This window comes from Plectrocnemia conspersa, unplaced genomic scaffold, assembly GCF_051122295.1.
Source record: "Plectrocnemia conspersa isolate PC_06_02 unplaced genomic scaffold, ASM5112229v1 ptg000004l, whole genome shotgun sequence".
NCBI classification, from domain to species: Eukaryota; Metazoa; Arthropoda; class Insecta; order Trichoptera; family Polycentropodidae; genus Plectrocnemia; species Plectrocnemia conspersa.
This window is the reverse complement of record NW_028277168.1, coordinates 13,415,391-13,674,157: the sequence shown is the minus strand read 5'-3', so window position 1 is coordinate 13,674,157 and position 258,767 is coordinate 13,415,391. Positions and strand designations below refer to the sequence as shown.

At 31.0% G+C, this 258,767-nt stretch overlaps 3 protein-coding genes and 1 long non-coding RNA gene across 5 annotated transcripts; 2 read left to right on the top strand and 2 right to left on the bottom strand.

The window, feature by feature from the left end:
- Nucleotides 1-22,604: 22,604 nt before the first annotated feature.
- On the top strand, nucleotides 22,605-24,773 carry crim (QVR superfamily protein crim). Its single transcript, XM_088184852.1, has 4 exons — nucleotides 22,605-22,767; nucleotides 22,996-23,136; nucleotides 23,814-23,967; nucleotides 24,031-24,773. The coding sequence occupies exons 1-4, from the start codon at nucleotides 22,716-22,718 to the stop codon at nucleotides 24,161-24,163; spliced, it is 480 nt and encodes a 159-aa protein (XP_088040978.1). The 5' UTR covers nucleotides 22,605-22,715; the 3' UTR covers nucleotides 24,164-24,773.
- A 1,790-nt stretch (nucleotides 24,774-26,563) lies between these two features.
- LOC148235982 (protein O-mannosyl-transferase Tmtc3-like) lies at nucleotides 26,564-241,664 on the bottom strand. The gene is made up of 11 exons (XM_088184850.1): nucleotides 241,081-241,664; nucleotides 183,181-183,317; nucleotides 169,778-169,859; nucleotides 50,266-50,365; nucleotides 30,944-31,059; nucleotides 30,703-30,866; nucleotides 29,777-30,032; nucleotides 28,955-29,707; nucleotides 28,698-28,884; nucleotides 27,650-27,930; nucleotides 26,564-27,582 (listed from the first exon to the last, which is right to left on the bottom strand). The coding sequence occupies exons 1-11, from the start codon at nucleotides 241,264-241,266 to the stop codon at nucleotides 27,127-27,129; spliced, it is 2,718 nt and encodes a 905-aa protein (XP_088040976.1). The 5' UTR covers nucleotides 241,267-241,664; the 3' UTR covers nucleotides 26,564-27,126.
- Nucleotides 155,165-158,016, bottom strand: LOC148235984 (uncharacterized). Of its 2 annotated transcripts, none has more exons than XR_015809402.1 (3): nucleotides 156,668-158,016; nucleotides 156,522-156,586; nucleotides 155,165-156,422 (listed from the first exon to the last, which is right to left on the bottom strand). It is a non-coding gene; the product is annotated as an uncharacterized LOC148235984 (long non-coding RNA). The 2 variants fall into 2 exon arrangements; XR_015809401.1 differs by having other exon boundaries at nucleotides 155,167-156,586; nucleotides 156,668-156,711; nucleotides 156,780-158,016.
- LOC148235983 (uncharacterized) lies at nucleotides 184,130-188,092 on the top strand. Its single transcript, XM_088184851.1, has 2 exons — nucleotides 184,130-184,858; nucleotides 184,931-188,092. The coding sequence occupies exons 1-2, from the start codon at nucleotides 184,251-184,253 to the stop codon at nucleotides 185,496-185,498; spliced, it is 1,176 nt and encodes a 391-aa protein (XP_088040977.1). The 5' UTR covers nucleotides 184,130-184,250; the 3' UTR covers nucleotides 185,499-188,092.
- Nucleotides 241,665-258,767: the final 17,103 nt, after the last annotated feature.

Here is a 258,767-nt window from a genome sequence, read left to right as displayed (position 1 = left end):
TTTTTTAAATAAGTTTATCAATAAGACTCTCCACTTCTCTCTTTATCTTTAACGTTATTTTTTCACTATTTATTAGCAGCAGCAGTTTTTTGTTATATATACAAAAATATCGATGAACAAACAGCGTTATTAGTTGTAACGGCATTTGTAAACAGGCATAAGGTTACTGCAAATAAAATTTGATAAACTCGGCTCCATTACGTAGGCTTTAGCAGAATGGTAGTGTTGCCAAGAGAGTCAATAAATTGCTTGTTTATTTTATAAATATATATTGCGTATTACAAAAATATAAAAATATCATAAGTACACCTTATTGTTATAATTTGTGATACTAATACATAAGTGGGAGTAAAAGTTAAGTAGTAATTGGAAACGGATTCATAACCTATAAGAAAAAAACTACTAGCTAAGTATTTTTTGTTTGGCATTACTATCTCTCATTGAGGCGTACATCAGAATATTATTTAAATTGTTTCAATAGGTATAGTATTTCTCTGAAAACAATATTTAACAATAAAAAAGGACGGAATAGCGTAGTCCGTAACGTCTCAGATTAGTAACTCTAAGGTTGCGGGCTCAAGCCCCTATATATGTATATATTTGTTGTAACGCATTGAGCTTACGCCTGTCAGGTAAAAACGGAAGATCATCAAAACCAGTATCCATCTCTCAATACACAAAACGTTATGTTCCTATTTAACTCAATTTATTTATTTAAATTAAATTAAAACCATCGTGACCTAACAGATTACTCCAATGCGTCATAATGATAAAAAACAATACATTGTTTTATTACATAACACAAAAACATATTTACAAAACGGTACACATAAAATAATAAATAATAAGAAAGAGAAAGAAAACTTCAAAATTCAATAGTACGAACCGGACCAAATTTTTGTATCTGATATTGAATAGGTCAACGTGCAATGTCAGCGTATTAAGGAGCCAGATAGTGACAGTCATATGCGAGTTGGCTAGTGGGGAAGTCCTGCCTTTAATGGACATCAGAAGAGGATGCGATCGTGATTCTCGAGTACGTTCCGAAACGTAAAACTGGAATTCCTTAAAAGTAGTTTAAATGTCAACAGAACTCTTTAATATATTAAAGAAATGCTTAGCGATAACATATGTATAACTTTCTGCGAGATCTCAGCGAATCATATCCTACCGCTCCTAAAAAAATGGCGCTGGGATACAGAAACGGATGATCTACAAATATCCTCTTATCAAGGTCTTTCAAGAATATTTTGTAAGCTTTTTAACTAAGAGGGAGTATTCGGTTATTCAGGGATTCCAAATTATAAAATGATGTATCGTCAAAGTAAAGTGCGTTTCTCATAATAAAGCCGATGATATTGGAAGATATATTTCACACGTGTAGAGAGAAAGAAGTTTAAAAAAATTATTGCAATTGCCTTTGAAGAATTTTTAAATTAATTTTACAAAATAAATAAATAATGTATTGCACGGATCTTTAACAATAAGCATGCAAGAAAAATATTTTATTATAAAAAATAATAACATATTATTAATGGTATTATTTTTTTAAACAATAATGGTATATTTATAATGTTTGCAAAGCAAAGGTTAAAAAAATATTTTTTAGCTTCCCTTATATTAAGCGACTAAATGACATATATTTTCTCTCTGCATCTCGTCGCTATTATATGCACACTTTGGTTAGTTGTTATTATATTCTTTGTTCTGTGGTTACCATACAGTTGTATTTGCCACTGCTTTCAGCGTTGATCTACTATTTTTTAGGTCCTTAATAAGTCAATTTATTTAGGTCCTTAATAAGTCAATTTATTATTAATTAAAATACAATCGATCACCACTATGTAGTTATTTCGATTTAATTTAAAATTTATAATGAAGAATTCACATAAGGCCTTGTAGCTGCGTCACAATGCCTTCAAAAAAGTATTAGTTACCAACCAGGAAAATTTATATATGTTATTCAGTATTTATTTATTAAGTACCATTTTTTCTATGTCGAGATAGGTATTAAATGTCAACAGTATTGACATATTGTAAATTACAAATCAGTAAAAAAAAATACTTATATGTAGCTACTTTTTTTTCAACACAAAAATTTTTTCAATTTCTTCAACTATAAATTTATTAATATACAGCTCTTTTCATAGTACATAAAGTTAAGCAAAAAGTTATTAAAAAAAAATAACACACAAAATACCATTTAATTAAATAATCGTGAGATAATCTAGGGTATTGTTAATGTTACAGAAATAAAATAATAATAGTGATATATTGATAGCCTTTTTTATTGCAATACTATTCTGTATAAAGGTAAACATTAAAAACTTTGAAATTAATCGAATAGATTAAAAAAGCCTATATGAATTAATTGTTGCGTTACAAATAAATGCAAATTTTAGTAAATTGTCCAATATTTTTTTAAGAACTATTGTAAAATAAATAATTAAATTATGTAAAAATCTTCATTGTTTTTCGGAAAAATTTTCTTGGTGAAAGAATCCTTCAAGCGATCGTAAATTATGAACCACGCCCCTTCTTTTAGATTTTTTTATTGATAGGTAACTCATTGTTTCACTTTCACGCATGTGCTTTATTTATTATTTTTTGTACCTATTATTATAAAACAATAATTGTATAAACAAACAACCGCAATACTACATTATATTGAGCTATCAAATGCTATTTTTTATTTACTAAAAATTCCTGCACGTTAATTTGTAAATTAGCAATGCCATAAAAACAATGGTGTACAATACGTTACAATATCGCCATAAATAAAATTATATAACAAATATTATTTAGAATGATAATTTTTTTTTCACTTTTGAGTCTAAATTAATAGTACCATTACAGTTAAACTAGCTTAATATTAATTTAACAGATGTTAAATGTATATAATTTTAAGCTCAAAATTAAATCAATTGAACATACAGGATATAGTTGGAGAAAATAAATAAGACATATTGAAGCACTGATGCAATAAGTGAAGTAGCAAATAATTCGAAAGCAGTTGAAGGTCGTGCTCTTGCTTGGCGTATATTATAATATTTAAAGTCATTATAAGTTTTTCCGTTGTAACAATGTTTATACAGATTTAAATATAGTTATTAAATAATATGTTATTTTATGGGTTAAAAAAATATTATTTTTTTGTATAGAAATCGGATAATCTCTTCACATAAAATAATATGTCATGAGGTCAGCAGTTAGCATTGAAATTTGAAAAAAATATAATATGTTCTAAACATAGCTTTGCATACAAATTAGACTATTTGACCAAAACTGGAACCAGATCTTAAGAAAAAATTGCGTATGTTACCATAAAACCACGCAAAAGTTTACATAAAAATGTGATACGAGATTATATAAAATAGCATTGTATAATATTTAAATTTGTTTTATCAGATACATTGAATTTAAAACATCGTGATAATGATCTAATATTTATTAGTTTTTTAGTTTTTTTTTCTACTAGGTTAAGTATATAAATATGTTTCGTATTCATTTGCGTAAAATATAATATGTATAGTATATTAGAAGGATTATTAAATATAGAATTGAATTAATAATATATCAATCAATAATAGTAATAAGTAATTGACTGATGGTAAGATATGATTTTATGACCTCAACACCATAACCACTTTTCCTTAACCTCTAGGTCACTAGGGTAGAAAATAAAGGTTAAATATAAATTTACTGCTAGCTGTATAGACTACACGCTTTCTGACATTTATTGACAGCTTTCCCGTTATACAGAGTTAATTAATAATAAATAGAAATACGTGCATTTGCTATTGTGCTAATATATGTATTAATTAATTTGCAAAAAAATTTTACAATCTCATTTGATCTTATGAATGTGGTAATCAAAGCACAGATAATCACTGGTTTTGAACAGATAGGATGTTAGATTTAAAAAAAAATGCCTATCCGGGAGATTCTGTTCGCAATTTTTATTATTTTTTAGTACGTGACATTCAAGGTTTTGTGAAATTTGTTTTTTGGAACAATTGTCAGAAAAAATAATGATATCGGGTATAAATGCATCTGAATTGTTATAATATTTAGCTACTTATTCTTACTTTTATCATATATAATTTTTTTATGTAAATTTGCACGGTATGTGTTAGAATATGTGAAAAAGATCTGTTAGACATTAGGGATTAAAATAAATAACCATTGAACTATTTTTAACAAAAAATTGAATAAACAAAATATGCATTAGTATCGCATAGTGATATCTTTGGTCGTACTTTCAAAAGATTTATATATATCAATGCAAATTTCAGATTAGCACATGCGCCAGATTGTGCAGTTTTTTTCGAAAGAAACTCTTGCCAAACGTCACAGTGTACGGCCAATCTGGCGATCGTAGACATTCGGTAATTATCGGTGATGAATGTGGATAGATCCGATCGATGGATCCGAACGAGAGCAGATCTATCACAACACACAAATACATACATACAATGACACAATGAACGAAAAACCTCTCGCCGAATAATTAACCGGTTGTGAATCGCACTCTCCGGAAAACAGTTTTGCGTAATTAATCTCGATCTGGACTTACGATAGTATACTAGTACAGGGCCGTAATAGTTCACTATTGCATAGTAACTTAAAATTGAACCTTATGATGCTTGTAAAGATATATGTAGTTCAATATTTGTAGGAGAGCATGACATTTTTAGTCAATCAGTCACTACAGTCATTACATTCAGTGAAAAGTTTAATATAGGCTTTTAATTAATTTCCCCTTTAAAAATGAATGTTTAATTATAACAATAATTTATAATTGACAAAGAACTATAAACAATACTTAGTTTATATTATTTTTATAGTATAAATAGTGTTATGTAATGGATGTTGTTACTTTACGTTACTGCTGTTAAGGTTTTGAGTCTTCGACGAAATTCGGCGACTGTTCTTAGCTTCCAGGTTTAAAGTGGAAGGTTTCAATGCGGATCTTGTATAGAATGTTATATGATCATGCTCTTAGAACACATAATTACCCTCTATTTAAAACATTATTTTTTAATCTTCCGTTGTAACCTAACAGGTATACGCCCAATGCGTTAAAACGGAGTAAATCCGTACCAACTAGTAAGTAAATTAGAAATAATGAATATCTTAAAGTAGGTATTAAAACCACCAGACTTTTCAGTCTGAGAATCGGTGATATTTATATAATTAAATATAAATTATTTGTGTCCATTATTTATTTATTTATTTATTTATTTATTAAAATTATAACCATCGTGACCTGACAGGCTAACCCAATGCGTCACGATGGTCAAAAGTACAAATACATCATAATACATACAAATATAAACAAGACAAAACAACAGACACAAATCACTTCAACAGGTGTGCATTGTCCCATACGAACTGAACCAAAACTCCATATGTGCAAGAGAAAATGTCCATATTTCTATGGACAGAATTGAGCAGATGAATAGCCTTGGCCAGAGAAGATTTGGCAAGTGCTCCAGTTCTAGACTTTACAGGCAAGAATAGTGGACGCGACCGAGAACTATAACCACCTTCAGGAGCCCACATTTGAAGCTGCTCGAGCACTGAAGGATTGTCTACGATGCTCTTGAGCAATTTCCAGAAGTAAGTAATTACATAAACATTTCTGCGAGTCGACAAAGAAACGTATCCCAGGGCTCCCAAAATAAAAGCACTGGGAAACAAGAACGTATAATACCCGTATTCCTTCAAGTATAAATATCGAAGAAATTTACGTTGTACTTTTTCCAGCTTCAATTCATTACATTGATTCATTACGCCTGGGATCCAAATGATGGAGCTAGTTTCTAGTATGCTGCGGACTAGAGTATCATAAAGAGTGCGCAATACTAAAGTATTCCTGAAGTAACGCGCATTTCTCAAGATAAAACCGAGCATTTTTAAGGATTTGCTATGAGTCTCTGCAATGTGCTGGCTAAATTTCCAACGTTCTTCGAAAGTCACTCTAAATCCTTAGTTGAAGAAAACCTTTCCAGAAAATATCCGCCTAGATGGTATGAATATTTTGCCGGCGTTAACGACCTTGAAAATTAAATTGTGTGACATTTCTTTACACTGAAAGGCAATTGGTTATAGCAAGCCCATTTCCATATAGAGTTGAGATCCTCCTGTAGGTCGAGGGAATCAGAAATCGAATGCATTTTCTTGTAAATTTTCAAGTCATTTGCATATAATAAAAAAATCTGAATGCTCTATTGCTGTTTCTATGTCATTAATGAACAATAAAAACAACAATGGACCCAAATTGGATCCTTGAGGTACTCCAGTAGGGGTACTCCAGTATCGTTCTGAAAAAGAGTTATTATACTTGACGAATTGATATCTATTGGTCAAGTAATTTGAGAATAGATTTATGAGATCTTCAGAAAACCCGAAATTAAATAACTTTTTTACAAGTAAAGCATGGTTAACTTTATCAAGTGCTTTTTCAAAATCTGTGTATATGACGTCCACTTGTACACCAGAGTCCAATGATTTTGAAACATAGTTAGACAAAACTATTAGATTAGTGACAGTGGATCGAAATTTACGGAAACCATGTTGTTGGTCGAGGTATAATTTATAATTAATAAATGACTCTTTGCAGATGGGGCCGTTTTTAATATTAGCCCATTTTTGTAAATAAAAATTAGAGTCTGTTGCAATTGCTCGAACCCGCGGCCTCTGGATTACCAGTGAAGTCCATAAGGACTACGTTATTCCAACCTTATGATAATTAGAATGCGTTGAAATAAAAGTGACGTCATTCCTTTCTTTTACCGTCTACAAATAATAACGGAGTCCATTTATAATATAGGTATAAGTATATAGTTTAATTTATTAATATAAACCTTATCCAAATATAGAATTGATTTAGAACTTTTCTTTCGTTTTGAATATTTTCCAAAAGTTGAATATATTTATTTTTATGCTTTATGTGTAGAAAAATGTTATATTAAAAATATTAATTAAAAATTAATTTATTTAAATTAAATTAAAAATTAAAAATTATGTTAAAAATGTTAAAAATGTTAAAAATATTAAAATATGGTAAAAATGTTTTAAATGTTAAATATATTTATTTATGCTTTATGTGTGGAAAAAATGTCACCATCTTTATTAACTATTAAGAACTAAGTAGCACTAAGTATAATAAACTTTCTTAGTAGATATTGTTCTTAGTACATATTATATAATGTAGGTTTGATTTCGAAGATATCGGGAAACTTCTACACACACTTATATACCCAAATTTTTCAATAACAATAATTACATGAGAAAATGTCTAGTAATTCTCATCCCAAGAACGGCCCTGCGTTCACACGTACACGCATGCGCAATGAGTCGCCTCGAGTGGAAGACGACACGAGATAAATCTGAGATTACGATCTGGGAGGTGTGAGCGTCTAGCTCGTAAATCGTCTTAATGCTATGTGATTTTCGAGTGATGAATAAAAGGGAGCGTACACAATACGTACGTTTCCTTGGTTCGATAAATTGTAAAATTCCGCGTAACGACTTATATAAAGCCTCATAAATAGCTTGGCACTTTCGTTACCGAAGGCCCTTTCAACGCCTACGCCGAGTTTGTTAAGCCGATTTTTTATTATACTTTTTTCTTGTGCAAAAAAATCAAGAAAAAGCATTTAATTAGCGACAATAAGCAATAATGTTCCGACTTTTTAAGGCTTGTAGTATTCATGACCTGTAATTGTGTTCTATTGTTGTTGAGCTCCCACTCAGTGTGAAAAAAGTCACTACATCTGAATTAACTCAAGTTTTATTTAATTATTTTTTAAGCTTAAATATAAAACGCATTCAGTTCAATTAATATAAAACACGTATAAAGCAACTAGGTAAAACATTAGCTCGGGTTCCGTGTCACATCTGGAAATATCCATAATTTTGTGATATTTGCAGCACTAGTAAAAGCAAACAGTTATATTTTTGAAATATTTATTTATCATTCATTAATCATTCATAATCACTAATTCGGTTTTAGGAATCAACACTCCGCAGTGGAACAAATTCACAGAGTCGCGAAATCCATCAACACGGACATGGAAGAGAAAAAATACCGTGGTGCTGTGTTTTTGGATATTTCGCAAGCATTTGACAAAGTGTGGCATCCAGTCTACTTTTTAAAATCAAGCGACAACTAATAATAATACTTAAATCTTAATTCAAGTTGCAATAAGGAAGTGTTTTGGGACCAGTACAGTATTTGCTATACACAACGAACTTACCAACTGCGAAGGATATAAAAATAGCAACTTCTGAATATTTTTTTTGGTTATAGTAATCAACAGAAAGATTTTTTTAACATGTCATTTGTTTCATGTGTTACAAAATACGCGAATTTTTATTTAAAAAAATAAAAATTATTAAAAAAAAATTTAGCACGGATAATCCACATCGTGTGCTGTTTGATGTTTTTTTAATTGTCTTATTGAACATTTTAGAGTTTCACTGATTGATATTGATAGCTTTTTTCAATCAATATAGCAAATTTGAATGATTGGCATAATGATAACATGATGTTTACAAATAATTAATTACATTAAGCCTTATGTAATTTTAAAAATGATGGAGTATTTTTTTAATAAACATTCTTCATTTTACGTAATGTTTATTTTAATATTTTATTTCACAGCAAGTATGCAAATAATCCTTGGTTAAGGTAAAACAAGGCGACATTGGCTTCAAGTCTCGTTTTATCACTATTTTTAAAAATACAGGAAAATTTATTTTTATTTCACTTGAGATGTATAAACCACGTACAACGATAAGGCAAACATACAATCGAATCTTAACGAACAAGCTCTGTTGTTCTGATACGTAAACATGGAAGACCCTGATGGCCACAAGTGCAAATTAAAGTAAAAATTATCTTATTTAAACCATAAAATAAATTTATTCATAAACTTGCGATAACAATAAAACTCAAAGAGCCGACACTAATCGCATGAGATACGGATCTGGTGACCTAATACGTGTTGTTACGTTTTACTTTTATCAAAATCATAACACAATTACCTTGTCAATGAAAGGATACGTGTCTTGATTATCCCAATTTTATTTACAAGGTCCATGCGTTGCTGTGAGGTTGAGGTTTTTAGAACGCAAAAACTGTCAATTTTGACAATATTGACCCGGTCAACTCTTGTTTGACAATAAAACGATTTCTATTTGACGTTCGGTTGAAGTGTTTAAGTCAAATAAACGCCAATAAAATTGCGGTCAAATATCAAAGGTAATGCGTATAATAAAATTATTTTAAGTCATATAATATTATTACGATTAATAAGGTGAATATATTTTTTTACATTAAATAATATGCAGAATTATCATCGTTATTATTAAATTATATTTTACAAAAGTCATAATAAATAATGAACTGTGTATTGAGAATATCTCAAGAAAATCGCCTTATCACTGTTAAAGGTAAAGATTGCTAAAGATTGATTGGAAAGGTTTAGCCTTAGTTTGGTAAGATACATTTAGATTATTCAATATGAATTTCGTGATTGTATCATATCTGATCGTAAAATATGTCATGAAAGTTTTCAAAATGAATTGTATTTGTATTATAAAATAAAATAATTATAAAACATAATTATTCAGTAGATATATAATTTTTTTTTAAGCTAAAATAATTATTTATAAAATAGTAAAATTTTTACCTAAGGAGGGCGTTGTCATAAAAAATTGTATTGAAAGTCGATTTAGATTTCGAAAACTAAACAATAAAGTAAAAAATATAATAAAAATCTATTTAGAACAATATTAATGTTTATTATAGGTTTGTATTTATGCACTGATTTAATAAATTTCCTAAAATTGTATTAAAGAAAAATTCAGATGTAAATATTGATATATTAGGTTATCCATAAATAAATCACATTTTAATATATATTATATAATTTCATTCCTTCTTCCACCTTTCGTTTTTTTTAATACCATTTCATAAATTGTTGTAGGCTTTGATGAAAAATATACCGACAGCCCCCTTTTCGCTTGCATTTTGATTTTTTTCTATCCAAGAAGTTTTCATTGCAGTGTTTTAAAAATATTTTAGTGGTCGTAATTGGCATTTTTTTTCAATAAATTCATACAAGAAGTAATTTCGTATAATTTGTTTACTGATATAATAAAATACGTACTTAGATGTCAACGACCAAAGTAAGACCGACTGTTAAAACTTATGGTATTTATATAAAAGGTATATAGTATTTAGTCAACTTTGTAACGTATAAATATATTATTTAGATACATGTAGCTGTTATAATATGTAGTTTAATAAGTGTTACAATTTATATATAAAATTTATGAAATATTATTATTGGAATATTAATACTTCTTACTTGAAATGAGAGCGTTTGTTTAAGTCCGCGTCAAAAGAAGAGTAGTCGTTACTTCTTCTTTTTTATTCATATCTGATTTTGTTTTTTGTTACAGTGTCTGGATTATTTAACACGACTTTCCAGCTTCCGCACTCTGATGTGATGAAACACATTTCACACAAAAATCAAGAGAAAACATACATATAATAAGTAGTTTTAAACGTACTATGAAATTTCGAAGCACTCAGCATTGTTGACATTGAGCCGGCTCATCAACCGACATGCAATTAATATCGCTTCAAAAGAATCAATAGGATTTCCTAGTGCTTAACATATGTACCATCGAAAACAGATCAAGGTTTTCTTTTTTATTTCGAAGCATCACGCTTTGATTATATTTCATGTCTTGCTTTTTTACAGCGATTTTTAAATATGAAACGAAGGTTGAAAAAAATAGCAAAGTGAGATTATCTGTGCAATTTCTTTACATTTTTCGAAAAACATTTATAACTACAATAATTATCAACAAGATCTTGCAATAAAATAGGTTCGAATAAAATTTATTACACGCAATTATAGACACGTCGTACAATATAATTAGAATGGCGTTTAACCTCTGCCATATTTAGTATTATTTGAAGTTTTTTAACCATATTGTATATGTGGGATATCTTCTTGCTTTTTGTTACAATAAAGCTAATAAGTATTATGATCATTGAGCGTTCAAAAAGTGTTGAGTCATAATGATAGTATTAAGTTTATGAATAAATGAAAGTAATTTTTCACCATTTCGACAACAAAGAGTTTTTCCCACGAATGTCATACATATTTTAACTAAATCTTCCTGCGGATTTTTGAGATTGTCTTAAATTTTAAATTAACTAATTAAACTTTCATCTAGAAAAATAGTATATATGTACATAAACAAAGTAAATAATTTTTGGCCTGTTTAATATAAATCGGCAATTGTATTATTAATTTGGTGGGCAAATATACATTTTTTAATGATTTAAAAAATTATATTGTTTCTGTGAGATTGTGAATAATAATACAATATATAAAAAGATTTTGTATTATAGAACTCGTTAGGCGATATATAGAATGTAATTATGATTAGTGTAATGTTTATTATATTTTTTTCTAAATAATCGCAGAAACAGAAATAAAAGTGTTATCAACCTTTATATTATTAATAATTGCAACAGATTTTCTGTTAAATTGTATATTTTTTTAAGAAGGCAGATAAAGGGTCAACTATATAATCAAAAATCTATGAATGATATAGCATGTACAATTGTACAGTCATATATTGAATTGCTAGTAACTTGATTTAGGAGTGTTCCACAATACAAGCAATTGTATACAATTGAATAAGTTTTATGTGGTATTAATTACGATGCGAATGGTCAGTGAACGAGGCGCCACCGGTCGCAGTTTACCCTTCAAAGTCCGCCAAGGAATATGTTATCCTACGCCGCCGTCACGTCAGAGTTACCAGAGCGCCGCTTAATTATAGTCACATAGTGAATATCAATGCGGTAAAATGTTTTGTTTTATATGGATTTTTATACATTAAATTTTACTTTAAAATATGGTTAGTTAAATATAATATTATTTTTGAGTATTTTGGCCAAGCAAAAAATATTATATAATAAAATTTCATGATGTAATAAAATTATTTTTTGCTGCAATTTTAAATTGGAAATTCACAGTTTTTTATAACTCATATTTAAAAAATATTATCATTGCCTTTTATTGATATTTCTACTATAATATGTAATTTATATAAACGTTTTATATAGATACTGAATTTAATAGCACTATTAAAAGATGTTTCACAGAAGATATATAATTATTATAACATAAAGTTGGTGAAGATTTTTATACATGTTATCCGCTTATAACTAACGCAACCATTTACAATGAATTAACAGAATATATTAAGTACGTACCTGAGATGCATCATAATCATAATACGTAAAATAAAACCTCACACCAATGTGAATGTTCATTCAAAAGCATTCTTGTCTTTAAACCCAAGAGCTTGAGCTCTATAAATGCATTTCACTATTTACCTGTCATTACAAAGTGCATTCAATACACTTGACAGGTAACTTCGGTCAGCAGTCACTGATGCAACTATTTTCTAAAACAGAATACGAGCGGTCATCTTTCAAGATATTCTATTATTATACTTACAATGGAATGTGTAACTAAATATAATATATTTCACAAGACATTCTTTGATTAGAACAATACACATTTGTGACACTGTAGCATTTTTTTTATCAATGAATATTGTTGTGTTATTTACACGCATTTGAACACAAATATGAAAGTTAGAGTTATAGTTATTGTAGTTGGTCGATTAACCAAACATTTTATATCATGTAAATGCTATAAAATAAGTTGTGAAAGTATAAAATATAATAAATCTGGATTTTTGCAACAAAAATATTAATTGGTTTTGTGTAATTTTGAAAGCACTGTGAAAAAAATAACGTAACTGCGATATATATTATAAAGCAGTGTAAGCTAATTATTCACAGCTCATCTTTTTGAATTAACTAATCATGTAATACTGTAACCGAGTTGACCTCTCAGTTTATTATCATCTGACACATATTTCCTCGTACATTTGTAGTAAAACGTGTTTAATCGAACTTAATATTATGTAAATTATTCTACGATAGAAAGCAAAATATTTTATGTATTATCTGACAAAGAAACTGACAAAGTTTTGTTAGCAGCTTAATTGTCAATGCAGAATGGCTAAAGCTATGCGTGTGATAGCACTACTTCATTTTAAAAATAATAGTCAATTTATAAACATGATTTTCAATATACGTTTGATTACCAATCAAATCATTATATTTTTAGTGCAATAAATATATTATTTTCGTCCTGTCATGAATTCGTAGATTATTTTTATATTTTTATACAGGTCACGGTTGTGTTGATGACCCTCAACATTTCATAAATAAATAAATAATTCAATATAAAGCATACATTCGGATTTATGATTCTATCGTTTTATTGCACTTGATAAATTAATAACAACGTGAGTGAGGCTAGAAAAAAAATTGTTATTGAATAAAAAATCAGCAAGATATTTATTTGCGTTTGATTCCTACCATCGAAAGATTAAATAAAGAATACGTGTTACGTCAAAATTGAGTGATGATTATAAAAAATAATTTCGTAGGAAATATGCATTTAAAATTGAATTTAGATGTACGCGAATACATGTAATTTATCAATTCGTTCAATGAAAAATAGTATTTTAATGATATTTATTTTTGCAATTCACATTTACAGTATTGATAAATTATTAGCATTTATAATTAATTTTTATTTTTGTAATTTATATTTATCGTATAAATTTACATTTATAATGTATTATATATGTGTTTCTGCATACACATAATTGAAAGGGCAATTACTTTTAAGTAAGTTATTTAAATGAAAGGTGTACCTTAAATACACCTACTTATTGCAGTCTAACGGTATGCTAAATAATTTTAGTAATATTTAAAAGCAATAATATAGATATATAAGTTTAAATTATATTGAAGTGAAACTTAGGCACTTATAATAAAATGTAAAATATATCGCTAGTAAGACCTACATGTATATATTATATTATACTTATTTATTTCTTCTAATACACTACACACTTTATTCATTTTATTTCTATGTATGTGTAGGTATATAAAGTTTTTTGTTATCTGCTATTAAATGTTTATGGCCATTTTTAATATTTTTTTCTTCTAATTGTATAATTTTATAAGGAAAACGAACACCCATAATTTATATTTATATTTTCAACGCGTTAGCTATAAATAGCCAGCTATTTATTTATTAAATGCAAATGTTTCTCCTTTGAACTATAAGAATGTAATAAATATTATTTTTATTCAACTATCGATTTTTCTTTATACAAATTCTTAAATTTTGCATTTCTGACTGTCGGAATAACTCGCTAACGGATATGCATCTTAACGTAACACGTTTTAGACATTACTTTTGTACTGAAATATTATAAATATAACATTTTATACCTTTATATTTGCAAAATTATTTTAATTGTAGCATTAAATATTGTTTACTGGCTTCTAAACATACAATACCTCTCAAGACACAATAGCAGTTAGAGCATATACATTTATTTCAATTATCAATATAATGGGTGAAAAATAAACTGTTAGTCAGAAAAAAATACAAAATTCTTTAATTATATAATCTAAATGGATTATAGCAAAAAATCCTTTAAAGTTTGCAGTCCCATTATGCTACTAAAGATCAACCAAACTTTCAAAATAAAATGAACGGCACATATGTAAAATGTAAGCTAGTGATTCTGAAATCTCAGGAAGCAAGATAAAAAAAAGAAGTCCCGGGAATTCCCGGTAATTGAGATTTTGATGTGCTTACTGATTATTTTTAATAAATATTTATTTGTAAAAAGCATATATATCGGATATAATTTTTTAAAAAACAATTAATTAAAAGGTTTGCTTATATTTAATTTATTTTTCATTTTTAAAAACCACACAAAATGCAATTTTACTATTCAAGTATAAAAATAAGAATCTATATTTTATATTTCTTGGAAAAATAAGTTGTAAGATTTAACAAAAAAATTCGGGGGGAATCGGATGATATATGTATAATTTTAGTAATGAATATTATTAATAAAATACTAGCTTGCTTTCCGTTGACGTTGGCTAGATTATGAGAGAAGATTTACATAAAATATCTAGATTTGATAAATAGTTTTTGGGTTTTGTCAGTAGATATATTAATATACATATCCATATTTCTTACGAAGAATCATTTCTTAACCTTCGAATTATAAATATTAGATTAGCTTTCTCGCTTTTATATTATTACTTCAGTCAACAGCTAACATTATCACAAATTATTTGACATTTAAGTATTAACCATTAAATTTTCAGTATATTAAGATAAGTATGTTCAAGTCGGACAATTATAAATCTTATATATATATGTTGAAGTATGCAGATCTTCTCTCACAAAAAATTAACTTTGTTTTATGAATTGATATGTACGTTAAATATGATTCCTAAAAATATACGTTAATGTTAAATTTTAAGTTGTGTTATGTTAATTTCTTCTTTAGATATATTGCACAGATCTTTGTTAAGATTCAAGAAGAAAAATCATACCTTTCTCACCAAACTAAAACTCGATTCTGTGATCGGAAAGAATTAATTTCATCACATCCGCGACGAATATGGTTACAAATAACCAAGAAACACATAATGAGGTGTCAGTCAGATAGAAATGCCACAATTGTCCGATTTTCGTACATTCTTCGCCAACAGAATCGAAATTGCTCAACGCACGATTTTACTCCAAATCAATTAATATAACTAACATGACTAATAGATTTTTTGCATCAGGTGTATGTTTGGAAACAAACCGAATTAAATAATGATGTAACATTAAAATAATTAATACAATGTATAGTGACGTGGCAGACAATAAAAGGAGGTTTATCTATCGTTTTACTTTCGAACTACTTAAAGGGTCAATTAAATTAATCTCGCTCTTCCGTATCTAGTACACTGTATGGTTTTGTTTCAGTACAATAATGGCCCATTTAAGACAGAGCGATGTAAGATCTTTTACTCCTAGTTTCTTTCAATGAGTGGCTGTATTATCGTAATACTAAAAGTTTGATCCAAAGATATAATCTTAGTACCGAGTTAGATTTCTAACAATGTTAAGCCATTAATATAAATTTCGAGGAGATCCTCTTGATCTTCTGATCGTGGTCCATTTTTAACGAAAAATCAGCCACTTTTTATTAATAAGTAATATACAGAATCAATATGTAAAAAGAATATTTACTGCATATTTTTACAAATAAATATATTATTAAATTACATAATAAATATTATTTAAACATTTAAAGTTCTGTCTGTTTTTTTAAAAAATATAAAAACAATATCTCGAAACTATGTTAATGTTGGATATTATAATTTTGCCATGGGTTCTTTATTTGGTTAACAGCGTGTCTAGAATTTTCAGACTTCTTTAAATCTGAGTACTGTCATGTCTAAACAATAAAAAAACCCTATTAACTGGTATTATGCTCCAGTAAATTAATTTGGACACAAGCAAAATTGAATACAATATCATTTCGCAAGGCGAATTTTTAACGTCTTTATAATCGATGTCCATCGGTAAAGTTCGTGTTCACCTGAACTGTTATGTAAGTTCGAATCAAGATAATGGATCAAGATTAATCGATCGACTTTGGTGATGTTGCGGAGCATTTGTGCGTAAATCCATAACAGTCAGTCCTTCGCATGCCTAAAATATCGTGATATACATTTGTTAGTTATAAATAATGCGAGCAAAAAACAGTGCACGAAACGCAATATTGGCATTGAACTGGCTCTTCGTTAATTGCTTTCGCCAGATTCGACATCTCAATCAATATTACGAGTTGCGCAATAAGTCAAATCCAAACTTGCTAACATTTCCTATGTCTGGTGAGTAACTATGTCAAAAGAATAGCGAGAGTTTGAAGAATGTCTGGTTCATAGAGTTAAGCAAATATGTATTTATTTGTGCGTTTTCCTTGCACTCGTTCATTCCGCAGACAACTTCGTCATTGTATTAATGTAGTAGCGGCATACAAGTAAAAGTATTTTTCGCTCGCAAAATGAACAATTGACCTTTCATTTTTTGGGAAGTACTGCACTTTGCAATTGAGAGAGAAGCGCGAAATGTTGCTTTTAATAAGTGCAAAAAAAAAGTCGTGACTTTCTGACGCATCGGCTACTTATCGAATGTTTTTATTATTAAAGTAATGTATTTGTCGAGTGATAATTAAATGCAAATATATAAATAATTAGACGCACAAATAATTTAAAACAATTCCTCACTCTTAATCATCCGGGAAATATTCCGAATTATCAATATATTTAGATTTCAAATTAAGACATTGTTTTATAGTATTTTAAGCGAGAATTCTTTTTCCTACATAAAGTTACAAACATACTTAGAGATTAAAATCGCGATTACAGAATTTAAATATAAGCGACAGTTCTTGCCAAAATTAGAAAGATGTGAAGGCAAGTCAATGTTACTCTTCCGATTGGTAATTTTAGGTAGATTTTGATATAAATACTACATGTTATAAAAGCTAGCAAGTCACAACTTTCAATGTACTTTCTTTGACTATCACCAGAAGACCACTTTCAGCTAACAAGTTCATTTATATAAACTACATATAATATGAGATATAACTGTTTTTAGGTACACAATAACTTCCGTAGTTAATTACATCCATGAAAAGATTGCCCTCAGAAATATCTCGGTTAAGTTGATAAATCAATCTTCTCTACTGTTTTTTTTTTTAATTTAATTTAATATACATATAGCGTTAACAGGCGTTAGTCCAATGCGGTACAATAAAGTACACACAATTAAGTAGGTTAGACACCAGACTATAGTAAAAGTTTGTAAATCATAAATATACATTTTAATTAATTTTACACTATCAATAGATGCACTATGCATGACATCGCTTCATTTTATTTTTATTATTCATCCAAGAGATAAGAAAAATTTAGGAAAACCCAATTTGTGATCCTCGATTGGTATTATATAATTATATTAACTACTAATTCTCAAAGCCCTGACACGATAAAGATAGAAAAAGACTAGGGTTATTTTTAAATAGCGACTAATAAAAAAAACATTTTTTCACATAATTTTGATTCTTTCTTTTTAAAGTGTAGTACTGTATGTTTTATTTCGTTGTTCTAAGAAGAGAGTGCAGCAAATGGCTAAATGATCACTTCATGATTGTGATTGGTCAGCAAGCTTTGCAGCCCTGGATACTTAAGCTGGACTCCAATGAAAAGAAGGCAGTCACCTGGCAGACTCCGGCAGACACATGAAGGCTCACATTCTGAGAGGGACTTCACCATACGAGCACCGCAACAGAGAAGGATTAACCTACGGTATACTGTCGCTGCCACGTCACCTACAAGATCTCTGAGGATCTTCCACCGACATCAACCCTCCGCCAGCTTCTCCGCCACTGCTTGGAGAAAACATCTCGTCCATGATAGTCTGTCGCAATATGTAATATAATCTAATACAATTCTCACCGGTTTCTACCTGTGTATATTACTGGCCGCGAAGTCACGCCCTTTAGGGCTTCCAAACATAAAGAAAATATTTATAGAATTTCATGCTGCTTGGGCAATTAAAATACGGCATTGTATTCAGATAAATTAAGAACTTTCGAAAAAATTCTTCGAACTTCTCATTGTGTGGTCAAATGTTTTATTTAAATAAAGTGATATTCTTTATATAAATTTGACTAATTGACTATAGTTATTTTTAGGTTAGTAAAAATAATATTTATAAATAAAAAAACAGTCGTTTATAAATATCGTCGTTTTCTTAAACAAAATTATCAGCTTTTAACAGAAAATCGTAGAATTTAATACTAATTGTCTGAGTACAGGGTAAAGTATAAAGATCTTCCATACTTTGAGAGGGAATTGTGTAGACTCTAGTGGGGGGGGGGGAGGTAGAGAGGTGTGTAAGTTTAATTCTGTAGGTTAGTGAGGTGAACATTACGGATTTGTTGTTCAAGCGTATTATGAGAGCAAAAACTTGTATAAAGTAGCATTTAAAGCAATTCAGCAATTGTCAGGTCGTTTCATGGTACTGATATCAAGTTTGAGTTTGAAGAAGAGTTGAAAACTACATCCTTCTAGGTTAGGTTCTCGCTGTAGCTGTTCTTCTAATCCAGGAGATATTAACATTTTTATACATACCGCTAACTTGTGAATATTTCTCTTATAGGAAATTTTACTCAAGTGTGTGAAATTATTTTTAGAAGAGGTTAGAATAAGTTTGTAAAAAAATAGTTACTTAAATTTTTTTTTTAAATTTAAACATATAGTCAAACATGCGAAATGGTTACATAACAATGTTTCGACTGAAGGAAAAAGAAAATTTGTAATACTAGACGAAAACGCATATGTCCCACCATGGAAGGTTGAATCGCCCACTGTTCTGATAAGCGGAATTCATGTTAATTTATCTTTTGGGGATATTTTAAGGAAAATGTTTTCAAACATCGTCCTAGATCTCTTGAGGATTTGAATCAAAGAATCATACAGAAACTCGATTTCATTCTGTCAGAGATCATCAGGGCAGTAATGGAGAAATTCTTTGAACATCTTAGCAACGACGGCCGCAATTTTTCTCTAATATCATTTTAAAAACATATAAAAAAACTTTTCAGAAATAAATATTTTTCAAGTTAGATTCGTTCATTCTTTACAACGTGGGAGATCCCAATGCCCCATTCTGTAAACCGATCATTTTTTTTAAATTGCATAATATTATTTGCGTAACCAACAATCAACAATGTACAACGTAATGTAATTAATAAAATACAATTCAGACCGTTTAAATACATAAAAAGCTCTTAACTTTAAGAATAAAAACTAGCGAAGAAGAAGTTGGTAAATATATAAATTTTATTTAAACTTATCCAACATTTTTTTTAATTACAGGTGATTCATTCAAACCGATTCTTTCAAATAAACGAAAAATAGCTAGTACAGCTATAAATGAATAAATTATGGACAATATAAAGATCATTAAACAATACATACAAAGATGATGACTACGGAAAGTGGAAACCGTAATTCTTATAAGCAAGCATTGTGTATAAATAAAAACTATTTATCTTACAAATAAAGATGCAAAATTAGTATTTTCCTCATCGTGGAAAACGTTTATAAATAAGATTGTGTTTAAGTGACGAAATTTTAGATGTGTTAATTTTGTGTATTTTAATTTCTTTATATAATATAAAAAAATAAGTTTTATAAAGAAAAACTAAAATGTTTGTATTAATGTATGTGTTACGGCATTGGATTTTAAAAACATCGTGATTAAAAGTCCTATTAGGTAGCATATCAGATAATTATAATTTTCAATACGTCTCTCATGTTTATTGAGTTAAGCGACAACTGATCTAAATTATTGCCAACGATGATCTAAATTGATATTGGATATATTTGTGACAGTATCCCATAAGCATATATATCATAAACCTAGTTTGTATAAATGCTTTTTCCTTAACAAAACTTGTCTTGACAATTTCAAAAATTTGGAAATCTGGTAATCAATGTGTAAAACAAAACGACTAAATTACTCGAAACATAAAAATACGTATTTATTATGGCATATCTGTCAAATTAATATATAACGAACACAAATCTTTATATTCAGCATCAGCTCGAAGTTTCGTGCAGAATTTGTATGATAAAGGATTTTATGTGGACTACAAATGGCTAATTTGATATAAACAAAGAACTCAAATATGCAACTACAATATATGTAAGTGCAAAAACATATTTCACCTCTCACACTTAGACGGTGTGCTCCAGCATGAAACAATAATTGTATCTCGTCGCACATTTACATGAATACGTTTTACGCGGAGACCATTAATTTAATCGCCGTTTGTAACCGTTTCGCAAATGGTAACAATCGGCATGTATCGGAGGACGTGATCTATTTTCTTTTTTACAACATCACCATCTGAGTCGTGATCGATGAGATAGAATAACACCGTTCGGATATTATGTATATGTAATAATAATAACGGATCGGTATCGATATCGATCTGTATTTCGATCACACTACTACCATGTTTACTTGGCCGTTTAAAGATATTTCACTTTCTTACCATTCAAGGCTCTAACGCTGTTCACGTCCTTATTCGCTGTAATAATGATAGATGGAATGAGAATCCTCGGCACAATTATTGCTGTTTTGGTGAACCGAATGCTTAATATGCGATTTTGCGAAGATTACGGCAAAATTTATTTAGATGTCACTAGAATGACTCAGAATTTAAATTTAGAAATAATACATGATTGGAATAATCATAATATGAGTCACAGTCAAAGTTTTCGGACATTGGCATTTCTATAAATTCGCTATTATATGATCTCCAGCTGTATCTCTATCCCCAGGGCTTGCCCAAAAAGCAGCGACACAATAATTGGAAGCGCAGCAAGGCTGTGAAGCCGATTTATTTATTGATATTTTTATGTTCAATGAATCATAGAATAATTCGATTAAAAATAATAAATATTTTTTGTCGTTAAATATAGACAAGTTTTAACAAAAAGTATACATTTACTATTCAATATTGATAATGTCCTTTTTAAAGTAGTCTATGTTAGATATAATACACTTATTCCAGTATTTCTTCGTATGCACTATTAGGTGTAATCTTAATTTCATTGACGTTCTTTTTGCTCGCGTGTGACCTTGACCTCTCATTTCCACTCATTTTTATATTCTAAACATGTAACTATATTGCAATAAAATACTACTAAATAAAATCTGTATCTAATTGCTACCCACTATCTTCCGTCTCCAAAATACATTTGAAAAATAACCCGACATAAAAAGTTTACCAATCACTCCCAACAATCAACATATAATGAAATTTTAAACGCCGATTATTTCCAAAACATGGACTATCAGGAAAAAAATACAGGATCAAATATATGTATTTTAAAAACCCATAATTTTTTTGTATGTTTTTTTATTTATTGCAACAAAGATAAACATAAACGTTAAGGAATGATTCATTTAATGACACATTAAGGTTGTTATGGCCCTTGTTTTTTTTTTTATAAAAAGGGACCAGCAAAATTGACGATGGAGTTTTGATAAAGCACGAGACAAGCTCTGTCTAAGTATACGAATTTGACAAGGATACACAAAATATTTTACGCTAAAACCGATCTCAGAATTCGCATATTTTTGATTTCATCGTGTTTTTAGAACAATGAAATAGCAATAATTGCAATTTTACTTTTTGTGATAAAAATAATATTAACGTCTGTTTTTATTAGATTTTTACGTTGAGCAAAGGGTCTTAATCAAGCAAATGAACCCCATTCATACTATGTAGAAAAAGTTTGTGCTTTTAAGCGTTTTTTGTAAATTAATTTTAATTTACATAAGTTTTGTAAGTGTTTTAATTTGAGAACAATTTATTTAAAAAAATCATGATTAAAAATAATAAAATTGTGAAAATTTAAAATCAAAATTTTTTTTCTTATATTCATAATTTTAATAAATTAAATTTTAAAACAGCAAATATCATATTAGGCAATAAAAAATATTATTTTTATGGCATTTACAAACGTCACATTTTTTTACAGTGGCAACACTGAACGGCGCGTCATTCAGTGGGCGAGGCGTTTCTTGTTTACGTTTGTTAAAGATACTGATATTGCTTTTCAACAATAAGATATAAAAATGTTGCGAAATATCATAACTGCTACTTTTATTTTAACTCTTGTAACAGAAGGTTTGTAAAATTTTACCATTGGATTTATATTTTTACATTAATCAGTCAACATAACCTAGCTTCTAAACTATTATTATTATTTTGTCATTTTTACAAAATAATACATTAATAACAAAACAATATGCTAAAAGTTATATACGAAATCATCGATTAATATATGTGTAAACATTAAAAATATTTGTTTGCAAATTGGGCGTGGTACTAATGATTATACTATTTGTACTTTAGGTTATAGCTTGATGTGCTATAAATGTGCTCCTTCAATGCCTGGTTGTAATGATCCGTTCAATTGGAGAGGAATGGGATACTTAGGATCTTATTGTCCCGAAGAAAATGATAAATGCGTTAAATTGATTGAGCGTAAAGGAGGTATGTTATATTATCTTTATTAATTACACTTTTCTAGAAATTGACTAAAATTTTATTTTGGTTGATGTATTAAGCATTACAAGTTTGTCTAGTACAGAAAATTTACAATTGTCATAACCTTCTATTGAGTTAAATATTTACAACTATACTAACTCGAAATCTGACAAGCTAATAGTTTTATAAGTTTTCACAAAGACCACCATGAAGCCTTTTTGACAGAGCTATTTAACTGACAGATAAATTCTACATAGTTTGAAAGTTCATCTCGCACTTGCAGGAAGCGCTTCTAATATAGGCTGTGCTACATTTATTTATATATTTGACAAACGTATCAAATTTATAAAACAATACAAGATATAAAAAAAAACAATAAAATGTGTCTTATCTTATGCTAGAATGTTTTATCTAAACATACAAGCTATTTTATAAATCTTGAAAGAGGTGGCATAGAACAACCACACTATCTGTAGTGAGATTTATTAAAAGTATAATCTTTTTTACTGTTTTTTGAGGGCAAATTTGTATTGAAACAATGGGGATAAAATGTGTCAAAAATCGACTTTGCACAGTACTGAATATTTAGATTATTCTGAATTTGTAACATAGTCAAAAAGTTTCGGTCGCTTTCTACTTATTCCTTAAAATTCAATTTAATATAATTTTTTTTATTTTTTCAGCCGATATTGTAGTTACAAGAGATTGTCTCAGTAACTTAGAAGTGGTTAGAACTGACGTGCCTGCCGATCGCTATGAAGGATGTAAGCATTCTTCTACTGATATTCGTCTTGCTCAATATGTAAACAACTCGATTAAGGAATATGACGTCAAGAGGTATTCATTTGGCATTGATTATTAACTATATACAAATAATTACCAATATATTTTAATTTTTAGGAATTACTATGACGAAACGACATGGTGCATCTGCTATCTTGATCATCGTTGTAATAGCTCAAGTGCTATAAGTGGAAGTATCATCACAATTGTGTTTGCTGTAGTAATAATGATCTTTTATAGATTATTTTGAGATATATTATACTATTGAGACATGAATCATTCCAATTTTGTTGAATTTGATTGATATGATATTAATATTGTTTTATGTAGTATTCCGTCCAATGTTTCTATTGATATTGTGCCTTTCAAGTATTGCCTTATGGATTAGAAATCTCATATTGATTATAGACAAGTATAAATTAAAAATATCTTTTTATATGCACTTAGTAATTCATCTTTATATTATTCATCACTTAAGATTATTGATTATTTCTTACTTTTAACATATTGTTTGCAGAATACATAAAATTAAATATTTTCAATTTTCAATTTTTGTTTTTTGTTAACTGGTGATGGAAGTCGGGTAACGTATTTTTATGGGTTATTTTATGATGGATTTCATATGGATATTTGAGTTTGAAAATGTAGTATATGGTGAGTTTGAAATTTAAAATTTTATTAAGTTATGTTAGATACTTCAGGAGCTATGACAATTTTTGTGTGCGCGAATAGTTCCACGCTAAATATGGCACACAATTATACCCGCAAACAATGTGTTAATATGTAAAAGAATCTTATATGATGTGTATGATTTATAATCCGTCCCTTGAAGTATACATATAAAATATACTTTACTTCTGTAATTCTTTTCTATGACTGATTGAACCTTCCATGGCTTCCAAAGCATCAAATTAGATATACTTGACATATCGATGGCTTAAAGTGTAAATTTGTTAACTCCACTTTTGGGTGAGAATTACTTTCTAAAAAATTTCCAATTGAACATTACAGATTTGAGATATTGTTTTATTTTCCTATTTTTAAGTTGTCTATTTAGTTTTTTGTTTCTCCTGTAAAGTTGTCAAATATAGAGTTACTAATTTTACACTTTAAACCATCGATATGTTAATATTCTAGTGAATATTGTTTTTATTTAATAAGTTCTTTTTTATTCAATTTATGACATAATTTCGATTTTCATAACATATATCTATAATATACGATGTGACGACATTAATCATTCCAATTTAGTTAAATTTGATTGATATGATATTAATATTATTATATGTAGTATTCCGTCTGATATTGCCTTATGAATAAGAAATCTCAGATTATAGATAAGTACAAATTAAAAATATATTTTTATACGCACTTAACAATTAATCTACATATGTATATATTTCGTCACTTAACATTATTGATTATTTCTTAAATAAAATAAAACATTAAAATATATTATGGATGAGTTTTACATTTTTAATTGGCTCAGCTTTGTATATAAACCTTTGTTTTAAATTTTTATTATATTATCCATAGAGTAAAGAAGTATATAGAGGCGGCGATGCATATTAAAAAAATCGTAGTGTATTCTGGATAGCCGACGAACGAAAATGACCTTGTGATGTTTAATAAACGAATAGGACTGTCACCTTTGTAATTATTTAATTTATATTTTCTTTTTATCACCATTTTATCATTTTATTATTCAATTCTGCACCACCAAGTAAAACATTTTCGAGTCATATTTTTCGCAATTCTTTTTCTAAAAAATATGTATAATATTAATAACCTTAATATGTGACAAAAATATTTACTAATGAAATATTATTTTTATCATTTATATTTGATTTGATATTCAATATAAATGTAAAGTATGGAATGTGCAGCCCTAGTTGACACGCCACGATTGTCATTTTTAATAACTAATTCTTAAAATAATACAAATAATTGCAGAATGTAACCTGTGAAATGATAAATTGTACTTCCTCTGCTGTTTTGTATTGTTTTTACGTGAAGATACAGAACAGGAATGCACTGAGACGACCACTCGCGACCAGATTTATGAGGTGACTGACCAGGAGACTGGAGTATTAGATTTTTCCTTGAACGATTTTTTAGTATGGATCGCCGCTTCTATATATTTCTTTACTCTATGATATTATCTAATAAAAAAAGTAAAAAACTTATATACTTCCATATATTTCTTTACTCAATGATATTATCTAATAAAAAAAGTCAATAACTTAAATACTCACCAAGCTTATTTGTTTCTATGTATATCATATATCGCAGATCTTACCTTTATTATGTGAAATAATCTTATATGATGTGTACGATCTATACTCCGTCCCTTGGAGTAGCTGTATAAAATATGTTTTACTTCTGTAATACCTTTCTACTTTCAGTATGTATGACTGATTGATCTTTCCATGGCTTCCAAAGCATTAATTTAGATATACTTGACATATGTTTATATTCTAGTGAATATTGTTCTTATTTTTAAATAATAAATTGTATGTTAATTTTCATTTTTTATTCAATTTATAACTTATAACTTCGATTTTCATAACGTATATTTATAAACAGATTCAAAAAAATATTAGACGGTATATGTATGTATGGGGTCGTGAGAGAGTAATGAAAATAGACATTGCAATACACAATATTTATTTAATAAAAAAATAATCGCTTCCACGAGAAGGGTTTCAATAATGGAATGATATCTATAAATTTCGCACCTCAAAGGTCAAACAAAAATCAGACATTATAAAATTTAAATCTATCTTTATAAAAATCACTTTTCATATATCTCTTATGTCTGTATTAAATTTTATCATGGCTATACTTATTCAATAACAGCACATTGATTGTTCACCATAACCTGATCGTTTACCAAAATAGTTTTTTTGTCTCTGTGTATATAGTCACTAACTGCTTATATATTTATTGTTTTAAATTTTCATCATCATTCCCAGATTGATTTTCAATAAGGGTTTCAATAGGTTTTTCTTTTTTTCTTTTAATTCATATTATTATCAGCCTATACATTATTCATAAGACTGACCTTAAGTAATCTGAAATACATAACATTAACTGAGATCAAACTATGGGTCGCCGTCCCGGCATCCCCTATTTGCGAGGGTTCAATATAATAAGCAGTTATAATAAAGGATTGCTGATGCGTATTGTATTATCCCTCGCGTCATCCAAATGCTATGACATTCCAGACGACGGGTCGTCTCCATCTGATCGCAATACTTCGCGTTGGTCTCTCAAGAAGCCGTTGAATCTCACGACTTCGTCTTCTAACGGTATGGCGGTTGGAAACGGCATCGGATTCGGAGTTATCTCTTCCATGATTTTAACGTCGGGCTCGATTCCAAAATCATCAGACATGACCAATTTGTTGTTGAAAGTCAGATCTTCTTCTTTTAGAAAAGCGTCAATTTGATAGTTATGCTCTGCTCTCGTTGATGCTGGATCTTTAGAGAGACGCTGCAGAACGATTCCGAGATGTCTTCTGATATAAGCCTCACGCGGGGCTAAGTGAGAAGCTCTTCGAAGACATCTAGCTGCTGCAAACAAGCGTCCACGCTCTACCAACACCACACAAAGATTGTGTAGTCCTTGAACGTTGTCCGGTTCAAGTTGTAATATGCGCCGATAGCACTAAAATTATAAAATATTTATAATATCAATCAAGCATATGTGTGAGATGTATTAAGATAATACGAACGTTTTCGGCAGCGTCAAGATCTTTGATTGAATTTATATAAATGTCTCCGAGTAGAATTAGTCCTTTGACATGATCGGGATGCCTTCGAACGAGATGGTTAAGGAAAGGAGCTGCTTCTAAAGGCCGACGCTGATCTGCTAATAGTAAGGCTAAGTTGAAGAGTGCAGATCTGAAGTCACTTTTTAAGTGAACAGCAGAGCGGAACCATCTCTCGGCTCCAACTGCATCTCCTTCGTCCATGCTGAGCATTCCCAAGTTGAAATGGACGCGTTCATTTGAACCTGAAAAAAATAAGATTGACATTACATCATAAGTTCATATGTATCGAGGGTGATAAATCAAATGCTGAGTTTTTTGAAGCAACAAAATATGTATAAATAGTTGTTTTAGTAACGAGTGTAGCAATATATATATATATGCAGATTAAAGAATGGTATTGTCATTTTTGCTAAAAACATCGAACGATGTCATCAAAAAGCATGTGAAGAAATATTATTTTAAAATGTTTCTATACCTTCTAGACAAAACAATATAGAACTCCTTTGTTATCTATACAAAGCAGGGAGGTTCAAAAACTAATTTGCAATTTAGTCTCATGCAAAAAAATATTGAAAAATACAAAATAATACAGCAACGTTCAGGAAGTCCATCATCAACACTGTCACCATTACGTTTGATAGGTAGACATTTAATAGAATCTATACCACCCAAATCAAATAAATATCAGACAGTGTAAAGTATATTGCTCACAGAAGAATGGAAACGGTAAAAGAATTCAAAAGGAGACAAGATACTATTGTTCGGATTGTGATGTAGGGTTGTGTATTGAATGTTTCAAAATATACCATACAAAAAAAAATATTGAATAAATTCTATATAAACATTGTATTAATATTACTTGGTGACTATTTTCTAATAAAATCTGTCAATTTTTGGACAGCCTATCTCATCAAAATCTAACTATTAAGTAGTTAATGGGAGTATTTGAACACAATTAAGTTTACGTTTCTGGAATGTTCATTGATTAATGTATAAACTTGATCCTTACCGTCTTTTTCTAAAAGCTTGAGGAGTCTTTCTCTGGCGACTTTCCTCAGCTCAACTCTTCCCAATTCTTGAAGTAATATCGCTGAATTCAATAATGCTTGTTCGTGTTCTGGATCGAATTCCAAAGCTTTATCAAGGTATGCAAGAGCTTGTGATGCTTTCCCTTGTTCCAAAAATACGACACCCAGCTAAAAATAAAAATTATATATAGAAAAATATATTTGATAACGAAAGTACATATACCATAAAAAAACTTACGTTGTAATAAATATCTGGATTATTGCTGTCGTATAGCAATGCTCTTTCATATACTTCTTGTGCTTCTTTAGTACGATTTAATTTGATTAATATATCACCTCTGTTAATGTATGCTTGCGTATAGTCAGCTCTCATGCTAATAGCCTGTCTATACAGCAAATCTGCTTCTTCTAATCTCGTCATGTTGCGAGAAATCAAGTTAGCTAGATTTAAAAATACGTTCAAGTGATTCGGAGCTATCCTTGCTTGGTAGGATTCACCAGGCTTAGCTTTCGGCAATAAGCTCTTCGCCCTTAAATACGCCTCTTCGGCTTCCTTGAACATTTGAAGATGGTTGTACGTCCTACCTACGTTAATATGTGCTCCCACGTCATCCTGCTGCACGCTCACAGCTTTATGAAAATATTGCAGAGCTTCTCCATACTTCCCTTCGGCTTCCAAAGCGTGTCCAACATTGTTAAACAATTTCGCGTTGCGTTGGTTCACTTTCAAGCCGGACATGAAGATGGTGTACTCAGATTCCCAGTCCCAATTTCTAAAATATGTCTTTGCGCCGTGGCACACGAGCAAGAAGCTGACGCACGCCCATATCATCTTCTTATTCTTTTTCTCACTTAACAAGTGACATCCATACGCTACTAACATACAAAATCCCATCGACGGCATATAAAGTACTCTTTCAGCTACGACAAATCCAACGGGAAAAAATAGATTCGACGCTGGTAAAAATGGGAATATTAATAAAGCAAGGCCCTGAAAGAAAATAGATCTTAATATCGAATTATGGAATATTATAATTGTAGAATAATGGTATTTATTTACCATGAGAATAACAGTAGCATGGTGTCTGGATGAAGTTCGAAAGGCACACGTTAGAAGTACAAGTATAATAGAATGGGCGAAGATGGTAGATAAATTTCTAACATCTAACCAGCGCTCAACTAAAGGCACTGTGCCCATCGTCCAATCGCAGCATAGCTCGCTAGGTAGAGCGAGCAGCCAGAGATTGACGGATACCAAGTAGTTGTAAGTAAGTTGTCTCGTAGGTGTTGGTGCTACTGAGGCAGGATTATCAAATCTGGAAAAATAAAACCGGAATATTATTATCTTATACATCTTTATGGAAATGGTTTTGCAGACTTTAAAACAGGTAGTAATCCGGAGATGCGGTGTCTGTAGAATATGGTGGATGGGAAATAATACTAATTTAATTGTGTTCCAGTTCAAATTATTTTTATTCTTAAATTGCGAAAGAAAGAAGGTATACATAATAATTTTTTGCTGCAGGTTGTTTTCGCTTATTTTATATGACACCTATTTTCCCCATTTAAATATTATAACTAAGTGTCAATGATTAGTGGAATGAGAATAAATTTGAGTAGCTCTCTTAATTTTTAACTATTAAAATTGGGTTATGTTTAAATATTGTCCATAAAAGACTTTAATTAAATTTAAGTGGTCTTCTGAAACTAGGTTGAAGGCTGTAGTCTCCAGAACCGAACTCTGAAACTATCATTTGCATTGACTTACACAGGAGTTTACCCCCCGTAAATTTGATTCCTGGTTGAACTACCGTAACAAAACATGCCAAATATGTTTTTTGGTCACGTTCATTTTAATCTTGACTGATATTTAAGTCTAAAAATAAAGATCTACGCTCAAAGCGAATCTTTTAGAAACTTCTGAAAGCAGTCGGCATATTGAAATGTCTGAAAGCAGTAGGGGTACAACTTAAAACTAAATAATACCTTGTAAACACAGGTAGCTGTGCACCCATGATGTGTAATCGTGCCAAGAGTAGGCACAGTGTTCCCGCACCAAGTGCGGCGAGTCTCCTTCCTGCTTCTCCAGCAGATCCTGCTTTTCCACCAGCAAGGCCACGCACAGCTCCGCCCATTTCTGATAAGCGGAACTGAAACATTTGCATACAAACAATTATTATTTGAGTATGGTGTTACATTGATGATTTAAAAATATTATTCAACAAACCTTCTGGGCAATGAAGAGTTCATAAACAGCACAGACTCCTGTGACAGTGATCCCTTGTTCTTTGCAAAGCATCGCTGCGGCGACACAGATCATCGTTAAGCCTAAGTGTTTCCAACCTAAAAGTAATAAATAATTATTAATATATATTGAAGTATGCATATTTCTACAAAAATATATAAGTAAGGTTCTATTTTTTCATCAGGAAATGTGTAATTTGCTAATTATTTTAAAACATAAGTTAGAATAGATATCTTTACAACTTCATTAATGCAAACCATACAAATAACAACATCCTCATTAGTTGCCAATGTTTATGTGGTTATGGTTTGATTAAAATAACCAAGTTTATGTATGCATTTACTGCATTTTTATAGCATGGATTAAGTTTCTAGATCTGTTGATTTAAATAATTATTCTAAATGTTTATCTTCTTGTTTCTGTGTCACTAAAAATAATCAAAATCGTTCCAATGATAAGTCTTAGGTCCATTATTAAAATTACAATAATATAGTATACATTCAGCCGTTTCAAACATAATTTCTAAGTACCTATAAATTATTAATATTTTTTTTAATCAGCTATACAGTCGTAGTTATGAAATTCCCTAAATCCAAGTAGATTACAACAGCAAAAACTCAAAGTTGGTAGCTCTATTATGCTGCTGAGAAATTGTTATCCAACAAAACTGTGCAATTGAACGCAATTGGTTGTGAAGGAATTAAAAATATATGTGATCGAGACAATGATACGGATATACACATTTTAAGTTGTAGTTCCCAGAAGTCTTTGAGTCATAGCGCTTTGTCTTCTCGCTTCAAGCGGCTTTAATTCTCGATTCACTTTGCTTTCTCTATGACAATAACTTTTTCAATATAACAATGTAAATCGGAATTGGTAAAATGTTGGCAGTCTTGTATAATAGCTAGTATTGTCTTATTGATAGGCTGATATTATATTTAATTGCTGCAACCACTGCAGCGTTGGTGATTAATGTTTGGACAATCTGATCTTTAATCAAATGTCACATTTACACAGTCCAAAAATTTCTAAAAAATCGTTAAAAGTGATCTCACAAAAAAACATTACCAAGGATTAGAATGTAATAAATTTTTCAAGCCATTCGAGTATTGTAAAATATGTTTACACACCTTCGCTTAAATCGACCCTATTCGTCTGCCGAAGGGAGCATGAATCCTTCGGGGAGTTTTGGGGAACCGCCCGGTGCCAAACTCCGAAACGGAGTTATTTTTAAATGTTGCGGTATTTGAGTTTATTGCTTGCCACACGCTTTACTGCCTCCACACGTAAGACTAGTAGCGTTGGACTTGTATAATACCTCCAGCTCTAGCGCCATTAAGACTTTCGGCTAGACTTACGACACTTACCTGGGCGATTACTCACCCACCTGGGCTTGTTAAAAATAGGGGCGCTCCAAAGAGAAATTATTACGGGTGTTGTTGCATTGTTTACTTTGTGTTCATTTGGTTTAGACAATTAAACCAGAAAGATTAGTGGCATTAGTCATTATTTATCCAAGACAATGTAGATGTTTGTTAGGGATTCTTGTGCGACGATGGAAACACAGCTTAGTAATTGGTCAATTTTAGCGACAATGATGAGCTTTACAGTAAATGCGTGATCGCGATCGATAGTTGGCAAGTGGTTAAAATTCACATTTAAAAGGCAAATATAAACGTGATTGTTTATCTTGTTTGGGTTTCGTAGATCAATAAATATAAATTACAGTGTTATTGTCTGTTTCCGTGTGAATTTGCGTGTTGCGGAAAGTAATTTGATATGTTTATTCGTTTCGGCATGCCTCAGTGTTTTCCAACTGTTTTTGCGCCGTGGCACACTTATTATATTAATGTTAATCTATTAACTATTTTCCTTAAATTCTTCACGAATGCGACTGCAATTAGCATTATATAACATGTATAAATAACTACAGATAATAATTCGTACAACAAGATTTTTGCCACTAAGTTTAAAATTACATAAACCAATTTATATTAAAATAACAGCTGCTTCATTTTATTAATTTGTAATTAAGTGCCCTTTTTATGGTTAAGGTCTATTTTTTACATAATAAATTCAATAATACGCGAGATATGGACTTGTCGCACATACGTGCTAAAAGCGCAATAAAGAAAATAAAATGATCTTTTCTACTCGCTGGTAAGTGTACTTGTACGCGATAATTAGAGATTTTCAGGGATCAGCATCCCCAAATGCATCAAAAACGGCCGTTCGGCCGCTCTTGTATAAACTTATCGGCCACACGATTCTTGTAAGAAAGACGATGGAAATAAATAAATGTTGGAGTTATAACAAAGAAACCATCTCCATATTTATCAAGCGTATATAAGCGTAGACATAGCACACATCATTGAGTTCCATTTGGAATTCGCTTCTAGAATTCGTTGAATAGGAACCATAGCCAAGTACATACTACCTGGGTCATTACTTACAATTTAGAGGTCACGATGACGACCATTCGAACAACAATTGGAAAAGTCTCCCACCGTGTTTTCTCTTGAGGAGTAAACACATATTTGAGGTGTGTTTAAGAATCGATGTAGTTGGTTCGTAAGCATCAATACAAACTCGACACATAAGTGAAAATTCTTCGACTTCCAAGAGCCGTATTCGTGATACGACACTTTTTTGATACTATAATAAACTGCATCTATTAAATAAACGGTTATCATTTTTTCTAGCGTCGATTTGACTGAAAAGTCATTCAGTAGGGCTCAAAACCAGAAATTCCTACATTACTCACGATTTGGAGCATAGAAGAATTCATCCGAATTCGCACCAAATTAAGCCACACCAAACATCGACCAATTAAGTAGTCGCTTCCCTCTTTACGTCTAGTTACGACGTCCGAAGCCACGAGTTAAACTAAACTCGGATACGATTGGATTCTACAAACGCAGACAAAGCTACGAGAACATGATTAATCACACAAATTGTATATGACTTAACAATTGATAATTAATAATAATTTATAGTAAAATTACTTTTCCTTATATAAAAATAAACGCTGACTGTTAGGCTAGGGCAAATAATAGGAAAAATAATATAATCAGAGCAAAATCTCAAGCAAAAAATTATAGAATAAAACTTATATTTTTTTAAAAATATTAGTTTGCTTTTAAAACTTTAAATAAAATGTTATTTGGATTAAGAAAAAGTCAATGTTCATTAGGAATCTGCTTGACTTATCATGGCACACTTCTACATAACATAATACAGTTATTGTTTTCGATCATCGTGACGCATTGGGGTAACCTGTTAGGTTACGTTGGTCTTAATTTAATGATCTGATCGGAGAACTAAAATAAAAATTCGCGGATTACCATCGAAGTTAATTGTGCTTTATACGATGCTACAAATTGATATAATATGAGAGCACAACTCAAGATACAATTAAATTTCAAAGATAATTATTATTATTAACTTCAATTTCCAAAAAACAATTCATCAACAAATAAAATTTGTAAATAATCAACGATACAAAATAAAATCATTAAAAATATTATTTCTGCATAACATAATAGAACATTTTATAGGAAATTTGCATTTAATTAATTATACATTCCATTACTTTTAAATCAAGGTAAATTAATGGCATTTGCGTAAGTGCTAATTTATAATTAATGAAATATAAATTAGGTTATTGCTGTTGTAAACATATACAAATGTTTGTTGAACCAATTTATTATTCAATTTATTTGCATGTTTAATAAATTAAACATACAACAGGTTAATGCTGAAATAAAATATTGTACATGTATGGAGAGGAAAGTAATTTAAGTATTCATTAAACGCGTCAACCTTGGTTATCTCCAAAATTTCAACAAAATTAATTTTCTCGCTGTTGGAGAAAAAAACTCTTATCAAAGCCTTCAAACTTTGTCAATTTGTAAGACGAAAGTGGATTATAACACAAAAAAGGTGGCGAACACCAAATTGAATAAGGGAGAGAATCGAATTTTTTAATTTTATAAAGAGAAATCTAAGGCGGTTTTTTGTGTACCAGGCAATATATAAGGCCGAAACTTATTAATGTGTTTCTCTTTTCAATGTACATAAATTTGAGTGCGGGGATAATGAAAAGTTTAAAAAGTTGTTAATTTACGCAATGGATATTATGCATCGTTATATTATACATAATTCATTATATGGCTATTGTTGAAAAATAATTTTATTAGTAATGGTTTTTTTAAATTAGGTCGATATAACTCAGACTTTGAAATAAATTTTGCAGAAAATAAGTGAGGGGTTTTTTTATGGACGTTCTTTCGCATGACATTGAAAATGAACAATTTCAAAGTTATGTTAGCAAAAATACTATCGTTGTTGAACAATGAGCCGGTTTTCCAAAAGCGACCATGACAGAAAACCTTTCATCGTCGACGATCGGCAGCAAAATGGCGCTTGAAAAACGACACAAAACCCAAACTATACATACAGTAATGCCCAGATGCACAGAATACACTTGCCTGCAAGTTCTACATCAAACTCCAAGTTCGGTTGAATGGAAAATGCGGGCTGGGTTCACCCAGAGTTCAACACAATGCACAGCAGCCGGACAGAATGATGTGCAATTTGTTTCATGCAACGAACTTGTAGATATATTCTATACTAAGGCGCTATACAAAAAGCATAAAAAGCAAAAGTAATATAACCCTAGATTACTGTTTTAAAATAAGTCCAAAAACCTATAAAACATGTATGTACATATGTACATCTATACATACATACATACATATACAATACTAGCGTCCCAAACCGATCGTCCAGGATTATTATTTAAGCAAATAAACATGTACTTATTCCGTAAAGACTTTTCTTGTTATTTTTACATAAATATATAATAAATCTGTTCTTCAAAAATAATACAAAAAATATAAGCAAGCAATGTCAAAGCGTCAACGAAAAATATGTCGTTGTGCTTTAGACTAACAAATGTATAACAATACCTTTATTTCCATTTACAAAACAATATTGAATTATGTATGTGCTATGTTTCCTACTCGATGAGTGGCGGCTAATTTATGCGTAGACAGTAAAGAGAAACGCCAGGGAAAGGGTGAGATGGCGAGCGGGTGATTATTTTTCTTTTCAGGTACTTATAGTACGACTGAGCAGAATTTAAGCGGATGACTTTTACTATAATCAGTTTGTTAAGGCGGATGGTGCATATTATAGTCAATATATACTGTATATTGACTATAATATGCCTCGATTCCTAAGATGCAATTAATACATATTCTGAAGTGGGGTAGCAATTGAGTACGGTACCACTTGGAACCACTTTGAGCGAGAGATGAGAACTTTGTAAAAAAAACATATAAATCGTTGGCTTAGCACATTAGCTTCCCAGATGCTAGGAATAGAAACAGTTTTGAGCCACTTCGAGCAGTGCAGAAAGAACAGCGCATTCCATTTCATTCTTGGCCTGGCACTGAGGTTTCTTTACGCCTTCAGCTTGTTAGGCAGCTATTGCATGCATAATAGCAGGTCAGCACTACAGTGGGAAGGCAGTGAACAAGCTCTCGTCCTTAGCCGCCCACCTCTATCGAAGACTTCGCCTAATCTAAGAAATTATGATGGAAGTGATCCATGCACAGGGCGAAACCCTCAATAGAGGGTTAGTCAGGAGTCTGTGCCACTTAGCCTTTCTTAAGACGACAACAGAACTTATCTTGCCAACAATCCCTCATAAACGGCGCGTTACCGAAGGTCTGCGCCCCCATACAAAAATAAACGAAAATATTTATTTTCACCATTGAGAGCAAATTCAATGGGTAAACCTGTTGGGTCAAAATTATGACCCAGCAGATTAACCCAAAGCGTCACGATGGTAAAAATAAACAATACATTATATTATTACAATACAATTTACATAAAAATAAATAAAAATAACGCATAGTAAGAAGGGGAAAACATATTAAAATTAAGCAGTTTCAAAGACGAATGTTTCATTTCGTTTTGTAAATTGAAGTTGAACTATGTAGTAATCCGGTTCAATTAAAATATAACAAAAATAAGAGTGTTGTATATAACACATCTCTAAAGGGAGAGAAATTATTGCCGAACCAAGTTCCTTGACTCTAAACAATATAAACGCGCTCGGAATAATGGGCCAGCGTAATAAATTGCTCTCGAAAACGACTATACTGGCAGAAATCCCCATAAGTACACGTCGATACTTTGCTACCTACTTTAAACAGCGGGCGGTGGAAGTTTAGCAATTTGACTGTGTTTTCAACTGAAAAAAAATCGCAAAATTATCTCGAAACTCTAAAAAAAGCGGGCAGGAAAAAAAGAAAAAGCTGATTTACGTATTCGGGGCACGTTGATGGTTCTTTAAGTAACTTCCGAGTAGGGAAGCGTGCGTCCTATCAAAAACCGGCAATTCATAACATATGCCATGTGCAGCAGAAATCTACCCTCATATTTGGGACATTGAGACGCACCCTCTCTCCCTTTCTGTTGCATGATACATAGCTCGCGCTTTGAAGATTTTTTAGCGAATTTATACGCGTCGAAACGGATTATAAATCAATTTTATATATATTTTTATGTGTTGGCTGTCAGATCATTATCTAAGATTATTGCACACTCTTAGAAAATAATATTTCCTGTGAATTGCTAGGGGGATATTGAATTTTTCGATTGGCTATAAAGATATACTGTTGAATGAAAATAGAGCAACTATTCCCCCGCAAGCATAAATATATTTGCTATTTTAAAGTAAAAATGCAAGATTAGAGTCAATTATATATTCTACATCACTTCTTCTTATCTTGTTAACAATTTGTAAAATGCATTGATTCGAAAAAATCGGTTAAAAAATATTTTTAGTCTTATGTTATCATGGTTTAAAATCACACCGCGCCTGTTGATCACCTTTAAACTTTCCACCAATTGTTTTCAATAAAAGTAATAGCTTAGTTACTTACTAAGTTTCCTCTTATGATTTATTAATGAGTTTCATCGTTCATGTGATGTTTTTCCACATGATGTTTAATATTCATATATTCCAAAATGCAGATAAAAAAAGGTAGAAAAGTTACGTATTAAACAAGTTTCGATACTAAATGGTTGTCATAATTACAATATATAAACTTGAGAATAAAGGATCGTCTTTTAATCTGATTCTGCATCCACAACTCCTGGAGGTCCATAACAATATAATAAGAATGTTTCTCTCAAGCTAAGCACAGTTTTGCGTTAAATCTTAATCCCGGGCGAAGCCAAGTACGGACCGCTACTTTTATTATAAAAATGCTTGTGTATGTTGCCGTTTCTTAATAACTTTAAGAAGATTAATTTATTTTAATGTTCTAGTGAATAATATATATGTATATGAATAAACATACATTTTGTAAGCTTCTAATTAAATTAGGCATTTTTAACGTATTTAATTAAATATAACGAAAATGACAGATGGAGAAATTTAGAGAATTTTTAAGTTATTATTTTTTTTACAATGCTAAGTAATAAGATAAATTATAATATATAACATGTACGTTTTGATCTCAATTTATACACAAATATTTATTAAAATTATTAGGAATACAATACAGTGCTAAATTAATGTATTTTTTTATTATTTATTTATACAAGTATACGCATTTATATATAATCCACAAACTGTTCTACAGATACTAATATTTTTGCATTGTATTAAACATATTATACATATTAGTTTGACAGTCCTACTATGATTCCAAAAGTTGCAATTTCTCTTTCAGTAAAATAATATAATATATATTATTGGATCCAGTAACAAATTTTATACAAAAACAATTTTCATACGTGTTTTAGAAAAACTATTTTTTCCAAAATGTAATTTGAATAATTATCTTAAAACGAGCAATACTTTCGTAGATTAAATCATATTAGATTCAAGCAGCACATTAATTTGATTCAATTGTCAAGATAAAGGACGAAGTAGTAAGTAGTTGATTTTTTTAAATTATTAGATTCCTTGATTTCGTGTTAATTATCATATCACAAACTAAGTATAGGGAACTTTAAAGCTCGCAGCTGAAAGTCGCCGAGCATTAGCGGATTGTCAACACCGCCCCTTAGCACCTTTCAAAGTGCTTCATTGAGTAGAATGTATCCCATAAGGGTATATAACGGATACGACCCGTACTCTTTGAATTCTAATAAATTATTGAAGCCGAGCATTCTCGACGCCTAATCACAAACTTTGGCGATGTTAACAGAAATTCTTCATTCCTGCTCCAGCGTCACTTTCAAGTCATCGATGAAAGTATTTCTACTTAAAAGACCTCCGCCAAACCTGTAAAAATTTTCCGCCGGACAAAGGGATCTGGTAAATGTGACAACGTGACACTTAGCAATGCTGAAAGGTAGTCGATTGTCGATCAACCACCTTCACAGCGACTCCAGGTCTTTCTGTAAAAAGAGTAAATCCAATGTGCGAATATTCTGAAACACTTTCAGATCATCAGCATATAATAAATATTTAGAGTTATCAATTGCCAAAAAATTGTAAAAAAGTAGCTCATGACAAACTTTGTCCAATGTTTTTTAAAAGTCAGTATAGACTACATCGATGGATGTTGTCACCACCTTCGTAAAACACAAAAAGTCAGTGTTGTTGGTCTATTAGATTTGTTTTCAAGAATTTAAAAGTGGGATTGTGTTTATTTCCAGACGATTTACTTTTGGTTTTAATCTGTAATTCACTTCGCTTTCACTATAGCAATAAAAAGGTCACAAAAATGAACGGTTCTCTAATGATAAAGGATACAATTTAAATGTAATATATATAAAAGTTTATATTTAGCTTTAAACTCCTGGATAATTTATAATGAAATTGATGAAAGTACAAACGCAAGCAGACAATAAATGCTTTCATTTCGTTTTGAATTTTAAAAAAGTTTGTCCGTCGTACGTTCAAAGAGACCTTTGTGCCATTACACGTAGCTGAGGTTGGTTCCGGGAAAACAGTTCTAGCGGTTCCAGAAAGCGGATATAATGGAATAATGGTCGGGATATTAACGTGAAGCGGTGCACAATGGACTAATTTTCCAGTGAAGTGTTCTGCGTAGTTGTGCACGCGCCATAATTTAATCATTCACTAATCTATGTATATGGGATACAAATGGCGAAAGCAAATCAAAATAGAAGATTTACAATGCGACGCTTCAAATATGCAATCTTCTGCTCGTACAAATTTTATAAGAATTATGTACAAACAGATTTGTGGCAATGAATTAGTACACTGGAATCGTATTTAGATGTTTCAATTCATAAATATAATAATCAGATCGCAGATGTCGATTTCATAGAGGAGCAAACTGTATATAATCTCTCTTGAAACATGAATCGGACACAATTGTAATGGTTGCCAGAATAGAGATTTATAGCATATATTATACATAGCACAACACGGTCAATCTAGTTTAGCGAAAGCTCATTGTCCTTTATGCACAGTAAATATACTGCGTAATAATTGTTTACATTATATATTTCAGAGCTTTCGCGTAGCTAATACAACAGCATAACCTCGTTTCAATTCGCATTTGCGATTCAAAACGCAGATTATAGCGCGATTATATGCCCTTCTATATTTGCGACCTTTGTGGCTTCAGCCGATTATTATTTGTCTTTTGATCGTTCAAAGGAACAGGAAGCGCACACATATATACGTACATAGCTAGCTCAAATTGGCTTTTGCAGCGAGCTTTTATTTCTCTCTCACGCGCGGTTTTCCGGTTAGACAGGGGTCCTAATTAAATTACGTACGAGCATTTCACCTTTCGACTGCGAGTTTACCCAATCCCGGGACGAATTTGGTTCACGGGATAATGTTTCTTTGGACGTATGGCTATTCGAGACAAACACGCAAGGTGAAAGGTAGAAACCGTTTGCCATAGGGTGACAAAGAAATGAAGCCCGGTTAAAAGAACGCAAACTAAACTCTGTTTTTACTAGGAGTTTCTAACCTGATTGCCCGTCATTCGAAAGCTGCAGGAAATGTCAAGAGAATTGAGCTGTAATTTATTGAAATACTGTCTGAAGTAAAAAATGGAAATATCATGATAATTTAAATCGAAAAAGTTTTTGCACACGAAGGTTGAGTGTTGCTAGGAACTGATTTTATAGCAACGCATCAAATTTACAAAAACGGTTTTAACCAATGAACACTATTGCTAAATATAATATAATTATAAGAAATAGCTTCATTTTACATGTGGAATCTTAAAGTGTGTTTCAAATATTTTAATAGATAATGTTGAATATTTTAATAAATTACAATGTCCAGAATACTTATACTGTAAATGCTTTCATGTGTCCCATATTAATATGATCTTTCCGCAGATGTATTCCTTAACAGAAAGTCTTCTACCACTGGTAATAGGTTTTCCAAACAATACTTTACTATCACCAATTCAGTCCAATCATTATTTTACTGTAAACACATATCAAAAATAAAAACCTAAGGAAGGAAAAGATTTTTATAAAATACTGATGGAAATGAAAGTTAGAGTAATATATTCGTATCCTAGTCTGCTATTATCTATTCCGAAAAAATTAAACACAAATTGGCATTATATACATTCTTCGAAATTCGTTAAGCCATCACCGGTCGCATTATATCCCATTAAACACAAAGCGTTTTCAGCAGCTCGCATGCGATACAAAAATTTCAACCATAATCATACGGCACATTACACAAAAATACCACAAGGTCGTATCGCGCACATCGCATACACAAACACAAATCAACCTTTCGCCGTTTGTTTACTCAGGTAAACAAACTACATCGATCAAGGGTAGCAGTTAGCTCCGCACACACACATGTCTTATCGAGCCTCGGTTTGCGGCTCATTTCTCACGATCCATCCTCGTTCGCCGGGGATGTTATCAATTTTGTACACCCGATATATACCCACGTGTGTGGGTGGGTATTTGTTGTATCGGAAAGTTGTATCGTTTTATTGCCGCGACATGCAAAGCGTAATTGTGATTTATCACCCAGTCCGCCCCTTAACACGGCTCGGGATAAATCCGCGCGCATACGTCATTGTCAATGCGTGATGAAGCGATCGTTGTCGACGACGACGACGTATGCGTGTACTACACGAGCCGCCACTGTCTGTATAATAAATATGTATTACGATGGCAAACGTCGGCGATAAAAATATCAGATTTGCGGAACAGGATTCGATCTGATTTGGCGATTGATAGGGGATTTGTATTTTAACATGTGTTACAGAAAGTTACATTGTTACAGCAGTGTTCTGCTCTGAGGATAATGTTCTAAAGCAGGGGTCGGCATACTATTTTTGTAAATATTTTCAACTAGAACATTTTAAGCGGGTTAAAAAAAATAATATAAAAGCAGGGAAAATTTCGACTTTAGTTGTCGACATTTATGATCTGTCTATATATTTATGCATATTTCATGTTTTAAACAATAAGAAGCTTTTAATCAATCTTCCTTACATTCAAGTACTTCTAAAAATACTTCATACGCTGACTCTTTCCTGTGCTGTCTACGAATACTAGTAAACACCAATAATACGACTGTGTACAAAAACCTTAATGTCTCATTCATTTCATCACTTTTATTATACTTTACTTATTAATTTACCGCTTCTGGATGCCTCCTAAATTTTTATACCAGGGGGTAGAGCATTACTCGACAATTTATTCCAATAAAATATATCATAAGTGGTTTGCTATAAAAGTTATATGGCAACGCTCTCAGAATAAAATAGTTTCCCCTTATTTATAACATTATGTTAATTAAGAGGTGTTAAAATTATGGTGACGTCATTTTAGTCTCAAGATTAAAAATAATTATGTAGCTCTTATTGCTACCCAAAAGTATTTTACCCCATATTTATAACATTAGTAAAGCTTTAATTTAGAAAAAAAATTGCAAATATTTTTGAGCCATTTAACCATAATAAAAAATGTCGAAAATAACACATAACACATGGAAGTCTAAATTTTAAAAATCAAAAAAGGCTATCTTGCATTGTGAAAACACGCGATGAAAGCCATTAGAAGCAAGCAAGAAGTTCAAGGAACAGGCCAAAGTATTGACATAAGATACTTTTATTTAGTATGTGATAATGTGGCATTTAGAAGAAAAAAGCAATTAGGGAAAAAGTATTATAAAAATTCAATTACCATCGATTTACACTGCTACTTCTTCGAAAAAAAATCCGTAGCGTAATTATTTTGTTGTTGTTTTTGAGAAAAATGGATTTTTAGCCACAAAGATTTTAAATGTATTTTTTAATAAATTGTTTTTAGTTAAAGATTTAATCGATTGATCTCAACTTGGTAGCAAAAAAAGAGACTTGAAAGAGGGCAGATTCTGTTCAGAAACCATTTTTTTTTTTTAAAAATATAGCTAGATTAATTTAGGAAATAATCTCAAAAATTAGCTGCAAATGCACAAAATTGTATTACTAATAGCTAATGGGTCATGTTTATTAAAATACTAGTGTTCATTAAATAATACATAAATAAGATATATTAAAATTTAATAATAAAATGCAAGAAAAGAAAAACACCACCCTACGTATATTAGTGAAAAGACTAATTTTAAAAACACAACAATATTATCATCGCATTACATTTTTTTTTATAATTTTGTAGCAGATTTTTTTATAGTTATGATTGTATTATTATTTTTTAAGTAGTATAAAAAATAAAACATGAAAAATGTGTGCAGTTCAGGTTAGAACTTCGATATTATCTGGTCATCCTGTAATTTGATATTCGATCTATTTTCATATAGTATATGATATGTTTGTACGTATTAAATTTAATGTAACTATCGCGCAGCGATGTGAATTTGTCGACTCTCTATAATATATTCACGATCTACATACATTCATGTTTTCAAAAGAATATAAGCCACCTAAAGCCAAATGCTATTTTAACAAGGCAAGAAAAACGATTTTTAATATCGTCTAAGCATCAAAAGTATATTATACGTCAATAAAGCTAAAATGTACTTTAGATTCTTAACAAATCATGTGAAAACGTTAACGCTTTACTAATACGTGTATTTTATATTTTAATATTATACATACGCATACATACATATTTTTATTATGTATTTATAGCTTTAAATTTGAATATATTTGAAATATTATATATACTATACACGATATTAGAAGATAATAGCAATATTAACTAATGTTAGTTAGCAAAATATAATTTTAACCAAAACTGATCAAGTTTATCGACCAAAAAATGTTTAACTTAAATTGTTGTAAATTAATTAGGTAAAAATATTTTTTATGTATAAGGGTACATGTTGTAATATTATAAATATATGTGTATATTATATACATATTTTTCATGCTTAATTTTATTAGATAAATTTATCATTTATTCGGAAATAAAAAACATCAATAAATGAGACCTCACAATAGTGAGGTCTATTAATTGTAGGATTTATTAATAGTTTATAAAATAAATTTAACTGATTGATTGATATTTTTCAGTCAGGTGTCACACTACTTAGTATAATAGTTGTTAATTTGTGTATATCCAGTTGTAACGCATTGTGGTAATGACTGTCAAGTAGTAACCGAAGATTTAAAATAAATAAATTTCATGATATTTTATTTACTTCTCTAACAATGTTGTTTGTTTATTTGGCACTACATCGATGATTTCTGAGATATTATTGTAATACAAACATCGGGATTGATCCAGGGGCTTCCCATTTAATTTTTAACAATGAGTTTGCAAATTTTAGGAAGACATAATAATGTTACAACACACCTTTGTGTCTGTATATTCTTGTGCAATATATGTATTTTCAAACATAATATATATATTAATTATTAAATTATGTATATGTATTAAAAGGATAACTACTAATAAAATATTTTAATAAAATATAAAATCTAAAGTTTGGCCAAAAATATAATAAGATTTGCGTATTTTATTATATTTATATTTTAAGCAAATTTACAACATATTTTTTCAATCATTTATTCTTAAAAATCTTCATTGTTGTTTTAAAGTAAAACAAGTAGGTGTATGTGCACTGTGCAAGTATTTTATATTCCATTGATATCTATCGTAGTTCAGTATGCATTAAAAGGTGTTTAAATTCTTCTCCAGTATTTAAATTAAGTTAAGGAAAATTATGATTTTACTACTATATTATATAAGGTCGATGAATAACACAATGAATTCAGAGAGCAAAATAAGAAGTGTGTCTTTAAGTATGTCACTTATATCTTTGTGTTCTTTCTTTTCTTTCGTTTCTATGGCCCTCAATTTTTTTAATTTTTTCCTGAGGCTCTGAAAAGATTTCTTGTGGCCCTCTGGGGCCTTGTGACTTACTTTGAAAGTCCCCGTTTTAATACTATGGCAAATGAAAAAAAATTATACATCGGATCAATACACTGTCCGGATTAATATACGCAAAAATAACTAGATTATAGATAAGCTTGCGGATAAGTGTCCTTTTTGGCGCAGGCCAAAATCACGCACAAGAAACTCATTTTGTTAACAATCTTCGCAAGCACATACAAACACTTACTATATATTTGTTATACGTAGCCATCGTATTAAACCGGATAATTTAATGGCCGGTTTGGGTCCGCGCTCGCGCGGTTCGTGGCAACATTTTCCGAGACAAAGGATGTCTGGAGACAACGCAGACAATAATGGCGCCCCGAAAAGCCTCCACATAACTTTGGGGCGTTTGTCTGCGTTATGTCTCCATTTGTCATAATTGCCGTGATGTATTATTCGCAGCGCGGGTGGACTATTTTTAGCGCGCCGGACTGCGATCAAACACGTACATTGTCGTACATAGTATGTCCCCAAAGTAAGATTTAGGACCCGCCAAGACTACATCCAAACCATGGCGGGAGAGACCCATATAAACGTAACTTTGAACATATATTTGAATGTTTAACCCGTTAACGGCCGCAAACGGTTAATTTATTGCGGTATTCCGTGCGAAGATTTTGTGAAAATAATAAACTAGAGCCAATAAAAAAGTTACTTTATCACAGCGCGGTTTACGATACGACCTGTTGCACGCAGCTATTTCTATGTTTTCATAAAAAAAATATTTAATATTTTAGAGTGCTTGCAAATTAATCTACACCTTTATCCTATCAAGGGATTTTTTGAAAGCTGAATTACAATTTCATAAATACAAGCAATGAAAGTAGTTACAGGAATGGCATTCAATTTTACGATACAATAATACCGGTATTGATTCAGTGAAAATACTGGTATTTGGGATTTAATATATTACGGGAATATTTTATTGTTATCAAACTGTTTATCTTTCAAAATCATTCATCGGAAATTTCGTGCAATTGTAACATTATTAGCTTTTATATATTATTTTAAAAACTGAAGATACGAACAGAGAAAAAAATATATTAAAGCATTGTAGACAGTGTATTATTTGGATTAAGGAACGATACTACTTTCAGGTTTTGCGGCCAGATAGACGCTGGAAAAGCTGATAACAGTATATTTTATAAACATATATAAATTACTACATACATAGAGAAATGAAGATGCCATTATTAGGCGGTGGAGTTGAAATAGAATGTTTGACTCCCTGGCGTCTCTCACCCTCTGTGGCAAAGTGTCACATATTTTCTAATGCTGTTTCGAGACAGCTCTGGCGGATCGCAGATATGGATGTTTGCGAATCATGTGCATCACTATTGTTCACCTCCTCAAAATGTGTTTTCGTTTTAAGAACAAAATTCCAGATGGCTACTTCGACGATCGGTTACTAAACAGTTCGAAGAACATTAGTAGTGAGTAGAATGTATTGTTTAGCGTGGCTTCACTTTCGAGACGGGTTGATCTCTTTTCGTTTGTTCGAATGATCGTTAGGGTGATCTCTAAACAATAGTAAATTGTGCATGTGGTTGAAACCACCACACTACAAACATATTAAACTATAAAAATGATATCAAAGCACTTTTTAGTGGCATAAATATGGATTTAAATATTACTATACAGATTCAAAAAACGTGTTAAAAGGTATAATATTTTAATAAAACTCGTTGTTCTAATTTATAAGTGGTTTAAAAATGTCTAGAAAAAAATGCAGAAGTGCAACCCGTTTTTTACTTCAACAACGAAAACATAAACAAATATAATTTTGTTTTTCACATAAATCAAGTGTCAATTTTTTAAGGAATTCAGAATGACACAAACAAAATAAAAGTAGTTAAAGATGCACTAAGAAGATAGTATCGCAAAACATTCATCTGGGGGCGCAGACCCTCAGCAACGCACCATTAAAGATTGTTGTTGATGAGGTGTATCTGGTTCCGTTATCAAAAAGACGAGGTAGAGCAGAGTCTTGGCTGATACTAAGGTGTCACTAAGGGTCTCAATGAAGAATGTAAAGAAGTAAGAGCTCCGTTAATGTAATATGAAAGTGACGCAGTTGGAAGCGCCCTCTGCGAGGATGCTGTAAATAGAGTAGTCGCTGGTCAAGGACGAGCTTGACGAATGGCGGCATATTGCTATGCAGACCTGCAATGGGAGCCTGTTATTGGGCTCCGACTAGCTAAAGGGCGAAGGCTCAGTCTGGTTGAATCGAGTCGCTTCCAAAGTTGATGGCTCACAAAACTTTAAAGAGACTTACGAGACTTACGAGACAAAAGAGTTAAAATCGCGCGATAAAACAAAGAAATTGTTTTGGAAGGGGTCTAATCTGTCTTAAGCTGCCGTTTTCAAAATGATTTAAAAAATAATATCCGTTTGGCAAATGGTTGCCATAAAAGTTTAAAAATGTTATTTGTACGATCATATTTTATATGAAATATATATTAATTACTTTTTGTGTATTTATATTATATATATGTACGTATATATGCATAGAACTAAAATGACATTTTATTAAAAATATTTAAAAAAAAAAATGTACGGAAAAAGAAGAAAATGTCGAAAAGTCGTGTCATTTGTTGAAAAATTAGAGAAAAATATTGTTTTGGTAGTCGATTTTCGATATATCAAATTAATTAAGTTTACTGAAGGCGAATACTATTGTAGAATACTAGACTGTTAAAAACTAATGCGTTAGGTGCTAAAATAAGAGCAAGTGCAATAATTCTAAGGTGTTGGAATAAAAAAAAAATAGTCTCACCAAAGCATTCTATGTTAAAGATGAATAAAAGGATGTTCTAAGTCTAGGGAAATCCAAAATTTAATATTTTTTTGTATTAATATTATTAGTTATTTTTGAAACGATCAAATGGAAATAATTATTATCGTCACCTTCTCATCTAAACATACATAATAAAATAGCACACACTCTGCGCATATAAATTTCCGTCGCATGCTTTCGAAGCGAATTTCCTAAAAGATTTATTATATTTTTTCTTTTGTTGCTCTCGTTCGTCCACAGGTCCTTACAAACACACATACACACAGAAACGTATATTCCATTATCGCAGTGTGTACGAGCATTAAGCGAAAATGGATCCGAAAACAGGCGCGTAATCTCCCCGAGAGCTTTTTCAACCTTTTATTGTAATCGATTCGTACACGCTCGCGTTTTCGCGTATAAATAAATACCTTTGAATATATTTCAATCATTGCCAGAGTAAAGAGGAAATCTTTTCTCTTTCTCTCGGCCAGAAAGCCGACCCGGGGCTTATCTCGATAAGGCTCTCTGTCTAATTTTCTTCCCTCGTGTGCCAAATTACGGTCCGAAATGCCTTAATTTGTTAGTATTCGCCCATACAAACACTTCCAATATTGGCGCTCGCTCTGTTTGCCCACTTTATTACGTCTCCCCTGGCTCGGTTTGGCGCCTTCTCGTATTATTATTTTTAATATAATATCCCGCATGTGGCTTTACGAGTTGATTTTCAGGGTGCAATCAACTTTTAAGTGCGCCCAATAACAGATTTATAATTCATTTTTGCCTTCATTGTGCAACTTTATGACGTTCTGGTCAAGTTTTTGTCCTAATAACGTAGATTTATCGTTGGAATTAAGTATAAATTAGTTAATTTACAATTTAGCTAAAAAAATCTATTGTCTATAAAATAAAATATTGAAGCTAGGATTACTATTTTTAATCAAGTAATTTTTTAGAAACAAATTTTAATTCATACAATGTACCATAGAGGCGTAATTCACAAATTCAATAAGTCTGTTAATACTATACGAATTTATACATTGAATTCAACTCCGATGAATAACATAGAGGTTTAACGCAGTATATTTGTATGTAATATGAATACAAAAATGTTTTATATCAAGTATGATAACGCGTAAAAATGAAACGACGACGAGAAAAGCGCCACATTGTTATTCTTCCCGGCTGATCAATCCCACAGGAGGGAGCGGGGAACGGCTTGAATGGCGCACGAAGAACGTCGAGAGTGAGAGAGCGAAGGGTCCTCTTGAGAGAATGAGCAAATCGAGGAGTTAACTAGGAGTGGACGTGACCCACTGAAATCATAGGTAGTGTTACCCTCGGCACTCTGGGTGGAGATTTTCATCGGCTGGGGGTGTTTTATGCGCAAAGCATGTCGGTCCGAGGGGAATTGTTTCTTTCTTTTCCAATTCTCAGTTTTATTTTGTATTAGATCATATATAACATAAGTAAAGGACTAGAAGATTATATGTACATACTAAGTTATTAGTTTTATTGTTCATTGATGATATCAAGAAAGACATTTTATTAATATTAAAAAATACATTCAATGGAGTTCAAATATGTAATTCTGTAACATAAGCAAAGTATAAAACATCACTTAGTTTTAATCAAATGAGTTTCATCGCACTTTTTTTGCAAAAAAAATAGGTGATTATATTCAAGCTCATTACAGATTACATCAGCATATAGAATATATGTTTATATATATGCAGTAAAGCTTTCAGGATGCTAAGATTTGTTCTTAGCTATTTTAAAAAATTTAAGACGCAAAGAGCCTTGTATTTTTTTTTAATATGCATATTTTATAAAATAGTAAGGGTATGAAACATTAAAGATAAACAAAATACTGCACATTCTTATTTCCTACAAAATTATCTCGAATCTGTAGTCACATCTGCGTGCAAATATGAGAAAGCACTTCGAAAACTGCGAGTCATTTTAGGTAGTATTTTATTATTATTCTAATATAATATAGTAGGCCAAATTCGTTTATTGTTATAAAAATCGTAATTTTGTGTTTTTTTTTTATTATATATTAATTATTTATTCAATTAATTATTTTTACCTCTTTTTTTTGTAAATTATTAGTAAACTATTAATTTTAAGGTTAATTGTAAGTTTAACTCACTTGTAACTCTTCTCTTTTTAGCTGCTTTTGAATAAGATATTAAAGCTGCTAAGAAGAAAACTGAAGAAAGCATCTCGGCGCGTCCAACTACTCCAGTCACCTGAGAAAAAAAATACATTTGCATTATTTATTTAGTCGAAAAACATATTTGGGTATCACGTAGGCAATAATAATTACTTTAAGTTTTATAAAAATTACTTGTTTAAAACTGTATCTAGATTTTGTAGCTATATAAATATTAAAAAACATATTGAACTGTGATATAACCAATGATAGCATCGTGCATAGGGTCTCTAAATATTCACTATTTGCAACTGTTCGAAAAGCAAATAGTAAATAATAAATTATTTGAATATCCTCGTACATTTATAATGAACTGAAAAATATAGGGTAAATAATAAACACAGGCTCATACACATACAATTCTATGTAATAATAAAACATCAAAACCGTATATTTTAAAAGGTTAAATTTTAATAATTTATTCTGCCGAAAAGATTACAATTCGAAATACTCAAAAAATATTACCATAATAAATTACAAAAGACAGACTTATAATTAAATATTTTCGTACTGTTTTAAAGGAAAAATAAATTCAATACCAAGTAATACCAATATTGAGAAAGTTATCATCCGCAAAATATTAACTGAAAAATGTGAATTTTTTTTTAATTTCGGTAATTAAAGGGTATTTTTTTCTTCCTTATTTCGTTTACTAAATAATATTTGTTATGGCCATGGCTGTTATAAATAATATAAAATAAAAAAATAAATTTGACAAAAAGGCACAACTTGGCTGTAGTTGGGGAATTAATACTGTAATAAAAATATTTAAAAAATATTTTAAAATAAATAAAAATATTTAATATAAATAAAATTAATAAAAATATTTAAGAAATATTCCAATGTATTTATGATAAGATACATTACGAAGTTGGACTAATATTTAAATAACATATAGAACATATTATTTTAATATTCGGATTAAAGCCCTTGATCGCCATTGTTGAGAAATCAACTAAAAGTATTTTTTACTTTATAAGCTATGCTTAAACGACAATTTTCTAATTACATTCTATTTAAAAGGCAAAAAAACACAAAAAACGAATAAACATGTTAATATTATAAGTGGATGCAGAATTAGTGTTAATTATAGATTTAACGCAGATGTAGTAAAAAATCAGAATCTTGAAAGTGTATCAGTTATTATACATACATTTTACCAACATTCAAAGCATAGCAAATAACAAAACATCAGTAACATAAATACAAACTAGCGAGATTTAAAATAAAATATTTGTAAGGTTCAACTATCGTGTAGAATGTATAACCTACATTCATTATTGTTATACTGTATAATGCTTTGACGTGAGCAGCGTTCATTGCGCTACTATCTTATTGTTCCGCTCCCGACCAAAGAGCGAGGACGCGCACTCGTTATAGCACGGGATAAAAGCAAAACTATTGTGTAGTATTTTGGAGGGCACGTGTGTCACATGAACGAAATTCTATTAGCACAGTAAGATAATAGAGGTATCTTTCCATCCAACCCCTGCATAGTTAATTTAGAAGTCATTCTAACAACTACTTCAAACAAATGAAAATAAGTACCAGTTTGTCTTAGAAGTAAAGTTTAAAAAATGGAAATGAGGTCAGAAAAAGAGTGCCACGTAATTGTCACGGATCATCGTGTCGTTAATCACCCGTGAGCACCCGGAAAAAAACTACGCTTTTTTTAGAAAAGGGTGCGCGTAGACAATGCGTTTTACATTGCGCAAATGGATTATTGTTATTTATGCTCTTTGTTAAAGATCACTGAAAGTTGCCACCTGGCAGTTTCACTTAAAGCGTAAACATTTTTCATGGTTGTCGCCAGAGCGGTTTCCCACCAGCAATATAAAATATGTGATACTTGGTCACATAGAGACACAGGTAGGTACAGAAGAAGAGAGAAGCAGACTAAGTAGAACGCTCCCGAGACTCAATCCCAAGGAGTCCCAGTACAAGGCACATCAGCGGATAGTCCAGCATCATCACAAGATCACATCACGACAAATTAAAAAGCCAAAACTTCAGCGAAGACTCTTCGACTTATAAGACCAGATATTTATACTCAACCACTCGATAAAAGCAGCTACATTTTCATATATATATATATATGTAGTAAATATTATATTTTTATAATAACATACTGTAACCAGCTTTTCAGGCGTCTATTTTTGTCTTTAACGTCACACCCCTTCGGCATCAAAACTTGAAAGGTCATTCAAATCTCCGAGGACAGATGGAAAAGTAGGGTCCACTGCCGGGCATCTGACGGCTAGAAGCCTTCCAATGAGCCATTACAGATATTAGGTCTACCGCTGTAGATCCGACCTTAACCAATTGAACCCATATAAGATCTCAGCACAGCAGAGGGCTTACTTATGGAGTTCCACTCTTGGTCGATCAGGACCAACTTCAGAAAACTGCAACTCTAGAGACTGAAACACCTAGCTGTGCTACGTAAGCCAGGCCTCCAGAAGACTTGCGCCATAGAGAATCGACGCCACTAGAAGTGCCACCACATTTTTATATTGACATATATGTATTATATCAAGAAACGTATTATTATATTACATTTGTAGCTCAAATTATGTACATTAAAAATACAATAAACCTCAAAAGTAGTAATTGTTAAACATATGATTACATACAATTTTAGAAGCTATTTTTGATATTTATTTTCTGGGTATCAACCAAAATAAAATGTGTTTAGATGTTATATTTTTTTTATATATAATAATTTCGAAAATATATTGAAAGAAGCGGCATTTCAAAGTTTTATAGTACCGTTCATATTAAAATAAACATCTAGTTAAATCTTTCTAATAAAAGGTTAAAGGAAATACACATAGAATTTTATATCTGGATTATATAAATATATTTCTGTATTAAAAAAAACATTGGACCTACACCTATGCATGTATAATGCTATGAAAAAAAAGAATGAGAAAATATGGGGCTTTGTTGTAAGAAGTCATGGAAACAAATTTAAAAATAAGCGTTTTGGAATTAATCGTTCTGTAACACAGAATCTTAGACAATATGCAAATAAATACAATCTTGTTTAAGAATATGCAATTTAAAAAAATAACTTAAAATATGTTACGTATTTGAAACATCAACAATAAACATTTTTTTATAAATAGGATTGGTAATAAGTAAAATCGTTTTTATTCATTATCCAAAATGTTAGATACAGAATCAGTAAAAACACATTTATAACATGAAAATATGTTAAGCACGGTCTCTTTATCGATATATCGTATATATTTTTATATATTAATTAATCACAATATAGACGTACACGTATCTAGCGAATGAAATAGTTTGCGTGAATATATTGCGGTCGTGGCCAGCGAAAATGAAGAGTGGGTGTAGTAGAAAAGATATATATATGTACACATACACATGTACATATAAAGCCGCGAGCAATTTTCTTTGTTAAAGCGAAAACGTAGGGTTCTTTTTTCTGCTTCTTTTGTGAACGTGTATTATTACCGTTCGGGGGCAAAGGTGATTTCACGCCGTGTAATAACTGGAAAAGACTAATAATGGAGCCATCGGCACGAGAGAAAGAGGAAAGAAGACGACACCTACGTTTTCTACGACCGTCACGACGTATTTCCTTGGTAATTACTTCTGCCCGTGACCGAGACCAAGTTGACCAGATCTGGGGTGTTTGCTCTCTGTGTCTTTGCTCCACGGGGAGCCATGCGGTGAAAAGTGACGCTGACCTAGGTGCTTTGGCAAATATTTGCTCGTGGTTGAATCTCTAGAATCTAGATCTTACAAGCAAGGACGTGGTCGGATTAGCAACGTCCTCGAAATGTATTGGCTAATCGCAACTGGAATATATGACTTTCAATACCAGAGAATATTTTAAATATCAGTATTTTATGCTATTGTAAATATACTGACCCATAATGACTAATGTAAAATGTAATAAGTAAAATAAATAAATTTCTAAAATATCTAAATGTGTCTCTGGCAGATCTACCAAAAAAACCGCAGATAACTCATACTTTAAATGTTTTCAATTTATTATTTTGTATTTGTATGCGTCTTTAAGAGCTATTGAATAACCATTTAGAATTTAACTATTTGTAGTATCTTTTAATTTTTGTCGATTAGATAGATAAAGATTTACGTTTTGGTGAGAGAAATAAAATTATATGTGTTGCGACCTCTCCCCTTTGGAGATGGCCGTCTTTTCTTTTCGAAGGACCACCGTCTCTCGACGGAATTAAACGCCTCTAACCATAGAAATGCTTTATTATCAGAGTTTACATCCTCAGAATCCTTGCTGACGCACGACCACACGCCGTGACAGCTGAGGCGTCTTCAGGTTATTTTTACACAAAAAACCACGCACGGCCATAACACACTTTTATTCGGCCATGCATAAATATATGTAAAATTGTCGGAACATTCTCCCCCCTTGAAGGAACGTACATACTTTGAACAAGGGAGAAGTATTGTTCTTTCAAAACACTAGTTGAACAAACTTATTGAAAAACAGTTGGCTGAACGCAATTATATTAACTCACTCTGCCACATAGGCGCAGAAATTATAACACATGAGTATTCCCAACTGAAAAACAATATCAAAGTATACACAACAAAAATTATAATACACAAGTATACAGAACAGATAACACGTACAAACATCGTAACATATGAACATTGCAAAAACTTATGTTTGGAACATTTTTTCCTCCCTACACTTCAAGTAGCTTTGTATCTTATTTTGAAACGATACTTGCTTACTCACTATCTTCTAATTTCATCGCCTGAGCGATGTTTACGCACATTTGTTTTATTACACTGTGTCCTGTTGCTGCTCCACTGGTAAAAGTGCTAGCCTGCTGACTGCACGTTTGGTGATGCCGCTAGGCGTTTTTACCGAGACAACGCGTACAACTCCATCTTCTCCTGGCTGCAACCCGATCACCCGTCCAAGTTGCCATTGAAGAGGAGGCAGATTGTCCTCCCTCAACAACACCATGTCGCCAATGTCAGGATTGGAGGAACCCGATCTGAAGCTGCGCTGCTGCATCAATGTCACATACTCCTTGGACCACCTGGCCCAGAAGTGCTGCACCAGCTGCTGTAAACGTCTGTACTGAGACAGCCGTGACTCCGGCACGTCGTGCACGTTTTCCTGGGGACAAGCAGTTAGTGGCTCGCCGATAAGGAAATGACCAGGAGTCAATGGAATGAGGTCATTTGGATCATTGGAACTTGGAGTGAGCGGACGCGAATTTAATACTGACTCGATCTGCGCAACGACGGTACTGAAGGCCTCATATGTTAAGGACGCGTTTCCCACTACCCTTACCAGATGTCGCTTGGCTGATTTGACAGCCGCTTCCCACAGACCGCCAAAATGCGGTGACCGTGGTGGTATGAATCTCCATTTAATCCCTTGTTCAGCTAACGAAGCCGGAACTTCCTTGAAGTCGGCAGATCTCATAAGCCTTCCTAGCTGACGAGAGGCTCCTACAAAGTTCGTGGCATTATCGGAGTGCAACTCGGCAGGTTTGCCCCTCCTCGCGATAAATCGTCTCAAGGTGTTCATGAACTCATTTGTAGTGAGTCCCGTGATAACCTCCAGGTGCACTGCCTTTGTCGCAAAACACACAAAGACACACACATAGCCCTTCGCCATTGATCGGTTCCGATATGCTTTGGTGGACACATCGCAGAATCCGACCAATTTGATGGTAGACTGACACTGCGCAAACCTATGGCGTGGGGCAACTATTGCCTTTAGGCCATTTAAACCCCCGTACAACAATTGCCAGGAGCTGAATAAAGAGCTGGGGATTTTATAATCCCAGCCAAGCTTCTCCTTCCACAACTGCTGCATGTATATTTTTAATATTACAACAACGAGACCGACGAGACCCAGTGGATCAAAAATTTGTGCGATCGACTTGAGGATCTCCCTTTTGGTCACTGGGAGTGTCTCCGGGAACGCTGCCATAAAAAAGAACCTATCTGTTCTCGTTTCCCAGCCCATTCCCAGTGTCGTTGACTCATTCGTCTCAATGATATGGTGAGAGATCTGTCCCTTTGCGTCCTCCTTGAGATCGCTTATCACCCTCGGCTCGTTTGACAGCCATTTTCTCAGGGTTAAACAACCCTTTCTCAATATGACGTCAATTTGAGACCGTAATGCCTTAAGGGCCACAATGGAATCTGCTCCGGTGAGCAGGTCATCAACATAAAAATCATTTTTTATGACTGCAGAGGCTGCAGGAAAATCAGACTCTGCCTCGGCTGCAAGTTGATGCAGGCAACGCACCGACAAAAATGAAGCTGGAGCTGTCCCGTACGTTACTGTGTTCAGCTGGAACGATTTTACGTCGTCCCGTGGGTCAGATCGCCACAAGATTTTTTGAAATCTCCTATGGGAGGCGTGAACCTGAACCTGCCGGTACATTTTCTCTATGTCAGCCGTAATGACATACGTGAACCGACGAAAACGAATCAACACGACAAAAATATCCCGCTGTAGTTTTGGACCAACCATCAGTAGATCATTGAGCGAGGCACCGTTGCTGGACTTGAACGATGCATCGAAAACCACTCGGAGCTTGGTTGTGAGGCTACTTTCCTTTATCACAGCATGGTGTGGAATGTAGTAACCCTCGTCCCTTATGGACGGATCGGTGGGAAGCTCAGACATGTGACCAAGAGAGATATACTCTTTAATAAAGTCAGTATACTCATCCCGAATCTTTATAGACTTCGCCAGCTTTCTCTCTAAAGCAAAGAACCGCTTAAGCGCTGGCTCGTATGATACATCCAAAGTGCGGTCATCAGTTTTGAATGGAAGGCGTACAACAAATCTACCTTCCGTTGTACGACTTGTTGAAGCCTTGAATTCTTCCTCGCACTTGTCGCTGTGACTAGCTCTTAGGTCATTACTGACCTCTTCGAGCTCCCAGAACTTTTTTAACTGCCTGTCCATCTGCACCAAGCTAAGATTGCAGGCAGGATCTTTAGCGGCCGGTGCTAAGATGCTACCCGACACTATCCACCCAAATGTGGAATTTGCCAGAATTACTACTGACCCATTCTCAAGTTTGATTCTTTTGCGCCCATTGCGCATTGATTCAAAGAACCAACTTGCGTTAAGGATGACATCCACCTCTCCCGGCAAGTCAAATTCATTGTCTGCCAGTTGGATATATCTAGGGATGGCCCTACGTACATTGCTGATGGCCATGCTTGGAATTTTTGCAGTCAATTTCGGCATGACCATAGCGTCAATTACCGACCACTGCTTTTCTTTCCTCGAGGCTATTTTTAGCTTTACAGAGCCTTGACTAGCAGCCACAGACTCCGCTACACCCACTATGTTGGCGCTAGATTTGCGGATGTTCAAACCCAGCCTGTCAACCAGTGCACATGATACAAGGTTCGTCTCAGCGCCAGTGTCAAGAAGGGCACGGCAGACTTGCGTGGAATCATTTCGACCCCGGATGGATAATTTTACCGTCGAAAGTAAAGCTATTTGCGATACTACCTTACCGGTTTGACCTGGCCGGCAGGCCATTACAGCGGACATTGTCGCTTTTGGAGCTTCTGCTCGATCCCTATCTTCATGGAGAAAAAAGTGATGCCTTTTTGCACACACTGAGCAGCAACTGCCCCTGCAATTACCAGCACTATGACCTTTCCGCAGGCAATTAAAACATAGTGCGTTTCGTTTCACGATGACCCACCTTTTATGGACATGCAATTGTTTGAAACTGGGGCACTCACCCAGCTTGTGAGTCCCCTTGCACTGAGGACATACCTCGCGCAACGGCTGATGGCTCACTTGGTGAACAACTTTAGGCTCCTTAATAGGAACCTGAGTCGGGATAATTGTGTTTTCCAACACTTGATGTTTCGTTTTTAGGAATGTTAACAACGCCTCGAACGTTGTCAATTTGATTGTTAGTGCTGTCGCTTCCCATTCGCGGGCCAGCACCACTGCCAATTTTGACACGATGATCTGCACTAGGACAAAATCCCAATGCTGCACTGGCAGCCCAAGACCTTCCAGTGCTCTTACGTGCAACGTAGCCGCATCGATCAGCTTCCTTAACCCCACATGGGAGCTGGCGCTAACCGTCGAAATACTGAGCAGTGCTCTCCAGTGCTCAGTGGCCAAAATTTTCGGGTTGTCGAACCGTGATCGCAACAACTCCCATGCGAGGTCAAATGACTGACCTGCGGACTCTATACCGCGAAGGACCTCAGCGGCTTCTCCCTTGACCGAAGTCAACAAATAGTGGACCTTCTCTTCATCTGATATGTTTGCCTTTCGGCAAACAATATTTAGAAAAAGGCTAGAGAAATGCGGCCAATCTTTGTAGTTACCTTCAAATGAAGGCAACCGAAGGGCAGGTAATGAGACATTAGTAGGCGGCGCGACTGTTGGGAGGGGGGGTTGCCCCCGTGCATATCGCACTATTAACTCTTTCGCGGCGTAAATGGTTTTGTAATAATCCCTTTCGAACGCCGAGGTAGCTTCATCATCCACCTTACCTATGGTGTATTCGATGTCCTCCTGGACCTGCCTAAAGGTCCTTAAGACATCCACAACGTCATCAAGATGTACTTGAAGACCCGACGCGTCTCCTCTCGACACGCAGCCCTCAACAGCGTCGGCAAATCGCTTAAGCTGCGACTGCAGCCTAGAACGCTTCAGTATGTCGCGTTTTGACATATTGACTCGAAGGAAAAGTTTGAGGTTAGGAAATAACAAGTGGGGAACGGCTAACCACTAACCTAAATGTCCTCTCCTCCGTCTGCGCAGCTTCTCGACCCGGCGGCTTCCCTGTGATGCCCCGCAGTTGCTCAGCTGCTGCCCCGAATGCTTCCTCAGCGAAGCTCTGGTGGTCCATCCGGCTCGTAGGACCAAATGTTGCGACCTCTCCCCTTTGGAGATGGCCGTCTTTTCTTTTCGAAGGACCACCGTCTCTCGACGGAATTAAACGCCTCTAACCATAGAAATGCTTTATTATCAGAGTTTACATCCTCAGAATCCTTGCTGACGCACGACCACACGCCGTGACAGCTGAGGCGTCTTCAGGTTATTTTTACACAAAAAACCACGCACGGCCATAACACACTTTTATTCGGCCATGCATAAATATATGTAAAATTGTCGGAACAATATGTTTATATATACTGTATTTAATTATATACACGAAATAAAATAAAACATTTTCATAAGGTGTAGACTACTGCCTGAAAACAGAATAACATTGAGTCCTATGTATTTAGTAAGGAATTACTAACCAAGGTTCTTCTTGAGTAAATATTTGCACGGGTCTCCCTATCTTACAAATCAGGTTAGATTAACAACACTAGAGAACTAGAATTTAATCGTATTCATTGAAATGTTATAATACGGTACTATACCTATCCGGATATACAATTTTCGATGGAATACGAAACTATCGAATCAAATATTCAGGTCAGCGAAGAAGGCATTTGCGCGTGCGGACTGCAATCCCAGATAAAATTTTCAATTCCGGGATTAAGGGATAAAAAATATATGTATGTAAAAAGCTGTACAAAAGAAATAGATCTTGTGATACAAGGTATTTATAAGGTTTGCTTCGCTATTGAATAAATAAAATAAAAACAAATACGCCTTCAACATTCGATTAATACCGAATAGTATTACACGCGACCGTAATTAATACCCAAATTAAATTATGAAAGCAGTAAAGGGTCGAAATCCTGTTTTAATTTGCGCATTAAATCGAGCAAAGGGTAGCACGAAAAAATACAAATAGTGGCTTAGGTTTTCCACCCCCAAACGCGGGAGGTGAAATTTTCACCTGCGGGGAAATTAAAAAAATGTTACAACAATTAAATAAAGCTCCTTCGAGAGAACGAGATGGTTCAGCCGTTTTCGTTATGGAGGATTTTAATTGCTGAGGGGAATGGTCACCAAAACCACCACGGGGGTTGGGCAGAGGACATACAGCGGTTTTGTGGAGATCTCCACATTCGTGGCTCGAGTTCCTGGGGATTTTCCGCAAGGGTATATTCAGTTGCGCGATAATCCTGCGACCAGAGAGCTGTCGCGCGAACACTTTACCAATGGGAAAAACCAACGTTTTCTACGCTCATGCATACATATCGTACGAAATTAAATTAAAGAGAAAACCTGGAAAACCTTCAACGACACATACCTTGGTTTAAAATATTATTAAAAACAAAACCAGGGCATTGATTTAAGAATTAAGAATAAATAAAATAAAAGTATGGTTTTATGTCTCTTTGTCCTTAGTCAGACTCATGTTCGTGTTGATGTATTTTGGAAATGTGTTTTTATAGCAAATAAATGGCAACGGGATTGTCAAAGAACGTGCTTATGTTTTAATATCTATTGTATATCTACGACGTTACATCTTTGTATGTATATGATATGAGACGTACCGTCGTCGTTGACAAAAAGTATTATTATTAGATTTAGTAGAACTTAGGTTTTTGATAAGTCTATCTTATAAAATTCTCGTTCGTGCTTTTGTAATTGAAAGCTTTGTATATATTTGCTTATAATTGTGCAACTTGGCGTCGGTTAGGCTGCTTAAGAATGTTTGCGTGCTAATGTTTTCAGTTCTTGCCGGACTATTTGAATCGTACGAGGGTTGTGTTATATATGATTAATGTATACATAAGGGTCGGATTATACTTGATTAATATAATAAACCCTGAAATTATTTGACGTCTTCTTAAGGGAAGCTCACTAAGTGTTGAAGTGTAGGGGAATTAGCAGTGAAAGATATGGTTATCGTATAACTCAGAAGATAATATATTATATGTCGATTATTATATTTATTTGTATTTAAATTTTACTATAATTCAAATAATTTGTAATATTGAACCAGAAATTTGAAGTATTTTTGGGAAAAAGAGTTGGAGAGCTTTAATCTGTATTGATTGCTTTGGTCGGCACGTGTAAGAAGTAAAATATCTCAATAAATATACTGTAAACCAATATTGCGGGAGTTTGTTGTAAAATATAGTAAAATGCTAAAATAATACAAGCAATTATTTATAATTAATATATAGGCATTATTGTTATTATAGGTATTATTGTTTCTCGAAGATTTAATTTTTCAGAGAAAAATATATATAATATATGTATAGTTTGCAATTATATTAATACAGTATATTATTGTAGATTTCTTTATATTATTAATAAACATAAAACTAGATAGTCGTTAAAAATATTGAACTGCAATATAAGCGCGAATAATCGAAAGACCATAACTGATCAAACTACTCCGATTGATTACAGAGAGTTGAGTAAAAAAAGAATTTTAAGCTCTTAATTTTATACTTAAATCATAGATAAAATTGTCAATAACAGGTGTTGCTACATTACATTTTTAATATTTTAAACAAGATAAAGTTGGAAAAATCACTTTGGATTAATGAAAAAATGAGATTTAAGTAAAATTTTATGGCGTAACTCCGTGAAAAGCCCTCATACATTTTTACAATCTGCCAATTTCTACACAATGCAGTATCTTTTTATATTATTTCAATTTTTAAATTACCGATTAGTGTAGTTGAAAAATTGTTAAAAAAATTGTCATAAAAATACTTGAAAGCTTCCAAGAAAGCATACATATTTTTAGACATAAGGCAAGGACACATCCTTTTTTATGCAGCGATATAAATAAATGCAGCGGTTATAAAACAATAAATGCAGCGTTTTTTTTTATAAATGTTAATTTTGTTTTAATTCACATGATCGTTTTTTATTTTATTTTTGATCGTTCTATATTTATATTCTGAACGTATGCTATTTTTATTCTAACAATTTTATATATTTTGACCCTGACCCATAATTGACTTAAGTCCTGATAATTTAATTTGTTACCATGTTAAACTATCGTTAGCAATATATTATTTAATATGATTTTTTAATTCTATAAGTTGTTCAAATGTCTTTAATTTAATTAACATTGCAAAAAATACATTCATCAGTGGTTTTAAAACCAAAAACAAATTTTATTTATAAAAGATCAAATAGATAAATGTATATACATAAAATAAAGATTGAAACACACAAAGTACCATATCTGAATTTAATTATAACATATACAAAAATAACATATCCATATAAATTATAAAACAACATGACAATTTGAAAATATCTTGTTTATATCAGACAGTTTAAATGTTTTTGCCATATACTTCTCATATGTATTTAAAAAAAATGTACCATTATTCAACGACTAATTTACTAATCTCACTTGAGTCAAAGATGTAAGATTCCACTAATTGTATTATTACGCTCAATTGAGGTCAATAAGATAACTGCTCTCTTATGTTTTTGAAGTAATCGTTAAAAACACATTGGATGCTTCGTGGTTCATATATTTCTTCTACAATTGGGTTGCTTGATATGGCATTTTATTGATGTTTGAACTGCGAAAAAGAAAGAGAGCGAAAATAAAAAGTTTGAGCAGGAAGTTTCTCAACAATCGAAACCCAGATCTAAAACTCACCGATGTGACCTCAAGAGCATAATTTATTATGCAAAAACACGGGTCTTGTCTTGGGAAGATTTCGAGTTCGAAAACTTGGCACCGGTCAATAGTCCAGGCGCGGGTTTGCGTGTTGGCCTGATCTGGCTTTTGCAAGCCAAGTTCGGCAAACTTCGGCCAGGCTTTTCAGTGATTCGCTTCTTAGACCCGATGACGTAATTTATTTCGGGGTGGGAAGTACAGGGGTTGCCTTTGTGCGACCCCCATCGTATATACACATTGTGTGCTTAATACATACGAATCATTTATACACGTCGCTATCCGAAGGGATCTCGGTAAACATCCGTGAAATAAATAACTGGTCACGCGACGGCCGCGATAAATTAATATTAAAAAAGTAATATACACGTTTAGGTGAGATTAAATAATAAAAATAATATATGCATAAATATTTAATAGCTCAGATATGTATAGGGGGAGGCACGAATATTATTTTGAATTAAGATTGACCAACATAACTGCAAATACCGAGTTCAACTGCGAGAATTTTCTGAAAGGCATTATTTGATAATATGTTAAAGAACAAACTTTGCATATGCGAATTGTGAAAAGTAGATTAAAGATGCATCATATTGTACAATACTACAAAGGCTTCAAAGTTATCTTGATGTTTGTTAAAAAATTAAAACTATGCATCTTTGACCACCAAAATTAGCATACGTGACTGCTCCTGATTTATATTAGTGTGGATATCGTAAGCAAGCGGCGTTGAATTAATTATCAAAAATGATTGGCACGTTAAATTAATATATGATTTAAAATCTGTCAAGAGTGAGGCCGAATCACGAACCTCAATTTTTGCGTACGCTATGAATTATTTATTAAATTATTTAAGTTGAATTATTCATTAGAATATACCATGAATTATTTAGTGATATTTTTTGTCATAAATCTCATTTAAACTTCGTTAAACCTATATATTAAATATAGATGTACAAAGTGGAATACATAGATTTTATAACGTGTGATGTGATGAATACATTACTAATATCATAAATTGTATATGAATTATTCAGGTGTTTTAAATTAAAATGCAAACAAGGAATATAATAACTAGTATAGTGCATTGAACTAGCATACATTTCATTAACTCGACTCAATTTAGTGAAAGCTAGCTTTTAATTATATTATGCAAGAGAATACAAAAAAATATATTATTGGAATATGCATTGTCATATTATCATATAACCTGACGCTTTAAACGTATGATATGATTTGTTATAAATACGGATCTTTCTTTTGTACAGATTATGTTACTTTTTAATGTAATTTTGTCATATTTGTGTTCTAATCACGAATATTCCCTATTAATTGATTTATACTAATTTAATAATTGTAGCTTAAATGTCTCTTAATAAAAATAATATTATCCACTTAATGTTGTAAATAAATATTATTTACGTGAAACTGAAAATAAGTATTATTTTTTTGTTTACAAAGAGATGAATCATAGCAGAAAAAAATTCAAGGAATTAGATTTTCTGGTTTCTAGCTTGTTGTTGTTAAAATTATATTTTTTTTTAAATCTAGTTGCAATTAACCAGCGTTCAATGCTCCTAAAATCACTAATATATTATTAACTAATATAGTCAGTTTAATATTAATATATTAAAGGATAATGAACTTTAATTTTTCACTTATATCAGGGTATTTATATATTATATACAATATTTTTTTTTTATTTCTCCAGAAATTTGGACTTATAAATAAATAGATATAACATACATTATTTATTTTTTATTATTACAGTATACATCTTTGTATATATAAAATCTTTCATTGACAACAATTTAGGTCAATATTTATGTATGTCAATTCTATTATAGATAATTTTATTGTATAAACGTACTATTATATATAATACATGTTACTGGTTTATACCCATTTACGTGTTTCGAATTTTGTTATTATTGTAGCTACAGTAAAATATAAAATAACACGTCAGTGCCTCTTATTTAAACTAAAAAAGTGGAAAAAAAAATATAAAAACCGCAATGAGTTTAGTGCTAATTTATGTTCATTTAGTTGAAGATATGTACCAACTAAGTAAGTTAATCAGACCTAATGAAAACCTACACATAAGTATTAATTTTAAATTATTATATGTATAATAATTTATATTCAAAAGATGTCACTTTGCAACTAACACTGTATTTATTTCTAACAATAGCGCACTTTTTTATAAAATAAATTCGAGTCTGCTGCTGTGGCTCGAACCCGCGGCCTCTAGATTACTAGTCAAAACCGTTACCCCATATGGTTCTAAATCATTATTTATATATTAAGGTTTTATTTTTTGTGTTAATTGCAAGCTTTCTATTAAATATCGGTATAAGTTTCGCGATGGCAGTGAGCCTTTTAAAGTAATTATTATTGTTGATGATTAAAATATAAACAAACGCTGATAATGACATTTATTAAATCATGCTAGTACATAATTATTACATAATTAATTTATTAAAAATTCTAATAGGATATATTATCATAAATATGAGTAAAATATTTAATGCATGATTATTTTCTAAGTTATTTGTATCATATAATTTTCTTCGTATTTTGAAAAAAACTGACAACATGTCATCGTATGATTTATATAGCAATTATAAGAAAACTTTGGCTCTTTGGCATTTAGCCGGCGAATGAATCCTTGAAAAAAACTTAGTAATAGAATCATTCTTAATGCTTCAAAACTAATCGTGATTCCTAGAGTCGGTCATAAAAACTTATATTGATTAAATCCCTGTCTTAATTTTTACTACTTGTTCTAAATGCAGAAGCAAATTAAGAAGATTTACTAGTTTACAATTTAAAAATATTCGTATAAATTTAATTCTTATTAAAAAAATTTATAATTTTGAAATTTTTTCGGGAAATAATACTGAAAATAAATTGCATTATTGTTTTTTTAACTTCTGCAATCTATAGCCCATTCGATATCATAATGTGTTGTGTAAATTAATTTAATTACAATTACAGATATGCATATACGATAGTATGTTATGTTATGTAATACAACCTTTATTTTTATCATTCAATACGTTTTTCACCCTAAGTAGAGTACCATCGATATAACACATTTCGTACGTGTCTATATCCATTTTTTCATCCGTGGGATACACGTTAACAATAACACCCGCAGATCACATAACAGAAATAGTCGGAAAGCTTTGTCCGATTCTTCCGGTTCAAAACAGTGTACAGTCGGAAAGTCGACACCGAGCACAGGGCCGGCGGAAGGGTGGAACGGGCGAATGATAGAGCGAGACGAAGCGACGTCCCTGGGCGAAAGAGCGACAGGTATGCCGCCCTAAAAGCTTTTCATTGTTTCATAACGGCGAAACAATGAACCATATTTCGAAACGACGACGACGCCGCCCCTAACCAACCTCCCCCACCACTTTAACAATATCGAGTTACTGCGTCCGTGAAAGCCTCAAAAGTAAAATCGACGGTTTGCACCAATTCCGAGAAATTGGTGTGTAGTGTTTCTTTCTCTGCCTATCTATTGTATCTATCCCAGCTCTTGATGAAAGGATAATACAATATACATTTCTTGATTTGAATTTACGATAAACTATTTATATAACAATTGCGATTTTTCGGATTAGTACATAAAATATTATTCATATTTGAAAAAAGGTTTATGTTTTTTTCAGATAATTGATTCGCCACATTTCTTGGCGGTCGATATGTACAAACGTTCCATTGACCTTTTAAGTTGTTGTCGTCTTTCAAAGAAAACTATTACCATATATTTGGAAATGCACAATACTTCAAAACTAAGTCTTTTAATACTTCAGGCACAATAAAAGCAGTGGAAATAAAAATAATAATATAGTACACAACTCGATGATATGAAAGATATAATCGAACAGCAGAGACACGAAAGCCTCGACGAACACGAACGATTGAAATCAGACGTGTAAGTATATATTCAATTATAGTGTACAACTTGAATAAGTAACTTTCTTTTGAATTCTGAAAACACATTTATTATAATATATGTTTGTTCTATTATAAATAACTCAAGTTATTTTTATGGTAAAATCAATTCTTTAGCGTCCAATGAAAACCTTCAGTCTTTTGGCACAAAGATAAAGAAGAGCTCTAACCGGTTTCTTTTTTATCTGCGGCCATTCCCGACACCAGTTCAGGTTTTTACAGGCGTTTAAAGGGACAATGCCCTTATGAGGGCTTTTCGAACGACTTAGAGAGACGTCTGTGAGCTGTAGCGTTCATCATAAAAAGTTTCGCCTGAGGTGACACGCCCGTGTGACATAAAGATGTACCGGCTGTTCGAGATATGAAATGCGTCATGAAGCACCATAAAATGTAGCGGTTTGCTCGGGCGGAATAAAAAAATCTAGGAACTTATTTAAATTATATTACGCTATATATCTACATACGTATAATATATACAAAGTGTGTCGAGCGTGTATATTGTAAAAAGAAAAAGAAAAGTGTTTGTAAAAAAGAAAAATGCGACTCATTAGGGACATAATTAAAACAGGAAAAGGACCGAGAGGGAAAACGCCATAATTGAAAAATTAGGTAGCGCGCTTTACTCGTCTCCCAAAAGACGCTGTGAATTAAATTAAATTTTATATATATATACGTATATATACATATGATATAATAATACGGCATTGTATCTGTTTGTATATTATGGTAAAAATAAATAAAATGTTAACGTTGCTACGAAATTAATACTGGACAGAAAATCTATAGGTGTATATAGAAAAGCATGTCTGAAACGAATTAAAAAAGCTTTTTTACGATTATTGCAAAATTTTTCGAGTTTTTATTTTCAGAAAAGCTGTTGAAAAACTAGGTTTTTTTAGAACGAATAAGAGCAATAATCTTATTCGGTAATTTAAAAGCAATTTTACAATACGGAAATGCAGGCTTTTCTTTATCAAAGATTAAAGCAATTGCATGTTAAGTAATGAAATATTATTCACATATATTGTTAGTAACTGTTTTTTAATTATCTTTTCTTTCTACATAAAATGCATTTATATATTATTACAAGAACGGAGGATGCAAAATATGTTCATAATTTCAATTTAAATGACTTGCTAATCGAAAAATATTTTTTTCTGGCACACCTAACAAAAAAATAGTCAATAAGCTGCATATAACTTTTTGAGTATAAGTATTCTTGATTATTATTATTACTGTCTACTTAATAGAAATATAAACATTTTTTTATGTGTTTTTTTTTTGGAAAAAAACTATTGGAGTTTTGTGAATACTATGCGAGTTTTTATCAGAAGGTCAAATAATTCGTAAAATATTAAAAAACAAGGTTAGCGTTCGAAAAAGCATACTTTAACTTATTAAATTTTAATAAAAAAAGTAGGCAATTTAATGTACAATTTGTATTAATTTAGAAGGCATTTTACGACCATTGAGAGCAAACGAAAAAATAAACCGAGCCATACCATTAATAATTAGAAATATTGTTCAGATTGCCTAAAAGCTACTACTAAAAAACTACTCTTAGTGTGGAAAAGATGCGCGCTAAGTAATACATTCTACTCTGCTCATAGTCCTATTGTTTTTCTACCCTTTAATTATCGGTCGCCGGAGGGACCGAATTGACCGTTTCTATTTTAAAGCGTAAAAACATTTAGTGAGTGTGTTTAAGATGTGATGCAATTGTGTAGCAAACATCTTAATCAGAACTGTTTCGAATCAGCAATATAAAATATGTGACACAGAGGGTTCTCTTTAGGTAGAGATTTAGTGACGACACGGAATCACAGCACGATACACACCAGTAGATCGTCCAGCATCATCACAAAAAGACATCTTAAAAATTTCAGCTGCTTTACCAAAATCACAGCCGAAAATAATACAACTCATCACTCCAGCGAAAACTTTCCAACTTAAAATACTTGCTATTTGAACTCTGGTGCCTGATAGCGGCATCTACATTTCTATATATGTGGTAATTTATATAAGTTTATAAAATAAACTGTTACCAGGCTTCAAAACCCAAAAAAATATTAATATAAAAACAAATAGATATATGTATGAACAAAGTAAAATATTTAAGACAATAATTAGTGATTTTTAGGAAAATTGAAAAGCAAATTTACAGGACTATTACGATACACATTTTCTAAAATTTACGTATTAAAGTTATTAGTATTTTATACTTTTATAGAAATTTTCAGTATTTGAGTTTAAATATTCTAGTTGTGTTGGTAGATTCGTTTTAAATAAAATATTTATAGCTTTATAAATTATTTTCCGCGTATTCTATAAACAAATCCGGTGTATTATGTAAAATGATATTACTACATCTAATTGGTTTCTTAAGAAAACCCGCTTGCTTCTGAATATGTCACCAAACGATTATATTTATGTAGTAACAACAGCTTTTATTGTTTATTTACAGGTGAAAGATAATATAGATGTAAAATATGAAAATTAGAGACTAAGTGAGACTCAATATTAACGATAATATATTCAATTTAATTGTTGAAAGATATTTCTTTAAAACAATATTATTTCCTACGACTTTTATTGCAAGTGTAGTAAAATATATGTAAATCGTTATCGCAAGAATAACTATGTTAACTTTGTTAGATACTGTATTTCGTGATTATGAATAGTATTAGTGGCAAGAGATAGTTGTTAATATATTTTAAAATATATATTATTAAAGTTAGTGTGATATTTCTGTTCATTATATAATTTTCCCATTCCCATCATTTTACGAATAACTATGAGTTCTTCGAGAATAACAATAACTCTTTTTCCACAATTCCCAAGATACAAAACCTCGCTTATTTTAACGCTGGCCTGAGATACTTGCATCGGATATAATATTTTCTCGTCACGTGCCTCAGGTCCGATCGGCCGATTTCTTATCATCATCAAAAATTCACAATGATCCGCGCGCACAGAAAGAGAATATAAACTTTAACGGCCGCATCCGCGTTTAGCAGTTTTCCGGCGGCCACACGGCTGTTATTTATTAATCGATTTGTCGGAAGGCTCGGCCGAGATAAGCCTGGCGCCGCTTTTCCACGTGTGGCACAACTTTCTGGCCCGTACAAATTTATCGCCTGGCCAACTTTGGCCGCCCGTGGCGCTCTTGAGCGATTTATCCAAGCGATTGATCGACGATAATTCACGCGCCGCTCTGAGATTAATTAATTTAATCGCACGGTATGTAATTCAGATTACTTATTATCATTATTAGTATTTATAACTAAGATAACATCGTAGAAAGCTTTTCAACTGGCAAAAGGGACTCTTTTTAGATGCCGTGCCTGCAATTATTTGCAGATATATTCAATGATGAGTTTTTTTATTGCAATGAAAACAGATCTTCTTTTTTTAACTAGGCCTTGGTTTTTATATGTCCATTTGTAGATTTCCTGAACTAAAACTGGTTTGTCTTCTCTCTCTCTCTCAAGAGCCACTGAAACTTTGCACGCGTTTGTACCGAAAAACTGAGCGAACACGAGACTTTGAAATAAAGAAACATGGTGATAATAGTGAAACAATATTACGCATAATTACACGTCAGGAAATATTATTATAAGAATATTAGAAGCGTTTTTATCGCTGCAATAGAATTCTCTCTATCGACACAATATAAAAATTGCTATGAATGTGTAGACAATAGTGGGGTTAATTTGCGGAAGGCGAACTAGAAATCTCGTCGCTGTTTTTTCGTCCGTATCAATTGTCCGTTCCGGCGCCGTGGTGGTTCCGCGACGCTTTTCATTGCGCACAATGGCACAACCATCAGTTATATACCTATTTTTTTTTATTTCGTGCAGATTGAACGGTTCACCCCGTACTTGCGAACCGTAAATTTTTGTGTTTTCAACTTTGGGTACATGGTTCGCAATTGCGATTTGCTGCACCGGTGCATATTTGAGCCGCTCTTCAGAGGGAGAGGCTCGCTACAATGCGATCGTGGGATTTGGACGGATTTTCATTATGCACCACCGTTAATGAAAAAAATGATGATAAAAAATCTATAGAAACTCTTGTGGTGTTCAGAACCGAAGCGTGCGCGTGTTTGTTATATTTATGTGCATAAATGTGGGTTTTTGCTTTCGAGATCAACGCTCGCGAGAAACAATTTAAAAAAAGCAAAAAGAGCAATCCATGTCAAACACATCGATTGTTATTGAAAAAATATATATTATATTTAAAAATTATTAAATAAATATTGTTTACTTCACATTTTGCAAAAGTTTTGATCTATTTAACATTAAATATAACACATTGGGCAAACTATTATATTAGTTGTCGTTGTTTTTAAACTTTTTCTATATAAGTAAGGCCTTTTTATTCATACGATATTGTAAAGAAACATTGTGAAAAATATATGTTTAGATTCAGATTTAGATTTAGAGATAGTTAATTTTTCAATGATATTTACTGTCACTATATGGTGTCTTTAAAGAGTTAAATCGATTCTGTTTATTTATCTCCACAATATGATTTGGATTCACTGTGAAGATGGTTCGGGAAAACGCTTACCGTTCGGTAATAATAAATGTCAAATAATGTTTTCTAAAAAGATAGATTCTGTGACATTTCCATACGATCTCATGAGTATTTTTCTCAGAAGGAAAACATTTACTTTCTTGGAATTTTAATACATATTTTAATTTTCAATTTCAAGCTACCGATTTTTCTCAAAATCAATATGATTCAAACATATTGAGGGTCACAAATTTTTTAAAAATGTAGTTTTTTTTATAACACATTAGTTAATTAAAATATGGATCAGAAATGTAGAATCATAAAATCATAAAATATTTTTTATTAGAACGGATACAAACGCAACACGCTCGTGCAGTGTGATAGCACTATTTTGACACATCTGTGCAAATTTATAAAGCTTTATATTTGGAAAATATGCATTTAATATAATTATATTTGTTGACAAGTATTTACATGAATAAATATTATATATATCATATATATATATAGGACACTAATTTCTTTTTTAAATTATTTAGTGCATTGCAACGAGGTATATATGATCAAATACAACTAAATAAGTAGTGAGACACGAGTCGAAAATGAAAGCTTAAAATCAATAGATGTTACAATGCAATTTTAAGCTCAATTTTATTTTAATTATATATCACGATATTTATCCGTGAGATAAGGAAAATCTAGAAAAACGTAATCTGTGATGATGGTTCGAAGTTAAAATTATATAATAATCAGACTCAGTGAGTCGAACCCAGGTATTTCAGGTATGAAATAGGTCGTGACAATGAAAAAGGGTTATGAGTATCTTAAAATGTAAAAGGCTATACAAAACAGGGGTCAATTTCGAGACTTAAGAACGTTGATAATTATGAGACTTAAGAACACTGTTATATAGGGAGATATTCGCTTCAATGCGATTGTGAGATTTGATCAAATTTTATTATGAATTAAACATATAAATAAATCAAATAACTTTTCGTGTTTATAGGCAAAATTATAATAGTGCATGTAGTGTTTGTTTTATTGTATTGATACAGATAAATGTGGGAGTTTTTGTTTTCGAGATTAACGTTCGTTGGGAATCAATGCTAATGAAATTCGAAAGCAATTATTTTTACTTTCATTGTTTATATTTATATATATTCATTTTATTAAAATTTATCATGAATTTTTATGGTATTGGCTTTATTACGTTTGGCCTGATTTTGTTCCCTTTTGTTTAAAAATTCACAATGGATATATATTTTATATATTCAATATTTTGGATGCTTTGCTCGTGACTGCAATGTATTAATTAACCAACGGAAAATCCTTCTTTTATCAAAGCTTAGGTACTAATTTAATGTCAGGGAAAAGACAAGGTAAGTTGTAAATTAAAACTGCTTGAAGCGTTAAGATGATTATCGCTAGGAGTCTTAGATAGATGCGATTCTAGAAATAAACGCCCTCTCTTAGAAATATCAAGGTCGTTAATAATTTCTTAACTAATTTTTTAAAAATCTTGACAGGCGTAAGCCTAATGGGTTACAACAGGATAAATATGTACCAACTAGATAACTCAATCAGATATAATGAATATATACAAGTAAGCATTAACCACTAGACTGAAAGTCTGGGAATCAATGACATCTATTATATATAATTATAAATTATTATGTGAATTATAAATTATAATTAATAGATGTTGACTAAATCTTTAAAGCAGAAAATATAATAATTAAATAATATGGCTATAACATTTTTTTCGTACATTAGTTTGGCAATTAGGTAAAATATACATGCCACATTTGAATCGAGAAATTAGATAATTTGTTCAATTAAGTTTTTGTACTTAATATATATTTACCAAAATCTGTCCATACCTTACTACATGCTTCTGCAGTTTTTGATTCAAGTTTGAACGAATTGTTTGAAACAAAAATGCTTAAATAACACTTGATTCAATCGAGATTTTAAAAGGGTGAATAATCACAAATCAAGATGCATTATAATAAAATTATTCAAAGTATTTGAAAAAAATAAGTAAAACATTTATCATTTATTAAAATATATCAATCGGTATATAATCCAACATTATACCTAAAATAACTTTTTAAAAAACACACATCTAAAGTTGAATCAACCATTCTAGTTCTTTATTCTATTGGGAAACTTTCGGGTATTATACAGTTTTTTCGTTTTGTTTCGATGTTGGTTTAATCGACAACAGGACATCAAATAAACACTGTAAGCTTTGTTTGTTATTTTGCCCGTCGATTCAAATATTTTGATTTTTTTCTTCAATAATCCGTAAGATGTTGCTTTTTACATGACTAAAAGAAATTTATTTTTCTAATTGTTTAACTAATGATCAATATTATTAATTAGTGAGCTCTGTGTGTTCTAATGATTTTATAGACTCGAAAGGTTCTATAGAATGCATAGTCATTAAATGGTCTAAAAATAATCTCATAATCCATCTTAAGCATTTCTGTCTTAGAAGAAAAAGTAAAAATATCATTTTTATTTCCATTGGTAAAAGATTCTGGATTTTGCAAATATTTAATTATTGACATTGACGTCTTGTCTCACTGTTGGTTTATTTACTGGCTCTGAATAAATGTTTTCTTAATGTTTCATTAATAACTTTAATTAAATTTGATTGAGACTTATTTTTTTATTTAAAAATTACAATAAATACATATCATCGTGAAGCAGGTATTAATTATTAAAAGTATTAAAAATAATATGATACATTTGTTGAACAAAATTTGCAAATGAGCGCGTACTTACATACGTACAAAATGAACCAAAAACAGGATAAGCATTAAAAGGAACAAAGTTCAATAGGATTAAGATTTGTTAAAATGGATGCCAATAGTCGCGCAACCGGAACGGGTCAATCAACTTCGATTAATTTTATGGCGTGACTTTGAGGAAAGCCCCTATATATTTTTTGTAATCTGTTCATTTAAATAAAAAATAAGGCCGATAATCGTTAGAAAAATTACGTTATTTAAATAAATATTTTTGAGCATCTGGCACGGACCCACCCTTTTTTATGTGCAAAAAAATGCAGCGTTTATATTTTAAAGTATTAGTAAAAAAAAATTTCTCAACTGATTTGTCACTATTTTTAAAAAAAATGGTCGATTGATAATTCACAAGAGGAAATACTAATTCCATCGAACTCAATTTCGAAAGATTCAATTTTACATTCACTTTATGTCACCCCTTAGTTATAATATACTAAAGATATCATTCAACGGCTACATTTAAATTATCACGGTTTCCAGTATTAAGTTGAAAAACCATTGATAAGAAATCAGCTTGTATAACATCCGTATTTTGAAGGTTCTCAACATAATTTATGTAAACGCTCTCGATTGCCTGTTTTAAGTCAACGAATAAATGATGCAGTTTAATGCCATATTCGCATGCCACGCTGGCAATTTAAAATCACCTTGTAACAAAGGGATTTTGTAGTTGTGTAAAATAAAAGGAATTTTCGACCCCCACCCGTGACGTATTGCCATTTCCCGAAAACACTGATCATAAATAAAAATGTTGTGCCACGGCCCAAAATTTATCAGATCCGACCACGTACTTTCGGTTGACCAATCTTCGACGCCGTAATTTCTACGTGCTTAAAATATTTCTTGAATTCTTTTTAACGACGGCATAACACGCACGCAGCAGTACTACAATTTTCCACGTTATACACCCCGCCCCCGCCTACTTGTAAATTTACACGTTTTCCTACGTACCGCGTAATTAACGGCGTTTATGGTCGTTATCGCGCCCCCCGATATACATTTAATTTCGTTTCCGAACCATTCTCCGTTTCAGGCTTGATCCCTTTCCGAGAAGGCATTCCGGCCCCCCCGGAGCGTATCAAATAATTTGCAAATAATGTCCATTAACTTGGCTTGCCTTCTGGTTTGTAGCGAAAGTAGTAAAACTTGAAAACTTCACTGAAACATCAGCTTAAGTGCTGAAAGTTGGATGTATAATGAGCAATGAAACCAGACGAGTACATTATACTAACTATAAATGTAGATTATACCTTGATGTAGCGCTTCAGCATTCTCGGAATGAGAAAACGCATCCCTTCGCGTTATTTTAAATGTTAGCTCGTCGTCTTACTTTGTTGAAATTTTGCCTCGGCATGTTAATGCAGAAGTGGTTGAAACTCTGCAGAAATCTTTTATATTATACTACAGGGAGGCTAAATTGTTCAAACAATTTATGCATTTTTCGTTTTATTATATTATATTTTTTAAAACATAATTTTGAGATTAACATAACTATTATAGTTATGATGTGAAGGTACGAGTCAAAAACATGCGTGTCTGATTCAGACGCATGCTTCTATAATACATCAAAGGTTCCCAAAGTCAGTGCTATTGCCCCTTTGTCTGAGGGTATGTCGTTGAGGGGTAAGAATGGTCTCTGTCAAATATATTCGTCGTGCTTAGTAATCGCACGTATTTAATAAGATTACAGCGGTTACCAAAATCAGAAGACATTAGATTATTTGGATAGCTTTGAATAGAGGTATGTTGGCTGACAAGAGGTCTATATTTAATTTAATTTATTATCTACGACTCAGTTGTAGTGTTTTGAAGCAAATATTAATCTTAAGAGAAAACTTAATCAAGTTTTATGTGACATATTATATATATATATTAAACATATTGGTGTAGACAATTTAAGTAAATTAATTTACAGGTGTAATAAGATCAGCAAGAATAAGTTGTACAAACGATTGTTTGTCATTATTTAGAAGCATTATTGGTTTTAACAATCTTTAAAATTAAAATTAATGATCAAAATCGTAGTATCAAAACGTATTTATTTAGGAAGAAAAGTTGTGATTAAAGAGTTCTGGTTGCATAAACAGATATCCACATTTTATCCTAAACTATTAATACACTATTTAGCTGAGCGTGTATTTAACCCGATCACAAGTCTAACTACAAAAAATATAAAGACTGCAAATAATTAGACAAGGAAAGTAATTTTATTTTATTAAATGTTATTTATATATGCTTTTTCTATTATTTTTTTTAATAAATCCATCTACTTCGATTAATTACAAAGCGTCGAGTTAGTAAGGAATTTTGAGCTCCCGTATTTATATCTGAATCTTAGTAAAAATTGTCAAAAACAACGAAATTTAAGTTCGCCGACAGGCAAATTTTATGGCATATATTTGAGAAAAATCTATATACAGTTTTTTAATCTACCAATTATTCTTATCTGATTATTAATGTAGTTATTAGATTAACAAAGCAAATATTAAAAGTAAGTAAAAAAATAAGTTTTAGGAAAAATAACATTTTCGGTTTTTGCTATTTTCTATACTACTGAAGGCTCTCATATTACTGTTTCAAATCTGTACGTTGCATTGTTATGGTTGGTATTTATTTACGAATGCGAGTCTTAAGATTGCACTCTTATCAAGAAAGAAAAGATCTAAGGGAAATAAAATAAACTAATATTTTCGGCAAATAAAATTTGTCATTTTTCTCGAGAAATAAATCTTGAGAAGAAACACTAGTCTCGAACGTACGTGTACTGAATTACTCACGCAGTGAATAACTACAGTTTCATATATCGAACAGTGAAATTATAAAATAATTGGATAAGTTCGTGAAATTATATATAAACTATTAAAATACAATTTCACTGAAAAATGCACATTCTGTGTAACATATGCATACACTTTAACACATTATTATTTTATAAAAAGTATAGAAAATGTGTAATTATACTAATAAAGGTGAATAAATTATAGTTTCGTACAGCTAAAAGAGATGTGAACTATCCCACATATTATTTTCCAGCTCTTTGTAGTTATCGCCGAAAGCATTAATTTGAGAAGTTGGATGTTTTGTGCAAGAGGAGCGTTTTCGAGCGCTGGCGTCTTGACGGCAATGATTAAAAATAAGATATGCAATCGCGACTCTCAAGGACATTCTACAGCCCGTAGTATGAAATTCTCCGAGCATCGATGGATTGTAGAAACCACCCCTCAGTAACTTCAAACCTTTCTTCATTAAATACACGATCGATAATACAATGCATTGTATTCCAACGTTCGCAGCAAAAATACACTAAAATACAAAGTAGTATTATATATGCAATGCGATTGCAGTAATTATGTATGTGATTTTATGATTACAGAATAATTTATGACACTATTAGAAAATTTATATCATAAAATGTATTATGCATAAAAACTGCTGTATTTCATGATCGAATCTAGCAGCTATAGAAAGTGCGGTAGAACTTTTATTTTTAGAGTGCAATTTAATAATGTTTGTTGCATTATTTAGTATTAGGAATCAATTATTTGTTGTAGTTGGTAATCAAATTTAAATTCTACATGTATTTGCAATGCATTCAGAAAAAATTAGTTCGGTTTCGGTCAATTTTTATTGGGAATATCGAAGTGACTACATTCATTTTTATGGCTAAAATTTGATTTAAAATAAATAAAAAGCAAACTCGTTCATTACAAACATTCGCGTTATTCGAAATTTGGTCACGGCAAAGCTTTGTTGTGCTTTCCTTTGATTTTATTTTTTAAATTGAAAATTTTCACATTGATTTTATTTCGTACTCGGCGCCGAGCGTCTGAAAACAATGGGGATGTGCGACACAGTCCCGTTGACCCAAAAGCAAACTTTTCGAGGGAAACTTTTTTTTCTCCCCCTCCATTTTTTCCATTCCGTTATATTATCGCGAGCAGAAATGGCGTTACAATATAACCGACTGGGGTGGATCCGGGGACGGGCAGGTTGTATTTTAAGATTTTTTCGCATCAAAAATGACGCCAGCCCACCCCCACACTCCAAAGGGGGCGGATCGACCACCCGCCCCGACAACCAGAGAATTATGTAGCGCCGAGTTTTGAAGATTTTTGGATTCGCGAATTACAAAACTTTGCAAATTTTCTCATCTTTCATTTTAATTGTGTTTTATAAGCTATTTTCTTTGTGTCTATCTGCAGTCGAATCAACTAATTTCGCGTGTTTTTCGTCGCGCCGATTTGGAGCTCCGTTTTAACGACCGTCTATTACGTTCGGTCCAAAGTTATTATTGTTTTAATTGTTTAATTGCTTGCGAACCGGCTTTTGTTTGTTGTATGAATAAAATAAACTTTGATATTATGATATATTAAAAACAAAAAAAACGAGAACAATAGCTACGAAGGAAGACTATTTAAATAACAAGAGAAGCCACCATTAAACATTTGATGGATAAGTATGAAGTAAAACTATAAATAGCAGTTCTGTGCTAGTCTTCGGAGCCCCTGATTTATTCTTATATTACGTATGTTTTATGTTCAGTACATTAGCGAATGAGTGATAACGATGGGCGGATATTTGATAAAATTATTTTTTAATGGAGCTTGAACCCTAAAAGCAACAAAAACGAGATTATACGACTTTAGGGTTCAAAGCGTATAATTGACGAATATGAAATAGCAGTTAGCCCTTAAGCCTTAAACAAAGAGGTTAAAAACCAGTGATTGAGGATTTTTGGATACCATTGTTGTAACTATTATTTAATTAGTTTTTCAAGTGAAAAGGAAAGCATTTAAATACAAGGTGTTTTTAACTGCAAATTAAACAAGTAAGTTAGTCTAAATATATATAGATATATAAGGTTATTATTAATCGATGATTATAATTAGGTTTCAGAAATAAGAATCAATTTTATTGTCGATTAAAAAATGTTGAATTGCCGATTTTTTTATTGCAATTTTTATAACAGGCATTTACTGTAATTAAAATTACTTGAAACTCTATTTGTTACTGCTTTTAAATTATTGACGAAGACTTTAAAATTTGACTGTTTTAGCTACACCAAAACAGTCAGAACAACAAAAAAAAGTTTATCATAAAAAAGCGTACATTTTAAAAACGAATCGAAGAAAAATAGTGAAAAATATCGGCAAAACTGATTCGTAATTTAAAAAATTATACCCAAAAAAGTAATAGTGTAAAAACAACAAAGTAGATTTTTTTATTGATTTGTAAGTTTATTTATTGAATCGAGTGTTTCGCAATACATGCAATCTTTGTTTGATCAATTTTGATTTAATAAACGAGCGATGTCTTGCAATAAGAGCAGTACGTATTGGGTCAACTGAGCCGATGAGTCGATAATTTACCACTCAAAACCTTATTAGTTATTATTAAAGCTTCTGCTTATCCTCCAGACTTTAAGAAAAACTTACTTAAAGAGTTCAGCTAAGATTTCGAACATTAAATCACTATTTTAGTGATGTTTTTAGGTAACTGAAGGAACTAATATTACACTCAAAGACTAAGAAAAATTATTTATATATCGTAAGTTGCCTCAAGATTATCGATAAAGCATAAGGTTATGTTACAAAGAGAACACTCAAGTTTGCATAGATAAAACTGTGACCTAATTACATTAACGGGTTCACTCTTGCACAGGATCCGGCAATTTACATTGAAATTTAGTCCTTGCGACTGGAAGTGAATAAGGACGATATTCAACATTTTGTGGAGGAACATGGTCAGGAGCTGACCACTGAATAACTATAGATATGCATCGCGAGACAAAGCACGAGGCTACAAAGGATAAGAAAGAGACTGAAAGACCCCTTACTTCAAATGATATTATGCATCTTTGTAAAATGACAGAGTAGAAAATGTTGTGAGAAAGCATTAGCAGTACGAGCCTTTAATCTATTTAATGATAATTCATATGAATATTTTTAGGTTTTAGAATGAATCAACGTTACAAAATTAATTTATTACTTAACGAAAAATTTGCTTTACTATACGAGTGTTCTGAAATACGAGCACGTTTTTGGAACAAATCATTAAACATTATTAATAAAAAAAAAAGAAAATACGGTTTCTAGGTAATACGGTGGATATTCGAAACACTCGAAAGATAGATTTTGGATTATTATAACCCTTGAACAAACTTTTAATATTACATAAAAGTCATGACTAAAAAAAAATGAAGAACTGCTATTTTGATGCACGTTGAAAGTGCGCTTTCATTTCAAGCTACTGATGTGCCGTGGTGTGGCATGTCTGATTTGTAAAGCCACTCATAAAGCTATGCCTGTAATACAGCTTCTAATTAGCAGAAAAAACAAAGCATGTTGTGGTTTTTTTATCGCATTTTTAATTATTAATATATTATTTTCAAAACACAAACTAGCGATTGTTTCGTTTATAACACTTTTTAAATCAAAAGTTTAAATTATGCGGAACGAATCATTAAAATATTTACAGGACGACTGATATTCTTAAAATCTTTATTCAGACTTTTTCTCTTTGAAATGGGTTATGCTACACATTGTTTTTGAGATCAAAACTTCACAAACAAAATTTGGGGTTGAAACTTTTTAGAAGTCTATTCATACAAACCCGCTGAGAATTTTATTTTGATAACATGCCTCCCGTGACCCGAAAAAGTGGAGTCAGCAACATATGTACAATGTCCAATAGATATATTTTAAAAATTATAAACTGTTATAATCTAGCTTTCAATTTGAAGATTTTTTATATTGTAATTTTTATTATAAATAAAAAACTCAAAGAGAATACTAATTAATTTTATTAATATAATTGTTTTCTCTTTGTTTATTAGATATATTCAACGTTATTATAATTTTATTAATTGAAAATAAACCACTTGCATTATTACTTTGTTTATCTTACATTTTATTTGTTAAATATCATCGCTACAAATAATCTAATTGTGGTAATATGGACTAGGAGAGGTAAATTTGTTATTGATATATAGTATTTTTACCACCGACCTTAGAGTAATAAATGAGATAAAATTCAAATATATGTTTTTGATAAGCTCTGAAATTTGAAGCTCCATAAAAAAAAGATTAAACGAGACAGTAAAACTTTTGTATATTTAATTTTCAACATAATTATCTAATCAGCCAATCGTTATTCATCTTTCGTAATATTTATTTCTAGTTTTTGTGTATAATATAATTAATCCATGAGTAATATAAATACTTGATAATGTAGACGGCATTTGTGATATGAATACTACACGAGTTTAGTAGAAGGAGTACTATGACATGTTATTATCTCTAGGAACCGAGCTTCATAACAAATGCATTTCCTTCACGTCTGTCTGTCTTGTAGGCAAAGCAACTGAACTTTAGTACTTTCGATACCGTATTACATATATACTACACGTGAGTTAATAGAGCACAGGGATTTATCGGAGCTTTGGCGCAGATCCTCACTTTTGTCGTGCCTGAGAAGGTTTCTGGTCCCGCGGAGGGAAATGAAACATTCAAACTAAAATTTCGGTCAATTCAACGTTTCATACTTCAACAGGCGTGAAATATTGATGGCGTTTTCTTGGAAGGAGAGGAGAAAAATACGCTGTTCGTCGCGTTTATAGTATCAAATATTTATTGGACGGTGAAGTTTTAGGCGTTCGCTGTCGGCGGCAAACCACGCCAACCTGACGTCGAACCATTGTATTCTGAAATATTAAACATACCCTATCAGACACGTTTTTTCTGTCTTGTTCATTCTGCCTGCTCGTTCCCCGATTGTAACTTTTGTTCAAAGTTTAATTGTTATATATTTCATTGACTTTTAAAGAACGTCTAGAGGTTTCAAATTTATAATATTTATGTATTTTAAATTTTTAATCACTGGAAATACTTGACATTAATAAAATATAAATGTAGATGAAAAATTGATTTTTTGTTATGATTATTTGCATGATTAATTTATGAACTTTATTGCCTTTTCGATCAAGCTCGTTATCATATGCATCTGTTCAATGGCCGAACACAAACTAGTGGTCAGGAATTAACCATTTATCCCCAATTATGTGCATTAGTCTTTTGAGGAGCAATTTTAAAAAAACTGATAGCAGTGAAATTGGACTGTTGTAAGTATGTTAAAACTTCAGTGGGTTTGCTTGGTTTCGGAAGCATGATCACTTCTGCAATCTTCCGTAGCAAAAGTACATAATTCATCCAGGAGCTTTCTTTGGATTGATTTCATATTTTAAAACAATTATACTACAGACCGTATTTTATAATAATAAAAACTCGGATTAAGAAAGTAGTATGACATTTTAAGAATTATTTATGTAACTATTTAAAAAAATAGCTTAATCAGAAACTAAGAACAAGAATTGATTTCTCCATGACTCAGATTTAGACTATATAAGCATAAATAGCTAACAAAAATAAGCTATATATTTTTGCTATTAAGCATAAAATATATTTAATTTTATATTGATGGAAGATATTTGATATGAATATATGTAGTATATTATTCTCACGCGTAATTTAAACAATCTATTTATAATAAAATAATTTAAGATTAAATTAATTATTTTCAAGTTAACTTATGTGCAATGAATAATATACATTTTTAATGGATCATAAATATTTTTTATTCTCCATTTTTATATGAGTGATGTAATAAAAGAGAAATGCTATAACTTTATACATAATATTTTATATGTAGATTTTAAGGAAAATATTAACTAAAAATAAGCAAAAACAAATTACTGTTGAGTGTCTATTTTAACAAGACAGAGGTTGGGCACTTTTGGACTTTTGCGCAACGTCAGCGCTCTCAGCAAATAATTCATTTGACATTAAAGAAACAGACACGTAGCCCCGCACGTGGAATTATAACGAAAATGGAGAACTTAACCATGGAGTGAGAGGCAGGTAAGATAAATACGCAGTCAGATAATCTTTCCAGATATGCGGGGATTATGAAAGTTTTGAAAATACGTCGCCGAGAGCCAAGATTTGCGCGGACAAGTTAGTCCAGAGGCGGCTCGTTGGCGCTTCTCCCGGACGCTCGGGGCTTCACACTTTTTACATCCTTTTTCAAATTATCGAATTTTTTATTTTACTTTTAAAAAATAAAATAAAAACGAAGCGTCTCCTGTATCCCCGAGGAATTTAAAATATTTATTTCGACGATATCTCGCAGCCACTTTACTTTTGGACGAGAAAGGAACGAGGAGGTGAAAAAATGGTATTTTAACGTGTCCCGGCGAATTCGAAAAGGAAAACGACGAAAGAAAACAGAGTGATAACTCTTCAATTATGGAAAATCGGACAGGCTCTAGTGGTGTGAGCGATGATAAAAATTGAATTAACGTTTGAATAATAAATTAGCCAAGGAGCGGGAGTGCTTTGAAGTATGGTTTAAAATTGTTAAAGCTAGGCGTTTAACGAGTATTCTAGCGAATGTTAAATCATTTTAAATTAAAATAGTGGTTTGAGAGGAGACTTTATATAACCCTAAGCAATGCAAAAGGTACAGAAAATTATAAAGCTAGCTATATTTTTTTTTTTATAATAAGAATTTAAATGTATTATTTTCTTCTTTATAATTTATTGTAGGTTTTCATTTTTTATCTTAAATTAAAAATATTATACTTAAAGAAATTTAATCTGTGTTGATGAAAAAAGGTTAAAATCAGTATTTAGTTGCATATATACATAGTCATAAACGCAACTTACAGATACGTTAATTTTTATGGGCTAGTTCAAAACTAAATAAATAGTTTAAACATAAATTTTTATAATAGGCGAGAAAATCGTTTTCCTATTCGCACAAAAATACGTCATACCTTGTGCATAAAAGTAATTATAATTGACCATAAACCTTAAAAAAGTATAATAAAAATACGTGACAAATAACTTGCGATTTGATCATTTAGTTACTCCGCGTTTACTCGTAAAACTTCGACGAAATAAGGAATGTACTCACCTGAAACAGAAAAAACATTTATTAATTATATATGAAGCACATATTTTCATAAAAGCATTAGTAAATTATTATACGTAAAGCCATCGATGGTAATGATGTGCAATTATTTATAAAGACTCGACTAGTATTATTCGTAGAATGGTGGAATTATAATAACGGGAATCGATTTGTTTCCAGTTATATTGCTTATTCTTTGATAATTACCAAAAATATTTTTTTACTGAATAATTTTCATGTGTAAGTGTTTCAGATAATCCGCTTAAAAATTGATCGATTTATATATTTATGTAACATTTATTGACTGTCCTTCATCATTATCGTCCCGACAACCCAAGATGGGTTTTCGCCTCTTCCCTCGAGATTGTTCCATCTCTAGGTTCCTATAGTTATTGGCTCCAGCTGCACTGACATATTTTGTCACATCGTCAAACCACTGAAGCTTTTGTCTGCCGGTGATCTTTGTGTATATGTTGCAAAGTATTTCCACATTTTTTTAGTACCTCTGAAGAAGAGTTGTCTGTACCTTGTGATTTATATATGGTATTATGATCATTTTTAAGACGCATTAATGTTTTGTTTAATTCCTCCGAAAATAAGTTTTTTCCACTACACTTGAGATATTTGTTCGGAGTAGTTATTTTATTGATGGACTGACCTAAGTGATTTATTTATTGTAACGATAAATTAAATGGAAATTTTAATTTAAGTAGCGAATGTTATTAACGATACATTCACGCATTATAAAATTGTCTAAATTTTAATATTCACACAAATTCTTTAGCAGCATTATATGACCAACCATATTAAAAGTTAATTTAAGATGCAGTAGTTTACATAGATGTAAGGAATTTAATTTTTCAACCAGCTAAATTGTAAATACTTCTTCGCTTATTCGTACAATTTAGTAATATGAACGTGCTGCAACTAGCATGATCAATTAAATAAAATTAAAATCATGTTCGGCGTAAGTATAGCTCGTTTTTAAATTTCTTTACTGAATGCAGATACAAAGATAATTATTTAAATTAAAAGTAATATATAATTTAAAACGTTGCATTGACCTAAAAAATGCAATATGTCGTTCTATACTAACTTACGTATCACTAACGGAACAGAAAACTTTGTTGTAATTAGCTGCTTGGTGTTATTAAAATTTTAATATTAAAATATGCTATGGCTGGAACTAAATTTGCCATGAAATCCATGTAATTTAGATATAAAAAAACTTGGTAAAACTTTCTCAAACAAAATAAAATTTCATTATAAGGTGTCTCTACAATAAAGTTTTAACTCGATATTAAATCACTTTTAGTTTGTTAATCGATTTTATATTAGTTTTTTGTCTATATCCCCAATGATCGTATTATACGTATGAATAAAAAGGTACATACACCAACTTTATATAGACTTATACCTACTAGTCGGCCAATCGCTCTCGTCCAAACTTTGAAAACACCAATAACTAATTCCGGCCCACGTATGCCGTGCTGACTAATCTGGTCGTTCCACTACTGACAACTTGTCTACTTATCCAAGTTTTACGCTCTGCATCACGGCTCGCGGTAACGTCTCCGAAACAACCATGAACCCTCGTTTTATTGCCAATCCCCATTGTCCGATAGGTCGTTAAAGATCGCTAATTTGTTTGTTGACTTCCTTCCGGGTGAATTCCTTTCCGGAAGTTCCTTGAAAAATTACAACCATTAGTCGAGGAAAAACTCCTTGCCTCCCCAGACCCAATTACCCAGCCACAATCGAACGCTTATTCAAATTTCAACCCTTTTAGTTCAACTGAAAAGTCTGCCCGATTTCATCGTAACTGACATGTACGGTATATATTTTTCATGTTGTTTTAATTAAATAAAAGCCGAGGCAGACATGCGTCAGGATAAAACCGCTAGTGGTTGTGGCATGGAAGCTTTTTGAAGCCTCTTTCTCGTTTTACCCCTTTTTCACCCCGTTAAAGCTTTAACTAGAGAGTGCATGCAATGCACCGCGCTTTTAACAAAGGCTTTTCATCAACACAATACTAAGGGGTTGTTCCGCGATGGAAGGAAAATCATTACAGCGTTATTGACGTACCATTTTTTGAGAATACGTCAATCTCACTATGCTATCATATTTACTCAGTGGCGATAGAAATATTTAAAATAATTAAGAAGTTGAGATAAAAATACAATAGCTTGTTATCCATATATTATAACGCTGGCTTACATAATATACTATAGAACAGGAATTCGCCTTTCAGGGATAGTATGGATAGATAACGGCAATTTTTATTGTATTGAACTATTATTAAACTTAAATTTTTACAAAAATGTTTGATAGTTTTAATTAATTATAGTGAGTATGGATTTTTAAACAAGAACCTCGAAATGTAAGCCACTAAAAGTTAAGATTGTAATCATGAGTAACGTGAGTCGTGAGATCTTTCTCGTGGGAGATGTCACAGTAAAAAAGTATTTAAATATCTCGCTATTCATTATATTCGAAATCGTTGCGCAAATGAAAATATAGATTCTCATACTAATGTTAATTTATATTTCGCTAACTTTATAACGTTTCAATAACTTTAAAATCCATCTGTTGTGCGACTGACTATATCATTCCGTTCACAGAACTAAAATCGCTAGTACAACTTTAGTTCGCGCATCGGAGATCTGATGTTGTTTTGTGGTTTGTTCATGACAAGGCTATCTTTAAGAGACAAGTTTAGTTATGACGTATAAGTATATGTAATATAAATACGTTGGAAATCATATTCCCGGTAGTGCTTATAAGTCGGCATATAAGCATGAGCTTCGTATATTACATAATAGTAGTTAAGACGAGACAAGAAATTAGTTAAAATTTTTAATAGTCAAGGTTCAAAATTAACTTGACTACATTGTTTGAGTTCAAACTAGTTCAATTATTTTTGATAGTTCCTTGCTGGCGTTGTTTTTATCAATTACTCATTATTGTTTAATAATTAGTATAGCTACATTACACAAGATATGGTCTTTGCCCGAAAACATAAAAAGGAAAATACCATTGGGTTTACAGATGATTATGCTACAATATTTAAAAAAATAATTTGACACTTTAATTAGTACTGTGTGACGTAATCAAGGTTTCAGCAATGGAAATCTTACTTAAATGCAACAAAACCTATAATTTCGACTTGAAATTAAATTAATATTAAATAAAAACATTGTTACAAATCCGATTGGCAGCAAAATATTTGAGGGATGAATTTTACGATTTAATTTATGTAATAATAAATTAAATACCAGATAATGTTTTAATTTTCATTATATTCGATACAATAATTATTAAACAAAAATAACATTGTATGATGAATTTGGTTTCCATTTTCCTAAAAAAATAAATTTGCTAGATAACCACTTTTGCTTTTGAACGACTCATATTTATATAACTTGCAATTGGAAAATCGTTTCATTAATTCGATGTTTAAATTAGAGATCCCGATAAGAGAAAAAGGGGTTAAGGGTTAAGACATATTACCAACATAAATACATAAGTTCAATGTAAGATAAGACAGCTTGGGCGTCTTATGGTTGATATCGATTTGATATTAAAATTTAAAATCAGTTGAAAATTATTAGGTTAAATTTTGTATATAAAAACTTATATTAACTATTATTATTATCTACTGCTCTAACATAACGAGCGCTAGCCAAAAAGTTGTGTCGTAAAATAATACTTTTGATAAACAGTTAGTCTTGAAAACAAAGGTATTTTGAGACTCCTCTGACCGTTTTTTCTTAATAGAATAATTAAAAAAAAATATAATATTATATAATTTTTTTTATATTAAAATATAGTTGAGAAAAAGTATAAAACATATTTAAGATAAAAAAATACCGCAAATTGGTTAAATTGGGGTTTAACGACTTGAAAGAATTTATATCAACACATCTAAATATTTAAAATCATATTTGAGAATAGCTAATTCATGTGCCTTTAAGTAAATATATTTGAGCTTTTCTGTATATTCACATCTCGAATGAAGAGAAGATGTACACATATTTTAACGTTAAATCATTTGATTTTTTCTGAGCTATTAATTTCAGCATTACATTTATTTATATATATATATATATATAATTTTTTTGGCCAAACCGAACAAATCTGCGTTTCACCGGCTGGCGGTTAATTAATGTCGTAAATCATGTCACTTTTACGGCAGTCGTCTATACGAGATATTTTATTTATTATATACAATATACAAACGTACATATATTTTATTTAGCGATTCTCCTTGCGAAAAAAGTTGCCGTGGAGAGAAACATATGAAATTCATGCGTCGAATTCCCAGAAGAGCGACGTTCGAGTCCAATTTTGTCCATACAGAAGCATCCGAGAACAAAAAAAATGCAAGGCGACCGAGCACGTCGGCGCCACAGAGGAATACTTTGACGGAGCCTGGGCATCATCGCGACAGGTTTTTGGAGAAATATTTGAAATGGTAAAACGAAGACTGCCCGCCAGTGCAAAAAAGTTATAAAATATACAGAGACCGATTCTCGAAGCCATCCGACTGGCTACAGCGACTTGGACCTCTCGAAAAATGCTCGAAACTTTTACGTGTGTGCACGCACTTGAGGTTTTGCTGAATATTGACAAATACACTTTAAATGGAATATAAATTGGTTTTTGATAAGACAGCGTAGGTTAAAATTGTGGTTGAATATTATTATATCAATGGAGTTAAGTGAAATTAGTTAACTACAATTTTGAGGGTAAATTATTTAATAATATCATTTTGCCTCTCTCAAAGTCTCGCCAGTATAATAATATATCTTATGTTATGAAAACTTTACACCTTTATGAAATTCGGCTATTCAATTAAATTGTCATTATGGCAACACTCACAATAAAACCATTCTTATTAAATTCTCACATCAAGTGTAAAAGGGAACAGAAAGCCAGTACTTTTATATGATTATACGTAAGACTTGTATTTTTAGTTGCTCAAGTTGCAATACCAGTGAACGTGAAATTCAATATTAGGAAAAAGGCAAAGGTGGAAAATTAAAATGAACCAGAATAAAATAGTCAATTATATTTACGAAACGTAAAATGTAAATCTAGCGTTTAATACATAAGCTTACATACCTGGACTTTGAAACACAATTTGAAAGTTTAAAGGGTTTTCTGCCATTGAGGACCTTGGACCAATATTAATTAAAAAGAGCACGCTCACAAAAAAATCTTGATGTACAAGCAATTATTCACTCATGTGGAGCAATGCTAGTAATACTGTTTTCTTATAAATTGTGTCTAAAATAAAGCTATAAAAATATTATATAATGCAAGTTTTTATATTAATTTTAATAGGCTTCAAATACCAACAATCAAAGAACATTGTCATTTTCATTAAAAAACATTGTCATTACTTTCAAAATATTTCGCGTAATCACACTATTCTAAAAATCTCATGTAATAGAGACTATGATTTAAACAAACTTAAATTTAAATATAACCGCAAAATGGCAAAGCACATATTGTATTAGAGGTTAAAAAACACATATCAAAGATTCCATATCCTCAGCCAAATGTACGATATTAACACACATCTTCTGTTTCTTTCTTCAACTTAAATTTTCAAAAGCTTTTTAATTTTTTACTTTAAGTTGAAACTACAAACGTTTTATTTAATATTTTATTTAAAAGTATTGTATATAATGGTATGTTTGTAAAGTATAATAATGTATTTAAATACATATTTTTATAATGAAATGAGGCAATACTGGACCAATATTTATAATAATATTAAGATTATAATATATTAGATATGTTTGTGTGAACGGATAAAAATATTATTATCAGTCTTGTTGAGTATCCGTAATAAAAACTGTCTCACTACGCACTTTTCCGCTTCTATGTCGGCATACATTTTTCCCCAGCGATTTTTTCATGCCGTTCTTCATAACTGCGAATAAAAAAGATAAAACACTCCGTCATCCGTTCGCCGTTATATCGTTATAAGTGGATGGATACCCGAGCAGTAATAGCCGAGTTCATCACGAATCCGTTTTTCTTGCGTGAGTCATTGGATTTGACATTTTTTTCGGCTGGCATTGAGTTATACACGGTGGCATGGATGATTTAGTTGGGAGAAGGAAAATTACACTAAATATTTCATTGCCTACCGTTGCCATATAATATGCGATATTTTTAAATACTTTTCGCAAGGTATCAGTTTTTCCCCTTCGAAACGGTCATCGTAAATTTTTAACAGGTGACCCAGTTCCCATACGCAAGCACCATTACGTGTGTTTTATCCTATTTTGTGGAGCTAGGGTTTTATGGAAAAATTTAACGCAACACCTATCCGAGTTATTGCGTTTTATTTTATGAAAAATATTCGTTTCATAACATATATATTAAAAATAACTTTTTATATTTAAATTTATACATATGTAAATATAAAATAATGCATGAATTTTTTGATCATATTTATTTTATAAAATCATATTTTGTTTTTACCGTTTCACCAATCACAACCACCCACTTTTATTATTTTAATTATTAATATTCGCGTATAATTTATTTATTCCTACGTCTCTATGTTTAATATTTCGCTTTGTGGTATCGCTGGAACGTGGGCGTTTCACCGTACACAAAATATATGTATGTATACATGTAATATAATATCTAAAAATATTTTTAAGCATTAAATCTTCATTATATTCGTTATACGTTAATTAAATCCATTAATATTTTATTACTAGAAGTAAAACATTATTTTGTTTATATATAATACCTATACATATTATATTAATGGATTAAATTTAAATTATATAATATACGTAATGGTATTATGAATAATATTTTCATATTCAATAATGAAGTGTTTTCGTCAAAATATCAACTTAAAAAAAATACACTATATTTGAGGATCAATTTAAAAATCATTATCCTCAAATACACAATATTTACAAATAATGATTTTTTAATAAATTAATTTAATAAAAATATTTATTTTTAAACTGAGATAAGGAATCGGCAGATTGCAAAAATGTATGGGAGCTTTCCTTAAACTAAAATCTCTTTATTTTAATAATCAAAAGAGGTTTTTTTATCTTAATCTTGTTCGAAATATGAAAAATGTAAAGTAGCAACAGCTGTAATTGATATTTTTTTTACGATTCGTATATAAATACGGGAGCGCGAAATTATTTTCTAACTCGACGGCTCTGTAAGCAACCAAAGTATGATAGCTCTGTGGGACGAAGAGTATTTAATTATTGGTAAAATGGTATTTAAAAATTAGCAACCAATTAGGATCACTGTATATATATACCTCAAAATAGAAGAGGTAACACTATTGACAGCCTACGAAAAAAACTGAAAATTAAAGAGGAAATAATGAAGCAAATAGACAAGATATTAATGTTGTTAATTAAATATTTTCTAAATTCAGAATCATTCACCAATCGAAAGGAGAATGACATTTTTAGTTTTTCTTATGAAGCAGAAATATGTAAAATGGGTAAAGAAATTTATACCAGGTTATTTATTACATATATGGATTCTACAGACTTTCGAGTAGATAAAATCGTACATTTATCATTAGTCAACACAAAATGATTAAGACTCATACATGATCGAATATTTTTTAATAAAAAAAGAACAATGATGGCCGATTCCATTTTGGATGGTATGTGCTTTTTAAAAATCTATTTTAAGAATAATGTGTGTAATGTCAATACTAATATGTTTTAATAAATGATACATGTTTTATCATTTTTTAAGTTCTATTATAATTTAATTACTATGAATAATAATAGACACAGTAAAGATATTTTAAATATATAAATATATCTACAACAATATACTGTATATATTGTAATCACATATTATAGATACATACATTGTATATATTTTTTATTTATTAAAATATTTCGAGAAAATCGAGAAGTGAAAATAAGAATTCTCATTTCTCAAGAAATGAAAAACATTAAAAAAACAGAATTCATAGTTAATATTTAACTGTATATTTTATATGAAAAGATAAAATTGTAAGAATTACTAGATTTTAAATATAAGTTAGGTTCATATTGTTTTTTTTTTGTATATATTTCAAGTTGTGGCATTTAATATTTATTTTATTTTAAAATACGTTGTTAGGGAAAAGTTTTCCAATTATTAAATAAATATAAAATCATCATAATAACAATTTTAATAATCTCAATAGCATTATGTTTTTTTGTTATTTAAAAATATATATGTAAGACTTTTGTTTCAGAACAATCGACGTGAGAAATAAAATTCAATAGCGATTCTCTCTGTCTTTAATGAAGAGAGCGTAGCAGCTGCCTTTGTAATATTGAATTACGCGAGAAATACATCGACGAGTGAAAAATGAGATTCGGTCATTAAATAAAGAAAGTTTTGCTATATATAAAGTCATATTTTATAACGGGTCATAAAATAAATAAATTTTAATGTATTATATATTACCATAAATAAATTGCGCGAGCTTTACGTCCACAATAAACGATTCATGATTCATTCGCACATATCGTTACAGTTCAAACTTTACGATTTGATTTGAACAGTTACGACCGGACAGTCGTTAAGTTTAACCGCGCGCAAACACAAACAGAACTCGAACACATCCACAAATCTACTATCAAACATATACATAAGTGCATTACATGTATCTATAGATAGAGCTTTGCGAAAAAGTTGCAATGTGTCTGAAATAGGTCAATCGCATAATAAAACGTTGCAAGCGCATTAAAGGCGATAAATAACGAAGCCGATCGCATTAAAGAAACGATTCTCATTCCGGTAAGTAATGACCCGACTCCTGAACGGGTTAAAATCGGTTTATAAGCGGCTGTAAAAGTATATATCCAATAAAATTAACGATCGGACGTAACGAAAGCTTGGTGAAATAATTTCGCTTTATATCCGACTTGAGTTAAAAGACACATTGTATAATAATATCAACAGAAAAAGGGGCGATTTTGATTTATGCTGCTAAGTTCTTCAAAAATTTTAATATCACATCTAAGTCATAATTAATCTATCATATCAGTATTCTGGTCAGTACAATATATGTCACTACTGTAGCGGATTTAAAAATTGTAGCACATACTATAAAAACATATTTAATAAATTCAATATAATCCAGAGAACGCTAAGAACATTTTAAAAGTTCTTCATAAAAATTGTCACTCAAGGTTTTTGTAGCCATAAATATGAAAAATTGTATGAAAAATAATTTAGAGTGTAGTGCAGGAAGTGCCTGTGACAATATTTAATCTTACAGGCGCTTCTATATTATATGTATGTAAGAAAAAACATAGGTTTTATAGCTAGTCTTTTTATATAATAATATAAGGTTAAATTATATGTATGGATTGCGAAGAATTTGATTTAGGAGTGTTATGCAATACGAGCAGAATTTTAAAGTAAATTTCGATTTATTAAACAATAAATGTCTCGAGTTGTATGTATTTAGTAAATTTCTCCCGAATTGAGCCAATGATTATTCTTGAAGTATAAATTTTGGAAAAGAATTTGCAAGAATTAAGTCGGTGTGTTGTAATACGTATTGAATCAAAAAAGCGTTTGCCATTGTATACTACAACTAAATTAAAATATTATTTTTACGTAAGAAACGTTAAGCTGTTTTTTTTAATATAAAACCATCCAAAGTTGGCCATTACTTTGTTTCGATATTTATTGTTAAAAGTAAAAACATACACTATTTATTATATAAAATTAAGATATAAGTTTTATTTGACTTGTTTTTTAAGACTTTATAGACCAGTACGTATATAATTTAAGTCTGCTAAAAATGTGCTTAAAAAATTGCTGTATATCGACGCAATAAAGGGATTATTACCGTGAAACTTTATATAATACAAGCGTAGTAAAAAAGTTTAAGCAAGTAGCAGAAAAAGTCCAGACATTTACAATTGAAGTCGTTCAACGGAATTAATCAGAAAATTAAATGCAGAAATGTAAGCGAGTACTACGAAGTGCGCTTTACGTAACACTTCAGAGCTTCGAAATTCAAATTTGCAAAATTATAATTTAGCACTGGTTAAAGGCGGATGCACGCTATTGCTGAAACCACGCCAAATTGCGCCCGGCGAACTGTTTATGTATGATAAATAATTGCACAACTCGATATCTCATTAATCTGGCGTTTAAAAATATCAAATTACACGTTTATAATTAAAATATAATGTATTTTGGAGATGTATTATATTATGTGGCGTCTTAGAAAATTGGGATAAACTCAATGTAAAAACTCTATTTAAAAATAATATTCCTCAAACTTTGTATAGAAGAAACTTTAAAATGTCGATTCTGGAATATATATATTGAGAGCTATAAAATAAAAAAATAATCTTACATTGCTGGATGGATATTAAAAATTTAAACTTATGGGGTTTCAACCAACTTCGCAATTTGTTATAATTAAACTTAAATTTAATCAAAAGAAAACAATTTCCCGAAAGTTAGGTCACACACCGTATATTTTTATTACAACGGAAGAAAAATATCGTGGTTTACCAAAAGAGTTAATAATTAAAAATATTTCTGTACCGAGACGTTAATCACTTATAAGTACAGACACATGCTAGACAATAAATTCTACACTGAGTATAAAACCAGTGTTCTTCTACCATTTAGTTACTAAGCACAGTTTTTGTTATAGGGCGTGAACCCACTTTGTGGGTGTGTCTAAGAAGCGATGAAATCGGTCCGCAAACATCCTCATCTGTGATTCGCCGGAATCACAGAGGGAGCGACACAGCAAAGACACTTAAAAATATTATTAATTAAAGTCTATAATTTAAAATATAATCTAAAATTACCGAGAAAAAGGTATAAGAAAACTCAGAAGTCACCAAGAATTGACGGATTGTCTTTATCACTCCTCAGCAGATTTAATATATACGGGCTACGTCAAGAATACAATTGATTTTACCGCAACACAAAAAGCGCATATATACTAATATGGATTTATTTATGTTAAAATTTATTTAATTTATTAAAAATGTTGTGCCATTATGTATACTATTATACAACATAGAAACGGTGTCGCGGTTGTATTAGTTTGCGTCACAACCTCTAAATAGGAGCATTTAGAACAAGCTCTGGCCTTGAATAGATAACAAAGGACCGGCGTAAAATTTAAGCCTAGCGTAAGAATATTTGATGATATCATCTGTTGTTATACGACACGTGATAGGGGCCAGAATCGAGTCTAGAGGGCGTCAATAAAAGATGTCCGCGTTTTGTAACCCCCACCAAAAAATAAATAGACAGGGGTGTATTTTTGACTGCGGAAAAGCCGCCGACAGGAGCGATTTCCCGGGAGCAGAGCCGTAAACAAATTTGCATAAATCAGTCGGCAAAAATCACGAAAATTGGCACTTGATGCGAGTTTATCGCGAATGAACCGGGCCGGAAAACAGATCAAAAGATGAATCAATCCGAGAACTCTTCAATTAAACCGAGATCTATCATATATGAGAGTTTATTTGCATCTTCAATTGTACTTGAGATTAAAAAGAGTTTTTCGAGGACAAAGAATCCCTTAGAGACGTAAAAGAATGGATTTAGAGCACACAATGTAAAGAACAAGATAGAAAAAAAACTTTGACTCATTATTTAAAATAAAAAATAGTACCTAGTTAGATTCGCGGTACGTTATTAAAAGAGATTCAAAATTCTTTGCTTACGTCTCTTGTTATTCATATGAACCTCTTTGTTGTTGAAACTCTTTTTATACTAACCTATGTATGTATAAGGAAAAGCACTGCTTCGTGTATACACATAACTCGAAAAATATGAATTCATTACAAGTAATCTAAGTGACGCATTTTTTTGCCTCTTCATATATAATAAGTACATAAAAAATAAGATGTGAGAAAAACTTATCCTTTGAAATATGTTATGTAAGAAAGGAAACGATTTTTCCGAGGCGGAATCTCATTTTATCATCCGCTGGACCATTTTTCGGGGCGGTAACGATGTTTTATAAACATTTTTATAACACACATATGAAATCCTTAATAACGCTCCTTTCCCTTTTTGATAGTTACATTATTTTAGACTTATTACAATATTATATTTTTAACCTAAGGACGAAATAAAATTTAATGATAATGATAATAATTCAAAATCTTCCTTCTATATAATAACCCGTAATGTACTCGACTCGTTTTTTGCGTTCTTTTTATTTTACGTGAAAATCCTCGGGTTTCTTTTCATCTTATTGTAGCAAAGATTTCAAAAGGAAGCCAATGAAGACGGCGAAGTTACCGCGCTGTATTATATCCGACCATACAAATCTGCGAGTCATTCAATGTAAGAATTACAACATGTAAAGTATCTTATAAACAGAAAAAATCATTTCTTATTTCATATAAATAAGTAATATTCAACCGTACAGTCAAATAAAAAGGTACATATTTATTATTAGCACAAGCAGTATAAGAATAAGAAAAATAATACCTAATCTATATATTGATGGCGTGTGAATTGCATGAACCAGCACGATAGATAAGTAGTATAAGAAGCTGACTATTGACGTAAAAGACCTGGGTTCGAATACAATATAGACTGTTTTTTCTGTGATCAAATTTAGTGATTTTTATATACATATATATAATTCCGATCGATCCTTAATAAATTTTCCTAATTTTACGGATGAATGTCGTGATAGGTCATACATATTAGATATTAAAAATTATCTAATAATAAGCTACTTCAGCTCATACAAAATATTTTATGTGTATTAAAAAATATATTATAATGTTTCTTAGCTACAAAAATATTTGCTAAATGTACGTCTTCAATTTACACTTAGATTTAGCTAAAAAAAATCTAGGGTTTTAGATTCCAGCTGCTTAAGAAAGTGTTTTCCACATGCACAACATGCAATGAAACTCGAGAAATTCGTATTTAAATATATATATATATATATATATTCATATATAATAATACCAACCTAAGAAATGGATGTTTAAATTTCTTTATCTTATGGAAGCATTACTGTTAACATTAATCCGTAAATAGTTTAAAATAAAACATTAAAAATAACAAATAGGCAAATGTTTACTTAGCAATAAGCAAAAACGAACGTTCATAATGTGTCGCGCTCGGAAAATCGCAGAAAACTTTCCACACATAATTTATTCGAACGTGTGCCATAACAAAAGGGGAAAATTTGAAATATTTATAAGGTCGGCTTTTGTTGAGGTACAATTTATAAACGCCGAAAGGTATAAGGATTAATGGGCGCACTTGTGTATACGAGGACAAAAGTGTAATGCAAATGGCATACGAAGAGAGAGAGATAGAGAGAGAGAGTGGGAGCAAAATGAAAAAGGTTGAGGAGAGACGGGAATTCAACATACATAAATACGATAAGGGTTATACATTTTTTACGTTTCATATCTAAAATTCACTTATATATAAAAATTAAATATCGGTATAAAAAGAGCATGAGTTATGAATGCGAATTTAAACTTAAATTACATCCAACTTTTCACTGATTAAATTTTTTGGTGTTAAGTATAAATACAAATTGATATTTAAGTTATAAGTGAATTAACACTTAAAAATGTAAGACTCAATAAGCGCCATTTGTAAATATTATTTTATTAAGTGAAAGCGTTACAGGGGATATCGTCTTAATACAAGTTCTTTGCAACGATTTTCTCGTGAATGATGAGTTGCGATTTTCGCGTTTCTGCTTAATCATTGCACGACTATTTTGTTTCCTTTTCATAAGCCACAGAAAAATCTACAAATAAAATTTTTATCAATAATAAATCTAAAATTGATAGATATAACCTGTTGACGTCATTGAAATTTTATTAAATTCATTATAAACAAATTTTGCAATCCTTCTAACTGAGAAAAATTCGCATTATTTAATCGTTAATCTCACAATACGACACGTTTTTTAAAAAATATATGTATTTTTTTTTAAAGGTGTGCTTTTGATAATATAAATGTAACTGTAGACGTGGTGTGTGTCTAAAAAGGTGCCCGAAATTAGTAGTCAATATATATTTAATGATCAACTTAAACTAACAATAAAGTTAAAATATAAAATAGCAGTTGCGTAAATAATATTAAAAAAAACAGTGATAGATTGACCATAGATAAACTATCTGGCTTGACCTGAAAAGCCTGAAACCGTAAATAGGCAAATTTTAAAGAAAATTCCTAAGCTTAAATCGAATTACTATTTTATAGCTCCCAAGTCGCATTTAAAAATATATTTTTTGGCTACTAAATTTAATATATTTTAAAAGTAAATTCTTATGCCTAAGTTAAGTTATTATTTTTAGTTGAATTTATATGAAATTTGAGTCATGCTATGCGTCTGCCTCACGACAAAATGAAGATAATTAACGAATATTTGTTAAAAAAAATGGGCATAATTTCGTCAGTTGACGTTTATAGAGCGAAAGCCTTCAGATTCTCCTAGCGCTCGTTTGAAATATTTTAATTACTGCCCTCCCCGAAAATTCAAAGAGCGCCAGGGGCGTATTTGGCCAAGTCGCCCGCGGCTAATTAATCGTTAAATCATTCGCCCGAGCCCCGGGGACCGACCGGCATGTTGATGCGAAAAACAAAAGCATCGTCGATGAAAAAGTGCGAAATTTTCCAGGCTCTCTCCGGATTTTTTTGCCCTCGCGCACGCTCCGGGACCAGGGCCTCCTCGCATGCGGCGGCGGCGGCTAGATGTGTTTTTTGGGACCCTAATAAAGCTTTATTGTAATCAAATCGCACGCGGGAGACTAACAAATCACGGCGCAAAAACGATTTTTTACCTCGAGAGAACTTTCGCCGTTGTCGTGACGCCCTTTTTGAACGGTTTACGTTTTTTTTCGTTAGCCGAAACACGCATATAACAAAAGCGTTCGTGAAGCGTGAACGAAACGGATTATTCATTAATATTCATGTTGTGTAATCAAAGCGAACATTCGAGCTGAGGGCTAAAATTTATATTCAATCAAATTATTTATGTTTTAGTAACATCTATTTTATTATCAACGCAAATACAAAATCTAATGTGGAATAAACGTTCTTTGATCGTCGATTATGTCTATCTGATATAACATTTTTGGCGTATACAAAACACGAGTCTAATATCATATAAATTTATTAAAAAAAGCTACTTGAGTTAAGCGGTATTATTATAAGCAGCAATATAAAATAGATTAAAACACGACGGCATTAGGTCAAAATTAAGTTATCCCATTTTTAAGTAAAAACTATTGAATTGTGGCAATTTACTCTCATATACAAATATGTTATGGAAATTTCGCATTTATAAAAAAACAAGTAGTATAAAAAAATTAGAATAAAATTTTCTCATAAGGTAAAATTCAACAAAATATCTTGGCATCTTGTTTATTGGCATACATACATTTATGGTAAGGCATAAAAAATGCAAAATGCAAAGCATACCAATAATAAAATAACCCTTATTTTATATAACACGTTTAAAGATTTAGTATATTAAAATATGGATCAATAAAATAATTTTCAAGTAATAATACATCCTTCTAATTTTAAGGAAGCAAACAAATAAAGTTCCAAAGGTATTTGTATATAAAGGAAAGAGGAGAATTTTCCGTCTGAATAACTAAGTAAGTTTGTCGTAGGAACATTTTAATATAATTTACTAATTTAATTATATCGTTTTATATGAAATAAGTAAAGGAACACTGATAATTTAATTTTTTTTAAGTAAGATAAAAGCTTTTGTTTCACTTCTTAAGAATCTTTAGAATGTTCAACCATATAAAAGCACGTGCTAATTGTGTCTGTGTTTCTAACTAAGATTGTTCGCATTAAACCGGTTTGCGGTGTTGATTACTTAACGGGAAATACACTAGTAAATAAATAAATAATACTTAGACTCTAGAGTACGTAGTGTCCTTATTTAATTTGCGAAGTTTACTTATATACGTATTACATAAGAATGTACTCACCTGAAACAATAAAAAAACATTTATTAGTTATGTTGTATATTTATATTAAATGATGTGTAATATATATATATATATATATATATATATATATATATATATATATATATATATATATATATATATATATATATATATATATATATATATATATATATATATATATATATATATATATATATATATATATATATATATATATATATATATATATATATTATATATATATATATATATATATATATTATATATATATATTATATATATATATATATATATATATATATATATATATATATATATATATATATATTATATATAAGATTTTAACATTTGATATCACACTCAGTTGTTGTCAGTATGCGGTGACCCTTATATCAACTATTTATTTGGTCCCTTGCGCGTCGCTCATGTTTTCGTAGTTGCCGGCGATTCACAGCCGTCATTTAAATATGTAGAACATAAAGCTTATTTTTATGTTCATGAGAGATTTTAGGTATACTAGACATTATGGATTTTGGCACGACTAGACAATCTGATTTCTCGATGTTTTTCATTTTTATAAAAATAAGAATTCTCATTCTCAGATATATTAATTATATATAATACATTGCAATATGTAATAGTACTCATATTAATACAGTACAATATTGTAGATATCTTTTAATACTGATGAACAGATAACTGGATGATCGTTGAAGAAAACAAACTTCAATAGATGATTTTTATGATGGATACGAATAATCGAATTGATCTATTTTGATTGATTACAGAGCATTGAGCTATAAAGAAATTGCGGGCTCCCGCATTTGTACCATAATCATCGAAACAATTGTCAAAAACAAGATAAAGATAAAAAATATTATAGAAAAAACGATATTAAGGTTTGTCACCAGGCAAATTTATGGTGTATCTCAGTGGAAAGTCCTCATACATTTTTGCAATTTTCCGGTTTACACGCAGAGCGGTTTTTTATTATCTGCTTATTAATGTAGCTCTTAGATTACTAAAGAAAAGATAATGCCAATTAGTGTAGTTGAGAAAATCGTGAAAAATTTTTTACCATTCCAATACGTTCGAATATATTAAAAGCTTCCAACATGCATATTTTTAAGCATATGGCAAAGAACCACCTTTTCTTATGGAGCAGTATTAAAAAATGCTTCGGTACTAAGACATTTAAAATAATTTGTAATGTAATTTTTATCAGAAAAAGGCTTTACAAATTTTCGATTTACCTTTTTTTTGGAAAATTCTCGTGATATAGTTGTCGAGAAGAAATACTAGGCATGACCATCCTCGGTTAAGTCCGAGCCTTTAAAATGGTCAATACGTTATAGAAGTGTACTCTTGTTTTTTACTTTCGTCAGACAGCGTAAGGTAATTCAATTTTGGGCGGAACTTGAATAACAGCTTCAGGCACGTTATAAATGTTTAAGACAGCGTATGAAGAAGCTGCTTTATCATCAGTTAAAGTTTTCAGGTGCCACAAGACCAAGGGAAGGGTTGTGAATAAACAGCGCTTCAGTCAATATTCCACGTCAACAACCGATGAAAATTTGGATTGGGATTAACTTAAAAATATCAGAATAATTTATTTGCAGATGAAGTTATGATACTAAAAACAAAATAAAAAAATGATTGTTCAGAAGGATAATTATCTGTAAATTACAGAAAATATTTTTGCGTAACTAAGGTTTCATAGAATTAAAACGCACTTGAAAGTACACCATATTAGCACTGTTCAAAACGCATAGTCAGCTGCGACGAGGGCTCAGTTTTTTTTAAGTAAAGTTTTCCTTTATGTTTGTTACAAACAAAGGCAGCTTCGATGGAATCGCGGTATTCAGTCTCAAGGGACTTACGTTTAATTATGTTTTTTTTTAAATCCTTCTCATTAATTTATGTATACTATTTAATTTTAAATAAAGATTTTAAACTTAAATATTAAAAAAATAGCATAAATTATTGCTTGGATATATTCGAACGTGATAAAATTTGCTTCGTCGTCAAAACAAAATCTAAAGCAGGTTGCTACTCGCACGCCTAACGTGATATACATTAAATTCTGGAATTCATTATTAAGCATATTTTTCCCGAGGCTACCGTCTAAAATACGTAGCGTCGAGTAAGCAAGAAGAAAAAAAAGCAACCGCGAAAACAAAGCCTTAAAATGCGAGTTCAAAGCACTAAGTATGGGGTAAGTGAGTGAGCGGAAGGATCGCGTCAGCGTTATTATATGACTCGACGAGTGTTTAACGAGAAGTCGGAGAAGTATAAAGAAGAAGAAGTAAAAAGGAAAGCAAACGAAGGCTGTTAGGCACGTATGAGGTGAGATTACGCGAATATTAATGGTAGAGGGGGTATGTAATATCGTACAACTAACGAGTCGGCATTCGCTTGAAATTCATTCAAAAGATTTTCCACTCATCAATCGTACGAAAGGGTCGATTTAAAGGTCGACTCGGATGATCTACGACCTGGGCGGAGAATCTGCCCCCGCCCACCCGAACCACCTGAGGGCGCAGGGAAAATCAATCGGATACGAAGGTGATTCATCGCTTCGGCAACGTGTCAAGTGGAATGTTTACACCGATCGGTTGAGTTATGGGGCGCGTGCTGGAATTGTGTTATTATATCTTATAATATTGATATATTACTAAAAGTAGTACGTTTGATTTCTTATACAAGGACAAATGAGCACCATAACACGACAAAAAAACTAGAACAAAAAGTTGCATATATAAAATAATCTATGTATACATAAATAAAGTACGTTTTGCATAATAAACATTTTATTAAAATAGTAGTTTTTTATTTTTTTTCTGGGCATGCTTAATCGCCTATCTGCATAGATTTGTTAAACTAAGCAAATGATCACTGGCAGACCGGTATATTTTTGGGATTAGAGATTAAGCCGTTATAAAAACATTTATTTTTTCAAGTGTTATTTTATTAAAATAAGGTTTTTGAAATATTTAAATTATTAATAACCAGTTTCCGGTAAAAGATGGAAAATGGGTGGCTGCTATCGATATACGCTTGTATGTTAAATAAGGATTTTTACATGAAATACGGACCTGACAACAGACAGGCTTATAAAATACGTACTGCATGTATAAAATATGGAGGTATCGTATTAAAAAAAATGATTTATTTATTTATAAAAAAATAAGAACAACCAGAATAGAACAGAATCAATTTTATTGTATTTACACAACATATACAAAATATGCCACACCTCCACTCCAAAGTGGAAATCTAGCGTTATATTTTGGATTGGCGGTGGCAAAGTTGAATTAATTTATTGTTTTTGAGTAACCAGTTTCACAAATATAGATTAAGTTAAGTGCAATTTCATAGTTAGCTTATCAAAATTTGATGGTCATAATGGCTATGTCTACGTGAAACATAATAAAAATAAGCTATAGTTGTTAACTAAGATTTTTATTAAATTTCTGTACCAAATAACGTTTTAAATCAGTACAAAATAATGATACGGTTTCAGCCATATATTTTAGCCAAAATCGGTCATAAACGGAAACTTTATTCAGTAATAACCAAATGTTCACTCGGTGTCTAGAACTTATGCGTTATATTAGCTCATCTTCTTCAGAAAGGTTTGTTCACACACATAACGCGCGTACTGAGCAAGTAAACGAAATTTAAATAAAAATTCCCAGTAGCAGTATTTGCTCGGTTGTGTGTGCCTAGTCACGGTTGACTTTTTTTCCAAGGGTGGTAAGGCGATAAAGGGAATTATCGCGGACCAGGGTTTTCGCTCGCGTGTTAGGGGCGCGCAATGCGAACGCTATAAAAACGTCTTTCGTAATTTGGCGAAATTTGTTTAAGAAATTCCCGGAATCCGTTTTATGCCAGCGGCTCGTGTGGCATATACGTGTAAAATTCGTGCTGCCTAAACGAGGTTTTTACGGAATTTTTCGTACTAGTAGTAATAAAACGCGGAAAAATTTGATGCGCTCAATGAATACATACGTCGGAGTTAAAATGTAATATTCCGTATCGTTCTCGAGAATTGCGAAAAATTTATGTCATATGAAATGCGCAGGAGACTTGTGTTCAATCAAATCAAACTTTTCAGGTACCAGATAGACAAGGGAATATGAAGTATGTGACCCAACTTTCCAGAAGGATCGTCAGTGGTACAATTTATATGATTCAAATTATTGATCATGTGGATTCCAGAGTATTATAGAAATAAATCAACAATAAAAATATATATACGTATATACATGTAGCAGCATATAAAATGTAATAGAATATAATATTTTAAACTAATAAAATTAAAATTTTGCGTCAATATGATATTTTCGAACAAATTATGCTTTTCTGTAACTTTACTTAATATTTCAAGAGCAGAGGATACATTTAATTGCCGGTAAGCCTAATAAGAAAATAAGCTGTGTGACACTCTTCATATAATTAAAAATTCTAAATCTTTGATGGATAAGCTATATAAAAATGTATTTTCTGAAAGTAGATAAAAAACGTAATATTTTTGAAAATACTGTGATTTCTCACTGATCTAAATTTCAAAATAATCCTAAAATAATAGTGACCTTTTTTAAATAGCAAATGAGCTTCATACTTTTATAGGTATATAAAAATAATTGAACGACATACGGACGCGGGAAAAGCTATTTGTAGTTAACATTAACATTAAATTATTGTTTCGCTGGTCCTTCGAAGACCTGATTAGTCAGTCTTCCCGCGAGGGTCGAGGTCGTATGCTAATACGAAAAACGCCGTTTTTTTAATCAATATATGTCAAACAAGCGATTATTAATTCTTTTAAAATATTTATTAACAGAACTTTACCGTATATTTTTTTATCAGCAAAAATATGTACACAAATGCAAATAAATACACGATGAAAGCTTAAAACTGCTATTTTTGTACAAAGATATTATATATATTTTTTTTCGGTTTGTTACTTTTTAACCATATTTATTTAGTAATCATATTTTGGAGTTAAAATATTTTATTATATTTAGACGTTAAACAGTATTTAAATTATTCTTTTATCGTTATTTAAAATTATGTACTGGTTTTAAAGGTCTCTAATATATAATATACACCAATTAGCGAGAATTTTATTAATATATTTAATGTTAAGGAGAATCAATGTCGGATTAATATATAAATATATAAATTTGTAAGTATGACATTTTCTTAATAAAAGCATAACCCAGGAAATATTGCGTAAATCAAGGCATAATACAAAATTTGTAATAAATTTTTCGAATCAATTTTATGAGTACTTTTTAACGTTTCTTTAATTTATAAGGCAAACGAGATAATTTTTCAGCGAGTCTGAAATAAAACACACACTGTATGGACAGTGAGAGAGGTTGCAGGTGTAGGTCAAATACAAGAAGTGGGAGTAAGCTATTAACCCATGCGTTTTTACACCGCTATACGCATCGAACCAAATATGTTTGATTTAAAGTATTTGTTTTTTCTTAACCACGTATTAGTGATACCGCGTAAATCGAGGATTCGTGCACGATACTTAGTAGTCATAACGCTACACAGTTTGGTTAAAAACAGGCAATTAAAGTCAGAGGTCAAAACTTAATCTCGTGATTAGTCATTACTTTATAGAGTTTAGCTGTGATATTATTCTATATTTTTAATTTATAGCTACTCCGGAAAAATAAGTTAAGATACGACGGTTTTATTTTAACCATAATAATACTTATTTATTATTAATAAATTGATATACCTATACTTCGCATAAAAAGTATTTATGAATAGCATATTTTTATTATTAATTTTAATGGCTAATATTTAATAATCAATACTGTTTCAAAGTATGTGTTATATGTCTTATATTGATTTTAGTCGACGCTGTAGATATAAAATCGTATTACCGTAATATAATAACGTTTTTTTTGTATATTCTTTATGTGGGGTTAAATATATTATAAAAAAATATGTTACAAGTTGCAAACAAAATGGTTAATTGAATATAATACCATAATATAAATGTTTATAATAAATCACTTGGTACTTAACCATAAAAGCTTTTATTAAACTTTATTATTATAATATCCAAGGATACGCCGAGCGCGATACACCTTTATGGTTATTCTGATTATATTATTTTATTATTTGATCGTAAAAACCTTAATGGGTTTAATGCATTACTTTTTGCGTCACGAAGTTGAAATGGCATCAATAGAATATTAGCGAATTGTACACTCGAGGTTAGGTTTATTAATAAAATTATTATTACGACTGTTATGAATGTTTTCCTAATTCTCCGAGCCTTTCAGGAAAATTATAAAAGTTGTACAAAACATTGTTTGAAATGTTAGGTATTTAAGTTTCGAATGCGCAGCATAGTAGTGGAATGGAAACGATATTGAAATTTTTATTACCCATAAATTTAAAGATTCGCGTCGTAGTATAATAAAAAAAGTTTGAAAAGTGCAGATATGGCAAAAGGAACGCAGAACTAGTTGGTTGCGCGATTCAGTTATATAATCCGGCAGTATGATTTATCAAATTTAGAGTATAAGTTTGACGTTCGGGCGGGTATTATAAAATGTTCGTTAAACTTTGCGTCAGTAATGCTATTAATAAGATGGATCACCGATGTTATTAATGTTTCAATATTCGGGAGATAAGGGTTTACGACTGCGTTACGGTTGACTTGTGAAGTTTTGGTCTGAATCGAAACTGTTATTTATTTATAAGTAATGCTTTCAGAGCCAAAAATAGACGGTCAGGATTTCGGGAATTTTCGTACGCGTGTTCGAATCGCTTTCTTTTTTCAACCCACGCTGAAAGCTTCGCAGCCTTGCGGAAAATTAGTCGCATTCTCTGAAAACTGTATCAGGCTTATATTCCATTCTTAATGTGAAAAATATGTTCACGCGTGCTGTACACGCGTGGCATCTGAATTAGAGCAAACGCAGCGCGAAAAATTTCACCCTCGCGTTTAATTTGACGTTACACGTAGTAAAAAATGGTTGGTAATTCCTTTTTTTAATTTTTAGATTACTCATATGTCTAATTTCGTTGTTTATGAAGGCTTTCATATAAATAAAAATACAAACTAGCAAACGTAAAAAATATTGTTTCAGAAATCTGCGTCGTTATTACGCAGCGCTGGTGATAAAGTAAAACCATAACCCATCATTTTATAGCTTTACTTACACTGTTAACGTTAATATATTAAATAATAATAACAAAGCAATGAAATATTTTCTAAAAATATAAATTATTTGCTCTAAATAAGAATCTAAATAGAAAAAGTCATCCGAATCAAAATTTTGTTAAGCTCAGGTCTAATTCTATAAAAAATGAAAATCCAGGTGGAATTTGGACAAGACTTTAAAAGTTCAGACATGTTCGGATAAATCCAGACGTCTAGTTGATATATCGAACTGCGATTGAAAAGAGCCGAGATCAAAAAATTTAGTAGTAGAATAGTAAAATATTTTTTAGAGACATTTCTATAACCGGAACTGGCAGATAATTTTTTTAACCAAATGTAGTTTGAAACATTTGAAATTAATTATACAATGAAACCTTGGATTGCGAGTAACTTGGGTAACAAGCGTTTCACAATATGATACTTTTTTAATTAATTTTGTCTTAATAAACGAGCGATGTTTTGCAATACGAGCAGTGCGTATTGCGTCACTTTCTTCCCAACTGAGCTGATGTGAAAACAGTGAAAATATTCACTCCTTTGGGGGTTTCCTCAAGGGTTTAACATGGGGTCTCTGCTCTTGGTTTGCTGGGATTATTATCATTTACTGCAGCCACTGCAACGATATTGTTGGACCTTTGATCAAATATTTTAATATATTTAAACATGTTTATGTTGTCACGGTTTAACAACAATACAATTGCGAGACGCATAAGTAACGCGAAATACATTTTTGTCTACTTTGACATAATTATAAAGCAATTAACCAAGTTTACCTGGTTAAATAAATTGTTTGTTTAATGCGCTGCTTTATTGTTGTAGGATTATTATATAATCCAATGCTTTAACTTCAGAAGATAACGACTAACTTGAAAAAAAATGTAATTGAAACTGAAGTAGCAATATTCTTCATTATTGGTTTCACTGCTTTCGCATTTAATAATCGTTTTATTTAAATACAAATTTTTATATTGCTTTTATAATATCCTCTACATATGTTTACATACACGTGAGCAACTTAATATCACATATCGGCTTGTTTACGATGAAACATAATGAAATCCGTGTATTGATATTACACACAACGTCCATACGGAAAATACACCTATTTTTATTGCAAAATATAACACAATATAGCTGCTGCTGTCCCGGCGTTATTATTAAGGAAATAAGAAGTACGACTGAATATATGCTAGCGTATATCAAAGGGCGTGAATTTTTTTCGCCTGCGCCACCTTCACCTTTTTCGCGTAATGCGATTCTCGCGGAGCATTATGGAGCCAAATCTGGCGAGATAACTCACCCGAGCAACAAAACAGGACTTAATAACGCGAGGGAAAAATGCGTGCGAAGCGCGACGTGTAACCCGGTTTCTTATACTAAGGTTGTAAAACAGAGCTGGGCCCTTAACCCCCTTTAGACCTGTGTTTCCCAACCCGAAGGCCTTTAGCTCGTTTCCGGGCCGAAGTATCGCAAAGTTGCTACTTTTACTGTAATCAATACTCTGAAAGAATCAGTAGTACCGTGCGATGATATCGGTATAATCTACAGTCGAACCCATGTACAAAAAGAGAGCTATACGCTTCATACTCAAAAAGTTACACCATGTGAGATTGCCTGTATTATACGACGACTGTTTGTAAAGTGTTTGGATTTGGATATACCATAGGCATTGCTGCATTGCGTCGCATACGTAAATATATACTAGAAAATAAATCAGTTTTCCAGTGATATTCAATAAAAAAAGTTCATTATTGTTTTTAACACATATTTTTAAGACTTAAATTAGTCTATGCTTGAAGAAATTATATATGTAAAAATAAATATATGTATATACAATGAAATTTATCATGTGATTTTTAAGTGCATAATATAGAAATACTAATGTGAGATACATGTTAGAATAATTTAATAAAATGATAGTATGTTCAATTAAATGTTATTACAAGTAAGATCCTAAGTTGATACTTAGTTAATAAAGAAATTATTTATTTAAATAAAACGATATACAAAATAGAAAGAAAAAATATTAAATTAATAAGACGAATAAAGTAAAAGAGTGACTGACTATACCCAGATGCGTTTTATTTTTATTTTACTTATGTATTTTATGTACAAACTAGCTTAATTTTCATTATTCATCCGTAAAATTAGAAAAATCTAAGAAAACTAAATCTGTAATGATCGACAGAAATTATAATTATATAATAATCACTAATTCTGATTTCTGATATAATATAAACACGAAGATTCATATGGGATTCAAACCCAGGATTTTCGTGTATAAGTTGCCACTAGTGTATCGTGCTGGTTAAATTAGTATTTTTAAGTTTAAGGAATCGCCGAAAAGTCAAGGAAACCAAAACATTAAATACGGAGAAAGTATAACGATTAATCGTATACTTAAAATGAATCGTAATTTTATCGTAGGTATATTTAAAAATAAAAATTAAAAATATTATGTTATATATGTATATCACAAAAAGCGTAAGCTGAAGATTTCCGTGGAAATACATTTACTATTTAAATTTATGAAAATTTTTTGTAGTTTGTTATATACTACTTGGCATATTTTTTTAACTGTTAACATAATTAAAAAAGTTACGGTAAAATATATGTTAATAAATTAAGATTATTTTTATTAAAATTTTTAGATAAACACTGTAGTTTTACAATTAAAATACAAAACGTATGTTTAATTAAAAATGTACTATTGTATTGCATAAAAACCATCTATTCATAATTTAGTTTTCTATAACTAGAGCTCATAAAAAAGCGCCGGGATTAAATTTAATATCAAGAAAATTACTAAAAGGAATGAGAATTATCACAATAATGTTTAATGTCATATCAAGGCTGGAATAGTAGCAGTAAGCAGATGCAATAATGATACCAAAACCAGGAAAACGACTCGAAGAAAGAATGTCGTATAGACCGATAAGCCTTTATTCTATGTTATTCGATAAAACATTTGCTGTTGAACATATTAAAAAAATGTTACTTCAATGAATAAACCAGATAATTGAAGAAAATATAATTATTCCAGATCACCAATTTGGATTTAGAAATTGCCACGGGACTATAGAGCAAGTCTATAGGATTATGAAAAAAATCAGAAAAAGCAAAAGGTACTGCACCGCTGCGCTCATAGATGTTAGTCAGATTTTTGACAAATTCTGGCATTATGGACTGCTCTTTAAGATAAAAATAAGCCTGCTGAACATAATTTGTAAAATATTAGAATTCTAGAGCTGAAATATTAGAGCTGAAATATATCAAATCCGGAGTTCCACAGATAGATCTCCCAAAGAAAGGTTCAGCAACAATAGCAACGTTTGCGGACGATACAGCTGTGATCGCTTCTCATTATGACCCATTGAAAGTACAAAATAAAATAGATTAAAAGTTGGAGAATGGAAGGAAACACGACAAAATCAACGCATGTAACGTTTACATTGAATAAAAAGACTTGCTCAAATGTTTCGATAATGTTTATGTAAATATTACAAAAAAAAAGAAATAAAATGCCTAAGAGTATATCTGGACAGAAGGCTCACATGGCGGAAACATATCTTTACTCTAAGGAAACAACTTGAAATTCAACTTCGAATGCACTGGATGAAGATGACACTGGAAAATACGTTACTAATGTAGAAGTCAATAATAACTTTTGGGTAGTGCCTTTACTTCAACCATCGCCATCATCCAGAGATTCCAAAACAAGGTTCTACGAATGATAGTCGACGCTCCCTGGTATGTTCCTAAAGGCGTAATACATAACGACCTTAATATATAATTCATAAAAGATTAAATAACGAACAAATAAACGACATACAGAGACAGACTAAAAAAATGGCAACCGAACTACTTGACTGTAGATGTGACGACAACAGACGACTTAAACGATTAAGACCATTTGACATACCTGACAGACATGACAAATAATAAACATAATAATAAAGTAAATAAGTAAACAAATAAATAAGTATTATATAAAATAAATTAGATTTTTAATAATAAATATAGAGAGGCATCCAAAGCAATGTTTTCTTTACATGCCAATATCATAATAAAAAAAATTGTTTACGCATAGACAGATTGTGAATAAATAATAAGAAAAAATCTGCAGCCAGGACATAATCTAATTTTACTGGTTTCCCACACTAAGGACTATATTTGATATCGTAATTTCTCGTTTAAAATTTTTTAAAGCATCTTTGACATTTGCGGATATCTAATGAATCACCCACCACTTCAAAAATGTTTTTAGTGGCCGCAATTGCAATTCCTTTTAAGAAATTCATATAAATAGAATGTAATTTTGTATCAATTTTGTCATAATATATTTTAGGGCTCAATCTTTTATTTGCATATCGGAATTTGGAGTCCAAATATCCACTAATACAGGTAACTTAATACTTAAGTATCAAAATCCAAAGCAAAACTGACTGTTAAAACTAAGATTTTGTAATTGTTATATTTAGTAATTAATGCTGAACTTGTTTTTTCAGATTTTGGGTATCTTTTTTTCATATTTAAATTAATTTACACAATTATTAAAAAAAATTGATTGGTATGCTTGAATATTTGTTTGAGAGAAAACAATGTTCAAATAAATTAAGCATGTTAAAAGGAAGGGTTTACCAATTTTTAATGGTATATACATTATTTTTCAATAGTAAAAAATAGAACGGTTTCTTTAGTATCGTTTGATTTTATTTGAATATATATTACCCCTATTGGTGTTTCCAGGACAGGTTTATTTTTTTAAAGTAATTTGAATAAGCCTTCTTTATTTTTCTGTTTCGCATCCGCCTCTATCGTAAATGGTCGATCTCTAACATAAAAATTCATGGATAGTTCTAAGGTTTAGGTATGCATTCGATTTGTTCAGTCTATATTCATAAGTTGGTTTTATTACTTTTTTTGGGAACTTTTTATGGCATTTTGTGTTAAAGTATTACTCTATTTATAAATGGTATAATATTTTCAAGATTTTCTGGTTCAATATAAATAAAGTTTTAAATCAATAATAGTAGGATACAACTATAACCTTTTTCAGGAACACATCAATGATGTTTAACCTTTTAATTTGCTAAAGTTGAAAAGTCAAAACGTTTACTGAATCCAATTTAGCGACAATCGTTCGCAGATATCCAATCCGAACTAAACGTATTGATATGAAGTTGGTAATCAAATTGTCAACAAGGAACTCGGTTGAACCAAAGTTCCGGTTAACTTTGCGGAAAGTTGTACGTAATAGGGCGAGGTGATTTTTCGACAAGCGATTTCGATAATTTCGGCACGTACGTTTACCTTTTATCACGCGTTTACGGTAACAAGGTAAATAAAACATTTCAGTCTAAATAAATAGACATGCATATATTTTATTTTAGTGTTGATCAAATTTTGCTTTAATAATGCCGACTCTCCAATTAACAGTAATTGAACAATTTTAAAGCGAAACGAAGTATCGACGAACATTATCCAATACAATATAGTGTACGCAAAATAATAAAACAACACCACCACAAAGTTCCACGTTATGTTTGAATAGAATTTTGTGAAACAATATTGACGAGAGGGTGCCGATAAGTTTTGTTTAATGAGTGCTACAGTTCCATTAACAATTACAGCATGTTCATTCATGTATTTCGAGCATTTGGAAATTACATATATTCAGTATAATAATTTATTATTTCTTAGGCAAAAAGTATCACTATTAATAGGAATGTTACAATACTATTTAAAAATACAAAAAAATACTGAAACATATACACTCACGAAAAAAATATTTTTATACTAAATAAATTTATTAAAAAAAGATACATATATTTCTATATAACAATGGTAAGTAGTACTTTCTAGGACTAGCGAGTTTATGAGTTGTAAAATTAGCAGCTACGAAAACAAAGAGACCAGTTTAATTTTGGTCGAACGCATTTCTAATTTTATAAAGTCATTACATGATTGTTTGCACAAAATTTCTCATAATAGCATCGAATGCAAACAAAAACGTGGGAGTCGTAACGAGCTTTTTAATATTCCAATTAGCAAGCGCCATTTCCGATAATACACATATATACAACCATACACGTAGTACGATTTGAATATTTAACAAATTAATTACGTTAAATAAGCAACAGTTCCAATTATTATTTATTGACTTTCTAAAACTTCGTGTCGGGAATAGAGCGACCCACATTATAATTGACATGTTATCAAGATTAAATAGCTTCAAGTTATAAGTACCACATACGTTCCAATATGACGTTTAATAAGCGAAGAACGGGCAGATATCTAAATTTATTAAAAAAATAAAGAAGTTTTGTAGTGTTTATAAATAAGTAATAAATTACAAATTGAAGGAAACACGACTTAGGGTTATATAATAATTACATCGTGACAAAGCCGAAGCAACAGTTATTGATTCGGCGCTCGTGACTGACAAAATAATGTCTATAGATATAGAATATGCCATAAAATAAGGTATATTTTATAATATTCTCTTTGGTTATGATATTAGTACAGTATCCATAAAATATGGATAATGTATGACGGCAAAGCTTGAATATATGTATGTATTAATACTTGAACATATTCATGTAATTGTATGCAAAAGCCACTAATGTTAAATCCCATTTTGTTCAATGATTTATTAAAATTAAAATATATAAAATTGATAACTAATTAATATCATTATATAGCTATGTAAATATTTTGTATAGTTATAGGCTTGTTAAGAAATTTTATTCTACTTGTATTATGTCTTAATGTTTATATAACTAGATTTAATTAAACCTAAATAGCATCGATTCAATATTTTGTTGATAATTATTTGAAAAAACTTACTAAATTATAAATTAGTATTCATTTTCCGACATTATTTATATTTCCTTATTACATTAATTATTTGAGAAAAATATCAACAGTTTGTATTTTATAAAATTTACCTACATATATAAATATATTATCCTTTTTTCAGTTTGGTCAAAAAACAGCATGTGTCTTCATCATTAGCAGGGATCCCTAAACGCTCGTACTTAAACGGACATTTATTTTCGTGACGTTTCGTGACACGTGTTGGAAACTTACCCCCAGTGTAGGGACACAGGAAAAAATCGCCCGCCCACCCCCCATCTAAATAAGCCACCAGGCAGTCAGATAAGCTTAGCAAATATTTTTTTCCATTCGACAGAGCTGACCCCGGTTTGGCCTGCGTGACTTCAATCGCGCCCCATAATTTCGCTTCCATACCTATTCTTATATGAATATATACGTATGTGGTACTATGTGTATTTGTACATAATTTTAATTAAATGCCGCGCCCCGGGCTCGGCCACGCCAGGGCCGTTTTCCGCCAAAATCAAACACACAACATAAATATACTATATATTTATGCGATGCTTATTTTTGTATACAAGCGAAAACACGCCTCAATGTTCACAATAAATATAACATTTAATATTATATTCTACGAGTGTGTGTTTGTAATATATCTTTATATCCCGTATACGTCATATAATATTTGGGTATCATAATATTTAATATCAATCGTTTTGATCTTTTAACGTAGGCGATGTTAGCTTGAAATATTGGCATTTGAAATTATATCGAGGTTGTAAATATAAATAAAATAATTATAATTTAAGAAGTAAGTGTGATCAAGAATAGAATTAAAATTATATTAGTTCATACAAATAAGAACTTAGAAATTAATTAATATCATAAACTATTATGTCATGCATATGTATGTAAGTAAATAAATAAAAAAATAAACAACCATCATATTTTGAGAATTATTTTATAAGAGGGATAAATGTGCACACAACTATACTGTCTCCAAAATGCCGACTGCTTTAGCAACTTCAAATTAAAGATCCTTGACTATTTAATTGTTGCAATTACACTCGTAGCGTATGGATATTTTTGCAGTATTTTACAACATTGAAATGTATTTTATACCAACAATAATAAATTTGATAAATGTATGCTATAGCATATAAAACAGTATTTGCAATATCACAAGCCTCTAAATAAGATTTTTTTAGTCACCATTTGGATTTTTCAGTTACCTTTTCAATGTCAGTATAATCATATTTTTATTCAATAAAATTTGATCAGTAGGACTATAAAGATAATATATGCACTAGAGTCCATAAAAAATATTTATCAAGAAGGAAGCTTAAAATGTTTAGTACAATTAAATATACGTAGCTATTGTATCTAGTTACATATATTAATGGTTTGCTTTCAAAAATAAATAAACTTGAGAGTAAAATTTGTATACTCTTTCTAAAGAATCGCATTCCGATCTATATATATATAATATGTGGACTCATTGTGCAACACCAAGAGACTCTCGAACTAATCACATGTAGGTATATGTGCAAAGTTTTAAGAAAGCTGATGATTTTATTATATATAAATTTGAATGTTATTCGCTTCAGATTTCTACTATACAAAAATATATTATATATTAAAAAAAATCACTTGGTAGCTATTTTATTATGAAGATCTAAAAGTTAATACTTTGGATTATTGTTGCTGATTGATGAAATTCGCTGAGACTAATACCAATATTTATAATAAATCAATCGCTCGAGTTACAAGCGAATTCTGGCAAGTCATTATGAGGAAACATCTCATAAAGATCCCCAATTTTGACAAGGGTTAGCGGTCTATTGCGGCGAGCCTTTAATGAATAGACGCGTCTGTCTGTATTATATATATATATATATATATATAAATATATATATAGGTATGTTTACCCTCGACAAGGAAAATCCGTTTGTATAGATAAGAAGTACGATTGACGTTTCTGTTTCGAGGAAGATTCCACTTCTGGCGAGGGTGGATTAAATTTCTTTCAAAGCGATCCGAATATGTCTATCACTAAGACGAGATAATAATCGCGTCATCGATTTTTCTTCATTTTTTTCGATGGGAGGTTTAGACTTTTACCATTCCCCAAACCCGAGGGTTTTTTTTATAAAGTCGTCAATAAACATTATACGCGATTTAAACGTTTTCAATATATTTATTCGTTTCGCTTGATTCGCTGCGAAATAAATAAGATTCAGATAGGCAATGGCAGTAAATTGAATTCGAAAATAAAAAAACCCTTTTCACAATCCATTTTCGCCGATCCACTTTCCTCGCCGGTTGTCGAAGACGTCCATAATAGGGTTATAAATTGCAGTATTATACAAATTGTCCAGTGAATTATTCGCACGTTATACGTATTGATGCGGTGGTTCTTCAGGGGTTTGAAGAACAGCACACATATTTTATTAAAAAAATATATTAGCTACGTTTGGTTTCACCGATACAGCTAAATAAAACAAATTAAAACTGTGATTCATTACTAACGACAAAACGCAAAACATAAGAGCGACTATAGTTCGCCGAAATTCATGGACACAAATAGCAAAAACAGTACTGGTTGATAGGGATAGGTCTTTGAGTACAACGCATTCTTTCTCAATATATGCGAGCCTAGTAACCTGTCCATATATACCTATAGATAGGATACAGTACATATATAAAAGTTAAATAATACAGACTGGGTGTTAAATACATGAATTCTGACAGGTTCGTTTTTACGTTTTAGCTAAGTAAATAGAACGCCCGTTTGCGATTTTATTTTTTGATTTTTACCATTCGGCACTGTGAATGGTTTTATATCAAATAAATGACGGTGAAAAATGTGCAATATACAGGTTGTTCTCAAAGGGGCCGCACGCGCCTGATAAACGAGCACAGCAGTGACAAAAGTGAGCGGAATGATTGATGAGCCCTAATTCTTTGGGGCGCTGAGGAGGGAAAACCTTTAAATAAATCCTCATGACGGCTCTGGAAGGTCAGGACCGCTGATTCAAATCGCGCCGCAAAGAGTAAATTGACAATTAGCGGCAATTTAAAGGTTGATTTGTGGTTAAAAGTTGGATATTATTGTTGAAGCATTTTATATTTTCAATACTTCTATTTTTTATAAAAAAAGTAGTACGCTGTACTTGAAAAAATCAAGCTTTTGATATTAAGATAAAAAAAATCTTAAATTTGTTCTTATAATATCAGTTCATAATAAGAATTTTTCACTGACAATCGTCGCCGCATTATAGTTTCGATTTTTAGATAGGAAAAAGTGTTAAATTATTGTACAATGTATTTAATCATGCTTCAATCGTTTTGACAAGTGGGAAATGTTTTAAAGCCATGCTAAATTTATAAATATAGTCTATCTTTTTAAATCAATATGAAAAATTAATTATTGCAATCTATTTAAAAATTTTATAGCCATTACGCTGTAATTTAATCCCCATTTTCCCTCAAGTGCATATTCCGTTTCCAACATAGATAGTGATGCCGGGAGCTTATTAACTTTAATCGATTGTGACGGTTTAGGTCAAGAACGAAGGTGGATCAATTCGTTAGCGAATAGCTAACTATGCGAAACTTACAGAATGTTGAAGCTACGGGTCGCTAATGGGCTGGTAATCAATTTACCACCGGTCAACATCTTTAAAAAATTATATGCTAAAAATGTATAAATTGTAAATATTTTTATCTGATGTATAAGCAATGCTCTCGTGATTTCAAGCTTAAAACGTTTACTATATTGCGAATGAAAAAAGTCCATTTAAAATTCAAACAATTTTCATTTAAAATATAATTGAAAGACTATACAAAAAAAGCAATTACGATTCGCTGAAGAACGCTCGGTATTTTTATTAAACACATACGTTGCACACATACATACATTTATGGTTTATCCCATTTTTCCTCTCATAATCGTTCGCTTCATTTGCAATTTTCTCAAAATAACATGGGGGGTTTTTAGGGGCTGTCTGTGTGCCAATTGTCTTGCCGACGAAATAAGGAAGCAAGGTTAATTAATTAGCGTCAGATCTTTCCACCCGGAAGGAGATGGGGAGGAGTTGGTTGAAAGCTCTCGAACAATCCTCACAGCACTTTGGAATATTTTCACTCGAACTAACTTTCACGTGACTTATATTTATAACATGAAAAGAAAAAAAAATCCCGTTAAAGGCGAACATTTTCATGCATCACTTGCACGGATCACTGCAGTAAAGCGAGCCAGACCGAGAGCCGTAATTATCTAATTTTACAAGCCATTTCATCCCCCTCTGCCAAAGGGGGAAGGAAAAATGAAAAGTGCCACTCGCACGGAAAAACATCGACCTCGCAAAGGTCAAAAGTCACAGACGCTGGGTGCTTTTTTCCGCCTAGAGTTAGGTGATCAGACGTCCTGAATTACTTGGGAGGGTCCGGGCTAAATATTAATATATATCTAATTACTAATATATCAAAAGATTTTAACATTAATATATTATTTAGTTCTACATATGCAAATCGCCGCATTCGTTATAAAGTTAAAAACATATTTACAGATAAAAATTTTGATACCACAAATTATATTATTGTAAAGATTTGCGATTTTTTTTACTATTAGTTGTATGTATAGTATTACTTCGTAATACACGGAGGGTTTGTGTCGAAAAAATGAGGCGGATAAAAAAACAAGATTATTGGCGAGGGGATGACGTCATTATCTGTCGCAAAGTATTGATCCCACATTTTTTTTCTCTGGGAAAATAAATGTTCAATTATTGGTGTAATAATAATGCGCACTACTTAATATTTTTACGCTTTTTTCCTTATTTCATAAGCCGCGAATTAAAACCAACGACAACTAGAGATCACAATATTAACTGTTTCAAATTATTAGTTAGTAGTTTATATTAATTATTTTGACAATAAGTTTTATTTTTTACTAATACTTCAATGATATGTTATCATGGTTAATACATAGGGTGAAGTAAAGAGGAGCTGTAAAAAGCTGAAAAAAAAATATTTTTTCTGAGCAGCTATAAAAAACTTGAAAAAATCTTACTGCACGGTTTGAAGCGGCTCATTTTTTTTCACACAAAACAAATTTCACTGTATATAATACATCCGACTAACACGTGAAAAATTGGTGACTAATAAGAAACTCCAATTTTTTTCAATATCATGTCTGGGGATATGGAATTGGCGATTATTAAATTAATACATATTAGGATGTTCTAGGTTTTTTTTTACATATTGTACTCTTTAATAGATTATTTTAAAGAGAAACCGAGAGAAATAAAATCCTATCCTTTTCTGCGATTTTTGTTTAAGAATCCGATTTAAAACTTTTAAAAGTACAACTTAAAATTTGCTCATCTATACGTGAAATAATAAAAAAACTTTTAGTGGATTACTGATGTAATTAATGTTATGAATATTAATCAGCACAATGTACTTGTGGTATAAATCGGTGATTAATATCTAAAAGACTTGGAACTATTATCATATATAAGGTATATCTAGATTTTCCTAATTTTATAAATACATTTAGTTAAAAGCGATATATATTGATTGTAATAAGATGGAATTAAAGCTTATAATAATAAAATAAATGTCATTGATTTACAGACTGGTGTCTCACTAGTTAATTATATTTATCCATGTTGTAATGGAAGATTAACAATAAATATTTTTATGATTATTGTATAATTTTTTTTTATAATTAATAATTTATCTATTATTAAACGCGTATTTAACATAGCACGTTCCTTATTAAAACTTTGAAAATCTGGTCATTTTAGCGTAGAGGAAGTTCAGCGCGAATTTTCTCGCAAAGACAGGGAGGTAGTATGAAGCACACAATCGCTAATTATCGCTTGATTACAAATTGAAAGGGATTATAATTGAAAAGACGATGATTTATAATTTTCACTGCGGGGCGTCGAGAATAAAATAAAATTCTGAGAAATTCTCGTCAAGAATTTTAATCGTTGTAATAATGAGGAACGCAATGGGGTGATATATATGTATATACATATATACACGCGTAACGCGAAATTTTAAAAGGATACTTCGGAACGCGAAAGGGTACGAACAACAGATATCCGCTGCCTAATACGCCATGAGTATTTCCCTACACAGAGGTTTTTACGATCGAGAGATTATAAAAACGTATGAAAACATTTTTTCAGCACTCTTGTTCAAACACGTGTTCTGTCGGCGCCGAGGGAAAAATGATACAAAAATTTTCCCGCTAGCATTGCAGATGCCTTGGGGGAAAACAGCAGCTTTCAGTTTTATACATATACATACTTATATATACGCCAATTAAAATTAAAATTTATTTAAACGCATTAAGCCGAAGCGAACGCCGCCGTGCACTATGGGGGTCCAAGTAAGGAATTAAAATCGCCTTATGTGCTAATTTCAACAAGGGTCGGACTTATTAAATTTCGCCCCTTCTAATTACGCGGGGGTCCCTAAAAGCAGATGCCTCCGAGAGCGTGACTTAAAGCCTGCAGTGAATAGTGTTACACCTAACGTAAGATGCCAGCATATATCAAGTTTAGTCGTAAATAACAATTTTATAGGTCGTTCCTGAACTATTATATTAGATGAAATTTCTAATATAATAAATAAGATAAACGAGCAGAGGCACAAGGCCAACCTTATACAGATAAATATTAAAAAAGCACTTCGTAATTCATGCAAGAGAACAATCAAGGAGGGTGTTATATTACTACGTATTAATGATGTACTTTTGGGGGTTTCACAGAGTCGTTAGTCCTAAGGATTAGGGTATAAACTAAAATATGCATAAATAGGACTCGTCAGAAAGATATTTAATTATTTTGCTCATTTAACAAACCAATCTTAATTTTGTAACAATTTAATTAATCGGGTTAGGATCCAATTATTTATTATAAAAATTTAATTAGTTAACAAAAATATGTTTGGGACAGTCTTGATTTTAGTTAATAAGCCCCTGTTCTATCGAAACATGGTCAAGCGTCCAGATTAATCGGCATATCAATATCTCGAGCATAATTGGTACATTTCGGCCCGTGTCTTGAGATAATTGATATACACGACCGACACGCCGCCTTGGATCGTACGTGTACGTGGACAAAGGACGTCTACGGGATAATGCTGTGCTCTGGAACTTTTGGTTAACTATGACCGTGCGCTTGGTTCGAAAAGTAATCAGATTGAGGCTCACGTCACAACAGAAATTCGGTCGGGTGTAATTAATTAACGTTTCGAGGGAAAAATTACGCCCGCACCGCTCGATTTACGTATACGGAGACAAACACGCGCGTTTCTAGGCTAATGAAATTTTCGTGGAGTACATACGTACGTACTTTTTAATAATAATGGTGAAACAACGCTCTCGGAATGCGGCGGTGATTACGTAACTAACTGTACGTTGATTCAATTTCGGAAATTTCGCTCGGCCAGGGTTGTTAGCGCCCTCAAAGAAATGTTTTAATAATGCGTTTTTAATGCCTTCGACCGCAAAAAGCATTGTTGCCGTGAAAAAATAATAACCGTGAGTGTTAAATAATTAATATGAGTGTGTAACGTATATTTGAAATTTATGGTATAAAGGTTGCCCTGAAATTACCAAATCTCATAATTTGTTAATGGTGTAAAAACAAAATTATATTTTAAATCAAGCTCTTTATTTTGATTTGTGACTAATGTAAAAGAAATACTAATAATAATATACTATAGCTAGACAGGCTATTTTATATATATAGTGGGATTTAAAGGGTATTGCGACTATGCTATGCTGCTAGCTATGCACTGTGTATTTCATTTCTCGAGAAATAAGAATTCGCATTTTCACTTCTCGATTTCATCAAAAAAATTAGATAAATAAAAAAGTACACGTAATATAACGTATGTGGTTATAATAATACAGTATACTATTGTAAATATATTTATATATGTATGTAAAATATCTTCACTGTTTTAATTTTCTAAATATTTTTTAGCCAATATTTAAGCATGTGAATTATATTACTCAAAGTAATTGAAATAAAAAAAAAACTTAAAGAACGGTAAAATACATTATCCCACATTATTTTTAAAAACGCAAATACTCTCTAAAATTAATCGGCTATCCTTTTTCTGTAGCTCACTGACAAAAATACACCAAGACTAGGTGGTCTTGGTGTATTTTTGATTTTGTGATAGGAATATACTTTGTCATCCGCAAATTGACCATTAGTCCTATCCTCTTAGTCGCCTTCTGGAGGTTATTAAATGCCTCCAGTGGGGATTGTTTTAAGCGTCCAATTACATCAATGTAATCGGAGTAGTGCAGACCTACTCCCTTCTGTACAGATTTTTTCTAATTCAATATTATATAGTAAACATGCGAATGAGTCGCCTTATCTGAGACCTTGGTCGGTATGGAAGCTATCAGAGAGCTCATTCTGTTTGCTCTACTTATATAAAAAGCTTTCAAGAAAGTATGCATATTTTTAAACATCTGGCACGGACCCACTATTTATTATGCAGCGGTATAAAAAAATGCAACGGTTGTAAAATATTAAAAAATATTCGTACAAATTTAAATTTCAACAAAAAAGGCTTTATTAAGATTCTCGTGAAGTGGCAATTCTTGATTTGGCATTTTTATCAAGAAATTCTCAAGAAGAAATTACCTCTCAATTTATTATCAGACTGAGATAATAAATCGACAATAAAAAGCCTACGTTGGCTAATAAAAAATCATTGTAGTCACTATGACAATATCAGACTACATCTTTATATGGTGATTACAAAAATTGTTGCAATTTAGCTGGAATGTTTTAGTGTACGAGCATTTACTACATAGTTCGAACTTAGCAAATTCAGAATTTGCAAATAGCAGAAATCTCTCAGTGATGTAAATTAACCAGATTTGAACTTCTTCCAATACCATTTGGATCGATTTTTTGTTAAGAAGTCTGATAAATTCGTTATAAAAAATCCTTTAGCTACCAAAAAGATAGCTTTAAAAACAATTGTACATAAATACATGACTAAGCTTAAATTTTAAAGACACGAGAGGATTTTGTGAATATGTTTAAATTACAATACCATATATATGTACGTAAAAGTTTTAGCTTAAGATTAACGCAAATAAATTAGTCATTATTTCGAGCGTGTAATTCGTGTTACATATAGTAAAATACATTTATAGATTGGAAGGCAGTACAACAGAAAACGTATAAACTAGCTCGATATTTTATTTATGCAAAATTTTATCCAGAAAAAAGAGGTTAACCATGTTCCATCAGGGTTAGGGATTGCAATAATACCGGTAATACAGAGGGAAAAACAGTCAATACCGGTATTGACATTGTTATTATTATTTTAATTAATTGACAAATATTTGAATTACAAATTATTTTAATTAAAATACTTTTATAAATTACAAAAAAATATTTCGAAAATACGAGCGCAAAATATTTCTTCTTTTGGAACAATAAATCTAGGACAACATCGTCTTTGACAAAATATCGTCTTTGATCGACCGCTTCTGGATGCCTCCTATTTTTTATACCAGGGGCCAGAGCACCATTCGGCAATTTATTCAAATAAAATATATTACCTATTATTTTTTGTCAGTTACGCATATCCGAAAGAATAAGAAAGGAGTGCGTAAAAAATTGTAAATCTGTTTGTTCAAACTGTGACATATTTTTTTCAAAAACAGATTTATATGATTGTGATATTAATGTGATTTATTTATATTATATTACTTTAGTTATTTCACATTTTATGTTTATTTTAAAATATTGCATTAATTTTATTTTCGAAAGATTGACCTCTCGTATACTTATATGAATATATATATGAATATTTATATTCAAGTTAAAAGTAATAATAATAAAATTTGAGTTATCAATGTTTATACATATATTATGGAATAAAAAATACGTAAATGCTGCATAACCTTTTTAGTTCCAAATAATTTGGCGTAACATATGCGAATTTTATTTTAAAGCATTGATTTGCATTCTTTTAATCAATTATGTTATATACAGTTTTATAAAAATTTGAAACAATTTTTGTGTATTCTCTCTCAATGGTGCAATGTAATAAAAAGCTATAACATTTAGTTGACACAACAATAAAAAATAAGATTATATACTATCTCATATTGATTTAATTGAAAAATTTAAAAATAAACCAAGATTGATGTGAAAAAACACATTGACTTATTTTAGTTACATCATCTAGTACAATATATTTTTAGTTAGTATCAAAAAAATAACATCGCATTATTTTCCAATGAAAAAGGTTTTTTAATAAAAATATTCATTTCACGCAAATGTTACATATTTTTATTTAACACCTATGTATGGTAAATAATATTCCGTGGACTATTTGGGTAAAAATATGCCTGAATGGAGATAAAAATGTACAAATAGTAGAAAGAATTTCGTTTATGCAATACCTGCTTTTGTTTCCCCTATCATAAAAAAAGGAGTCGGCAAGCTTTTTATCATTTCCCTGTTACATAACAGAATTACTGGGAACTGTTAGGTACTATTATACTTGCTTGAGATAAAGCAAATGTTTCCTTTTATGTTGACATTTCACATATATCGTACAAAAATATTGACTTCAAAAAAATATATTTTCGTTACTACCGGTAGTACTGACGGGAAGTTTTTTGCTTAATACCGGCATTACCGGTATTGTAATCCATAATCAAGATCATATAATGTAACTATGCAAAATATGTAATAGATTAAACAAAATTTTGCAAAATTTTTTTTGAATCTGACGCATTAAAGATTTAGTATTAAATATATTAGACATTCAACATTTTGGTCCACTAAAAATAGTTATTAATTCAAGTGTCAAACATAAAGGACGTTCAATGGGAATTAAAGCGGTATAATTTGTTAAGTGGGGAAAGATGCTATTAATACATTATTAGAACACTCAAAGTCCAAAGTAATTGATCTAATCAGCTCAGTTTACGGCAAAGGGAAAAGGAAACGGAGAATGTGGGAGGAAGGACAGGTGCGTGCTTTGCGCGTCATACCAATTCCTTTAATCACCCTTTGCGCGCCCTTTTGCGGCAGGAATATTTATGAAAGGGCTCCCAGATATAATTAAGCTCGGAACAAGTTTCCAGCGTCGATGAAATTGTACTTATCTCAAAAAGAAAATTTCGAATTAAATTTTCGAGAGATATATTTGTATTAAATCACGGAGTTGAACGTTATGTGGGAAACAAATAAATATTCTGTTAATTTGTCAACAAGCTATAAAGATTTTTTTTTATATACTTATATATTTATCACAACTTACGTATTACGAAGAAAATGTAGAAAATACTCACCTGAAACAATAAGAAAAAACATTGTTTAATTACATATATTTATAATTAAAAAGTTTAATATTATAGATATACATATAATATTTTTATAGGCACGCTATTGTTTATTAATTCAAAAGGCGCAGGCTTCACTCCCACATAGGTCCTGTTTCTTTATAATTCTAATTAGTAAAAAAATATTATATTTAAAATTTCAATGAAAATGACTGTAATTAATTACCTAATACAATAACAAAGCATGTAAGTGCTATAAAGTACGTCGTTTACTATCTGGTGACAAGTAGCGGCACACTTAAGAAGTAGACACAATTGCTTAAATAAGTAAAAGCCTGTTTTATGTATATCAAATTTACATGGAAAATCCTTGAAAATTTTATGATAAAGCATAACTGAAATATGTGCCCTAATGTTTAATAAAGGATGATCCAACTTCAGCTTCCTTACTTTTTTTTTAAAAATACACAAATTTAAGGATATCTTCGGAATTTTTTTTATTAATCAAATATTTGATGCAATTAATTATCAAATATAATATCAATTGAATGGCCGCCTATGGACATTGAAATGTAGATAAGAGGATAGAGGTAACTAGATTAAAATTAACTATAATATGTTAAATATACCGTATCAATTGCAGTTTTCTACACATTTGATTTACTTTGATTAATTTGTAGTAAAAAATCATTAAACGTTTTTATTTCATCATCGCTCAGTGAAAAACAGAGGAAACGCAAGATATTTTAATATTTTAAGTATGAAAATTAATGCGGTTTTTGAGAAAAGTAAAATGTTTTTGGTTATAAATTATTTATTTACAGACGTGCTAGCAAATTATATACGCATTTTAGTAATAGCGTAATATTTATAAGAAAAACTGATTCTGCTGCTGATAATAGGATTACACTCTTCCGGTTACTATTAAATCAGGAAATGATTGGGTATGTAACTGAAGGTTAATCGGAAGAAAAGAAGTGACGAAAAAATATCTTGCTGCGTGTACGAACCTAAATATCCTTTCCTATATGTATAGAGCGTTGAGCGATACGTGGAGGAAAACAAAGAGATTGACTCGATCAAATAAATAAAATACTGTTCAGCAGGGACCTAGCAGGCGAAGATTACATCTCGGACCGGAGGCGACTTCGCGGGGATTCAGTGTAAAATATATAGAGGTCTGTGCGTTCGATCCGAATCGGTCCTAGGGTCCGCGTCATGAATAATTCATTCGGCGCTATGGGAGAGCGCAATTTTTGAAAGCGAGTCGATAATAACGTTGATTAGGGCCGAGTCTTAGATTTGATTACGGCCAATCGGAATAATTGCCCTGGAGCTTTAATTCCGTTCGTGGCGGCTTTCACGGCCGTTTAAGCTCACGGCATAGAGCAGGGAACATAATAACGGCCAGGTCGTTACTAATTAACGTTAGCAAAAAATAGCAGTAATTAGTATAATAGTACAGGTCGTTTCACCGCAGAGACGACGATAGCTTTATGAGGCTAGTTTTCTTACAATTTTCCGTTTCGCGGAAAACCTCTTGAGGCGTAATTAGCTTTACTCTGTCCAGAAGGCCCAGTCAATACGCAGCGTTGGCAGCACGGGCAAAAACATTTCATTTGACCGAAGATTACCGTATCTAGCTTTTCATGTTCTATGTTCAAGATATTTGGGTCTTTTATTTTTTTTAAGAATAATACTAATAAAATAAATAGATACAAAACTCACTTTTCTGGATTTTGCTTCAAATAATTTATTGATTTTAATAATTGACGAGCGATCTGATTTAGTCAAATAGTGATTTCAGTTTGATTGCATCAGAAAAACTCTCATCAAAGTATTATTTAACTCCAGCTAAATTGAGATTATGAACTGCGCAATAAATAAATAGATCGAAATTAATAATTTTCAAAATACGAATTCTTACTCCAACATTTAGAAATTATTATCAAATATAAATTTGACACTTTCATTTCAGGGAAATTCCTTCGTCATGAGCCATGAGTCAAACTCAACGACAAAGGCCAAATTTAACGAAAATATATAATGAACGCAGAATTCGTATAAAATACACAGTATTTCAAGCATTTTACATGAAATAACAAAATATAATAAATATTTTAATTTCCAGAAATTTAATCATTATCACCGCAATTAAATATAAATTATACAAGAAATAATAACTTTATGCTAAGAATATAGTTATTCTTTAAGACAAAATTGTGGCGAAATTCAGGAACGTGTTGCGAAAATTAAACAGACAAAACTGTGCTAGCGGTCCGAGTAAATAAATTTTTTGTGTACGGGTGGAATATAATTCTGAGATATTTAATTTAATGCGAATTTCGAGATATTTTTTATATATAAAGAAACGTTTGTGCGAGTTTGTTTTACTCGTACACCATTATAAATATTAATTGTATAAGAGTACCATTAAATTAATTAAAATTATAATATAACTAGCATATAAATTATTAAAATCTGAAGAGTAATTATATACGTAAATATAATAAAGAAAATCAACAAAATACAGTAACACAAGGCAACATAGAGATATTATAAGACATAATATAAAGATAAAATTAGATATCTAACATTAAAATATATTTTATATCACTGTTAAATTGTGACCATTGCGCTTTATGTATTTATTTATACAGTGAGAGATAATTGGCTAATGATAATTTAACATATATTTAAACTGTTTATTACGGCAAAAATCTTTCAAATCTAATATTTAATTTTTATAATTTTTTAATTTAATTATCAACAAGTTTTCAAAAAATAAAGTTGATTAAAATGTTTCGATTTTAACCAGGAGTGTCTAACCAGCAACACTTGCTAATGTAGCCCCCGTAACAATATTGTTAGAAAATAAATAAACAAAAATATACTCCAAGGAATGTGCTTTATATAAAAAATAAAGATCTAAAAATAAATACGTTTCAACAACTACTATTTCTAAAAATGACTTCTCTTTTATAAATAAAGGAAAGTTATAAGGTAGCGAATTTAATTTATAAACAAAGAAAATCCGTTTACTGATGATAAATTCAATAAAGTATGTTTTGAAAGCGTAGCAGAAATAATTTGTCCTAAAACATACATATATTAAATTCTTGATGCGGCCCTTGACAATTTTTTGTTGGGCGAAGCAGTCCATAGAATCCAAAAGGTTACATATCCCTAACTTTTTGAGTCATTTTAAAATTATTTTTAAATAGTAAATTTTACTATATATGTATTTAATTACACTAATATGCATTTATATTGATTACTATCAGTCTGCCTTTTATGATAATTTACTAATCAGATACAAGATTTTAATATATAAGAAACTAGAAAGTACTGTACATGAAAATATTTTCAGATTCATGAAGCATAATAGACAAATAATGGAAAATCTTGCAACTTAAAAATAATGAACTTCCAATATTTTTTCGGTAATTTTTGACCTTGTAACTATGACCGCAGGCTGTGCAAGGTCAGCGTCGTTGAGCTGAGGGTCGTATTGATACGCCGAAGCTAACAGGTGCGTCCTGCCCAGGGATTGATGTTATTTCCGATATGGCTAACGTAGGACAGTACCTCTCATTGATATAGACATGCTATGTCAACATATTATATGTAATGCGTCATTCATAAATGATTTTCAACATTATTCAGGTATTATTAAAATAATTTAAAACCATACACTGAAATATTACATTTCCCTGATATGGAGTTAAAAGATTTGTTAATTAGTACAAGAATAAACATTTGTTAGAAGTCAGGGAATTATAATCCGTTTCAATTTTTTTGCAACGGTACATGTGAATCGTATTATGCATATAAATTGAATAAATAAACCGAGAAAAATTCAGGTGCACATAAACATTTTTTCTAAATACACACTTTTGTTATATACATACATATGTATATCAAAACATCTTCGCACGATAAATAAATGAAAAATATGTCTTTCGTTTTATTTTCCGTATTCGACGGCGCGTGCAATATAATTTCGATGGAGTTGTGTATATTTCCCGGTGATAAGTATTAGTAACAGGGCCGGAGGTTTTGCGCCGCACGGAAAGTATGACGCTAGGGATAGGATTTCACTAATCTGACAGTTGCTCTAAAGAGGATTTGGCGCAAATCTCCCAGCTCTGTGACACCGACAGCGCGCCGGGTTCAAACCGACATACCCACGTAGCATCGAAATACCTAGGTACATAAATATATTATACGACCCGTCGCACTAACCGTTCGCTGGTTGCCTCTTCTCTAGGTATCACTGGCACGTGTACCAAATACACCCCACTTGCTCATGTTGTTCGATAAGTATGTTTGTTTGAAATTCGATAATTCCTTAATTACCATTGTGTATATTATACACCTTAGTACTTTAGCGTATGTGCGACTAACCGTAAATACCTCCGTATTATGTACTGGTTAAAAGTTACGTTTCGGTTGGCGTTGTCTACTCGTCAACGTCTGGCAGAAACTTCTGGAACTAGTTATAAAACTTACGTGTGTTGACCCAACACCGTTCATAACTTATTAATACATGGAAGTTTGTCATTTAATTAGTAATGAAAATGGCGATTGATATTTCAGTTAAGATTCTTACTTGTTCATATAAATTATATGAATATTCGTACTATAACTATTTTAATGTTCACCATTGAAGAGTATAGTTTATAAGAATCCTTCTCTTCATAATTATACCCGGTTGAAATATAATAATATTAAAATTAGAAGATGTCTTAATAAACATTAAAAATATTATAAAGACTAATTAAAACAGTTTATTTCAAGTAGATAATGAAGATTCAGCTTATGTTTTAATTTCAGCTGTATACTTTTATCCGAAACTAAAATTTCGATCGGTCTTTATTAGTGTTATAATATATATATATATCTGCCGGCTATTTGAAAAATTGTAATGCTATATATTTACTACTCGCTATGGTTTTCCTTGTGCTCAATTACACGTTTAAATATTCTGAAGCTATATAATTTGTGTCACGTGTTGAAAAGACGAATAATTATTACAGTAAGTGTTTTATTAGTACATGAAGTATTAATGTGTGAATAGTACTTTGTTAAAACACATAAAAATCGTGGTAATGGCCATGGCATTATTTATTTATTTATTTAGCTAATAGATACAGATAATAATTATTGGCTTTATTGGAGAGATACTTTTATGTGTTTAAATATAATTTCGGACATAAGGGCGCTGCGGCTGGCTCAGATAAAGCGCAATTTAGAAGTCCAATTTTCGACCACATTTTCGAGCATCTTGGGTCGTATATCGGTAATAACGCGGCAAATGTTGGCTTCCAATTCGTCCATCGTCTCTGGTTTATCGGCGTAGACATATCCCCATAGAAAATAATCTAAAGGTGTTAAATCAAAAGACCTTGGAGGTCAATTCATAGGTCTATTACGCGAAATTATGCGCTCAATGATTATTTCCTTCAATCAATTGATTGTGGCGAGCGCTGTGTGGCATGTTGCGCCGTCTTGTTGAAACTAAAGCTCTTCCGCATTAATGCCATTTAATTGCAGAACGAAAAAGTCAGTAATAATGGATCTATAGCGTTCTCCATTGATTGTAACGTTCTGGCCGGCATCATTTTTGAATAAATATGGACCAAGAAAAAAAAAACAAACAGTGACTCTTTGTGAATATGACAGCGTCGTCGTTGTATCAAACCCTAAGCTCGCGTTAATGACAGTGACCAAAAACAATCATTCTTTAACAATTGAGAGAAACAACACAAAAGCGTAAAGGATTTTGGGGACCACACAGACCTCGTTACAATCCCATACATAACACGAGTTTACAATAAATATTCTTCATCATTAAGAGAATTCCTTTGCGGCGAAACGGTCACTGATATCATAAATCACCACATTCGTGACATTTCCGAAAATGAAATACGACACTGGACGAGCGAACGTCGCTTTCTAAAGGCGTAGAGCTATTTCGCCGTTCTATAAAGCGACTGAAGTAAGCGGCTAGAAGATCGCTGCACATATGCGATTGGCCACAAAGCTCAATAATGGCTTGTAGATTTTCTTCATTCCAAATGCAGCAAATTCGCTTGTTGATGTAGCCATTCAACCAAAAAGAAGCCTCATCGTTGAACCAAATTGAACCACGATTTTTGAAGAATTTGAACTTGCATTCTCTATTCATGGTGAAATAGCAAAGCAAACTGAGCACTAATCAACTGTCAGCTGTCAAATTGGCCCTCGCTGGAAAAAGTGTTGTGAATTCGAAAAACAAAGCCCTAAAAAATCATCCTTTATAAGATGTATAAGAAAGTTTCACTCCACGACATGTGTTCCAAATTATCATGTATTATATATACGATACAAAACCCGAAGAAACGTATTAGTAAAATTACATAAATACAGTTATTAGTAAAAAGTAGAAGTGAAGGAGATTTTATTTAAATACACACAAATTCTTTCAAAGCGGTGACTGCAAATGCGCACAATATAATGGTTAATAAATCAGAAACTTGTGCATTTTTGTGCCATTTCTAGCGGCATATCTCTCACCATGGCTGCGAGCAAACACCTTGTTGAATAATAAGTGCGACAATCAAAATAGGATATAATTTATTGGGGCGTGCATTGTTCTCTGCCATATGTACACAGTTTGAATTATTACGCAGCGTTATTATTATCTTTCGAATAGGAATTACACGGCGTGTTTCATATGAAAAGGTCCAAAATTTGAATGTGTTGAACCAAACTATTGTACAAGGAATATGTTTAACATGTTTAACGGCATTGTGGCGATATGCGGACAATATAAAATTAGTTGATGAGCACACATTTGGCGAAAAGGGTCGACGATTTATAAATGTTCGACATTATAAACTGACACTATATGAGGCTCAAAATAAAAGATATTCTACATTTATATATTTTATTGTAAATTGTTTAAATTTTTTTGTATACTAATTTTTGGTCCCAGAATGTATGCGTTTTACTCCAAATATACATTTTTTATGTAACTATTATTTACTGTTTACACATAAGATTTTAAGACGTCTTTGGATCAATCTTTAATATGTTTTTATTACAACATGCTCTACTAGAGACTAGATAGATGATAATTTGACTACTGTGTAAATGCTAAAGTTGAAATTGAGGAGTTTGTGATGTAATATTTAAAAATCTATGTTCAAAAATAGCAAATCAATTATATTAGCATTGATCATAGTAGTTCAGTCCAATTTAGGCGTCAAAAATCGGGAGTGGCCCCGTGACCTTAATCGACATCGACCGTAGGCAGTTGGAGAGAAAGCTCAGAAATTCGAAGTTGTCAAGGAGAGTTAATGCCACACGGCGGTCTGTACAAAAGAGAGTAGGAGTTGACTTAATTTCGTGAGTCATTAGGGTGATAAGTATTGCTAGGGCCCGGTCAGTCCCGAAAAGGTCGCCCGCTTAATAAATAACTGCGGCACGTTCCCGCCGCCCTTTTGTGCTTCTATAAAATAAATTGAAAATCCGACGGAAAATTGTTTCAGCAATACACATACATAAACATACATGTGCACAAAGCCTCCTTCTTCCGCAGAGTATTTTTCTTCCGAGAAATACGGACTGGGACTCTAAGCCTCAGTAGACGCTCTGTAAACGTTCAGCTCGTGAGGAGAAACGCTATGGCCTGTTCGGGCGAGAGATTAACATCCATTTCTCTGAAAAATAGCTGTAAGATCGAACGGAATGGTGTATATAAGTATTTATCATTTAAGACATTTATTTTACAAGCTAAGATAAATTATTATATAAAATATACTTAGTATAATATTTGATATATCATTACTAAGCTGACATTAAAAATTAATTCGCTATTCAAAGCCATTAGGCAAATAGAATTTATAAGCAGCAAAAATACCACAAAGAACACCCCATAGTTTAATCCAAGCCATCATCAGTCGGCGGAAAGTTTCCGAAGAAAAAGGATGACGTCTCCGGGGAAATGTATTCAAAGTTACTAAACGCCTGCGTCAACATGGCCTATTTTCCCCCATGTGAGGGTATTTTTATACATATATGATATATTTAGGGCCCTTTCGATGTACAACAGAGGCATTTATAGGGATGCATTATTGAAGTTCGACATTGGCACATCGCGATCGTATTTCATTTTATTTTTTATGAAAACGAATCACTGCAGAGGGTAGCGCAGGTTATCGGATTTAGATTCGGATCACGATCGTGGTCCTCGTGTTCGGTTATAACGACACGTGACTGTTCAAATGGTCATTTTTCAATGTTAGGGAAACATAATTTATCCAACTGATATATGAATAGTGTTCAGTGATTTTTTATACTATAAATAGCGTTGGAGATTTTAAAATAACGTTAAAATGTTATGAATAAGAAAACGACGGAGAGAAGTCTTGATTATGACAGAGCCTTCCATGTTGCAGCATTTGTCAAGGGTCATTGACGCAATGACCATAATTTGACACATGATTAAAACATCAAAAATAGTGTCATTTTGTTGCTTTAATCATGTGTTGAAAATATATGTATTTTGCAAAAAATATATACAAAATTATGTAAATTTCCGAGTTCTTATATTTAAGGCAAATATTTTGTCTATATCCAATATTAAATGTGAAGACTTGGATAGTAATGAATGTAATTTGTTTATAATATTAATTAAATGAGTAACAATTGTAACTATATTGTAATAAAAAACTCTATTTCAGAAACTTGCAGCGGACAAAAGCTTTTGCAATGAAGTTTTAAAAATATATAAAAATATTTATATTAATTGATATTTCATTATTATTCAATAAAGAAAGGATTCTAAAAAATTCTATTTCTTACTAACCAATATTTAAAGAGAGCTTTATACTGACATATAATAGTATAAATACATACTTAGATAGTATAATGCATATTGAAACCTGGAATGATCAACACAATTATCTCTCTTAGTTTGACCTTTATGTTAAACACACATTTTGCACATGTATGAACGTATTAACAATTTCGTGTATTTACATATGTATTATGATATATATATATATACACACACAAACACACACACACACACATACACAAATATATGTATATATATATACGTATACAAGTACAGGAGCTTTATAAGATTAATAAAATATTTATTGATTGTCAAACAAAAGGGACGATATTTTCTATTTGCTACCACCCATTCCGCCTTTAGTATTTTCTTCGTTTTCAATTCGGCCGTAATAGGTCGAATAAGAAAAAAAGGGAAAAGCCCTCATAAGCAGCCGTGGAGATTTACGGGGCCAAATCGGGTTCGGCGTAGTGGGAGTGAAGAACGAACGAATGAAGAATAAGAGGAAGAAGAATGTCTCTTGTCCTCGCTTATGAGAGCGGAGACGGACAAGGGGTAATGTGCGATACCGGATCACGATCTGGCACGAATCGATTAAGTCCGAAAACAAACCATCAATTTTTCAGGCGACTTATTTTTGGAAAAGCGACGCTATGGCACTTTATCTCTCTCTCTCTCTCGTCTTGACGATTCGGTGTATGGCGGCGGATTCGTATAACGACGGTTTCCACGATAATATACGCGCAACTGTCAGCCTCGGGGGTGAGAGAGAGGGTTGTAATTTATGTGTTTGCTGCGGGGGTAGTAGCAATGGTGCTAGATGCTATGTCGGCCTAAGGGAGACAATTTTTAAGGGACGGGCTACTTTACATATCAAGGGCAATATGTCATTTCGGGCCGCGGGCTTATATAGACTTAGCCGAATGTTAAACAACAACGTCATTAAACGAACGGCAAGGGGGTAGCAGTGAGACATATGCCTGCAAATGGCGGCCGTCCGTTCAACGCACTACTTACCACAATATGGAGATAGGGCGATATATTTTGTATATCAGAACCTCTACCTTTTCCAGATATAACAACATATTATATAATATGTGCCTTATATTTTTGCCTAATATAAAATGTATAACCTACATATTTTATAAGATGAAATAAAAACACACATTAAACCTTCATATGAAAAACACACAAAATCCCGTTTTTTTACTCAAAGGATAATTCAGTTTTATACAAGCAATGTATTAATACTGCAAATATCTATATTAGCTCGTTACGTATGCATTTATATTATATAAATCATGACCTAGCTTCATTTTATTCAAAATATTGAAATTCTTCAATGATATTACGAATAGCTAATAAAAGCAAATATGAGATGATTGATCAGAATTATAATTATGAATTTTAATCTTTTACAAACAATACAAATTTTTAAAAATGTTGAAATAGTCTACGACGTCTACGTTATAGTCACAATTTATTAGCAGCAATTTTTCATATTAGTTTTTCAATGAAAATGTAATCCGGAATATTGCAAGTATATCACGTCTGTCTCAAATCCGCGAGGACTGATCAAAAAACAAATAGGAGACGATTGTTATTCTGCAATATTATATCTTTTGAGTCAATAAAGTGCTGTAAACGATCTTAGAAAATTTCAAAATAACTTTTGTAGAGATTTTCTGCACGTGTTTTTAAGGCCTCCGTCGAACGTCATTAATGGTGTCAAAACGTTTTCTCTTCAACGCCAATCTAATTTTTGGGAATAGCCAGAAGTCACAGGGAGGCAAATCAGGTAAATGCGGAAGGCAGCTAAGCACTATGATGCCTTTTTTGCCCAAGAATTCGCCTACAATCTTCGCCTTGTGCGCTGGTGCTTTTGAATGTTGAAACTAGACATACAAAACGCACGCCACAACTAAGAGATGACGATATTAGAACCGGAGATATTACTAATATAACTAGTCCTCATTTGGGACAGGCAATATACTTTCACCACTATTCTGTCTAAAAACCATCAAGAGATTATACACAAGGAAAAAAGGAATTAGACTTAAAATACTGATTATCTTATAAAAACATCAAAACAACACTTGCTAATTCGTGCTCATTAAAAACCCTTCTAATTATAACATTTCACTTTATTTGTCCATATTATAAATAAATTTAAGAGCCTAAAATTTGGCTTTAAATCAATGAAATATAATAATATACATAATATGTATTAATAATATCAAAACGCATTAAAACATATTTTTGCATTTCTCTATTACAATTTTAAGATTACAAAGCGCAATATGATTTTGACAACGAGATCACACTCGTGTTGGATTGAGCCGTTGTGAAAAAATAAAAGCTTTAAGCGTCTAAAATGACTGCTATTTAGATGATTTATATTTTTTGTCAAAGGTATAAGTCAGCTAAAATAAAGATCTAATCTGAACACAAACATCACGTTAGAGCTCTTGCCTATGTCGTTAGCCATAATGACAAAAAATGCGTTTTTCTTCAAGTTTTTTTTTGTTACACCATATCCAAAAGCATCTATAACACCCACACATACAATATACGTATAATATATATGTATATGACATATATCAACATGTTATTCATAATATCAACATGTTATTCAGCAAATTATAATATCGAATGAGACAATTTTCCGCATAAACAAGTGAGCTTTACACCCGGGGGAATGAAGATAATTCGCGCTCCACGGTGGATACGTACGCTACACCCTGTTCCAAAATCGACTCAATATATACAGTGAGCGTGTATATAAAAAAATACACGTATAGATTAACGAATGCACACGGTCCGGTATAGCGGTTATTTATGATAATGTAGTAGTAGCCGGAATTGCGAAGGTTTCTGTTGGAATTCTGAAAACTATATACTCTATGGTGGCACACACATTAAAATTCAGTGTCGCATTTTGGCTGTCGACTTTGTAATTGAAGCGTAAAAAGGGTACCTAAATTCCAAACGCCCGCACTCGTCGGCCATTTTGAATAATTTATAGGAATCGCGTAATTATGCGCGGGACAGTGCGAAATTCGATCAAATCCGCGAATAATTATCGCCGCAAACATGAGATAAATAATTTATTCTAATTAGGGTTATACAATTAAAAACTTGGCTTGCTAATTCATTTTAAGCCAGACGGGTGTTTTATATATTCGACTTACTTAAACAGGTATTTATGGAAGCGATATATCCATGAAAAATAATGGAATGTTCATGTTTTGTCAGTAAGAAACTGATATTTTTAGACGTTCAGTGTGAATAATTAAATTGTTTTGATAGTATACGGTTTTTATGCTGTTTAATTTATTACAAAGACAATACTTTCTGTACTAATTATATGTAAATAAAAACTAGGAAATACATAATGTTTGGGTATATTTTTTGGATTCACCTGTATCTGTTTTCAGTCTTAAACTATATATATTTATTGTTAAGATTCGTCTTTTGACCATCTTTAATATTTACTATTCGCAGTTTTCCAACCAATGTGCAAATATTTATTAATTTATTAAAATAAAGACTACCATGACTCGATAGGTTAATTTTATGCGTTACAATGGGCAAAAGCATAAAACATATAACAATTAAAAATAAATATTTAAGTAAAAATTTGAAAATGAGACAGACGCAAATCACTTCAACAGGTGTGCATTGTCTCATACGAACTGAACAACTCCCCTGTATGTGAACGAGAAAATATCAAGATCTCGATGCACGGCATTGAGTAGTCGGACGGCCATTGCCAGAGAAGAGTTGGAAAATGCTCCTTTACAGACAAGAACAGAGGACGCGACCGAGAACTATGACCACCCTCCATTCTACTTTCTACATTCAGAGCTGCTCGAGCATCGAAGGGTTGTAAATTATGCTGAGCAATATTGAAAAGTGTTTAATTACATAAACACTTTTGCGAGTTGACAATAAAACGTATTTCAGAGCTCACAAAATAAAAGCATTGGAATACAGAAGCGGAACTCAAGTATAAATCCTAAAGAATATTATATTGTAGTTTTTTTCTAAAAAATGTTTGCTAATTTAATTGCAAAAATATAATAATGCATTGGTTTATTAATTCACAATCAATGGGTTTATTTACATTTTTGGCTTGTGCTGCAAAATTTCAAACATTGAAAATGTTAACAGTGCAAGAAAAAATATTGGGCATCCTCAACGAGTATAGAAGAGTAAGTAATTTTAAGGATAAGCCAACTGGTCTCTTAAAAATTGTCAAGGTAAGCCATATGATACATGTGTAAAGTGAACTAATTTCAAATAAAAACTAAAATTATAGATCAGAGCAATGCACTCTTAAGATATTAATCTAAATAGATGGTTCAAATAAAATCAACTGTTATACAATATATTTTATATATTTTCTAATTAGTTTGTAAATATCAAAAATTTAAGTGGCCATAAATAGGAACAACTTTGCATAAACTTTATTCTCACAGGTTGTATTAAAAATAAATATATTTTCCATTATTGATTTCTAAAGTTTAACTTCTCAAATTACCAACTTCGAATTCGCATTAAAACTTAAATTTCATACTGAGGTACTATTAAAAATACAATGCACACACAGACAGCAGCGTGCAGAAATATCTCCGGAGGCCCATCGTTAGCATAAATAAAGAAGCAATTAAAAGAGTTTATGTTCATTAAGTTGCTCGGTTGAAAATCTCGGTATTTGGTGGAATTGTACGTGGCTCGGTTTCTTAAGCCCCTACATTGCTGACAATTAATTCTCGAACAAATTAGCATTAAGGCGGCATCAAGAGAGAACAAGGCGACTTGGCAGCGGTTTCGCTCGGGGGTGCATCAGCACCGCGGTTGCAATTATGCAGGGCTACTACCCCCTAATGGTAATTTAACGTGAGGTCACGTTAGTGGGTCACGCGCACTAATAGCGTGTGCTCGAACGCCGAGTAAACATGTCGTCGGGCAGTGTTGTTATTGAATTATGGACGATAAGATCATGGAACTGAGCGTAAAAACGATCATTTCAATACTTTGACTTGCCTAATATTTTTTATGACATGTGCAAGGGTGAGGTAAATTTATAAATACATCTAAAAAGATTATGAAGATAGGTGACAATACAAAGTAGCCAAATATTCTTGCAAAAAGTACCGAACCATGCCTTCTTTAAAATTTATAAAAAATGTGACTTAATATATACGAAAGAGGCGATTGTGACCCTCTATCTATTTATTAAATGTTGCTTTACTTTAGATATATTTAACACGGACGTTATTCTTCACAACTTCAAATACGACTGGCTGGTCAAATGTCTGAAAGTTGAATTTAAAAAAGAAGGCTCACAGTAACCGTACTTTTCAGAAAAATGAAAAGCTTAAATGTCCTGAGAAACAACGAGGTTAAAGAAGTAATTTCGTTTAACGAATTAAATTTCAATTTAAAATAATTTTATTTATTTTAATATTTATTTTTTGTGACGGATATGGGTTGAGGAGTCATATACAATGCGGTAAATTATACATACGGGTATACATGTATTGGAAGAATTATGGTTCGAGGTTACATGGTAGCAATAAGAGTAAGAGTCATATTCACATGAGACGGTCGCATGAATAGTGCTTTTTCAAACTCAAATTTAGACAAATCAACAATTCGATTTTAATATGACTATAAATTAGGGGATGTACTGTGCCGAAAGGGTTGACGGGTTAGAATTTGCTTTAATTCATAAGAAAAACATATATTGAAGCAGTGGTTTCCAAACTTTATATTATTAAAAATCTAAAAAAAATGTTGGTACCTCCTATGATTTCATAAAATAATTCAGACACTTTTTTAAATAGTAAAAATATGTTTTCTTGCACAAACTAAAAAATGGAATTTACGGAATAATAATAATGTATCAATTAAATCAACTTTTATTAGCATAAAGTTTATGAAATTGCGGTGTCATCGATGAAAGTAGTGCTCAAGAAAATTTTTGCACCACAAAACGAGGTTAATATTTAAATTTTATAGCAAATAATGCGAATACATATTTTTTGCATTAAAACAATGTTACAAATGGCAACAGAGCTTATTAACTTTGCATGACAAATTCTCTCAAAAATTATTTTCCTTGATTTAAACAAAATTAGAATTTTTGTTTCAATGAAGTATTGCATGATATTTATATTAGTAGTTCGTTTTCAAAAGTTGTCAATCCAAATGCATCTATTTGTCGATGAACACATTCATCGACAAATAGATTCTGTGCACAATGCGAACTTTGTGAAATCATCGTCATTGAAATAATGTTAAAAGTGCATTATTAAACATTAAGTCATTTTAAAGAGGAAATATGCGGAATATATTTTTTGTTATTTGAAATTTCCATAACCCTAATTTTTTTATGAATGTTTTTAATTTGTATTTTTAAATTAGTAGATACGTTTGTGGTCATTAAGTATTTAAGTGACTAAATATTATTAATATACATTTTTAAGTACATAGGCAAGTTTAAAATTAAATTTATCGTTCTCCGATAAATTTGCCCTTCCTTGTAATTTTTAGCAAGGAGAATTGCAGGTTCCTCTTTAAGTTCGAAAGCCTTTTGAATCACTATTGCACGAGGTGTAAGGTATATTTAGCTCTCAAATTTTCACACAACTTTCCAAGCGACCTAGTTTTTTAAAGACTGCTTTTGATGCAATTTACACCTTTTGTAAAAGTTTGTTAAGTTTCTCGCTCACATTTTTGGACATAAGAGCTCTGTGAAACATGCAGTAAGACCAGATATTGCTATAAGCTTGAATATTATTTTATGTAACATCTCTAGTAACTTGTATTAAGAATTTCGAGCTGATCGTAAAGATCTTCAATTATATCATAAATTCATTTTTCAACTGTATTATCAACAAGCGGTAGGTATACGTCGCAACTGTTTTGCATGGTTCGTAGAACATTATTTCAACAAAATCAATAGCTGTTGCTAAAACGAGCTTTTATTCTATAGTATGTATTTTTTACATTTTGCAATTGTGTAAAAAACTTAGTAAGATTCTAGAAATGCATTTGTTAGGATTGAAACAAGACTTAAACTCATCTAATTTTCTATAAAAAAATTATATGAATTAATCGATGTATTTATAATACATATAGGTGCAATGTGCCGTTTGAATTGACATGGCTTCATACTATATTCAGCCAAAACTTTCGTACACATTGGTTTTTCTAAACCATTTTTAATAACTGTGAATCCTAATTATTTTTTTGTTTTATTCCTACTATCTTGTATAAGCTGCAGTATCATATATTAAATACATTTATAAAAAACGATTGAAGGTTAAGATTTTCGCGCGTCCCAGTTTGGAAACCGCTGTAATAGAGCGGTTATTGTATATTTTACCACGTTTTAAAATGGATCTGCGGATAAAATTGAAGATGTAAGTTTGTATGTATCATTGTTATAAAAACAAGTTGAAACGAATTTTAATCTATATTTTACGAATATTCTCGCGAATTGTAAAGATATAGCACGTTCGTCTAATTAAAAAATTTGAATTATTCCACGAGATTTTAGTGTGCTAATGGAGATTCGAGTAACCTAACCCCTATATTAGCAGTAAGTCATTTATAACGGGTAGAAGAATAAATTAAATAATTAATCGAATCGCGGCGGGCTAATTCAACCCCGTTTATCTTCTCATTTGCATGAGCGATTTTACAATTGAATACGACTAGTTGCGAAAATTAAATCGCAAACGGAGTAGCCGCGAAAACTTAATTATAACGCGGCGGTTGGAGTAAACTAAATAAAGCAATATATATTTGACTTAACGCGAACGTACACGCGCGGTTATTAGGTTAAGTTCGGCTTGCCATCGCGCTTATTTGGGTATTATACAAATAAATGGTAACTGAGCTATTCATGGTTTAGTATTTCAGGATAATCGAGTATTAAAATAATAGAGTGATCGGAATTAGAGGGATTGTACTTGCGATAATAACTTTGTGAAATTGAAAAGTTTTTTTACAAAGGGTATAATTTAAGGTAATACGAGCATATAGTAAATCAAAACTGAAATAAATGGCAGTGTAAAGGCAGATACTTATACAGTGAAACCTCGGAATGCGAGTAACGTGGTTTACGAGTATCGCAATACAAGGTATTTTTATAAATTAATTATGACTTGATAAGCGAATGATGTTTTGCAATACGAGTACGTATTGCCTAACTTTCTCCCTAACTGAGCCAAAGGTTATTTTCAATAGTCGATTTTTTTCTTGCAGTGAAGATATACCTTTTAGAAAATAATTTGAAAATAACGAGGAACGTAGCCTGGAGCTGACCACCAAAAAACTAATAGATATGCAGCAAGAGCAACAGCACGAGGCTGGAGAGGATATCTCGTCTTAGGAGGAGTAGACATTTATAAAATGTGGCAAATAGTACAACATTTCGTGGAAAAGCACTACCCAAGTAAAGCTGTAGTATTGCAAGCCATGAATCTATTCAATGTCACATTTTCGCCAAATCTTCAATAGAAGAGAAACGCACGTGTCATTGAACAGGTTCCAAGTTAAATTTCCAATCAAATAACAAATAAATCAGTGAAAGACAGCAGTGATTCCGATATGAATAAATAATAAATATAAGAATTTTATTATAAACTAAAATAATAAAAAACATTAAAAATATACGTATATTTTGTATTTATAATTTTTATATTATTATTTTTGGATTTTAAAACGAATTAACTTATAGGAAAAATTGCTTTGATAAACGAGTGTTTTAAAATAGAGTTCGTTTCTGGAACGAATTATACTCTTAAACCTAAGCTCTACTGTATATATTGTAGATACAAACATACATATGAGCTAAGGATTATGTCCCGGGAATTTTTCGTCGTAATTTTCTGTGAAATTCAGTCTCGAATCCCAGGAAATATTAAAAAATATTAGGATTCTAAATTTTATGAAGTTAAAATTTATATTAAAAATACATAAGCTTATATAGCGATTCTAAAAAATATTTTAGACACATCTCCCATTTCAGTGAACAGCTACTGTGTCGTAGCAACTCTCTTTTAATGCGTAATGTATAAATAAAAATCGAGCCCCGTGAATTCCCAAGATTTATAAAAGTAAGTCTCTTTTCCCGTGACTCCCCAAAAGTGCCGAGAATATCATCTGTATATGATATATGAGAAAACGTCACTTATTCGTCGAATCCAATAACTCGGTATACGCGATCGGTAAAAATATAAAACACACATTTATACAAATCGCCTTTAGCATAATTTGAATTATATTATCGACAGCGTGTATTAAATATAATAATATGAAACATACGTATATGAATAACAATGTTCAAGATGGATGAAAAGCGATTTGTATTACGAAGATGATCGATTGCCGTGTAACACGTGCTATAATATTTCATTTACGTTTCGGTCGTGACGGGGTATTTTTTTCCGACAAAATTAATATTAATACTTAGACATTGACCTATTTGCGTCGACCAAAAAAAACACCAAACTCGCACAACACGAGCCCGATAATTCGCCCGGGCAGGTCCTCCAGATGGTATCTGCAATGAAATACGTCAGCGCCGAAAACCCAGAAAAGCCCGAAGAGAAAGGGGTTCTGCGAATATTTTTTTCGCTCGGGTTTAACACGCGACAAATGGGTAATAAGGCATCGGGAGGCGTTTGCGATCCGTGCGAGTGGATATCGAGAAAATGAGGAAAAAACAAATGTTTACGGCCGTCGCCCCGGGCTGAATAAAGAAAAAGTGGAAAAAATGTATACACATCTACATGGCTTATGCAATATCCGGGGGTTCGGGTGATTTTCTTGAAGAGGGTTTTACAGCGGTTGGCCTCTCGATTTCTATTGGTTACGAAGATAAATGAGGCATTTGACGGGGCAGGGGGAACAATTTATACGAGCAGGGCGAAAAAACCCCGCCAAAGCGGCTTTTTTATTATTTATTTATATTATTTATTGTATAAATAAATGTTTCTCTCCGTTTGCATTCTCGGTAGTACTACCACTTAGCGGCTCGTGGAAATACTGGGACGATCTATTTTAGTATTTGGGGCATATCACTGATGATTTACCTATACTTAGAAATACAACATATTGCTGTCATATTTATTATTAAAAAATAGTGACACATTTAAATTAGGCAATAATGACTCAAATGACTTATACCTGACAAATGTTAAAAATTATTTTTCTTTAAAATTATATATAAATATATATTTTGAAAGTAATAAATACATAATCGATATCTAATATTGTGGTAATTTAAAATATCAAATTCTTATTCGTTTTATATAAATATCATATTCTTTTTTTATAAAATGTTTACTTCAATACAATAATTTATTATACAAACATGCTATTATATATAATACATGCTACTGGTTTATAACTATTTTTACGTTCACAACTCTGTTATTAGTTACAATATAAACAAAATAAGAATACAACGTTGATGGTTATAATGTAAGAAAAAAGAAAACTAAAAGCCCTCTTTCAATTTAAATTGGAAAAACAATGAATAGTGTTAATTTAAGTGAAGCCGTGGTCGGCAACCTGGTTTGTACCGCCAACTAGTGGGCGATTCAAGCATCTATGGTGGGCGATGGGTGTTATTGTCTGTTACAAATTTTATTTTTTCTCCATAAATTGATATGTCTATATGATAACTTAGCATGTTTGGGTATATAGCTGGGTGTCTAATTCGCGGCCCGCATGTGGCTTACGAAACTAGCTTATGCGGCCCGCGTTATCAATATTGATAAAAATTGAATAATTAATTCAATTTTTTTATTATTTTATAGTTTCTACACTATCTTTAAATAATACTGGTAAAATAAAAAGGCAATATATACGACAAAAGAGCATTTCATAAAAAAAAAGATGCAATAGAACCTAATTTTTAAAATTATTATATTTAATTTCGTTCAAAATTTATTAAACTGCAAAGAGTGTGACGTAAGCAGAAAAATATAAATCTGGAAAAATTCTAAGCAAGGCAAATTTGTTTACTGACGATGAATTTATTAAATAAAGTATGTTTTAAAAAGTAGCAGAAATAATCTGTATTCAAAACATACAAATACTTCTAAATCTTATTCCATAGATTTGAATTAAAGTACTGATGTTACAGATATGGTTTAACTTCTTTTGAGGATTGACAACGAATTTAATATTAAGAACTGACTTTCCTAGTTTCACTAAAGGATTTTTTTTACAGATTTGTATGCAGCAGAAAAAAAAACATTAGCAAGATTTCGATTGATCGTCATATGTTTAATATATTAGCTAGTTAGATAAACGACGATACAGAATAGATCGTTAATTTCCATTTTATAACGTATCATTGCATTCTACATCAATAAAGCGACGTTAAAAATGGATGTACAGCATAAACGTCATTAACAAAATATTCTTGTTTTTAATGACATTTAAAATTTCCCCTGAGCTAACTTTGCAAGACATTGCTTATAATATATGCAATGTAAATTGCATATATATTATAATTTATAAGTCGAAACTATCTACACTAGTGTGAGAGATATCGTTCTAGTGCTAACATAATTTTTTTATTAAAAAAAGTAAATTAAATAAACATAAATTTATATACAAAACTACACATTGATCTAGGCTGAATTATTAGTACACTGTGAAGACTATATTTTCGTTTTCAGCAATTTTATTCTTACCTTAAAAAATACTAATAAATATGATATTAATATAGTTATTTATAGTAGATTTTGGGATTCAAAATCATTCTTATGTATATTTAAAGTTATGCGATATATATTTTTGTAGATAAAGATTTTATTAAATATGTAAATTATTTGTAGTACATATACCAGTTATAGAAAAGATACTATCTACTGTAAATGCATATGATAAAAAAATAGTGCTACTAAAAGGCAAAAATAAAAAACAAGAGTTTAATCAAAGACCTTAGAGTTAATTTTAGATTGCTCATATTAGTCCTAATTATTTGAGAGCCTACATGTTATCAAACGTACAAATTAAGCAATTGAAGGCAGGTCAGCCCGAAAAAGTTTGTTAGGTAAGGTTGACGGGAGAAAATTATAATGATTATGCGGAGTAATAGTGTCCGTCGTTCGGGTCGGTAGAAAATTCGTTTGAGGGGAAATTCTCGCGAGAAAGGAGCTTTTTCGTGGCGAAAGGAGATTTTATCGGGTTTCAGTTACCCGTGGCCGCCGCATTAGCTTCAACTCATGTGTGTATAATTCAAATTTGGTAAGCTTTTTAGATGCTATCGAACGAAACTGCGTAATACACAGACTGCCTTGGGTTTATTTATTTATTTCTATTTTGGGGCACTAGATTTGATAAAAAAAATTATATAACGTTGAAATTTGGTCACGCTAAGAAAGAAACTAAGATTTAGATCAGTATTTCTGAAACACTTTTGTATAAACTTAATTATAAATAAAAAAAATATTATAATAAGTGCGTAGAATACTTAGATTATGTTTTCATATATAATACGTACAGTTTTTTACAATTAAATGCTAAAAAATCAACATTTATTTAAATTAGAAGAGTAAATAACAGCTTTCTACTTCATATACACTTCTGGTAAACAGCAATTCGTGACTCTTTCAGTAAATAGAGCAGCAGTCAAACAACCAATTGAAAATTAAATATAAAAATAAAAATTTTAACATTACGATAAGAAAATGAATAAAAGAAAATAAGTTATATATTTTTACACATTTGTAAAAAATTCCTTCGCTTGTACTGATTTTTATTTTGTACCAATAATGTAATTATGAAATAAGAACTCGTTTTTGACAGAGGTTCTATCAATACAAAATAATACTTAATGCCACAATTGCGTAATCATTAGAACTTTTAGACACCTCTTAGAATGCGCGATAAACAATGCGTCTAACTTGCGTAAAAACCGCTATTTTCATCTATCCTTCTATGTAACGAACGTAGCAGTTTCGCAAAGGCGTGAATATATTTCGTTGGTTGAATAATCGAGAGATCCAGTTGGCCCATCAACATCCACATATGTGATTCGCCAGAGTTGTTTCGAATCATGAATATTAAAGATGTGACACTTTGTCACATCGGCAGATAAACCGATTCAAGATAAGAGGGTCAGAGGCGAGAAACAATAAAACGAGCTCAGACAAAAATATGAAATTCGAGACAAACCAAGAGACCTGCATCCATACGATAGACAATAGCGGATCGTCCAGAGGACATCACGAATACGTCTTAGTTTTTTCACCAGCAGTCTACGGAATACAACTCAAAATTATTTCTCTGTGCAAAATTGTACTTAATTAAATGGATAGTAACATGCTTTTTCGGCAAAGTCACTCCATTGGCTTCAAAACCCAAAAATATGTATATATATTGAGTTCATTATCTGATTGAGCCAATCAGGAAATCATATAAAATTTATGAGTTTGCATAATGTCCTATATACACATTTTGTCTTATATTTATAAAACAAATTTAGTACCTTTCAATTTTTTAAGATAACACTTACACATATGTATGTATTATAGAGCAAATAAAAATAATATCATCATCGCACAAATGTATTTAATTTAATACAAAAAAAATACTCCATTTCCATTCCAAAAGCTTTTCAATTTCGTTCTTCATAAAATTTACCGCATATGGTGGTTAAATAATGAATGGGGAGAGAGCTTTTATTGTTAATGCAAAAAGGAAAAAGTATGGAGGTCAACACTTGGGTGCTTGACCGAGCCATTATTTTTCTCTTTTATTCTATGAAAGAGCTAAAGCAAAAAAAGCTCGGACAATGCAAAAGAAAATTTTCCGCCGGGGAACATCAAAAAGGCCTTGTTCGCTCGTTTTCATAGCGCACGCTTTCTGAATGAAGACGATGACTCTTAATTAAGATTGCATTTTATAACAAAAAAACGCAAACCGACGTTTGAAAGCGTTATTATATACGACGAATTGAAACGAGCAATACACAACACCATTTTTCGATTTACATTTGAAAAGATTTTCGACGGCTTTGAATTGCTAAAAAAACGAAACAAAGCCACCCAAATTGCCAAGTAACGTTGTATGCTAATCAGCCAGAGCGAGCTTTTCCATTGTCGAGGCCACTTCTTATATCCGAAATGCTTCTATTTGGAAACTCAGCATAATTAATAGACACGTTGAAAGGTCAAAAATTTTATTTCAATAAAAAATAAATAAGTTGAATAGTGTTTTATTTAAATACAAAATAAATGATGCTGCATTATTCTGATTCACTTACATTACTGCTAGACTTGTATCTAATAAAAACGTGTTTAATTTTTGTTGTTGATATAGACCAGATATATTTTTAAGACTATCCTTGTAAGCATTTTAAGTTGGTTAAAATCAGAGAAGTAGAGATTTTGTCAAGGCTAAGACCGAAACAGAACCGCGCAAAAGACAATTCGTATGTCTTTAATGTAAATAGAATCGATGTTATAATGGAAAAAAAGAATCAATCAAATACCGAGAACATAATAACGATAATCATAAAAAATACCTCTACTTTGAGCTTTCGTACCAGTCTAATAAGTATTTGTTGCGTAATATAATACGGCAAACAGGATTGTTTTGACCGCCAGTAAGCTTACACCAGCTTTAACGGTTAAACCGCGAGTTTTCCAGAATTAATATTTCACGTAGGTAAACATCCGAAAATAAACCGATCGATAAGCTCGCCGCATTGCTAACGTTTAAAAAATACATTATCCCTGAAGTTTGAGTATAAATTTTATAAATTATTAATTGATAAACAAGGATTTCAACATTTCTGTTAACGATAACGATGTGGTAAAATTTATTTCAGAATTAAATAAGCCTCCAAATCTTTTTTTGTTATACATATATTATATATATATCATGTATGTATTTCAATTTTATTGAACATACGTGTTTGTATATCTACTATATATAAGTTTATATTACGTAAAATCAGTATTATTATTAAATTTTAATCGCACACGAATTGAGCATTTAATTTGACGCTAATTACGAATATTACAATTTCATTGAGCATTCGTCTCTTAAAATGAATTATTCATTTCATTACTTGTTTAGAATCGTATGAATCAGTGAACTTTTGTAAAGGTTGAATAAATACGTGTGCATTGAAAGCTTTGTATGTTGATCAATTAAGGTTAAGCATATCTACTCTATACATTGTATATATATGTATTAAATATTTTGTAGATATAAGCAATTAAAAGTTTATACAACTTTGGAGACTATTTTGTTTTATAGGTTCGCGTCATATACTTTATGGTTTAAGTAAAATAATGAATTTAGAATTAGTTCGAGTGGAAGTTCAGAATAACCACTAACTAATTGCGATAGTGTTCGATCAAGTGTTAAATTAAATTTTAACTATTATATTTACAATTTAGAATCAATGTAGCGGATTATATTATGATGATGCTATAGTATTATAGTAAATTTTAAAAATGTAAAACAATTTGATCACGCAACTTTAACTTATTTTGTAGAAATTGTTGTTAAAAAGATGTTGCTGATGATTGAGAAGGAAGTGAAATGACACTGTATTAACTCTTTAAAAACAAGCATTTTGATTTTAAAGTCAAGTAATATCTAAAACCGATTTTTATAAAATAGTTATTAAAATATTATACGATTGGAAACATTGTACATTATATGCTGTAAAAGAAAACAAGCATGAGAGTTTTATGATTATGAAATAAATAAAGGCATTAATAGGTTCACAAAAATTGCATTGAGGTCTACGATTAAAAGAAAATAAAGAAACATTTTAAAAATATTATAAATCAATCACAAAATAAAATGTGGATATGATTTTAAACATACGTTACAAGAAGTATTTTATTAAACGCATGTATCAATAAAATTCGGTTAGATTAAGTCGGGATATTGCATTTATGAACTACATATATAAGTAAAATATAGCTTATATTGTGCCTAACTACTCGATTTTAGAAATTGATTTAATATTTTAATAATTATTAATTTGATAATACATGCTTATTATTCGTCTATCTTAGATTCGCATGACAAATAATTGTTTATTATATAATTTTCCTATGCATTGTTTGTGAAATAATTCGCGCCGAACGGGAGATGAAGAAGTATAGAATAAGAGAAGCGAGAGAAAAAGCAATTTCGAACTTTGCAGACTTTTCGCGTTTGGAAGAAAGTTTAATTTGTAAATGGCTTCCTGCGACCCGCGGAACGCTTTTGCGACTGTGAGGAGAAATCTTGCGCGGGCCATCGGTGTACGGTTACGTGAAGCAAAATAAAAAAAAAACGTGAACACAAAAATCGGAACAGCGAACACAAAGAACGGAAGAAAACCCCGAAACGAAGGTGCCGATTGTGGGCAGTCCCACGGTAAGATTTACGGGTAACTACGGAAAAGTGAAAAGGAACTGGACCGCCGCCGCGAGCCTTAAACCTGCGGGTAAACCTATCAAAGCGAAATTTCCCATTTAACATTTTATATATTGGGGCCCGGGCTCGTTCCCAGAGCTTTTATTGCCGTGTATAACAAATCGAGTGTCACATCTATTACGTTTTATTGTTCTTGGATATCCGTAAGACGCTTGACCCGTATACACTTATTAACGAGTATTTTCGGCGATAATGCGTTACGTTTTTTCGCTAGGGTTGAAATACCAAAATATAATAATTTAAAAATATTTTTACATATAATATTTCAAGCTCGTATTTTTCTTATATGTTCCGGTGTGCAGAATAGCAAAGTCAAACATGGGAAACGATCGACTTTAAATTTAAATGCTGGATACCTAAATCGGACTATGGAGGCCAATGTGTGACACATACAAAAAAATATATTTTCAATGACCCAGCTAGCTCGTTAATGGAAATTTCGAAATGTCATCTAAATCAAGGTATAAAATAAACTCAACTTTCTCAACTCATAGCTTTCCCCAAGACCCGTTTAGCGCACCGCCATTGGAAATATTTAAAATCAGTATAAATTAAGGGCAAGTCACGTATGTAAATTTATTGTTTACAGAAACGTGTTAAATCGTACTATTGCTTACTATAATTATATACATACATACATATGCTGAAATCTAACTAATAGATTTACAATTATGTCGCTTGTTAATGTAATGAAACGATAATATCAGTCTACGAAAATTAACGAAAACTTGTACGTACCCTCACGTATGTATTTATGTGTGAATTATTTCCGTTGATATATTCAAAATGTGTTGTGGCATTATATTTACTTACACAGATTCGTTTAAAACTCACGTTTTAAGATAATATATTGTAGCAAAAAGTACTCACCTGCAACAATAAAAAACATTTTAAAATATTTTACAATTGAATTATATACATAAATAGTTCAATAAGTCAATAATAGAAATTCTAAAAAAATACTAACTAAAAACTAAATTAATAATCAAATAATAAAAAACCGCTCCGGGTAAAAATCAGCAGAATTTTCCACAGTTGAAAAAGAAAAACAAGGATGTCCTATTCCACTTTAGTGGTATAAGCTGTTTAGAAAGTTATTTTAAGAATAATGTATGATAATGTACATACTTCAAAAATTGAGAAGTGAAAATAATAATTTTTATTTTTTTGAGAAATGAAAAATTTCGAGAAACCAGAATGTTCATTATAACGCCCTTTCATGTAAAATAAAATTTTCATCGATTTGTTCAGCTGTATTAATTACACTTTTCAATATATTAATTCAACAGTGTTAAGTGGAATTAAAATAAAATAAAACTCTTAAACATCTAAAATTTATAAATAAATAATAACCATTATAAATGTTATTTTAATATAATATAATCATAAATTAACTTCGTAGAATATAATTCACTAAATAAACTATAACATTTAATTATAACATACAATATGGTTATTCCCATTATGTATAACACCTCTACGCCTTCACTCTTTGTAACCAATTACATTGTTTTAGGGATTAAATTACGCAGTTTTAGTGCTAGACAATTTCCACGTAAAGCAATTAATAATAAAAAACTGGTATCTGTGCAATTTTTAATTACATTTTGAGAGCACTCATGCTGTTTTCCATTAAAAAATATATATAACATTCTTAGAAATATGATATAAAAAATATAAATATCTTCGTTAATACTCTGTTAATTCGTAATACTATTGAGGATCTAATTACTTAATGTTTAAAAAACATTTAGTAATTAGATCCTAAAAAAATTAATTATTGATAAGATCAAGGACCTACATTTTATTGATAGCGAATATTAATACAATATAGGCTTTTAACTTTCAAGTATATTCAGATAATAAAACTGTTAAATAAATTAGGGTGTTTTATAACGATGACGGTGATATTCATATTAAAAATTTACAGTTTTACACTAGAGAAATCACAGATGTAAGTAATTTACTGTAATGTTTTTTTCTCGATAAGTGACAAATTAGAAATACGACTTACGATATACGACTATACCGATAAATGTATTGTGTTTATTTTATACATAATACAGCAAATGGAAATAAAAAACATGGGTCTTTCTACGTAAATTTTATTATTTTATTTCTGGATAAAACATTTTCAGCCCTTCATAAAGTTTGTTCGACCAAAAAAAATCATACACCAACCCGACCGCGCTGAGTAATGCGCGCTCGGCCGCGACCTTCGGGAAAGATTAATATTTCAATTTCGGCAAATGCCCGTTTAAATATTGTTTTGCGAAATTGTATTCCATTATGAGAGTTAACTTGACAAATTACAAGGGATGATATGAGAAGGCGGCTAGGGCGTGCTCGGCATAACTGACCGCACCCCCGTCGGTTTTTCATCCTGCCACCGCCGCCCCCAAAAGCATCCATTTTCCGACGGTACGTTTCTTGGATCCGATAGAATTTCCTACCCCAACAACAACCCAACCCCCGACCGCCTCACTGGTGCGCGGGTTGTAGGATAGAGTTAAAGTTTAAAGCCTCCCGATCGTGTCTGACCACCGCTTATAAATTGGCCCCGTGACCCGCCAGTTTTACACGGCACTATTCCGCTTTTTCCTCGAGTAGGATAAATAAATGCATCCAATACGTATTGTTAAGAAATATCAAAAAACTGAAGCCATAAATACGTAATACTCGCAGCGTATTACGTCTTTATTTATGGCTAAGAAAAGATACGAACTGGGAGCAACAAATACACATGGTAATAGACACTAACCATTATGAATCACTAAATTTATAAAGCCCACATATTGAGACTAGACGTAGGTACTTAATTTTTTCAACTGTTTTTTCAATTATTAAATTTCTCAACATAATGAAATAATACATTATAGATAGAAAAACTGACATTTACTTATTTTTTTGTTTAACGTGTATTATTACCACGATTGTGAAGCAATATTAAGCTATATTTACCCTTAGTGGAACTTTAAGAACACTCGGATACGATATATCGCAGAGAAGCGTGTCCGCGCATCGATAAATCGGTCATACGAGGGTTGGTGTTTTGTAAAACTACGGCTAATGGTGGTAAATCACGGGCGAGCGATGGCGTGATATAATAATAAGACGTCGTGTACACATAATGGATACTTCTCGCGCATGTGCAAAGCCTTTCCGTTATCCCGACAGGTGTGTTGTATTGATAACGAAGGAGAAACACGGCTAAATAGATTTACTCACGCATTAAAACCGAACGAAATACAACATTAAACGACGCGTATGAACCGCGACGAGTAATAATTTGCTTTGTTCCCAAAGGCGAACATGTAAGAGTGTCATTATGTGTATTAGTCGTAATAAGTTAGCGTGTAGATTATTCAATAACATTACAATGTTTGCTTAATTACTTTCGCGGTTACGATACTCGGATATGGGGGTGTTTTTATGTCGTAATCGTTGTAGGGGGTGATCGTTAAGTCGCGAGGCTATTCGTTAAAAATTACGATCCATGTACGCGATACGAGTAATATAATAATGATTTTTATGACTTATCCAAGATATGTCGGTCATTTGTAAAGTTAGCGATTTGATAATGTACATTTCTTTTATAAGTTACTTTTATTTTACAAATAACATCTGTATTTCAATATACGATTCATTAAGCACTGCAAAATAACCGCTTAAAACTTATAATGTTTAGAAAATCACTTGCAATTAAGATAAATCAGATACTTGTAAAGGTACGTGCATTATCTTTAGGTATTTTCATTTATATTATGCTTTAGATATTTAATTTTAATTTTAGCACATGAATCATAATTTATAATATGTTTTACAGTTGTAAATAAAATCACTCAAAACAGCCCCCGTCTCGTTAAATAGATATGTTAGCGATAAAAATATTTTTAGCAAAATATTATGTTATATACTTTTTCCAACCACTCTAAAATAACTTCAACGGCGAAATTTCTACAGGAAACTACTTGATCAATCGACTCGACATTTTTTAGCTGTTTATAAAACACGTGTACCTATACAACAAAGCAAAAGTTTTAGATATATTTTCGATATCTACATCTATGCATGTGATACATATTAAAATCATAAATAATTTAAAAATGAAACAAATTTTTTCGCTCGCTAAGCGTAAACAGTATCGTAGATTGGTCCAAAGTATCTTATATATAATTGTTCTAAGCCGCTTCCGCTTCCGGACGCGCATAACTTTAAACGAAACATTCTCCGTTCAATTATCTACTCTGTAATTCGTATCGATTTGTATTAACAGTGTGTAACAATACACGTAAACAAAGGAAATATATTTAATTATAATAATAAATAATCTTATATATAATTGTTCTAATCCGCTTCCGCCGTCGCTTCCGGACGCGCATAACTTTAAACGAAACATTCTCCGTTCAATTATATACTCTGTAAATCGTATCGCTTTGTATTAACAGTGTGTAACAATACACGTAAACAAAGGAAATATATTTAATTATAATAATAAATAATAATAAAAATTAAAATTGAATTTGTTCCGATTGATTTTCGAGCCGCCGGTAATGCGTTCTGTTGTTTCGACCAATCAAAAATAAGCATTCAAATATTCAAATAGCGTCGACCAATGAAAAATAAGCATTCAAATTCAAATAGATAGTACCGTGACAACACTTTTAAATAATTATTATTTAATAATAAAATTTTGCTACGCGACAATAATTTTCATTAATTCGTCATTTGACTGAATAAAAATTAAATATATACATAATGTGTTGAGGATTAGAAGAATACATTGATTAAACTAGATAAACAATCATAAAATAATCTTCGTAATGAAATTTTCAAATTTTGAATTCCCGGCGACGGGCTCCGAGGCCTAAAAGTGAGTTTTTGCTTTTATAAATAATCGGATTGCAAATTAACTAGGTGTGTTATATAACTATGAAAATTAAATATATACATAATGTGTTTAGGATAAGAAGAATACATTGATTAAATTAGATAAGCAATCATAAAACAATCTTTGTAATGAAATCTTCAAATTTTGAAATCCCGTCGCCGGGCTCCGAGGCCGAAAAGTGAGTTTTTATAATAATATCACATAAACATTATCATTGCTTTCCGATTTTATACACATATACGTTAGATTTTAAGAATTTTAAATTAACCAGTTATGTTTTAAACATGAACGTGTAATATATCCTTAGTATGTGAGGATTGAAAGTTAATGTCGATCAAATCGGCGCTGTCGGACAGCTTATAAATGTGTAGTTTCTTGGATGTTATCTAATAAACGACATTTTACAATGATTATAAATATGTGATTGCATACCTGGAATAATCGATAGCCAAAATATCTAAGAGTGGGTTATTTTTAATTCCGATGTGGCAAAATATGTACAATTTTTGTTCTGTGCCATCATTCCTCTTTCTGAATAGCCAAATTTAAGATATTCAGTTACATCAAACTTATGTAGTATGTTCTTTATAAAAAGATAATACTTGCTGACAGTGACTTCAACACGAGAAGATTAACTCTTTGTTTATATATACCAATTCTACGTTGTAGCCATATAGGTCATCAAATTGTTCCATCATTGCTTCTGAAAAATAATTAAAAAACAATAAGACTCCTATCAAGAGTAAACATTGAACACATTATTACTACTAATATAATCCATAAATTAAATTTAAACGACAACCAAAGAACACAATTGATGGATGTACTGTAGAGGATTAAACACGTAGATTGGCATCTTTTCATCTTCTACAAAATTGTCACAATATGTCATATATTTTTTATTATTACTAGCATTGTAATATGTTTAATTAACTTCGGTATGTATACCTTTAATTGCCAAATCACCGCTGTTTGTCTTTTAATATTAGATCCTGGAAAGTCAATAGTAATTTTGTTAGAATAACCGTGTTATATTATTCATTTATAACTAAACACTTACTGGCACACCCGCAATTTATAGTTTTGTCTATAATTTCAAATGCTGCATCACTTGAATCATCTTCAATTGTCACTTTGTAACAAAAATCCCGCGATTATAACATATTTCTTGCCAGATCTGACAGAAGAACTGTCAAAGCAAATTTGGGAAGTCCCGCGCTTGAGAACGAACTAAATTGATTTTAACGAGCGAAATTGATTTTAACGAGTGAAATTTATTTTAACGATTTAAATTGTATAAAATTTATTAAAATATGTATAAAAATCATCAAATACAAAAAAAAATGTTTTTTAAAATATTTTTTTAGTTTATAGATTTAAAATATAATATAAATAATGTGGATATGTTTTAGCTTCTCTATACAGAAAAAATATGTACCTAAATTTTGGCGAACGTTGGCAATTTAAAGTTTTAGTTTTTAGAGAATTTTTAAAACTTTGTTTTAAAAAGTATTTTAAACAAAAAGGGGCAAAGTTTCAAAATAAGTACTATTCATTACCAACCAACTACTAAGCGCACAGTATTGCAAAAATCCATCTTACTGACGCCTTTGAAACTAAACTACACAAAAATGTATAACACTAATTTAAATATTTTTTAAATTAAAAGTTTCAGAATAAAATTTCAATATTTATTCAAAATATTTTTTTCAACATTAAAAATATTTTTTATTTTATTATGGATTTTAAATATTAATCATTTATTATAGATTTTAAATATCATTAGTTCATTATTAATTTTAAATATAGTGAAAACTTTTTACACTCATTAATTATTAAAATATATAATGCTGCGCAGAAAAACATTTACTTTAAAAAAGATGTAAATCAAAATATTTTTTAATCAAAAAAGACAAAGGTTTCAAAATTATTAATATTTTTAAAACGCACTTTTGGTCTAAAGTAACAGATTAGGTGCTTGATATCTTTAGTTTATTGTTTCTTTCTCATTAGTAAATGTAATTAAAAACTGACTTTTATATTTACACATAAAACATAGAAATATTTTTTTTAAATTATAAAGTAACTTATGATGTCACCAAAAAACTTTTTTATTACGAAAATTTAAATTTATGATATAATTGTGTTATGCAGCGTTAAAACTGGCACTCAAACACATAAAATACCCTAAAACACAATCAATGACTTATAATCACTCACATTGCACTAACTATATATGATCGATTGTGTTGTAGCGTTAGTAAGGTGTAACAAAATATTTTTTCATATCAGTAATATTTTTGAACGGATGTGTAACCGATGCTATTTATTATTATTATTATTTATTAAACTGTAAACCTACTTTTAAATGATACAAAATGTTACGTTTTAATATTATTTTTTATGTTGAAAACATTTTAATATTTTTTGTTTTAATAATATTTAGTAAAGTTACAAACCTATTTTAAAAAATATTACAACGAAATCTCTTTGTAACGAATACCGAAATAACAAAATTCCCAGTATAACGAATCTTTAATTTGTCCCCGTAAAACTTTCATACAAAATGTTTTCATTGTAATGAAGACTAATCTCAGTATAACAAAATATTTTGCTCCGAATTTAAGAATGACGTTATAACTTGACAAAATATTTCTAAGAATTCAGTTCATCATTGACTTGGCGTGTGCCAGATGTGTTCAAAAGCGACATTACAGGTGTTTCGTTGACCCTCAAACTTTTTTTATAAAACATTTTTTTCACAAATTTTATTGTGTTTCATACATTTTCCTTAAACAAGGACAAAAAACGATCTGTCAACCTTATAAGAGATTATTTTGATGCTGTAGTAATATAGTAATTAAAAATAAAATAAAAATATATCATCTTCCTTACATTCAATATAACGAATTTTCAGTACACCAAAATTTATTCATTGGTTTCGTGAGCTTCGCTGTATTGAAATTTAATAGTACAATTTTTAATTTATTATTATCTAGCCAAGTTTTAATCCTATTCATAAATGATATACAATATTTAGATTTATCATTAAATATCTAAGTTTCAATATAACGGTAAAATTTAACGTTGTAAATCTAATAAATAATATAAAATGTTTTCTTCTAGAAATATTTAGTCAAGTTGTAAACCTATTTTCAAATGAATTAAAAATGCTAAGTAGTTTTTTATAGATTGAACTATTTTGTCTATCATTAAAAATCCTAAATAGTAATGTCCAATTTGAACCATTCAATTTTAAAAAATATTTAAAAAAATCAGAACGAAGCAAAAATTATATTTAAAACCCAAAAAGTTGAGGGTCCGGTATTCGCACACTCGCTAGCTATCGGTACCTCACGATAGTGAGGTACCGACAGCTAGTAATATATAATGGACTAAGGGAATTTATATATTATGAATCAGTTTCTCTAAACATTAGAATGATAAGAAACAAATTTCTTAAAGAGACGTATAAATTAAAGTTTTATAATGTATAAATAAAAATGTAGTAAAAATATAAATATAAAATTCAGAAACGAATGGAGTCACTTTTGGATAAGTTAAATGTATTCAAAACATTTTAGTTGTTTAAAAACACACTGGAATCTAAAAACAACATATTTTCACGAACCAAAACAAAACATGTTTGCGTGTCCGAAGCAAATAACATTACAAATAATGTCCATTGTAAAGGGGGTGGCTAGCCTTCGTTTGGATACGGTTTTTTTTATTCAAACTCAATTTTTAGAATTAAAATAATACACGTACAAATGAGTTTCTGTCTTATTTTATTTATTATATCATTGGCCTTCTATTTCGAATATAACATATTGATGTTTAAGTTATGTAACGGCATATAAAATGAAGGATTACCTATACTACTGAAATGGAAACCGAGATCTTGCAGCCAAAGTCGCGTCAGATAAGGTTTAGAACAAGGGAAGTTTGAGAAATCACAGTCCAGAATAAAACTTAAACTTTACATATACAAAGGTATATAAAGCTAGATGAAATAATGATTTCAACTTGGTTAAACATTTTTGTTCCACACAGTCATGTGCATCTCTGAATTTCGAAGGAGAAAGAAGTCCAGTCAGTACTTCGATAAAACAACAACATTGTGCATATTATAGAGATATTTATTATGACATTGGAATTCATCTCGATCGCTGTTAAAAACCGTTAAAAAGTTTCGATCATTGCTCCTCGAGATAAGCCTATAAAGGCATTATCATCTGTTCATGAATTTTGGAGTGTGGAACCTTTCGCCTTAATAACATAGCCTCAGACAATTTTTGCGAAGCTATGTTAAACAAAGTATAGTACATCTTCTGCTTCAGCTAATTTCTCATGCAAAAAGATTTTAATTTGTTATACAGAATTTTAATTCTACATTTAACTGCATGTACTACTTGATAAAAACTTGGAAATGTTTGCAAAATCCAGTAGCTGGGAAAGCTACAAAAATACCAATTTGTACGTCTATTGTAGGTAGGTACCTTTAGAGGCATACCTTTCATCGAGTTTGTCGTTTCTTTCATAATCAAAATTAAACGGTCGCGAGGGAGGTTTTCGGCCCGCGTAATGGAAAACTCCCCGGCGCTTTCCCTCACATCCGAATTATGCAAATGGGGCGGCGGCGGAACAAAACGTCAAACCAAAAATTAAGCCGACACAAAAGGCGCTATCGATTCGGCAACGCAGACGTCGGAAATGACCAAGTTCCGACAATAGAACCGTAACTGCCAATTATCATGCTAATTCCTCGGAACAAGTCGAAGGCGGGGGGTGGGCTGATGTGGCGTGACTTTAAAATCTTGGCCATAAAACATGTGTGGAATGAAACACGGAAAGGCGCAACCGACCTCGGCGTATCCAAGAACGCCATAAAACGAACCCTTCCTTATTGTGAGCGAAGGGTTTATAATTAGAGCAAAAGGGTCGCCGAGTTTCACATTACAATGTACACACACATACGTACATTCAAACTAACGACGCGCAGTGGGCTAAAACACAACAGTTGAAAGAGGAAAAATAACAATATTATTTATTAAGTTAATATATTAAGTTGTTTTATCGGAGGCTGCCGATTTTCTTAGCCACTATGATGCCAATTAAAGACACACGTTTTGCATGCTATATATATACAATATATTTATATATTGGAGTATCGGAATATCATTATCAAAAGTGTATGTTGTAAAAAAGTTTAAAGTTTAGCGAAGTTCAAGGAGTGCGCAACGGTTTCGCAATGCGATCTTTCAGGCGGCGAATCACAGGCAAGGTAATGGAATTTAACGCCAGAATGTCAACAAATCAGCAGATTGGCCGGCGGGAAATTACTCTATACGATGGCCGATTAAAAGCTGGCAAAATAGTCAGACGTGTTACTAATACGGGAGCACATTGTTTAGTGTTTTTAATTTGGACCATTTGTGACTCTAGATTTAACTGATGCTTAAAGATTTTACATCTCATATTTTGATTTAAATATTCAAATGCAGTCTATAAGTATGGTTTCTCAGGTTGATTTAAATTTAATGCCAAATGTTTAAGTTGAATATAACTCGGGAATAAATTATTTTTAATGGCTTGTCGTTTCGTAGAATACAATTATTTCAGGGGTGCTTTTTTCTCGTTTGCTAAGCTTGGCTTTCACATTTCTTGTATGTTTAATGTAAAGTTACTTGATAAGTTTCGCAGGCAGTGAATCAAAATCAAGTCAGCAGATTGGCCGGCGGAAAATTACTAATGAGTCCAATTTGTTGCTAGATACCGATGGAGTACTTTTGTGGATTTTTGCGAAACTTATTGTTCAAAAATATAGTTTTTAGAGTTTCTGGTTTTGATCATTCTGTAACTGGATTTCACTGATTTTACTGATATTACAGATAATATTTTGAAAATAACAGTTTTCTTATTTGTATGACTTAAGTAATGGTTTTGATTAGCAGATTTAGACTGTGTGATCCACTACAGATAACTTTAAAGAATAGCTCACAAAAATGAGGAAAAAGGGACGCAAAAACAATAAGTGAAAAAAGGGGAAAGTGCGGTTCTTCAATATGTTAAGGATTTGATTTGACATGAGCGTACTTCTATTATATGTAGGCAGTTTGGTTTTTTGATGTTTTTTATTTATCGAGAAAAGAGAATTTTTATTTTCACTTCTTGATTTACTCGATTATTCTAAAAAAAATTAACCAGCACGATAGGCGAGTGGTATAATCTCTTGATTATTGACCTGAAAGACCTGGGTTCGATTCCTATACGGACCTTAGTGTTTTTAAAATTCTATCGTGTCTGGGAGATCGGAATTATTGATTCTTATATAATTATAAAATTATAAGATCATCACAGATTAGGTTTACCTAGATTTTCCTAATCTCACGGATCAATATCGTGATCGATACATACATATATCGAAATTCTCGAATAATAATTATTGAGAAGAAACACTACTTGTATGTCATTATACAAATAACATGGGCATGAGTTTTAAAACACTGATTAAAAATGTTTTTTGGCATACTGTGCGACGCAACGCCAGTGTATGGAGAGAAAAGGTCTATTTAAACGGCGCCGCTGTGTCGTTTCGGAATCACGTGGCGTGCGGACGGAACATTTCTGGGATATTGTTCCATTTGAGATTTCATCAATAAGTTCCCGGGGGCCAAGTGCGTAACTTTGATCGCCATTAAACGTCGCAGAGGGTCGTTGTTGCGTTTGTAAACGATTTTACGCGTACGCCGTTACGGCGGACACGCCATAACCGTAAATTATGAACGATGCCTTTAACGCGAAATAAGAAATTTCTAACGTAAATAACGGCGGCGAACGAATCGAAAACGATTTAGTATGCGAGGGAGTATCTTACTCGGAATAGGGGAAAAGAGCAAGATGAGAAAAAAACCCCGAAGGAAAGTTTTAAACGACACGAAAACAGTTTCGCTCCGAGAGTCTAACCCTTACCGAATATCCCTCGAAGGCTGTCATTAGGTTCATATTATAGGAAAAACGCGAGAATGAAAATTGGTCGGCGGGGTTCCCTTTTAAAGATTGCCGGAGAGAGTAGCTCGTTGGTGTGTTCCGTGACGAAGAGAAGGCGAAGGAGAGGAGAGAAAAAACATTATTAAGCTCGAGATCTCCGCGGGTGGCGAAACGAATAATGGGATTAACATTTTTCAAAGGCCGTATCGATTTTACAGCCACCCAAGGGTCGATCCATACTATACGGTGCGGTCTTTCTTTCTTAATACATTCATAAAGAATAGCAAAAAAATAACAAAGAATGTTCTTTGACGGGGACGAAAAAATAGTTTTTATACCAGCTCATAAATTTCTGTGCATTTTAAAGAAATTTATTATTTTAACCCTCCTCTTAATTTTTTTAGTTACATTAAATAAATTGATCGTTGAAGCAACATATGTAGGTTTAATACTTGGAGTACAAAGGCTATCAGTACTTATTATTTAATCTTGTTTTAATTATTATATGTATGCAGATTTTATTAAACCAACTAATAATATAAATGTTATCTTAAATAAAATAAAAGTTCCTATTTGCATATAGGTATTTATTCTTTATGAAACGCGTCTGCAATGATAGTTTAATTTCAGTTTCAGTCGAAACTGAATATTGACAGAAAATTTGAACCAAATTATCATACATAATTATATATGTTCATTGAATTTTTCATGTTATATTATTAAATAATAAACAAACTTTTAATATTTAAAGAGCAAGGGTAAGACACACAGTTCCATAAAATGAAATAAACCATGACATTCTATACTAATATATCACAATATTAATTATTAGTTTAAGTTATCCTTCACGTTAATTAATCCCTCGCTTATCAAAATAGACCCATCTAACGTGTAATCGATACCGAGGGCAAACAAACGTGCGCGCGCGGTTTTAAAACTTTTGCAAATTATAAATCGGGCTTAACCTGTTTGCCGGCACTTTGCAAAAGTTTATTAAACGAAACGCTCGTATACGTGCCGCTCTTTCACGGCGGACCGTCGGGCAGTTTAAGTTTGTTATTCGGCATGAAAATGCGAAAGTTTTCCAGGGGTTCGGATGGCCAGGTTAACAAGCTCCTCGCATCCACACTCTTTAGGTATAATCGAAGCTAATATAAACTGTTAAGGTCGGATTAGGTTAGGGGCAAATCCGGATTTGTGCTAAAACCAAAAACAGATTTGTGTTATGTGTACATACGTAGATATTAGGGACTAATAGTAACGCACAAGTTTAGTTTTCGAGTTAAAATATAGAGCCAATAACTATAAATTGAAATACCATTTACTATGTTGTACATATACATATGTATATTATAGTAGAAAGATGTAAAACTACCTAATATATTTAAATCCTGGACGATTATCGATACCTATCATTCTAGGGATTAGAAAATATAATCCCAAAACTTTCGAGATTGACTTTTATCAACAAAATTCGAATTGGCTTGTATAAAAAGTTGTAACGTTCGGTGCACGTGTACATATGTTTACAGATAATAAATAACTTCAGAAATGGATAAAATAGGGATATACTCCAATATTAAATTGGCATCACTGCATTACAAACACACACACACTCATTCGTAATTATATATCATTTATGTATCAATCATGGAATACATCTAGCTATGTCTGAAGTTTAATACGAAATCATTTCAATTCAACATTCAGAATCATGCTCGGAAGAAGATGATCAATAATAATTCACCGATTTTTGATAATTGATTGTGCTACTATATATAAATACTGCTTCAGAGATGTAAATAGAGTGAGAAAATTTGTAATATTATTTAAAAGATCACCCCCTAAGAATAATTATATTTTCCAAAAAAAAAAACGTTAAAAACGAGCATGTAAAAGATCTTTCACTTATATTAGACTTAAACCATATGAAATAGTCTTTATAATATGCTAGAGCGATTTATTTAAAAACAATACAAAAAACGCAAATCGACTAAACACATAAAGGTAACGTTCAGATATGTTAATTGCTCTAAAAAACATATAGAAAAACGAAAGCGAATAGATTTAACGAATACGATTACATATTTATTAAATTCCAAATCGTTTGATGAGATTAATATTGATATAACTTTCTTATAGCAAGTCGTAAAACTCTACGGCAGTCAATTATAAAATTAATGGAAAGGTTAATTGAAGACCATGAGCAAGATGTAGTAAAACATCAGAACAGTCACTTGAAGCACAGTCATCTCTTCCACAATCCTCATCAGTTGAACAAATGATGATAAAAGGGCAATTACATGAAGCAATAACGAAAACTTTAATGACATGCGAAGCGAAAGTTCAAAATTACACTAGCCGTATGTCCGTAATAGGGAAAAAAATGATCTTATTTGAAAATGGCGTTTTAAGTGGTCATCACCCCAAACGGGTATACAAATATCTCATGACAATACATCCGACAAGTGTGGAGGCCGAGCGGGCTTTTTCAGCAGCAGACTGCATGGACACTAACCTAAGATACATTCTAAACGAAGAGACACTCGATGCTCCAATATTATTACGAGAATATGATTAAAAATAATATTTGAATTGCTTATTGTATTATTTTAATAATACCTGTATTTGTTTAGTGTGTATTTTAATTATACATCTATTATTTTTTTAAATACATATCGAATGAAAGATTATTTACTGTATTCAATTTATCTTTATGAATCATAAAGAAAAAAATAAAGTAAATATTATAATATATAGATAAATCATAGACTATGATTATACGTATAATATATAATTAAAAATAAATGTCGCATGTAATAAAATAAAATGTATTAGTCATTTTTCACTAATTTTTTAAATTTATTTTATATATTTAAATTAAATTAAAAAAAATCAAATCCCAAGATCGCAAACTTGTAATCCCTAAATTTTGCTCCGGGATGGGATGCCAACGTCCAAACCAAACGGCACGACACAGAAAAAAATAAAATGATCACACGCCGTTATATTAAGCTATAATTTAAAGCTTGCTTCGAAGACATAATGGGGAGTGCAAACAAGCTTTATATAAACAATGGATAAAATATATTCATATCCGTACCATTAGCAAGCGTCGCGTGCTTTTCAGGAAACCGCGTAATAAATCGAGAAAAATATGAGAAGCGGATTCGGGAATAAATTGCGGCGATTCAAAGAGGATATCCGTTCGACTGGAGCTATCTGTTGAATGTTGATTACTCTTTATGTTCCGGACTGGGGGCAAAGTGTAACTTGCCGTACACTCTCTTCTCACACTCTGACGCCGGAAACAAAAGGCGCAACATTTATATACGAACCGAAAAATGTACCATTATGCTTATGTACGTGTATGTACGTATGAAATATAAATCACAAAATAAACAAATCGTAAAAACAAAACAAATATACGAGAGGCGCGCTCACGTACCGCGCATATAATATACGGGACGTAACGCGCGTTTTTATTACGTTATTTTGAGTGGCACCTTGAGAGGTGCTGGCATATTGGTTCACTTTAAAAATTGTTTATTAGTTCGAGTTTAGATATTTATATGAGGGACGCGTTTAATAATAATGAATCAAATAATATATAAATATTTTATCTATCGCCTAGTACAGGGGGTGGACAAACCCTTCAGACAGAATATATGACAAAAATATAAAGCAGTCACACAATAAGGACCGGAATAGCGTTGTCTGTAAGGTGTTTGACTGATAATTTAGAGGATTGTAGGCGAATTTTTATTTATAAACATTACGCTAATATAAAGTTAAGCTAAGTTATGATAACATTCAGTAATTGAAAGCTATATTACAAAATATAATATAAGATTTATTTGAATATTTTTGGCAAATACATAATTTAAGAGTATCGATAGTACGTGTATCTTATTTTTTATATGTAATACATCTTGGTTGCCTTTTTAATAGAAATAAAATAACACTGTACTTTTAATTATTTGGGTGCGGATTATCTACACTGCGAATTATGTGATTAAAATAAATTTAATGCGTGTCTGTTGTGACATATGAAACAAATAAAGTAGTAAGGTAAGGGGACTAAAATAAGCTGAAAGACTTACTGTTGATTATTAAAACCCAAAAGGTGTGTGGATAGATAGAGATTTTCGAAGATTGGTTCAAAACCTAATGGGTTTTTGAAATGAGAGGTTTTTTAAAAAGCAAAAGGTTGCCACACACAATAGGATTGCTAATAGATAAATGCTGCTTATCATTCGAATAAAAACATATTAAAAACGAACGATAGTCGCAATTTTTTACTGCCTAATGTTACAAGTTTAATTAAACTTATAGACCAAGGTGTTATATCAGCAATGAAGCATTAGCTCGGATAATAAAGAATATTATATTTAAATTAAAATTTCTACTAGGACATAATATATTGATTTGTATTGATTACAGTAAAAATTTACGTTTTTCTATCACAACATTTTATCAATCTTAAATTTTTGAAATTTAAATTACTGACTATAGAAAATTTATCCACATAATGTGAATATTAGTTTTCAAAAGCCACGATCAAAAGGACAACTGATTTTGCTAGTAAGTAAAAAAAGTTACATGTAACATGGCGCTGTTAAGATTCACTGCATCTTTTAACTCAAAAAAGTTTTAAAACTGTAGCAACGACCTAACAAATCAGGTACTAAAGTTGCTATCGATTATTTTACAAAAAACGACATTGAAGTATCTATAATTTTTACAACTGATATAATTAAAAAGGCTGACAAGTAACTACTGTTGAATAATGCGATGATTGATTATTTCCAGTGACTACCTTCAGTTTAGAATTAAAATTTAATGATGTTACACCAGAAATGAAAAACGCAATGAAAAATTGAACAAGAAATCTAATTTTAGATTCAAAATATATATTTATATTCTTAAAACTATTGCTGTTAAAGCACAAACATTGCCGATGCTTGATTATTTTTTATAAAAAATGTTTATTATTTATTTTAAGCAAAAGAGAAAAATAAAAATTTTGGAGCAAATAAAGAAATTTATTTAGACTGTGACTATTTGTTACTAATGAATAAATTAGTCATTGCCTAGTATAGTATAGATGGCTAATCATAGTGAAGAATATATGTATAACGTGTGGCAAAATACATGGAAAATATTAATATGAAAATAGATTAAAGAATAAAATCCAGATAAAATTATTTTTTATTATATATAAAAAATAAATAAATGAACACAAAATCCATTTTTCACGATAATTACGTATCTTTAAATCTGGGATTTAGATATAAAAGTATCGATTCGTAGTAAAAGGTTTATTATAAGGAGTATTGATTCCCAGAATTCCAGGTGTCGATAATCTAAATATACATAGGACCTAACATTCGTAATATATTTTTCTAATACACAAATAAAAAAAAAAGTACGAAACCCATACTTATTGAAACTATTTGTATCAAAAGATTCTATACATAAAAAAATCATTTTATAAAGAATTTTTTGAAAACATAAAAATAACCTTAGAAATTTTATATCAGTGTGTAATATTAAACAGCAAAATTACAGTAATAAAAATAATTGTATGCATCAATTATATTCTTATATACTAATTCAATTACATGAATATTCTTTCATTTATTATTTTTTTGAACTTAAGCTAAGCCGTTAACGGCTTAATAGTGTTTAAGTAAACTGAAGTGTTTTTATTGTTACATTAACGTTTAACGAGATATAAGATTTTTCCCCCTTACTTTGATGTCTTTTAACATAGATCTTAATCAGTATTCTTTATGGTACATCTACACGAATAATTTAAATTTAATCCCTACCTCATAAATTAAATAATAAAATTGACTCTCTTCGTCTGGGGATTATGTAAAAAAATATGAATAATTAATATTTTCGAAGCCGATTAACCAAAGTTGTTAAAACTTTATAAATACCCAATATATTTAATATTACTTGAGAGTATTACGCGCAATTATAGATTCAATGGAGCTAGTAAAAAGGTTGTTCATTATGGGTATATTAAATGAGAAAACTTATTTAAAATAACAAATTAAACTGTCAGAATCACAAATTACATATTATACGTGTTTTAAGTAAGTAAAACACGTCGGAATTGAATTTTGATTTGAACGTTTACAATCATGTATAAAATTGAAACCACAATGTGGTGATAAGTCGCGAAGAAAAAAGACTACACTGCTTGAAATGAATAAAAATTTTTGATAGAAAACTTAAATTATGGATGAACGAAAAAAATATAATAAATACACTCGACGCGAATAGAAAAAGGGGCGGATAAAAAAAATGAAAACGATTTGCATGAGGTTTTCAAGACGTTCGTAAAAAAATTTAGGTCACGCGAAACTAAGGTCGGGCCGGGGAAGTACTGCGAGTTATACACATAGATGTGTTGTTCAACACAAAGAAATGGAGGGTTCGAGCTTTTCGAAAAAATATTAAGTATTCATACCGGCGAAGCTTAATCCTCGCCCAGATACGCGACACATCTAGGGCATACGAAATCACTTGGCCCCTACAATCACTATCATAGGATGAGAATATACGATGTCTTTGACTGTATATGTGTACCAAGAAATATAAGGTGGAGTCCGAAATCTATATTGTAATTCTCATATTTTGCCCTTATGTTTGTCTGTTTAACTGAAAACCCTAGAAATATAATTTTTTACATTGAACGAATTACTTGGTCAATGCATTTTTTTGAGGAATATTATGTACAAATTATTCAGTTCCTATAAATTAACACTGCGCAAACTAACCAGCTATAATAGTTAAACGTTAAATGTTAAAGGTGCAATGCTCACCGAGAATCAAACGTAACATTCGGTTCAAGCAGAAGTATAAAATCTCAGCTATAAACGAGTTCTGTTAAATTAATAAATTAAACGTAATTGATATTGGGAGCCAAGCTTTAAGACTAGCTTTTTGCGACAGGCAATAACAGCTTTCACGTTTCTAAATGTGAAATGAAAATCAGAGTAAAAAACTGACTGGTTTAATCTTCCGGAGGGTCGTAATTAAAAGTGGACTTACGGCTTCCGTGTGAACGGGGTGAACGGCGAACAGCATGGCCGCCACGAAGCTGGCAGTCTCCGACAGGAACATAACACACATCCTGCAAAAAATATACATAAATTAAAATGCTGAACATGGTAAAATGTAATGTGTACATAATATATTATATGCAAGTTGAGTAAAACGATTATAAAGCTTTCCAACTATTTTGATAGATCATTAATGAATCAGATCGCTCTCGCTAAAGGTGAGTCATTAGTATGTATTATATTATAAGATTAGATAGAGCACTGCAGGAACACAACGCAGATGGACATTCCAAGTTAGGCAGGTTTTAGAAGACAATACGTAAAATCAATTAAGACGTGTTTATAAACATGCATTTATTTTAACTGTAAATCACCAGCGCTATAACATTTTCATGGTATAGTGCTGAATTATGTAAAAACGAAGCGAAAAATTATGCGAATTAATTAAGTCATGTTTGAGTGTTGCAGCGGAGAAATGTGAATAAATAATTTTATTTATTTCAACAGACTAGTTTTTTTTGTGAGAACAGTTGCTAGAAGGGTGGAACACATTGTTACTAACATCAATAGGCAATTAAAAAGCAAATGATTTAGCGGTTTTTTTTTTATTACGGCCAACCAGTGGTTCTCAAACTTTTTTGACCCTCCGCGCCTTTGCGGAATCCAGGTTTTTGTAAGACGCCATATGTCAAATTATAACATGTGCACTTTGCGAAAAAGTAAATATTTTGTATACTTGAAGGGTTAGGTAAAAATATTAACAGTAAGTATTTTAGAGGTTTCTGCAAATAGTTAGTTACTGGTACATTGCTTGCTAGAGGAGTCAACGTGACTGAAGAATTAGCTTTCATTAATAATCTGCTCGGGTTATTGTGTTATAAAAAAATGGATGACATGTTTGTAACTCGTTAAAGTTGAGCTTGTCGTTTAGCAAAATACACAGATGTATAGTGGTACACCTTCCAAAGCTTATATTATATATGCTGCGGTGAAATTCAATGGCTTCTTTACTATATTTCAATAAAAGGGACTTATCAGATTATAAGAGACCATAATAATTGATAGTATGTATATAATATATATTTATAAATAATACACTTAATTTTATTATTATTTGCATGATTACACATTGAATAATATTCGAAAGCGTGATATATTACTATGATGGAATATTTCTTGTGAAATATGAAATCATATTATATTCTAGGAATTGAACAATGCTTTGAGTCTGAATAAACTTTAGAGGCATATAAACTATTTCTTGTGGCATAATACTCCAAAGTTGATACTTCTTGTTCTATTTAGTTTATACTTCGTAACTTTGTTATATCATTCTAGGAATGATGCAATTTGCATAAATTAGTAGATTTCATTCATATTGGAATTAATTTAAAAGGCGTCAGGCTATAACATGAGATTAAGTATATTTTTTGTGAAAGTTGATAATGTTTTACTACAAATATGGATTTTTAATGTAAAATATGTCAAGAATATGCAGTATATTTTTTATTTTAAATGTATTGAAAATATATTTTTAATAAAATATACATATAAAAACACCATATATTCATTGATACATTTATTTTACTATTTCGAAACATGTATATATTATTTTTATTAAAAAATCATATTTGTGAGTGTATCGTGAATATGAAATATACTTTTTATCTCAGAACGCTGATGCGTAAGGAAAGACTCGGCGAAAAATCGGCGTTTCGCGAGTGCTACGTCAAATTTCAATAGAAGTCACTCTTCATTTCATACGTGCGCTACAATGGTGCGAAAATTGAAATATCGAAATCCGGCGAAAGCCTTCAAAAACATTCGAGTGATTTATTGCTACACATTTATTTTTTGCGCAATTCCGCGCTCCGAAACGTCCGAAGGGTTGAAAAATTGCGTCGAGTATTGCGATTTTTTTTCTACAGAACTGCGAATGCACGCGATAATTGGACGAGCCGATAATGGGTTAATAAATAACTATGATGTAGGCAAAACTGCCCAAATTCAATATTTTTTTTAAATCAGACAAAAAATATACTATATTACAAAGTATTTCTATACGAACCAATTAGTATAGGAAGTATTTATTACATATAATAAATTTCATTCAGTGTATTTATGTATAGAGCGTATAAATTGCACATCGCCGTTCCGAACCTTTCAAAGTTTAATGTTATCCAGGCACTTTCTTACCATCTTGGGGCAAGACCTAATACACTTTACATACTAAACCCAGACGCCAATAAGTCTAACCTCGAGACAAACCCCCCTCTTCTACTTCAAACAGGCAGTAATCCTTAGAATTGCTCATTCAATTAGTTAAGTGAACATATGTATTAACCATTATTATCTACAAAAATATTATTTATTTGTATACAAAAAGATCAGATAGAACCTACTGCAGTTTCGTTAAAATCAATATAAATAGCTCACTATATTTGTATCCAGGACAAACAGTAACTTGCAAGAAACATCTCTTATCAAAACCATAAGAATATAAGATATAACTGTAATTCTTGCTTGGGTCTCTCAGAACGCTTTATCACTTCTTCGGGGGTAAACCCATATTGTTTTTGAATGGTTAACTAAGCAATTAATCGAGAGATTTGTACGTAAAAATATTATTATAAATGCAAATCATCAACAAGTTTGATATTATTGTATTTATGCCATGTAAGTTATATGCAATATACATTTTATAGTACACTTAAAAAACGAAACGGGTGCAATAAATCGGATAAAAGGGTAAAACTAAGCACCCTTGGCAAAGATTAAGTGATACTACGAATTTGCTTACGTGATTGGCGTAAAACAGTGGATATTACCAATGCGTATTAGCGAAACATTGAATAAATATAAAAATGTAGATAACCCTTATAAGTGGCTTATGGCAGTGGGTGTATGCATTTGTTTACAAAAATCCGTTGTTGACCAAAAAAGTGGGTCTAACACGCATGCAATGGGCTAATCCACACAAAAGTTGGACTGTTTTGGATTAATGAAAAATGATGCTCTATGATCAGAGTAAAATATATTTATACGGGTCTGATATGGTGCACTACGTTCGTTGTCAAGGTAGGAAAATATACAGCGAAATAAGTCTCCAGGTAACTCTGCAAAAGAGAGCCAAACAATTCGGGTGTGTTTCTAATGTTCCGGAAATAAAGGTATTCACTTTATCGAAGGAGCATTAAAAGCGTTGGATTATAAAACTATTCTGGATTTTTATCAGTTTGGCAAATGCACTAGATAATGGAAAAAAGATCCCAGATGACACTTGAAAACATGCTGCTAATGTACAAATCGATACTTAAACCAGTATCTCCTTCTTCCACTATCGCCACCATCTAGAGATTTCAAAACAAGGTTCTGCGTATGATAGTTGATAGTGCCTGATACGATCCTAATGATGTTATTCTTAATAACATTAAAACATAATAAAATACGAAATAACGTACCAATACACGACATACAGACACCCGATCAAAATGGCAATCGAACTACTAGACTGTAGATCTGACGACACCATACGACTTATAACGACTTAAACCATCTGACATAATTGAGACATGACAAATACTTGGTTAAAAATAGTATTTTAGTAAAAATAAATAAATAAATTAGTTTTATATAAAATAAATTAGTTTTTGTATAAATAAATATGAAGAGGCATTCAGTGGGATGATTTCTTTAAATAACAATAATTTTACAAAAAAAATACTGTTTTATATATCAAATTAATGATAATAAAACGACTGTACTTATGGGAAAAAACAAATTTTTCATTTGTACAAAATTAAACTTTTTTTGTAGTGAAATTTACAATTAATAAAATAAATAACACTGATTCCTACATTTTAGCGTAAGTTGTAAAAAACCTACTCGTATGTCATGTTAAAACGGTAGATTTGCAATATTATTTTTAAAAATCCAACAAATATGTTATTATATAATAACATAACTCGTATGAATAGGTGCATATAATGTTGCACAAGTCATTACCATTCATCAAACGTATAAATCAAGCACTGCATACAATATGTCATAGCAGATGTAACGTTACATATTGTAATATATTGCATATTGATTACAAATTAATGTTATGACTTATATACATATATATTATCAGTATCGGTAAAGCTTTGATAAAACACATTTTAATTATTTATGGTCGAATTTTAATGTCTATTTGTCATTATAAAACCGCTCTATTAAATGGGTCGTGTCTACAATTGACATTCTTGGAAATTTAATTAGTAAATAAAATAAAATACGAAGGAAAACCAAAAAATTTGGTAAGCAAGCTAATTAACGAGGCATTTTGTTTTTAATTATATATTTTTTTAAATCAACGTAAGCATTTTTTATTACATACAAAAGTCATTCTTAAAATAATATTAAAATTATTAAGAAGAATATTGTTTACTTATTCGCAATAAAAAACATGTTATGTTTGCTGATGTATAATATTTTGACGAAAGTTTATAAATATGAAAATAATTTTTAATGAAATTTTATATTTTATTATTATTATTATTATATAATGTGTACATTGTCATTAATATTATATAATAAACATAGTAGTTATTTAACCTCAACATCTAAATATAATAAATTTACTGTTGTAAAAATGTGTAATAATTAATATTTGGCGATTTCTTGAAATAATATTTTATATTACATAATTTTTTTTATTCAGGGAAAATGTATTAAGAGCTATTTTGTGGTCAATTAAAGAAAAACTTTTAATGCTTGGATGTGTTTTTTACCAGCAATAATATAATAGCAAATAATTTCTTTAAAGTTGAATATACATATTGAAAGCAATTGCAAAAGCAGCGCTGATAAATAATCATTTCAAAACGAAACAGTATTTTCATTACCAGTGGTAATACAAAGATTTCTTGTTTTTACTGTCAATAGGAATTTTAAACTTCTCAAAAATTATGTAATGAAAATGAAACTATGTTATTACTTTCCTCCTATTTAATTGTATTTGTAAGCTGCATGCTTACATAAAAGTTTATTTTTGTTTTATAAGCAAGTAAATAAAGTTTATTATTAGGATATATACTAAAATATAGGTATATAATATAATAATAATAAAGTTAGTCACTGAGAGCTCAATATTGGGGACCATAGTAAGAGAAAGTTTGAGTCAATAAGAAATATTTTCTGGACTTTATATCTTTACTTACTGAAAACCTCGCTTATATTAAATACTATCTAGCAATATCAAATTGACTAGTGAGGCATTTCATCGATACATTTTTTCATCTATACTTTTATACATATACACAGTGCCAAACTTGAGTATGTATTATACATTCACAATATTCACGGTTAGAATTCATTTTCTTTTGTTGCGAATAGCACTATCGAAACAATTTTCAATATTACGCAGCCATGAAGGGAAGATATTTCGCCAACGGGCCCGGTGCCTATTTATGTAAAAGGGACACCGCAAAAAGGGAAACGCCGAATAACGAAATGGCTATGGATATTTTTTCCAGTCGAGCAACACGGCAAGAACGCGGTTCCTCTCTCGTTGACCCATTTAAAGGGAAAAACCGAGAGATAGGAATTTTTCGCGAGGCACACATAAAGAGAGTTGCCAAATTTTTTGTCGCTATGACGACGCGAAAAATTTTCAGTTTGGCATCGTGGAAAACAGTCTCCTTATCTGCAAAGAATAAATAATAATAATAAATAAAAAAAAAGTCAGACACGAGAGCATAATCGATAATACGCCTCGTCCATTGTGGCGTATTTCTCTTATTTTCCCGTTCATATTTCTAAAAAGAAGAAAAAAATTCAATCGCTCACTAGGCGTTTTGCCGATTTGAGACACGGGACGGAAAGAGGATATTGTATAAAGTTGGCACATTGTCCTGGAGGGGTGCAAACGTAGGGTGCGGCAGAAGAAAGGGTGGCGGGGCTGACGAGTCCGAAGGGCAGCTCGGGACTGAGTTATGTTGATATGTCAAAAGTCGGAAGGGGGCTGATGGATGACGAGACGAGTCTCGAAAGCCCTACCCCATGTTTGGACTGTCTCCAGCATCAGTGACACAGACAATGTATGTACTTAAAAAATACACACACATTAACAAATTGTTTGAATTCAGTTGTACAGTATATATATATATATATATATATATATATATATATATATATATATATATATATATATATATATATATATATATATATATATATATATACTGATTATAATACTGATTTTATCATAAATATACTTGACCTAACCGTAAAAAACCGTAAATATTATAGTTTCATTCAAGCACTGTATTTTAAAATATAAAGCAGAGTTGCATTGAAAATTCCATTATATATTTTGATAAAAATGTTTTCCGTTACAAATTTGTAAAAAGTGCTTTAGGAAATCAATAACAAATATTTTATAACCTTTAAATCCAAACCTAACGGATTAATCTGTTCAGTTAAAACTTACTGAACTTGCTACATGCAACCAGACGCAATTTCCGCTGCACAGCTTAACTAAGCACTTCAATTCACCAGAGTTTTCCCAAATGAGGTTTAGTTATATCTCGGAGGTGCACTTGTAACTCGTAAAATAACTTATTACATACCTACACAATTCAGCGGCATTGCGTTCTTTTAGGCCGTGAAAAAAACACTTCTCAATAAGCGACCTTGCTCCAGCGGATGTGAGCGTGTCTCGCAAGGAGCTAAGGACATATTAGTCGTATCATTAAGAAACATTTGTATCTTTAAACGCACGAAGGTTTAAACCATATTTAAGAAAAATATTGTATAACCTGCTATGACTAACTATTGTTATTTTTTTATTTATAGTTAATTCTAATCTGTACGTTGTCATACTTTGAAAACGATTTTTTTCTTTATTTTATTTCTATTCTAGAAAAAGTAATTTTAATAAAAAAAGTGCTGATTGTTTGATTTTAGTGAATCAAGTGATTAACTTAAATTGTTCAGTTATAGCTGTCTTGTGTTTTATTGTGTGTTAATTACATCAAATTGACAGTGACGATGTATTTATGGAGGTTATTAACATTATTTCTAATCCACGAATCGAATTTTTAAATTTGTTTGTATATTACATTGTAACCTAAACATCTGAACATGACACACCTATGATGTTGTAATGTAGAGTAACAAGAGTAAATAATTATTTTATTTACCTAAATAGAATAGTTTCGAATAAGTTATATATTCAATAATTAAGATAAATTTATTCAGCAACGAGTTAATTGTCTATGTTTGCACATACATATTTTTATTGCATGCACATAATTGGGCATAAGTCACTTTTACATTTAAAAATTCAATAATTATAATTATTGCATATGGTATTGGAGATTTTTAAAACTAATACCTTTAGAATAATTTTATCTACACAGATCAGAGCTCTTCGACAGTTTCTCTATACATTACTAAATATTACAACAAAAGTATTGAATATCTTAAGCTATTAGATCAGAATTTCTGGAAATTTAAAGGGTAGTTGACCGATTTTGCTGCTATCACAGTCTACAGTAAGAATAATGGATTATTCATCAATACAATGCCGAATTCGTGTTTTTTTCTAGTAACGAGTTTCTACTTTCATAGAAATACTAAGTCAATATATTGAAGAAAAACTTATTTGATGAAAATGACGCCAGAATGATTTTTGCAGCGTTGATGTGCAAAGTAAAATTTTATGCGTTTCTTCATCGTGAAGTTTTCTATACTCCCCAAGTTTATTTTTTCAGAATTTTAATAAAAAATAAAATAATATATAACCACGAAAAAAATGTTTTTTCTCAAAATAACAAAGTGAGTTTAGACCACTTTAAATAAAATATAAAAAAACTATCAAAATGTGTAATGATTATAATATTTTTTCCCATTTCTCAGGAATATAATACCTGTTCTTTATTGACAGTATCAATTTCAAAGTTAATGCGTAGAATTTATACTGTTGTTTAAGAACAAATCATATTACTCGATACGTTACAAGCAATTATACATATGTATCCAATAGATTTTGCACTAGTAGCGTTCATTCATATGCAAAATTCGTGGTCAGTACAAGACCGCCCTTGTGATAAATATGGGACCCCTAACCGGGTGGGCGCATATTTGGGCTGCTTTATTTACGTATGTATGAGCGAGCACCTTCGTCGTCATGTGCGTTTCAATATTCTCCGCAATCGAATACAGGTGAGCCAACAGGTGCGCGGAACGGCACCGTTAATTACGGGGTGGGTCACGTGATCAATCGTTACGGGAACCGGGTTAGGGTTCCGGTTCGAAATTGCCGTGCGTAACGCGCACAGCATCCTGCAGTAGGCGGACGAAATGTTAATTAGAGGGGGCGTTGTTAGCAGACGTGGAATAGTGCGATTATTAATTTAGAGAAACGGTCGAGATAATAAACTAGTGCGTAAGGAGAATTAAAAAAATCTGTGAGGACAAAGTTATAATTAATAAAAATTACATTTTCAGTACTGTAAGTATTATTAAAAGCAATAGAAAAAATATGAAGATGTTTAAATTTAATTTTTTTTTTTAATTGTACTACCCTGGCTTTTATTTTAGCATATTCATTAATTACATAATTAATAGCTTAAGCAATTTTTTTTACTGGGGCGGCAAAAATACTAGCAATTATGAAAGTAAAGAATTTTTTTTTATATTTTGTATGTGAATATACTTATTTTTTTACTATCGCTAGGATTCTGGATTTCTACTAAAATCTTAGGTTTAAGATCATCAATATTGTGTGGGTATTATGTAGACCTTGCTATACAAATAACACCACAAATAAAAATCGCATATTATTTCCTAATCAATTGTTTATTATTGTCGTTAAATAACCGTTGAGTGTCCTCGATAGAATCGCTTTTTTGTAATACGCCTGAAATACTTGATACATTGGTTAATGATTAATAAATGTAATGAAGATAACAATACAGTATAGTTAGTTGAATTACTTCAACTACAGCTGTGCCTGAGCAAATCGATTTTTATCACTATCTCAGATCTATTAACACATTTGGGTAAATCACTAACGCTCATTAATTCTAAGTACGACTGATAAATCAAGAAAGAATCATTTCAAATAATCATCCGTGGATTCTAACGATAATATTGTATAAACTAGCGACGTAAAATTGCATTTTAAATAATTATTCAAGTGTTATCCAACTTATTTCGTTTGGTACTACACTACATCCATAACTTTAACCATTATTTGCTAACAGAAAAAATTGTATGAAATACCAAACAGCCATATACTAATTTATTTTGTTGCATTTTTATCAACAAGTTGTTGGCTGTAATGCTTTATTTGATAGTCTGAAATGCAGACTATTTTATATTTAATTTCTAACAACATAATTTTTGTATTGTATGCATCTAACTGATTTGATGTTTGTTTTTGGAAGCATTTATTATATAGTCGATTTTTACTTACTTTGGATATTTTTATTGTGAACATTGGGATAATAAAATTATTGTATACCATGATTTTCAATTTAAAGCATTAGGAGCAAAGTTAAATTTATATTATAAGTACAGGCTATATATAGGGTCAAATTAGTATACAAAAGAAATATTGCTATATAAGTATAAATATTAATAATAATTTTGATCCAGGTTTTCTCAATCCCACGGGTGAATATCGAGGTCATGCTAAGGTATACATTACAATACGTATCATATATCGCATTGCAAGAACTATTACACTTATTATATTCTTTTAAAACAGAGTATATTTATTAATTTTTTAATAACCAAATATAAATTTTTGATAAAATTTCACTAAAAAACATTCTGCCAAGTGTAAGCAAATTCAATTTTGTGCGGTTTTTATACCAACAATTTCACTCATTTTACTTTAAAAAATCATAAATACAATCTAGAGTCCAAATTCAGGTCGTGCTATTTTTGAATTCAGGAAATTCAAGAGGAAGCAATATGTCAATAAAATGTTAACCATCTGGCTCCAGCGTTTGCATATTAGAAAGCGCGTAGATATATTTATATAGCATGAAATGCTTTTTATTTTTAGATGTACATTTATTTTTGCCTAACTTAATATGGTTTTAGTATACTTTCACAAAAAGCCTGAACATGTTTTGCTATTTCTAATATGTAAATAGTTAATAGTAAACAATTCACTATGATAAATATATTAATTGTGAATATTCATTTTAACTATTATGCAGCAATATTACGTGTCTATCAAAATAGTACTTAATAAAAATAGTATTACAAAGTATAAAAATATGCTTGAACGATTAAAGTGGTTGGATGTAAAAGAAAAATTAGGAATAAATATTTTTATATTTATAGATAAGTAAAATAATATGTTATAGTGGTAGTTCAATAATAAATAAATTTATAATACATATATTTATTACCAAAAAGAGATATAAAGATTGATAATATTTTTAGGATAATATAATTTTAATTATATTCAAAAAGGGTTAAAAATAACTGGTTTTCTAAGAAGAATCAAGAAATCTACGTTCTATAAAATTCTAGTTTTAATTATATATTTTTATTATTTGTATTTATTTTATATGCTGTAATATTTAAATATAAATATTTTTTGATGCCTTTATGACTATTGCTAATAAATTATAAAACGTTTCGATAATAATAAAATACACGTAGTTTCTATATTATAAATATCTAAAAAACGTATTGTTATTAAATACACGTATTACTAAAACAAAATATAAATTATATAAAAAAATAGATAGTACATAATGTTTCGTTTCCCTTCAATATTTTGTCAATTACCGCCATCGGAAGTATTTTACCGAGTGAAAGTCATTTATTACCCGCCGTTGCCAATAAAAAACATTTAACCGTTGACAAAAAATATATATATAAAGTAAAACAGCAAAACGTCGACTAAAAAAAGATACAATGCTAAATTCGATACTTTCGACCTCCTAAATTTTCATTTTCTGCCACTACGTGTAAGCTATCGCGACAGAATACGGGCGAAAACAAAGTAAAGATCTTTGATCTCGGGGGTCAAGCCTCCGGCGACAACCCCGCTGCCTGTTGGGCCCAGACTTTTCCGTGAATTGTATCGACATTTTTTCTTTTCTTCCTACCCCAGCCGTTCGCATTTATTTTCGTTCCGAATTATATTCCACCCGACAAAAATTAAGGCACAGAAAATGAAAACGCAAATACGAAAAACGCACAAAAAATAAAAGCGGAGAGAAAATAAAACATGATGTCGCTTAAGCGATACGGATAGGTCGAGATTGGGAGATTTTTTAGTCGACTCGTAGTAGACGAGTCGTTTTTAAAAATTCACCACTTCCCTTACAAGAACGGTTGATAACCCTCGGAAGTATCACACGAGGTCTCAAAACGATCTAAGGTCAGGCGTTTATTCGACCCCACGTCGTTACGTGTTAAGGGTGTGACAGGGGCGAGGTTCGCGGAAGGTTCCTACCCATTAGATATAAATCGAAATTGATTCGAAACGCTTGTGTTTATGTATGTATGTATAATCATTTAATATAGGTGATCTACGTGTTTGTCCTATTTTACTAAAGATTAGTACGGATTAAACCATAAGGTAAAATATTTAATCCTAAATCGTAGACTCAATGATAATAAATATCGTATATTATCTAAACAACGATAGACGGTACGCAATCAACAAAAGTACAGGAGCATGCATAGAAAGTCATGATAACCCTAAAATTTGCGAATTCACATACTCTCACACTCATATAATTTTATGATTATTACATCTCACATTATTATTGTATATAGTATGTTACTAGTGTTTCTTTTTAAGATTTATTTCTCAAGAATTTACTGAGAAAATGCAAAACCAAAAGTTTTTGATTTTCGAGATATTTGCTGATTTTTCACGAATTTTTATAGTAAAAATTAAATTTCTGCGAATATTTACAAATGTTTTATAATCACTGTATTTTTTTTATATAGCTGCACAAGAAAAGGTGGGTCTGTGCCAGATGTTTGAATATATTAGTGCTTTTTTTAGTTTTAATAGAGGACGAAATTATTTGAATAGCAAAAAATTGTTTACAACTTTCTCAATTACTTTAATCAGTCTTATCTTTGCTTTGGTGATCTAAACGTTAAAATCAGATAAGAAACCGCTTCGCGTAGAAATTGGCGGATTGCAAATATGTATGGGGGCTTTCTACAGAGTGACGCTATGAAATTTTCCTATTGCTGAACTAAAATCTCGTTTAATCTACATCAAAATAGGTTTATTTATCTTTATCTTGTTCGAAATATAGAAAATCTATAGTAGCAACAGTTGTTATTGTCAATTTTTATTACGATTCGGGTAAAATATGAAAGCAAAAAAATTTTCACTACACGACGCTCTGTAATCAATCAAAGTAGATCGATCCGTTTTGGTCCTAGATTATTTTCGTCCGTTATATCAAAACATCATCCTATTGAAGTTTTTTCTTTTACGATCATACATTTCTCTGTTCAGCAATATTAATAACAAATCTACAATAATATCCTGTACTATTAAAATCACGTACTATATAGGAGTATTACATATATTTTTTTATTTGAAGAAAATCGAGAAGTAAAAATGAAAATTCTAATATTTTGTTGTTACATAAAAAATTACTGTTTATAGTATTTAAAAACAAATTATTGTTAGTGCCATATTAGAATATCAACTGTAAAAAGGTTCCAATTACATTTTTATTTATTTTGTGTGTGTATAAGTGGTATAAACTAAAATTTTGACCCAGATGGTTAAAATATTAAGCTTAAGTAACACACCTGCTTCATTAGATATTGGATTTAGCAATTTAACAATTTAAAATTTTTTTGAATAACATTAGAATCATTTAAAAAATTCATTCACTTTATCAATATTATGTATATAAATATTTTAGGGTGAGTAAAAACGCTTCATAGCCAAAATTTCTAATCGCTTATGACAATTTTCGTAAATACACTGTACACACACACTTAGTATGTTTCTATTTGTGTGTTTACCAAGGGATTTTAATGTCGCTTTCGCTAATTTACATCCGATGTAACAAATTCAGAGTTTATGACCAAGCACAATCACTGCTTCTTACGCCGGGGGTGAATGTAGTAGTGCCCGGAAAGCAGAAAGCTTTGAGGAAAACCCTCGAAGAATATAAAGCCTGGCCGTGAGTGTTATGAAGGTTTACCATTAGAGGCACACGTTAAAGTGGAAGCACTTCGCCGCCAGTAAAAAATAATGTAGGGCCAAATGTGACCCCTACGTTTTATAGCGTGATCGATAGGGTCTAAACATAAATATAACAAAAACGAGGGCGAGAGGCCTCATCGGTAGTTCTTTTTGAATAAAATTGCACTTGAAGAAAAATATGTTCTTACCTGTAATACATGAGGCACACTAGGGCGTGGAGCAGGAGATTGAGTAGATGGTATCCTGCTGGTTGCAGCCCGTGGAGCATGTAGTTCCATCTGAACGTAACGACCGTGAGAGGCCGATACGATTTATGACTCTGCTCCTGTAAAAATAAAAATAATTGAGATTAATCAAAGTGTAAGGCAGCGTGTAGCTAGAGATTTAAGTCTGATTCAGTACTGCAAGAACTGATTTGGAATAAGAAAAAAAACAAAGGTATATAATTATAATTAATAAAACTAAACGCTAGATTAATGTCTGAGCCCCCTTATTATATTTTTATAAACAACTTGACAGTTGTTTATAAAAATATTTTTTATTCATTTTTCATGTGCGTTGTTCGATTTAACTAAATATACATATTCAGATTGCAAATTAACTTAAAACATTTTAACTATTTAAATAATATATATATATATATATATATATATATATATATATATATATATATATATATATATATATATATATATATATATCTATATATATATATATATATATATATATATATATATATATATATATATATATATATATCTATATATATATATATATATATATATATAATACGTGTAAGGATTTTAAGTAAACACTGTTTAAACTATATACCAAATCATAAAACAATTTTCGTAATGAAATCTTCAAATTTTGAGTTTCGTTGATGGGCTCCGTAACCGAAAAGTGAGTTTTTTGATTCGCAATACATCAACATTTTCATTGCTTCTGAAAAATAATAAAAAATACAGACGATCAGAAAAATCAGACGTAAATTTGATACTTTCATTTGTAATAAATGATATGCAATTCAGAAAATCTTTTTATTTTTTGCATCATTTAGTATCTGATCTTTAACGGCCATTTAATTTTAACGTATGTTAGTATTTGAATAAGGATTCAATCCCCTTTTCAGTCCACTCTGTGCTGTTGACGCGAGCGGTCGCATTCGCGCTTCGCTCCGTTATCGTACGAAGGACACCCCCGCTACCGTTCTGCAACGATAGACACGCCCACTGCAATTAGCTACAAAGACAGCGCCATGAAGAAGGCGCAGACGCGCAAGCGTTCTCTTGGAACGTTGAAGGCGTACCTAAACGCCTCACAATCAACTTCAGGCCTGCCAGACCACGAGTGGCAGGTACCCAAAAAGACATCGAAAGTTTCCCAGGATGCTAAGATGCCTCCGACCACGAGCCAAAACAGGTATGAAAAGCTTCCCGAAGTGATCGAAAGGAAGCAGCAGAGGATACCGCCTGTGATCGTAGAGATCACGGGAACACACCTCCAGACGATCGACTTAATTAAGTCGATCACAAAAACATCGAACTTCTCGTTGCGATACACGGGAAGTGGCAATGTGTCAGTACTTTGCGCGTCGTTTGAAGCACGCGCGTTGTTAATGGATGGACTGAAGGGCCAACGCGCCTTTCACACATTCACCGCCGACGACGATAAAACAGTGAAATCCGTGCTGAGAGGGCTCCCAGAGGTCCCCACCGAAGACATTGCCGCAGATCTCGAACGTCAAGGACTTAGCGTCGTCAAGGTGACGGCAATGAAGACCAAGACCGAGAAACAAGGAGACTCCAGGCTCTACCTTGTCCAGTTTCCGGCTAATACAACAACGAGCACTATAAGAAGCATCCGGTACGTTTGCTTCACCAAGGCCACGCTTGAAAAGTACAAGCGTAATAAGTTGCATTTAACGCAATGTTTCAGGTGTCAACAATTCGGCCACGCTGCAAGAAATTGTCAACGAGCTCCCAGGTGCGTCAAATGCCCCGGAAACCACGCCACGAACGAGTGCTCTAAGAAGGACCGAGAAGCACCCGCCATCTGCACTGGTTGTGGAGGAGACCATCCGGCCAATTTTAAGGACTGCCCTCGTAGGTTAGAATACCTACAGAAAACTCAGAAGAGACAACAGAGACCGACTCCCACTGTTCACTCGTCGCAGCCGAACAACATATTCAACCTCGAGCAAGCGCAATTTCCTGCACTGAAACCAACGAAACCAGCGTTGGTAAAAACCTCAACCACCCCAGCAGTGATCTCATCAGCCACTTCATGGAACGCCCAGGTTGGCGCCGCACCAGCACCAATAAACAAGGCGCCACAACGTCCCCAAACCAGGCAGCCTGAGGAGCCCCTCTCAGACACAATGCCAACTTCAGAGCTACGCAGGATGTTGCTCGTCCTTCAAGAAATCAGGACCAAGGCTGGAAAGTGTGCCAGCAAAATGGAGATCGCCTTGATGATGGTCGAATATCTCGATGTGCTCTTCTAAGGTGGGGCTCAACGTTTTGACGTGGAATTCACGCGGATTCCGAAATAAAACTGGAGAACTGGAACTGCTGATCAGTGAGTACAAAATTGATATTGTCGTAATCACCGAATCTTACCTCAAACCACACGTCAACGTTTTTATACCGAACTTTGTCTGCCTCCGGAGGGACCGTCTCTCAAGGCCAGGCGGAGGGGTCGCGATATTTGTAAAAAAATCAATTAAACACGCGCGCATTACAACAAACACGACTAATCTTGAAACTGTCGCGATACAAATTAAACACGATAATAAATTAATAATAATTGTCGCGGGGTATAATTCTCCCGGTGACAGGTTGCTTCGGGGTGACCTTGATGATGTGTTTCGTCTTGGAGAATCCGTGATATTAACTGGAGACTTTAACGCGAGACACATGCATTGGGATTGCCCCGGTGCGAATCGATCCGGTAAATTAATCTTTGATTATTTACACGATACGGACACTACTGTAAATTTTCCGAAATCCCCAACGCATTATCCTACCAACCACACGACTCCGTCAATTCTGGACATAACGTTGGTCAAGGGTAATTCCCGGATTTCAAACATGCACTGCATCCAGGCTCTGTCCTCGGACCACCTTCCAGTATTCTTTACGTTGGACGGTGAGGTCGAGATGGTGTCTGAGGTCGTTTTCAATTATGCAAAGGCTGATTGGAAGCGATTCAGAAGCATAGTAGAGTCTCGGGTATTGATTAAACGACAGAATTATACCTCAAATGACACTAAAACTATTGACGATGATATTCATTACTTAACATCCGTGATCGAGCAGGCCAAAATATCATCAATTCCGTCGCGTAAAAATATTTGGAATAACATAGAACTCACCCCAGAAATAATTAAACGTATTAAAATTAAAAATAATATGAGAAAGCAATGGCACAAAAATAAATCGCCCCAACTTAAAACTCTAATTAACAAACTAACTGATGAAATTCGCGTTCAAATTCAAAACATCAAAAACGCTTCGTGGTCGCGTAAACTAAAAGCTTTGAAACCGGGAGATAATTCCTTATGGAGAATGACGAAATCGCTTAAAAATAAAAACTCAAATATACCACCTTTAAAAACCGGAAACAACGTAGCTAACACGACTCAGGAGAAGGTCGAGATTTTAGCTGAGACATTTTCTACATCTTATCAACTTACGCAAAATTACATTGACCAAAAAACCCAAAATAAAGTAGACCGGGCAATTAAAGATATTAGTAAAACTCCAATAGATAAAAAATCCATTAACCAAGTCGGCATATCAGAAATTCTTAGTATTGTTAAACGATTATCAAATAGAAAGGCTCCAGGTATAGATAAATTAGAGAATATATTGATTAAAAACCTTCCTTTTGTTTGCTTTAAGTACTTAAATAACATTTTTAATTCATGCTTATCTTTTGGATATTTCCCAATAATCTGGAAAACGGCAAAAATTCATCCGATAAAAAAACCTGGCAAAGCAGATAACATACCAATTAACTACCGCCCGATAAGTTTACTTCCCTCATTTAGCAAATTATTTGAAAAAATTATATTATCTCGATTAAAGGAATCTCTTAATAGCAAACTCATTAATGAGCAATTTGGTTTCCGCGAAAATCACTCGACTACGCATCAACTTAATAGATTAACAGAGCACATATCTGCCGATTTTAATATGAAAAAAAGTTCTGGTCTTTTATTATTAGATATGGAAAAGGCTTTTGATACAGTATGGCATGATGGATTAATGTATAAACTTTTAAAATATGAAACTCCCTATTACATTATTCACATGTTACGGTCTTACCTGAAGAATCGAAGCTATGTTGTTTCGCTAAATAATACATTTTCGACACCGCGTAAAATACCAGCTGGTGTTCCTCAAGGAAGTATACTTGGCCCGTTTCTCTTCATTCTATATACTAATGATATTCCAATGTTAAAAAATACTAAACTCTCAATGTACGCTGACGACACTGCAATCCTTACTAGTTCTTATGGTCTTAAACCTATTGCAGTTAAACTTCAAAAATCCCTTGAAAACTTAAAAAAATATTTTATGAAATGGAGAATTAAAATTAATCAAGACAAAACAGAAGCAATAATATTCACTAAACGTAGACAACCCTTGCCTGCACCCATTAAAAGTGAACAAGGGCATAACATTGAATGGAGAGCGAGCGTTAAATATCTGGGTATACACCTGGACTCCAGACTAAAATTCAATAAACATATAACTGAACTCCGGTCGAAAGGGCTCGGCGCCATTGCGGCTCTAAAATCAATATTTAATAGAAAAAGTGCGCTTACAATAAAAAATAAAATTCTAGTCTATAGACAATTAATCAGACCTGTTTTAACTTACGCTTGTTCAGTGTGGAGTAACGCGAGTAATAGTAATTTTAATAAACTTCAAGTAATTCAAAATAAAGCCATAAAAATAATTTATAATACACCGTTTTATACTAACCTTAAAAAACTCCACACCAAACATTTAATTCCTACCATTAAAGAATACTGTTATTATCAAACCGAAAAATACTATAAAAAAATCTCGCGAGACCACGCAAACCCACTAATTTCAAGAATCGGTGATTACGACAAAGCAAAACTTAAATTTAAATACAAACATAAAATGCCTAAGCACATATTGCTTTGATGCAGTTAATCTCATCACAGTGTCATCAGTTTCAGGTCTACAGGGCTAGGTTTATTTACCTTTGTATGTGTTTTATTTTGTAAATTATGTATTTTGTATAATTTGTTTTTCTCATCAGCTTCATTCTTTTCCAAAATTTTTTTTTTTTTTTTTTTTTTTGGATTTTTTTTTTTAAATTTGTAAAAGGTTTTATGTATTTTTCCTTTAATTTAGTATATTCTCGTATAATTTATTATTCTTTTTATGTTATTGTATAACTTAACAATTTGTAAACAATGTAAATGGTTATGAACCAGTATTGTGCATTTAATATATCTGTATGCTATTTTACCTATGTCTATTTAAAGAAATAAACTTTTATAAAAAAAAAAAAAAAAAAATCCCCTTTTCATTTTACTTATTAAATATAAGAAACATTAGAGTTTTTAAATATACTATATGGAGGCAAACTATTTTTTATCTTTATTTTAAATTAAAAATATAAAACATATTAATTCAATTTTTTTTGGTTGAGATACTTTTTCAGCAGCACCATCATAAAAAAAACATATTGTAAAATCATGTCTGTTCATGAAAACTGCGTCAATAAATCATGCTTTTACCAACATATAACCTGTTGAAAAATCATTAAAGTATATAAATCTTTTGCAATACTACCAGTATTGCCGAAAGCAATACTGGTCACATTTTAGAACCTAAACGACTATTTAATTATCAGAATAATTATATTACACATACATACATAACGTATTGTTTAAAACAAGCGAACATTTTTACAACCCGTCGACAACCTTTACCCCCACCCCTTAAAAGTGAGGAAGGCACTCTCATAGCATGGAGAAAGAGCGTTAAATACCTAGGCATCCACCTGGACTCCAAGCTTAAATTTAACCAACACTTAAAAGAACTCCGATCGAAAGGGCTAACCGCTATCGCTGCTCTTCGACCAATATTTAATAGAAAAAGCGCGCTAACAATCAAAAATAAAATTCTTCTCTATAAACAGTTAATTAGACCAGTCTTAACATATGCTTGCCCGGTATGGAGCAATACGAGTAAAACTAACTTTGATAAATTACAAGTAATTCAAAATAAAGCAATAAAAATAATATATAACACCCCATTTTATACGAATCTTAAAAAGTTACATAAAAAATATAGAATTCCAACAATAAAAGAACATTGCTATTATCACACGGATAAATATTATAAAAACATTTCGCGAGAACATACTAACCCACTAATATCCAGTATCGGTAACTACGACAAAAAAGGACTTAAATTTAAATATGTACACAAAATGCCAAAGCACATCTTGCTCTAGGACATTCAAATGCAAACAATAACAGCTTTAGTTCACTGATTTATTGTATTTTTAATTATGTATGTGTTATATTTTATAAATGTATGTATATTTTAAAAAATATTTTTTTTTTTTTTTTGTAAAAGGTTTTATGTGTTTTTCCTTAAATCTTTAACTTATTTCACTTAGGGATAACTTATTATTATTATTTTTTAATTTTTTAATTGTAAACAATGGAAATGGTTATAAACCAGTATTGTGTATTTAACATGTCTGTATACTATTGTACCCATGAATATTTCTGAAATAAACGCGTTAAAAAAAAAAAAAAAAAACAAGCGAACACACTCGATAAACGTTTTAGCAGTAAGTTCAGCGCACGAGTGCGAATTGTATAATAATAATGACGTGTCTTGTAATTTATAAGCGATATGCTAGAATTTTTAATATAACATCGTACTTGAAATATGAGCAGTAACCGATCATTCCCACTGCAAAGACGACGACATGATTTTATGACGAAAAGAGAGACAAAACAAAATTTGATTTAATAGGAGAGCGCAAAAAACAATTATCACTTCTGAGAAGTGAAAGATCCATGTCAAAATCAATAAAATAATGCTGTCTACGTCGTAGGGTGAGTCAGATTGCAGATTTTTCTCAGAACGGGTATGCTTTATACAAAATAATGACAATATTATATTAAGCTTTGCGATTTTCAAGTTAAAGTTCCAAGTTATGCGTATGTATGATATTTTAAAATAAAATTTTCGTGGTTTTTTAGTAAAGTTATTGAATGAAAAAATAATATTACTTTTCATGAAATAAAATCAAACACGTGCTAACTGACCAGTGTTACAGAGTGTTTTCACTGCGACGACTACTGTGGGGTTCGATCTGGGCGGCCAAAATTATTTCTCCACTTTACCCGATTCCATCAGTGCTCTTAGTCAACTATATAGTATTATAAGTGTTAAAAAATACATTACAGAAAAAAAAACAAAAGAAAACAACGTTTTTTGTTTTTCAGGAAATATTTTATTTAAAAAAGTAAACAAAATGTATAAATGTATGTCTTAAATTGTTAGCCCGATGACGATGAATTACATGGTTCCTCGCCTGAAATCAATTCTCCTTCCTCATCTGATTGTCTATTTGTATCTAGATTAGGTTCAGCTGAAGCAACAAAAGGCTACCGTCTCTTTTAAAAAATGTTTACTTTTTTTGTTATGACAGGATCTGAACTTAATACTCTGTTTAGCACATCCATATTTCAAAATAACTTTTAGCTGATATAAACGGAAATACTTTACTATGGGCTTCAGCGGCCTCTTCCGGTAAACTGAACCATCAAAACCAACGCATTTTCTATAACCACAGGCCTGTGTATTAATATTTTATGCATTTATCTGTGGCGCATATCTCATTTATCCTTCGTAATTTTACATATACGGCAACGCGCATTATTATGCTGCAAAAACCGTTGTTTACGATTTATAAGGCATGCCTTTTTTCTAATATATTCGTTCAAGCGGTTCAGTTTTTATGATTATTTCGGGTTGGAGCGCTTCAAAATTAATTATACCCCTACAGTTCCATCATCAAGACAATAAGACCTTTTTATATGTAAGGGCTGTTTTAGAGATCGGTTCTCCGAGCCGACCTTTCGAAAACCATTGTGTTATATGTACTTGGTTCGAATACAGTATGCTATTAATGTCTTGAGTGATTAAATTATGTAAAAATAGCGTTTTCGATTCCAATTACAAAAAAATATTCGCACGTTTTTACGCGGTGATTCGGTACCGATTTTACTTAATTTTAGATTTTTTTTCAACATAATTGCATACTTGACCTAGAAGTATTCTATATTATAAGCAATCGATTCTTTCGATTTCGGCAGTTCATCGACTGTTTCTGGCCTTCAAACTTCTGAAACTGAAACCTCAAACGATTCCAGTAAATTAAAATCAATTTTAATTGCGACCTCTTTTCTAAAAAATTGTAAAAGCATGAAATTGCGAATAAATTCTACACTAGAAATAAATTTCTATTTTGCAAGTTGTATTATATTAAATCAAGTTATAAAATGTTTAACTAGACTTGAAAGATATTAATAAACGATATTTCATTAAAAATTTGCTGGAAATAGCCTAACTTATTAAAAATGGTTATCAAAAAAAAATTTATTGCGTTTTAAAAATATTAAGAATTAAATTATTAATGAAATTAAAAAAATTTTGATTGATTTTTAGCATGGCTTCTACATCTTAATAAAATATTTTTATTAAAACTGGTGTAATAAAATGGAAAATTGTTTTTTGACGTAAATTACGACTATTTTTTGTAGGAAAAAAAAATATTATTTTGTGTCATTAGATGTAAGGAATGTGCCGTATACAAAAATTAAAAATCTTACGCCGCAACAAATTTATTTTTCAAAAAATAAATATTCTAGTTATGTGGTAGCAAATTTTATTCATAAACAAAGCAGATTCGTTTACTGACGGTAAATTTATCAAAGGTAGTTTTAAAAGAGTAGATATAATAATTTGTGTTAAAACTTATTTCATAGCTTTGGTTTAAAGCACTAATGTTATAGAATTGGTTCACATTTTTTCGGCGAATTGATAACGAATTAATTTAACCGAATAACTGACTTCTCTAGTTTTTCATAGATATGTATGATCGGACTATTCTTTCATTGATTTCAAACGTTATAAGAAGTATTAAATAGTCTATTTAAAACTTAAATCAGATATGCAAATTCGCATTTCACATTGTAACAATTTATCATTCACTTTTAAGCTGACAGTCTACAAATCAAATGCTCACTCTATTATGTTATAGATCTACTCATAGTAATATATTTTAAATTATGTTTTACAATTTGCATCTGTAATTTTAGCAAGATAATCCAATTTAAGAATTAAGGCGTTGTGACTAGATCAAAGCAGTATTAAAAATATTATATTAATGAGGATAAACTGGAAGGTTTCATGAATAAATTAGGTAAGTTTCGCATGTTTTTTTTAATCCCAGGCGTCTGGCGCCGAACGTTATTAGCATTCAAAGAGCGTGCGCCTTAAAAGTTCACCTGCGACACGTGCGAGCGAATGAAAACTGCGAAAATAAGACCCGCGAATATTTTAGCAAGATGAGAAACAGTGGGGTGTGAAAAAAGACGCGACGGCATAATGATTTCAGAAATTTATTAACGCAGTGAATTGAGATGAATGCTGAAGGTTCACAATGATGAAAATTGAATACGTGAATAATATATTATGGCATTTTTTAGCTAAATATTTTATGTCAGGTTAGTCTATAAAATCATGCTTATTTAAATTAAAATAAGTCTATGCAGTCCAAAAAAATACTTATTTTATCAAGGTTGACGAATTGGCGTGTCAGTGAAGAAGAATCCAATGTATCAATCATCAGGTGCTTCTACATCTTTAAAGTATGTGTATATCTGAAAACAGTGGCTCTCAGTCGTAAGGAATATTTTACAAACGTCCGTCAGTAACGAATTACATTAGTTGTCGTCTTGAAATATTAAATAAATTCGCTCCATATTGCTTTGACATTTGTCCTGCATAACGATTGAAAGCCTGCTACGCGGTTTACTTATAACTCAGTTAGATCGAGATAACTGCGTAGCCCAGTTAGAGGATTTTGATTAAGAACATAGCCTACATTATGCTGTTGCACCATGATAATAACAAAAAAATTATATTTACTAGTATAAAATATCCCAATCAATATCAAAGGCACAACTAATATAAGTATGCCACTCATTTTATGCAAATATATACACATTTATAGATTATTCTTATACAAATAAAGGTTGAGGAAATTAGTATACTGTAGGACACAATCGGCCTCTAACCAAAACATTACCAAAGCACGTCTAAGTTATTCATGAATCCCAGATTGTCCTTATTAATATTTTTAATACCGCTTTGATCTAGTCACGCAGTACCTCTACACAGAGTATACTCTCGACTAGGGCTACCGCAAAAATTCAATTATACGCCGCCGGCTCGCACAATATGCAAAACATTTCGGGTAGCTGTTTCAGTAATCAATTCCTGATACGGATAAAACCGCAGCGGTACTATATTTTCGGCGGAAGCAGCGATTTCGTCCAAGTCAAAATTGAGGTCAATCGATACGAAAGTAATTAGACTCCGGGATATACGTGTATGTTATTTCACGGGTTACGAACTGCATATCGCACATTGCGAGCGGATGCTTCGGCTTCGCTTTTGTGCCAGCAGCCTGAGCACGTAATCACCATTCTCATTAGTACTCAAATGAATGTTGCACCTATGGAGTGATTTATTCAGTCAGAGGAAACACATTTAATTTTAGATTGCAGTTAAGTGCATTATTCGTACATAAAAACTAATGAATTACACTAAGATTTGTCGAAAATTTGGTCTGCCACGTGAAAATTTGCGCCCTGGGACAAACAAGCAATTGTTGCTTCTTGGTCGTGGAGTTTCAAATCTACCCTTTATTCACAAAAACCAACATGAACTTTATAAACTACTACTATCTACAACATATCACATATACTCATCAATACTGAGCTACACATGAGAGTCGATTTTTTCATTACCGCCACACGGTGCGATTTTTTATGTATTTTATTTTAAACTGCTATTTTCCATAAAGAAAACGTTATGATAGAATAACACACGAATAATGAAAATTTAGTATATTTTATTCACGAATTACTATATTATGAAAGAAAAGGTGCTTAATTTATTGCTTATGTTATCAATTAGGGCAATTCATTATTATATTAAAATGTTAACTTTTCTGAAGATAATTTCAATGGTGCTATATTGTAAATTTGACTCATAAATGAAAACTTAAAACAGTGGTCAGAAAAAGTATACATCGCCCTATGCTCAATTCGCTCGTGAGCATTTCAACTTCATGCATCAATTTAAATACAATATCGAGCTTGTTGTTGACACTTATGCGGTAGTCTTGGTAAGTTCTAAAGATTCGTTCGCCACTAGCCACCGTTATAAGTTGGTGGTTAGCTCAGGTGACATGCATACACGTGTGGTATTGTTTTAACTTACTGAGTGTGTGTAAGTGCGTAGTGCTGTTGATTCACTGCGCGTCCGCTGCACGCGCTTTTCATTAATTTCTGTTTGCCATAGTCGGTATTGTGTTGAACTTTTTCGATTATTAAACATAATAAATAGCAGTGTACGAAGTATACAGTATTATAACTTTAATATTCAGTAACTGAAATTGTTATGTCATTATTTTGAAACGTGACATCTAATCTATCTATTTAATATTTTCAAGTCTTAAAATACATTCTGCAAGAACAGCCATGTCATCCGTATATAATATAGCGTCTTGTTAAACCTCAATTAATCATACCGTTTCAAAGTGTTTCAGACATTGATTATCGCTGCAATTACCGCTAGATCTTAATGGATAAATAATAACGCGCATCAATAAAGCGGCAAAGATTTACCTTCGCGGCATATTTACCGTTGCGTTAGGGCTTGATAAAGCCAAGATTACACGTGAAAACATTATGCATAATATAGGGAGGCAAGGGGTCGATTTGGCCCCTGCATCTAGGCCCTCTACCGCTTTCGGCTGCGGGGTGTTTGACACCCCTCGAAAGGTTATTGTGCGCGGCGCGGCCTTGGCGACCTAGTTTTCCTTTCGCCCCTCGAGGGAAAGCCATTTTGCCCTTCTCGTCTGCTCGTCTGTAATAAGATATGAAGCAATTTCTGTCATCACTGTCAAGCAAAATTACTATGGGCTACTCGGCAATGAGTGGCGTTTATAATTTATTAATGCGCGGCCTCACCATCAGTCCTAAATTAATTACTTAAAAATACAATCTGCTATGCATGGGTTGTGATTATAAAATTCTCTATACCTTGCTTTATTTTTGGCGTAATGGCTGATTTCAGTTATAACTAAATATTTTTTATCTGATTATGATGTTTATATTTTCAACGGTATTAAGGGCATGATGTGATTGCTGCTATAAAAATTAATATATTTTTTTAACGTAATCATTAGTGGTACAGATTCAAAATAAAACTAAATTAATGGCGCAGATCAAATGACCTTAATGCGAATTGTGGACAGGTTTAATGCAATTGGTTAAATATGGAACAGATCCAACAATCGCTGCAGTACTGTTTTTGACTTTTTTATAATATGGTAATATTGTAAGAAATAGGTGTATATATTAGGACTATGTAATAATAATGGTAAAATTATTAATTAGTATATATGTATTAAATTTAAATATAATATAATTGTTTTACTAATAAGTAAAAGTTTTAGATTGGAATGGAAATAATATAGCACGTCTTAATTTGATATACTATAGTATCAAATATTTCTAAGTTAGTATTCCCCAAACCAATCTAGATATATAAGAAGTATGAAACAAAATTATTATTCGTGTTTTTAAATGTGGCGATAGATTAAGTATAGGTAAATTTATGTGTGCAATAAATCAGAATAATTTACTTTATATTTTAGTAATTTTATTAATACCAATAAATCATAGTATATATTTTTTATTGTTACTTAGATTTATCAATTTCCTACTACTTATTAATATTATAAAAAGTTTTTGTCTTTTTTATTTTATAAATAATGCTTCTTCTTATCCAAATAAAAGTAAATTGAAATCAAGCGACTTGTGTTTGCAAAAATTTTACCGCCTAATGTTACAATTTTTTTTATTTTCTGTTTATGTTATATATTATATGTATGTTTAGTTAAAATTTGTTTGATGTAAAAATTAGCTATTAAGCTAAATAAAAAATAAAATAAAATAAATAAGTGTAATTCAACCCATAGACCAAGGTGTTCTATCATCAAAGAAATGGCTGAAAACCGTTATGGTCTTCTCAAAACTCTTGCTGAAGAAAATGCAGATCGAGCTATGCCGCCCAGGGCGCCAATTACTAGAAATGGAGACGTTATTTACATCGATTCTATTTAACAGTATATTAATGTCTGTTCGACTGCTCTAGAAAAAAATTGGAGATGGTTTTTTTTAGCTTTTTCAGGAAAAAATCCCAAATGAACTTTGTTATTTTAGAGCCCGGGGTGCTGAATATTCAGGCCTGCCCTGGAAATGTGATGGGTTTATAATATTCTGGAAAAAAATTATGATATTGGATGCTATGTATGGACTAGTTCAATCTTGGTAAAAAGTAAAGTCAGTTATACTTGTTTTAATATAGATGTATTGGATTTTGAAGAGACTTAGGCAAGTGATATATCAGAAATATGTTGATTAATGTAAAATTAAAAATGGTTTAAAAATCAAGAAAACATCAAGGAGTGGCTTGATTGCGATTTAAATGATCCAGATTTTTAATGCTTGACGTTTCTATTGTTCTTTTAACAGAAGAGGAAAGGTGTGATAGTGAGAATTCAAGCGAAAAAGATTAAAGATAATAACAATTACATTATTCACAAAACGGCACTAATTTTTGTTAACATTTTTACTGGAATACATACACTAGAGGGAATTTGAATATAACGATATAATAGCTCTAAGAAAAATCGTTTTTATATTATAAAATTATTGAGTGATTCGCAAAAGCAAACAAATATTTTAAGTCATCTTAATAAATAAAAAAAAATGATAATCTGTTTTGTAAATATATTATACATATTTTAAAACCAAATAAAAATTGATAGTTTAGATTATCAGTGATTTTCAATTATCCGTGCCCTTCTTTCACAACATTAGTCTAAATAATCGACAGTATACTAAACTTTAAAAACATTGAAATGAATGACACTAGAGCTTAGTGTGGTCATTGAGGAACATCAATTGTCAAACTAAAACTACTATATTAATATAAGATTTTAAATTAATTTTAAGAGAAAAAGTCTTCATGAACTAACTATTTAGATAATAAGATTTTGTGAGCTAATACTAAATATATATATTGTTTTTGGAGTAGTTAATATATATGATTAAACGTTTATAAATATAAGTCGCATCTAAAAAAAAATGATGAGCTACAAATAATTTCAAGTTATGTCCTTGTTAAATATATTTTTATCCAAATCATGCTGTTCTAAATATTTAGTTTGTATTGCTTGACATAACACTTTACGTAATATTTATTACACTCAAAGTTTATTCAACGTTTAATTCAAGGATAATGCGATCCAACATGCAATTAGTCCTTAAAACTTTAACCATACAAACAAATACAAAACATGCATCCTCAGCTTTCACTGACAGAACAGGAATTTCCCTTTTACGAATTCCCACCAACTATGCTCATAAAGAAATCATTACTTAGCGGTCAGGACCCTGCGAGGCCCGAGGGGTTATATTTACCCGGACATTTCTGACCGCTGTCCTCTCTTCGGTTCACCCATCCCACATTACAGTCGGAATGCTCGAGGATATAAAGATATTCAGGTCACATATCTGCTTTCCTATGCAAATAATCTTTCTGGCATTAGCCTCTATATTTCTATTTTCTGTATTCGAATCAAAAACATTGAAACGAAATATCCACCGAGCAAAATTTTCATATTTCTGTGTAACAAATGTCTTTTGTTTGCTTTCGAACGAGCATTATTTGAACCATTACGTCATATTGCTGTTGTTTTGAATAGGTTTTACAACGCTGAGAGAAAATTTTCAATATTAACATGTATGTATATTTTTTTGTTTATTACTAAATATTTAAATATAAATATAGACGACTAAATAAAATAAGCTACAAAATATAAATATAACTTTTTTTATCAATTTACGTCAAATCGGATATTAAGTCCATACCATAAAATGATCATTTGAATTGCTAATGCGCAAATATCTCTTATGTGTCTATTTATAAGGTTGTTGCGGATCGCGTGACAGGGAAATGCGATTAAAAAAAAAAACAAAAAAAAAACAGCTTGTATACGTACGTATATTTTTTGTGACATTTGCGTTACTTGAGTAGGCCTTGGAAAGCTCGAAAGATGGTAAAGTTAAGCGGTGGGAAAAACTACAAACCCAAACAGCCCCTCAAAAATGCCATAAAAACCAGAAAGAGGCCGTAAATTTTTGCAATAAATTCACTCGGATTACGAATGCTTTAAAATTACACCTTAAGATGTTTTACGGTCCACCTGAAATAATCTCAAACCACGGGTTACCGTTGTGCGGCGCCTCAAGTCACGTATTTATGTGTGTAATCCCGGGAAACCGCCACATAAAGTTTTCCCTTTGGGGATCGGTATAAAAAAAATCGATAAAATAAATTTATTCGTACACCAGTCTCAATAATTACGATTATATAATTATTGATATTATATTTAGTGTTCGAAAGTTAAGACGACCTTAATCACGGTGACATTTTGCCGATCGATAAACAAGCCAACTATGCCACAACAGAAAACCGATCTTTCCCTTTTAGCCCCTTGACATATTTGTGTGATTGGACGTAAATTAACGCTCTGAAAATGTTACATCATACGCATACTCAATCAATAAATAACCTCAGCGAAACACATACATCTGGATACAAATAGTTATAGCCGGACTTATCGACATATCCCCAAATAATAGCGCGGGTATTTTCGAACCAGTTGAAAGGTTCGGCATTAAAATATATTATAATGTAACCCCGATTAATCATTCTTTTCCGGAGGAGGGAAATAAATTTCGAGCTAACCTGCGCCACTGCAGATGCGAAACTTTGCACTTGGCCAACTTCGCCGGTTTTGTTAGGTTGTTTGTAATACCAGACCGTAAAACATGGCATTCGTTTTCTATGCGACAAAACTTTTCAAAGTTTTCAATAAAACCTGTTTATGTATAATATTTACAGCGAAAAAAAGTAGTAGTTAATCATTTCTTATTAATGTTGTTTTAATATATTTTTTATAAAATTTGATAATTGTAACGTAAATATCTTAGTTGACATTAATGGACTGTCGGTGTTTTATTTTGAATATCAATCAAAACACGTAATACATTAACAAGGCAGAAGTAAAAGATTTAGACAGAAAGATATATGATATTAACGAAAGTTTTCTGTATTCCCCCTAAAACTAAAATATAATAGGATAACTTCTACAGTTTCTAAACCTTTTTGAGTCGCAACCCAGACTGTGTATTTGTATAATATTGGTATCGCGATCCAAGCAAAGAGTAATAACATAATACATAGAAAATATAAAAATTAAAATAAAATTATATTTCAATAATAAAAAATAAATTAATAATATTTGACGTTACCAAAAAGTAAAATAATGCGACCTGAGAAATATTCACGCGAAACATTCAAAGTTACACCCGATGTGTGGCAAGTTGCGTCGTTTTCTTGGAATCACATATATTTCACAATACTATATTCGATTTCGTGCCAAAAATGATCGGTTATCATGTGCCTACAGCGCTCACTATTGACTGTTACATTCAGACTTTCATTGTTTTCAAAAAAGTAAGGTCCAATGCTGCCGTCTAACCACAATGCGCACCAAATAATCACTTTTTGAGCAATGGTCTCTCGTGAATCATAAAAGTATTTTTATCGCCACATATGCGGAAATTTTGCTTATTAATGAGTGGTGGAAATGTGCCTCATCAGAAAATATGATTTTCATTGAAAAATTAGCATCAACTTCCGGCTACTCTAAAACTCGATTTGCGTATATTTTTCGCTGTCCATGGTCTCTGGGCTTCAGTTCTTGTTATTTGAATAATATACGGGTGTAGGTACACCAAATAGAGCCATAAGAAAAGCTCAAAAGTTGTGAAAGCAGACGAATTGACAATTCCGGGTCTTCAGCCGCACTTACAGCAGCAATATTTTCGGCTGAACAGGCGCCACGGTGATGCAAAGGCCGTACCCTATTTAAACGCTTGCATGTCTTTTATTTATTTTTATTACGTTGCGAATTGTTCGCTTAGTAAGAATATGAAATTGGCCATGATTTCGTACAGAACTATTATTTCTGTAGAACGGTGTCTAAGCGATATATTTCGTAAATGTGTTATTACTAGCTAACATTTAAAACTTTATACACGCGTGATTATTGACAGTTGTCGGATTTACAATGCTGTCAACATAAGAAACTTGAATATGACCATCCTATACCATTGAGCTATCGTAGTGATATACCTCATTGTTAATTTTATTGTATATATCTATAAAATAAAAGATTTTTTAGATATTTACTGTCTACAGAATTTTTATAATACTTTTAAAATCATGCTAAAGTGTAAAAATAGCAGATTACACACAACAGTCGATTGAGGTGCGGTATGTCAAGCTTAGAATACCTATAAATGCCTCTCTATATTAAAACATGTTTTTGTGGCACATAGCTAGAACAAAACATTCTTACAATACCACCTGAAAGTCCAAAAAGCAAATTGACACCATAATTCAAGTCCTCTCTCCGTAGTGAAAGGCGCACACACAGAGAACGACAAACACATCCAAAATTTCAATATTTGCACGGTTCGGGAACAGCCAAAGCCGCGCGGCTGCGGAACAGATTTCCGTCTGAACATTACAAATCACGCCGCGTTATTCAATTATCATATATCATTTTACAGCCTCAACGATGGCAGAGACTAATAGGTCTGCGTAATTTGCGCAAACACGCACACATGCGCGATGGCCATATCGATTCCACGGCAACACCAGCCGAAGATAGCTGCTAGTGTTAATGTATTCCGCCACCCTTGGGCCCAGCCTACCACCCAGCATCCCACCCGATGTGCTTTGGCTGAAGGGAGCAGCACAGCGACCGCATTGTGGTCTCGCACAGTTGTTGCGATCAGCATTAATCTTGGCTGAAGTTTGGGCGACCCAAATTAAGATAATCTTAACTGCGGGCCCACGGTTGACCCGATGTCTTTTCCCATTCACTCGCCTGAGCACGTTTTGTTTTATTTTTCATATTTCTTAGGAATAAATACTATTCTAGATTGGATTGTGTGGTGATTGGAAATTTAGTAGATTAGGTGTTGTAATACAGCGTTCAGTTTCATGAGCCGTATATGCTATTGATCGAAATTAAGCCATGAATGTTAGAATATATGTAAGTGTTTTATATTATTATATGTAGGACTATATCATTAAAACCATTACTATTGGCATATAGTTATTTCATATTTGTGACAAAAAACTGTAAGATTGCTGTTCAATGTAAATATTTATTTATTAATGCCAATAACTATTAGTTGTCGTATAGATTCAGAAAGAATTAACTAATGATTCATTCGACCTCGACATCAAGTGTTATTTATTTTACGTAAACAACAAACAACATTTATTACAGCTTATACTCCGGTCAAAAGGGCTCGGCGCCATTGCGGCTCTAAAATCAATATTTAATAGAAAAAGTGCGCTTACAATAAAAAATAAAATTCTAGTCTATAGACAATTAATCAGACCTGTTTTAACTTACGCTTGTTCAGTGTGGAGTAACGCGAGTAATAGTAATTTTAATAAACTTCAAGTAATTCAAAATAAAGCCATAAAAATAATTTATAATACACCGTTTTATACTAACCTTAAAAAACTCCACACCAAAAATTTAATTCCTACCATTAAAGAATACTGTTATTATCAAACCGAAAAATACTATAAAAAAATCTCGCGAGACCATGCAAACCCATTAATTTCAAGAATCGGTGATTACGACAAAGCAAAACTTAAATTTAAATACAGACATAAAATGCCTAAGCACATATTGCTTTGATGCAGTTAAGCTCATCACAGTGTCATCAGTTTCAGGTCTACAGGGCTAGGTTTATTTACCTTTGTATGTGTTTTATTTTGTATATTATGTATTTTGTATAATTTGTTTTTCTCATCTGCTTCATTCTTTTCCAAAATTTTTTTTTTTTTTTTTGGATTTTTTAAATTTGTAAAAGGTTTTATGTATTTTTCCTTTAATTTAGTATATTCTCGTATAATTTATTATTTTTTTTATGTTATTGTATAACTTAACAATTTGTAAACAATGTTAATGGTTATGAACCAGTATTGTGCATTTAATATATCTGTATGCTATTTTACCTATGTCTATTTAAGAAATAAACTTTTATAAAAAAAAAAAAAATTACAGCTTATATTATAAATCAGTAGGCGGGATATATATAGATATACATGAAAATAAGAATCACTAATCCTAAAATATGTTTTCTATAAGCAAATCCACTTATTGGAGTTTAAATTGCAAATGGATTTTGCACCATTCGTTTTTAAAATATGATTTAAAAAGGCATACTATTTTGGGAAAAATCATTTAAAATGTTTGGTTTTAAACTGCGTTTTTTTTAATTGCGATATGGACCCTAGAGATTTTTATAAGAATAAGTATATATTACAAATAATAATATAAATAAAAAATGCGGTTTAAGTGCTTATTATATAACATATTATCGTATTAATATCCATTTTCATGAAATATGGTTGAAATCTAGTCAAATACTTTATCTAGAACACCTTCGTCAGATCATATATCACAAAATAAACTAATGGTGTTGCGCAACGGTACCCGCTGGATGGACAGGTGGTGTAGGTAGACAAAACAAGGGTGGGTGGTAAACTCTCGGAAAATACTGACGCAAGTTGATGTTTTAGCGGGATCGCTGCTGTTCAGTGAACTACAACACCCATTCACAGGTTATCACCTCCGCGCAAACTTGCAATGAATGAGCGCGGCGGGAATATGATCCACATATCGGTGAGAGCGCTCAGGAGAATCTTTTGTTTAGTAATGAATAGCCAGAAAATACCGCGGGGTACGACGGAGCTTAAGTATCGTAGTAAATAAGGATCAGCGGCAGGGTTTACCAACGTTTGACGGCGGTATTTTCCATGTGAAACTATAGTGTTTTAATAAATTAACAATGGTCTAATACCGCTTTATCAACTATCTATAAATAAGTGATATATTGTATTATAGCTTATGTGTGTATGTGCAAATGAGTACTTAAAGCATACGGTCGAAGCTTGTAATCACACTCCGAGGCTCCGGTCTATTGTAACCATTATTACACAACCGAGCTTGCGCATAAGATATTTAACAGGTAATTGAGTCGATACGGCTTCTTGGTTTCAGCCAGGATTCGACCGGATGGATATGTGATTTAAATTATGTATGGATAAGATTCTGGTATCGTTGTGAATGCAAAATTAATTATAATTACACGAAAAATTAAATTACAACATAAAACATTCAAAAGCAAAGTAACTGCAAGATAAGGTTTCATTAATCTTTTTTAAAATAAATAAAAAATAAGAAACAGAATAATTAAATTGTTTTGTTGCGATATTTTTAAAGTAAATCAATTTTACTATCACAAATAATTTACTAATAGTGATAATGTTAAATGTGCTACAAAGAAATAAAGAGCACCATCTAGAAATATAGATTAGTGTCTTGAACCATTGATTAAAATTTTAAAATATATTGCGACCAGATAAAAAATATGAGGATCAGAAACCTTTTAACAATAAAAAATCGTTCGACAATGGATCAAATTTTCACATTGGGGCAAATATTAAAAAGACACAGAATTTAGCAGCAACACACACTTTAAGTCACCATACATAAAAATGGGAAAAAAATGATCTGTATAGTGAATATAATACTGAACATGGATTGAAGTTAAGATTTAAAAAAATGAAACATCGAAACATTATTACGTACTATATGTTTGTGTAATTTTTACCATGATTTTAAAATTTAGTTGAAAGTTATGAAGTCATAAGTACAATATATTCTGACGAGCAATGACCGATGATTTTTAAAGATATAAGAAAGCAGTGGACAACATGGCCCTTAGTTGCAACACACAGAATACTAAATACAGTATACTCTCGATTATCCAGGTGCGAATTATCCGTGCTTGAGATAATTTTTTATTTAATCTAAAAATTTCATTACTTTTATTTTTTAAATGTTTATTAATCTTAAGAGCGTATTTCAGTTGTGTTGCGGAGATACATTTAGAACTCATAAAATTAAACTTTTCATGATTGAAAAAGCAAAAAAAAAATATAATAAATAATCTTTCTATTGATTATTATCACCAAAAAGAAGCATCTATAGATAGATTTTCGAAGCTTGGTTTTAAAGAAAATTGGTTCTTGAAGTGGGAGACATATTAAAAAGTAAAAGGTTACCAAAGAAAGTAGTATTTTTAATAGATACTGCTCCTAATTCGAATGAAAGCATATTGAACGATCGTCTTATGGCTGTAATTTTTTATTGTGCTGGTCTTCTCAAAACTTTTACTAAGAAAGATGACTGTTTATCAATTTATAATATATCTATAACATATTTAAACAAACTAATATACTAATAACATATTTAGTACTACGGGGGGTAGGTAACTGCTCACCCGGCCATCATAAGCTGGGTGCCCACCCATAGGGTTGGACTCGTAGGGCCTTATTACCGGTAACGGCAGTGGATAACACGTAATTAAACTTCGGTCACAAAACGGAACTGACTTCCGCTGAATCTTCCGCTACATCGACCAAAGAAGATTCGAATTTAACGATATAAAATCTCTTAAAAAAGCGTACATTCGAAAATTATTAAGAGATTCTCGAAACCAAATCAGAATTAGAGATTTGTTTAAGAAATAAAAAAATATATTATCTGTAATGTAAATATATTTTAAATATTTTAAAAGAAAATAAAAATTTAATTTTTGGATTATCCGTGTTTTTTTTTAGGCTTTTCTTGCTCAGCATTAACCCAGACAATCGAGAGTATACTTTATCTAAAAGCCGCTAAGAATCCGTCTGATGCTTAGTAGTTAGAAAAAAACGACAAAGTTACAAACAATATTTATATGAAAATAAATTCTATTTTAGTATACAGAAACACCTAAAAGTAAGAATGTTAACCAAGAGAGCAAAAAATATTGTCATATAAGACACTGTTGCAGCCAGTGTTGTCCTACGGATCGGAATGCTGAACTATAACTAAAAGGTACAAGGACATTGTATTACTGCGATTCGAGAGAAAGGTTTTTCGGTACATATTTGGTCCGGTAAAAAAATGTTGAGCTGGAGAATTCGATACAACCACGAATTATTCTACCGATTTGGGAGCTCAAATGTCATTGAGTAAATAAAAATTAATTGATTACACTTTACTAAAAACGATAACAGACCACTCCAAAATATATATAGACAACATTGACAGGTGAAGAAAAAACTTTACTAGAGTAGGCTGATGTTTACCGAGAGATTTACATCCATTGGTATGATGATGGTGGGAAAAAGGGGTTTCGAATAAAGGCACATTTCTTTAAAAATATATTGGCTCTGAAAAATATGTTATATTAAAACAGACTCTCTGAATAATAATATTATGATTGTAAACAGCAATAACATTGAACACACAATATACGTCGGTTTATTTCCTCTAAGAAGTAAAATTATTAAAAGATAAGATAATATTGCGTTCATTTTGGCCAGGTACAAATGCGTATAAAGTCTTGGCAAAATTTGAACGAAAAAACGTATATATTTTATACGCATCTACTCCCTTTAAAACATCGGTGAAAAAAGGCGAGGCGTAGAGCTCGGCAGGCAAGAAATAATTTCCATAAACCAGAGCAAAGTGTCTTCATAAAAGAGTCGAACTTGAGCCGCGGGGCGCCGCCCTTTTGCATGGGTTTGATGGAATTTAAATGAGATTTCGCCGCTTTTAATCATAAAAAATATGATAAACGACGCGTTTTTTTCCTTCGTCATACTCGCCGCAGACGAAGGACGGTATTTACGAATGGTTTGGCGAATGCGGCGTTTGAGCAGCCCTGTAAAAGCTTGAAAAAGACAGGTGAGATGAAAGAAAAAATATATAATTTTTTGCATTTTAAAGAATATATGTATTGCAGTATGAAACATGCATTTAAAGCAGAGGTTTTTAAGCATTTTGATATCGACGCATGATATCTAAATATTGATATTATCACGACTCACATTCCATTAATTCAGGTCGAAACTAACATTAAATAAACACAAACAAGTAAAAAAGTAGTTTGGTGAAGGAAACATTCGTTTAAATATTATTTTTTTCTTAGTTCAATACACACATAAACAAAATCCTTCACAATATATGTAATGAAGTAATGTTGCTGTATATGATCAATAAGGAATATATGTTGGAGGGAAAATATCTTTGGTTTTTTTTGTTAACAAATGTAGCAAATTTAAATTTACATAAAATGATTGTTTCAAAAATAAATAAAGCTAAACACTAAAAATCAATAAGATTTTTTTGAAATAGGCTTTGAATCTACTTTTGAGTAAATAGTGATTTAAAGATTCTATTAAATTACTTATATGATTTAAAATATCTACAAGAACCAACTTTAAGATCTTTTTTATGAAGTAATCTACATAAAGAAGAACCTCTTTTTAAAGTATGAAAATTTGCAAATTTGCGTTTGAGTACATTTACCAGTATTAAAATATGTTATTTTAGTTAATTAAAATGTAAAGTTCATACAAATGCGATATTATAATTAAAAGGCGAATTCCATACATGAGATAAAACGCAAAACAATCGCAACTCAGACTTCTAGAATATATCTTAACCTTTTCTAGGAAAATGTATCTTACAAAACTTCTGATCTAGAGTTTTAAACCCATTCTCAAAAAGAAAGATCGTTATTCGACGAATTGTTCACACTGAAGTTAAGTAAGCCAGTGACGCTTACTCTCACAAGCTTGCCGTGCTACAATCCTTGTCGTGTTGTGACGTATATCGCAACGATGGGCTCAGACTTTAATACAAAAAATAAATACAGCAAAACCTACTATAACATTTTTCTCATGCAAATGTATCCATTACAAAGTTCGGCCATTATTTATTCGGATAAGTTAAAATCCCGACATGGAACTCATTCAATAAAAAAGCGCGCTTTGATAGGCAATCATCCCTGCCACCCACCGCATTTATAAATATAAAGTTTAATAATATTTCAAGAGTAAAATAAACATCTTAGACGTATGAGAAAAAAATAGACCACGTTTACTAGCAGTGAAGTTTCCAACTTGAGCAAAACTTTTTCTCCGTCACGAAACAGCTCACCTAGGATACGTTTGATGGTGAAACTTTTTAAAATAGCAACTTGAAAAAACAACGACAATTATGCAAGTTAAACACAAGACTCAACATGACAAAAAGTCTTACCAAACATGACTTTAATTATAGTCGCATATACGCGTCAATATATTAATTAAAAAATAAATACCCTAGTTTATATTCTACATAGTGTTACATCACCCCATCAAAAAGTAGCTCGAACATACTTCAATATTAATAACGCTGTCAATTGCGTTCACTTAATTACATTTTCCTATCATGCACGAGATATAAAATTTACCCCCTTCACGTTAATCATCAGATATTAGTCACGCAAGGGTTTCGATAATATATCAAAATACCCCACGCATACATACAATTAATATTGGATACGTGACAATATTATTATAAACATATATATATGCACTTGACACTAATAAAAAGTATCATAAGCGCTAATGAGACTCATATATATTATAAAAAAATGTTTTATTATTACGACTTGATTCGCAAAATTACAACAGGACGTAATGCTAGGTTTTATCATAAATGGAACCTAATTCAAGTAACGTTTCATTGGCACGATCGAAGAAGTAAATACATTATAAAAATATCCGCTATAAGTCTGAATTAAGTGAACAAAGTATGTTTGAAAGTTAATTAAAAAAGTTTATTTAAGGTTGTGTTAAAATTAAGAGTAGTTTTTAACATTTGTTGAGAAACTTTTTAACGAGCAACCTATTATTTCCAACACATATTATTATTGTAATAAACTAGTTGGAAGTACTCGGCGTTGCTCGGGAAAATTTCGGACTGCAAATATAATAGTTATAACTTTTCCCATTTAGAAAACAGCGTGGAAATAACACTTACACAAAACAAACCCAAACCCAGAGAAAAAAATTATATGTAATTGTTATGAGGATTTTGCAGTGGCATCAGACATAACAGCACATACAAGTGAAATTTATAGTGTTTAGGAAGTCTGAAATAGTAAATTTAATTTATAAAATATGGATCGAACACATGCAATGCTACATGATTGTGCTTTCAAAAAAAAAATATATTATGAATGAATATCGAGATAAAGTAAGTCAAGCTGGGTGGCCATGTAATTAATGCGTTGAATCAATAACCACAGAAAATTGCAGAACAAAATTTAACAATATTTGCATAGTAAATTGAATGGCATTATCGCTAGAAGGTATATAATATCAGTCAATGACCCGATAATAATAATTTTTACCAAAAAATACTTCAAGAATTTCTAGCTACTCGTACATGTCATTAAATGTATTATCCAATTAACGAGCTAGATAAAGCACTCGAAGACGTTTTAAGTTAAAATGCTAGTTAAACACACAATATAGCGACCTATAAATGGCCTAGGGAGCAGATTTTACTCGACACACTTGTCCCCAGTCTATGAAAAAATAAAATCAACATAAAGTGAATTCGCTCTTTTACCTCGCAATTCGTAAATATTAAATTGTATATATTACTAGGCTGATAATTGTTACTTTTTTACTGAAATGTAAATATATAAAAGATACTTTAGCTGCCTTATTATAAGCTAGAATGTGTTTTTATATAAGCAATCAATAAATACAGTACCATTATTTTAAGCAAGTAAGATAAGGAACAGAATATAAATAGTTTTTAATATTTTTTCTCTTTAGATCATGTGACAAATAACATGTTTGTGATATACTGTGTAATTCTTCGCCAAAAATAAAACATTTTGTCGATTGTACGGTGAATTTGGTATATGTACAATATATTTAGAACTCGCATCATTTGCCTATGCATTACGAGCGATATATTAGAAATTGTTAATTGTCAAAGTTTGAGGAACTGAATTACCATGGTATGATTTTATACATAAACAATGTAAAGAGAGAGGTCTTATACTACATATAAGCTACAATTTGATAAGAGCTTTTTAAATAAAAATAATTTTAAAATGTTTATATATTTTTTCGCATAAATGAGAGAGAATACGATTATAATAGAACTCCATCGAAATATCTGCACTACTGTAATAAAAATAAGTGTTTTATGTTAGCGAAAAGTTTTCATTTATTTTCAATTTAAATATTGTATGAAATTTTCATTTCGAAAAGCTCACACAAACACATAATAACGGCGGCATGCGAGATGATTGCGAAAAGGTTGTGTACGCTTTTGGTGATTGATTTCGACCCACCCTGTGCGTGTTTGAGCACCAAAAAAAAAGAGAGAAACATTCGTGCGGACCGAAAAATATATCCACTCACACCGTGGAAATTCAATATCGAATATAGATATTTATACACAGAGATGCGCGCGTTCAATATGTGAATTGTCATTTATGGCGTAACCTGTATCAGACTATCGAATTGCCGGCACTCAATGAGTGTTCTCTCTCTCGCTCTCGCTCACTCTTTCTGAAGTGTGTAACATCATCCACAGAAGGGAAGGGAAAGCACAAAAGAAAGGTAAGAAATGGGATAGCTTACAAAAGGAAACGCGGCGTGGTGTGGCGGAGAATTCGTGTTTTCTCCGAGGGTGGGAAAACAACCGAGCTGCGGGGGCGCAGAATGAATATTTCAATGCGAAAGAACGAGAAGATCGACCGCAAGAATTGGATTTGAACCCGCGACCCTGAGTCAATCTATATGAATTGGTTATACGCCCTCGGAATTAAGGGAATCAAAAGCGAACCCGGCGCCTAAACGCGAAGAGGTTCCACGCTCTGCATTTCACGACTTTTGCCTCATTTAATAATTTCGCATGCCTGCGTGACGGCAAGGTGTCTTGGGAGGATAACCGTTATGTAATAATATATTTTACATGAAAAAATATTTTTGAAATAACAAAAACGAAGGCAGGTGTTAACGCGTAATTTGTATTTATGTAAATTCGACAGATATTCATAAATTAGGGATAGAAATTAGTACTGAACGATGCTAAAGGTTTGATACTCACAAGTAATGCATATTCAGTTTTGGATTAAATAATAATTAAATATAAGTTAATTTTTTATTAAATAAATAAATTAAATTATCTGATTTAGCGACAATTATATTTTAATATTTGCGGATAATAAATAGCTCAATTGCAATATTACTTTAATATTTAAAAATAAGAAATGTATATTTTTAGTCATTTCAAAATCAGAAAAGTTTAAAAAAAATAGTAACTATAATTACTTTTTTTAAATACAAATATAAAATATTAATTTACGCTCACTATCACTAATTAAAAAGTAACTTACAAATGATAGTTAACTCAAGCAACAAACCATGTAGGTAAAAGTAAGATAATAGCTGACCTAATTTAACCTACAATGTCATTATTTGTTTCAAGTTTTGTGTTGCGGGTAATATCACATATAATATACGAAATCTAAAACATGACGAACGGCTACGTAATAGGTTTACATTTCAGCGTTAAATGTGACTCGGCGTGCATGGCCGAGCGTGTGCGACTGATATTAACAATATATACATGTCTAAATACGTAGCCGATACATATTAACCGAAATAAATTTAACGATTATTTCTATGTTTTCCGTAGTTATTTTAAAAATTATCAATTCGTTTTATTATTAAAATAATATTAATTTTATAGTTTTTGTATTTCTGCGCAGCTTGATTTGTAAATATACTATTGAAAAATGACCGACGTTAGCCCAATACGTTACAACGAAATCAAGAACTACTAAGTAAACTAGTAACATACATCATATTTATTATAAACTATTATCATATATAACTGTTGTTTGACTCCATACATACGAAAAAGTACTTAATTTTAAGTTTTGTTTATATTGTCTACAGCATTTTGCATAATGTTCACTTAACACTAGGTAAGAAAATTTTAATGTGATTAAAAAATTGTTCCCTGCTTATTTCATATAACTAGCAATTACTTTTTGCGGTGCGCTGTCATTGTTACAGCTCGCTATTGCCAGTTTGAATTTAAAAATGTTGCCATTAAAAATCACCCAATTAAGAAACCCATTGTAGCGCGAGAGTTCCTTTTACTGGTGCGTTTAAGAGGAAACTACACAATTTATTTTATTAATTAAAATTGTAAATCACTAAAATAAATGTTTTTAAAATCATAAAGCCTTACAATAAAATCATATATATTTATAATTAAAAAAAATATTTTTAAATTTATTAGGGATTTAAAATATATATTTCTTTATCGTTTTGAACTACATGTCATGTTATAAAATATATTTTATATTTTAATATATTTAAAAAAAATATTAAACTGCGCAGAAAAAACTTTTTTGAATAAGATGTATAAATAAAAATATTTTGTAACGAAAATATATTTTTAAATTATTAATATTTTCAAATATCACTATGTAATCACAAACATATTTATATAAAGTCACTTATAGCGTCTCTTTAAAAAAGTTCTCATCGCAAAAAATTGAATTTATGAATAATTTATGTTTTAAAGTATGGAATTTTATGTATATCTCATATCATTCACATAACATATCAATATAGCAAGCTAATTATTTTTTATATTTATACATACATTTAAAAAATTTAATTTTAATAAGCGAGCAATAAAACACCGAAAATGGTTTACAACACAATCAATGAATAATAATTAATAACAATGTAACAAATATACAAATGGTCAGTCAGATAAGATGAAAAAGTTTAAAGTGATATATTTTTAAGAGGATGTGTACAGATACTATTTAATTACATTATTTAGCCATGTTTCGAATAAATCAAATAATAAAATGTTGTGTTTTAATATTATTCTGATATGTTGTAAACCAATTTTTAAATGACACAAAATGTTTTGTTTTATTATTATTCAGCAAGTTGCAAACTTATTATAAAATATTTATTCAGTGGTTTAAAATTATTAATTAGCCGTTCCCGTAGTGTGCAAATTCACACAATAATGGGGGAACGATCAATAATGTGTTTGGATCAACTGTATTTCTATCGAACGCGCACGTGCGAAATTTTAATAGTAAGGGTGAAATTGCAATTTGGTCTTTAGTAACGGTTTAAACAACTATTTTAAGTCAATGTTTTAAAATTAACCCAACCAGTAAATAGCAATAAAAATGTGTAGTGTAGTGAGCATATAATTTATAATTTTATTGTTTATCACACAGCTACACAATGGTTTTAATATTTAAGTTTTTTCAATATCAATATAAATACTAAAACTTAATTCAAAAACTCAGAACGAATCAATAAACTATTTATAACTCAAAAAGTTGAGGGTCCGGCATTCGTACACTCCCTAACTGCGGTACCTAACGGTAGTAAGGGATCGAGAGCTAGTAGTAAATGGATTTACATATGTATAATACATATAAAGACAAGATGACATAATACAGTATTCGCGAAACTTTTGAGTACGATGTGTCAAAATTCTGAAAAAATCTATCTTAACTCGGGTGCCGTGTCACATCTACAAATAACCATGATTTTGTGGTATATGCATCCTTTGTAAAAAAAGAGTTTTAATATATTTATTAATTAAGCAAACAAATACAAATAATTCTTTACATTATTGATTTTTTTTGTTGAATTGTATTTGCTAAATCCTCAACTAAGGGTTGATATTTCGTGCACTTCGTATTTATGTTAAGAAATTCATAACTCCCATAACGACAAGTTGAGTTTAATTATATACGATGCGAAAGCTTTTAGTAATGATAATGAATTACATACACCCACATACATATTTATTATAATTCCTGCTTATAGCTTAAAGGCGTAAATATAAGTACATGTTCTGAATTTAAGAACTTCTTACACATAGCGGTTAATTAATTTCGGTTTTAGTGTTTCTCTAAAATTCGCAGAAAAGCGTCTTGAAAGTTGAATAATTATAATTTGCCGAAATTCTCTATGTGCTATTATTACACTATTTATTAAAAAGTATATTTTTTAAATCGTTACATTTAAATATAACTATAATTAAATTTAACCTAATTTTACATTTATTGTTCGTGTTTTGTCTGTTTAATAAAAAAATCTAGAAGATACAGTACGAAAAGGACGAACGTAGGAAAAAAGTCGTTTTTTTGTATATGTATGATATAAATATCCAATGCAGGTATATATAGGTAGTTTTGCACGCCTGTATATATTCCTTCTGATACATTAGTTTATACGCTGCGCAATAAATAAAATATATACGTTTGTGGAATACAGGGAGGAAATCGTGGAATAAGGGCTTTGGAGGTTGAGCAAAGCTCTCGAACACCCTCATGCAAACTCAGCGGATTGAAGTTTACTGCAAATTTATACGAGATATGGACTTGCTTAACGTATATTGTATGAATTTATACTTTATATATACATACGTGTATAAAGTAAACTTATACGTAGCATAGCCGGCACAACAAAATGATGTGTTTGTGTGAATCGCGTTCGAGCGAAGCAAAACTGTGCCGAATTTCATTTTGTGTTGTTGACAAAAAATGGACTAGAAAATGGATTATTTATAGTGTGAAAGATGCAGCGTAAGATCAAAATCACATAACCGGACCATTTATATGTGTTGTACAAAGCCCCTTGGGAAATAGGGCAGGCCGGATTACGACATTTTCTGGCTTTCATTCCCAATACACGCTGTGCCGATATAAGGGAATTTAGTTCTAATAATGTTATATATGTCGTTACGCGTAATATTTACGATATTAAATGGATATATGTGGTAATACAGCGCTGTAAGCATGTTACATGTTTGTGAAGTACCTGTGTAGTATTCGTAAACGTATTATTTTATTGTAGTGATGAAATAACATATCAATCATTACATTAGAATAATATTTCAACGATCAAATCATCAATAGGAACACATAACAATTTGTTGAAAGCTAAACGTCGATTTATTCATAACAGAGTATGTGTTTTTTTTAATAAAATAAGATATCATTATTTCCACAATTATAAAGTATATATAAAAAGGCAAGAATATATTGCGAGAGTGGTGTAATATCAGTGTATTAATTTATCTTTACTATATCTGCATTAATTGACTTACGTATTACGATAGAATTGTAGAATGTACTCACCTGAAACAATAAAAGAAAATTATTTACATATTTTAATTTAATAAACAAATATATACAATATGTATTAAAATATTTATTTTGTAATGTACATTATCATAAGGGGAGATTTTTATTTAAATTTTAAATTAGGTGTAATTGTTTATTGTAGAGGGATCTGTTAATATTTATATAGTTGAACATTATATATATTGCATTATTTTTTATTAAGCATTTAAGGTAAAAATAGCGAATTCATAACTATGACTGCAGTTTCTTAAGCTATTATATTGAATATAAAAATATATTTTAAATTTATTGGGCAAAAAAACTCGTCAACTATTGTCGTTGATACAAAAGTAAATTAGTGGAAACCTATGGAAGATAAATACATTGCATATTTGCATGTTTTTAAGGTCATATATATATCATTGGTAGAATCGTGTTTTTATGACATCAATAAAAAATACTAATTTTCCTCTGGCACTATTACTAATGTCAGCTTTTGTAGAATACAGATTTAAGTTTAGTTTAGTAATCAAAATTAACCATCACAACGTAGCACCGTTATTAATTTTATATTATACATTTGTATTTTATACGATGTCGTACTTTGAAGGGTGTCCTCTGTCTAACGCTTCTGCCTCTCCGATATTTGTCGTGAAATTTTATAGGCATAATATATTTTATGGGAAGGATTTCCGATATCAAATTTCTAATTGGATCGTATTTTTTATACGACACGCCTCTAATAAACGGGTTAATGCCGCCTATATTTTAAACGATAACACGATATAAAGCAACGTCGAAATTCTGCTTCGTTTCGTAACATTAACTCCTTCCGATCATTCCGTGCCACGCGAAATGCGAGGGGAACCGGCCATTTGGTGCTGCAATTTAAAGTGATGATCATCTCATGCGAAAGCGAGTGATAATGGCCGGGTTCGTTGACGTTCGCCCACGTTGTCAGGGGTTTCGAACGACATCTGATAAGCGATAAACATGTACGTGTGTGGATGTATAGGGTCAGTCCGTAAGTTTGCGTGGATTCTATTGTTAGATATTAACTTATATTGTGATCATAGAGGGAAAGGCATCACTGGGTCAGATGAAGGTAGCCTTAATTATTTTGCTTCATGAGGGTGCAGTGAAAGCAATTGTGGATATATACCACATATTCAGTTTTACTGACACAGAAAAGACAACATTCTTTTTTTACGTTAATCCGTTAATTTAAGAATTTACTAATTCCATCAGGTTTTCATCTATTTCCAAACCTCAATAAAGCCGTAAATAAATTTATCATAGACTAGGATCACAGCATTACAGCTACAGTGGACTAAGTATTTAAAATGGGACTATATTGAAAAATAGTATACAAAATATGTATTAATAAACTTCAATGCGGGACCGCGAAGATTTTAATCTAAGAAAATGTGCCAAAAATATCTTATTTCTATATTTGTAATATATTTTCTTAACTGTTTACAGAAACAAGTAAAATCTTTTTTGAATGCTAATAACAACAATGTTTAGTTGCTAAAGTACTTAAGAGTCCTAGTTCTAAAGTAACGTACTATCGTAAAGCTATTTAAATACTTATTCTACGAATAAATTTGTTCTTGTATGGAATATTTACGATACATTTAAATTTTAATATATTTATTAAACACATACAGTATACTCTCGAATGTACGTGTAAAGGCACGGATATTCCGAACCATTAGGTTTTATTTAGTTTTGAAATATGTATCAGGTTGCTTTTTTTACAAACATGCGTAAATTAACAATACTTTCTGAGGGATCTTATTCTTGAAACTCAATGACTGTGACCAAAAATGATTATTAATATTAGAGCTGGCATCAAAGCAGATCAGAGATTATCGGTACGGAAGCTAGCGCAAAAGCTCAATGTGAAAATATCAGTTCAGACATTTAACAATTAGGAAAGTTGGCAATTTGCAGAATATCTTATAAATTGTCCGAAGAAAACCTCGCGCAGCGAATCTTAATATGCCAATAATTAATGATTCTAGAACAGAAAGATATATTTTTGAGTCGATTTTTTTTAAGATGTGAAGTGGATCCTTTACTTTAACACGCAACGTAAAAGGCAGCGGTTGGATGGCAATCAACCCCGAGAACAGGTTACACCCCAATGGGATAATGTTATTATGCATTTGGTAGGATATGAAGGGCATAATCCATTATGAGTTATTGGATTATGGGCAGTCAATTACAACAGACACATAATGTGCTCAGCTAATACGTTTAAAAGCGATTATGACAATAAAAATACATTCTCTTATTAGTCAAAAAAAAGGTAATTTCATACCAAAACAGCGCTTGCCCTTATACATCGAAAAAGACGATAGAAAAAAATCAATGGATTTTCTTAGAAATTCCTTTCTCACCCACCGTATTCTTTAGACTTTGCTCCAAATGTCTATTATATATTAAAATCCCTGTAACATTTTTTAGTTGGAAAAAAATATTTTACAAAATCGGATACAAAAGACGACATTAAAAAATTACTTGCTTTCAAAAACACATTATTTTTAGAATCAGATATAAAACAATTGATTGACACGTGGAAAATAACCGTAGAAAAATATTTAAGAATATAGAATACAACAAAAGTATCACATGTTATATTTTTTGAGCAATTTAGTCTGCACTTTAAAAAGCGCAAAGTCTAATGGAACAACCTGATATTATACATTTATAAGACAGATAATATTTTTTTTTATTTATAAGGAAAATCTTGCTTTTAAAAATCTCTCAATATTTTTTGAATATCAGTAAGGACCGGGGGCCATCTTGTGACTAATGCAATTGTTAGTATCTTCGTTCGTTTTCAATATGCTTTCATTCGGATAAGGAGCATTATCGATTAACAATACTGCTTTCTATGGCAATTATTTACTTTTTTTAATTATTTTTCCAAGATACATATCTTTTTCCATTAATGACATTTTTTGGTTATAATAATTATCAGGAAGTTTTAGGTTTTTTTGATTTTTTTATTATTAAATGTTACAATTTGAGTTCCAGGTGCATTTCCGCAAAACATTAATGTTTTGAAACCTGATAATGCGCACCCGGGTAATCGAAAGTAAATTGTATATGGTATTTACATTATATTGAGTGAAGAGCGAAGGTTATAGATTAAATTTTAAAGAATCATATTGAGTTTATAATGAAATATATAACACAGAAAAAATGCTTCATAGTCTCTACGATAATAGCAATTTTTGAATCGTCGAATTGAGCATGATTTGAAATTTAATATTCGAAATTCGCATGAACTTACGGACGAGCTAAATTGATGCGAGCATTTAAATGATAATGGCAGAATCAGAGCTGGATGTTCGCCCGCTCTTTGGTGTTCGAGAGCGCCAACCGGTTGTCGTAATTTCAACTGCCGGTTATGCAAATCTTATAATATGAAAAATTGCACTGCGGGTGGGTGTAGCGGCTGAAAAAAGGACAAAGAAGGCATCGGCGCGTATTCGCGTATCCATTTGCATAAAAAGTGCTCCCGCAAAGTGCGGCCGGGACACGTACGACGAAACATCCGTAATTACGGGGAACATCTGTTGCGGAAAAAGGATTTTTGACCGAAATTTTGGGACACCGCGACGGTGGCGGAGCGCATGCGAGCGCAAAGGTCGAGGGCTGAGAAACTTTGCCGGGGATATGAAAACTCCGATCATCAATTACGAGGTATACGCTTTTATTCTAATGTACCTTGGGAGAAGGGTCTGCGTGACCTTGTTTCGTGACGTTACCCCTTTCGGTTGTTCACAACGGAAAAAATATCGTTTTGAATTTAAACGTACATAGTCGGGAGAGAGAAATAGATGGCATACAGTTCGTAAACGAAACTAGCGAACAATCACATGCGAGTGTTAATTTGTTATTTGAGAAGCTAAATGAAAATGTAAGCATTAGAATTGATAAAGCATAAGTTGAAATCTGAGAATTAGTTATCTATTGTGATTCAATAGTTATTTAGCATATAAATCAAACAACTAGAGCACTACTACATTGAATAGTGTATAGTTGTTTGAAAGTTGTTTATAGCTACCTTTCTCGTTAGAAAGGTAGCTTTTATTTTGGAATCGACTATTTTTAGATTACCCTTTAATTTACTTTTCAATGTCTTTACAATAGAGCTCAATACATTTAGTGAGCCTGTGAATGAATTTTGACATCGTAAAAAAATTAAAAAAAAAAATTGGTTCATTATTTTAGGTGGTGTGGAAGGTAGAACACATGAAAAGTCACCAACAAAGATAGGATCCGTAGTGGGATGCTCTATTCATCCGTAAGGTGCAGGACCACGAGAATGTAGTTCTGAATACTTGATGATTGAATCATATAAATCCTTATAAAACAGTTTAGTTCTCTTCTTGACATTATTCATGACGTTTAACGTCTATATACTTAAATTATTGAGTTATTTAATAAAATAAATGATTTTTAACTTATTTTTTAATCGCGAACGTAAATTTAAAGTCACGATAATATTTGTCACATTTTACCTGTTAGTAACGTAATTTCTATAAATAGAAAGTTGGCGCTAATAGCTCTTCTAATAGCAAAGAAAAAACTGATTACTAAACGAACCTCTTAATCATTTAGAATATAATTTTCTTTTGAAGGTAAAACATTTTCCTACCTCTTGGTTGATTTTTTAATTCCATTAGTATATAATGTTCAAGGCTTTGATTCAGAATATTCCGATAGCCCCTTTTTCACATTTTTTTCCTTCTAGGAAGTGATGCATCGATTGAAATAAATAGTAGTCAAAAAGAACACGGTCTAGATAATAAGGTAGATGAGATAAAACCTTCCAGCGAAGTTCCTTGTATAAGGTGACCGGATTTTGAAAATATCAAAGGAAAACACAAAAAAAAGCTTATTTCGGACAAATTGCTACAGGAGCTAAAAAATTGGTCATTTCGGAAAATTTTGTCCAAGAAAAATAAGGAAGGACAAAATTTCTGGTCTCCGAATATAATATTATCAAGAGACTATTTCTCCACATAGAGAAGCTCGACTTGGTTTTTTTTACTAATAACTGTCTTTTACGACAATTGTTGTCATATGTCATATCATGGTGCTCATCATGGTGTGCACAATATTTTTATTTAATTTAATTCAATAATTATTGTTTGGAAGAAGGCCATCATAACACGTTGGGGAAATGCATATATCAAGCCATGATGGGTCCGATTATCAAAAAATGTACTCAATCAATATTTTTTGTAAAATGTAATACATTATTTCTACAAACATATTAATACTTAATGACCAATAATGTACAATTTTATATTTCATAATATCAAAAGAAAGTTAATGTGACATGTTGGATATTGATTCTAGACGTCAAATAAATACAATATGTCAAAATCTACGTATAACGATAAATGGCTTTAATACTTCAACCTTATTGGAAAAGACATTACAATTTTAAATAAACAAATAAAAGACAAAGCTCCTGATAGTTGACATAATCGACATATTCTTGGAAAGGACCAATTGTCTTTCGGAGAATTTGATTTAAGGATTATACATAGTTCGTCTATCTTGGTACGACTATTTTTTATAACAATGGATTTGAGCTAGAAATAGAGAGACGAATCGGGATAGGCTACTAAATTGACCAAGTTTAATATTTTTTTCAATGATTTTAATGATGTTTTTATATGAAGCAACAAAGAAAAAATATATAATTGATGCTTTTAGAATTTGGTGTTAAAGAATGTCCAAATAAAATGGACAACAAAACAGACAAATCACTTAAAAGCTCAGAACTAGGGCAACTATGTAAGTATTTTTTTCTTCGACATAAAATTTACTTCGAGAGAAGAGTTCACATTAAGTGACTGTCGTTGTGACTTATTTATTGTTTATACAAACATAATGCAAATCAGGAATTAAGGCTAAGAATAAATATATATATTTTGGTGATAAACACATTCTTACAATTCAATGTGTTAGTCAAGATCGTTGCTTGTATTGTATATAATAATTATAATAGCTTAAAAAATAACCCCGCTCCAATGCAAACCTATAGTGAATTCAAATTCATTATAATAGCAACTATGAGGGTTAGATTTTGATGAATTATAGTAATCCATTTAGAACAAATAAATTTAAGAACTTAAAATGAACAATATTTGAGTTATTTAAATGTACGACTAGTATCGTCGACTTTTACATATTATTAGTAAATATAAAATAAAAATTTGTAAAAAAATAAGTTAGATTTTAATAATATCTAATTCGGAAATATTGTTGTTGTTTGTGTGTAATTACAACAGCATTATAATATTCAAGTAACAGACATTTCCATATTGCAATTTATGAATTTCATAACGTATGATATGCTGCTTATTGTATGTACATATTGTATGTATTATTATACACAATAATATTAGCTTCATGTATGCAAATTGTACTATAGAATTCTAGTCAGCTAGAGCATTCAGAAACGCTACCTTTAAACAGCTGGAAGACTGACTCTATTTACGTTCCAGCTAAAAGTTCAGTCTAACTTCGGAATTTTTAATTAAAGCGTGTCAGTGTGGTGGTTTATATAATGTTTATTTTTTTAAATTTCAATTTTATGCAAAATACTGTCATAAGTCGCATCTGTTGGCTTTGATTAAAGCTGGACGGTTGTAATATGCGGTTAAACATGTATTATATAGAACCGTTCTCCGTAACCTTTTCTCACCCATGGCACACCAAAGCTCTTTTTAAATTTATGCGGCATACTACATATACTAATATATATACATATATATGTATATATATAGAGCATGCACAAAAATTACAATTTTTCAGTATGTAGTTTTAATATATAGAATCTAAGTAACGCCTTGAAAGAATTGCGAAAGGACAGCCATCCGTTTTCACTGATAAACTCGTTCAAAAATAAATATAAATATGTTTTAATTAATTGTATAAGCTAATTCTAAAGTAAAATGCTTTATAAATATTTTCCAGGCATTGTATCTTTACTTTCCGAAAATCCCTCGTATATTTCTTATTTATGTTATATTATCATATGAAATATTAAATTTACTTTAAACCTGTGTAAGCATACACGCGTAAATAATATTATATTTATACAGTACACATGCGTATCGCATGAAAGCAGTTCCATTTTGTGTTCTCCCTTTTAAAAAGTTTCCGAGCGTGTAATTAATCATGTTTTGAAACGAACCAAATATTATTGAAAATTCTTGTTTGAACTTTATCTACCTTTTGCTAAGTACGTAAAACGATGTATTTCGCAATGGTAGAAAAAGTTAGCGAAACTTTAGAAATTCCGACGTCGGAAAAAAGCCGTTTTTTTCCAACTACGGGATCGCATTAACGAGCGTATCTGAATCCAGGGGAACATTAAGATTGATGATGAACGTGGAACTTTAAAGTTGGAGTTAAAAAAATCAGTGAAAATTTGTAGTTGCAGGGGCTATCGATTATCGCGATGTTTCATAAAATTCTATCTAAGCAACGGTCAAAGTTCGATCTCGGTCAGTATTCAAATCACGTGGTTTAAAACAGTTTACATTCTGATCTCCCCATCCGGATCTATTAATATTCCGCTAGTTCTCGGCACAACCGACTTTGGAAACTTATAAACTATTTATCGAGTTAGTGGGGGTTATTTTAAGATGGAAGAGAACGCACGCGCTTGATCGACTTCGATCGCAAATTGCTCTCCAATCTTAAGGAATTATGTAACATAGGTTTTTTATTAAAGATTTTCTCTTCTACTGGATTTAAGACATTATGATCCGCTACTAGAATTTAGGTTATGAAAGAAAACGGTTAAAGAGCAAATTTATTCTTATCTTATAAAATTGGTTCAACTAATTTGAGGCTTTGCATTTGAATGAGATTAAAGGTTGCTCAAATACTATATAAAGCGATGGTTTCCAGACTTTTCAGCTCGCCACACAATTTTCAAACTTTCACGATCCACCCTAATTATTATATCAGTGGTTTCATAATGTAATTTTTTTATTACGTATATCTCACATTTACAAAATGGCAACTAATTATAAAAAAATTGCGTTCAAAAAAATTTTACAGCTTCATCGATAAAAGCAACAATTCAAAATATCTGAAAATGACTTTACCGCATTGTTTTTGAACATTTCAGGAAAGAAAGAATAATACTTAATTTGAATTCATGAAAATGAGCTACACAGATTTATTCATTAATTGAATACCCACAGTCCAACGTTATTACAAAGTATATTAGTTAAAAATATTATTTTGAACAATCTTATGGAAAATTATATGAAAAATAAATGTTGGCAAATTAGAAGACGTAACGAGGATTTTTTCGATGTCAGAGGTATTCAACTTTTGGATCATCTGGGCCACATCGCGTTGACAAAAAAATGCCAAATACCCCATTTAAGATGTTATATTTATTTTTGATTATAGCGTAACCCATATTAATAATGGGTCGATTAAAACTTTACTTTTCAAACATAAAAAACAACTTAATGTGAACACTGAGCGTATTTTTCGATATCGGTTCATAAATATTTGGTTTATTAACCTTTTTAGTGCCAAGCGAAATTATGCGGTGTATGCTAAGAATGCCAAGAATATATTGATGTTTTTATAAATATATTTAAAAAAAATATTTTTTATTTTTTTGTGTGTATTTCTATTTATTATATGAACAAAATAAAATCTAGCTTATACAAGTAAGTACCCAAAAAGCATCGAAAAAAAATATTTCGTAATCAAAAAAAATATTTATAAAACTAGGAAAGTACACCCGCCTCTAAGCAGCATTCATGTCGTCGTACGTAAGTGGACACCGGTGTCCTTACGGCATTCAAACGGTTAGTAGAAGTATCAACGCAGACAATTTAAAAATGCTTGTCTAATATTTTTGTTTTCATTTTACTATTTGTATATTTTGTAAGGAAAAAAATAAACGTACACTTAAAAAGAGTCATAAACAGGGAATATTATTAGAGTATAATGTATTTTTCATTATGCAAATAAAGACAGTCTAATAAAGACACTTGAATAAATAATTCTTTAAATTACATATCTGATTTCAAAGCTATATATTATATCTACAAGTTATAATGTATAGCTTTGTAATTAAATATAAGACAAAAATTAAAATATAAGCTTTTATTATTAATATATAATACTAAATTTCTACAGTATTTGACATATAATAGTATATGTATATGATTATATAGATGATAAACGTTAACCTTATCAAAATGAAAATGAGAGTTAAGTGAAAGTTAAAGAGGGAGAAATAACTTATTTTTTATATAAATATTTTAACATTAGATTTACGAAACCTGGCAAATTGGCAGGTTTCTCATTTGTATTCTTATTTGATTTTTCTCAGACAGACTTTTTTTGTTTTTTTTTTATGACTTTTATATTTGAACAGTGCAAATATATTAGTACTATTTTTATTTTGGAAATTTTTTTTTGAAAATGTGGTCACCTATTTTTAATGACACCCGTCAAACTTAAGAGTTTATACTCTAAAATCTAGTGTTAAATACTATGGGATCTGCTGCTATAGAAGTATATGTATGTATAGTGACGTTAGCATTTTCTCTAAGTGGCGTGCAAGTGTTTTTAAATATAGAAAATTAATAAAATTCGTAAGCTCGCAACCTTCTCTCATACGGCACACACACACATAGAGAGACGAGGGAGCAACTTTGGCGTCGTTCTAGATTAGATAAAATCGCACACCAATGAATTACCCCCAAACGACCCTTATCTCGCATTACGCAGCAGAGCAACCGAACCAAATGCGAAATATTTGAAGCGAGACTTCTCGTCGATGGTGATTTATCGTTGCGAGTTGCGCACATATCGAGACGGAAACTCGAGCAATTACACGCCCGCATCTCTAGGCTGTTTACTCACAAATTTGGTAAATTACATAAGAAATAATATCATGATGTTACCCTTATAAAACAGGTACAACATCAAAGTTGCCAATTGGGAGAGAGAGAGGTTCTGCGAAACTATTCGCGGTTAGAGACTTTGCGCCGGGAAACTATCAAGGTATCCAAAATTAATAGCTAGTAATGAAAGCACGTGAAGCTGTATTGAATATAATAGCTGTGGAGGTGAAGTCGAATGTTGTTATATCATTATTGATGATTCAACAGTATGGAGGCATTATGTAGGTCATATTTATTGTAGATTAATTAGTCTTTACTAAAGGGATAGATAGGCACGAAAGCATATTTTTACAACACAATTCACACGAGTGTTGGGCGAGCAAACAAGATAGGTGTATGGGAACATGCGAACACGCATGGCGAGTGAATTGGATGATGAGTCATTAAAATTATGTTGTTGTTTTAGTGTCACTTAGTGATATAAATGTTGCATTATTGTTTCCAACTAATAATTTATATATTATAACAAATTATATATTATAACGTTATAACGTCCGTGCAATATTTCCTAGTATTAACGCAATTATTTGGTCACGAGATTTCTCTTTTATTGTTGTGTGAAAAATTGTGTGTGGCCTACTTTCAAGTCGTATTGATTTCTCTTTTCGTTTGTTCAAAACGATCGTTGCAATGATATCTTAATTATAATAAATTGTGCAGGTGGCGAAACTCACACAGTACAATTTATTATTTGTGATTTAAACTGAATATATTCAGAAGAATAGTAAAATGATTCAGAAAGTTGCGAAATTATTTTTCACTCTTATGTAGTCTGACGTTATACAATATATATCTGTACTAGGCATAGAAACTCAACAGTTATATAACGTAACATCAAAAAATATGCGAAAGGTCTTGCGCGCACAACCTTTTTGACTGTTCGCAGCTAAACCGATTTAACATCGCTAAAGGAAAACACAAAGTTTCGCGTTTCGAGTTTCGCGTGTAATGTTTTCGCAGAATTACATAACTTACATATTTTAATGTAGTATGTGTGGCGCGCTACGTCCCGTTTGCTTCTGATGCGTTAAATATTCGCATCCTATTTGCATTGAACTCAAACAGAACTTAATATAAACTTGGTCCGACACTCTTCGCGAGCTTATGTATAGTCGAACAAACTGACGTTTGTTTAAACAAATTCAGAGATTCGACACACAAACGGCTTCCGGTGTTTAGATTCGGGAAAGTACTCGTGAGCATGTCGATAGTGTAATTACTCCCGGAGGAGGCATCGGTTTAAGCAGTCCTGGGGGCAATCAGGTCGGCAAGGGCCGGCTCTATTCTCCCCTTCGAGTCATTTTATTTATTTGCTATTTGAATTCCCTGAGAGGGGCGCGCCCTTTTGCCAACTTTTGTTTGCACAAGCCCCTTGCGGCGCAAGCTGCTCGCGGATTTTTGGCGACGCAAATTTTCACCGTCTCTCCCCATATCAACGCTCCCTTCGATTCTAAAAATAAAATTAAAAGCGAAATAACCTTATGAGTAGATGTTATCATTGTAAATGCATCTTCAATTTCGTAACATACGATATAGAATTATTAATATTTTTGAGCTGCTGATCTTTCAATACAAAAATATAGAGGTTTTAATTGATCAGGAAATGTATTATATAAACCAGGGCTGTGGAGTCGTTAAAAAAAACACGACTCCGACTCCGACTCCGATTCCGATATTTACCAACAACACGACTCCACTCCGACTCCGACTCCGACTTCGACTCCGACTCAAAAAAGTTTAATTTTATCAGGTATTTTTGGTGTTTTTATACACGTTTAATATTCTTACGCTATACACATTCATTATTAAGCAATTAAAAATTCATAAATTTCTTAATTTAAAAAAATGGTCGGAGTCGCTCATTTTTCACGACTCCGACTCCGACTCCAACTCCGGCCAAAACACCACGACTCCACGACTCCAACTCCGACTCCGACTCCGACTCCACAGCCCTGATATAAACAGAGCATTTTTCGTCCAAGTGTGTATTACATTCGTATATATTATTTATAAAATAACATAATATATTGTATCTTTGATATTTTTTAATTGCAATATGACTCATCAGCTTTTATATAATATTAATAATTATTATAATATAACAGCTGTTAACCTGAATAAAAGTTAATGGTAACCTATGAACTTTAAATGTACATACATATTATTTTAATATTGTAAATAATAAATATTAATGTTTCAGTTAAAGACCAAATAAATATGTGTGATATAAACTTTTTTATTTATAATCTATAATATGTAGCATTAAATATAAGTCAAGTTATATTTAATTTGCAAAAAACTTGGACAAAAAATATTCAGCACAATAATATTAATACAATTTATTGCTTAATAGTGTAAATTAGATATTTGCTAAAAGGCATAGAATTTTAAACTTAATATTTTGATGTTACTAGTTTGTTCTAGTATAAAAAGAGACTAAATTAAAAGCTCATTTATTGGCGCCGTCAAGTGTTGTACTATACATATTTATTACTTCTGTACACACATTCAATGCTGAGAATTTATTTTGGGTGTAGAGGGTTTTAAATAAAGAAATATTACTGTGAACATCGTTGTGTATAAAAATAAGTTCCTATATTTGCTTTTTTAACCGAATTCTGTCTTTATCATTTAAAAATGATAAAGACAGACAAAAAATAATTAACTAAGAACTCTTGAGATGATATCAAATGACTAAAATGTTCTCTCAAAATATGACATTTTCCCTTCGAATGGCAATATTTTTAATGTCACCAGGAATCTCATTCCTTCGTTAGCGTTTTCTTTGAATAACATTTCTTATCAGATGAAATATCATTATTCTTGGCAGATGAAAAAAAAGATCGGCAATTTGATAATAAATATTCCAGAGGCGAGGCGAAATTCTGCAAACCGAGGTTTTTGTATATAAAATATTAAGGTGAACGGAGAGGAGAGATTGAATTCATTAGAGAAAGATATACGAGAAACGAGTATACGTTTGAAAATGTTTATGAGTCCAGGGCCGCCGAAATAATTCAAACAAATAAGTAAATGGTTAACTTATTCAAGTACTATGTACACTTAAATTGTGTGTATAAGACAATATAATAAATTTCGAGATTAAAACGCCCACTCACTCAAAAAAATGTTTACTAAAACTTGGAATGATATTAAGTAAAAAGTTTTAATTAAAACGACGACGCTAAACATTTAACATTTGACGCTTTTAAGTAATAATTGAGAAAAGTTAATTTAAAGAACTCTTTAAAGAAATTATAAAAAATATTTTTACATAGCAGTAACTAGTCAATTGCAACAAGCTCACAAAAAGAGGGCGCGAGACTAAGGGGAGCCATATCAAGAAACGATAGTTGTTTATGTTAGATTCAGGAAAATAATTACAGCTAAACAATTGTTATTTTATTATTAGTTATTTTGCTTATAAAAGATTCGAGTCATTTATACAATATTTTATTAGATTTAATATAATAATATAACTGTGTAAATAATTTATTATTGAACGACTACTTTATAATATTTTTTTTTAATTGAAAAATTATGATCTTTTGTAGGGTTCACGAAATATTACTACTTTGTAATATACTGTACATACATACATGTTAATATGCAATACATACATGTACTTGCATAAATTCAAGAAAACTACATCAATATCAACCACACGCTGAAAGCTCGTCTGATACATATATTATACACTGCACTACACAGTAAAATATACTGTTCCATGTTTGTTTTATATACTCGTATATAACAGGGGTTACCAATGTATGTTGCTGGTAGTTTATACCAAAATTACGTGACTCTTCCAGTACTCTTCCATGTTCACATGCATATAAATGTACATTATGTTTTGTAACATATTATAATACTTACATGAATAGACAACATACATACACATATATGTTTATGTATGTGTTTTAATTATTAAAAATGACAAAAATACATTTAAGCGCTATCAGCCTATAAAAATTAACGCCGATCGAGTGATACGAATATGTGTAAGTGATTGTGACGTATTTGTGAAATAGTTGATAAATAAATAAATATGAACTAATTGAGTATATGCGGTTGCTTATTATCAAAAAAAAACATTACAGGCCGAAGAAATGTGCATAGCACGCATTAAATGGGGCAATTCACACAAAAACTATACTGATTTAGAAAGAGTGACGTTCTCTGATAAGAATAAAATTAATTTATACGGGTTATATGTTGCTCATCAAAATTATGAAACATACAGCAAAAGTTGTCTGGAAGAATGATCTGGAATTGCTTATTATATTCCGGAATGGAAGGCGTATACTCCGTCTGTGGAACAGTTAACGCGATTATAAAAGTGTTCTGGGTTTCTTTTTATCTTTTTGATGGAAAAGAACGAGGATAGCACTGTTTTTAAGCAATTTGATCAATGCAGAAATTTAATCAATTTAATCAAATTAAAAATATTTCAGAATAATAGGCAAATGTAGAAATAAATCGTGGACCGGCTCTGGAATAGTCCTAAGTAAACCTGATAAAATATCTAGAAAACTCAACGAGCAAACGAATACTTAAAGTAGTGGTCGAAAGAGTCACGTCTAAATAGAACAAGAATCCGTAGAATCTTTGATTGATTCTATACTTTTCTGTGTTTCTTAGTATTGAAAGTTAAAGAGTTCCACAAAATAATAATATTTTAAGTCTTACACTTTGTTAGTGGTAATATATAGTTTTAAAATAAATTAACACTACGTGATTTCATAGATTTTTAAATAAAAATATATTTAAAATATAAATATCTTTAGTTATATACAAAATATGATGAATATATACATATTATATAACAGATTCAATTAGATTTTCTGGGTTTTTCAATTTTGAGGATTTAAGTATATTTTATTAATATACCTAATATAATTACATATTCCAGAGATTGCTAATTTGCCTTCAAATAACATTAGCCACCCGCGTGTCACATCTTGGGTTAAAAATAATTACATAAAATCTAATTACGTCGCATTTGACATTTTACGACAGCTCGTGAAGTGAAACACCCCCTCACGGTGGATAATAACGATAGGGCCATGATTAGTCGTAAACGACTACGCCAACGCCGCTACGATTGTCATCTCGCGTTACGTAGTCGTATACGTGGCGCGAGGTGTTGTTCGAAAACGACTCTGGCAATAATGGCTTCGTCGGTTGACGCCTATTGCGAACCACCTCCTCCTTATGAAGTATGGAGATAGTGAAGATGCGAAAGTGGCATCTCGTGTACCTCCGCCACTTGTGAGCGACGTTATGAAATTTTTATGAGCTTTTGCCGTAGTATTATCAGGAAAAGCTCCCCGCTCGGCGATAACGCTGCGACTTGATAACTATTAGATGCCTCGATGTATCGCCACTAATGAAATCTTCGACAATAAAGACGGTCTGATTGTTTAGGCAGTGTCGGGATTGGACGCCATTATTCATCTGCAAGCGCCCAAATTGTGTCTAGAACACTGAAACGTCTACTCCGCAAACCCCAAGGGTATCCATTGTTCGATAATAATTAGTAAAACAATTATCTAACCGGAAGGATCGGTGTCGGTGTCTTAATCATATCGGTAACATGCGGGAGCATAGATTTTCTATTGTAGAGTGTATACTGTATAGTATATATGTCACCAGTATGTCACAATGGCTGGAGTAGTATAATCTTTATTATATTAAATAATTCATAAAATAATATACTATTATGTTTATTTATAAAATAATGGCCAAATCTGTACCTCATAATGAGACATCATAAAATATACACAAAGTGGTGTAAAAAGTATGACTCGATAAGTAAATACTGTTTTGTGAATTGCAACTTATATTATTGCGTCCTTGAAAAGTTGTGTAGCAGAAAGACGCGAAATATGCTTTATTAAATAATAGAGCCATTGATTAACTTCAGTGGAATATGGATTAGTTGAAAATTAAAGATATATTAGATTATATGTATATGTGATTAAGCAATTAGTACACAGCATTCTAGTAAGTAAATATTAATATAGTTAGTTGACTGAGGACAGATGACGACATTTTATAAATCAAAACCTTATTTATTGCTAGATTCAAACTTAAAACAATATGATCTCGAATATTGAATCTATTAACACCGATAAACTTCATATATACACTATAAATTTTCTATTTTGTTATTCTACAGGCATCAAACATTACTCGCTAAAATATGTTGACAATACACAGGTCAAACATAATATAACGAATAAATATTGTATAAACAAACTTGAAATGGTGAACAAAAGACGTATCGCATGACTATAACTTTTTTTATTTCCATTAATAATGAAAACGTTTTCCATTAAAGTTTACTTAGCGGCGGGTAAATTTTATTACCATCATAAAATACTGACGTAAGAATGTGTACTTGCTTGTGTACGCGACGTTTCTATAAAGTGTATGTACTAGCACAAACCCATTAACGATATGGGGTTTTTTATTCACAAACTACATATGGTGCTAAAATTATTTCTGACTTGACTTCATTAATATTAGTTGAACTTAAAAGGAAAATTGTAGTATAAGGTAATTACATTTATATGAATAATAAATACATAAAGGGCAAAATATCCAGTTTCAACATAGGTACATTATTCTATTTTATATTTAGAAAGCATTCGCGTGTTTATCTCGTTAAATTATTTACATTAAAATATCGCTTTTATCCAGAATCAGAAACGACTGACGCCGGCGGCAAACGCCCCCGCTAAACCGACAGTAATTTTTAACCACCCGCAGTTAACCGGATAAATGCAAAGTTAAGTAATCCGTATTTTCATTATGAACGAACCATGAACAAGGGGTGAAGTGCGCTCTTGGTAAGGAGTAATAACACGAGTGTGGCCTAGCAGTCGACATTAATAATGTCGAATACATAATATTTCCTGGAAGATTCTGGCCTAGAAATTCGCTTACTATTAAACTGATATTGTTAAAAAAGGTAAAGGCAAATGAAATAAAATTCTAACGTATTTGTAGAAAATATTTTTAGTGATGTGAAAGAAATGATTGTATATTAAACCTAATAGTTTTTAAACATGCAAAAAAGTAGAGCATTAATAAAGCGAACTGTATTGTAGTCAATGTTTAGATTTTTGCGGCTTTAAATAATAACAATATATTTGTTTCGACGTTTTGTATGTAGACTCTAGTTATTTTAAGAATGTAATACTAGTCACGCATGATATCACTGATTACATTAAATTCAACTGAAATGTTTAATAGTCAGACAAAAAGAGCGTACAGTAAGAACAGATGATATAGAGCTACTGATTCGTGACTAAATGTAATTTATTAAGTTCCAAGACCTCTAAAATTAAAAAAAATATTAATGTATATATTTATAATAATATAAGGCAGGTAAGTACCTAAGGGGCAGCTTGCTTTAATAATGCCTGTCATTTTTAAAAACACATACAAATTATTACAATCTCAATACTTCAATGGTATTTTATTATTTTTGATAAAATATAAGTAGATGAGGAAAAATAATGTTTAAAATAAAAAATGTTTTTTGCCAAAAACAATGATGAGAATTGTGCTATTTTTTTGTCTAATCTTGTATTTTTTTTATAAAATTTATATATTTTCAAGTTTAATTTTTAATTAAAATATATATTAAAAATAAGCATATTATCAATAAATACATATTAAAAAAATTTGGATTAACATTATAATAATATGAAGGTCCTGCGGCGTTTTGAGTTAGTGTTTGTAATATGCATAAACTTAAACGAATTGGAAGGCTTGGAAGGTAGTCCAGGGTCATGCATAGTATGTTGGATTTTAACCATCCACAATATCATTTAGAGGTCCGTTCAAACAAACAAACGCAAACGTAAAGCACGTACAAAAACAGAATATTCATAACAATGAAAGAGAGACCTTGTGACCAAATAATTGCGGTAATAGTTAGAAATATTGCACGAATCACCTAATAGCACATCTGTATTGAGAGGTAAATTACCTTACCGTTACTTAAATTACGTACCGCAAAAAACTACTCTGTGCTCATGATGGGGATTTGCGGACATTTTGAGGTTGTGTAAAAAAAGCGATGCAAACATTCTAATCTGGAATTCGCAACAGTTATCTTTAACCAGCCTTACAAAAAATATGACACTTAGTCAAAGAGAACATACATGGAAATTGATGTAAACTTGTTATAACTATAATTACCTTGTTATATTTAAATTAACAGAGTCCAATAAAAATATATTTTATGTATGTACCTGTTTGATTGTTTCGTCAAGCGGCTATGTTTAATTAACGGGTACGATACTAGTAACAATATAAAATCAAAATTTAAGATACATTTAGAATGAATATCTTGAAATATATATTTAAGCAAAATTTATTTTGAGATATCAATCTTTAAAATAATTATTACGCTTTGCTAAATAAAATATATAAAAGCGTGTTTTTTTATGGAAAATATCTAAATTAAGATTTTCTTTAGACACCTTGTAATTAAAATTTATAATTAATTTTCAAATATCCATTTATAGGCATTTGTAAAGTGGATAAATCTTTTCAATACATTTCCTTAATATATATTATCTATGAAAAAGTTTTTAAAATACATCTTGTTAGCATTGGACCAAGTTCATAATTATTATGGAAGTTACAACCCAAATTCTCAAAGCCAAGTATTAACTGGTAGAATTCTACACACAAACATATGTACACATATATAATTATGTGCTTCCGAAAGAGCTTTTCAACGCACTTTTAAAGCATCCAAATTTCCCCCCACGTAGTATCCGGGGAGCGACACGTCAAAAGTTTGAAATTGAATTCGGAAAGTGGACCCTATTTTTGGGGATGGTTTTGTGCATCGCTCCAATTTAATAAACGCGAGAATCCTTATGAATTCGCCTCTCTTTCCTACAATAATGGAAGCCTAATGATCTCGACCTTCCGCTTTCCGTTACATATTATCCTATTAAAGAGTTAGACTTAATCCCCCGGCGTTACGTCAGATTACATCTCTGGAGGACGGAGATGAAATTTTAGTTTAAGCTCCGGTGGATTTTTAGAAAGCTTTATAATTATCCAGTAAATGGAGGAGAATTAAAATAAAAATGTATTTAGCAGACGCTGGTATATTAAATGTTACATTTATTATTTTGTATCTGAATTGCCTCTGATAGTAATAAAAATAAAACTATTTTCAGCATGTTATAAAAAATGATTATAGTAGAAACAACTCATGGACACGACACGTCAAATCACATGTGAACTAGATTAGTTGGTTCAATTAGATATAATTTCAGTTTGCATTGTTTACTTCAAAAAAGAACGTTGATATTTAGTATAGATACTTTTAATACAAGCTACTTCGTGTATCTCTGTCAATCCCTAATTCGTGACGACCGGCGCGGTTGTTTCGGCAACATTACCGTTGTTGCTTCGAGCCGCGAATACCGCGCGAAATAATTTGATATATTAAATTTGTTCGCGGTGAAAATTTTCACGTCGAGATTACAATCGCGGCGAAAAGGAAATGAGTTCCCGTTTAGAGGATATAGACTCCGGGAGGCGCAAAAGCGGGAGTATCGCAAATTGCGCGCGTGACGTCATAGCGCGTAATTCAATTCGTGAAAACTTCGCGATACACTCGCGCGACTGAAATTTATAAATTAGGCAGAATACAGGCGTGTGAAAACACTATTCTTATACTTCGGGTTAGCAATCTTCACTGTGAATGCTGTGAAATTGAGCAATTAGATGAAATCGCATCTAAACAAGTCTTAAATATAACTTTATTATATATTTTAATATTTAATATTTTGTCAATTGTTATTTTCAGAATCACGGAAACAATAAATGGCTTTTAACGACAACAGTTTTGTTGTCCATATTGAATTTTTAGATTACGCAAACGATATATTTAATTTTAAACAACAAAAGAGAGATCTACCATGCGATAAAAGAGTTGGGCCTCGACAACGGATAAAGAAATCGTGCACGACACCCAGTATTGCACAATAACTAGAAACTTTCAAAAGCTAATAAGAACCACCAATTACCGTAGCAAAAAACACAACTCTTGTAAGAGTCGAGGCTGCTTCGCTGGACCCCTGATATCGCCATATTAGGCCATCTGGAACTCTCTCTCCTGTGGATGTCAATATTTTAATGTCTGAAGATAATTGTTCTTAAAATTCCTGTCATATTACAACAGATGATTTACAATACATAAATAAAAAGCACATTAAGAGTTTCCTGCAGCTGTTAGATCTGCCAAAAAATTTGATATTAACAAATCTACTAAATTAAAGTTGCAGTTTTACATTTTTCATTTATGGAACAAAATTTAAAAGCATTAAAAGGTTGAACATATTTTATCGCATTGTCTTGCATGACATTTACGAAGTGCTAGGAATGATATTGTTGTACTTTGCAGAATGCATTTAGCTTAATTAAATCTATTATTAAAAGCCCCATATATAGCTTTTAAAAAGTAATTTTGTTCGCTTCTAGGGGCAATTAGCATAACTACCGATCTATCACGCGTGTGAAAACTGGGTTTAAGCTCTTTTTAGAATTCATACTTCTTTGTATAGTATTTTTCATTTCGCGAATAACCAGAGGCAATAAAATTAACAGTAAAAAACGCACTCGTGCGCTTTGTACAACAGCGTTAACATCATGTACAGAGTATGACCGAAGTTGGGATTTTAACGCGTCGAGAGTAGATTGGAACGGTCGGTTTGGATCGTTCCCATGAGGGGTCCCTGCAAATCGATTTGCTTTTCCCAATTGGCTGGTAATTTTAAATTGGCTGCTCCATTTTCATTTGCTTTCATGCTCACCTAAAAAACTAATTTGATTTCAAGCGTGTGTATGTTGGTGTGCATCGAAATGATATCGCTGATATAATCCGATACAATATCAAATAGCATTATGTATTTTATATTTAAAAAAAAGATTAAATCCCTTCGTCGATGACGACGAGTATCACAATTTGAACAAATAAGATTAAATAACAATAATAATAATAACAAACAATTGAGGGATTAATGCACACATCAGCTGAAAAATTTTCGAGTGGCTTTTTCGTATACTCGATTATAAAAAGTACTTTAATAAAGTCAAACTCATTACCAAAGAATTTAAGCTCAGACACTGGTTTATTAATACACTTACATTGTGAATCGTGATTGATGAGGTAAAAAGAATAGCATCAATATTTTGTGACATCCAATCTCAAGATGCAAAATTTTCATGTAATACTTTTGAGTGAGAATCGGAAAGTTTCTACAAGACTACTTAAAGATTGCTAGTGTACGGGCGAACATAAAATTACATATGCCTAATAGTTTGTCCCGAATATTAAAAAATCTCTATAACATTTTATACATCGATAAAAGTGAAGATTAAACTGAAGATGCAGGAACTATAGAACATTTTTACTAATTACTCACGCATGCAAAACCATGCAACAAACATTACATAAAACTTGCGTAGCATTTCATTGACATATAAACACCAAATACAAGCTTTATTTGTAAAATGGATAATGTATATTAATGTTTTTATTTTAATTATTCATCAGAATAATTATTCTTAAAATAAGGAAAATTTATGAAATCTTAACTTGTGATGATCGATCGAAATTACAATTATATAATAATCACTAATTCCGATAGAATTTGAGAAACAGTAAGATTTATACTGGATCTAAACCCATGTTTTAGGTATTATTCTATCGTGCTGTTGTATGCTAATTTATATAAATGTGTTTTGTATTATTTTAAGTGATGTCTAACTGTTATCTAGAGGTCAAATCAATCCTAAGGGATTAAGGTACATTATTATAAACTAGCAGCTTTTTGTAAACCATGCGACAACTCGCTTCTAATTCATAAGGAATTAAGTATTAAAACAAAAACTAATCTAGGATAGAAGTAGCGTTTGAGAAAAAATATCTTTGTTAGTGCTTATAGTTTTACTTACGAAAAAAACATAAAATTTAATTAAAACCCTTCAATATCTGCTATTTTGTGCGAGCACAACCTAACAAAACACCATGTTAGGCTTTCAAATCCAGATTTAGTGATAGTCATAGTAATATTGTTGTTATTATTATTTTTTAACGTACAAGTGCAACGTCTTTGAACAAAAATATGCAGATGAGGGTTGAACATTAACATACGGTCCCTTTGAAGAGAATGTTTATAAAATGTGTATATATAATACATACATGCTTTCAAATACATTATACAGATTAAACCCTTGAAAGAAACACCAAAATCTTCCTTCTTTCATATTCTAATTCTTTTCAACATAATGCACGCTATCCCAGAAGCAAACAAGAAGTTAATTCAATATCAATTCCTTATTGACTCAACGAAAACTCTTTATTTAAAACGAGCACGTTTCCTCGCACGCCTGAGCTGGAGCAAACATTCAGTTGGTAATTGTTTGATTCTCGTCAAATAAACGAAAACGGCGTATCACATTATACAATTTGTACGCACCGAAAAGCAGCTACCGAAAAAATAATGTTTGCCTTGTATAATACGCAATTTCGTTTTACATCATTAAATCTCAAACGTTACATAAGTTCGCACATACACACATTCGAAATTCATATAGAGAAGTATTATATACATACATATAAATATGTATGTAATAACATACACTCGGAAAAGGAGACACTAGAGCGGTAAACAAACACACGTGCGTACCGTTGTTAACGTCGAGAGCTTTTTAAAGCTCAAAGCACAATGGTAACGCCGTTAAATTTTCACGGAAAACCCTCCAAATTGTATTTATAGCCCCCCTAGCGAAAAAAATCGTCGTAAAATACTATTACTGCGACTGAACGCCCCCGTGCACAATAAACGTCACACATTCGTCACCGTAATTACGATATTACGTTTATGGGGGGCAACGCGTACATATTCGCGTACGTATATAAACGCGGATTTTACAACGTCGATAATTCGCAAATACATACATGTGTATGCAAGCAATATCGCTGACGTCATTCCAACATATTAATTTTGGTAGTAATTTTCACGCTTATTCATTTATATTCCGCGTGAAGTTTTCGCGTTGGCGTGATGTGGGTAGAATGTTATAATATAACTGCGTTTAATACAGTTTATATTATTCAGAGATAACACACTATTTCATAGCAAAAGTCAAATTGTGCTAGTGAACAACTGAATGGTGTCATCATGGAGAATTAAAAATATATATATACATATATATGTATATACGACTTCAATAGCAAGTTTATTTTTTCACAAAGAGGAGGAACGAAACATATTAAGAATATGAAAAAAAGGAATAAAGTATCTTTGTACGTGAATGTAAAGGCGTTGGATGAAAATAAAACTTTCACGCTTTAATAAAAGACGCAATTTATAAGATTTATTGTGTATTCCTCGAGAGTAGAATATAATATTTTATGATAAATTAAAACGATACATATTTTTTTAAAAGAAAATAATACATTAAAAATGCATTGAATAAATTTTGATGTAATTTAAAAATATAATTTTTGGTATAACACTGACGCAAATACGCACAAATAAATTTGAGTGAGCATGAGTTTTCAGAAAAAATAATGCAAAGTACGACGAATCGAATATTTTTAATATATATACAAATATTTTTAATATTTATCTTGTGGCTAAACGAAAAATAGCACAAAACGAGTGTTTGCTACGAAAAAACACATATTATACTAATCATTAGTTTTTTTTTGAAAAGTCTTGTATTTAAAATATCGTCAATTTTTTTACATTTTTTTTAGCGAAAATCATGTAGAATCGCATATTTATAATTTAATATTTAAAATTCTATTGTGTATTTAATTTAACTTGATTATAATATATAATCACAACTAATAATCTGATTTATAAGTCTAAAAAATATTGTAAGTTTATTTAAATATGATGTTTTTAGTTTATTATTAAAAACTTAATATTTATTTTGTGATAGTTAAAAAGCATAATTAGCAAAATTGGTAGATATTTAAAATGTCAAATTCTTTACTTTATGATTTAAAAAATAAATTCTAGATCAAAATAACAAAAAAATAAATAAAGTCACATTTATTCATTTAAATGCAATATAAAATTATTTAATATAATACACATATTTTTAACATGTCTTTATTTTTTTCAACATATCTTGTTTAGACATCATTGACTTTATTTTTTGTAATTTTTGGCATTATTTTGGTTTAACTAAAAATAATTTTGTATTGCATTTAAATGTGACACATAGTGTATATTAAATTTATCACTTTTTTTATTGTTTTGATATAGAAGTCTTAAAGTAGAGAATATGACATTTTCAATATTTTTAACTTTAATAATTACGCAATTATATATAAAACGAATTGATTTTCAAAAATTATATATATGTAGCAAAAAAATACAATTGTTTTTGTAACGGTGTCATATTTTTTACCAAATATTAGACACTTTTACATAATTAATAGAAACATTTGTAACTATTTCATATAACATATGAGTCTATACAAATCACTTTAATGATGATGAATATCGTAAGAATATTTTAAAATAGAGTAAAAGTCAAAACCAAAATCTAACCAACTAACCTTATACAAAATAATTAGTATTAAGAAATTACCATTTTTTATAAATAAATTAAACTTGAAATTGAATAAAGATTAATTTTAATTTACAGATAACTAATCTGGATACAAAAATTTACTTTTGTAATATTTATTTTATTATGAAACATTAGTCTGCAACCAACAGCAAACATATGGCACGAGCGGAATTTATGTAATTAAAACTTTTACAATTTATTTTGCGTGTTTGCTATATTATAACGATCAGATTGTACATATAAAACTACATATGTATATTGATCTCTATATATATTGTTTTAAAGAAACAGCGTTATGATTAATTGTAAACTATGTTTAATTTCTCTATGACTCGTCTTTAGAATCTCTGGGCATTGTTGTTAAAGCTAAGTCTAAAATTGATTTTTAAAAAGTTTAAAGCCTAGACACTAATACAAAACGTTACAACTGCAATGTTATGTTATTCCAAACTCTAAAGGCTCTTCATGAATGAATTAATTGAGTGATACCCAAATATCAATATTACACTCCGTATATATATATATATATATAATATATATCATTTTCGTTTCTCTTGCTTCATATGAGAAAAAAATTATGAATAATTATTCAATATCGCCTATCGGATACTAACTCCTTTTTTATCTGTTCATCATTTCAATTGATATTATCGGTATTGATATTAATTATGATAATCAATGAATTTTATAAAATGAATGCCAGAAGAGTACAATTAAAATAATTACGATAATAAACAAGTTTTATTGTATTTTTGTCATTAAAATAAGATGTTCAAAAATAAACCATTATATAGGAAAAATTTACTGTATCATATTTTCTGAAAATATACATTTCTAGGTTTTCTAAATATTTTTTGTGGAATTCCTGTTTAATCAATTCATCCGCGTACATTTTTTTGCTGACAGATCCACGAAGAAAATGACAAGGACACATGCAGTTGTCAAATTTTTAGGGACGCTATTTTGGAGATATAAGATTTTTATAACATTAGATAGAATGGCAGGGTTTAAAAAAAACATCTATATCCAAATTTACACATGAGGCCATCGACATAAATTTATTTAAAAAATATTATCATTATGTTATACATAATTTTGCCTCATCTTGAAAATGTTTTTTTTTTAAATATATTCAATAACTATCTAGTATATTTTATTAGTTTTAACCCACTTCTATTGTTGTGTTAAAAGGTTTTGCACCTTTGTTTTTATTAACCATAAATTGCTTTTTTTTGTATTTTTAAAATTTATTTAATAACTATCTAGCATGTTTAAACAATTGTTTCTAACTCCTTTTGATATGTTAAAAGGTAAATAAAAATAAAATCACTATTCAATCAATCATGTAAATTTTGTTCCTCTCAAACCTGGTGTTTAATTGCGTTTTATAGCATAACAAAAACATAGAAAAATGTTTAGTTCAGATGCACTCATCTAGCTATGTAATCAGCCCAACCACCTAAAATGTATTATCATGGAGATATTTCTCTATGCAACAAAAATTTTTCTGGATATTCCGGTAAAAATAGCAGATGGCCCTTTTTGCGTTTGAACGACTCATACAATACGATCTTCACACCTGTCATCCGTGAAAATGAACGAATGCATTTGTACGTGTGTGTGCGTATGTATGAATTTTATTTGAAATTTGAAAATAAATATAGTAACAAGGGAAATTGATTGAAAAGATAAATGAACGCCGTTTGAAAAAAACAAATAAATGAATAACTAAATTTGTTAAATTATTTTTTGCGTAGGCAATGTTGTATTATATATTGCAATGTATGTTTTTTATGGCAATGGAGTTGAATGCTCTTCGAAGGTCAAGACGAGATACCAACCTTGTGCATCGGAGTGCCCCAGAAGTCGTTCAGGAATATGTTCTTGATCGGCGTGTGAGGCCTGAGGTCCCTGTTGTCCTTTATCGCGCTGATATCATCGAACACGAATCCGCAATAGATGCAGTTGTGGTACACCAGGAAGCACGCCAGCACCACCACGGCGGACAATCCGTACGAGATGCCCATATTTATTATTTCAATTAATTTTTACTAATCAAATATATATATTTATTATTATATAAACATTACGCGACTAACACACACTACGTAAATCACAATTATTTTATTATAATAATAATAATAATACGACACGGATATTTGATTACGACACGAATTAATATTAGTGTTTTTTTGCTTCGTTTAACTTTTTAAGGTTATGTTTCTCAGGGGCTACGGCCCCTGTGCCGGACCGCGGGCTCGAGATGATTCATCTCGAACGCGACTCGATCTCGAGCAGTTCGAGAGTTTGCGTTTGAGGGCGAAGGCCTACTCGGAGAGGCTCCGCGCCGCTCAATACTGCAGATGTGACATTTATGACCGAGCGGAGAGCGAGCGACGCTCCGCCTGAATGTTGGCGCGCGACTGCCGCCACTCGTCACGTGACCCGACGTTTTGCTCCGCGCACGGGAGCGGTGTGCGCATGCGCGGCTCCTACGCCATCGGTCTTCGGGGGCGACTCGATACGCGCCCGCCGACCGGGATGCTTGCTACCCCTGTCCTGCCGTCCCTGGCTTCCCGGATTCGATAAGCTGTGTCGCTTCGACTCGCCGACTCTCCAAGAATGGATATTGGAAAATTACAGCGAACAATAACATTTTTGCACAACAAAACACATATTTCAACATTTATCATATCATTTGCAGCCATACAAAATTATCAACTTGAAAATTGGCCTTAGAATTAGTACTGGAACTGCTTCTCTTTGGTATGTCGTGTGATGTTAGTTGACATTGCTGATGTTTAGAAACATGTGTGTTTGGCATTTATTTTTTTCAATTTTCGCATATATTTTTTATTACGCGTAATTTTTAAACGACTTAACCATTTCAATACATTTTAAGACAATTTCAACTCTTTCATAAATATATTACCCACTAAACTAATTTGATGTGAAAATGTAACATATCACCTAGGCTTACCATACGTCCCGGTTACACAGATCGGTACTGGTTTTATCGGAAATATCCCGGTTTAACAAAATTTCTGAGATGACATTTTTTTAGTTCTCATCAGATCCTGCATTTCCACTAGAAAGTCCAAATTTACGCGTAATTTTGGTTTACCGGTAATCTGGTAATTTTTTAAGGTAATTTAATGATAGATTACGATGTTTTATAATATTTCAGTAAAGCGTTGGGTTGGCAAGTTTCTAGGCTAAATATCATTTAGCTTTAATTTATTGTATTGCTTTTAAATGGAGATACTGGATTTTTTCATATACATTTCGGATGTTGAACTTTCCGTGTTCGTACCAAGTCGGGGTCCACTAATTTCGGGATTCTAACCCTTAAGGGGTGTGTCTTCGCAGTCAGTAAGACGCAGGTGGAAACAAGTGAGAATTTTGTTAGATTATATTACATATTGCGACAGACTATGATGGGCGAGATCGTTCTTCTATGAGTGGTGGTGAAAAATTTGGCGGAGGGATGATGTCTGATTGGTGTGACAGCAACTGGTTTTATTTTTAAAAGCTTTTCTTTCACTATCAAGCTACATTCAGTTGCTTTAATATTGTTATTTATATATTGTTACTTTAATATTGTTATTATCGAAATTTAAATCTACTACATTCATTGTCTTCTTTGTAAATTCGTTCTTTAACATATACTAATGTTTTTTATTCTTTTACTTTTATTCCTTGTATTAAAAAAACGTTTTTTTTATTATCTGATATATTTGAATCGTAAAGATATTGTAAAATATCAGAATAATGTGTTCGTTGCTCCTTTATAAGAACAATCAACGTTTCTTTGACTTCGTTACTTAATAAACCAGTGTTGCAAAAAAACAAAATAAAAGACCAGGAGCGTGATAATGCGCTACGAATGTTTAGTGGATGTACCAGTAAAAGTTTAAATTTACATGTAATTTTTCGAGCTATATTTCAAAGCATTTACCGGTAATGAACTTCCTATCGAGCAAATTAAAAAAAATCTTATTTTTTAGGGTTTCATAAATATGAGCCTATCGTTACCAATCAACACTATTGTAACATGAAGTCATATAAGTACCTGAGTCGGAAACAAACCTAGCTATATTGTTATATGAGATATATTAGGTTTACCATACGCACCGGTTTTATCGGAACTATCCTATTTATATGAACTTTTTCAATACACCCAAAAAGGCCTCAAAAATCTTTATTCTTATCCTTTTATAAGGGGTTTTGCTCTAATATTAGAAATCGTAAAAATTATTTTTTAATTACTTTTTATAATTTTTTATGCATAAAACATCAGCAAAAGACCTTAAAATTAAATTTTTTATAACCTCTTTTATAAGTTTTCTGGTTAAATCATCCGCAAAATACAATAAGAATCTTATTTTAAGCTTTATATGAGCTTTTGTGCTTGAAACACCAACCAAGAACCTCAGAAATTAAAACTTATAGCTCATTCTATGATATTTTATGCTCAAATGATCAGCTAAAACATCAAAAATCATTATTCTAATGGCATTTAATATCAACTTTTAGATTTAAAAGATCCCAAAAATCTATATTTTTATAGCTTTAAAGAAAGTTTTTAGGTTAAAAACATCAGTAAAGAGCTCAAAAAGAGTTTACTAAAAATAATCTTGCAATTTACAACGTTATGTAAATATTCAAAACAAATATTTTTCCAAGAATAACAAAAGAGCTGGCCGTATGTCAAGCGATAATATTTTATGATGTTATTCATTTGCGTATTCTAAGTTTGATTTGAAACATGAATTTCAATCTTGTTACGTAAAATTATGTTAATACATCCTCACGATTGGATCGCAACGAAAACACATTCAAATTCTCCGCCTTGTGGCATTACGTTACGTAATAATACTTTTTTGCATTTATTACCGTAATAAAAAAATACCCCACATACTTTTATTAGTTTTATTTTCATGAAATAAAAACAAAGTAATAATGATAATAACAATAACGATAAAACACGTTTGCGAAGGTCACGTTATAAGCTTAATCGGTAGACCCTTCAAAAGTTTTATTTTTATCGCACAAACAACTAAGATTGGCATTTTTCTAAATATTTATTTAGCTCAGTTCATGTTTTCACGCTTGGCTTTTCTTCGTGACTACGTTCGGCACGTGACGGAAAATATTATTAAGAAATTTATATTCTATATAGTGGATAAAGGGTTTAAGTATACAAACAAACATACGTATGTATAAATTTCTGTATACTATATAAAACGTACTATAAAAAGGCAGTATAATGAGAATGCTAAAAATAGCACCAAGTAACGTCATCAAACCTATTTGTGTATTTCTTAGTAATGAATGTTTGTAATAAAGTAGACATATCAAATTAAACATTTATTTATTTTTAATTCAATAATATAAACACGTGTGTGTAAAATACAGGTATAATAACCAGCAATTAATTTAATTTACATGTTTATTACACAGAGAAAGTATAATATATTTATAATTATAAGTATTTGATTCGATATGTTGTCAACTTATTACAAAAATATTAAATATTAATAAATGTCATACAAAAATATGTTCAATGACGGTACTTTGTGCTATTTTTAATATTCTCATTACACTGCCTTTGAATATTACTACGTTTTTATATAGTATTCAAAAAACATTGAAACAGTTTTACTTTATTTATATAATAACTTGCTCGACAAGCATTTTTGTATGTGTTCCACACGAATTGAGTGAAAAAACATGTCGGCGTGTATTCACATCTCCCAAGAGCTTATAAATCTTAGAACTAAGTCGCCTTTTCTCGATAATTTAAAAAACAGAGATAAGAAATGGATGTTGTACGAAAATAAGCATCGTAAAAAACAGTGGTTATCCAAAGGTCAAGAAGCAAAACTTCAGTAAAACTGGGCTCACTGTAAAAAAGGGATTTGCATTACAAAACTCTTAAACTTGGTCAAACAATAACAGCTAGCTTTTATTGTGATTAGCTGGATTGTTAACACGAGTGAGGAAAATAAAAAAGCCGCACTTGTCAACAGAAGTCGGATAGTTCTACAACACGACAATGCGTTCGTATGTGGTGAAATTGCCACTCGATAAAATCATAGAATTTGCCTTAAAAATTTTATCTCACCTTTTATGGAACTTGTCTGAAAGATTTTTTTCACCTTTTTTTCAAGGTTTATCTTTATGGCTATTATTTATTTCGATTTGATGCAACACTTTCTAGATGAAAAAAAAATCAATATGTAGACGATGTGAAAAGGGGACTAACGAAATATTTTTAATCAAATTCTAACATTATGCTAATGGATTTTAAAAAGAAGTGGGAGAAGGTTATATCTTTAAAAGAAAATTTTATTTTATAATGAATAAATAAAAATAAACATTCAAATGTGATATTTTTTTTCATATGAAAAACGACATAAATTTTGGGTTTATCTAAAATAAAATATAAAACACAAGTAGTGCTCCTGTGCACACAGTCAAACAATAGCCTTATTGTGCAGAAAATGTAATTACCAATTAAAATAAAATAACCAACCTCAGCTCTTGAGTTAAGCCCCATTGATAATTACTCTGTCAGCTTTAGATGAAAAAAAACTATCCCGAAGGGATATTCTAGATGTTCTAGTCACTGTCGCTGTGTACTGCGCAGCAATAAATATCACATGTAAGGTGATTTCAAAAATTAAAAGAAAATTGCAGTCAGGTTTATTTATCATGAAATAAAATATTTATACTAAATACCACATCTTTAAAATTAAAATACCTTATTTGAGACTTTAAAAAGTTTTAATAAAATATATACTTTTAGTTTATTGATCGTTTTTCGAACTATATTCATATTTATAACCGAAAGCACTACATAACAACAAACACACTGGTTTATTAAACTGTGAATTAATTAAATTAATAAATAACATATATTTAAGGTATTTTGCTTTTACTTGTTATGACGGATTAATGATAATATTTTTTTAGATTAAAATCACGTCTTATTAGACACAACATAATATACAATACCTTCAGACGGAATTCTGCGAATCAATCTCTTTTGCGTTTTTTGGCCATTTTTTCCAAGGATGTCTATTTTTAATAATATACAGTATTTTTATGCCGATTTATCGTTATAGCAATGTGCTTTTGTGCCGATGAAGATCATTACTTTTCATACGAACCGAATTTTCATTTGTCAAAAAATCAACTGTCGTCTATTCAACGACACGATTGCGGGTGGCGGAAAAAAATGCTAGTACAGTAAACAGAATTCTGTGAAAATTTATTTTCGTTGGAATCATTGTAAATATAATACATATAAAAAAATAAGCAAAGACTAGTAGATAAGTTTTAATAATAATAATAATTAGGAAATAAGAAAGATAAAAAGGGATAATGATTTTTTATGTATTTCTATTGAGATCACTCACTCATATTTTTATTTGATATTTTTATTTAGATCATTCACTCATATTTGCCCAATTACAACGGAGTAAATCAGTACCAAAAGGGTAAGTAAATTAAACATAACGAATACATGTAAGTAAGTAGTAACCACTAGACTTTCAGTCTGGAAATCATTGACTAAACAATTAATTATTAATTGTTATGTGTATTTAAATTTACAATCAATATATGTCACTTTGCAATACTGACCTTTATAATTAATTATCATTTATTATGTGTCTTATAACTTACAATAGATATGTCATTTTGCAGCTAAGGTCGGTTTCTAATAAAGGGAATTTTTATAAATAAAAAAAGTATTACGCTTTTCCGACCATAACGAACTAAAATATTTATTAAATTTCAATTCGTTTTATTATCATAATAATAATATGTTTTCAATAAAAACTTGTATAACTATTAGAGAAACAATTCAATATTTTTTATAAATATAGCTACGGAACATGAGAAAAATACGCTACAAATTTCAAAGCCACATACAACGTAATCGGTTGGATTATCCTTTCTCTTTTACATGATGCAATAACAATTTTATAAATGCCATTTAGTATACACTTATAGTCTATATAAATTGATGTATATAAAATTCAATTTGATGATCCCATGACCAGTCTTGGGATTATGAGATCGTTAAATTGCAGTCCCGAAGTCCCAGGTTTGCAATTTTGGCTAGGAATTAGTGCTGATGGTGATGACTGATCTATCATGATGGTTTATTAAAAGAAAACAATAAAACTAAGAAATAAATATCTCTTAGTATTGTTTTAATTTAAAACGTTCTTATCATGTACCGCCGATTATTATATTATAAATTTTATTTTTCCTCTAAAAATTAAGAATGATTTTTTTGTTTTAGTTAGTGTTGTTGCTATTTTTGTGATTTTATTTAAAATATTTAACTTTTCTTTAAGAAGTACTTACGTATCTTTAAATGTTTTCACTGAAATTTGATGCTGTTTTTTTTAAACAATTCAATTCCCATTTATACAATGTATTAGAGAGTTGAATATATTTCAGATTACTTAACGCGATTAATTTTAATTACGTCCTCATTAGTTTCACAAAGCCAAAATACAGATTGATGCCCTGCGTCACTCAAATTCGGAGGGCTGCTCCTCGAGTTCAGCGTTTAACAGCAAATTAAAATAATTTACGAGTCAGCTCGCTCAACAAGTGACTGTCGAGTAGCAGCCATCTTCTGGGTTATTTGTCGCTTTACAGCATCAGGAAGGTCGACTGTCGAAAGCTGGGAGTTATTCACGTCCACTTGGATCGGCACCGTTTACTGCGTGTACACCATATCGCACAGTTGTCGTCGTCGGTCTGATTGTGTCGTGTGCTCTGGCCCGTGAAAATAAGGGCTTAAGATATGTATAACATGATGCGAGGGTACGGCGGAAAAATAAATTTGCCATGTTAGTCGGTATTAGTCGTGTTTGTAAAGTCTTTTCGTTTGCTTTTCTTCGGGTGACAAGTCGCGCATGAACCGATAGAGAGAGAAAAAGAGTCAGTGGGACGTGAACTTTGCTAGCCCTGGTGAATTTCTATGTATTAGAAATTTCAAATTGACCCCCTCCGAAAAAAACTATATTTCTTTTGTTCCTACGAAACGTGACGACCTATACATCTTCAGGATTGCTAAAAGCATTATGTTCATTGTATATAGGCACAGGTAAAAAGTTCATATAAGGGTAAAAAAACATGTAAGATAATACTTAAATTTAAGTCAGTTAGTCTTTTTATTTATTATAAGGCATAATGGATTTCTTCCTTTTTCCATATATGTATTATCAAGTCATAAATGATGTTCAGGAAGTTATCTCCGCTGTAATCGAGAAGTTCTCCTGCTATTTCTTGGTGATTTAAGATTCTTTAGCATTTTTACGACTTTCAGCACTTCCTCGAATGTTGGTTCATCACTTGCTTCTTGGTTGTGAGCCGAGACCAGCTTCTCGCAATTGAGAATACTTTTATTTTATTCAGAACCGTTGATACTCTTGCATCAATATATTCTTAGCTTGCTGCGAGCTCCGTTATTTTTTTGTAATTTGTAAATGAATACAACTTATTTATTTGCTTACTATAAAAATAACACTGCCCTTAAGGTATCGCAATTGTTTCCGAAAAATTATAATAACCACTCAAATCTTAGATAATGTTTATATATTATTTCAATTTCCTTGCCCCGGCAGGATTCATTTGAACTGCAACATTTTACAATAGCATTTGCATACTGAAACGCTAACGGCTCCCCGAAGAGCACAACGGCGCTATTTGTTTTTACTCCACTTCAGAAACAAATCTGTTTACTGAAGCGAAATTCTACGCGCTGGTTGCTTATCTTTCAAAATCTTACTTAACCTCATTAACGTTTAACTTTTCTTCCAATTTATTTCGAACGCTTCGAAAAAGTCTGCTTTCAGCAAGTTCAAGAAGCATAGCTACTTTTATAAATTAATACTACATTTAACTCGATACTTATGATTTTAAGTGCTTCGCGAATGAAATAAATAAATAAAATATATCTTTCTAGTTAAATAAAATTAATTTATTAATAAAACATGTAAGCAGTATTTAAAGAAATATTTATTAAATGCATATTGCGATTTATTCCACTTGAAGCAATACTCATTTCAGATTTAAATTTACTGACCCACTGACCCAAAAGTAAAAATTTATAATAGATACAATGCGGAATCTACGAAGGCTGAATGTTCGGGCCAAATCGCTAAGATTAATAGGCGAATTGAAAATAAAGGATTCATTGTAAGGTAATACTATTACAATTATATACATACTATACAATTATTATTTATTTATAAACTTTATATTGTTTAAGGATGTGCAATATGAAATGGTATAATAATGAAATTAAATATATATATATATATATATAAATATATATATATATATATATATATATATATATATATATATATATATATATATATATATATATATATATATATATATATATATATATATATATATATATATATATATATATATATATATATATATATATATATATATATATATATATATATATATATATATATATATATATATATATATATATATATATATATATATGGTTAATATTTCTAGGAGTCGGATTACTCCGCGTACTTTTTTGATTCCGTGTGGAATCATGGGACCATGATTCCACACGGAATCAAAAAAGTACGCGGAGTAATCCGACTCCTAGAAATATTAACCAAATATTTCTCCGCGAAAACGCATTCAACCACATATATATATATATATATATATATATATTTATATATATAAATATATATATATATATATATATATATATATATATATATATATATATATATATATATATGTACTGATCCATGTACGACTTTATATACTTACTACCTGAAAGTGTATGTGTGTTTGCAGTTTCGAATTGCACCTTTGGTGCAATTCGAAACTGCAAACACACATACACTTTCAGGTAGTAAGTATATAAAGTCGTACATGGATCAGTTAACGATGACATGTATGAAGTTTACGATGACCCCTTAACCAATCGCGTGATATTGATATTCACACAACAGTGCCGAGAAAGGAGATACTGCCCGGTAATCAAATATCGTGTTTCAGTGGAGCTGTGGATTTGCCACTTTTGCTAAATTTATTTTGCGGTTTTCTACACGGTGTTGAAACTTTGTCGTCCTATGACAGCCATACAAATTCCAACCCTATGTTGGAACACTGCGTGAGCTGATAAGGACTGGGTAATGAGATGCGAGAGAAAGCGTGACGCACACCGTTGAAAATTTGAATTTTTATCTAATTTCTGTTTTCATTACGTATGCGTGTTTTGCTTTTTGTTTATTATGAAAAAACAATTCTTTTAACAAGTCTACGAATGAGTTTTAGTCTTTTTTTTAATCTGAAAATGTGGTTTGAATTATTAAATCACGCCTATATGAGGTTTTAAAGTCTCTAATCCATTTATAGGAATATTCAAATACCGAATATATTATATAACTATTCGTTAAGTGTTTGTTTATACTGTAGTATTTTTTTTTAAATAAATTCAGATTGCTACCCAGGTATTCATTTTTTTCGATTAAGTGATATTGACGATTGCGATAAAGATTTTTTTAATGTGAAGAAGATAACGAAGTTTAGAGACTAGATTTGATATTGTTTAATGATAATATTGAAATATTTTAGGATGATCATTATTAAGGATTACTATTAGGCATAATTTTTTTTACGCATCTGTTCGAACAGATAGTCACTCAATAAAATATCTCAAACTGTTGATATGCTAAGGAAGTAAAAACAATTTGTAATTATAAAAATGTCTGAAGAAGCGTGAATAAGATGTGATTTTGGGACTTAAAGGTAGAGAAATCAATAACTACAACAGCTATAATCCAAAGTGTACACGGTTCCAGATTTACTGGACCATGTCAACTAGGACCGCGTCGGCTTTCCTGTTGACACTGTTTGTGTTTACTCAGTGCTTCTCTGAACGTGGAAGCACACGAATCTTCCAATACGGGCATGTGCCCTGAATATATACTATGAATATAAAAGTAAATACATTTTGGAAATAGTAATACAGAGAATAAAATGAATAACAAATGAACATTTTTTAGGATTTGAAATCAAAAAATAAAAAAATAAATGCTATAAAAATATCACACGTTTCTGAAATATGATTTTTATCACCTGGTTTACCAATTAAATTATTTAAAAAAAAAGGTATTCATACCTAAAATTTTCACTTAAAAATATAACAAGAATGGGATATTCGGAAAACAGGTAGAAAATTTCACCAAATCTACGGGATTATTCCAGTTAACTTTGTGCTACTTATTTTAGTAGTATATATTTTTGAGAATTAATGTTTATATAATGGTATTAAAAATGCAACTTTAATAAATATTATAAATAATACAAAGAAACAGTTCTTCATAAAATTTTTAAAAATTACACAAATGCAGCCCCTGAGATTTTTACATAAGTGTATGTTACTGCTTTGGTGGTGATAGACTTGAATCTGAATATTCGAACACAGAATATATTTGACCATATTTGTTCATATTTGTAGTGGGATATTTTTTTTTTTTTTAATTCATAGATGAATATGAATTAAAAAATAATATAAAATACACAATGTTGCCTTACTCTAAAACCATGTTTATATTATATATAATACAAATATAAAAAAAATATTTAACATAATAAGTGAGATAAAACATTTACATATATTCAGTTCTTAATTATTCTAATTTTATTAATGTATTATACGTACACGCAGCTAAAACATTATTAATATTTATTATTTACAAAAAATAATTTATTAAGAAGACAACACATGTATTATATATCTTATTATAATTTATAAAACTATGAACACGTTTTTCTCATTCACACGAGACAATGATGTACATATAGTACATCATTGTTAACATTTTATATTTGGAAAATAAATTGGACAAAAGACAATACATGTTTTTTATTATTTATAAAACAACGAATTCTTTATTAGCTAGGCAAAAATTGTTTTGTTTTCGTTTACACGAGACAATCTCGGACGCGAAAGCAATTCGAATCAATTGTTTTAGAAAAAACCGCAAATAAAGCGCTCGTATTGAAATCATTGTCATGTGTATAGGACGAACGTCCGTCAAAAATAATAAAAACAAAATTTAGGCTAGTGGTAAAACGTGAAACAAAAAATATATTTACGGCAAAAACAATAATGCAGGATCCGTTTCAAAGAACGATATCATAACATACAATAAACCATATATGTAAAAGAATATTTATTCTGAATGTTCTGTTGTAACAATCAACACACGAGACACATCAGACTAAAGTCTGAGAACAATATAACTTTCAATTACTAAATGTCTTCTTCAGGCAAAAGACTTTTATAATTATTATATTTTTTATGACAAATAAAAAAATGATGCTTTTGGGATAGCAATTAGCGGCTCTGTATTATTTGCCCAGCAGCTCAACTTTACATTAATGAAAAATAGTCGAATAATAAATTGCAGAAAGTATTTTTAAAAATAAATATTTTTAATTTTATTTAATAAACTGGATATATTAATAATGGGGCAAATGATATAATTATTATTTAATAATAAATATTATTTAATACAAATTAGTATACATTTTGAAGTTGCACCTTTTATTAATTAAATTATTAGAAAAATACATAAAACTTTTTTTATCACATTGCTTAAATAAAACGAACTTTCAAGATGAAAGTTTTAATAAATTTTCTCGTTCGTTTGAATTTTTACTTGAATAGTTTTAGTTATGTTAAATGTTTTTCGCAACAAGAGTTTTAAGTTTTATGCATAAAAAAAGTATTTTAACGACTTTTTATGTAAATCACTTTTACTTGAATATAAATACATTTTTGGTTTTTAAATATTACTTTAAGATAAATGCCTTTTAAATCAATCGACAGTCGTGATAATTTATTAGCTTTCTTTTAAACTCATCCCGAGTCGAATCGCTTAATTAGAAAATCGACACTGCCTCAGGCGATGTTTGTGTTTTCAGCAGCTGAACTTGTGAATTAGCAGAATTTTTTTAATTTAAAATTCTTCTGAATATTTCGTACAATAAACACTCAGCTCTATTGGTATAAAAAGTGGAATATATTTTAATTACGTGGAGAAGGCGAAAATCTGTATCGGCGAATGGTAATAAAGAAGATAATGCCAGAAATTTTCCGAGCAAGGTCCCCCCACCCGATATTGCTCTGCAAATATTTGGTTTAATTATGAGGCGCCCAATTTCCAATATCGTAAGTACAAACTTAATCAATGCGCACAGCTCAAGGGGGGCTCCGATCAAATTATTCTATGTAAAGTACACAAAATTTGATAACTAATTTCGTGCAACGGGAGTTCAGAATTCAATGCATTTTACATTAGTTTTGCACTATTAATTTTGAATGTTCCATATATACAGCAATCTGAAACTCACAAGACCATAAATATTAATTTTCTTTTCTCCAATACTGAATAGGGATATATTAGCTAATCTCAAAAAGAATGTCGCTAGTTTTACCAGTCAATATATTATATTATGTAAAAAAAAATACGATTGCAGATTTTTACCAAGTAAACAATCTAATTGAATGTTATATGAATTTATTAAAAAAAATCAGAAACTACAGTCACTAAAAACATTTGTGTAATGTTAGATGATTTACTAAATATCCGTTTATGGCAAAAATGGTTTAAATAAATTTGAACAGAAAATTACTATATTAAGAATAGTTTTGCATATGAGAGACCAGCAATGATAAGCAAGGATGTCCTGGCTGCAGAAATTAAACCAAATCCTACTTAAACTTTATACCAGCTGTCCGAAAAAATAAATCAGTCTAATTCAATAATATATAGACACGTAAAGAAGGTTTAGACCATGTAAATGGATTTTACAAAAATTTAGTGAAGAAAATAAAAGCTTCCGAATCTTAAAACCGTTTGCCTTTTCTCGATTTTTCGATCATTTGATTAGCGAATATGAGAAATAGGTAATGTACGACAATTATCGTTGTATAAGACAGTGGTTATCCTAAGGTAAAGTAGCAAAACCTACCTCGAAGCCCAGGCACACAGTAAAAATATATTTTGTGTGTATCGTGGGATTGTAATGAGATTCCGCATTACGAAATTTTAAATCTAGCCAAACAATAACAGCAAGCTTATATTTAAATCAGTCGTATCCAAACCCTGTTCGTTGGAGACTATCTCAACGGCTGAGGTCCGCGGGCAGCGTTCGCAGAATTTCAGACGCGCGTGTGCCGCGTCTTTTGACTGGTGTTATGTATTAATCGCTACAAAAGTATTTTTCTCAACATAAAATGTAACAGTTTATATTTGGTTTGATGATACATGTTAATAAAACTAAAGTTGGCATCGTCTATACCTAGTTGATTTTATTTCATATTCAAAGCAATGTTTATTTATCATATAAATACAGGTAATTAAATACTATTTAATATTATACTTGCAAAAATTTGACCATGAAATAATTTATCGTTGACCTGTCAAAATTATTGTGCTCTAATATTATTTCGGTACTAGTTAGTTATCAGTTCGTATCGAACTGTCTTGCGGCATTGGATTATGTTGCCCCAAGAAACTTAAGCTATCGGGAGCATCTGTTGTTTGGACATAAATTTTCGCTGCGGAACTTTGTTTAGAAGATATTTTGTCGTCACACGAAACATGACAATTGCAAAGTATATTATTTACACATATTTCTACTTACGTAATAATTAAAAAAATATATGTTGCTAATCGAGGGAATGACTAACGACACGTCGTTGAATCTTGTGTTTGAAATCTTACGTAATAAATGGTTCGCAGACATGCAATACCCTCGTAAGAATCAATTACCGGATTGCGATGCATTTATATATTTATATGGGTAGCTACTATATTTACTGTGCGATAACATGGCATTAGATTCAATATTATCGTGATTATACTTTTGCACGAGCTATTATTTACAGTGTGATCAGTATAAATTTTATTAGTAAAAAAATAGCTGAGAAAAACAAGGTTTCTGTATTTTATTTTTTGAAAATCTATTAAGTACATTTAAAACATTTTCTAAAAAATATATATAAATGAACAGTTCTTAAAATGTTAATAAAAATCTAATGCCTGATGTTTAAAAAAATATCAATGACACAAAACAAATATATAAAGTAAAATTGAAACCAAAATTTTAGACGAACATTTCTATTTTTAAAATATTAGCACTGCTATTTTTTATTATTAAACCAGGTATTGATGCCCATATATCGGAAAAATAAGCTCAGTTCTTACAATAATATTTATATTATTGTATTCAAAATGCAGCCCTTGATTTTTTTATAAAGCAATACGGGCAAGAAGAGTTGCACACACTTGATCCCTATCATGTGCATCAATTACATTTTTATTATAATTAATTATTTTGATTTTAAGTCATGCATTTACATTTTTGATCTATAGTATGTAAAAGTATAAGACTTAAGATCTTTAATTAAATCTATTTATCTTGTAGTGAGCTTAATTTATTTACTGAATAAAGTACAACTAATTTAATTATAGTTCACAATGAACAAAAGTAACCTCGAGTCAATTGCGGCTTTCGGCAAATCCTAGCAAAATCTAAGGCTTCATTTTTTTGTTTCACCAAATCAGTTTTCTCCCTTTTCACATTCACTCCGCATTCTTTTATCCAAAATCTTCTTTGTATCCAAGGGTAGACATAGCTTAATCTCAGCATCCCTTTCGTGTGACGCACACTTTCATTCTTTCAACATCTAGCACGGAATCGCCATTACATCTCATTAAACAAGTCAGAAACACATCCCCTTAAATCAATAAACCTAATAAAAAAGAATGTAAATGTTATTCATTTAAAATCTGGTTTTGATCGTCTTATATAAATAATTATAAGGTGATTAGCGATGGTTCTTGAAAGCTTTCGCGTGCGCATTATTCAAGTGGAAAATTATAACCCTAGGTTGAAAGCTCGGTTTTCGTATGACCATTTGAAGATAATTGTTCTATAAAGGGCGGAGTAAGTTTGCACAAGGGGTGCAATAAACTCATTTGATCAGGAAGGGAGCTTTTTGCGTGCAAGCACGTTGCCTAGATAAACAATGTACTCATTCATAGGTACTATATGTTTTCCCCGAGTCCCTTTGTTCGTTTTCGGTTGTTTAAAGTGTTGCATGCATACGCTTGATTTAGTGCTAATAAGATTTTCATACGGTAATTTTTAACGCCTTCTTTAGATAACGCATTGCATGTTTTACAGGGGTGGTATAAAAATGTACGTAAATGTGGATCGTGTGCGACATAATATGATATTCATAAGCATGTGGTGTTTTTATGTTAATAATGTCTAGTAAATGTAATATAAATAAAACCTAAAAGTATATTTAAACTTATTCATATAAATTATTAATTTATATGTTATAAAATACTACTGATTCTAATATTTGTTAAAGTTTAGTCATATCAAGTATCATTTAACCTTATAATACAGTAAGGTCTAGATATATGCAAATTCAACTAACGTATATTCGTACTTACGTGATCTGCGTTTTTGTTGCACCTGTGTTACCGTATACAATGTACAATATACTGGATTGTAATATATTTATTAGGTGTTACCTAGTTACGTACATAATATTTGAAAAACAATGGAATAAACAAAAGGTTGTTTTTTGTTTTTTCGATCCGCATTGTTTTATTCGTTCAGTGTCTATCAAAATTTGAAACGTAACAGCAAAATTAATTTCAAAGATTTTCTTTTGAGTAAGGCTAAAGGATGGATGCAGAATTTAGTGAAATCTATCGATTTTGAAGACATTTCACCAGTTTCTACCACATATTGCCGTGCCCGTGCTATCGGTCCACCAGAAAGGCTTTCTGGTAATCTGAAGAACCATCAGCCAATAAAAATAAAAAGTGAGGAGATATATGTAAGAAAAAAATGTTGTGTTTGTTCTGCATATGGAATAAGGAAAGATACAGCATACCAGGGGCGTATATTCAGGGTGTGCTAGGTGTGCGGCGCACACCCGCAAAACCATCTAAAATATAAATTTAGAAATTTAGAAAATTTAGGGCATAAAGCGACATCATTTTGCATACAGTAGTATGCAAAATTATAAAATTTTAATATGCAGTGTATAGTATGCATTGGTATTTGTCATTCGGTCTGAACGTTCTCGCGCGAGCGATCGTTTTGGAACAACACATATAACGCGCCGACCTTGCGCGCGGCCGCCGACTAAAGTAAATTGTTCCGAGATTTAACGGCTGAAGTCGATCTGTCGGCTGGCAGCGCTCAGTAGTAAAATTGGTCTCGAATTTGGTGCGCGTACTTCAAAAACTCTTGCGTCCGTCGCTGCTTTTTTATTACATTATATCACAATAACAGGTCACTCATTTTTTATATTTTGGCGTAAAATAGTTTATTATCTTATTTACATATGATCAATATTTAATTTTCTATTCTAGATCATATTTTTTTATTTACCCCAAAAATGATGAAGAATACTGTTGAAGATATTTTGAATAATCCATTTTCAAAAAGAAGTTATGAAATTAAATTGAAGATAATCAAAATTGGCAAACCACGTCCACCTCTTCCCAATTTATTTATGGTTTGCAAGCCAAAGTACTCGAAGTTTATTCATTGGCCATTTTTACACACTGCTATGCTCATATGTTAAATTTAACATTACAACAAGGTCTTTCCAATATAAAAGTGTGCAAATCATTCTTTCAAACTTTAAATGGATTGTCTGCATTCTTTTCGAAATCTTCCAAACGAATAAATGCTTTACAAGAGTTTGTAGGTAGAAGACTTCCTTCTGTTACACCTACAATATGGAATTACACATCACGGTTAAGTAACACAGTGCAAAAATACAGAAATGAATTTACGGACTTTCTTCGAGACGTCGTGAAAAATTGTGAACTATGGGACCCCGACACTAATAAAAGCACGAGGTTTTCTTAGCTTTTTGGAATATTTTAAAACAAGAAAACTTCTCCACATATTTTCAAACCTTTTTGGAAAAACTGATGTGTTATACAACATTTTACAATCCAAATCTTTTGACATATTATATTTCTGTGAGAAAGCTACCGAAATTTTGCAACAACTCAGACATGAACAGGAAAATAATTATGAAACATTATGGGATTCTTATGTAACGGAAGAAAATCATCCAAGACTGAGTAATGATTTGCATGTTGAAGAAAAGCACGCGTTTTGCCAACTATTTAATACAATAGTTGATAATATATGTAAGCAAATTGAAAACCGTTTTTCTTCAATGTCCAAATTGGAATATTTTCACCTTCTGGAGAAAGAAAAATATGAGCAATATAAAGGAAAATTTCCAAATGAATTACTTACCAAACTACAACAATTCTATGGAACATTATTTGATTATATAAGTTTAAAAAATGAGCTTGCTGTTCTTTATCATTTGCCTGAATTTGCAGAGAAATCTGTTCATGAGCTTGTACAATTTATGAACACAAAT

Bases quoted from the DNA above. Each gene is read 5' to 3' on its own strand.
- crim (XM_088184852.1), top strand. From the start codon at position 22,716: ATGTTGCGAAATATCATAACTGCTACTTTTATTTTAACTCTTGTAACA. The intron at 22,768-22,995 runs GTTTGTAAAATT...TTTGTACTTTAG, and splicing joins TTTAACTCTTGTAACAGAAG to GTTATAGCTTGATGTGCTAT. The intron at 23,968-24,030 runs GTATTCATTTGG...TTTAATTTTTAG, and splicing joins AAGGAATATGACGTCAAGAG to GAATTACTATGACGAAACGA.
- LOC148235983 (XM_088184851.1), top strand. From the start codon at position 184,251: ATGAAGAAGGCGCAGACGCGCAAGCGTTCTCTTGGAACGTTGAAGGCG. The intron at 184,859-184,930 runs GTACGTTTGCTT...GCAATGTTTCAG, and splicing joins AGCACTATAAGAAGCATCCG to GTGTCAACAATTCGGCCACG.
- LOC148235982 (XM_088184850.1), bottom strand. From the start codon at position 241,266: ATGGGCATCTCGTACGGATTGTCCGCCGTGGTGGTGCTGGCGTGCTTC. The intron at 29,708-29,776 runs GTAAATAAATAC...ATTTTCTTTCAG, and splicing joins ATGCTACTGTTATTCTCATG to GGCCTTGCTTTATTAATATT. The intron at 27,931-28,697 runs GTAAGGATCAAG...TATTTTTTTCAG, and splicing joins CAAGCTTTTAGAAAAAGACG to GTTCAAATGAACGCGTCCAT.